This window comes from Castor canadensis, chromosome 8, assembly GCF_047511655.1.
Source record: "Castor canadensis chromosome 8, mCasCan1.hap1v2, whole genome shotgun sequence".
Lineage (NCBI taxonomy): Eukaryota > Metazoa > Chordata > Mammalia > Rodentia > Castoridae > Castor > Castor canadensis.
In genome coordinates this window covers 76,761,820-77,004,045 of record NC_133393.1, presented here as the reverse complement: position 1 = coordinate 77,004,045, position 242,226 = coordinate 76,761,820, and the positions used below count along the sequence as shown (strand labels likewise).

At 36.3% G+C, this 242,226-nt stretch overlaps 1 protein-coding gene across 9 annotated transcripts; it reads left to right on the top strand.

Annotated features, from left to right (window-relative positions):
* Positions 1–74,775: 74,775 nt before the first annotated feature.
* Positions 74,776–231,304, top strand: Kif21a (kinesin family member 21A). Of its 9 annotated transcripts, XM_074083120.1 has the most exons (38): positions 74,776–74,955; positions 146,671–146,893; positions 147,021–147,203; positions 148,722–148,871; positions 149,933–150,067; positions 150,513–150,680; positions 153,050–153,165; positions 156,048–156,243; positions 156,644–156,833; positions 157,665–157,728; positions 162,888–163,091; positions 171,062–171,100; positions 175,087–175,177; positions 175,583–175,700; positions 176,112–176,300; positions 176,806–177,005; positions 178,015–178,122; positions 193,230–193,298; positions 193,401–193,615; positions 193,765–193,918; positions 194,098–194,292; positions 194,708–194,809; positions 195,499–195,664; positions 196,151–196,171; positions 200,179–200,239; positions 200,612–200,666; positions 202,993–203,207; positions 205,708–205,815; positions 207,077–207,205; positions 209,319–209,357; positions 210,007–210,021; positions 215,422–215,558; positions 217,932–218,112; positions 219,573–219,737; positions 222,042–222,159; positions 223,425–223,595; positions 224,802–225,001; positions 230,044–231,304. In XM_074083120.1, the coding sequence occupies exons 1-38, from the start codon at positions 74,912–74,914 to the stop codon at positions 230,135–230,137; spliced, it is 5,028 nt and encodes a 1,675-aa protein (XP_073939221.1). In that variant the 5' UTR covers positions 74,776–74,911; the 3' UTR covers positions 230,138–231,304. The 9 variants fall into 9 exon arrangements, with proteins under 9 accessions (XP_073939221.1, XP_073939223.1, XP_073939222.1 ...); XM_074083122.1 differs by lacking the exon at positions 171,062–171,100; XM_074083121.1 differs by lacking the exon at positions 196,151–196,171.
* The last annotated feature ends 10,922 nt before the right edge of the window (positions 231,305–242,226 follow it).

Sequence of the window (242,226 nt, the reverse complement as noted above, 5' to 3'; positions counted from 1 at the left end):
GTTCTACAAACATTGTTTCTAATTCCCCAACTCAACAGAAATTACGTATTCTATTAACCATCTATTGGATCACTTAGCTCCAAGTTTTCTCTCTCTGAAACCCCATTCTTCTTCCAGCTTCATTGAGAAGTTCTCCATACCCTTCATGTAAAGTGAACCACCTCCAGGAATTCATATCCTAATCTGCCATTATTATTAATCCCAATGACGAGGTCTGTCTTCAAGTTAGATTCATGGATAGACTTTTACTTTCTTTAATGGTTATGTCAAGTTCAATATCAATAGTATAGGCCTAATGACCACTGACTAGGGGTTCATTCAAGGCAGAAAGCAAATTTCAACTAGTAATAGAACCTGTTATAAATTTCTTCCCCCGCCCCTTCTCTCTCCCCTCTATCTGTCTCTCTCTCACACACACATATGATTAGGATCACAGACTCTGGAGAAAGATCACTTGGTTGAGTCCTGCCTCTACCACCTCCCTGCTGAGCTTATCACTTAGCCTCCCTGTGCCTCTGGCTTCTCATTTTTTAATGGTAGTGCTTACCTCACAGCATGTTTTGAGGACCCAATGTAAAGTATTAAGAAGAGAGTTTGGCATATGGTTATAGTTACTAACAATTATGTACTATGTAAATAAAATTAATCAGAATTCCTCAGGAAATTATTGCTTTGCTTTTGATTGAATCATGGAAGAGGAAAGGATAATTTGGGAAGGGGGGGTGTAATTTTTTTGGAGTTAAAAGACCCAAAACTGTGAGTTACTAGAGTACCACTAGCTCAGTGTCTGATGAATAGTAATTATTTGACACATGTTTGTGAAATAAATGACAGCATAAATGAGTGAATAGTACATGAGGAATTAGCAGAAAGAAAAAAGAGATAGGCACATGCCAAAGGCATAGTTGCTTTATTTGCAATTTTTCCAAGGCTCCAAGGTGTGGAAATTGCTTGAAATGGGTCTTACTTGTTACTGAGCCTTGAAATTGTATGCAAAATGATGGGTCTAAAAAGCTGAGTCACTACCCAAATCTACCAGGGTCCCTAATAATTTTAGTGTGTCCACTTCATGGTTAGGTCTTCCATGCAATCTGCACAAGGAACAAGGACATAAAAAGGAGAACAGGACTTGGGGCGGGGGGAGGGCAGAACAAAGAGAATAATTTGAAGAAGAAATGGTGACAGTGGTGATGTGTGAGTATGGTTGCACTGGCAGTGGGAGGTCTGTTTAGGGAGGAGAAGGGTAGAGTGATTCTGGAGTCCTAAGACTTCACACTGGCTTCCTTCTTCTCTCACCTTCTCAGGTGCATTTTTATTTCCCAGGCAACACTGTCTATTGAAGATTCTCTTTCTTTATATGGGATGGAAAGCTGAGATTTGCCACAATCTCTCTTTTTTTCAACTGTTTTGATTTTTTTGTTTGTTCGTTTTTTTAGACAGGGTCTTGTTACCTAGCCAAGGCTGGCCTCAACCTCACAATCCTTCTGCCTCAGCCTCTCAAGTGCTTGGATTACAGGAGTGAATCACCACACAGGCTTACAATCTCTTATTGATAATTTTAACTTATCATCTTCCCCTCAAAATGTACTGACCAGTCACTGGTCCTCATCACCAACTGTCTTCACACCTGTGCTAGAGCAGTTGAGTGCTGCTGGAGCTAGCTGCTCTTCAAGGTAAAATGTTCTCTGTAAGTTCATGGCAGTCCACCTCAAAAGAGTTCTCAGCACCTTTTAGCAATCCTATTCTATTTCTTAAGATCATTTACTCTCCCACTCTCTACAACTGGTTTCTTTCAGAGGCTATACTTCAAGCCACTCTACCAGCACTTTTTTTTTTTCTTTTTTCTTTTATTATTCATATGTGCATACAAGGCTTGGTTTATTTCTCCCCCCTGCCCCCACCCCCTCCCTTACCACCCACTCCACCCCCTCCCGCTCCCCCCCTCAATACCCAGCAGAAACTATTTTGCCCTTATCTCTAATTTTGTTGTAGAGAGAGTATAAGCAATAATAGGAAGGAACAAGGGGTTTTGCTGGTTGAGATAAGGATAGCTATACAGGGCATTGACTCACATTGATTTCCTGTGCGTGGGTGTTACCTTCTAGGTTAATTCTTTTTAATCTAACCTTTTCTCTAGTTCCTGGTCCCCTTTTCCTATTGGCCTCAGTTGCTTTAAGGTATCTGCTTTAGTTTCTCTGCATTAAGGGCAACAAATGCTAGCTAGTTTTTTAGGTGTCTTACCTATCCTCACCCCTCCCTTGTGTGCTCTCGCTTTTATCATGTGCTCATAGTCCAATCCCCTTGTTGTGTTTGCCCTTGATCTAATGTCCACATATGAGGGAGAACATACGATTTTTGGTCTTTTGAGCCAGGCTAACCTCACTCAGAATGATGTTCTCCAATTCCATCCATTTACCAGCGAATGATAACATTTCGTTCTTCTTCATGGCTGCATAAAATTCCATTGTGTATAGATACCACATTTTCTTAATCCATTCATCAGTGCTGGGGCATCTTGGCTGTTTCCATAACTTGGCTATTGACCAGCACTTTTTTGTGATGGATTTTTCCTAGATAGGGTCTTGTGAACTGTTTAGCCCAGGTTGGCTTTGAACCACGATTCTCCTGATCACTGCCTCCTGAGTAGCTAGGATTACAGGTGTGTGCCACCTGCACCTGGCTTACAACTAGTTTCTTGAGCTTTCTCTGCTCTCTGAACAATCCCAACATGCCTTTTCTTCTTTTCTCACAGCTGGCCGTTGGCAGACCCTTTGTTTATACCACCAAACACAAAAACTTATCCTTTTCCTCATTCACTCCATAACTGTGCTCCTTCTCACCTCTTCCTACCTAAATCGATTGCTCCTAGAAATATCCTTGATATCTTCTTCTTCTTTACACTCCATATTTAATTCTCCCCAAATCCTGCTCTTTGTGCCTCCTAAACAGAAGCTTTCAAGTAAGTCCATTCCCTTCTATCTTCACCATCATTAGTTAGGTCCAAAGAGCAATAGCTTTATCCCACCTATACTCTGCCACTGCTCCCTAACTGATCTCACTGTATGCATTCAGAAACTCTACTGACATATTCATACAACTTTTAAAAACTTTTTTGCCATGCTAGGAGCTGAATCCAGGGTCTTGTATATGCTAGGCAAGTGCTCTACCACTTGAGATACACCCCCCCCACCCCTTTTATTTTGTTTTTGAGACAGGGCCTCACTGTTACCTTGATTAGGGCTGGCCTCAAATGCAGATCCTCCTGCCTTTACCTCCTGAGCAGCTGAGATTACAGACATGCTCCACCATATCTAGCTTAAAAACAATGAGAGTTGATACTACACACATACTAGAAACTGCACAAGACATAAATATTCAACTCAATACATTATCATAAATCCAATACCTATTTAGCCACCACCCAGGTTATTTCCATGTAGAGCATTGCTGGCCCTGACAAAGCCTTCTTATGCTGCCTCCCACCACCAAGCTCCTCTCTGTATTCCTTGCATAACAATCATCCTGTCTTCAACACCATTTTAGTTTTACATGCTTTTAACTGTATGCCAGTAGTCATATTCTATGTCTTTCTGTGTGTGGATTCTTTCATTTATTTGCGTTAAGTTGAGCATGTTGTATTGTGTGGTTGTTCTCTGTTCATTTCCACTATTGCATAGTAATTCATTGTATATTCACACCATAAATTATTTATTTATTCTACTCTCAAGTAGTCTTTCTAGTTTAGGGCTATTAAAAACAATGAGCTGTGAACCTTGTTACAGATGTGACATGTTGCACATGTGAACACCTTTCTCTTAGGACCATCCATTCTAGTCACAGCAGCCAAAGTGACCTTTTCTAGTCTTGTGATTCCTTTCTTAGTGACATTCTAAAAATCCTTAAATTGGTCTACAAGATCCTGTATCATCTGAACTCCCACCTTCACTCCTCTTTGAGCCATGCCTTCTTGTGGTCAATGGAGAAAACAGAGTAAGGATTCAAAAAAATGTAAACTTCTTCCCGGGCATATAAAGTACCTGAATTAATATAAAGTTTTCGTTCTGGATTGGATGTGTCACCAACATTTTTCATCTGTTTAATTGTTTACATTTGTGATGTATATTTTAATGATATAAAATATTTGCTATTTTATAGGTTCTTTTTATTCACAGGCAAGCATAATTTGAATATATAATAGGATAAGTGGTTATTTAAAGTTACATTGTTTGAATGCTTGAAATACCTTAGATAGTTAAGTACAAATTTCAATTTTTCAAGAGTTAAAGCAAAAATTAAAATGTACCTGAGATACTTCCAAGTTAGAGATTATACATTTTTAAATGAATATATGGCTTTATCTTAGATTTCATATTATTTGAAGTAAATTGAAGAAATACAAATTAGCTTTGTTGCTAAAGAAGACTCATCTGCCCTAGATATGTCTTTCTAATTTAAAGGAATAGTTCATAAGTGAGAAAACTTATAAAAGAGAATGAAATGTATTTTTAACTATAGATTTGTAGAGGGGGACTAGTGATTTGGAAAATGTAAAAATTACCTGTTGTACTCACTTAAATATCTCATTTCCCATCTTTAAAAGTAGAAACCACAGTAAGTTTTTAAGCTCTCTTCAACTTTGTATGACTGATTCCACCCACATAGGTTTAGGTTTTGATCCCATCCTCTGATTTCCAGTATGGTCAGACAGAGTGGAATTGTACCTCATGATGTAGCCCTCTAGTGGCTAGAAATTAAAAGGGACACAATGTTTAAGCAAAAAGAACCATAATCCTTCCAGAGAAAATAAAAGCCAATTACAGAACCAACAGGGTCAAGAAGAGCAGACAGTAAGTGAGCTAGACAGTGAGAGGGAAATTAAAAATGGGACCAGGGTCAGACAGTGTGAAATAGAGAAGAAGATAAGGAGTCAATATTTCTTGAGCAAGATTTGTACAATGAGCTTTTCATATATTTTCTCTCTTAATCTTTGCAAAAACTTCACAAAGACAGTCCAGTCCCTATTTTTACAAGCAAAAAAAAAAAAATTGATGATGGAAGGACAAAGTAACATCCCAAATCATATAGTTAGAAATTATAGAGCTAGTATCCCATTCCCCAGTCAATGCCCATATAATATCAGGTAAGAAGTGAAGTTGGGAACATTCTAAGTTAGAATGAAGCTGTCCTTTATTCCTTATAGGGCTGTAAACTCCAGTTGGCTCAACAACTGGACTAGCAGGGGGATGATGGATGTGACAGGGCCACCACCCTACTGCATACCTATGCACCTACTTATGGTTCTTGTGGAACTGGAAGTAAGGGGTGGAGTTTACTGATGACTCCCAGGTTTATAGCTCCTACCATAACGCACTAGCTCAAATGGGTGGAGGTGGGGAACTGGGAATTACTGGGAAAATTTCTGCTAAAGAAGTGATTTCTGTATGCCATGTTCTGTAGTGCACACCATCCACATGCAACAATTCTTTGTAACCCCAGATTAAGAAAGATAAAGCCTAAATTCTTCACATATACTTGCTGCTTCTTATTTTTCTAGCCTTTGGCTAGGGATAGGCTGTGTTTCATAAAACATGACACTGGTTCCAGGCAATACTTAGAGACACTGTGAATAATTTCCAGGACACTTCTCAGGCAATGAAGCAAGACATGTGCCCTGGAATGCCTGTTAAGTTCTAAGTGCTACTTGTCAATTTAAAAAAAAAATTACACTTCTAACATATTATTTTTTTCTGGTGCTGGGGATCGAACCAAGCACCTTGCACATTGGAAGGCAAGCATACTACTGATCCCTAGTCCTTTAAAAGTAGCATTTAAATACATATCTACATGGAAATACCACAAAGAAACTCCCTGTATAGCTACCTTTGTCTTTTCTCTTCTGCAAAATCAGAGAACAGGAGAGCAGACCAGGTCCTGCCCAGAGGATGGGAGTTGCCACCTGTGGGAGGGGTGAGGTGGTGGGGAAAGGGGGTAGGAGGCTGAATACAGTGCAAAAAATGTGTACACATGTATGTAAATTCAAAAATGATACCTGTTGAAACTATTCCATAAATGGGGAGAGGGTGGAAGAAAGGGAGTGGTGGAGGGGATGAATTCAAGTATGATATATTTGATACATTGTAAATGCTACAATGTATCCCCACCCAGCATAACAATAAAGGAAAAATAAAATAAAGTAGTATTTAAGAAATATTTGAACTACTAATATACATAAGAAGGTAAATCTCATTATAATAAAACCTTTACATGAATATTTGAATTAAAACTTCAATAGGGTTTCTTTTCTGAAAGAAAATATTATTAGCACTAATATTATTTAATATAAGAAAATTCTTGGACCTCTTTGCTCATACTATGCCCTCAATGTATTATTTATTCATTTAAAATATCTTTTAAGGCCCAACAATTAGTCTTCCTCTTGGTGCTATTTGTATATTTATCTTATCCCTTTTCAAAATTGTTATTTTGAGAAAATAGATAATTTTACTCATCATGATAGTTTTGTCTTTAGTGATAAAAGTAATCATACTTACAACAACTAAAAAAGGTCAAAATATATAAAGAAAGCACCCACAAGCTCTCTCTCTTCTCTTCAATCCTATTCCATGATATATTCCATGTAGACAAATTGGTTAGTATTTTTCCAAACCTTTATCCATTTTCATACAAATGTGTGTGGGATTATTTCTTTTTTTTTTTTACTGTTTACTCTACACATAATTCTGTAACTTTAAAAATTGTCTAATGTATTATAGATATTTTCTCTTAAAACATTTATTGGTAATTTGTTCTCTTTGGTAGGAGTGCATTATTCCATTCTATGGGTGTCCTGTTCCACTGACAGATATTCTCATTGTTTCCAGTTTTTGTGCAGATAACTTCCACACTGTTAACTGAGTTCCTGCAGGATAGTTTCTCAGAAGTAGGATGAAAGAATTCATATATATTGCCAGGTCTCTTTCCAAAATGACAATAAGCATTCCTTCTAGGATGCATTAGTATCCCTGTAGTACTTGGTTGTTATTGTCATCATCATTTTGAGATGAAGCCTCGATATGTTGCCCAGACTGTCCTCAACTCCTGGGCTCAAATGATCCACCCTCCTCAGACTCCCAAATAACTGCTTTGCAATCACAAAGCCCTGAGCTCAAACCCTAGTCCCACCAAAAAAAAGCTATAACCAAGTAGCTGGGACAACAGGTCTATGCACCATATTCAGCTTTTGATTATTTATTTTGCATTTTCCTGAATAGTAGAGATGCTGAACATCTTTTCAAATGATGGCTCATTGTTCTTTTGTTCAGTTTTTTTTTTTTTTTGTGGGGCTGGGGAATCAAACCCGGGACTTTCCACAAGTTAGGCAAGTGCTCTACCACTAAGCTATGGCCCTATCTCTCCAGCTCATTTTTTAAAGTTCTATTACCTAACATAGTTTCTCTTTTATCACAAGTCCTACCATCATCCTGAGTCTTTTTAACACACGTGTGACTATCTCATACACAACATGGTCATTTTGTCCCCTGCCATCTTCAATTCTAATGATACTCATTTTCACCCACAGGGGCATGTACTTCTATGGCCACAGTTGAACTCTGTCATCATATAGAACTGATTGAACTTTTGAAACCTCTGAATTTAAATTCAGATTTCTCATTCTCTCTCTCTCTTTTTTCTTTTTTCTTTTTTTTTGTGATACTGGGATTTGAACTCAGGGCCTCATACTTGCTAAACAGGTGCTCTACCACTTGAGCCACTCTGCCAGACCTTTTTTGTGCTGGGTATTTTCAGGATAGGGTCTCACAACTATTTGCCTGGGCTGGCTTCGAACCTTGATCGTCAGGATCTCTGCCTCCTGAGTAACTAGGATTACATGCACCTGGTTTGTGATCGCTAGTCCATCTAATTGAGGTTTCCAGTACAATCTGTCCATTCTCTGTAAGTAGATCATCCATTGACATGAAACAATCTTTCCAAAATGAGACAAGCAAAGCTTTGGGAAGCTAAACTCCTTAATCTTCTTCGGGATTATCTAATCCCTAGGGATTGTCCATTCAAGCAGTCCTAGCCAGTGTCTGGGAACATGGGAGTTGCGTCAGGTTGTTACAGACTAAGAGGTCACATCTAGCATTTAATGCACAGGCTTCCAGGATGCCACAGGTCCTTCAAAACCTTGGACAGATGCTCACAAAGAAGTATTGTCCCGCCCAAAATATCAACAATGTCCCTAGTTTAGAAATGCTAAAGAAAATGTGCTATGAATACACAATGGAGTTTTACTCAGCCATAAGGAATAATGATGGGGTTTGAAGGTAAACGGATGCAATTGGAGGACATCATGTTAAGTGAAGTAAGCCAGACTCAGAAAGAAAAAGGCCGCATGTTTTCTCTCACACATGAAAGATAGATCCAAAAGATAAACATATACACAAAAACAAGCATGATCATATATAAGTTCATATGTAGAACATGTTTATAACAGTGGAACTACTCTATGGAACATGGGGAAAGAAGGAAAGAAAAATAAAATGATAGAGCATCAGTAATATGTAAAATATAAGATGTAAAGGTAGAGGATATAAGGAAGCATATTAAAAGCTGTTGGAAAATGGGGGGTGGGAGGTAAAGGGGTAAAGGAGAGTAATGCAAGGGGTTAAACAGATCAAAGTAAAGTAGACTCACAGCAGATATACATTGAGAAACCCCTTTGAACATCAACTTAAATGTTAATAATGAAAGACAAGACTGTAAAATAGGTACAGTGTGGGTGCGAGGTACTAGTGGGAGGGAGAGGGAGAAGGAAGGAGATTAAGGTGAAGGTATATGATTGATGGACTTTGTATATGAAATAGAACAAAAAACCTCTTGCAATTGCTTTAAGTGGGGTGAGGAGGGGGTTAAGGGGGAGAGATGATGGGGGTGACGTAACCAATGTACAATATAAGCCTACATGGAATTGTCACTATGAATCCTCTGCTGCCTACAATGAACACATCCTAATTTAAAAAAAAAGAAGAAATATTGAAGCCACTTACTTTTCAAAACTTTCTCATATTAGTCTTTCTACCATATTTGGATCTGCAAAATAAGTTTCTTTTCTTTTTCTGTCTTTTAAAAAGTCTAGTTAAAGATAGCATTTGTTGCCCTTAATGCAGAGAAACTAAAGCAGATACCTTAAAAGCAACTGAGGCCAACAGGAGAAGGGGACCAGGAACTAGAGAAAAGGTTAGCTCAAAAAGAATTAACCTAGAAGGTAAAACACACACACAGGAAATTAATGTGAGTCAACTCCCTGTATAGCTATCCTTATCTCAACTAGAAAAAACCGTTGGTCCTTCCTATTATTGCTTATACTCTCTCTTCAACAAAATTAGAGATAAGGGCAAAATAGTTTCTGCCGGGTATTGAGGAGTTGGGGGGGAGAGAGAGGGGGAGGAGTGGGTGGTAAGGGAGGGGGTGGGGGCGGGGGGAGAAATGACCCAAGCCTTGTATGCACATATGAATAAAAAATATATAAATAAATAAAATAATGATAATAATAATAAAAAGTCTAGTTAAGGGCCAGGAGTGTGGCTCAAGTGGTAGAGTGACTGCTTTGTAAGCTTGCAGCCCTGAGTTCAAACCCCAGTCCCACAAAAAAAAAAGTCTATTTAACAATAAACACAACAACCCCTTTGCTTGGATTTACCACAGAACCAATGAGAACCTAATAGCTGGGTGCCAGCACCTCATGCCTGTAATCCCAGCTACTTGGGAGGCTGAGACTGCAAAGATCACAGTTCGAGGCCAGCCCAAGAAAATAGTTCATGAGACCCACTTCTAAAATGGACTGGCGGTATGGCTCAGGCAGTAGAGTGCCTGCTTTGCAAGCACGAAGCCCTGAGTTCAAACACCAGTCCCACCAAAAAAGAAAAAAAAAAAAAAAGAATGTATAATTATTATAAGAACTTCACTAAATCCAGGATAATTTTTTAAATAACATAAAATGCATAATTTTATATAACAATGTCATTATGAATCATAAATACCCTCTTCTATTTTACACTCTGCCTGAAGAATTAATTACTGAGGAAACTCCTGTTCTTTCTGTGGGCCGTAAGCTTAGCCTGATTCTGTAGAGGGTCTTGGTAAGTTTTAAGGAGGTGCTTATGTTCATAAGAAACACATCAACATTTTAAAAAGCACCAAGAGTTGTACTGAACCCGTGTCTCATCTTCCTTTTGAAGTTGTGTAGAGTTATTTCCCCTTTCCTCGATTGGAGAAAGAAAAGTTGCTTCCTGCCCTATGATAGCTTAGGTTCCACTTACCAAGTCACCTCCTTTTTGTCTCTCCAGATGCCCTCACTTCCCCTATTTCTACATAGTAGACAACTCATCATTTCCTGGACCTGAAATGTAATTTCACTCTTTTTTTTTTTTTTTTGTCTTTTCACATGCTGTTTTTATTCAGCTTTCTATCAGTTAGCAAAAGTACTCTCATCCTTCAAAACTCAACCCAAACTGTCCATATATCTCCTAGATACTTGAATCAGAATTATTTTGTGATTGGTTATTTCTATATTACATTATTTTTATTTCTCAAGGTTTTTGTTTGGTTCTGTCACATGTAGTTATTGATAAATTTGTCTAATCTCTTATTAGGTAGCAAATTCCTGGACACCTTTTTTATCTTTGGGTCTGTGTCCCAAAGGACACAGCACTGTGTCTTCAGTACTTCTAAAACATCTTTTAAAGCACCTTATGTATTACCTTGAAATTATTACAAGCTGTAATTGTGTGTGTGTGTGTGTGTGTGTGTGTGTGTGTGTGTGTGTGTGTGGTGTATGTGGTATGTGTGTGGTGTGTGGTGTGTGTGTGGTATGTGTGTGTGGTGTGTGTGGTGTGTGTGTGGTATGTGTGTGTGTGTGTGTGTGTGTGTGTGTGTGTGTGTGTGTGTGTGTGTGTGATTTTCAGGGTTGAACTCAGGGCCTTGCACTTGTTTGGCATGAGCTCTACCATCTGAGCCATAACACCCATCCTTTTGGATTTGGTTATTTTTGAGATAGGGTTTCACTTTATGCCCAGACTGGCCTGGACCACAATCCTGTTTGTGCTTCCCACTATTGCTGGGATGACAGGCATGCACCACCACACCTAGCTTTTATTTGTTGAGATGGGGTCGACTAACTTTATGCCAGGGCTAGCCTTGAATCATGATACTCCTGATCTCCATCTGCCAAGTAGCTAAATTTACAGGTTTGAGCTACTAATCTCAGCTTTCCCATACATTTTTTTGCTTTGGTTATTTTTCAGGTAGGGTCTCATGTTTTTGGCTGGGGCCAGCCTCAGACTGGGATCCTCCTACCTGCTCCTCCTGTGTAGTTGGATCACAGGTGCATGCTGGGATTGTACCACCACACCCAGTTTATTGATTGGGATGGGGTCTCTTTAACTTTTTGCCAGAACTGGCCTCAAACTGCAATCTTCCTTTTCTCCTTCCAAGTAGCTAAGATTACAGGCATGAGCCTTTGCATCTGACCACAGCTGTAATTATTTTATTTACTGATACATTTATCACCTAAATCCTTCAACAAAATGCAAAGTCGAGGGACAGGACCACATGTACTCTACTCAACAATGCTCCTCCGGATGAAGCTACAGCAATCAATAACTGCCCACTTTTGCATTAATTCAGCCTCCAAGCCAACAACTCCTGAAATTATTGACTAATGCACACTTCATTTTTGATTGCTCCCTAGTGTCTCAATAAATGATAATTAAAAATCCCATGCATTTTGTTAAACATGTATAGATGGAATCCAAAAGGCAAAAAGACAAAAGCAATTGATCTTAGGATGGACAATTATAGAGGATAGTTTCTGTTCATGATCAAATACACATAACATAAAATTTTCCATCTTAACTATTCTTAAGTATAGGCCAGTGGTACTAAATACATTTATAATGTTTGCAGCCATCATCTCCATCCAACTCCATAGCTCTTTTGATCTTGCAAAAGGGAAACTTTATATCTCTTAAGCAATTACAACCATTACCCCTCTCCCCAGTCCTATCACCCACTTTTCTGTTTTCTGTCTCTATGACTTTGTCTACATTTAGCACTTCTTCATATAAGTAGAATCATTTAGTGTTTTGTGTTTCTTTTTGTGGCTGGCTTATTTCACTTAGTGTAATGTCTTCAAGGTTGACCCATGTTAAGCATACATCAGAATTTCCTTCCTTTTAAAAGCTGAATAATATTGATTGCATGTATATACTACATTTTACTTAACTATTAAGCTGCTGATGAACCTTGGTTGCTTCTGCATGTTAGCTATTCTGAATAATGCTGCTATGAACATGAGTGCATGATTATCTCCGTAAGACTCTGTTTTCAATTTGGGATAGGATATATACCAAGAAGTAGAATTTCTGGATCATATGGTAATTCTATTTTTAACTTTTTGAAAGACCCCATATTGTTTTATACGGAGCTTGTACCAATTCCTCTACATCCCCACTAACACTTGATAATAGGAGTCATCCTAATGGGTGCACGGTGGTATCTGATTATAGTTCTTTATTTGCATTTCCCAATGATTGGTGGTGCTGAGTATCTTTTCATGGGCTCCTTGGCCATTTGTGTATCTTCTTTGGACAATGCTTTCAAGTTCCTTGCTCATTTTTTAATTCAGTTTTTTTTTTTTTTTTTGGTGGTTGGATTTTAGGAGTTCTTTATATATTCTGGATATTAATCCCTTACCAGATTGTGATTCACAAATATTTTCTCTTACTCAGCGGGTTGCCTTTCTTTCTGTTGATACTGTCTCTTGGTGCACAATTCTAAAAACTATGAAGTCCTTTTGCTGCCTATACTTTCAGTGTCATATGCAAGAAATGATTACCAAATGTAATATCATGAAGACTGGTCAGCATCACACACTTTGATCATGGATCCATTTTGAGTTGATTTTTGCATAGAGTGTTAGGTAAGGGTACAACTGCATCCTTTTCATGTGGATATTCGGTTTTCTCAACTGTTTTTTCCCCATTGAATGGCCTTGGCACCCTTGTCAAAAAGTCATTTAGCCATGTATGTGAGGGTTTATTCTTGGGCTCTCTATTCTATTTCACTGGACTATATGTCTGTGTACAGTGCTGCACTGTTTTGGTTACCACAATTTTTTAGTTAAGTTTTGAAATCAGGATGTATAAATTCTTCAGCTTTGTTCTACATAATCGAGTACATGGGGGTCCCCAAAATTCCATATGAATTTTAGGATTAATGCTATGATTCCATGTTTCTCCCAGTATTCATATGTTGAAATGTAACTAATGATGTGTTAGTGTTAAGTGGGGCATTTAGGAAGTGACTGACTTATAAGGTTTCCTCCCTCATGAATGGGATTCAGGCCCTTATAGAAGAGGTTTAATACAGTGTTCAGCTTTTTTTTTTTTTTCGGTCCTTCTGCCAGAATTCATCCCTTCTGGAGGAGAAGCAGTAGCCATTATCTTTGAAGCAGACAAAGAGTCCTCACCAGACACTGAACCTACTGAGCCATTGATCTTGGACTTCCCACCTTTCAGACATGTAAGAAATAAATTTCTATTATTTATAAATTAGCTAGTCTTTTTTATTTTGTGGTAGCAGCATAAATGAAGACAGATGTGTATTTTATCTAGTTTATCCAGTTGTTCGGTACCTATTTGCTCATAGTACTCTCCAAAAATCTTCTTAATTCCTCTTGGATTGGCAGGAATGTTCCCAAGTTTATTTATTGGTTTGTATATATGTATGTGTGTATTTAGCTGTACTGGGATTTGAATTCAGGGCCTTGTGTTTGCTAGGCAAGTGCTCTACTACTATGTATCTAGTTCCACTTTTATTTCTGCTTTTAGTGATTTGAGTATTCTTCCTTTTATCCTTAGTCCACCAGGTGAAAGGTTTGTATTTGATATCATTATTTTTTTAATGAAACAAAAAGAACTATTCTCTATTTCCTTGACCACTGCTGTCATCTTTGTTATTTCCTTCCTTCCATTAGCTTTGAGTTTAAACTTCATTTTCAAGTTCATTAAGTAGTAAATATAAGTTGTTGTGAGATATTTGTTGTTTTTTAAGGTAAACATTTATAGCTATAAATTTTACCTTGTGTCTCCTTAGTTTTGGCATGCTGTGTTATAGGTTTATTCATCTCTAAGTATTTTCCTAATTTCCCTTGGAATTCTTTTTTGATCCATTAGGTGTTTAAGATTGCATTATTTAATTTCAACAAATTTGTGAATCTTCCAATTTTACTTCTGTTACTGATTCTAAGTTCATTTCTTATTATAAAATTTTTTTTATTAGATATATTCATTATATAGGGAGGAATTCATAGTGACAATTCTAATTAGGCTTATATTATACATTGGTTAGCTCATCCCCATCGTCTCTCCCCCTCAAATCCCTCCCTGCTCCACTTAAAGCAATTGTAAGAGGTTTCTTTGTTCTATTTCATATAAGTATGTGAAGTCCATCAACCATATTCCCTCACCTTTATCTCCTTCATTCACCCTCCCCCCTCCCACTAGTACCCCCCCACACACTGTACCTATTTTACAGTCCTATATTTCATTATTAATATTTAAGTTGATGTTCAAAGGGGTGTCTCAATGAATCCCCACTGTGGGTATACTTTACTTTTGTTCTTTCAACTCCTTCCATTACTCTCCCTTACCCTGTTACCTCCCACTCCCCATTTTCAACAGCTTTCAATATATATCCTTATATAACCTTATATACTCTACCTTCACAGATGTTATGTTTTATGATATTACTGTCTCTATCATTCTTTTCCTTTCCCTCCTTCCCCAAGTTCCACAGAGTAATTCCACTATTACAAACATGTGCTAATATGAGTTTGTATGTAATCATGCTTGTTTTTGTGTATATATTTATTTTTTGGATCTATATTCCATGTATAACTTCATGTTATTTTTGTTGTAGAAGATACTTTGCATGGTATCTTTTTAACTCTTTTGAGACTTAGTTTGTGGATTAACAGTGTAGCTCAGTGAGACAGTGCACACCTAGAATGTTCAACTCCAGCACCATTCTCTAAAAGACAATTTGTGGAAAGTGTGCAATGTGTACTTGAAAAGAATGTGTATTCTGTTGTTGTTGGGTGTACTGTTTTGTATATGTATTGTATCTAGTTGATTTATTGTGTTTAAGTTCTCTATTTCATTACTTGTCTTTTGTTTTTTCTATCCATTATTAAAAGTAGGGTATTGGAGTCTCCAATTATTATTGTAGAATGCCTATTTCTTCCTTCAATTCTGTCATTTTTGTATATGTTTTGATGGTCTGTTATTTGGTATAAAAATGTAACTGTTATATATGTATCATCTTACTCTGTTGAAACTTTTATTAATGTGTAATATCCTTTGTTTCCTATAATTTTTTTTTTTTTTTGGTGGTACTGGGGTTTGAATAGGGTCTCTTGAACTATTTGCCTAGGCTGCCCTCAAACTGCAATCCCCCTGATCTCTGCCTCCTAGTAGCTAGGATTACAAGGATGAGACACTGGTGCCTGGGTTCCTCTAAATTTTTTTTGATATAAATTCTATCTTAAGCTGGATGCAGTGACACAGACCTGCCGTTCCAGTTTCTCAGGGGATTGAGGCAGAAGAATCTCTTGAGCCCAAGAATTTGAGGCCAGTCTCAGCAACATAATGACATCCTGTCTGAAAAAATTTTTTAAAGTCTATCTTATAAAATACTAGTATCACAACCCCAGCTCTCTTTTGCTTACTATTTGCCTGCAATATCTTTTTCCATCCTTTCACTCTTAATCTGTTCATGTTTTTGGATCCAGAGTGAGTCTCTTCTAGATAGTTCATAAGGGTGTCAAATATTTCTGTCCATTCTGCCAATCTTTGCCTTTTGATTGGATAGTGCAATTCATTTACATTTAAAGTGATTACTTTAAATGTAATTTAAAGTAAGGAAGGACTTCTGTCATTTTGCTATTTGGTTTCTGTATGTCTTAGAGCTTTTTTCCCACCCCCATTTCTTGTATCCCTTTCTTCTTTTGTGTTTAATTAATTTTTTTTTATCATGAAATGTTTACACTCCTTTCTCATTTCCTTTTGTGTATATTCTGTAGCTATTTTCTTTGTGGTTACCATAAGAATTACATTTCATATTCTAAAGTTGTAACTCTCTGATTTGAATTAATGCTAGCTAAGCTTCATTAGCATGTCAAAACTCTCCTTATAGTTTGGCTCCCACTTCATTTAGCTGTTGATGTTACAAGATTACATCTTTTTTTGTGGTTTGTGTGTGTGTGTGTGTGTGTGTGTTTTGTTTTTGAGCCAGGGTCTCACTATATTGCCCAGACTAACCCCAAACTCCTGGGCTTTCTGCCACAGCTTCCCAAATCACTGGGACTATAGGCATCCATCATTGGGCTTGGCTCAAAATTACATCTTTATACACGTGTGCTCAAATACGTACACTGACAATTCTTTTAAATGCATTGATCTATTAAAATTATGAAAAAAAATAAATGGGGAGTTATTACCAGAGTTGAGATAACATTCACTTTTATAATTTCCTATGCACTTACTTTTATTGAGATCTTTATTTCATTATGCAGTGTGAGTTACTGTATAACGTCCTTTTATTTCACCCTGAAATTCTCACTTGAGCTTTGTTGTTGTGTTGGAGGTGGGGGGCGGGGCGGGCAGGATTTAACACAGGGCCTTGAAACTCTGCTACTTGAGCCACATCCCCAGTCCTACTTTGAGAATTTCTTGCAGTGCAGTTCTAGAAGTAACGAACTTCCCCAGCTTTTGTTTATCTGGGAATATTTTCATTTCTCTCTCACTTTGAAAGGACCATTTCACTGTATGTAGGATTCTTGAATGACAGGGTTTTTTCTTTTTTCTCGCTATGACAAATCACGCCTTTCTTGCTGCTTTCAAGATTCACTATTTAACTTTTTTAAGTTTGATCATAATGAGTCTCAGTGTGAGTCTCGGTTTTTTGGGTTTTTGGTGATGCTGGGGTTTGAACTCAAGGTTTCATGCTTGCAAAGCAGGTGCTGTACTGCTTGAGCCACACCTCTAGTCCTCACTGAATTTATCTTACTTGGTGTATTTTAGGCTTCTTGGATACTTGTACTCATTTCTTTCATCAGATTCAGGAAGTTTTAAGTCACTATTAAAATAATCTTTTGCTGGGTATACCCCTGTAATCCCAGTCACTTGGGAGGCTGAGAATGAAAGGATCATGGTTAGAAACCAGCTTGAACAAAAAATTCATGAGATCCCATTTCCAAAATTACCAGAGCAAAATGGACTGGAGGGGTGACTAAAGTGGTAGAGCACCTGCTTTGCAAGCACCAAACCCTGAGTTCAAACCCTAGTCGCACCAAAAAAAAAAAAAAAAAAAAAAAATCTCTCTTCCCCTTCTTCTCCTCTTCTCCTTATGGTACCTCTAGAGTATGTATTTTGGTTGTCTTGATGATGTCCCACAAGTCTGTTAAGTTTTTCTTCAATCTTTCCTCTGTATGTTCATTAGACTTAGTAATTTCCATTTTCCTATCTTCAAGTTCACTGATCTTTCTACATGCTAAAATCTGTCTTTGACCCCTCTAGTAAAATTTTCATTTCAGTTGTTTTAGCTGCAGAATTTCTCTTTGGTTTGCTTCTTTTTAGGCTTTCTATTTATTAATATTTCCATTTTATTCCTACATTGTTTTATTGACTTTCTTCACATCTTCCTTTAGTTCTTTGAGAATCTTTAAGAAGGTTGTTTTAAAGTCTTTGGTACCAACCACCAGATTTTATTCAGAGACTTATTTTCTACTTATTTTTTAATTTAAATGGGACATGCTTTCCTGATTCTTTATATGCTTTATGTTTTTTCTGTTAAAACTGAACATTTGAACCCCATAATGTGGCAATTATGGGAATCAGAATCTCTGCCTTCTGTAGGGTTAGCTATTCCTTTTTTATTGATGTGTGCTGCCTCTATGCCAAGGAGCAGCCTGAGTGTAAACCTCCAGCTGTTTTTGAGCTGGCACCTTTCCCTGGGAATGTGCAGTCACCTTCTAAATTCCCCCATACAAGCAGTTGTTTTTGAATCTCCTGATCTTTAATGTCTGATTCCAAAAGGGAGAAAAAAAGAAAAAATAAGGGGAAAGGGACAGGGCACAGCCTCTTGAAATCCCCTGGAAATCAAGTCAGCTAGAGGAGGAAAGGCTTGCAGCAGTGGGAGTTGGTGCAACAGCAGTGGTTGTCTGCCTCTTTGCACCTCTTATCAGAAGCAGCAATCAGCAATCCAAGCAAAGATCCCCTAGTACCTGAAAGACATGGTCCTTTTTGCTCCTGCAAGCTGTGTCCATGACTGCCTGCTATGGAACTGGGAGCTGGGGATAGAGAGCTGATACTGTGCTAAGAGTTGAAATTGACGAAAATTAAGCACAACTTTATCTTCCAAACCTTCCTCTTGATGCCTCAAGCCTTCAATAGGTTCTAGAATTCCAGAATAGTTACAGCAGACGGAATCAGCCAGTGAGATTGGTGTCTATGTGGGGACACAGATTTCTGGTGCTTCTGCTCCACCATTTTCTCTGAATCCTCCAGGATTCGTTTCTCTTAACAATCTTTATTAAATCTTTTTTCATCCTCCAACTATAGTTTTTGACAAGAAAAGGGAGAGGAGAATGGGCTGTGGTGATTTTATTGTTCATAAAGGCTATACACAGTCTTGCTTTTAACTCCTGGAGCTAAGGTACTATGTTTCCAAGGGCTTTGCAGGAATCTCAGAATAATTTAAGGAATAATCACATTGCTGTAAATTCTTCAAGTAAATATTTTTGGACTGTGTATCTTATAATTTCAAACTATAAACCTTTACAATACAAGGATAATTATAGAATACAATTATGCGACTTTTTAAATTGTGTTTTAGTTGTTTTCAAAGTGGTGTTAGGCCCTCAAAGATAAAAAGTTAAATAAAAAATGAGAAATAATTCTGTGAATTCTACTACTGGTGCAAAAGAAAAGGCACACAACAATAATATTTTTAAAATTAGAAAAAAAAAAGCAGTAATCAACCCACCTATGATATGCAATATGGTGCTTTTGCTTATATTATCCAGAAAATTGCACTACTCTTCACCAGAGTCATATGTCTGTGTGTGCTAAAATGCCTTCATATTAAAAAATGCTTTGCCGGGGTAGGGATGTAGCTCAGAGATAGAACGAGCACTTGCCTAGCATATGTGAGGTCTTGAGTTTGATCCCGTTACCAGAAAGAAAAAGCTTTTTGGCATAAATAAGTCATAAAATTAATATGTGTTTCCTTCATCAGTGGAAACAAAAGACTTATGTAACTTAGTCATGTCACAAACATTTTATAAAAGCTATCCAATAGTGCAGTTATTTAAATCATTGGGCTCAGCAATTAAGAGATAGCATAGGTAAATGGAACTTCATAAAACTAAAAAGCTTCTGCTCAACAAAAGAAATGGTCTCTAAACTGAAGAGAACACCCAAAGAGTGGGAGAAAATATCTGCCAGCTACACATCAGACAAAGGACTGAAACCAGAATATACAGGGAACTCAAAAAACTAAATTCTCCCAAAATTAATGAACCAATAAAACAATGGACAAGTGAACTAAACAGACCTTTCTCAAAAGAAGAAATTCAAATGGCCAAAAAACACGTGAAAAAATGCTCACCATCTCTAGCAATAAAGGAAATCCAAATTAAAACCACACTAAGATTCCACCTCACCCCTGTTAGAACAGCCATCATAAGCAACATCACTAACAACATGAGTTGGTGAGGATGCAGGGGAAAAGGAACACTTGTACACTGCTGGTGGGAATGCAAACTAGTACAACCACTCTGGAAAAAAATTTGGGGTCTACTTAAAAATCTAAACATAGATCTACCATATGATCCAGCAATACCACTCTTGGGGATATACCCAAAAGACTGTGACACAGGTTACTCCAGAGGCACCTGCACACCCATGTTTATTGCAGCACTATTCACAACAGCCAAGATGCCCCACTACTGATGAATGGATTAAGAAAATGTGGTATTTATACACAATGGAATACTACTCAACCATGAAGAACAATGAAATCTTATCATTTGCAGGTAAATGGATGGATAAGAAAACATCATCCTGAGCGAGGTTAGCCAGGCCCAGAAGACCAAAAATCATATGTTCTCCCTCATATGCGGACATTAGATCAAGGGCAAACACAACAAGGGAATTGAACTTTGATCACATGGTAAAGTGAGAGCACACTGGCAGGTATGAGGATAGGTAAGACACCCAAAAAACTAGATAGCATTTGTTGCACTGAATGCAGAAAAACTAAAGCAGATACTTTAAAGCAACAGAGGCCAATAGGAGAAGGGAACCAGAAACTAGAGAAAAGGTTAGTTTGAGAAGAATTAATTTAGAAGGTAACACACATGCACAGGAAAGCAATGCAAGTCAACTCCCTGTATAGCTATCCTTATCTCAACTAGCAAACACCCTTGGTCCTTCCTATTATTGCTTACACTCTCTTCAACAAAATTAGAGATAAGGGCAAAATAGTTTCTGCCTGGTAGCGAGGGGGAAGGGAGGAGGATAGGGAGGGGGCAGGGGAGGAAGGGGGGAGAAATGACCCAAACATTGTATGCACATATGAATAAAATAAATAAAAATGAAAAAATAAAATAAAATAAATCATTGGGTGCTTAATTTTACTATAAATGTCACAAATCATTTACATTAATATGTATAGCATTCATATAAACAAATTTACTCACATTATTATACAAGTATATATTATGGTTAGACTAACATACATAGTTTAAAGTATACCCTTGTTTCAGCTTGCATTTGATATAATATACTAATATGGCAACAATAATTACATAAAATCATTTCATAAAAGATCTTAATTATCCTCAAATCTCACCCAAAGAATGTATAAATAGAAGGCCTTTTGTTTTTATTTCACAACAGAATATACAAAGAGTAAGTTACTGTCTGAACTTCGGGAATAGGACTTCTGCTTCAAAATATAGAAGACCTAGATTGGAACTTTAATTATGACTGATAGATTTTTTTTGACATCATGACTTTTTGTTGGATTTCTAAATGAACAAGTTTCCATCAGAGGAAAATTGATTTATACCCATAGATTAGATAATTAGATACTAAAGATCAGAGAAGCACATCCTTTACACTCAAACATCACGTAATGAGCATGTGCTCATAGATAAGGTTGGTAGTTCCATTTTAATATATGAAAGTGTCTGAGTCTCTTCAGGCTGTTGTAGTAAAATGTCTAACAGTAAATAATTTATAAGCAACAGAAATTTATTGCCCACAGTTCTGGAGTCTAGGAACTCTAAGATCAAGTCACCACCAGATTCATCATCTGAAGAATCTCTGATTCTGTGACCTCACATGAAGGAACTAGCAAGTTTCCTCAAGGGTCTTTAGGCGCACTGGTACCATTCACAAGAGCTCTGCTCTCAGTGCTCAAGAGTCTCACTTTTAAAATCATCACTCTGGTGATTAACTTTCAACATATGATTACTGGAGGGACACAAATATTCATCCCTTAGCAGAAAATGATTCATTTCTGAAGAACTGATCACTTTCCTTATAGTAGAGAAATCAAATAAAATATACCCCCCCACACACACCAGAACATAACCTCCACCATTTTTTCTCACTGAAAAATATAGTAAACAGTATTATCTTCAATAGTGCCTGAAACTGGAGCTGGATACTTGTTGAGTGATTTAAAAATATATGCACTAAAATGGCACTTGTATATATCTGTTGCAAAACAAAGTCTTTATTTCACACTCAGAAGTGACTGAATTGTAGATGTTAAACTAACCACCAAACAGCCCAATAAAACTTTACATTAGAGTTCCAATCTGCTAAAAATGCTTTGAAAAGACTTTTAAAAGAATTCAGAAAAATGAGAAATTAAGAACATCAACAAATCTTAAAATCCTGTTCAAAAGGAGGCAAGAAATGAGTGGATTTTTCTCTGATACAGGAAAACCATTTACCATGCAGAAATGTGAGCTGTTATAAAAATTCTTGAATCTCAGCTCTTAATTCCACTGGTGAAAGTATGCAAAAAACACTAACAATAATACTCTCACTGTTTAGTGCCACTTCAAAGCTCACAAGAGAATGCATATCTTGGAGGAAAGACAAGTGATTTGAGGAGTTTACTAGAATGACAATGAATTGCAATAAAATCAGGCAGAATCATTCTGAATTCCATAATGGTACTTCCCCTTTTTTCTCCTGCAATTGAGTGTGAATGTCTTTAATGAAGAATAAAATTTCCATCAAGATTTGCAAAATGCCATTAGAATTTGTAAATATCTAACCAGTAATTAAATTTTTGAAGACAAGATATGCTATTATGCTGTGGCATTTCCAGGCATGACTTTTCAAAGACACACTGTGCCACTGATGAAGACACATGTTTTCCCAGCTAATGTTGGTCATTGGAAATGCTCCGTCAAGGGCAGTGGGCTCAGACAGAGGTACAAAGTATAAGGTCATGATCTCTGTTTTGTTTATAATCTTTTGTTGCTACCCAAGGAAGAAAGTGATCCGAAGAGAGCCACATGCTACCATTTATCCGCTTTGGAAGGTGTTCCTCCCTTTGCACGAAGTGATGGTGTCAGGAAACAGTTAGGAGCCCAGATGAGAGCCAAACAACCTCATTCAAATGCCACTTCTGACCATTATTAGCTCTGGATCTTTGGATCTTGCTTTCCTCACCTGTAAAATAGGAGAAATCAGTGCATTTACTTCAAAGGGCTAATGTGAAAATCTAGTGGCTTAATACATGTAGATTGCATAGAACAACACCAACACACAGCCTACTGACACTCATCGGTATGAGTATTTGTTATTATTATTGACCTTTCTGTAAGTTTTAAATCTCTCATAACTTGAAAAGCAAAAGGAAAAGAAATGGAATATAAAGTCAACTTTCCTCACTGACTCTGATAAGTGATGACAGAATTTAAGTTTTCTAAGAAGAATTTTTGGGACAATAGGTGAGTACTCCAGACCATGTTTTGCACTGTATTGCTAAAAATCTTATACAAAGCACGTGGGTTGTTAGAAACTAAGTAAAATAATTTATGTCCTACAGTTAGAAAATACACACTCCTATTATAGTCTTAAAAATATTCTGACCTATGCTGTTACCTCAATTTGACTATTATATATTGCCTATCTGTATTGAATTATCAAAATGTATCCCATAAACATGTATAAATATTATCTCAATAAAAATTCCAATGAACCCATATTTAAATTTAAGTGAAATATGCGCTCCATCATAGAAGCCACAAGAGTTTTAATGATTGCTTTCCTGCTTCCATGATTTTTTATTCTTTTCAGTTTTGACTTACTTTGTACCACTTCACTTTGGTAATAAAAATATTTATATCATTCCTCTCCCAACACTGTTCTGCCTTTCCCCACCGTAATAAAGATCTACGGTGCATGAGCTAGGGGTGTAGGTCAGTGGCAGAGCATTAGTGTAGCATTCATGAGGCTCTGGGTTCAAATCCTGCTTGCTGGGAAAACAGAAAAAAGGAATTGCTGTGCACTATCCTAATTGATCCTCATGCTACATGGTGAGGTGGTTACTAAGAGGGTTACTATGGGTGGAGGTAGGAGCAGGGGAGCTGGCCATCTTCCAGAACAATACGATGCTAGATGGTGGCGCTAGCACTAGAGGGTGTGCCATAGTAACTTTCCAGGCCACAAAGCAAATAGTCTAGGTTAAATCTTTCCCTGCAAGTCCCATGGACAGAATTATGTTACCCCAAAATTCATCTGTTGAAGCTATAACTCCCAATGTGACAATATTTGGAATAAGGAAATAATTAAAATTAAATGAAATCATGAAGGTGGGATCCTAATCTGATAGGACTACATCCTCAAAAAAAAAATGAATAAGGGAATTGGGATAAATGACTCAGCCCAGTGCTTCCAAAAGCAGCAAAAATCTTACACACTGGGTATGATGGCATACACCTGTAGTCCCAGCTACTCGGGATGCTGAAGTTGGTTTTGTTTGTTTTTGGCAGTACCCGGGGTTTGAACTCAAGGCTTTGTCCTTGCTAGACAGGCACTCTACCACTTCAGCCACACACCCAGCCCAGGGACGTTAAAGTTAGAGATCACCCTGGGCAACATATAAGACCCTATCTCAACAAAACAAAAAAACCCTCTCCAAAAAGATCCCCAAAGTAAAAATCTTTTTAAAAACATTTTTATTAGTACATAATAGTTGTACAGGGTTTTCATTGCTTCTTTCCTTATATGTGTTTATGTGAACTGGTTTCATTCATTCCCTCCATTATTCTCCCTCTTTCCTTCTCCCTTCTTAAAATTCATACATGTGTAGAAAATACATCGACTGTATTCACCCTCTACCCTCCCCTCACTATAACCCTCCTCTTAACATGGCCTGTTTTACATTCCTGTCCTTCATTGCTTAGGTGTCTGTTGTTGTTCATTGGGGTCCTACCTACCTTGGTATTTTCCCTAAAAACATATTGTACTTTAATCAGTCTAATCCCTGTGTTTCTCTTTCTTACTTTTGGTTTTGAGCTAGACATACCTTGTTGTGTCCCCAACCTGCTTCATTTCACATCTTCATTTTATAAATGAGTGGTCAAGGGTTCCCCAAAAACCAGTGTTCTTAAGATATCCAATGCCACCTTCTCTGGTGAGGTATCATTGTCAGAAAGTTTACTGGGGCTAAAGGAGTGTGCTAAAAGTGGAGCCAAAACCAAAATTATTTTGCAGTTGTATAAAGGTGAGGCTACCATACCTGCTGGTTCTTGTTTCATTTATTGCCACAAATGTTTTTGCCTGTCTGCATTTCAGTTTCGAAGAATTTCAGTCTGAAAGTCATTAGTACATTCTGAGATGTATTATAGGCTACCTAGGCTTTCAATGTGTGTGTGTGTTGTCACAGTCTAGGACATGTGTATACATGTCTTATAACATAAATATCACCATTTTCTCTAGATCTCTCCTGTCGTCTTTTTTATTCCCCTCTCTACCCTTTATACAATGGACACATGGCCATAGAATCATACAGGCCTTCTGATATGTGTCTTCCTAATTCTTTATTTAGGTTGAAGAAATGAGCTATGAATATAATGGGATGGCATGATACTACTAAAACAGTTTAATCAGAAATGATAGCAATTGTGAACCAGAAAAGATAATGTGTTAGCTTAAGAGCTGGGAAAGAGAAGGAGTAAGTTCTAGGAATAACAGGATCAGAACTGGGGCTCTAATGTCAGTTTACCATGACTCACTGGGGAGACTTTGGGTGTGCCATGGAATCAATGCACTTTTACTTCCTCACAGGCAAAACAAGGATGACAACACTCACCCTACCTCACGGGGAAAATGTTTGACTACCTAATTATGATTATGGAGTGCTATTAAAATACACTATGCAATAATTATTGGATCTGCATTTCATCCTATGTAAGTCAATGGGAATTTTATTATTATTTATTATTTTTTATTTTTTAATTTATTATTTATTATTACTCTTTTAATTATGGTTGAAAGTTTTATATAAAGTTTCCTGCTTCCTTTTATTCCTTATGAAAGAAACTTTGCAATAGACTTTTGTGTTAAATATGATAGTTTAACTTTTCTAACTACTTGTTGAGAAAGGATTGTTGAAACCAAACATGGAAGGTATAATCAAATATTAAGGTTTGTGACAGCACACAGGAAATTAATATGAGTCAACTCCCTGTACAGCTATCCTTATCTCAACCAGCAAAAACCCTTGTTCCTTTCTTTATTGCTTATACTCTCTCTACAACAAAATTAGAAATAAGGGCAAAATAGTTCCTTCTGGGTATTGAGGGGGTGGGGGGGAGAGGGAGGGGGTGGAGTGGATGGTAAGGGAGGGGGTGGGGGCAGAGGGGAGAAATGACCCAAGCCTTGTATGCACATATGAATAAAAAAAAAAAAAAAAAAAGAAGCAATGCCAAAAAAAAGGTTTGTGATAGAATGTTCTTTTCTGATTTGGGCTTCAATAAATTTCTTCCTTGAACTCTTTCAATAAAATCTTCTGTAAAGGAACTAGCACATTTAATTTTAGAATTAACACCATAGTTATAATGAGCTACTATTTCTTTACTACATATAAATTGAGATCAAATCACATTTTACAGTGAAAATGTCAAGACTTGAAGTCATACTATCATTTAGTGAATAGAGCATTAGAATAGGACCAAGGATCAAACTTCAGCAATTAACATCTGTATATATGTAGGAGAATACTTCCCCAATGTTGTTCTCTTTTTTCTTTGATTACAGAAATCAAATTAAATAAAGCTTCTCAAAATTCAAAATATTTAAGACCATGTTTGCAATTTATACTAAATTGTAAAGTGTTGCATAAAAGGCTACATTATTATTATTGTCTCATCATTGATGTACCCCAAAGAATGCTGAAGGAGAGTTTTTCCATTTCCTTTTGTCAGAAAGGAAATAGTTCCTCTTTTCCAAGAAGAAAAAATTATGATTTTAAAACTGTGTCCCTAATGTAGTGTTTTGCCTTGAATGTTATCACAGTAGGTGATACTCCTATGTAGAATGTATCTGAGAATGTGAATGATAGGAAAGGCACCTAAAATAAATGTATTGCATGTTTTAGGAAGGGGAGCAGAAGTCTGGGTTTCAGGAAATCCTTGCAGACATTTCCTATAACTGAAGAAATTTCATTTGCTATATGTACTTTGCAATCGGTTAACATTCACTGATATCCCAGAGCCAAATCTTATCCAAATAAAGATGAAGAGAAGATCCTTGGGTCCATTATACTTGCCAGAGCAAAGAACTATGGGGTCAGGATTAGGGTTCTAGTCCCTTCGTGGCATCCAGCTTTTTGGACTAGGGTTAAGAGGACCATTAATGAAGGCAAGAAGGGTTTGGAAACTGTGCCTTAGCTCTCATTCCAGTCTAATCAACCTAGAGCTTAGTGATCTCTTCAGAGATTACAGATATTGTTTATGGATCAGCATAGGTTTGGTTATTTGCTTTTTCAAGGTGTGTACAGGCCTTCCAGAGAATGTTAACATCTGTTTACTTATATACTTACTTTGTAATTGAAGAGGTTATTTAAACTATCATCCTGTGTGTGGCTAGAGGGCAGTCCCCACATCAGAGCTGAAGATCTACATAGATATAAAGAAGGTGAGCTCATTTAATGATTCACTTATAGTTCTTTACTTGGTTACCTTCAACTTTGGGGGTTGTAGTTTCCTTTACCACATAAGCCAGTAGGATGACAGCAACCTTCTCTAAATTCTAGTGACCCTCAAAATTAATTAGTCCATTAACCACAGTGGCCAGGGGATTCTGAAAAATAAACATTTCTATGTCTTACTTGGTGAAGTTCTACTTTACTAGATCTGCATGCAAGTGTGAGAAATGATGAGCCAATTGTACCAAACACTGCTCTGTTCTTCTCCCCACTTCCTCTATGCAGCTATCACCACCATCACCATTTACCAATGGTTTATTATATGCCTTATTCTATGCAAAGTCCTTTTCATTTAATACTTAATGTCCTGAAAGGTATGTATTCTATCCATTAACAATAAGGAAATTGCAGAATAGGAAAATTAAATAACACAGAAAACAAATGGTGGGTTTAAGATTAGAATTTCAATTTATCTCATTTCAGCACTCATGCTCTTTAAGGCTGCATCACACTTGGTCCCAACCAGAAATTTTTATTTCAGGAGCCTTGCTACTAGCCCTTCCTTTTCCCTCCAGCTTCTTGATTAAGAAACACTAGGTTAATTTTTCCAAACAGTTTTGCAAAAATTTCAAAGAAACTTGTTGAAAACTAGTTTTTAAAATGCACTTTACCCCAGAAAACTGGTCACAAAGGCTTGAAAAGATTTTTTTTTTTTAGTTGATAACATGTATTTTAGGTCAGAGTTTTCCTTGAATACTTTGCCCCCTTTGCCTCCCATGTCATTAATTGTTACACTAATCTGTTTGTTTGAAAAGTCTCATGACGCATTTTTATTATTATTGTGTGTTGTAATGTTAAAGCCAGAATGAAACATTTTTATTCATAGGTAGCACCAAAATTTAGATTGCTGGTGAGGTTTATAGTAATGGTGGCTAATAAAAACTTCAATTGTTATGATCATGATTCAAATACAAATATTGGTCTCTGATATTTGCTAGTTGGCTCTATTGGTCACAGAAAGGCTTAAGTCTGATGTCAAATAATCTCTCATTCAGCTGATTATTATAAACAGGTAATATGACAATTCTAAGCTCTTTGCTTCATCTTTCAAGATTAAAAAAAACCAAAATACTACTTCTGATTTTTTTAAATAATAAAAATCATGCATGAATACCTACAGTGATGTAAGAATTTCTTTGGCAGTACTGGCATTTGAACTCAGGACTATTTGACCTGGCTGGCTTTGAACCATGATCCTTCTGATCTCTTATTTCCTGAGTAGCTAGGATTACAGGCATAAGCCGCCGGGCATAATAGAGTAAGAATTTTTAAATTGACGTTGCTGGGTAATATTTTAATGACTGCAATGTTTGTTTCTCATCGTGGCTCTTACCGTATGTGAGCTCGACAGAATTCCTGAAGCAGTGACGTGGCAAGTTTGCTGCTGTCAGTAGTAAAGTCTGTTGAATCAATGAAAACATCTTTTCCATTCTGGCTTTTAGGACCTAAGCTCTCCTTATTAGCTATTTGTTCTTTTAGCTAAAACATATTTATTGATTTCCATGTGCCAAGTATTACATCAAATTCTGCTTTTGTGTTACTTAGTAAATAAAGTAGGTCAATAAAAAAGGAACACAATTTTCTATTTTTCCATTTTGTTTTTTAATGTTAAGGGACCATAGCTGTTGAATAAAGTTAGTTATTTTCTCCATCTACTTATCTACTTTATGATTATTTCTTTGGTACACATGAATGGAATTCATTAATTAATGTAAGTCAAATAATAGAACAAAGAATGAAAAAAGTAGTCATTTCAACAAATTGCAAAGAAAAAATTGCTTTACATACTAAAGTATCCATGTCAAAGTTTTCAATAGTCTCACCTTTAAGACCCCAAATCAAATATCACTTACTAAAGTAACTACAAAGTAATGAGTGTTGAGCAGATGTTTTCTTATCTTTGGTGGGCATGAGCTGCATCATGGAAGAGTTGTTATGAGATGATTGCCCCATAGCTTGCCTCCCTTTGTCTATATAGTACAGTTTGATGGACAGAAAGAAGAAACCTTCCAATTGGAGTCCTTTGTCACAAACTATAAAACCCATTCTAATTAATTCAAATACCAAGAAATAGATTATTAGAATGGGATCAAAATCTCTATGGTCAGAGATAGGTTTGTAACCAATGCAGCCAGAAGCAAATTCCAAATTGCACTGTGGAAACTTCCAGCAAAGAGCCCATTGCTTCTCTAACTGGGCACAGACCTCCCAGTTTCCACCACTGAGCTTGGACACAAAACATCACAATCCCTGTCACTACTATCCCAATATAATATGCTCTGCTAAGACCTTCACTAGGAAATATATTTTATGTGGTACCTCTTCCTTTCATTATTTTCTTCCAACTGAGAGTCTCAACTGGATGAAGAATTCTTGAAGCAAATGGCATAGCATCTTTGCTGCTGTCAATATTGAAGTATGGCCAAGAACTCTTGTCTATGACCTAGATCTCTTCCTTGGAGAAGGATGTCAAAAGATGGCAAAGGTCAACACGTGAGACATTCCTAGCATAGATCTCCTGCTGTCCTGCCTGGACTTTTTGTTAAATATCTTTCTTGATGACTCAAGGTCTTCATTCAAATGGAAAAAGGTAACCAATAAAAACATGAACAGCTTAGTATATTTTTCCCAGATTTCTTTGCTCAGATGAGAAGTTTTCAATTGTGTAGGAGCAGAAAATATGTGAGAAAGGATGCAAACCCATAAATTGGCACAGAAAAAAGTAAAGACACATTGATTTCCCTGATTATTTAGAATCTCAGCTCCTAGAAGGTCAATAGAGGTGCTCCGAATTTCTTCCCCATGTCATACAGAGCTCTGTCAATGTACTTGGGCATCCAGTTGTTTTAGAATGTTCTCACAGTATCTTATTAAGATTAATGCACTTTCCTACCACAGAACTGGTAACTGGTTTGTTTAGTACCAATAGACAGTAAGATCTTGAAGAGTCAGTAAGTTTTATTGATCCTATGACCCAAACTTTAGAAACAATGAAAATTCTGTCCACTATAACCAAATATGCAGCAGAAAACCCATTTCTCCAGGAAACTGCTGAATGGAGCTTTTGCCACAGTTTAGGTTCCCCAAGGGAGACAAGGGGAGACAAGGATAGTTACAGAACAAACTGTCCTTTGATGCTGTCATTGCTCATTCTCCATCCTTAAATCCCAGAGGTTTCCTTTTTATCCACTTGAAACACTCAGCTCGCTTTCACATTTCTCCATCAAAATCAAAAACACACTTCAGGGGAAGACCTAGTCTATGTGTTCACATTATGGTAGTGATTTTAAAACTATTTTTACCATTTCCTTCCATTAATAATATATTTGGGGCTAGAGAGCAGCTCAGAGGTACAGCACTTGCTTTACAGGAATGCGGCCCTAACTTTTATCCCCAGCAGAATTAAAAAGTAAATTAAAAAAAAAACATTTTAGCTCATGCTCCAGTCCCATCTATATGATTGAGATTAAAGGTATCTTGAAATAATACCTTCCCTTACTAAGAGGGGCATTTTTATTTTATTCTAAATCAGACATTTTTTATTTTATTCCAATTCATTTATTTTTGATTTAAGATCAGACGCAATAAATTGATTTCACAAACTTGCAGCTTAAAAAACATTGGCCTCCTATGTTATAAATGCCTAATAAAATTAATTTACCCCTGCTAGTATATTTTTATTCTAGCAAAAGCATAGAATAAGGAAAAAGAAGTACAACCCTAAATGTGAGATTTTGCACATCAGTACATTTATTGTAAAGGTATTTGAGGAGATGGTAGACAACAGTTAATCTCCTTTTTGCCTTTTTGTTTTTTCATGAATAGTCTTTTTTATAAAAATAATATATTTTCTAATCAGAATCCTAGGAAAGTACCAACCAACTAAAGAGTTATAAAACAAAGTTCACCAGAATCTTACCATCCAAAGATGAACACTGTTAATATTTGGCCTTTATCCTTTTAGTTTTTTGTTTACATATGTAATAAAAAAAACTCAAGCAGCACACATTTTAAAAGAATTATAATAAACATCTTTGTATGGTGCTTTGATTTGAATATGTCCCCAAAGTTCATGAGTCAACAAATTAATCCCCAATGTGTTGGGAGTGGGGCCTAATAGGTGAGGTGACTATGTCATGAGGGTTCTGGCTTTGTGAATGGGATAATAACATTATCATGGAAGTGGGTCAGTTACCGTACTAACAGACTTTTTTTTAAGACAAGTTCAGTCCCCTCTTGCTCTCTTTTTCTCTCCCCCATTCTGGCTATTTCACCTTCCAAAGGATGAATGCAGCAAGAAAGCCCTCATCAGAAGCTCTCTCAACCTTCAATTTCTCAGCCTCAAGAACTACAAGAAATAAAATTATTTATGAATCACTCAGTGAGTCTATGGTATTCTCCAATAGCAACACCGAGTGGACTAAGACACTTGTTAATAACGTTATTATCCTATTAAACCTGATTTTCAATTGATGGCAGCCCATTGTTCAGACGTCTCATGTATTTAAGCAATCTCTCTATATAACATGAAGGTTGCTTCCAGTTTTTAAACATGATGAATAACAAGAGATTAGTGTGAACATGTTTCTGAATGTTTTCCTTGAGTTATTCACCCAGAGGTGGAGGTAAAGGATTTGGAGATTTAGAGTACTCTGCCTTCAGTATTGTCCTTAGGTCTGTGAGGGTTAGTGACACAAATCTCTCCATAGCAGCTAAATCATCTTGAGGAAAGTTCAGGTTTCAGAACAAACTGTACATTTGTTGACATCTGGAATGTAATTAATAACTGAGTATCAAAGGCAGCCCTACAAGGTAGAAGAAAAAAGTGAGAAGCCACAAATCCTTTCTAAGTGACTGGGATGGGCATGTGAAAAGGAGCATATTTGCTGAGCAATGATCAACAACCCAGCGCTCAGCGGAGAGGGTTGGGTCTGGGAATGAGTGAGCTACCTCTGTGGTTGCATTTAGATGCTCAAATTTACTTTAGCACCAGCTGGCATTCTACTTTCTATTCTTCTTCCAGTTCCTTTTCTCACTGAGTTTCAATCTAGCCTCTCCAACTTTGAAATGGCAAGCCCCCTTTCATTATTCAAACCTGGGTAGTCTCTTAATGGACTGTGTCAGTTTTGCTTGCAAAGTGGAAGTCTGATCAGTCACCAATAAACATCAAAATTTATTGGTGCATACCAACCAGTACCTAATTACTTTGAAATATAAGACCAGCATCTCCTATAAGACTTATAATCCCTATAATTTTAAACCATACAGGGAAAGGAATGATTTCTTTTAAGAAGATATAGAAGGGGTGCTGAGTTAAGAAGTCAAGGAAATAATTATCACAGAAGAGAAAAGCAGGCTTAATGAAGGTATAGTATCAATAGGATTATCTTTGTGTAGAAGGGATTTGGAACAGACTCATTCACTTCTTATTTCTTTATTCATTTGTTCATTGACAGGTATTAGATACCCATGGATAATCAGTCTGTTAGTCACAGGGGAATCAAAGTTAAATATCTTATAGTCATGGGCCTTAAGAAGCCCATAGCCTGAACATGCATCCAATAATTTTAATTACATCTAAATTTTAGAAGTTATGGGAAGGCTGGGCTTGGTGATTTGCAACTGTAATCCCAGCAACTCAGAAGGTATAGTAGGACCGTAGTCTGAGGCTGGTCTAGGCAAAAATTGCTACATCCTATCTGAAAAATAGCTAATGCAAAAAGGACAGGGGGTTATGGCTCAAATGGTAGTACCATAAAAAGAAAAAAAAGAGGGGGTGATGGTAGGCATATTTCCTAATGTAAAACTCAGGTTGGGACTGGAGACAAAGCACGATTAGTCAGGGTCAAGTAACATCACGTTGATGAGCCTGTTTGGTGGCCTGGACACTTGAAATCCTGGAATTGTACTCTGGAACTGCATTTGAGATACAGTCATCACCTGTGTTTACAGAGTTAGCACTTAATGGTGTGTCATGGAGCTAAGTGTTGCCAGGGAAGAACAATTATGCCTTGACTAGAAGCTAACATCTAAATCAGTTTGTCATTAAAGTACACAGGAAGAGGAAAAATGATTTATTTGATGTTCAGCAAAAGAATTACAGAAAAGCCAAAACCAGATCTGTTCAGAAAGGTTATCAGAATAGATGAGGCTCAGTTGGATTTATCCCCTGTGCCACTTACCTGGCCAAGAAGGAGGAATGCCTAAGAGACAGAGTTCAGTCAGGTACCTTAGGTAAGCAGGTAAACTTGCTCCTTCAGTTTTGCACTAGTTCCCCTGGAGAAGCTGTACCATCTTGTTGAAAACACTAAGTGCAATGATTAATCATCCTGGAAAAGATGACAGTGACAAATTAACGAACAGGCAACAGTTGAAATAGCATTGCAAAATTACGATAAGAAGCAGATTACTTAGTGCAGACTGGTCACCAAAACTCAGATATTGAAAAAAAAAATCTGGTATCAGTCAAGCTTGTGAAGCAGCATAGCACAGAAATCAGATTTTTAAAAATTCAGCCTCTCTTTGGCTATGACCTCCTTCCCACTTTTGTGATAACCCATGTGTTACCAGCTATCTCAAACAGTGTAATGAAATTCTGCAAACAAAATCTACTGAAATAAAATATTAGGAGTATGAAAACACATTTGACAAGAACTCATGAGATTTGATTTGTATTCTAGTTTGCCAACAACTAGTGTGAATTTAAACAAATAATTTCTCTTTCTCATCCTCAGTTTCTTTGCTTTTAAGTTAGGGGATCTGGCATATGTATATCCCATTACATATGTATGATGCAATGTGTTTTTGCACATTTCAGGCCTCACATGTGTGTAGATGTGGACTGTCAGTTTTACTGACTTGGACATAGAGTTTGGCAACTCCAATACTGGCAGCTCATTGTAACATGTGAACTAACCTTGTACTTTGTTCAAGGAAGGGGATGAAATTTGTTTTGCAGCTAGGAAGAGCCAGAGTACTCAACAAGAGCACAAGGAGAGGAGGACTCACTTTTTGGAGGTCCAAGTGCAATGAAGTAAAGAGAGCAAAGAAACCCATAACAGGAGTTCTTCCTGCCTACAGTGGGCACCTCTCATGTATTATTTGTGCTCTTGTTTTTATCTCTTTGGCACACTAATTTCTGAGTTTCCTAATATCTAAGTAAAGAAATTACCAAAATACTGCTTTTCTGGGATCTTTTGACCCCCTAATGATGTTATAAATTGTTTTCCTTTAGCTTTGGCAGAAGCAAGTATTATACCTTTGCTTTGATGGGTTTACAGTTGAACAAAGCCTTTATTTTTCCCCTGCTCTGTTCTTAATAGGGCAGAACAATTTTTTTTTGTTTTGTTTTTTTATTTCTAATTTGAAAAATCATCCTGAGTAGCAGTCAACACCCATCCCAGGCATGCCAAGTCAAGTCTTGAATTGATAGGGGAAGTTGACTTTGGGGTCAGGTATTAGCCATGAAGAAGCATTCATATATTTTATTTAATGGATTTACCTGTTATGAAATTCGTAAATACAAGGGACATTGTGGCAAGAAGTGTGCAAATGTTTAGGTTGCCACCACTTCAAGCGGTTGCTCACAACACAATCAAGGTGTGGCACTTATCCCACACAGGTCCTATCTTGCTGATTATTTGTGGTAATTATACAGGAGGTGAACACACAGTATAAGCTGGGAAAATAGAGATCATGAGAGTGAAGGTGAGAAGAGGAAAGGGGTGGAGAAAGGAAGGGGTATGCTCTGGTTGTGAAACCTTAATGCCTTTCAACCACAAAGTGAATACCAAGGTATCTGTAGCATTAAAACTTCCAGAAATCCTGTTCAAGTTTCAGCTCCTATCTATTGCTTTTGAAATGTACTCCCTTAAGTGTACATTGAAATAGCAAGTGACTGTCTCCTCACTTAAAGAAAAATAAACTTAAATGTATTGTCTCTTATTTTAGTCTTTATTTGCTTATCAGAAATACTGGAGTACGTCATAACATCATTAGTTGCTATTCCCAATAGTCTGATGTACTGTTCAGCTATCCTGCTGAACAGTTCTTAATGGCACTGGAAATTATTTTTCGTTTTGTTTTGAAACAGGGTTTTGCTATGCAGCCTAGGCTGCCTGAACTCACTATCCTCCCGCCTCAGTCTCCCAAGTGCTGAGATTACAAGTGTGTACCACCCTCACCTGTCTATGGAAAAAATTCAAAAATGTTTCTTGGTTTCACAGCTTTTCTGTCACAGTTTTCTGTGTTTTTTAAAGTTGATGATTACTTCAGAAACTAGGTTTAAAATTCATATTGTATCTATAACTTAGCTTTAGTATATATTTGGGAAATTTGTTACACTGTCTGATCTTCAGTTTTCTCACCAGTTAAATGGAATTTGAAAATCTCCTAAAGATTGTTGAAAGGATTAAATGAGAAAATGTAGAGAAATCACCTAGCACAAACCAGACAGAGTTGTAGGTAAATCAATTAATGATTGTAAGTACAATATTAGTCTGAAAAACACAATGCAGTTTGTTACATACGTATCAAATGACTCAAAGGACAATTTATAAATAGAACTTCGAAGTCTATGAGATTTTAATTGTTCAAAACTACATCTATTTACAGAACTTATACTGTGAGGGCAAAAAAGGCTTCCCAGTGTAGGGGGTAGGCAGGTTTGGGGGGAGAGGAGGGAACAAAGGGGTAGATTGGGGATTGGAACAGGGAGAGGAAATAAACACGTAAAGATTTGCAGAGGCTCCAAAACTTGACTGCACATCAGAATCCTCAGAGGGAAGCTAACATATCAATAGTCAGGGAGGCCTGGAATCCCAGAACTCCAGACTAAGGCAAGAGAATTGTGAGACCCTGTCTCAACAAAACAAAATATATCGATGCCTGAATCCCACTCCCAAAGGTTCTGATTTAATTGACTGTTATTCCCTGGCAGCAGGATTTTTTTTTTTTTAAACACTACAGGTGATTCAAATGTGCAGTTAATGTTCAAAAACCAGGGCTTTCCAGCCTAGAATTCAGGCAGTTGTAGTCTCATATAATCTCTGATCGGAAGACAACTAGGTTCTTTGTATCTTTCTTGTGGAAGAATCTAGGCAGGACACGAGGATGTATTAAGGGAGATAATGAACTTTATTGTAAGCAAGGGAAGGAGTCGCAAGGGGCAGTGTGCTCTCTGCCAGGCACAGTGGAGAAGGGGTGAGCAGGAAAGAATAAAGTGGGCTCTTTTTCAAGGCCAATAATCTGTGGGAGGGGAAAGGCACACACAGAGAGTGGAGGGATTTGGTCAGTCCCTGGGTTCTGATAATGGATCACTCTGTGCATATATTATGCTAATTCTCAGGTACCCTAACTTCACGTGGGTGGATTTTTCTGCCTAGCTCTGCAATGAGTAGAGGATTTGCAATTGAAAAGGAACCCTGGCTCTGCTCAAATGTCTGCAATTGAAAGAGAGGCTCAGAGTCAAAATGGTTAGTCTGAAATGCCCTAAAGGTAAATTATATAGGTTTAAGAGTCCAGTAAATGTAAAAACGATAAAAATTTTAAAAATAAAAATAAAAAGAGTCCTACTTGGGAGATCGGAGATCAGCTGGCGGTTTGAAGCCAGTTCCGGTAAATAGCTCTGGAGACACTATCTCAAAGAAACCCATCATAAAAAAGGGTTGGTGGAGTGGCTCAAATGGTAGCGTGCCTGCCTAGCAAGCATGAAGCCCTGAGTTCAAAAAGGGATAATGAGGGGAGGAAGAGAGACAGGTTAAGACTGAAGAATTACCGTGCAAAGCATCAGGCCTCGATGTTCATCGACAGAAGGCAGCCATCGCAAAATAAGGAAGATTTCTACTTTACTCTTAGTACTGTCTTGTAAGTTGTCTACTAAATGGAAAAAGCCACTGAAAGAACAATGTAGATGATATGATCCTATGTGAGGAAAAAAGGTGCACGTGTGTGTTCATAGAGTCTGGAATGATCTACATCCAGATTTTAACTGTAGTCACCCCACTGGACTTGGAATTGTACAATGAGTACTTACTATGAATTTGTTTATTTTAAAAAGCTTGACTTGAAAAAGATTCCTTTTCTCAACCCAGCTTAAATTGATTTTTTCTAATTTTGTATCAAGAGTCTTCATATGCTGGGCACCATTGTAATCCTTGCTACTTGGGAGGCTGAGATTGGGAGAATCTCGGTTTGAGGCCAGGCCAGACAAACAGTTCATGAGACCCCCCCTATCTCAATTAATAGCTGGGATCCAGAAGACGGTGGTTTCAGGCAGCTCTTCAGGCCAGCCCAAGCAAAAAAGTTTGTGAGAACTCAACTGAATGGAAAAAAACTGGGCCTGTCATCCCCGCTACCCAGGAAGTGTGACCCTATCTCAAAAATAATCAAAGCAAAAGAAATGGCAGGGGGTGTGGTTCAAGCAATAGAGTACCTGCCTCACAAGCTCAAAGCCCTGAGTTCAAATTCCATACCGCCAAAATGTTAAACAGTGTATGCTCACCTGTTCGTGGGAGAGGTGAGGAACAGGGCTTTAATTGGGAATAGTAGGCCCCTGAATCTTGTGGGTCTGGTATGAGCAGGTTCACCTCCCTATATATTAACCTGAGGTTCAGGGAATAATTGCATTCAAGTCTTCATTCTTGCCATATTCATGTTGGAAGGTAAAGCCTCTAAAGTCTTCCAATGTACAAAAACACAAAATGTTTGTTCTGAATAGTTGAATTCTTTTCAAGTGAAATTTTTGAACCTAGTCTGAATTCAGTGCTGGTAGGAAAAAGTTTGTGCTAACTTGTCCTTTTAATAAATGCTTCCAACCGATCAGTATCAACTTCTAAATCTGCAAACACTTCCATTAATCTTTCATTTAACGTGACATCTAGAAAATAACGACAGCAAACTCAGCAAAGATATTTAAACCATCCAAGCAATTATGGAATAAAAATGTGTCATCTAGTTTATGCAAACCCCCAGGGAATAAGAAAGTGATCTTATTATTGAGAGTGTTTATCCTGATCTGCTGCCAGCAGTTTTAAATTAAGGATTTCCTCTCATCACTAAATGGTAACACCCAAGTTTGTTCCCTAAAAATTCTGTACTCTCATGCCTAGATTCCACACAATTGTGTATAATCCCCAATTATATCAGTTTACAAGGGATTGGACATTTGGAAAGAAGTAGGCATGTTCAATTAATAATTGTGACTATTTTTATAGCCTATGTTAATTGCACAACAGGACACATGGGGGAATGTTTAAAGAAAAATGTAGGACAAAATGAAAGATTACAAAGTAAACACTCTGCATCCTCCTTCTTATCCCCTAGACTTAACCACTACTGTCAATTTTCTACCTATGTGCACATTCCTTTCTCTGAATTTTATATCAATGAATGTATATTAAGTTATCATTTGTGTCTTAATTTTTTTTTTTTTGCTAAATGTGTGGTTATAAGGCTTATCCATGTTTGAGTGTACCTGCAATATGTTCATTTTCATTGGTGGGTAATATTCCTACATAAAACATATTACTTTTTTGTTGTTGTTCTCCTTTTTGATCATTTTCATTCTGAGATTTTATAAGGTTTGTCAGTTTTTAGAAATCAGCTACTCTATGACTTTCTACAGAAGTGTAGGAAGATGAGAGTCAGGGTAGAATCACAGACAAGCTTGTTTTGAAGAGACTGCTAGGCCTGACACTTTGCCTGGGCATTTTTGAAATAGCAGAGAATTTACACCTCCCATAAGACAAGTAACTGCTAAACACATGCCCTGTGTGCTCTGTCCCTGTTAAGCTGTAACTAGGGCTCTGTGACAGGTGCACAGACTTTCCTTTCTTTTTTTAAACAGTTACAAAGTGCCTTTCTGCTTTCACTCACTTCTTAGTAGGTTGTCCTAAGACTTCAACAAAACCTACAGCAGTGAGGAAATTGTGTCCTCCTCACTGTGACTGCTCTACTTAATTTGAAATGTTTCCTTACCACAATTCAGAAAATAGCAATTGCCATTTCTAACACTGCTGAATTTGTGCTTGGACAAAAGTGAATGAACAAAATTGTGGGAGAATTACTGTGATGTGCTACAGAGAGCACTAATCAAATTTTACTATTATTATTATTTTGAAGGTACTAGGGTTTGAGCTCAGGGCTTCGCGCTTGCTAGGCAGGTGCTCTACTGCTTGAGTCGTGTCTCCAGGCACGAATCAAACTCTTGAGAAGGAAAAGTTTGCAAACTTTCTGACTTTAAAGGTGTTCAATTCCTTACCAACATAAAATGCAAGTGTAACCAAAGGTTATTCTATACATTTATTATGGAAGGAGGAATTTTAAAATCAATTTATAAAAACACTGAATCATAGTCACAGACAATCCCTAAATTAGCAGATACCTCTCAGAAACAAATATCCCCTCCCTCATGGGTCCCTCCCTAGTTAAATTAGAAAAATCTTCCTGGATGATGGTTATTAGACTAAATTGGTCTGATCACCAGGACTGAAGATGGGTCAGTAGTGAAACTAGCATTTCCTACTGGAAACAGTTGGTCAGGGGAAAAGTTAGACCAGAGATGAGAGATGAAAGTGGAGGCCAAAGCAATCAATACAGTAAAAACTGGGGTAATAGTAACTTTAGATAACATGGTTTCTTAATAATAGATCAAATAGAAAATGTGACTTGGAAGGAAAATGAAGTTACTAGCTAGTGTGTTATTTCCCAAACGTTTCCATCTCTACTATTGTGACCAAGAACTATAAAATTGTATCTCATCTTACTAGAAGGGACTTTATAAGATTGATAGCCCACACAGAAGTTTAACTTCAAAGTCTAAGTTTTGTTGGTAGGAAGATACAAAGTTTTAGGAAAGTTACTTATTCCTTTGATGAGTTCATTTGGCCATGGCTGTGGAAGGCATTGCTGCTGGAGGTGGAATAGACATGGTATAATGGACTTAATACTGCTTTTAAGGACACATTACAGCCTGCATTCATCCACAATGGATGAGCATGTGGAATTCCCAAAGCTGCCAAACCTCAGCCAAGCACCAGGCGCATCCTCAGGGTGCATCCAACGGAGTTCAGTCTGTTGTCACTGGAGGCTGTATGTGCTCAGTGCCACTGACCTAATGAAGGCTGACGACACCATGAAACTAGGGGGTGGAAAATTGACCCACAGGGACAGTCATTAAGGTGGTTGGTTTCAGAACAAACAACACTCAAGGAAAAAATAATCCTATAAAATAAACGTTTTAATTTCTAAGAGAAAAGCCCAAACATTTTATATTTAAGTGTCTAGTAAACCTTATGCACTGAACTTCAATCTCTTTGAAGTATCTCTAAGCCATTCTCACTTAGCTGGCCAGTTCCTGCTGCACGGGATGAATAGAACTGTCTCTGCCTGGTTCACTGAGCAGTGATTTCCAAAACAGGAAGGAATCAATTGGCCTGGCACCTAGTAACACCTGGCACCACAATTTCCCTTCTGAATGCATGTATTTGTGTGAAGCTGGTGAACACTCGAGAACCTGGCTTACTGGCTGGAAAACCAGGCTTTTTGGTAATGTTTCCATTTGATAGCATGAAGTTGGACCAAGAATGACCTGTAACCCAACTTGATTTCAACTTGATTCTTTTTTTATCTTGATTTTTTTAATAATCAGGGAAAATGCTTATGATTTATTAAAAATTGAGTTTAGTTACAAACAATAATCAACCACAGGAATTCTGCAGATTTGTTATTAAGTATGAACTGTAGTCAATTGTGTATTGGAATAGGTTATTCACTGAACATCAACTGTGTTAATTTTAATTAAGTTCTCTTTTTTGTTGTTGTTGTTGGTACTGGAGTTTGGACTAAGGGCTTCACACTTACTAGGCAAACACTCTACCACTTCAGCCATTCCATCTGCCCTGTTTTGTGTTGGGTTTTTCAAGATAGGGTCCCACAAGCTGTTTGACCAGGGCTGAATTTGAACCGTGATTCTTCTGATCTCTGCCTCTTGAGCACTGAGGATTACAGGCATGAGCCACAGGCACCCAGCTGAATTCTTCTTTTTATTTCAACTAAATTAAACACTTTAGAGTATCTGAAGGATTTTGTGAGACAAAGATGCTCATCAAAGCTAAAATTTGAGGCAGAGGCAATAAATAACAGTAGAAGAGCACCATCTATGGTTTATTTTTCCATGTATCTTCTCCTTTTTAAAAATATATATTAACAACAACTGAGCTCATACTAGGAAGGAAAATATTTTTAATTATTAAGAGTCCAAATTCAGAATATCAAGAAAATGGTATTTAAACCCTCATAGGTATGATATCTGCATAAGCAACTTGTATCATAGAACTACATTTTGCCTTAATTCAAAACTTGCCTCAACCATGTTTTACATACATGCATGCACATATACATTCACATGACTGGTGATAGCAATAATATATGTGATATGTTAAACTAGGTAGTTGATGTATAAATATATATATACATACATACACACATATACTGGTGGTACTGGGTTGAACTCAGGGTCTTGTGCTTGCTAGGCAGTCACTCTACCATTTGAGCCTGCCCCCAGCCTTTTTGCTTTAGTTATTTTTGGGGTAGGGTCTCCCTTTTATGTCCTGTCTAGTCTGAACCACGATTCTCCTGTTTATGCTTGCTTCCTGAGTAACTAGGAAGGGTAGGTGTGCACCTCTATGGCCAGCCATTGGTTGAGATGAGATCTTGCAAACTTTTGCCCAGGCTGACCTCACACTGTGGATCTCCTTATTGGCATAAGCCACCTTAGCCAGCTGAGTTTTTTTGTTTCTTTTCTTTTGAGACAAGTACCCCAGGCTGGCCTTAAACTCTCCACCTTAGACTCCTGCCTCTGCATCCTAAGTGCTGGGATTAAGGCCTATACTACCACAACCAGTCTGAGAATTTTTCTTTCTTTTTTTCCTTTTTATTCTGTCCCTCCCCAGAATTTTTCTTCATTTAAATTTTTTCTCTATCACTCTAAACAATTACTTCAACTTCTAAAACATCATATTTGTAAATTCAGAGATATATTTACAGGGGATAATTCCTTCTGGACCTTGGCACAAAACTGTGTCATTAAAGCAGAAAGCCATGTATTAGTAAAAGGATATATTTTCTCTCCCTTTCCACCTCCACGAGGAAACAAAAACAATAAATCACTGTATACTGGAGAATGTGGAGACCTCATTTCCATGCCAAGAAGCAATATATTGAACATGGCTTATACTGATGATGTGGGAAAAATAGACAAAATTAAGCTAATAAAATGAAATTAAATTGGATAAATGCTACCAATTTTATTTCTAAGCAGGCTGCCCACAGCTTCAATATTCACTGGTGAAGAAATGTGGACTCTTGCTACATGCAAGCCAGGAGCAAGTGGAATGGCTAATCAAGTTAACTTGACCTTCTAAAGTAGCATGCCAGGCTTCCTTTCCTATGGTGAAGGACCATAGAGGATTGACTGTAGGTGAGTGTGCGGATGCTCCATATCACAGGACAGATGTCTGAGCAGATTCTCACTGAGGTTTTGTTAAAACCCAGGAGAGGAAGAAGCTAGTCAACGCCACTGTTCTTTCAGTCACAAAGAGCTGGTAATGGAGCTTGTTGGTTTCCACGTCCAGATTTGCCTCTGATATGCTCTGTGGTAAAACTCTTAGCCTTCAGTTTAATAGTCTAAACAAAGCTTTGCAACAGGAATGGTAGCAGCCATCATTAATCTTCTTTTAAAAATGTTTTAATTTTATTTTTGAACTATCGTACATTAATAATATGAAGGGATTTCATTGTGACAGTTCCATATATGTATACAGTGTATCTTGAACAAGTTCACCCCTTCATCATATTTCCATTCCCGCTTTATGTTTCCCCACTCTACCCCTTTTTCAAATGGTGTTTGGTGGGTTTCTTTATACTGTCTTCATATAGACAGATAGATAGATGCAGAGGATGTATTTCCATCCTCTTCACCCCTCAGTAACCTTTCCTCTCCCCCTCCCTCCTTAATTAATCTTCTTAAGGAACTCTGAAATCCCTAGCTATGGAGGGTTTTGTCTTCCAGACAGGGAAAACAATAGTCTGGAAAAATCTTCCCACAATGAATACATGACAAAAATTAAAAAGGAAGGTAAATTAGCCTAGAAGGCAATCTTGAGAAAATGTGATCACTTGACCACCAGCATCAGACTTAACCATTGGAAATGGAAAGATCTATAAGTACCTGAAGAATTAGAAGGCAAGAATGATTTGTTTGAAGGGAAATGATATCAGTAATACCATTTATTCAGAACAGACTATATTTTAGGCATTCTTTCAGAGCAGTTTATACATATTGTTTTCATTATAATCATTGCAGTGTCTCTGAAAGCTAGGCATTGTTTTTCCCCTAACAGATAAGCAAACACTGGCACTGAAAGTTCCCTTAATTTGTCCTGGGTGATGCAGCCATGAAGTGGCAGAGTAAACTGCCTTCTGTCTCCAAACCTTCCAGTCATCACCTTAGGTGGGTGGATGACAAGGGTGAGGTAGACTGAGTTTTGATGCTATTCCAAGGGAAGGACTTGCTTGGCAATGACAATGCACAATTAATTAATTCCCTGAAAACTTTACCCAGTGAGATTTTGCTTGTCTCTTAAGTTGAGATAATCAGATGCTATTCATCTGTGGAGAGCCCTAGAGAATCCCAAGAGAAAAAGAATCATCCCAGGGAAAATATTGGACTCTATGTGAATAATCTTGAGAAATAATGTAGTAATCCATCTGATGGCCAAGCCTGCCTGAACTGCACAATAGGAACAAAACTACATTTGCAACACTGGTAATAGTCACTGAAAAAAAGTTGATTGTTGGTGAAAGAATCACTTGCAGTGTCTGAAAAACATGTATGTATTTGTTAGTGTCTGTGTGTTTTATGCCTACATCCTACTTTAAAATAAGGGTCTTGAACTATATTCCCCAGTTGACTTATTTCATTGAGTGATACTAATTTCATTTACTTTTAATATTTTTAAAAATTTATAAGCAATAATTTTTTGCCAAATGAAAATTTTCATAGAAGACAGAAATTCTGAACTTACTGTTACATATTTTAAAAAAGTGGGCCAGGTAGGTGGTGCCTCCTGTCTATAATCCCAGCTACTCTGGAGGTAGAGTTCAAGAGGACTGAGGTTCGAGGCCAACCAGGTAAAAAAAGTTAGTGAGATGCCATCTCAACCACATGGTGGCATGTGCCTGTTATACCAGCTGTGCAGGAGGCTGTGGGTAGGTGGATCATGGCCTGAGGCTGACCTCAGACAAAAATGCAAGACCCTATCTGAAAAATAACTAAAGTAAACAAGGCTGGAGGTATGGCTCAAGTGGTGGAGCATCTGCCTAGCAAGCATGAGGCCATGAGTTCAGACCTGAGTACCACTTAAAAAAAATAGAATAAATACTGTAACATCAAAAAATAAATATGAAATTGAAGGACTTTATGGTATAATAACAATTTCTTGCAAACTAGATCCCTTATTATACCATAGATGGAATGGGGAAAGAGTTCTTGTACATAAAAGCCACATGTTTTACATTAAATAATTAGGAATCCAGGTTAGGTAGTGATAGAGCAGGAGACATGGGTTTTCATGGCAGTTCTTCTGCCAACTAGATCTTGAACAAATCGCAAAAACAAGCGGGTTGAATCTGTTGATCTAAAATGCCTTGTTCAGCTCAAAGATTCAATATGTCTACATTTCCTAAAAGCAAGAGGAACAGTTTTCAAAATATTTTCTCAAGCAAGGGTAGACTCATAATGGCTTTGAGTCACTGACTGTTCACTGGACTAGCTACTCTGGAGGTTCCATATGAGAAGATCTTTCCTTGGCTTGGGGCATACAGATGAGGTCATGTTTTAATAGGCCCCACCTTGTCTGCTAGAATCACGCTATCAGTTGGCAGCTCTGGGTACCCAAAGAGGTCCTATGAGGAATTTGGAAAAATCAACATGGCAATGTACTGAGAATGGAAAATATCACAATCTACCCCTACAGTGGCACTTACAATGGCAGGGTCTGTGCTGTGTAAAAGATGCAATTGTGCAGATAAAGCTTCCTTAGCAAGGAATTCACCATCAATGAAGGGGAAATCCCAGCGATCTCACAGCTCTTATTATCATCATGCATTTACTCAGTGAGTTTCTTTAATAAAGGCTTCTTGAAACTTCTTCCAGTCAATGTGAAAATGCTGGCATTTGGCCATGGATGAAGAATCATCAAAATTTCCTATGTGGGTAAGGGAAATCACTCTGCTCCACGGACACCTGGGATAGTCCTTCAATATAATCACAGGGAAAACTAAGGTAAATGAATATCACATTTCTTTGGCACTCTTCACTCTTTCTTCCTGGTCATCTCCTTTTCTTCATTATTTTTAAAATAAAGAATCATGTGCAAAGAAAACCAGATCACAGATATGCACCTGTTTTTCCTTTGCTGTTGCTTAAACTTGAACTTTCTCACTTTGAAGTGGTAAGCCAATTTCTCTCCTTTTTGAAGATATTAGTGCTTAATTTTTAGTTCAGAAATCTAGACAGGTGATCAGGTGTTTGTGGTTCCTAGGCCAAATATATTGTTTCTTTCCTAACAACATCTACCCCAGTCAAAAACAAAAAACAGGAAAACTGAAGAATTTTTATCCTTGAGATTTCTGTCTGTATATCATAAACATACTTCAGTTCAACAAACATGTACCCAATGTTATTCTAGGTACTGGGGGTATAAACCTTAAAAAATAGTGATCATTGCTGTCATGGAGCTTCAAGTTAAGCAGAAATATATAAGTAACACTGACAATGCTAAAGATTTGCTGAATTATTTCTAGTGTCAAGAAGCCTTAAGTGTTCTACATGAATGGTATCTTTTAATCATCCCTAGTTCCCTGTGGGGATATAGGCTAATATTACCCTCATTTTACAGACAAGGGGGAACATGTCCAAGCTTATACTTGTATTGAAAGGCAAAGCTGGGCTCAACCTTGGTCAGTTAATTCTACAATTCCCTCCTCCTAACCAGTTTCTTAAAGACCTCTAGGGGGCGCACCTGACAAGAAAAGGGAGAGAAGCAATGACATTTCACAGAAAGACCCTGTAATAAATAATCTATGGCTCTAGAGACATTGCCCTACTAATGATACAGAATAGGCATTGATATGTATAATAGAGACAGTCCATCAATTCTAGTCCACCATGCAGAATCAGACCAAAAACAATGAGCTCTTTCCCTTTATTGCATTCTCTCATTCAGGTATTATTGGAGCTCCAGATGGTATGCTGGGAATTCAATAAAGAAGAATGTGGACCGGGAAGTAGCAAAGAGGTCTGGTAGAGAAAGATGAACCAATTCGGGTTGTAATACACATGTACATGGAAGCAATACTCGGAATCTCTCCGTATAGCTATATTTATTGCAAACTATCAAAAATGCCATGTCTTTCTTATTATCTCTTATGTCTTCTCTTCAACAAAATTGGAGAAGAGGGCAGAACAGGTTCTGCCTGGAAGTGAGGGGGGTTGGAGGGGGAGGGGGAGTTAGGGGGGAGAGATGGCCCAAATAATGTGTGCACAAATGAATAAATAATAAAAAGAAAGAAAGAAGAATGTGGTCCCAGTCTTCAATGATAAGGCAATTCATACATAATCCAGGAACTTCATATTTCCAGAACTTGCAAAAAAATTAAATGAAATGAAGACAAGCCAATATGGATTTATAAATAAGCAATATTTAACCTAGGCATAAAAATTCTGTTTCTATCTAAATGTTTGATTTTTTTTTTGGAGAAAAGATACTTGGGACATGGTTACACAACAAAATTAAGAGGGTGGCCGTAGTAGTTTTTACAGCATTTAAAAAATAATAAATAATTAAAGAAGACATCAGAATCATACCAAAGAGGGCTGGGATGTAGCTCAATGGTAGAACTCTTGCCTAGTGTACAGAAGGCCCTGGGTTTGATCCCCAGCATGGAGATGGGAGAGACCAAAGAGAAAATATGTTTAACATTTTCTAGGGATTTAAAAAATTTTTATTACTGCTACAAGACTTTCAAGGTATATCAGGACTTTGCTTAAAAAAAACCTATTAAAGAGAAAAATAATCTTTTTTATAGAAAATCTTGACAGTAAGAAATTGTATTTTTTGAGACATTAACCATCTGGATAATTCAAGGAAATATGTTGAGACTCAGGACAATAAACCAAGATAAAAAATGCAACTTGTGAAAAAGTTTTTTATTTGTTCACACCAGAATAGACACAGGACTCATTTTTATTATAACTTCAAGATAGTGACTTTTGTAAAGCCTAGAGAAGAAAACTCCTTTAACTATAACTGAGTAAGTTCAAGTAGTACATAATATTTGATCTAAATGCAATTTGCTCTTTCAGTAATCTCTTAGCACAGCTCACAGATTAACTATTCCTTATTACACACAGACTCTGGAATATATATATAAAAAAGTATATACATTCATTAAAAATCAATGAATAATGAGTTATGGTTATAAGGCTAATTTTTATAAAATCAATCTAATCACAACATAAACATCCATGTGCACATTTTTTCACATGATCACTGAATATCATGAATCTCAGTTAACACCTGATCTCATGAGGCTACTGACAAACAATTTTAGACAATATATTTTGAGAATAACCTGCATATTTTGTATGGCATTTTTAAAAATTAGTATTTGTAAAAACATCACCTTTTGAAGGAAGGTTTAATTTGGAGTTAAGGCTGAAGCCTTTAAGCCAAGTCTGGTAAAGAAGAATAGTTTATAACCCAGAATGTCTCTAAAGGAATTATACATGACTAATAAATAAATAAATAATCACAGGTTTCAAAGTGGGACAAAGGGAAAGAGAAGAATGAGGGATTATGGTGGTGAGGGAGGAGGTTCTGTGTACTTTGGATTTCATGAGTTATTCACTTTTACAAGGTTGGAGATGAAGAGCATTCAACTAAAGTCAAAACAGACAATTTAATTTAATTGTATTGAAGATAAGGAAAAATACAGCTTGGTATTGTTCTTCCATCTTTGTTTTTATATTAAGATTTATAAAAATAAGTAATTTAAAGCATTTATTCATAAGTATTCATTCAACTCTTCACTAACTTTTGAAAATTGGCATTTCTTGTCAAAGTATTGCTTATGGAGTCTTTCTACAAGAAGAAATGTATAAAATCCCATAACAGGTATGGCTGTGTCTATTTTTTGCTGCTTTGACATAATGACTGAGACTGGGTAATGGAGGATGGAAAGTCCGAGATCAAGGTGCCAGCTGTGGTGAAAGTCATCCTGCAGCATCAAGACATGGTGGAGAGGAAAGAAAGGGAGAGAGAGAGAAAAGATCACAAAAAGAAACCAAACCCACCCCTTTGTAATGAGCTTGACCCTGTGACAACAACGTTAATCCTTTCATGAGGGCAGAGTCCTTTTGGCCCAATCACCTCTCAAAAACCCAGTGTTTTAGGCCTATAATCCTAGCTAGAGGGCAAAGAGCAGAAGAATAGCAGTTCACAGCCAGCCCCAGGCAAATAGTTCATGAGGCCCTATCTCTGAAAAAACCCAACACAAAACAGGGCTTGTGGGGTGGCTCAAGTGGTAGAGTCCCTGCCTAGCCCTGAGTTCAACCCCAGTACCACCAAAAAAAAAAAAAAAAAAAAAAAGCAGCTACTTCCTAATGTTGTCACACTGACAGACAAATTTCAATACAAACACAAATTTTGGGGGAAGCAAACATTTATCAATTTAAATTACATACTTGAGATATAGTTGGAATGATAATGCCTTAAAATGAGCATAACAGGTTGAAGTCTACAAATAAATTTTATAGGAATTTGAAATAGAAGCAGGAAAGATATGTTGGTAAAGGGTCCCCAAAAAAACAGAACTGATAAGGAAGTTTAAGTGGGTTATTAAGCAATTGGTTCACACAAGTGTGGGACCTGGTAAGACTGAAATTTGTAAGGCCAGACTACAGGCTGGAAACTCAGGTGAGATTTCTGTCTTGTGGCAGAATTCTCTCTCAGGAAAACCTTGATTTTGTGCTTAAGACCTGAACAGATTAGGTGAGGGCCATTCATGTTTTCAAGGGAAATACTCTCCTTTACTTAAACTCAACTAATTGTAAATGTTAATCACACTTACAAAATACCTTCACAGGTTCTACCCTCTCCCCCCTCAATTGTTACATGACAAAACAGAAATTTAAACAACCCAATCAAGTCACCCATCCAGAAACTGACAGAAGCCAGACCAGAAGTCACATTCTGCCTCAGAGGAGGTTAGGATTTCACCAGCTCCATTCTGTTATCTTTCTCTTGAATGTTCTTGAATGTTTACAGCAGGGCTCTTAGCATTTAACAGGGCAATTACATCCTCAATCCAGATGAATTTCTTCATCATGCTTCATTATTTACCTACCCACCCACCATAAAATGTTTTGTTCTTGATTAGGAAGAGCATTTTCTTGGTTTCTGTCATGTATTTAATTTCTTTTTTTCTTTTTCTTTGCCTGGGCTAGCTTCAAACTGTGATCCTCCTGATCTCTGTCTCCTGAGTGGCTGGGATTATTGGTGTTAGCCATCAATACCTGATTATTCTTTAATATCTTTACTGCATCTCAGCTGTGCCATTGCAAAGACTCCCATAGAGCCTGTAGTTTTACTTTCACACGAGGTGCAGTGGTATCCTCCGAGTATACCACCAGGCAAGCTAATTCAGAAGTCAACAGAACGGCTCACAGACAAACTTAAGATGCAGAGTTACGGTTCATTAAATCACATTGTGTGTAACCTGGGAAAAAACATGGAGTGGGCTACTTACTTAGCCTAGGTTACAAGTGGAACACCATACTTCCTGAATCCCTTATGCCAAGCCCATATGTCTCTATGTTACGTCAGGAATCTCAGCTTTTCACGTGATTTTGAGAATCAGAGTGAAGGCTTAAATAAAAGTCACAAATGGGAGGTCTCTGAGGACAATGCCACACACTTGCTGTATTAGAAAACACCTGGGGGGAGCAGAGGTTGCCCCTTAGTTGTAGAGGGCTTGCCCACCATGCTGAAAGGCCTGGGCTCTCCCAGCACTGTAAAAAAGACAAACAAAAAATCACAGGCACATGTCCACTTTGATGCAGAGCAGCAGGACGACTAGCCTGTTGAGCCACTATGGTTTTTGTTTGTTTTTTTTAGGCTGAGGACATGTGGGGTGTGATATCACATGATAGTGTGTGATATCAGAGTCGAGTGCTATGAAGATGATGAATTGGTCTTTATACGTCTTTCTACCTTTAAGGAATACGTTTTCCACCATATTTTCTATTAAGCTTATCTATCTGTGGTATATCTTGGAGTTTATATTAATTTATCCTGGTATTTCCACATGTATTACGATTTTTGCCTATGCTGTCAGGCATGCTACTTATTTACTCATTTATACTTCACACATCCTGTGAGCCTCACGTATAAATCATTGTTTATGCTTTGCACTTTTTAGAGTTTTACTCATAACATTTGTTTTCTTGCCTTTTACAGCATAATGGAATTTTCCAAATAATTTGTACATTACAGTAGTTGAAGAAATAATCACAACTTTTATAAATCTGAAAACCAAGAAGAAATCTTAAGAATCAATCATAATTTAAAACTTCATTATAGAATTTTGCCTATCATGACTTGGATTCAAAAATCAAGCACAAATACAAACATGAATATTATGTGGTCTCTGAGTTTGAGTAACTTTAAGTAGAGGAGGAAGAATATCCATAAGTAATTACTGTTACAAGAGCACTGTCACAAAGTAATGGAAGAGGGAATGCTGTCTTTAAGAGCAAAAGCCAGCACTTGTGGCTCTCACCTGTCAACCTAGCAACCTAGCTACTCAGGAGGCAGAGATCAAGAGGATCATGGTTCAAGGCCAGCCTGGGCAAATAGTACTAGAGACCCTATCTCAAAAAAAAAAAAACCCAAAACACACACACACACACACACACACACACACACACACACACACATACACACAAATAAAGGGCTGGTAGAGTGGCTCAAGTGGTAGAGTGCCTGGCCTAGCAAGTGTGAAGCTCTCTAAGTTCAAACCTAGTAATATCAAAAAAAGAAAGAAAAGCAAAAGTCTTTTAAAGGGGGGTGGTTATTAAGGCTGAACTTGATGAATGGAAACTTGCAAGTTGTTTAGTTGAGAATGTGAAAATAGGCAGTACAAACCATGCAGAACAGATGTGGAGGAATAAAAGAACAGAGCTGGACAGGGCAGAGGGCAAGTTGGGACTGGCTACAGTGCAGGGCTTCTAAGGGTTGGAAGATTAATAAGACAGTTTGTGTCTATAATATGGAAGGACTCTTAGGACTTTGTTAAGAATGTTGAACTTTATCTGTGGACAGTAAGAATTATAAAAGAAGTTTAGGCTTGGGTGTGACATAACCAGATTTGTCTTCTCAGTTATCTTCCAGTTTGGGCCAGACAGCTTAGATTCTGATCTCAGTTTCTACCTCAAGGCTTTGAGAAACCATTGTTTCCTGCCAGGCTCTCCAGCTCTGTCCAACAAACACCCGTGACCCAACACCAATATCTTTGTATAATCCTCAGCTAATACTTCTCCTCCTCCTTCAAACCCACAACAAGAAGCATTTTGTACTTTTTGGTTATATTCCAAGTTGAAGTTTTCCCTTAGATCTATATATGCAAATCTCAACGGTCTCTTTACACAGCCAGAGTCTTATTTTTTCTATAAACTCCTCTGGAATTGAAAAAATGTAGGGTATCACTTTACAAATTATATAGTTCAATATCCTCACTCTATATTATATACTGATTTCCTACCACAATTTGAAAATATTTTATATTATTTAGTTTTTAGTTATGTATTCTTATGCACTGTTCTTTAAACTATCATTTATAAATCTTATTGTCATAACTACTATAACTATATACCTTTAGTTATTTGATTTACAGGAAAACTTGTAAGAAATAATAGCACTAAATTCCTATGCAACTCAAAATGTCCTTTTTAATCATAAAAATTAAAACTGGTTTTTTATAAGACTAATTACATGAGTTTGGATATGTAGTCAAGAATACAGAAGTAATGGTTGACTTTATTCTTGTTACAACTGCTGTAGACTATGGCTTGAAATGGAAAACAAGAAAAAGTATAGTGCTGGTAGCAGGTCAAATTAACTGAATTCCAAATTATAGGCATTTCTGTTCGTTTCTGAAAGGCCCTCTGTTTAATCTCCTGCCTGAGCACATTCAAGAGCTCCTTTTGTTGTGAGTGACATGTATTCAGGTGTCACCCAGGGTTGGGAAACACCCCTTTGCCTGGTGCCTGGGAACCTTTAGGGCTCTGAACTGAACAAAAGGGTTGTTTCCATGTACAAAGTTTCAAATATCCGTTGTTATCTCTCAACCTCTCAGGAAGCAACTGCTATTCCAACAATGATTTAAATTTTAAAAAATGCTTAAAATTTATTAGTAAAATGGCAAAATGTGTCAAATGTATTTAGATTTTGTTAGGCTTAAACTGCATTTTGCATTGGGTTCACTCCCTGGTGGAATGTGTGAAAGAAATTGTGATGTTAAGTTTTAAGGTAAAAACATTTCAATAACCTCAGATGGAAAAGTATAAAATTAGAATGTGAATTTGAAAGTGTTATTTAATAATAGCTAATTCAGTGGTCTTGTCCAAACCACAGCCATACACAACTGAGAAAAATAAAATTTTCTTAACATACAAAAGGCTTTTTTTTTTTTGATGGCACTGGAATTTGAACTCAGGGCTTCACACTTGATAGGCAGTCACTCTTAACTCTTGGGCCACTTTGCCAATCAAATACATGACTTTTTTGAGGGGAGGAGGTAGTATTGGGGTTTGAACACAGGGTCTGGCACTTGCTAAGCAGGTACTTGACCACTTGAGCCACTCCTCCAGCCCTCAAATTGCTCGTAAAATTCAATGAAAAACTCCGGTGTTGGTGACCTATAATCTTAGCTATTCAAGACGCAGAGATCAGGAGGATGGTGGTTCGAAACCAGCCCAGGCAAATAGTTCACGAAAACACCCAAGATAAGTGAAAACACCTATCTTGAAAACATCCAGTGATTATGTAAAAGATGCTTAACATGAAGCACAATGAAAATAGGTTAAGGTATCTTTGTTCTTACTTATCAGATTTGTAAGGATAGAAAGTCTTATCAAGGCATTCTCTGACAATATTAGAGGACAATACATGTAACACAATTTGTCAATATCTATCAAAATTTTAAACACAGGTACTGTAACTCAGTGCTCCCACAATTAGAAGTGTGTAAGGTAGGTATACTCACCTATGTAAACACTTATTTTTAGGAATGTTTGCTGTGGCACTGTAGTGGCACATAAACCTACATGTCTACCAACAGGGAACTTGTAACTTACTTCATACGATATGATCCTATATAGGTATAAGAGAATGGGCAGTATAGACAGACCATGTGATATGCTGATACATTAAAACATCACTGGCAAAATACACATATCAAAGAATTATCTATACGGTATGAGTGCAAGGTTTTTAAAAAATGAGGCAAAAGCATAAGCTACCAAAAAAAATATTAAAGAGACAAATCTTCATCAAATTTTTTTGCTGGGTGCCAGTGGCTCACAGCTGTAATCCTAGCTCTTCAGAAGGCAGGTATCAGGAATATTCCTGTCCTACTGTTTGAAGCCAATCAGGCAGAGTTCACAAGACCCTATCTCAAAAATACCCAACACACACACACACACACACACACACACACACACACACACACACGGGAAAAAAAATAGGGTTGGTGGAGTGGCTTAAGTGGTAGAGTGCCTGCCTAGCAAGCATGAGCCCTGAGTTCAAGCCCTAATACCATAAAAAAGAGAAAGAAAGAAATTAAAATAGAAAAAAGAAAAAGCCACAGAATGGGAGAAAATATATGCATATCATATATAAGGGACACAACCAGAATAAAGAATTCTTATAACTTAACAAGAAAAACACGACCCAATTAAAAATGGGCAAAGGATCTGAATAGATATTTTTCTAAAGAAAATACAAAAATAACCAGTTGTTGTAATTTGTCCTTATATTCCCAGCTACATGGGAAGCAATCAGAAGGATCATGATTCCAGGCCAGGCCAGGCAAACAGCTAGTTAACCCTCATCTCAACCAATATGTATGTATGGTGGCATGTACCTGCCATCCCATCTATGCTGGAAGTGTAAATAGGAGGAATGCAATCAAGGCTAACAAGTGCAAAAATGTGAGATCATATCCCAAAAATTACTAAAGCAAAAAGGGCTCAAGTGGTAGAGCACCTGTTTAGCAAGCACAAGGCCCTGCGTTCAAACTCTGGTATCTCCAAAGAGAGAGAGAGAAGATACATATTGGCTCATATGCACATGAAAAGATTTTCCATATAAAAACCATAATGAGATATCACATTACCATTAAGATGGCTTATTAAAAAAGGACAGATAATAACAAATTTTTATGGTTTGGAGATGAAGTGCCCCCCACCAAAAGACTCATGTGTTGAAGGCTTTGGTACCAACTAGAGGTGGCTGTAGGGACACTACGGGGACACTAACTTCAGCAGTGGATTAGTCCATTGATGGAGTCATAATTTAATGGCATTATTGGGAGGTGGGGGAAATCAGGAGATGGGACTAAGTCAGAAGAATTAGGTTACTGGGGGTGGGGGTGGAGGTGGGGGGATGCCCTGGGTCCTGGTACCTTGTTTCCACCTCTTTTGCTCCCTCTGACATGAGATGAGCCACTTCTCCACCACACATTCTATGCCAAAATGTTTTGCCTCACCATTCACAGGCCCAGAAGCAGCAAAGTCAAGTGGCCATATACAGGAACTTCTGGGGCCAAAATAAATCCTTCTTCAGATATTGTATTTTCTCAGAATTGTGTCACAGCCATGAAAAGTGACTATCACACAAGTGTTTATGAAGATGTAGAAAACTGAAACATTCACACAATGCTTGTAAGAGTCTTGTACAATCACACAGTCACATTGGAAAGCAGTTTGACAATTCTGCAAAATTATACATAGAGTTTATTGCATGACCTATCAATTATACTCTTAGGTATATACTCAAGAGAATTCAAAGCAGGTGTTTCACACAAAACCACGTACACAGATTTCATAGCAACATTATTCACAATGGTTAAAAAAAACTACATCAACTCAACGTCCATCAATGTAAACAAGATGTGCTACTGTGGACCCCCCCCCCTTGACATGAAAGTTGCATTCCAAGACTTGGAAACCATGCAGAGTACTGAGTCCTATTTATACTATGTATTTTCCTATACATTCATACCTATGAAATATATGTTTAGTCATAAGTTAGGCATAGTAAGGTATTATCAATGTTAACTATTAATAAAATAGAATGATTCTAATAATATACTATAATAAAATTTATGTGAGTGTGGTCTCTCTGTCTTCTAAGTATCTTATTGTCTATTCACCCTTCTTGTGATGAAGTGATGATGTGAGATGCTATATTGCCTATGTGACGACATGACGTGAAGTCAATGAGGAAGCATTGTGAGATAACTTTAGGCTAATACTGGCCTTCTGAGAATATGTCAGAAAGAGGAACATCTTCTTCAGATGGTCCTGGATCATTAAGCCACGAGAATACTGATGGCATGATGGCTGGAAGCACTTTAAAGCTTCTCTTTAGCCTTTTCCAATTCCCACTCACCACGGATACTCTTCTTTTTTTTAATTGTTGTGCTGGGTGGAAGTACATTTTGGCATTTACAAAAGTTCTTACAAGATATACTTTAATTCACCCCCTCCATCATTTTCCTTTATCACCCCCTCTTCCCATTCCTGAAATAGTTTTAGCAGGTCTCATTTTCCACTTACATACATGTGTACACAGTATTTGCACTATATTCACCCTTCCACACCCTTTCCCCACCTCCTCCCCCTTCCATTGGTACCAGCCCCCCAGACAGGACCTGTTTCTCTTGCACTTCAGGTTATCATTAACTAAATAAACCCTGTGTGTATTCTTCTGCAACATTCTATTTTTTAAATTTGACATTACTTTAAAAACTTTTACATGTTAAACCCAAGACTGCAAGTTCTTGTAAAATTTCTCTGTGATCTTCTAGTGAACCATAATTTATTTAACTATACTACTTTTATCAGTATTTGAGATATTTCCAGATTGAGGCAATTTAAGACTTATTCACATTTTTTTTTGGTCATTTTCTTATGTATTATTTTTTGGGTTTTTTTCTAAATAATTTGTAGGAATACCTGATGCATTTTGCATTCTAATGTATTGTCGGTTTTACATAACCAAATAACTTTCCACAGAATTTTACTTGTCTTCACTTTTTTGATATAGTGGTTTTCTTAACTCAGCAGAACATAAATATTTTATTTCGAGATAATTTTGGACTCTGTTATGGTGTTTTGATGAACAGAAGAGTTCTTCATTTTAATGTAAATCAAACTAGCCACCTCTTCCTTCATGATTACTATGCTTGGGGGTCATTAAGAAATTTTTCCCTGTGTGAGGTCATGAATACTATCTCCTGTGCTGTCTTCTGCAATGTTTATAATTATGTCTTTTATATCGAGTCTTCAATCCACCTGGATTTTTTTTTTAGTGTGATCTGAGTGGGAAATCGATTTCATGCTTTTCTTTCTTTTTTCATGTTTTACCTTATTCACAATTTTCCAGTGCCATCGTAGTCACTGATCAAATGTCTGTAAATGTGTGGGTCTTTCCCTGAGATTTGTAATAACGTATTTTTGTCTCCTTAATAAAAATATTTATCTGTTTTTGTGGCATATATAGAAAAACAATCGACATTTTTAGTATGATATCTAGCTGACAACTTTTTTTAAAAATTGTTTTATTATTCATATGTGCATACAAGGCTTGGGTTATAGCTGACCACTTTAATATTAATAATATATCTACAGATGATTTTATGTTTTTGATATTGGCAGTCGGCTGCAACTAATGAGAGTTTTATGTCTTTCTATCCAATTTTGGTATATTTTATTTCTTTTTGTGGCCCAGTTGGAAGGGTCAGGGTCTTTAGAACAATGTTGAAAACAAGTATTAATGGATCTTTTCTTGTTTTTGATTTCAAAGGAAATCTTTCTTATGTTTTAACCATTAAGGAGGGTACTTGGGGTATCTTGTGTGTTGGTGTGTACATGTATATATGCTTTTTATGAGATTAAGGACTATCCTTTCTATCCTATTTACTAAGAGCTATTTTTTAAATCAAGAATGGTTGTTAAATGTAATAAAATACTTTTTCTGCATCTATTATAATAATAGTTTTCTACATATATTCCAATATTAAACAAAACTTCAATATGCATAATAAAACCAAGTTGAACTGAATATAGCACCTTAATTAAACATTGTAGGACTTAGTTTGCTAATATCTCATTTAGGAATAATTCTTAGTCAAGAGAGAGATTCAGTCTAGGACTTATTCTTTCTTTTGTACTCTTCTCTGAATTTTGTATTAATCTACAATTTTCATTAAAATGTTGAGAAGCAATTCTTTTCATAGTTTCTGAAAATACATACATATATGATCAAAATTATATGTTCCTGAAATATCTGATAGAATTCATAAAGCTGGACCTAGCGTGTTCTTTATGGATTATTTTGTAGTGATTAGATGTCTTCCATTGCTATGTCACCACTCAGGTATTCCATGTCTTGCCACATAGCTATACAGTTTTATTTGTTATTCTTATTTTTCTAGATAATGGTCTGGTTTATCTGCATTTCAAAATTTTTGCCATAGGTGGCTCACCGTATTTCAAAGTATTTGTTACATGCTTTATTTTGTTCACTTATTTGTTCCTAATATTTTGAAGTAAACCCTTTATCTTCAAGGGCACAGAATTTGTCAGTTACATTAACATTGCAATGTTGTCTTTGTTGATTAACTTCGTTTTGTTTTCTATTTTCATTTTTGCCCATTTTTACCTTCTTTTTACTTTCTTTGAATTTATTGTGTTGTTCTTCTAATTTGATAAAGTTGATGCTTATTTCATTCATTTTCAATTTTCTTTCCTTTTTTAAAAATATTTTTGGTGGCACTGGGGTTTGAACTCAGTGTCTCATGCTTGTGAGGCAGGCTGTCTACCACTTGAGCCACTCTGACAGACCTTTTTTATGATGGGTTTTTCTAGCTAGGGTCTCATGAACTATTTGCTGATCTCTGCCTCCTGAGTAGTTAGTTTTACAGGTGTGAGCCACTGGTGCCTGGCTATTTTTCAATTTTCTTTTATTTTAATAAGCATTTAAGACTATAAATTTACCTCTACAAGTTCTAATAAGCAGTACTTACAATGTATATTATATTAGTCTACCACCATAAGTATATTTCAAAATTTCCATTAGAAGTATTTTTATTTCCAAACATTTGGAATTACTATGATTATTTCTTTATTATTTTCTACTTGACTACATTATAGTTAGAAAATGTAGGATAATAATTTAAAACTGTCTTGGTTTTTGAAATCCCTATTGGGATGTCTAACAATTGTTAGAAATTTTATTATTGTTGTTTCTTGTTTGTTTTTTGTTTTTAAGAGTCTTCCTGTGTAGTCCAGGCTTATCTCAAACTCGTAGACCTCCTGCTTAGCATCTGGAATTGCAGGTGTGTACCACCATGCCCAGTTCTTATTAATTTTTAGGCTTAAATTATATTTACTTTTTTTCTTTGTTCACCATCCCTCATGCATCTCACACACATCTAATATCATTTTTATTCTCAAATTTCTTTTGTTAATTTCTGTAGAATACCAAAGGCAAAGATGATATTAAAAGAAAAGGGGCTGAAGATGAGTCTCAAGTGGTAGAGCACCTGCTGAGAAAGTGTGAGGCCCTGATTTCAAACCCCAGTACTGAAAAACATTCAAACAAACAAATAAATAAATAAATAAATAAAAGAATGGAAAATAAAACCCAGTTTACCTACTGTCCCAAAGAGCAACAATACAAAAAAAAAAAAAAAGAAAGAAAAAAGAAAAAAGATACTTTAATGACATTTTTAGTCTACTGCGGAGAAATAACTGTCAAATATTAAATTCTATATTTTAATGACTATCTTTTAAGAGGACCCTGAAAAAATTACTACAAAAGGAGAGACTATTTGAGAAATTAATGACTGATTTTTTCATGTATTATTGAAAGATACACCTTTTTAGACTAAGGAAGCCAAAAGATCACAAACAAGATAAAAACAAAGCATTCCATAGCTTCCTAATTCTCTCTAATCACTGGCCCCTAGAGTGAAACATACACAGGATCTTTTCTGTCTATCCATCTCTCAGGAGCTCTTTAATTCTACTTCATCTTTTTGCTTTCCTGTGCTATATTCTGTATTATTCTTTCAGATCTATTTTGCAGGCCTATTCTGTATTCTTCAGCTAGGTGTAGCTTACTATTTCATACATGCATTTAGTTTTTAGTGTTAATTATTAATATTCATTTTTCTAGATTGTCTTCTTGGTTCTTTTTCAAATCTGATTGGCCAGTTTCAATATAGTTTTGGGGCGGCTGGGGGTGGGGGGGCATACACTTGGTGGTAAGAGTGTACACTCAGCAAATGTGGGACCCAGGTTTAAACTCTAGCATGTATACATGTGGGCAGGCACACAAAGAATAGTCTTTTTTCTGTCTCCCTGTTTCATTTCTCTTTTTATTTTTAAAGTATATTATATAATTGTTTTGCACTCTATTTCTGATCATTTCAGTAACTACTATCTTTGCATTTCTGATTCTCTTTAAATTGATGGTTTAAAATCTTATGGGCCATAAAATATGGCAGAGCTCAGAGTTATGGTTAGGAAATCTCAGGGAAGATATATTTTTTCCCTTCTGTACAGATCCAAAGACAAAGCACACAAATATGGCCACCATTTCAGGTTATAGTATACCAGAGGTTTTCCCTGGTATAGCACTCAGTGAGAGTGTCACTTTGCATATTGTATTAGCTACCTTTGCATTGCTATGACCAAAATATTTGACAGAAACAACTTAAAGAGAAGAATTATTTATTTTGACTCACAATGTCATAGGTGTTCTGCATCATGGTAGGAAGCAGAGAGAGGGAGCTAGGAAGGGGCCAGAGATAAGATACCCCCGAGAACCCACCCCAAGCAACCTACTTCCTCCAGCTAGGCCTCACCTCCTGAAGTTCCCAGAACCACCAAAAACAGCACCACCAGCTGGGGATGGAGGCATTTTATGATGTGATCCTGTGGGAGACATTTCATATTTAAACCATAACACAGATTGGTTTTAAGTAAAAGTTTCTCCTTTCTGATGCTTCATGGTACTCATACTCTAGACTTTGACTCTTATTCTTAGTACAGGTGGCATGTGAAAACCCAGGTGTTGTCCACAGTGATGAGCCATCGCCAGTTCTTACTCCTATAGGTTCATACCACCTCATCATTTCTGGCCTTATCCCAGACATTCATTAAGTATTTTACTTTATATATAAGATTTTATCCAAAAGCTTGAAGTGTTGAATCAGTAGGGGGCTCACTGAACCCCTGGTATACAAGACAGCTATAAACAGAAAACCTTTCTGTTGGATTTTTCAGGTAAGAAGTACTTGCCTTGGTTTGCATTAATTCCAGTGGACGTGACTTACCATCTCCTATGCTCTGTCACCAGACTCCACTCCTTTCTTGTAACACTTGGTCAACAAGTTTCTGCAGCTCAGTACTCATCTAGGTAGAAAAGGTGGAGAGGGAAGTGACAGGAGAGTACTGCAGATAGGTGCTCCTCCTGACAGACACTCCCTTCCTTACTAAGTACATTGCTTGGTGCTCCTCTCATTCAGCTTGCTCTGAGGGAGAAACGTGTAGTGATGATGCTCCTGAAAGAAAGCCCACCTTCTCATGTCTCTAGCCTTCACACATCTAGGCTGGAAATGGGAGCTGGGTGCAGAACTTTTCTTTAGCTCAAAGGAATACTTCTGTTTTTTACCTACACTTCTCAGCTTTGGGGCAAATTCAACATTAATATACACTGTATATTCATTTACATATTAATATGAGTATTTATGTGTAGCAAATTTCTAAAAGGCTAATACTCAAATCTGGTGATTGGCTACCTCTGGAGACTGGGAACTATGGGTAGGAGGGGGGAAAGCTGATGTTTTCTCTTACATCTTTTTACATTGCTAGGTCTTTCTTTCTTTCCTTTTTTTACTATGAACATATTTCAAGTATTTTATTTAAAGTATTTTAAAGATTACTAGATTTTTTTTTTAAATTTATGTTTACAAAGAAATGGGTCAAGTTGATTAAGGCAATATGGAAGGGAAAGAAGCAAAAAGAAACTTTATTTTTTATGTTTTATTTATAAAAGTTCAGGCTGGTCTCAAACTGTGACCTTTCTGATTTCTGCCTTCCATGTGGCTGGGATTGCAGATGTGAGCCATAGTGTCTGGTCAATTCAGTGCTATTCATAGTTGGTGTCATAGATTTCTCAACCAAGGTATGACTTGCAAATATTTCACTTTAAAAAACACAACTTGCCAGGAGTCTGTAGCTCACATCTGTAATCTTAGCTGCTGTGGAGGCAGAGATCAGTAGAATCACAGTTCGGAGTCAGCCCCAGGCAAATAGTTTGAGAGACGGTATCTCAAAAATACGCAACACAAAAACAGGGCTCGTGGATTGCCTCAAGTAATAGAGTGCCTGCCTTGCAAGCACAAAGCCCTGAGTTCAAAAAAAAACCCAAAAAACAAAACAAAAAACTACAACGCAACTTTCTAGCTGGGCATGGTGGTTTAAGCCTGTAATCTCAGCTACTCAGGAGATGGAGGCAGGAGGATCATGAGTTTGAGGCCAGCCAGGGCAAAGTTAGTGAGACCTTGTCTCAGAAACAAAATATAAACTAAAAGGACTGGGTTTTGGCTCAAGTGCTTGTGCATGTGAGGCCTGGGTTCACCTGGGGGTTGAGGGGCAGACAAAACTACAGAGATAGTTTAAAGTGACTGCCAAGGGTTCAGGAAGAGAGGGGAAGGATGAATAGGTGGAGCACAAGGGATTTTAGAGCAGTGTAATGTGGATATAAATCATTTTATACTTGGGGAAACCCATAGAATTTGCAACACAAAAAAGAACCCTACAATAAAGTGTAGACTTAATAACAATGTTTCAGTATTGGTTCATCAATTGTAACAACTGCATCATACTAATGTACCTGCTTAGCAAGTGCAAGGCCCTGAGTCCAAGCTGCAGTTAACACCAAAAAAAAAATTACTCTTAGTAATAATTGTTACAGACCAGAAATCACTCACAGATACAGATGCTAAAATTAGTGCATGAAAGTATGATGAGAAAAAATTTTCAGACTCTAAATGTGTCTTCCCATGAGATATGTATCGATAGCAAAGCTAAAACAATCCATCGAAGAAGCCTGGCACACCTCATCTCAACCATGTGATCCAAGTTAACTTCCATGGTGATGGAGATACAAGGGCATCATGTAGGTGACACCTCGTGGAGGGGTACCATCCTTTCCCTTGTATTCCCGTCCCAAATGCATAACCTCAATCATGTCTCGAGAAAGCCCAAATTGAGAGACATTCCGCAAAATAAATGGTCAGTGCTCTTCAAAGCAGAAAGTTCTCAGGGCCGTCAGGGCCTTCAGCTTTCTAGGCAGGCACTCCACCACTCTCCAGCCCCAAAGCATAGTTCTTTTTTTGTGGTACTGGGGTTTGAACTTAGGGTCTTCACTTCTAGCCACTCCACCAGCCCTATTTTTGTGAAGGGTTTTTCGAGACAGGGTCTCCCCAACTATTTGCCTGGGATGACTTTGAACCAGGATCCTCCTGATTTCTGCCTCCTGAGTAACTAGGATAACAGGCATGAGCCACCAGCACCCGGCTAAAGCATAGTTCTTGAATGAAGAAGGAATAATCACAGATAGGAAAAAGCTAAGAGGACATGATAGTGTAGAACTAGGACATTTTGTGAGTTAATGCTAACAGTTTAATTTGATAATTATAGTATATTTATTTATAAGTTGTTTTATTAGGAAAGCTGAATATATGGGAGCTCTCTGTTCTATTTTGCAACATTTTGTAAGTCTAAAGTTATTTTAAAGCTAAATATAAATGTATATAACTGCATTAATATGTGTATGCATAAATTACATATAAATAATCTCTAGAAATTGACCACTTCTAACTATCTTATGCTTCCAGCCTGGCCTGAGTCAAATAATCTCTTACCTAGGTAATGGCAACAGCAACCCAGCCATTTCCATTCCATACTTGGCCTCCCTCAGTGGTCAGAGTGACCCCATTAAAACATACAGCTTTGTCACTACTTAGCTCACTAGATCCAATGACATTCTCTCATTGTCTAATTTCTGATGATCATCTGTCCTTTTCTCCCCTGTTTTACCCTACCCTCCACCTCACTAACCATATTATTACATCCTACTTATTTGTTTATTCTGTTTCTTAAAAATGTTAGCTCCATGAGTGCAAAAATTTTTGCCCATTTTCCTTTCTGTTGTATCTCCCTTGCCTCAAACAGTGTCTTGACTACTGTAGACACTCAAAACATAGTTATTGAATAAATGATTGCATGAATGGGAGGTAATCATCACAGATACTTAAGCCGTGGGGGAAAGTGCAACAAGGAAAAGGAAAAAGACTTGAAACCAAGACCTGGGAGTTTCAAAATTTAGAAATGTCCCCTAGAAGGGAAGAACCACAAAGAAGTCCAAGATACAGTCATCTGAATTCGTGGCCCCAGAGTAAAGACTATTTAGGGAAAAAAAGAATAGTCAGCTCTTAATACCTATTTGGAATTCAAGGACAATGTTGTCAAAAGAATATTTAGGTCATCCATGAATCTTTGATACCGAGTATCAAATAATATGTGTTGTATTTGCCACTGTAAATACAATGAAAAGGCATGGTATCTACTTTAAAGAGGTTCTAATCTAATGAAAAGGCTTTTTTTTTTTTTAAAAAAAAAAGGTCTTGTTGACCTTGAACTTGTGATCCTCCTGCCTTAAACTCCTAAAGTGCAAGGAATACAGGTGTGTACCACCACACCTGGCAGGGAAGACATTTTTAAATAGATAAATTAAAAGTAATTATACCCATATAAAATGTGAGTATGTAAAAAGTGTCTTTAAGTGTGAAGAAGTAAAGAAAAGAGTAGGTGAGTACCTTTAAGATTAGGTAGAATTTGTCAAGGAAACGAGACATATTGGAGATAAACTAATGAATGGCATTTTAAATACAATGTCATTTATGCAATTGATTTAGTAACTTATAAGCAGAAATGGAATTTAGACAGAGCCCCTTTGTACCTTATTAGAGAGCTTCTCAAGAGAGTGGATTATCCCCTTGCCTTCCTACTACTAATTCTTGGTTTCTCAGACACCCAGCATTTCTTTCCCCTGTCCTGTTGAAACCACTCTGTCTTGGGTACCATGAGCTGTGTTTATCTGAGAGATTCATTGATTCTGTCTCCACTACTTTGGTGATTTGATGCTAGTACTCTGTTCTTATTTTTGTCATGGTACTTCAAACCAAGTGCTCCTTCTACTGTACATTCTCTACTCTTTCTTCTATCAAAAGAGCTCTAATTTTCTCTCACCCATCTTGCCTGTGTGTGCTAACAATACCACTATGCTCTCCATTATTTTAGGGATATATATATTTTAAAACCACTTTGTAAATTCATAATCTCAGACTGGGGACCTTTAGGAGCCCTTTCACTCATGTTTTCTCCTGGCTCTCTCCAGTATCAACATCAGTTTCTATCTTTCTGATGGTGGTGTTATCAAGTATTTTTTTTTTTCAGTCCATGACCTACCAGTGATAGGAAGTTTAATACCTCAATCCCCTATTCCTCTTCTCCCACATTGCTGAATCCTGGTAGTTTCGTCATAGAATATCTTTCCATTTTCTACTTTTTACTTCTCCATCTTCTCTATGGTCTATTAGAATAAGTAGTTTGGCCATTCCCACATTGTAACTAAAGTAATATGATAGTATGATCTGGCTATTTGAGTCTTCCTCATCTATCTCACAGACTTGGCCCAGTCTTGTAACCCCTTTTAAAATTTTATTTTTTAAAGCACTGGTGGCTCAAGCCTGAAATCCTAGCTACTCAGGAGGCAGAGATCAGGAGGATCATGGTTCAGAGCCAACCCCAGGCAAATAGTTTATGAGACCCTATCTTGAAAAAACCCTTCACAAAAAAGGACTGGTGGAGTGGCTCAAGGTGAGGGCCTTGAGTTCAAGTCCCAGTACACCAGTATCACACACACACACACACCAAAAATTATTTGACTTCACATGCTTTAAAATACTACCTTTACCTTATCACTCTTTTATTCAAAAACTTTAAAGAGTTTCCTATATTCAACTCTATTGGTCTAAACTCTGCTTTTGAGACTCTACCCACTTTATTTCTCATTTGTATTAAAACACACTTTTCTCTTTTTGTGGTATGTGCATAAACAAGGGTGTTTAGGTGCTGCCATGATATTGTTGCTAGTTTATGGTTCATCAAAAGCTTGTGTCTACATCTGTGTTTTTTATCTTTATTGTCAATGTTGGATTTAAAAAGAAGTCCTTTAAAAAGTCACTTTGAGAGGAATTTGAGCCAAAAATGGATATATCAATTTTCCTACAGAATGTTTTTTCCTTTTGCATGTCTTTAAAAATTGGAGATGTGGCTTAGCATAATAAAATTAATACAAGTGTCACCTGTCTGGGAGGCCTTTGTTGGCACAGTCTATTGTGAAATAGCTGGTCTCAGATCAGATCAGGGAGATAAGAGCAGTTTTGTATTGATATGGGAAACATATCTTACAAAGGTAACATGGATATTTTTGCTTAAATATTTGTATAAGGAAAATTGAGGGGTCAAAATACAAAGGCTTCATATCCTCTACCGTAGCTATATTTTTTGGTAAGTGGGGGAGGTAGATTGAATAAACATATGCTAATTGCAGAAGTTAGTGAAATATATATTATACTCAACTTGAAATGTAAATTTCATATTTTAATTGTTATAGGTTTTCTGAAACAGAATGCAAATGACAAATTCGGGCTATATTAATCTTTTGGCTTTAGGGTATCCTGAGCTATGAAAAGTCAAAAAATATCCAAGTAGAGGTACCTTGGGGCTAGGTATGTCAGAAACATGGATGGACATGTTTGTGTCTTTCCACATGTTAGAATTTGCTGAATAACAATAAATTCATAAGTTATATCAGTTTTGTTGGCTTTTTTTTTTGTGGGACTGGGGTTTGAATTTTGGGCTTTACACTTGCAAAGCAGGTACTCTACCACTTGAGCCACACCTCTGGTCCATTTTGCTCTGGTTACTTTGGAGATAGGGTCTTCTGAACTACTTGCCAGGGCTGGCTTAGAACAGAGATCCTCCTGATCTCAGCCCCCCAAGTAGCTAGATTACAGGCATGAGCCTCTGGAGCCTATGTAGTTTTATTGGCTTTAGTTCACTAAGTACTCTTTATTTGACTTGATATTCATGGCCATTGGCAATCACAAGTTCTCTTATTTCATTCTAATCATAATGACTCATTTTAAGAATTCTATACTGCTCACAATAGTATGTATGCATACATATACATAAACATACATAATGCTACAGAATGAGTAAGAAAGGATTACAGATGCTTCAGGGTTCCAAAGGGCTCTACTGAAGGTGAAGGTAGAAAGCTGATATAGGTGCAGGGAAAGTCTCTACAGGGGACCAGCTAGGAAGATCTATGAACAAAAGGTGCAAAGCTGTTCAGGGCACATCCCTGTGTAGCTGGGACTACAAGGGTGCAGCACCATGCCTGACTACAGGTGCAATTCTTTATTGGCACAAATCAATGATCAGTTTGTACCTTATGGTGTGCTGGCAGATGGTGTTGTTTATTTGTATAAATAAGATGTAGAGTCATTCTACCTTGGCACTTGTAATTAAAATGGAGTAGCTTAGGTCAAAACTGTTGCTTTATAAAATGGAATAACTTAATGCTAGGCACTGCTGTGCTATACACCACAAAGTACACCAGAGCAGGCCCAGCCTGTTCTTCTCTAGGGATAATAAGAAAATTAAAAGGCTAGAAAAACAGAAAGGTGAAGTCAGGAACTTCAATCAACAGATATGGGAAAAGAATGGTGGTATTGATGAATAAATAACAGAATTTCTGTAGTCCTCTACTAAAAATGTCTAACAAAATTATCTTTCAACAATTCGGTTCTATAATATTCCAAAAAAAAAAAAAAAAAAAAGCCCACAAAGAATTAGGTTGTAATGAATGACTACTCAAACTGCCTATCAAGTCCAGTCCTGCACAGTTAGTGAAAAACCTCACTCCTCTCAAGAACTTGGCTCACAACTCTGGCTCAGGACCAGCATTACTTAATAGCTGTAATTTGCATGTGAATGCAATTAACTGGGCCGGTACTTTGGGGTAATCAAGCTGTCTGCAATACACAGATGCCACAAACTCAGTAGGTTCAAAGTTTTGCAAGGGAGTCTTTATTCTTTGAGTGGTACTCACTCAGGTCCAGAACCTTAAATGCAATTTTAAATTTCAGTTTCTGATTTTAAATGTGAACAATGAAATCTAACTTCTAATTTTTTATTCTTAGTAAAGTTTGACTACTTATAATTTTTTTCTTAAAAGAATAATTTACTGTTTTTGTAGAAATGATTTATATTACGTGACAAGTCTCAGGGCAATATAAATAAATAAAAAGAAGGAAAAAAGAGAACTTTTCAAACCCTTACTCTCCAAACCCATAAATAGCTCCCATCAATCTTCAAAATAGGCAGAAATGAGAAAATATGAAGAAAATGTGTACCTAGTTAAGTTCAACTTTTAATAATATTATGAATGTTCAAAAGTGAGTTAATAAAAATGTTAACCAACTGCCTTAATGTAAGAATTTAAACTCACCTTATTTTTACTTTTCAGCACGTAATCATCACATGCAAATAGTTATAGTGTAGACTAAGATTTTTCTAACCCCAAAGAGTAAAATGTGTAGTGAAATTAGCAATGAAGAACAAAGAGCCCTGGTCAGGGATTAAAAATACCTGAATTTTAATTTTGCTTTCTCACTAATTTACTGTGCACTGTGTGTGTGTGTGTGTGTGTGTGTGTGTGTGTGTTAAGGAGTGGAGGTAGCCTTTAACTCTCTCCCTAAGTGTAAAATGAATGGGTGGACTGGAATTGTAAAACATCTTTCATCTGCAAAATTACAGGAACATTGTTTACATTTGCTCAGGTGCTCTGATTTCCTCTCTGAGTGTTTGAACACCAGCTTTAATAGATACTATGGTCTGGAAACAGTCTTTCTGAGAACTATAACCAGTAGGCAGCAGTTTATCTATGATTAAAACTTGTTTTGTGTTGAAATCAAAGCATAGCATGTTCTTCTGGTAACCACTGATTTACTTACTCAAAAAATAAGTACTGGCTGCCCTCTTGGGTGTTCTACAAATTCAGGTCTTTAGGAATTTGCAGTCTAGTTGAGGAGTTAGAAAATGATCATTACAACAACAAAGATACAAACAAAAATGCAAGGGAGATTTAGTAAAAGATTGAAGAAGGGTGCTTTTTTGTTTTGTTTTGTTGCTGTTGTTGTTTTGTTTTTGAAGCTGGGCCAGAAATAAAGATGAGATTTTTACACATAGAAGTTGAAGTTGTTGGAAAGACTTCTCTTTTTTCATATATGTAATTTGGAGATAATTATTGTTCCTACAGTCAGAGTCATTGAGAAAATTAAGTGAAATGATGCATATCAGGCACTTAGAACAGCATACTGGCTGGTTTTCATTGTTATTAATGGTAAAAGCACATAAAAGAAAAAGAACGACTGAAGCAAAACTAGTATTTCCGATTGTGGTTTTAAAGGATAGTTTCCTAAAGATTTTTTCAAAAAGATTTCTCAGAAGATGGTTGTCTGGGCAGGCTTTTTCAAAGCCAATTGTTTATATATGGAATTGTAATCAGAACTTTTTCTTTTTAATCCTTCTGCTAGCGGCAAAAAAGGAAGAGCCCAATAACTTGTAATGATGATTAGCATGTGGAATCCAGAAGAACAGAGTAGAAAATCTAGACTAGAAAACTAGTGAGGTCATTATCCCAATGTATGTTGCAGCTTCTCTTTGGCTGCCTGTTTAGGGGGTACTAGAATAAATCTTTGTACCTTAGACAGGTGCATCTGTAACATTACCTGCTTATAAAAACACTCTATTGGCAAAGATAATTTTAATAAAATTAAATCTTAGTTTATTGTGCACTTACGGGGAGCTACCAAAGTTAGAAAACCTTTTTTAACCTCCAGAATAACTCCATGAGGTATGAAATACATTATTTACATATAAGAAACTAAGATTTAGAAAGGCCTCATATCTTGGTTAAAGTCAGTCATTCAGCTAATATTTAACGATACCTACTATGTGTTAGACACTGTTGGGGGAGCTACAAAAACATTGGTGGATAAAATAGAAATAATCCTTACTACCTTGGAGGTCATATTCAAATGGAAGAAGATAAACAACAACAACAAAACCAAGAAAATATCAGCTAGTGGTAGGCTAAGAAGAAATAAAGAAAAGATGTAATAGTGAATATCTGGGATACGGTGCCAACTCTATGGGCAAGTGGCCAATGCAGTCACAGAAAGCCCTGTGCTCTGTTGTGGCTGACTTGTGATTCTCCAACACTATCTTTAGGTTTCTGCTTTGTTAAGTGAGGTCTTATATGACACTGGCTCATGTGTATAAGCAAAGGACATACATATATGTAACATGCTTTTCCTCCATTACATTACATTCTCAGGTAGCATTCAAGATTCCCCATATGCACAGAATTCTGGGTGAACTGCATACATGAGGCATTCAGCAAGATTCAAAGCCAGTTAGGAGTAAGAGGTAAACATGCTCTTTCTACAACTGAGGAAGCAGGGATATGACACCTTGAGAAGACTCCCTTCCTTCAAACGAGCATTTGCCTCCAGTGTAAGAGAAAGGCTATTTCATTCTAAAAAGCATGACTATGAAAGGACCCAATTTTAGCCTTTCTTATTGGAATTACTTCCTGTAGGAGCCAACCACTGACTGGAAATGGTGAGCAAAAAAAAGGAAAGGGCAAGATAGATTATTTTCTTGCATATCAAGAAGTTAAAGTGCTGGAACTGTAGCTCAGGGTTCAGCCCTCACCCAACACATATGAGGTCCTGTGTTAAATCCCAGCACTGTTAAAAAGAAAAAAAAAGTGAAATAAAAACACCTGAGTTACTTTTGTGCAATGTTTCTACTGTTCACTTAAGAGTGAAATACATATGCATGCATGAACTTGGAAATAGGAATTATATAATTCTTATGATTTTACAGTGTTAAATACTCCTGTATTCATATTTAAAATGGCATAACACAATATAAAGATGTTAGATAAGATTTGTGCAAATACTCTATAAGTTTCATTTCCTTAATAGAGAATGATGTTAGGTAGCCAATAAAACCATCATAACAAGATAAGAGAGAAAAACCTTGATATTTTCATATATGTAATGGCATTTTTATTCTGCTTTCCTAACAAGATTATCATGTGCACATTATCATTTTGCACTAGGTAGTGAAAAATCATGCAGCTGGCCCTTGTGGGGCCACTATATTTGATTGAGTGATCAAGAATCCTCTTTGAGGAAACAGTATTTAAACAGATACCTAAAAGTCCAAAATGAGCCAATTATGGGAAGGTCTGGGGAAAGAACATTTTAGGTAAATGGAATAGGTAGTCCAAAGATCCTAGGCAGGAAAGAAATTTGTGTGCACAAGAAATAGAAGATCAGTATTGCTAAAAAAAAAAGGTAGAGTTTGGGGAGTAGTGTTTGGCAAGGTAGTGTTAGTCAAACTTGGGAGGGACCAGAGTATAAAGGGTCTTAATATTTGGAAGAATTTACTCTATTTATGTTAGGTAGCCATTGGGAAGTTTCAGGCAGGAGAATGACATAAGTGACTTAGGGCTTGCTACAGGGTGGAGGCAGGAGACCCATGGAAGCATCCAATGCTCTTTATACATGGAGAATTCCTAACTCTTCCAGGATAATTCATCATCCTCCTGTCACAGTTTCTATTATCGCTCGTAGGGATTTCCAAATCCCGGAACTAGACAGTAAGCCCCTTATAGGTACTGACCTTGTCCTATTTCTTCTCTGTATCACTACTGTCCAGAATTATTTACACATAGTTGTCATGTTAAGTGTTTACTGACTGAATGATTGCAATAGGATTTAAACTACTCTCATAGTAAAAGCCCTGGCCTGGAATTTTCTTTCTTTCTTTTTTTTAATTGGTATATATTAAATTGCACATAGTAAGGGGTTTCATCATGACATTTCCACACATGCATATTATGTACTTTGATAATATTCACCCCACTATTAACTATCTTATTTCTCTCCTCCCTCCCCTCTTTCCTTTTCATCACCCTAGTAGTCCCCCTTTATTTTCATAACCTTGGTTTCTTTCCTTCTTTCTTTGTTTTCCCTTAGCTTTCACAAATGACAGAAAACGTGTAATACTTATCTTTATGTGACTGGCTTATTTTATTTAACATGATAATCTCTACTTCCAACCATTTTCCAGTAAATGACATAATTTCATTTTTTTTTTGTGTGTGTGTGAGAGGAATAGTAGTAAAGTTTATTAGGAGAGGAATATACTTTCAGTAGAATGACAACAGGTCATCCCTAGAGTGAGAATGAGAATGCCCAATTTCATTCTCAATGTCGGAATAAACCTCCATTGTGTATATATAATACATTTTCTTTATTCATCCATTGATTGCCCTTGGAATTTTCTTCAATTTAAGATAATTAATTAGATGAATTATAAGGCAAGGCATTATTGCAGGTATAAAGGAATCTGTAATATCTTGGGTGCCATGCCTCAACACCTGTGATCCTAGCTACTCCACAGGCAGAGGTCAGAAGGATCACAGTTCAGGTCCAGGCTGGGCAAAAAGCTGTCCAAACCCCATCTCAACCAACAGCTGAGTGTGGTGGCACAAACTTGTGTTCTCAGATACCTGGGAAGTGTAAATAGGAGGACCATGGTCCAGGCTGGCCTTCTCAAAAAAGCAAGACCTTATATGGAAAAATATCTAAAGCAAAAAGGGATTCTGAGTGTGGCTCAAGTGGAAGAGTGCCTGCCTACCAAGTGCAAGGCCCTGAGTTCAAATGCCAGTATTGTAACAACAGCAAAAGATTCCAGAATAAATGCAATCAAGAATAAGAATAAACAGTCAGTTTTACAACTTTTGACATTTGGGAGAAGATTCCTGACTCAGGAGGAGTTTGAATTTTTACACTGCCTCTTCCTGAAACTATTCACGATATTAACCCAAAGCCACAGCTATTATTGCTACTAAAGCTTTGATCAGATGTTACAGCCTGCTGGCTTGGAACTGAAGTTGGCCTGAGACCTATTTTGACTGATTTGCATGGTATGTAAATATTGTGCTATATTATATTAGTTGTTGATGTTTAAAGGTAAGGTGTTTTCACATAAAGATCCGATTGTTTCTTTTTTACTTGAGAAACATCAAACATACAACCAACATTTTGGCAACATAGGGTTTGTATTCCAGCAGGGCAACTTTGAGCCAGAGCTGGAGATGCCACCTTCTTTGGGAGGGGCCTGTGTTTCTCATTTTTCTCATGGTTTTCACCTTGCTTTACTCGAGTTATCCACTCTGTTTCTCTACACATTTGTGTTAGTGACAGCTCTTTATTTGTACTAGTGCTATTTGAAATGAGGTTTTTTTTAAAGGTCTTACATTATACAAATCTCTTTTTAGTTTTCTTGCTAAATGTGCTCTGCTGTTCTTGCCTTCTTGCAGCTTTTATCAAGCCAAGAGGCGAGGTGGCCAGTTCAGATCCACCCACCAACGGACCTGCCAGGACAGGATGAGCTGTGGCTGGAAATTGTTGATGGATAGATATTGAGGCCAAGAAAGGCCCTCCAGAGGGATAGCCCGGGCCGAGTTTTGCCAACTCGGTGGAGAAAGATACCACCTGTACCCTCTTAAGGTCTTTCTATTTATGTTGTGTGACAATTTAGGGGTAGCACATTTTTTTTTTTCCCAATGTACTGACCCACAGTCAGTCTCAGTCTGCTGAGAACGATTAGGTGTGTATTTCAGATTATATATACTTGGGTAGTACCTTTATTTGCATCGTGCCATTTAATCTAGTACACTGTTTTGTATGAACCCACATGTTTATTTATAGAAATGTATGGGGCAGTCCACAAAAGAAATTCTGTGGCAAAGCTAACAAAGGCTGTTTCCACAGAGCTATCCAAAGGCATGTGGAAGCACAATAGTGACAAGCAGAAACCACAATGGAACAATGTTGATAGAATCCTGGGACTGGGAGGCGCTTTTTGAGGGCCAGCAGGGAAAGAAAATCAGTCTGGAAGGATGGACTACACAATTCCTTTTGACGGATATTCAGTTCTGGGGACACTTGGCAGTACCAGGGTTCAGTTCATTTACGAGGGTACAAATGATTGCACAGAAAGGCAATTCAGGAGTCTCACTCATTTCCATATCCCACACGAGCTGGTACGTGGGCGACAGGCTGCAGAACAGCTCAGCTGCTCAGACACAGGGGATAAAGTGGGGAGCCAGTTTAGCATGAATGACTGTCTCTAGGCAGGGAGGGCGTTCAGCGAAGGGGGTCAAAGTCCAAGCTGAAGACAGGACAATAAGGCTACGGTGGGAACAAAGCCCAACCAGGGCAGCAGCTGGCTGACTCCCGGAGCGCGGGTGGAAGACGCTTTGGGTTTAGAAAGGCCACAGGCGCCGGGACGCGCACCGGCGGCTCGGCTGCAGCGTCTGGAAGGGCGCACCGGCGGGTGGCCGTGGGCGTGGGCAGCCGCGGTGCATCGTGCCCCGCGCGCCTCCCTGCCCGGCAGCGCCAGGCAGCGCCCGGCTGAGGGCAGGCGGGGCGGGGCCGCTGACGCAGTGCGGGGCGAGAGCCCTGAGCGCCCGGCGGGCGTGGAGTCCCCGGGCGGCCGCTGGAGGCCGCGTCCGCACCGGAGGGGGCAGGGCGCGCTTACCCCGCCGCCCAGAGGTCCTGCTCGCCGCTCCGCCGCTCCGCTCGCCATTCAAGTGGGCCGCGTCCCCGCCCCCGAGCCTGGGTGGGGGGAGAGCGGGGAGAAGGGGCGGGCGTCCGCGCGCCGTGAATCACCTCCTCCTGCTGCCGCCGCCACCTTTCCATTCAGCAGCCCAACATGGCTGGAGCGCTGCGGAGGTGAGCCGGCCGCCCCCTGCTGCCGCAGCCTCCTGCGTCCGAGCGCCGCGACTGCGGCGGCGCCTCAGCCCCACGGTGCACAGCGAGGCCCAGGGCCCGGCCGCCGCCCGCCGCCAGCATGTGGGGCGCCGCGGACGAGAGCTCCGTACGGGTGGCTGTCAGGTGAGCACGGGCTGCGGGCTGCGGGCGGGGGCTGCGGGATGGCTCCTGCTCCGGCTGTTGGGGTAGAGTCACCTGAGGGGCGGCCCAGCTGTGGAAACTGAGGCAGCCGGTGCCTGCCGGCCTGGCGCGCGCGGCCGCGGAGACCCCGCCGTGGTTGTTGCAGGTGGCCCGCCGCTGCGGGGCGCGGGGTGCTCCGGGCGTCCGCTGGGCTCGGCTCCTCCTAGGGACAGTTGCCTCAGGTTCGGCCTCGCTGGATCGCCGGGCTGGCTCTGCCTAGCGAAGCTGTCTGTCTGCTGGGCTGTGGTGTCTTTTTATTATTTATAGTGTGTGTCATACGTGTGCTTCAGCTCCGGCCTCCGAGGCAGGCAGGAGACAAAGCGTACGTCTGACAGCGCTGGCCACAGCGGGCCCGCCGTGCGCCCACTCGGATTCTCCAGGTTGGTGCCCGTCGGGTGGCTTGGCGAGAGTCACCTGGCACCAGATGCGTACCCACCAGCTGCAGGGAACGCGACACAGTGGCCGCAGAGGGGTCGCAAGGGGAAGTGTCTTTAAGGCAAAATTCACCTGGGAGGCGACTATGGAAGGACGAGAACGCTTCAACCAGAGGAAATGTTATGGGGGCGACTGGGCCAAGAATCCCAAGGTTAAGCGGAGTGGATACTATGTAACAGCATCAAATGTGCCTGGCTGTGAGGATTGAAGTACTGGGTACATCAAAATTATATAACATATCGAGTATTCAGAGTAATTTAGGTTGTTTTTGATACACATCAAGAAGGAACGCTGTGACAGTTGCTCATGGAAAATTGCAACATCATCACAGTGTTTAAAATATTAATGAAGCCTTCATGGTAGAGCAAGTGCGTGGCTTTCACAGCTCAGATAGCCCACTGTTAACTCATTTCTCTTTATGTGTACCTTAGGATTACAAAAATAAGATGCCCTCCAAGGAATCCACAATTATTAAAAATCATCCACTCTTGTGGTCTTTCTGGAAGATGATTTAAAAAATGATATCATTGTAGGCATTGCTATCATTATTTTAGCGACAAATCTTGTGACAAATCTTGATTGGGAACAGAAGTGGCAGTTTATATACTTTGTATCTTTAATCAATTTAAAGAATAGAATGAATTTGAAAACTTTCTAAATTCCTTTATTTTACAGAGAAGGAAATTATCACCCATAGAGGTGACAGCTTTATGACTGCTTAGAATTGCCTGTTAAAAATCTTTGAAGTTTTAATTCGGCCTTTTTGGGGATTCAAGAACTGTTGCTAGATGAGCTTGTTTTTTCCTATTTACTGGTACTACCTTTCTTTTGGCCTTAAAATATGAATTAATGACTGCATCAAGGCAAGGGGAAGGGGAAGGAAAAGACAGGAAGTTCAGGAAGGCAGTTTTGTGAGCAGATCTGCTCATGGAAGGTGAAGAAAGAACATAAGATGTTAATGAAAACAGAAAATTTATTTGTGGTAAAAACCAGTTTTAGAGATTTTTCTCTGGTCTGAACAGAGCTGCTCTCTAAACTTACTTTATATAGGATAGAGATAGCTTTTGTTCACATACCATTATAGTATGTGATATGTATATGCCTGGACATGTATTGTTCATTTATAACAAATACTTATTGAACATATGTCTTACCATTGTTATCTTGATTTCTGAACCAATGATAGTGATAATTGCTTCATATGTATCATGTACCAGAATCAGGACTGTGTGTTGAGATGTTTTGTGTCATGTCAAAGTCTCGTTTATCCCTCCCAACAACCTATTACTTAGGTCCTATTGATCATCTTACTGTTGGGGCACAGAAGGATTAAGTAAACTGCCCACAGTTAAACTGGGCAGAAGAGAGTTCTAACCCAGATAGCTTGACTCTGCAGTCCAAGTTCTTAACCATTAACCCCATGTAGGTGAGAGGCAGGAACTTGCTTTGCAAAGTTTTACTTAGCTTTAGCTCAATTGCCTCTTCCTGGTACTGTATTAATTCAATTACAAATGAATGGCTTTGACAAGTTACTCGTATCTTGACATTGATAGAAAAGGCAGAGCTCAGAGAAGCCTGAGCTTAAATCAACTAAAATATTTCCTCAGACACTTTCCAGTTCTACCCTCCAGGTTGTGGCAGGCATCATCAGCCGGATAAAGATATCAACACAAAACCAATACAGGCATTTGACCTGCCTTTCCTCTTCCATTAATAACATGTATGTAAATGCAAAAATGATACCTGTTACCCATTCCAGTAATGGGGGAAGGAGAGGATAAAGGAGAGCCCATGGAAGAGGGGAATTCAAGTATGATATATTTGATACATTGTAAAAACTTTTGTAAATGCCACAATGTACCCCCACCCAGCATAACAATAAAAAATAATGGAATAACAGGTATCAGAGAGTTGACTCTATTTATATAAATAAACAAAGTGTCCTATAGGTGCTTATGTTTTATTTGATGTAGAGACTTATCAGTATGTTAAAGCGGATGATTCTGTTATAAGCTTCTCAAAATAAGTGCTTGAGACATATAAGACTTTGGGGAAAGATGTTAACCAGAAAGTTTCACATGTAGGGAGAACACTTTTTATTTAATTTCTGAAAATGCCATTTGGCAGGGTGTATTTGAGGTATTCTGAAGGTTATCTTTCATTGAAGTAGATATAGATTCAGAAGACAGCCCTGCTCTCCAATCCCATGTGGCTGTTGAACACCTGAAGTATGATTAATGGTACTGAGGAATTACAATTTTCATTTAAATTTAAAATCTGGCCCTTGATCCAGTTGTGGAAACCTTTAAGTTTATTTGGTGCAATTTTGTTGTGTGGCTCTAAGTTTTCAACTGTAAGGTTCATAAAATCTAAAAACTAACATTTCTTTTTTTGGTGGGACTGGGGTTTTGACTCAGGGCCTTGATGCTTCCAAAGCAGGCCCTCTACCGTTTGAGCCGCACCTGTAGTCTGTTTTGCTCTGGTTATTTTGGAGATGGGGGTCTCATGAACTATTTTTGCCTACTTGGCCTCAAACCACGATCCTCCAAGATCAGTCTCTAAAGTAGCTAGGATTACAGGCAGAAGCCCAGCTCTGACAAAGTATTTCTGATGGAAATTTTGTGTCAGAATTAACATGTGCTGTTAGTTTAATACAGTACATACATTGGATTTCAAAGACTCATTCTGAAAAAAATGAATAATTATCTCAACAATTTTTATATTGTTTATATGTTGAAATGATATTTTGATTACAAAATACACATTATATATTGTAATATATTGTATATATTACAAATATATTAAAATCAATTTGATCAATTAATTTTTATCTCTTAAAAATGTGACTGTTAGAAACTTTAAGGTAGACACGTAGTTTATTTACTGGTGAGTGCTGCTCACTAATATAGAATATGTGCAGTAGAAGTATAAAATAAAACTGTTGACAGATACAGGAAAGATCATAAACTGGCTAAATGGAGATACAGAAAAGACCATTATGTTTGCATGTCACTGCAAGTAAATTTTCTTTGCTCGGCTTTGACAGAAATGTATATATCCTTGACAGTGAGTTTGGATTAATGTGTAATGTGGTCTAAGTTGCATTTCAGTTTGGTATATTTTCACCTGATTGAAGCACTTTTAAGAAGTGGAATTGCTTAGGAGACTTAAGGGCTTGTTGAACAATCAGAAGAAGCTCACCTCTGGGTCTGTCACGTCCCCCCACCCAGTGCTGAGGGGGCAGTCTAAACTATGAAGGCTTATGGGATCTTTGTTGGTGCCATCGTTGTATGTGATTAATATTGCTATTGACACAAACTGTTGGTACTAATGATATCTCTGTATTGATAGGAAGGAATTATTTTAGCACCTCAAACATGTCTTTTCCAATAATATATTTACTTAAGCTACTTTTGTTGCTGAAGAAGAGAAATTTAGGCTATTATGATCTCTTTCTCATTATGGTTATAATGCAAATGAGAAATATTTATTTAACTTCTATTACAATCTTCTAAGGTACCCTAGACAGACATTATCTTTATTTTATAGAGGAAAAAGTAAGTACAAAAACACTAGGTGACCTCTTCAGGATGTCTCAGCCACTAAGTATCAGAATTGGAGTTTAAACTCAGGATTATGATATCTATTTCTATGCTCTTAAACATATTTTCAAATGTTTTAAATCATTTCACTAATTTCAATTTAATAAGGGTCTTACTAGCTGAAACACCAAATACATCTTTGAAGTAAATTGTTTGAAACACTTTAATGTTAAGAGAATATAGAAGTAGATGAGCAAGGCTCTGGGTGACATTTACTTTATGGAAACATGGTTATTTGGTCATTTGTTTATTTTTTCCTTCATGAACTACTTTGCTACTGCAATCCACATGATACACAGGAGCCTCACTTTCATAGAGCTTAGACCTAGCAGTAGCAGACTTTAACTGCACAAAATGTGTTATAACTAACACAAAATAGAGTAAACAGCACAAGTAAGAAGTAAAAGACAGTCATTACATTACAGTTGAGTTCTTATTCCTCTCTCTTTTTTTCGGGGGGTGGGGGGCGTGGGACTGGGGTTTGAACTTCATGCTTGCAAAGCAGGCATTCTACCACTTGAGCCAACCTCCAGTCTGTTTTGCTCTTGTTATTTTGGAGATGGGGTCTCTTGAACTATTTGGGCTGGTCTCAAACCTCTGTCCTCCTGATCTCAGCTTCCCAAGTAGCTAGGATTATAGGTATGAGCCACTGGTGCCTGGCTATTCCTCTCATTTTTGAATAAAATTTTAAAATTTATACATTCCTCAAAAATAACTAAAAAATATGTCCTGCTTCCAAATGTGTTTCATACAAAAATTGAATTCCAAAGCCTGTGCAGCAGGAGGGCATTATTTATATGATATATATGCTTTGCTTGTATGCCTTTGTATTTGGCTTGGAAAGTAATAGAAATGAGAGGGTACTAAAGAACTAACAGATGTGTGAGTTCAAAAGTCAATGAAATTAGTTTTCATTTCATTTATGAAACATGAATTGATTACTTTTCTTCAATATGGTTTAGTAAGTTTAAAAAGTGTAGTGGACCTGTTTATTATTTGGAGCTGCATGGAGTTTATGGTTTCATGTTTATTACTGCCCCTTGAGCTCTTTTGCCATCTTACCTGCTTATTGGTTAATATTTTGATGCATAATTATGGGGTAGTGAATGGTGCACTAGAAATTCCAGTTTAGTGAAACCATGAAAGCAGAAATTATCTTGGCAGTTAATACTGTAATCTGCCCAATCTTTAAATTCTCATCAATTTTTCCTCAAAGAAGTTGACTTGGAATATTCATTATTATGGATGTTTCTCCCCAAGACATGTTGCAACTCACTTGTGAGACTGACTTAGAAATGGTTATTTTCTGTCAAAATTATATATGACCCTACAGCATCTGAGTTTCAGAAAGAAACGAAAACTTATCAATGAAAAATGTGTGCCAGATAGAAGACTGTTTTTATACTGTAAATTATTACATAGAATAATTTTACTCAAATAAAATGGTTTTTGTTGTTTTTAATATTTCCTTCTGGAAAGGGGACTTGTGAATTCTGCCTTTCATCTTGGTTTCCCAGTGGATTAACAATTTAATCTTCTCAGAGTGTTAAAATATTTTTCCTGTGGTTCAGGCTTTATTTGAAGCAAATGACAGCCAAGCCAACGGGACAATTTTCACAAAACTCGGGTTATTATGAGATCTTTCTGAATGTTTAAGAATTATATTTGAGGTTTGTTTGTCTTTGAAATTATTAAGTTGTTTTGAAATTATTAAAATTTTTATATTGAACATAATTTTAGTGTCCCTATAAATATTAACAAAATGTGTTTTTATGCTGAAAGGGACCTTGAGGACGCTAGCTGGTCAAGACCCTTTCTTTGAGATAGTTGTGCTAATTGGGCCCAGAGAGATCCTCTCCAGTGTTCTTTTGATTTGTGCTCTGGATTTTCTTGGACTTTGTGTTTTGTTAGCTGGCATCTGAGAAATAAGAGTGTCTTTATAGCTGATAAATAAAAAGCTACAGTTTTAATCCCATAAGAACTCATTATAAAAGTTTAATTTGATAGATGAGTTCTCCCACTCCAGTGCTATTATTTTGGCTTTGTGAATGCTTCAGTTCTAGGAATTTGACCAGTAATTGTAATAAGGAAGCAAAAGAGAGGGGTGGAAACCCAGGTTAAATTGAGAGGTTTCTAGTATATTAAACTATGCAGAAGTGTCAGAATTAAGTTATAAAAATAATGTAGACTGTTTTCAACATTTGTGTATAACATATTAATACTTTAACAGCCACATAAATGCAACTTGAAATAGTCTAATTATGAAATAATTAAGAACGTGTAAATTTTTTTTTTTAAATGGATTCTGGGCCTGAGACATGGGGGCTTCCACTTGATTCTCAACACTTCCCCCCTCCCAAATTTCAATAAACTAAAGGATTATAGCATATTCTCATAATAGCCTCACTATAGGAAAGGTGGCTAGAGGGTTGGATGGGCATTGGGTGGGGTGGAGTGAGGCCCATTTATAGGGATCTGGAATGAAAGAATTTAAATCTAAATGGTTTAAAAGACCCCCTTTTGCAGTTTATTTCACTAGATAGATAGATTTTTTGGAGGGGGTTACTAGGGTTTGAACTCCTGTCTTCACACTTGCTAGGCAGTCACCTTACCACTTGAGCCACACCTCCAGCCGTTTTTGGATATAGGGTCTCACTTTTTGCCCAGGCTGACTGGACTGTGATCCTCCTATTTATGCTTCCCACTGTAGCTGGGATGGCAGGTGCTTGCTACCATGCTCAACTTTTTCCCATTGAGAAGATGGGGTCTCTCAAAATTTTTTGTCCAGACTGGCCTGGAATTGCAGTCCTCCTGATTTTTGACACAGCTACAAAGTCAGTTAGGAGTTGTAAATAAGAGATTTTTTTTCTTTCAGCAAGTAGGAAGAAGAGACCTTAGAGAAAGTAAAGCTATAGTCAATTATTTTGATGTGGTATATTGATCACATGGTGTACTAGTGAGACACAGGGCATCTCTACCCTCAATTATATTTCTTCTAATCTTATTTATATTTTGGGTCAGAATTCATTCATTTATTACATAATTATTGAATATCTATTCTGTACTGCAGTCATATAAGCTGGAGGTGTTAAAGCTATTGAGGGCTATGTGATATAATAAAATGAACATTAGATGGTCAGAGAACTGTTAGTCTGGACTCTTACCCATGATAAACTTGGTCCTGTCTGCATAGTTCTCCACTGATTTGAGAAAGGAGCAAAAGAGACAACCATACAATAGCTTTTGCAGCACCACAGGTAGTAATATTATTAGAGATGAATTTGAAATGACCAACCATGAGCGTGTATATTGGTTTTATTCCAAACTCTAGTGACTGGATTAGTCGTTCTGTGAATTTGCAAAGTACTTTGAAAGTGCTTTTATCTGCTTTTTTGTTTTTTGAGTATCTGTTGTTTACATCACTGAGAGTGAGACAATAATGTAGAGGAATACTTCCACAAATCTTACCCTACCTAGTCTCCCAGTTTTCACTTCACTTTCAATGTAGAAACCACATGCTATCCTGCTGTACCCTACCAAATCCCTCCTTTTCTCATGAAGTAGACTCTACCATTTTCTTTCTTTTCCTTGCAGGTTTTCAAATGGTATGGTTCTTAGTATTTTGTAAGTCATTATCATATACTTTGTGATATTAATACTAGTTTTCATCTATATTATTTTCCACTAGTTGTCTCACCTAATATAAGAGGATAATAAAATGTGAATTTTCCTTCTCAGTTGGTTTGTATCTGAGTTTTGAACTACTGCTGATGCTTTCCTTTTGCTTTCTCTCATCAACCTTGGCAGCAAGCCACTAAAGTATGCAAAGGGTTCAGGAGTAACTGAAAGAGGTAAGCAGAGTAGTTTACCAGAGTAATAATGATACAGTTACAATAAAGTTAATTGTTCTATACTTTTTTCCTAGTGTCTGGAGTTGATGGGCAATGTACCTGCAATATTCATTGATGGGCCTATGTGCAGACTTAGCTGAGGTCATTTTTAAAAAAGATTGAAATGAAGCAGGAAAGATATCTTGCAAGCCTAGCCTGTTGATCTCTACATCAGCTTTCAATTTCATAAGGAAGCTACTTTTATTCAATTTTTTCTATTGAAATAATATAATCATATTAAGAAAAGTATCATGGAACAGATGAGGAAAACAACCAATCATAATTCACTGTCCTAATATAATTACAATTAGAATTTTGGCATATATTTTTAGTCTATTTTCACATTTGTACCTATTTTTTTCGGTTGCTGTAATCAGCATGCAGATGCCCTTTTGTGGCCTGATATTTCCACTTTAGAATATAGCATAAGGATTTTTCCATGTATTTATAGTAAGGAAGGACATTTTGCATATATATCACCGATTTTCTTTCAATAATGCAATATAGTACATTTTAAATTTTATATATCAAACAGTAGTTTAATTTGCAAGCCTTTGTTGTTTAATAAGATCATAATTTTATTTTTCTAACAACTGCACTGTCTCCATGATTCCTGCTAGTGATTTCATTTGTACCTGAACTGATGAACTCTACAAATGACTATTTCCTGGAATTGAAGGATGGGGGTTATGTTGCTCACCCAGAAAACATGATTAAATGTTATGATGCTTTTCATAAAAAGAAATAGTGATACTTAATTTTAACTTTTCACCTATATCTAGATCCAGACATAATATATAAGAATACTATAGACATTTGCCCATACATTCTTCTGAGCCATGGATGGGAAACCAAACAGAGGTACACAACCATCCCATGTTCCTTGAAAATCAGTGCATTTTAAGGCATTTCTTTTAATTTCAATATCATTTCAATCCAAAGCACTTTTGTTTGAGTAGCCTGTTGGTCACTCAGCCTGTGTCTGTCCTGATCTAAAATAGAGTTTGTCAACTGCTGATTAAATTTGAGATTACAAATTTCATTCCTGATTATTTGGCCTGCCATGTAAAGTTTCTTAATCCAAATGTGACATGTGTGACATTTTTGAGTGTCAATTTAGGCAATACAATATGATGCTTTTAAGTCTTAGTTTGCCATCTTGCTCTTAGATTGGCAACAGATTCCATCTGTTCTCAATTATATTCTTACCTATTTTGTTGCATAGCTATTTGGACCTTTGTAGCAGATTCAGTTCTTGTCTTTCAGTTTGAGTATAGAGTTGTTATAGTTAATTTTGGTTCTTTGTTTTTTTTGGTGGCACTAGGGTTTGCCCTCAGGACATTGTACTTGAGCAAAGAAGGAGTTTTTTTTTTTTTTTTTTAAGAAGGAGCTTTACCACTTGAGCCACAACTCCAGTCTTTTTGCTCTGGTTATTTTGGAGATGAGGGTCTTGTGAATTATTTGTCTGGGCAGGACTCAAACAGCAATCCTCCTGATCTCAGCCTCCCAAGTAGCTAGAATTATAGACATGAGCCACTGGTGCCTGGCTCTAACTCTGGCTCTTAATTTGATATTAACTTGTGACAATGTCATAATTTTTTATTTAGTTTTTATATGTGTTCTATGACTTCAGTCTCAACATAGAGTAGCTCAAGGACTTTTGATGATTCTGTATTTTTAAATTTAAACATTTTTTTTAACTCTCATGCCACCAAAAACCAAAGCCAAAACCAACAAACAGAAACCCCCTTTAAAGTATTGGCACTTAGTAAATATTTTTAAAATGGTAATTACTATTGTCATTTTTGTTATTACCATTTTTCTCTAGCAAAAGAGAAAACTTATCAAAGTCACTTTTTTTTTCTTGAATTCAGTGATTTTGAACTCTAAGTAGGACATCAGAGGCTAAATTAAAAAAAAAAAAAAAAATAACAGCATGTCCTGGATTGCTTTCTTCCTGTTCTGCACCCTCAGTTCTCCACTGTGGGAAATCAGGTTGATTAGTTCTTTAGCTAGACCATTCCACTAGTTTTTTGTTCTTTTAGAGTAGGGGTGAATGTTGAGAACTCAGGTCTTGTACATATGTTACATTTGAATTTCTGTCTTCCTGCACATGGAGTCTTTGATGCCCTCTGAGCAGACTCAGTCCCATAAATTTCCTGGTCAGTCTTAAGCAAAGCCTTAAGTAAACCAGAGCAGTGTTTTTGCGCCATCAACCTATTAGTCTAAATACTGTTTTGCTGCTCCAACTTACTATTGATGTTGACTGTGCTTTTTAGGGTCATAGCTTTTCCTTTAACCTTCTATTTATTTGTCCAGACTTAGATTCTTAGTTTTCCAATTTATATCTCTTTCCTCATATATTGCATCCAAACATATTTGATTATATGAAAAAAAAACCCTATCTGTGCAAGGAACTTGTCACCTTTTATTCCAGCTGGGGTCTCCTTTGACGCATGTGAGTCCCTCAAAAAGTTGCCACCAGATTGACTCTGTTTGTGAACATGTGCTGGCACTGAGCTGGCTTAGGTGACCTCTGGATCTCACTTAACTTCCATGAAATCCTCACTTCTGGCATGCTAGTTGTCCAGCTTTCTTCTTTACTCCATGACAGCCTGAAGGTCAAATATGGTGTTTTTTTTTTTTTTTTTTTTTTTGGAGGCATTGGGGTTTGAACTCAGGGCCTTATACTTGCTAGGCAGGTGTTTTACCACTTGAGCCACACCTCCAGTCCTTTTTTGTGATGTATTTCTTGCAAACTATTTGCCTGGGGCTGGCTTCAAACCATGATCCTCCTGATTGCTGCCTCCTGAGTAGTTAAGATTACTGGTGTGAGCCACTGGCAACCAGCCACAGTATGTTTTGTTACTAAAGTCACACAAACACACACACACACATTGCACTAAGGAGTTGAACAAATTTGGACAATACAGTATAAAATATATTAACGTTAATAAACAAAAATATGGATGTTTGTTTCCTGATATTAGTTGATAAAAAAGATTCTCAGGTTCTTGTGACATTCTAGTCAAAAGGGTTACATATGAGAAACATTGAAGTTTTAAATACTCTTCTACAGCCCTCTTGATTGTCATTTTGCAGGAGAAATTTTTAATCACTTCTCAACTGTGCCTACAGTATTAATATAAAAAATGGTCCTGTTGGCATCTACTGTGGCCATACAATACGTGAGCGGTGACAGCTTGGCATCTTTGGATAAAGCAGCCTGTAGTCTGGGTGTGGCTCTAGGCCTGTCCACTGGTACACATACTGCAATTGTGCACATGAGACAACATATCTGAGTCAGTCGCTCATTACTTTTCTCATAGCAGTGTCACCGACAGTGGGGTGGAATATGAAAGAAGAAGAGTATGTGAAGGGATTAAGGCACTGATCTGGCAGTCAAGTAGCCACCCTGACTGTTTGGTTCTGTGCTCCTGGCAGCCCTGGATTCTAGAGTAAAAGCATTGAGCCTCTGGGGCAACCAGGTCTAGCTACCAGGGAACTGCTAAGGGTCAGTTCATCTCTCCTCTTTTGTTTTAGCTTCACATTTACTATTAATTTAGTTTCACTCTTTTTTTTTTAAATTGACACAATAGTCATATAAAGTTATACTATGCAGTATTATAATTTGATACATGTATACAATTGCAATGATCAAATCAAGGTAATTCATTTTTCCATTTCCTCAAATATTGTCATTTTTATATGCTAAGAAACTTTCAACTCTTCTGTAATTATTTTGAAGTGTTAAAAAACTAAATTCTCCCAAAACTAATGAACCAATAAAGAAATGGGCACATGAACTAAACAGAACTTTCTCAAAAGAAGAAATTCAAATGGCCAGAAAACACATGAAAAAATGCTCACCATCTCTAGCAATAAAGGAAATGCAAATTAAAACCACGCTAAGATTCCACCTCACCCCTGTTAGAATAGCCATCATCAGCAACACCACCAACAACAGGTGTTGGCGAGGATGCGGGGAAAAAGGAATCCTCTTACACCATTGGTGGGAATGTAGACTAGTACAACCACTCTGGAAAAAAATTTGGAGGCTACTTAAAAAGCTGGACATCGATCTACCGTTTGATCCAGCAATACCACTCTTGGGGATATACCCAAAAGACTGTTACTCCAGAGGCACCTGCACATCCATGTTTATTGTGGCACTATTCACAATAGCCAAGATGCCCCAGCACTGATGAATGGATTAAGAAAATGTGGTATCTATACACAATGGAATTCTATGCAGCCATGAAGAAGAACGAAATGTTATCATTCGCTGGTAAATGGATGGAATTGGAGAACATCATTCTGAGTGAGGTTAGCCTGGCCCAAAAGACCAAAAATCGTATGTTCTCCCTCATATGTGGACATTAGATCAAGGGCAAACACAACAAGGGGATTGGACTATGAGCACATGATAAAAGCGAGAGCACACAAGGAAGGGGTGAGGATAGGTAAGACACCTAAAAAACTAGCTAGCATTTGTTGCCCTTAACGCAGAGAAACTAAAGCAGATACCTTAAAGCAACTGAGGCCAATAGGAAAAGGGGAACAGGTACTAGAGAAAAGGTTAGATCAAAAAGAATTAACCTAGAAGGTAACACCCACGCACAGGAAATCAATGTGAGTCAGTGACCTGTATAGCTATCCTTATCTCAACCAGCAAAAACCCTTGTTCCTTCCTATTATTGCTGATACTCTCTCTACAACAAAATTAGAAATAAGGGCAAAATAGTTTCTGCTGGGTATTGAGGGGGGAGAGGGAGGGGACGGAGTGGGTGGTAAGGGAGGGGGTGGGGGCAGGGGGGAGAAATGAATCAAGCCTTGTATGCACATATGAATAATAAAAGAAAAATGAAAAAAAATTATTTTGAAGTGTATATTACATAGGGCAGATGCCCCACTGTGCCCTACAATGCCAGAACTACTTCCTCCCACACTGTCCTTGAGTTCCCATTATGTATCTTTTCACTGTCCCCTGTCCTCCTCCCCTTACTAGCATCTAGTGATATCTGTTCTACTTTCTTCTTCTGTTGGAACAGCTTTCTTATTAGTTTTGTTTCTCCCTCATCCCCACCTCTTCCTTAATTTTATTTCCTTTTGCAGTGTGGCTCATTTGAAAAAAAAAAAAGATTTTAGAGTCACAAAGATGTGAGTTCAAAATTTCAGGTCAGCCACTTAACCTTTATGATCCTTAGTTTTCTCATCTGTAAGATGGAGTTAAAACCTATCTTATAGGGTCAGTAAGAGTATAAGAATGTTGTAAATACTGTGCATTTTGGAATGTTTGGGAGATAATATATCCATTTTTAGTTTTCCCTCTCCTTTCTCCTGTTCTTTCTGTCTTATGTTGTTTCCCTGTCATCTCACTCTAATTTGCTCTTTTCTTGTAGGTGGTATCTAGTGACAAATTTCCAATCACCTCAAGGTAGAGATTGTATCTTCGGTGAGCTCTTGTTTGTAAAACTCCACTTTCCTGTTGCTTTTTTTCATCTATGAAGTAGATACAATAAAAACATTATAAAAAGTAATTGACATTTATTAAACACAGAACAATGCTTGACATATGGTAATCATCAATAAATATAAGTTTGGATTAATTTATAAAAATATATTTCTTTAATAGAGACTTTCAAAACTTAACTTCGACTGCCTTTTTATAATTATTCTGTATGTCTCGAATGGTGAAGAGATGCTGTTAGTGCATTTGAATTAGATGATGAATATATGACCTTGATATCACTATCTGGTTATCAGCATTATGCTCATATGAGAGAATGATGTTACTGTATTTACTCATGAAAGTCAGGACTGAAGTGATTATACTTTCTGGACCAGTTTGAACAAAGAGCTTTCTTAATTTTTGTCTTTTGTTGGTATGTACACTAGTGGAATGACTTTTTTTTTTCTGTTTATCTGTAAGGACCTTGTGTGTGGAAGGGATACTTATTGATTTTCAGCTGCTTACCTGGCCAGGTGAGCTGACTGGCATGTTAATCCTTAAACCTCTTCAATATGTTGCTTAGTGTATCATTAACCAGAGCAAACTTGAACTTAATGCCATGTTGGTTTTTACTAAGACCCCAACAGTGATCAAATATGCACACATTTTACATATAAACTCTAAGGGCATGTCTCATTACTTCTTTGTGACATAAGCAATTTGAAGAAATAAAATTTGATTGTTACAGAGAAAAGATATTTGATTAGTTTTGTCTTTCATCTTTGTAGTTGTGACACAAGTCATTTTGCTTATTTTTATTTTAATTGCCATGATTCAATAAGAAAACAAATTCAATGAAAAAGAACTTGGGACTTTCTTTTTCTCTTGGAACCTTACTCAATAATTGGGTCTTCATTGTTTATATAATATTAGCTGCCCAAACCTTTGAGTATTTGACTAGTTTTGTTTGCAATGAAAACAAGTTTCTGATAGGTAAGATATCAACAAATGAAGTCTGAAACTTAAGTGATTCTAAAAAAAAAAACAAAAAATTCACATTTTAAAACAAATGTGTTTAGAAGGCAAACTTGACTGACATTTTTTTGGTAGTGGGTATCAAACCCAGGGCCGGTGCCTGCATGCACTATACCACTTAGCTACATCATTAGTCCATGGTTGAACTGTTGAAACAAATATCTTCGTGTCTTTTACATGTTGACTTACTGTGAAATGAACATTGTGATGAAAGATGAACCTGGAATACATGGGGTAAAAACTAAATGAACTGCTGAAGATGACTGAAGAGACTGTGTTTGCTGTGTTTGACAAACAGAAGAATCATCCAAATGTAAGCTGTTAAAATAATGGACACAAGTGGTAGGAATAGAGTAGTGTAACAAGGGATAAATATCCTTCACAATCATAATTAAATCTCCCACCCTCATACTGCAAAAACGAATGTTTACAGATTTCAGTTTTCTCAACATTCTGGTGAGAACCATATTGTCTGTCTACCTAATCAGGAAAAAGTTATAATAGTAATTTGTATCTTCAAAAGCAGTCATCTTTGTGCCTTTTTTGAACTATAAAACATGTTTATTTGCACATTACAAAATTTTCCTTTTATATTTGAATCTTCTAAAATGAACTTTGGTGATGAAAGTAATGCTCTTGGACTTTGAGTTCAAATCTGCTCAGTTCCACTGACTCACTTTTAGGTGGTGATGATATAAAAGTAACCCTGTGGAAAATAACAGAATACCTCTCAATGACTCAGGTCAAGTGGATAATACTGCTGTTGAGTACATTACATGATAGGTAAAAATGTAAAACAACAAATAAGGCTATTGCTTTAAACTCATTGAAGTATTGCAGAAGTTACTTAAGTACATTCTGATGTGAATGAATTTGTAGGGACGTTAAGTAGCTTTCATCTCTGACCATTCCAATTAGATTTGGCTCAAGTCAATTCAATGTGTTTCAGTTTAATTCAGTTCAATTTGTTAGTTATTGAGATCCACTAAGATCAGATACCCTCAGCACACTTTGCTAGGAAAATGCAACATGAATCTGATAGGGATTTTGCCCCTTAAACAGCTCAGTCTAGGGCTGCAGGAGTGGCTTAAGTGGTGGAGTGCCTGCCTAGCAAGTGCAAAGGCCAAGTTAAAAAAAAAAAATGAACTCGGGTTGGGGGGCGAGTATCCCAGTGATCGAGCACTTCCCCAGCATGTATGAGGCCCTGGATTTGATCTCCAGCACAGGGTAGGGAGAGAAGTGGGAGAAAAGAAAAAGGAAGAAAGAACTCAGTCCAGTTCTTGCATGTCCATACAAGAGCTGATGGCTTTCCCGTGAAACATGCCAAAAGTGAACATGAATGCATTCTGTGCAAGCTGTTGGAATAATCTTCCCCTTCAGTCACTGTAATCATATTAGTCACTTTGTAAGACATAAAAAACAACTGTGTATTTTCCATGCTTCCAACTTCATTTTTTCCCTATGCTTATCCTTTCTAATACTTCCCTTATTTCTGGACTCATTTCATTTTTTCAGTTCCTCTCTGTGAATTTCATTCTATCTTCATTTGATATATTAATTTGCAAAGACTTACTGACAACTGCTTATTCACAGTTATGCATAAGTACACACATACATATGTGTGTACATGTGCATATTCACACATGTCTACTTTTCCCAACAATTAGTTAATAACATGCATTGTTTCTGGCTTTGAGCTGAGTGAGGTAGGAAGCCTCTATGGAAGTTTCCTAAAATATTTCTAAGAATATTTGGAATATACAATTAAAAATTCCTTTGTTAACTGCTCATCTTTTTCTTTTTTTGGTGGTACTTGAACTTGGTTCTTTGTGCTTGCTAGGCAGGCACTCTACCACTTGAGCCACACCTCTAGCCCCATCTTTTTCTTATGTGTCTATTTTTTCAGTCCCAGTTTCCTGTGGGTACCAGTCTATGCTTTTTCTCAGTAGAATGATGTTTTATTATTCAAAGACCCAAAGATCCGAACGAAGTACATTGAACATTTAATATTGGTGGGCTTTGCAGTTTAATGTTGCATTGATTTCTAGGTATCATTGGCTGCTCTAGTTTTTAGTATCCAAGCTTACTTCTGTTAGATGTTGCTTTTAGAGTAGCCAGCTCTTATTGTAAGGAAATGCCAGAAACACAACTTCCTGAATAAAATGGGCCTTGACATCATGAGACTTGATTGAAGTTGACTTCTTTCCAAGTTTTTAACCTTAGGTGAATTTTTAATTTGCCTGAGAATCAGTTTCCTCATCATTAAGAAGATCTTGACAATATATAGCTCAGAGTTATTCCCTCTAGTTCTTTTTCTGAACAGTCCTACCATATGTGCAACACTATAGCCCTTCAACATATGTAAGGGCAATTTATATTGTTACAGTAGGTTTCTTTGTAGATTACAGTGTACACAGTTGTCTTCCTCTTCCTTACATGGATTGTGAATTATTTAAGAGCAAGGATAGACTCTTCCTATCTTTGTTGTCTTCCTCTGTCAAGTAATTAGTTGGTGTGTCAGGTCTCATCTTCAACTCCAGTTGAGAAGAATATAGTATACTTCTGTTTCTTTCTAGGGAGACTTTAGTTTGTCAAAAAACACATGACTACTGTTGATGTGCCAGGAAGCTGCTCTGGATGTTGAAGATATAAATGTGAGCAAGACAGGAGTTTCCATTCACAAGGGGCTAACATGGATGGGGGTAGTGACAACAAATGTTTTCAGAATTTTTGAGGTATTGATATATACTATGGAGAGGATAAAAATATGCTTCATAGTTATTATTGGCCTTTACTGGGAGGAGACATTTGAGTTGAGGTCTGAATCTTGAGGAATGAGCCACAAGAAGATCTGAGAGAAGAGCATTCCAAGCAAAAGCAAGTGAAAGAGCATTGAGAAGTAAACTGGCATGTTGGTGGAACGGAGAGAGGAGCAGTGTTGCTGGATATAACAAACAGAAAAGAGAAGTTGATAATATCAAGAGGTAGAGATCTGATTTATATTTTAGAGAAATAACTGGTTGCTATGTGCATGATGGACTGTATTATAAGAATTAAACTAGAAGTCAGAGGCAACTGAGAAAGCTGTTATTGTGTTCTAGGAGACAGACGGAAGTGGTTTGCACTAAAGGTAGCAGTATAAATGGGAAAGAGTAGATTTGGGGAGACAGAGCTCTGGAATTTGCTGTTAAAGGATGTGAAGAAAAGAGAAGAATCAAAGACAGCCTTATGTTTGGGGCTTTGAGGGGAAATTTAATTTTGGTGGAAGTGGGGTCTGTAGTTCTACTTTGTGTTGAGATTGCTATCATATTGGGCATTGTAATAAAGATGTCAGATTGGTTACTGAATATACGAGTTTGAGTCACAGGGAAAATGAAGATAGACTGTTGAAAGTTAAGAACATATAGTTGGTGGAAGTTGTGGGACTGGGGCATTCATCTTTGAAGAGAGAAAATTTAAAGACTTGTGAGTTAAGCACCCTGGGACCCTCTAAAATTTAGAGGTCAAGAAGAGAAGGTTCAGCCAAAGACAGTAGAGATTTGTCAGTAGTGAGTTAAGAAAAAAGCAGTGATAATATGTTGTCCTAAAAGTTGGTTTGAAATGTTGCTGAAAAGTCAAGATGCAAGCAAACATTGGCCATTGAATTTGGTTAGAGTTGTTATCGTAACTTAGATACAACCTATTTCAATGGAGCATTTGGTTGGAGTGGTTTAAGAAGATGCTAGGTCAGGCATCGTGGCTCACACCTGTAATCCCAGTTACTTTGGATATAGAAATAGGGAGGATTGCAATTCAAGGCTAGCCTGGGCAAAAAGATAGTGAGCTCCTATCTCAACCAATAAGCTGGGCAGGGTGGCACATGCCTGTCATCCTAGCTCTGCAGGAGGCATAAATAGGAAGATCACATTCCAGGCTGGCCCTTGGAGAAAACATGAGACATTATTTGAAAAATAACCTAAAGCAAAAAAGTTTGGGGGCCTAGTTCAATTGCCTAGCATACAAAAAGTCTTAAGTTCAAATCCTAGTACTGCCACAAAAAAAGGAGGATGCTAGGTGATAAAGTAGAAACAGTGGAACCAGTGCATGTGGAATTGGGAATATGAAAACGAAGTAGTTTTCTGCAGACTGTATTTTTATTTATTTATTTATTTTTTGTGGTACTGGGGCTTGAACTCAGGGCCTACACCTTGAGCCACTCCACCAGTCCATTTTTGTGATGATTTTTTTTTCAAGATAAGGTCTCATGGAACTATTTGCCCATGCTGGCTTCAAACCATGATTCTTCTGATCTCTGCCTTCTCAGTAGCTAGGATTATAGGAGTGAGCCCTGGCCAGGCTGTATTGTTTAAGGAGGCCAAGAAACTGTATTACCTATGGGAATTTGACATTGCTAAGAATGCTGATAGGAGTATTAACGATATTAGTGGTGAAGAGGAGACTACTGTGAGACTGTGAGATCAGTGAATGAGGCAATGTGTCAGAGATAGCAGTAAAGGGTGTTGAAGGATTGTCAAGTGGTGACATGAGCTTCAAAGAAGATGGGATTTTTAGAGGAGGAAAAAGGAGAAATATAGGTTAGAAACTGCCCTAGGGAGCAAGTGGAAAGCTCACCTGTAGATGCTGACTTATATGTAGTGTGAAATAAAAAATAGCACTATTTAGGAGTGCTTCAGTAAAAGCCACGTTCTTGGGAGATAGGCAGGTAGAATTTTAGTTCAAGGGTATTGATGAGTTTTCTAATAAAAATAGATCTTTTTAATATATTTGTTAAGCACTTATGTGCTGCTAGCAACGGTTCTAATACATTTAAACTCACTTGAACTCACATGATCCTCACAGTACTGTTATTAATCTTAGTTCATGGGTGAAGATATTGAGAAGTTATGTGACTTGCCTGTGGTCAGAGTTGCAAGTGTCATTGAATCTTGGCTTCAGCTGTGTATTGGCTTAACTACTATATACTGTTGCTGATGGATGATTTCCAGCACACAGTGGGGGTGACCAGGAAGGAAGTGAGAGAGAGAAAATGGGGTCAAATTAGAGTCTATACTAATAAACTTGTGCTTTCTAGGCAAGTGCTGTACCAATTGAATCATGCCCCAAACCTTTTTTTTTCAAGAGAATATCATTTTTTTTTAATTTATTTTGGCACACTTCCTTTATGGCAATTTATTACAATAGCAATAAAAATATAAAACTAGTGTTAACAAAAACTAACCACTTATTAGCATTATGTATATATACCATATATAAATTGAAGCAAATTATATCTTATATACATTTAATCAATAAAGTATGTGACAGAAATAACAGAAATATTTGAAAATAATCTACATATAACAAGGGTTATTATTCTAATTTGTGTTATGTTATAATTCTTTTAGCAGATGGTAAATTGTATGAATCTCATCTTAGAATATTTTTATTTATATTTTTAATTATATTTTTGTTGTACTGAGGGTACACTGTGATATTTACAAAAGTTTTTACAATATATCACAGTTGAAGTCACCTCCTCCGTCATTCTCCTGTATCTGCCCTCCCTCCATGTGTCCAATCATTTTGCTTTTCAGTTTGTTTTTTAGATACAGTCTCATTTTTAATTTGCCAGGTGGGCTTCCGACTGTGAGCCTATTACCTCTGCCTCCGAATAGTTGGGTTAACAGGCATGCACCACCACGCCTGGCCAACATTTTTGTATTGAAAGATATTTTTGGAGTGAGATTTCTGATAGAGACGTTATGAAGATGGAAGAGCAGTGTGATGAGCTTTTTCTATATTTCAAACCAAAGACCAACTTGGCTGCTTTTGCTGAGGGCCATGAATATTTTTCTAACTCAAAAACAGTGGCTAAGGAAAATTTTGAGATAGTCTGTGATACCAGTGAGAGTGGCAGAGTGTCTACTCCCTGCCTGACCTGGCGAGAATCCCAACTCCTATTTCCTCCCCACTCTCCTTTGCCTCTTACAGTAAATGTCCACTTGTTCTTATACATAACTTTCCTTGACAAAATCCCAATGAAAAGGCTTATGTGCCATTTTCAGTTTTGTCTTCTTAGACAAGAAGTATCACATATCCGTGACTTCTCAAATAGAGAAGAGTGAAGCTTGTTTGCTTAGTTACTTACTATCCCCTCACTCTTTTTTGAGTTCCTATCTTTAGACGTTTCAGCTAAGCAGCAGACACTATTTTTCTGTATTTTTATCCCTGGACTTTGGAGGATACGCGTCAGATTTTTCTCAAGAATTCACTCATTCTGTGTGGGGTGGATACTCTGAGATGGGCTTGTTTTCTATGAGATGGACATTCTGAGATGGGGCACTCTTGAGTTCTACAGAAGTGAGATCTTACAAATTCTTCTCTTAGATCTTCCATCTCTGTAAGTAAAGAAAACTTTGAGTCACTGCTTACTGTCTTGATAGGAGAGAGACATTCTATCTCCCTATTCTTTGGAGAGGAACTACATAGTTCCTTCAAAATTTCTTCAAAATATTGCCATGATATTATCTCATGAATCTTTAGCCTTATCTTACATGACCTGAGGATGGCTGATAGTTGAAAGGCCAGTTTGGTCACCTCTTTGGAAATCCTGTGTGGGATGTGTCTTAACAGCTTGAGGCTTATAGTTGGCATTATGAGACAACAAGAAAAAGTTCAGTCATTATTTTGTTATAACTGCTAGTTTCTTATGTGAATTAATCACTTGTGATTTCATGTAAGTATTGCTGGTTAATATGGTTCCTTCATTTAGGAGCTCCTATCAACTCTCAAGGGAATGGCAAAAAATGAATTGTTTACACTACAGAAATGAAACTTATAAGACCTATGGTTCATCTCTACTTCTGCCAGTAACTAGATAAATTACTTAGGCAAATCACATGTTTTCTCTTGGCTTCATCTTTAAAATGAAATAGTAAATAAAGGATCTCTTTCAAGATTTCTTCTGGATTTAAAATTTGTGACTCAGGGGCTGACAGAGTGGCTCAAGTGGTAAGAGTACCTGCCTAGAAAGTGTGAGGACCTGAGTTCAAAACCCAGTGTTGCCAATAAATAAATAAATAAATAAAATATGTGAGTCAGTTTCTAAGGCATTCCTACTGTTAGGACTATACCACACTAGGAACTTTGAACCTATTGCCTTGAAAGGGCTTTCAGAATAGAGCCAGTACCATACCATGTCATTCCATATCCATTCCATTCCATTCATTTCATCACCATTAGTTCATTCATTTAATACTACTGTACTTGTGTGAATTTAGCCATTGCATAATATTCTTACGCAAGATAGGTAGACCTTTTCCTGTAAAGAGAAAACCAAAACAAATAGTTTGAGAGACTATAGTTGAGCAAATAGGAAATAAAATAATAAATGTAGATGTTAAGTACAGTTTCTGGTACATAGGAGTTGTTAAAAATGTTAATTCCTTATTGAAACAAAGGTCAATTAACTTATTTGATTATCTTGGGAGCTGCACTAATTGTTTCCTGCTAATGCTAAATTTTTGTCTATTTGTGAGTACTTGTAATACATTACCAATGTAATATAATCATGTAGCATCATTATTTGTCATAGGCATTTAGCAACTTGCTCTAATTGCAAAACTAGGCCTTCCGTTAACTTATTATTGGGTAGTTCTCAGGGATGATACTGCAGATGCTTGCACAGTCACCACTCATTAAAGAATATTCTGAATCAAATGACTTCAGTTCATAATATCTATTCATACTATCTGTAGTTTTCCAGTATTTCTCAAACATCCTCATGTGTTCAGGCGAGGTATCATAATCAGATATTATATATAAGGACCAACAGACTTACAGATCAACAATTTATAGAAAATTGTAGGAAGGCTGTGTTGTTTTTGTACACTGGCTATCCAAGTAAAGGAAGAGGTATTTGCAGTCTTTGATAAGAATGAATAGCATATGTGCTGTGTTTTTCATCACTAAACACATCACTTCATATATGGGGGTCATTCCTATAGAATTACTAACTCAGCAAGTCTCAAAACTTACTAATCATCTCTGTCTAGATTCTGATCAAACTTTACAAATCCAATGTTTTCTGAATTCTCTTCTGTCTATAGCTAGCTTTTGCTCATTTAAATGACAGAATTAGCCATTACTTAGAAGAGGGACCAAGTTGGATTTCCACACATATAATTGAGGTGTGATAGATCTTGTCATTCCATATTCATAGGATAGATTTATTGTTATTGTCTTTTATACCTTTTGCCATCACACTTGTTTAGGTTTTATTATTTATTTAATGCCTGCATGATTATAACAGTGTCATAATGATGTAAACTAGTTAGGTATGACCACTCCAGAGCAGACCTTCCTTCCAAGGTTATCTGACCATCACATCCAGAGTAATTAACACTGCATTTTTGTCTGTAGCCTTTCTAGAACTTAACAGGTAATGAGATCAAGGAAGCAATGCCTTTTCCTTGTTCAGTACATTATGAAGTAATACAAAGAAGCCTCTCATAGCTGTTCTCTTACTGGTTTAAAAAAGTAGATCATATGTTTTCATTCTTTGTCTGTTTCATAATGTAATAAAAACAGAAGAAGTTTAGTGTAATCTAAACAATGCCAGTCAATGGTGTTAGAAAATAAAATCATAACTAAACAACATTTTATTCACTTGAGAGAATTTTTCTGTCTTCCTCATAAGATTTTAGTACTATATATTTTTCGAGGTTTGTTTTTCACAATTTAGTACTGTGATATTTTTTCATCTTTCTCGCTTAAGAAAATTTCTTTCCCATGTACCCCTAAGTCATTAGCCAAATGTTTCCATGTCTGTCTGATCAATGTTTTGTATCTTGTACCTTTCTTCTTGCCCCACTCCTAGCCTTCAGATACCTTCATTCTAGTTTTGGTGTTCACCACTTAATAACTGACTTATTGCTTCTGCAATATGTTAACTAATGACAGAAATAATATTTGTATGGCTTCTTGTAAGTTAGACAGTGAACCCTCCTATTTCCTCATCTGAGTCTTCTAGTTGCTTATGTTGTTTCTATTTTAAAGATGACAAAGTAGACTCTGTGAGCATCAGAAAATAATAATTTAAAGAGCAGGGACTTGAACCAGGTCTTCTGGCTTATAATCACATATTCTTTCTATTATGCCCTTCTGCCTGGTCTTAGGTCTTCTCGGTTCTCTTATTTCATTGCTATCAGATTGTTTTTTCCTACAGTATCGCTTCAAGCACATCTCTCCTGATCTCTTTGTCTTTATGTCCTTTTGAAGTTAGGTCACCTAACACTTGCAGATTTCTTATTACCCCAGAGTCTACACAGAGTCTGTTCTTAAACACCATTCCATCCTAAGCTTCAGAGGCTCAGAAGGTCAGCATTGTCTTGCCTTTTTAAATTTTTTCCATCTCTGGTACTTATTATAGGCATAAACTTATTTTGCTGAATGAATTAAACCTTTATTACTGGCTCTTCAGTAGCTTGATTCCAGGAACTGAGCTCTTGGCCCTGCCTTGTATCACTATTCCAATAATTTGTACTCTGTCTTGTTTCTTTCTGTGCCTTAGTTACCGGCTTTGTTTGCTGCTTATTTCATCATTAAACTCTCCTTTGAACCAATATCAACAACAAAACAACACTGTATTCACAGAATGTTTAGCACAGACACTTCAATATAGCATGTAGGTCTTTATTATAACTAGCTCCCTACTACCCAGGACAATGACTAATTCATAAAAGATCTTTAATAAGTATTTGTTGATTGACTATAAATTTTTGTTACAAATCAGAATAGGCTTTTGTGATTGAGTCTATGTTACCTAGTGACATTATCCGCCCGAGACTGACCGCCTATCTGCTCAGAACTCTGCCTACTGTTTGGTGTCATATTCCCGGTGTTCTCTGTTTACTTCTAGGGCTACCTGCTCTCACCTGTGTACATGAGTGGATTCCTATTGAATGATGCTTCTGGAACTCACTAATTGCTAAGAGCCTATGGTGCTTTCTGGTCTTTAGGTTTTACATTTAGTGGGAGCAGAGTTTACCAGGCTAATGCCAACTTCTTTTAAGAATTGTTTAAAAGCATTTAAATTGTCTTTTAAGTGATTTTTTTATTGTGCTAACAGTGTACGAGTGTTGACCAAATATCAACTAAACCTTTTGACAGCCAAGTATTAGTGACAGTGATGTAATAGCAGTTAATTGTCTCATGGTAATCACAACTGTACTCTTGTCACTGAATAAGCTGTGGAGTAAGAATAAAAAGTACTATTAGTTGGAACATAATCTTTATATTACTGTCCCTAGCAAAAGAAAGAATAATTATGTCTAAATCATTGAATGACATGATTTTAAATATTTCTGCTAATATAAAAGGAAAAAGAAAATATCAAGTCAAATTTCCATGCTGTTTATTTCAAAGGAGGTCAAGCCACCCAAACCTTGCCCCAAAATCTATGCCAGGTTTTTGGATGATATAAAATGGTAGGTTATCTTATTAAAATTTTAGTTAATTAATGTATCATGTTAATTCCATTTAATTTTCTTTTACAGTAGAGATTTATTTAAATGAGAGTACAGAGCTGGGAGTGGAGTTCATACTTAGAATGTGTGAGGTCCTGGGTTCAAGTCCCGGCACCAAACAAATAAATGAATAAGTAAATAATAAACTAGAGTACATTTGAACTGTTTGTGAAATCAAACCTACTGTATGTTTCTGACCGTTTTGTGGGTGTTGGCATGAAACCTTTATTAGTGCTAATAAGTAGGTTTATTATTTTTGCTTTATGGTATTTTGTTGATCTTATTTGTCAGAGTTTAACCTCAAAATTAAATATACATCTTCCTAAAGGAAAATAATTTATGAGCTAACCATTTACACTTTAATACAGCTTTAAGTCTATATATTGATAATCTTATTTATCATTATGGCAAAAAACAGAATGCTACTTGAATATCTTTTTTTGTATCCTATGATATGGGTATACATTTTAGTTCCTATTTCACAGTAGGAAGTAATTTGAATGAATGATTCCTTGTAGGACTTCAAAATGATTATCTGTCAAAATTCAATTTGTTTTCTTAGAACATAGAAATGAAGTGTGGCAGTAGCCATCTCTCCATATATACTTTCGTCTGCTTGTCCTCATGGGACCTTTTCTGAAAGTATTCTGCCTGGTCAAAGGGACTTAAGGATTAGGTGTTGATGCTTTGTTTAAAAGGAATAGCATTGAATAGGTAGGGAAGAATTGGCCAATTGTTTCCAAAATGGAAATAACAAACTGGGCATGCAATGTAAGCTACTAATTTATCTGTTTAAACTGAAAGCAAAAATACTACAGGATCAAGATAATACAATTTTAGTTATTCTTTGTGACACTTTCTAAAGTACCAATTTCATTTTTTAGAAGATGAAGTTCAGATAGGTAATTACTATTAGAACTGAAGAATAAAGGAGGAATCCTAAAATATGCTATGATTTCAGATTTCAAAACCAGTATGTAGGTCCACTAAAATGACAGAAGAGGGGATTCATGTTTGTCTGTTTTAAATCAGATATTAATTTTTCATATTTTGTAAGGGTGATACTTTTTCAGCACTATGGTAAACTATATAAATTTTATTAAAATCTAGAAGTAGTTTTAGCAGAATTCTATCTTAATGGCTTGAGGTGGTGCTGAGTCAGTTTGGAAGTAGGTGTTTGTTATTCCTCTAATTATGGCAGATGCACTAGTTACAATAGATTCATCACCAATTAATTTTCATCAAGTCCTTTGTATCTACTTGATGGTAGAGGAGGTTTAAACAACCATCCCATTTTTATTTGTGACATTATTAGTAGCTAGTTAAACATTTAAATATCTTGTGCAAACGTCTAGATAACAAGGTAGGAGAAACATAAACCTTGATTTTTATGGTGTGCTGTGTTAATCATGTGCCTGGATTTTAGAAGTGTTCATTTTTTTTTGGCTGTACTGGGGTTTGAACTCAGGAACTCACACTTTCTAGGCAGGCACTCTATCCACTTGAGCCACTCGACAGCCCTTTGGTGTGTGGGGTACGTTTGAGATAAGGTCTCAGTTTTTGCCTGGGCTGATGTGGGATTGTGATCATCCTGATCTTTTCCTCCTGAGTAACTAGGATTACAGGCGTGAGATACCAGTATCCTGATTAGATGTTTTTACTGATACACCATTAAACATTGCACTTCCTAAAAAAATATTTTCTGACCTTAAATTTGTTTTGTGCTCTTTGGATGTCAAAATGTACTATATTTTTAGATTAATTTGAATGGTATTTATTAAATTGCTTCTATTACAATATTGTGATGCATTAAAAAACACTGCAAGGTATAACATTTCAAACTTCTATATGCATTCCAGTCATGTGGGGATCTTGTTAAAATGCAGATTTTAAACAGGGTATGGTTACATAGGCCTTTAATCCCAGTCCTGGGGAGACTGAGGCAGGAGGATCTAGAGTTCTAGGCCAGCCTGGGCCACATACCCAGACCCTGTCTCAAAAAAAAAAAATGCAGATTTGAATTTAGTAGGTCTGGAGTGGGGCCTGAGATTCATGTCTAATAAGCTCCTCTTCCGCTAGTAGCAAGGCTATAAGGGATAAATTGTATCATTAAGTAGCTGCCCAGTTCTCCTTGAACCACATGAAACATTTTAATAATAGTTCAAGAGATGATAGAGAGCTAATAGAGGTATGGACAATATCTGTTGTAGAAGTTGAGGTGCAAGTGAGATCATTAGAGAAGAAACACAGTAGGGACTGCTTCATGGCAAAAGTAGGGTTAAGGTAGGTCTTGAAGAGACAGAGGTGGGAATTGGAAAGGCACAAGGAAAGGCTTTACAAGGAAGGGGAGTAGGATCAAAGACAAAGATGAGTCTGAAAGAGGAATAGTGACTTTTCAGGGTGAGGAGAAGTATTCTCTCTCTTTCCTTCCTTCCCTCTCTCCTTGCCCTTCTTCCATGACTCCAGGGATTGAGAATTTTGAGGGTAGGGAGGGAGAAAGAGGGAGTTTTATAATTTGCTTAGTCGTCCAACATGTAGAAGGATTTTGTTTTGTTTTGTTGCTGTTATTTCTGTTGTTTATTTGCGGTTTAATTGCAATGTGGTCAGAAGAAATAGCGTGATTTCAGTTTTCTGAATTTGTTGAGACTTGCTTTATGATCTAGCATATGATCTGTCTTGGTAAATGTTACAAAGAGTGTATGTTCTATAGTGTTTGTTTTAATGTTCTATAAACACCAACTAGGTCAAAATAGTTAATAGTATTGACTAAATCTATACCTCTACTCTTTTTCTTCATTAGTTACTGAAAGTCACCTAATGTTCTCTAGCTGTATGACAATGGACTTACTGATTTTTTCCCTTTTGTTCTGTTAGTGCTTGCTCTTTTAGTTTGAAGTCATTTTATTGAGTGGAGATAAATTCAGGATTATTATATTTTCTTGTGTTATTGATTATTTATTAGTGTTCTGCTGCTGTAACAAGTTACCACACACTTAATGACTTATAACATAAATTTATTATTTTACAGATTTTGAGGTCAGAAGTCCAAGATGGGTTTCACTGGGCCCAAACCAAGGTGCTCAGGGTCTCTAGGGAAAAAAATCTCTTTTTTGCCTTTTCTAGTTCTAGTACTACATTCCTCGTTCATAGCATTGCCTTTTCTCTTATAAGGACTCTAGTGATTAAATCAGATCTAAAAGGATCATACAGGACAGTCTTTCCATCTCATGATCTTTGCTGTAGCCCCAAAGTCTTTTTTTGTCAAATAAGGTAGTATTCACAGGTTCTAAGAATTAGGACATGAACTTATTTTGGGGGAAGTGCATTATTCTGTATAGCATAATCTTATTTTCGTTATAAATATTTCTCTGTATCTTTAGATTTTTTTTTCCATAAACTCAACTATATTTGCTTAAGGTTCATTGAGTTTGTTAAATTTCTGAGCTTATTTTTTTCATCAGTTTAGCCACTATCCTTTAAAATCCTTCTTCTGCCTTATTTTCTTGATTTGGGACCACAGCACCCATGTTACATGTTGAGAGAGTCCAGCATCTCCTTTATGCTCTGTTTTCTTCTCAATCACTGTTTTTTCTGGGCTTCTGGGTGAATATTTTCTATTGATCTGTTTTTGAGCTAACCAGACATGTGTTCTTTGTCCCAGCTGCTATTAAATCTATTCAATGAGTTCTTGATTTCAGATATTATATATTTCTATTTTAGAATACCATTTTAATTATTTCTCTTGAAATTATTTTTTCATCCCTTTGTACATTTTTCTGTTTAATGTATTTGTAATACTTATTTTATTTACATATATTTTTGCACTGCTGGGCAGCAAACCCAAAGCCTCATATATGATAGGCAAGTGCTCTACCTCCAATATACAATCTTAGCTTCTGTAATAGATAGAAAATTTCAAAATTTTCATTAGCTAACTACATCATTTGTTATTTGCTTCCATTATCTGTTTTTTTTCTCTTGATTATTGGTCATATTTTTCCTTCTATTCGTATGTCTTGATGTAATTGATTTTTATGCTAAATATAATGTGTAAAAGATCAATACAGAGTTTTTTTTTTTAGAATAGGGCATGCACTATAAGAACTAAAAATCACTGTAAATAGTGTAGTAGGGACAATAAGGACACCAGTTTGTTGTTTGTGAAAGAATTGGTTAGGGGAATGTTTGTTAAAATGATTATCAGAATGTAGCCAATTGTGAGGTTTTCTGTAGAACTTGCTGAGAAATGGAGAAAGCTGTGTAACTTTGTAAATTACTTAATCTCTAGATGCCCTGCTTTCCTCTTTTCTAAAGTTAGATAATTACAGTATCTATCCCACAGAGTTATTGTGAAAACCAAATGAGTATGTCTGGCTGCATAGTAAGTGTCCTATGGTGTTGGATGTTATTTATTGAGGACTGAGAATAGACTATCGGGTTTAATTTCATGACAGCTCATGAGTGTCTTTGATAATGGGTTTTCAGGAATTGGTGGAGACAAGTGTCTGAGCCAGGGATGGTCAGGAGAGAATGGGGAATTAGAGACAGTAAGAAAAGGCCACTTTTTGAGATTGCTATAAAGGAGATTAGAGAAATGTTGCAGCTAGATAGGGAACATGAGGCTAAGTAATAGATTTGAGGCATGATGATAATCATTATAACTACAGTAATCTTCATAGTAATTCTATAAAATATGACTATATTTACCCTCACTGTAAAGATGAGGAGTTTGAGGTATAAAGAATATTTGTATGCTGAGAATGAGTAGGAAGGCAAGAATTGACCATGCAGGTGCTAAAAGGGATAATTCCAGGAGGTAAGTTTAAAGTTGGTGAAAAATGATGGAATGCAGCCCACAGGTGGTACACTTGACCTCTGACAGGAACAGGGAAAATGCATTCATCCTAACAGTATGGAAAACTGACTATCTGAGGAGATTTTGGAATGGAATGGTAAAGTTTAGTTCTGACAGTTTAAGTAAGACACAGGGCTGTGGATGAGGTTGAGGTATTGAAGGTGAAACAATGTATTTGTTATTTTGGAGAGTAGGTGAATTAATTAACTTGGGATACTGTTAGTGCTAAGGACCATTTAATATTGTGATCATAAATTGTGGGATTTGTGGAGGCAAGAGAGAAAAGGGAGTCACAAAACTCAAGTTTTTGAGAAGGAACAAAGAAAGGAGGAAAACAGTTCTTTCCCTTGAAAAGCTTGAAGTCTCCCCGCTCAGTTATGTATTCCTAAAGGAATGCATAATGTAGAAATGATAAATGCAACGTAACACTGGGACCACAGACTTTATCCCTTCAGAGGAAGGAGTTAATACTTGGGCAACGTGGAGGGCTTAAATGGGTGGTGAACACTGATAGGGCATTAAAACATGTGCCACAGGGATAGAAAATCATTTATCATCTCCTTGGTCTTAATGCTGTGCTTTTTTAAAGTTTGGCATCTTTGAATTCTTTATTTGTTGATTCTACTTCCTGTGGAGATGGAGTTGGGTGCCTCTGAAGGTAATGCAGTGTTACAGTTTCTCTTAAGGTAACTATAAGGGTTAATTACATTGTAATGACCTTGAAATGCCTTACTTTTCATTTATGTATAAAATATGTGGTTTAAAAAGTGTTGAAGTGGAAAAATTATCTCATCTTTTTTTAGGGGGAGGGAAGGGTGTGCAGTAACATTTCTTTTTCTTTTAAAAGTAGGATCTGTTCTGTGACTTCAAGTTTCTGTTAGAATTTACAGAAGGTCTTGAGTGTTCTCAGCTGTCTTTGACATGAACCTTTGGGTTTCCAGGAAGGAAAGATATAAAGTCATGCTTTACATGTGAGCTAAAGAAGGGGTTTTTAAGTATACAAAATAAAATGTTAGTCACACATATAATGATGGGCTTGTAACTGTCTTGTTGCTGTTTTGTCTATTACTGAGTGAATTTATTATTTTCTTAGTGCATATTTTTTCCTTCTGGTCTAGTTAAGAATGACCAACTCTGCGTTTTCAGTCATTGCAGGGAACAGGCAGTCTTCTGTTTCAAACAGAGAAACGTCTGTTAGTGGGAAACATGCAACAATAATGTGGGACTTTTTTTAGTAGTTTGTTTTGGAACTTTATATACACTTTTATAAAGCAGCTGCAAGGGAAAGTATGTGTAGGTTGTTGTTTCTTAAATGTTAATGTAAGGAATATTTAAAGAACTGTATGAAACTTTTTAACAGTGTTTTATTGGACAATTACTATTCAAATATTTTCATACTGTAGTTTTATTAGGTGGCTACATTTTAGATAAGATCCTAGACTTTTTTATATAAAAATTAAAAAATAGACATTCTTTAAAATGTTGCAGTTATTTTGGTAAAGATACATTAAAGCTGGATACTAGTAACTCATGCCTGAAATCCTAGCTACTCAGGAGGCAGAGATCAGGAGGATTGTGGTTCGAAGCCAGCCTGGGCAAATAGTTTGCAAGATCCATCTCTAAAACCTAACACAGAAAGGGCTGGTGAGGTGGCTCAAGGTGTAGGTCACGAGTTCAAGCCCCAGTACTGCAGAAAAACAAAAAAAAAAACCCAGAAACAAATGCATTAAAAATAAATTGTGTATATTTTTCTAATTAATCTCTTAACTTTTAAAGATAGCATTTAATGTTAAAGAAAATTTAAAAATAAATTCTTGACTTTAATTATACTACATAAATAGCTGTAAGTTCTTCATTATGTATACTGGTGGCTGTCTACTTTTTTTTTTTTTATTTGAAAAGAAAGAGCCCTTAGGAAATTTTACTTTCATCAGGAAGAATTTAATATTCTACATTTGAAATTTGTGTCACTTTAGTTAGGAATGTATAATATTTGAAATAATATGAAAGTATAACTGATGTTATTTTAATTTGCCATAAAAAGAGCTCTTAAAATTCTATTCTTTTTCTTTTTTTTTTTTGAGTTAAAAACTAAGGGCTTCATCCTTGCTAGGCAGGCACTCTACAACTTGAACCTTTTTTGCTCTGGCTATTTTGGAGATTGGTCTCACTTTTTTTTCCCTAGGCCTGCCTAAGTCATGATCATCTTAGCTTCCTGTGGTAGTTAGGATGACCACGCTTTGCCTTCTTCTGTTGAGATGGGGGTGTCTCAAACTTTTATGCCAGGTCTGGCCTGGAACTATCAACTTCAATCTCAGTCTCCTGTGTAGCTTGGGATAACAGGCATGTGCCACTGCATTTAACCATTGGTTCAGATGGGGTCTTGCTGACTTTTTGTCTGGGCTGGCCTTGGACTTGGATCCTCTTGATCTTCCTGATCTCAGCCACCCAAGTAGCTAGGGTTATAGGCACGAGCCCCTGGTGCCTGGCTCTAACTTTATCTTGATATAATATTTATATAGAGTTCAACCTACAGTCATGTAGGAAATCACATTTACTATTAAATTATCAAAAGCATACTTGCAGAGCTATTGATTATTTTTTTCATTGCTACCTATATCATGAAACATGATGATAGTATCATTGCAAGGGGCAGATGGCATTTATTCCAAGGGAAAGGAGAGTTTTTGTATGTAACAGCCAAATGCCTATTGCATATTTCCTAACTGCCTTTGGATGTGTTTTTTAGTTACAAAGAAGAGTAACAACTCAGATTATTTTTAGCACTACTTAAAGCAAATACCTAAAACAGGTTATCCTTTCTTAATTAAAAATAGTTTTAAAGAAGCTGGGGAATGGAATAATTCTTTCATGTGATTTTTTTTTCTGTCAAGTTTTTTGTGATCTTATTTTTAAATAAGGTTTCACCATAGTTCAGTGGTACTTACATTTCAGATTATGTAACAGTCTTTTAGGTGTTTGATAAATCTGTGAATTCCTAAACATAGCTATCTAGAAATTCCTACATATGCATCAGCATGCTTAAGAAACTCAACAAACTCCAGGTGATTAGGATGCATCTGGCTCTTTGAGAAGTGACCTGCCCTAGGTCAACATAGCCAAGCAGTTGAGCTTGACTAGAATGTGAAACTTGTCACTGAGACAATATTCTTTAAATCATAGCAAACCATGTTAAGTTATCTAAAATTCAAGGGTTAAAAAAGTATGTGTGCACATATGTATGTATATATATATTGCACACATGTATATATAGACACACACATATATCATCCGGCATAGTAAAAATAATTCTAATTAGAGAAGTTAGCCATGCTGGTTGGATTTTAGCATATTTTTATTTTAAAATTAATTTTGGGGTGATTTCAGCCTAACGTTAGACACTAAATATGCTTTGTCTTGCCATCTTTACACTGTGAATTCCATGAAGGCATGATCCATGTGTTATGCATCTTTATTTTCTCATTGCCCATTCTTCTCTTTTGTAGAGTACTCAGGTATTCGACAAGTGTTTTGGGAATGAATGTATTGGGAACATGAAGGACCTTTAGGTTTACGGATCAAGATGGAACATTTGAAGGTTTTTTGATGTGTGTTCTTTTTTTTTTTTTTTGGGCAGTGCTGTTTGTTTATTTTTTTCATGTGAACACATTGCTCTGCCACTGAGCCATATCTTCAGCCCTTGTGTTTTCTTTGTTGTTAATTGTTGGCCTCTTGATTCAAAAAGGATGACACACATTCCTGAATCCTTCTCACAAGCAGAGGCCAGATTGCAGTTCTTGAAGAAGTACAGCAATTATATGAAGATAGTGATTTTGTTTTATAGTTTTTAGGTTATATACAGACTCTCCTGTCCTAAATAAAATGTTACCAGGGTAGAATTAAATTCTAAGTAGAAGTGAAAAGCATTTCTCTTATTTTAGGAATGTCTCAGAATCTTTTAAAAAACTTCTAAAGGAAATGTTTCTAAACCTAACAAGTGTCTATATAATGGTAGCTTAGACTACCACTATAACTTTTCTACTTGCCATTTTTTTTTCTAGAAAGAAATTGCCCACCCTCTACTCTACACAAGTGATTTTGCCAGGACAGAAAGATTTCTAATATTCTACTGTATGTTTAGTAGAGATCGCTTATGTTGTCTGGGGTCACACCACCCTGAACATGCTCAATCTCGTCTGATCTTGGAAGAAGCAGGGTTGGTCCTGGTTAGTACTTGGATGGGAATTCTTTATGTAATATATAATAAAATTTCTTTAGTGTCTCTTCCTAAGTGTATAAAATTGCCTAAAAGACATGGCACCTTTCCTTCCTAAAACCAGATTATTTCTTTGTCAATTATTACAAATGCCCCAATATGGAGTTTTGATAGGCTACTAGTTTTGTTTAATTTTGTTTTGTTTTATCAATGAATAAAAGAAAATAGAATTCAATTTTCATTAATTTTTTAAAAAAATTAATTTTTTCAGCCTATTAGGAACACAAAAAATGAGTGAATCAAATATACTCATCTATTTCTTTGCACAGTTACTGCTCAGAACTATCTTGACAAAGAAGTATACTGAGTCAGTGGTTCAAATGGAGTTTTAGGTAAACTGGTTTTCATGTGTTTTTAGTTTTTCTTTTTTATGTTACATATAATTGATAAGTGCATTTGTTACTAACCCTGAAGTCCCAAGTCTTGAAGGTAAGTGTTGATCAAAATACTTTTTCTTGAAAAATATTTGGGAAACACGTCTCATGATGAAGTGCCTCCAACTTACATTCTGGGCACTGGTTTTGATTCAGCTTTTGGGGCTTAGCCAAGAGCTCCTCCCATGCATTGGCCACACTTTGAGTTTGCCTCAGTATGTATCTGTAGAATCATGGGAAGTTGGCCTTTACTGTTGTTGATAACATTTTATTGTGAATACCATTTAATTGCTGGTATATTAAAATTTTATCTAAAGCAATTTTTCAGTCTAAGAAATATTTTCCAAAAATGGTCTTTTTAAAGACAATGCAATTGGTTAATGAATTTCCTTTGAAATTTTTTTTTTGCTTACTAGTTTTTCCCATCTATTGTTACTTTTGACCTCAAAATAAGTTCTTTTATCCATATCTTTCTCTAATCTTTTAGTTCTTCTGAAGACTTCTTTTTTATTCTGAAAGCTTTCTATTGTAGCAGTTAACATACAACTGTTCTGTTTTTCCATCCTTAATATACTCTGGTCTCTGAATATACTGTCTCTCTCTGGTCTTTTCCTGATTTTCTCTTGATAATTAATAGTTCTTTTTGAATTCCTAAAGCAATTATGAATTGTTTTTGTGATACTTGTTTCATCTTTCATCTTTTAAGGAACATTTCCGTATTTTCTGTAATGAAAACTCTGTGAGGATAAACTCGTCTTATTTACCTTTGTTTCTCACAAGTGCTAACCACAGGATTTTAAACAACTGACTTCTCAATATATGTTTATTCTCTAGAATTAACTTAATCTTTTAGTCTGGTTGCCATTGATGAAGCCCTATAAAAACCGCTTGTTTCAGGAACTTTTATAAAACTGAGGTAGAAGATGGTTTTCATCTTGTATAATTGTCTATACTCAACTTTAGAATTTTTTTGATCCTAATTTCTGATGCACTGTCAGAACTACACATCTTGGTGGTGTATTTCTCTTCTGTTTTCAGTTAGGGATAAAACAGTCAACCAGAGCTTCATTCTAAATTATCCTTTCTTTATTTCTCTACTAGAGATAGTGTTTGACACTATACCATGTTGCTGTAATTAGCAAAAAAAACCTAACATCTCTTAAAAGACCCCTGGACTCAGACTCTCCTTTTTTTTCTTTGTATTATGTTCACTTTGCTTTGTTTTTATATTACCGTTTTTACTTATTGGCAAAAGAGGAACCCAGTGGTAAATGCAATAAATATGTAAAGGATAAATGATGCTAATTCATCCCTCTTCTTTGTCTTTGAATCCAGTGAGATTTGTAATAAATTAATTGAGGTTGAGTGGCTTATGTGGTAGAGTGCCTGCCTAGCAAGTGTGAGGTCCTAAGTTCAAACCCCAGTACCACCAAAAAAAAAAAAAAAAAAAAAATTGAGATTGAATCACATAAAATATATTTAAATTTCTTTAACTTCTACTAAATACATGCTTTCAACCCCTGTTTATCAGAAATGTAAAACCCATCATTTCAGAAGGGTCAGTTATCACTTACAGGTGATTGTTAAGAAAACTGACATGAATGTTCTTGCCTTTTTTCATCAAGTATCAGCCTAATTTTGTCCTAATAGAAAATTTGACTTTTTTGCAGTTTCAAATGTATTTCCACATCACAGATGAAACTCTTGCTAGCTGTGTAGCTGCGATAAATTACTCAGTTTTTCATCTTCTTCATTAGTGGGTTGCGGGTACCCTGATTGTGTTCCTTAGAGAACCTGCCTTCTTCTCCTAGCCTAGATTAACTTTCTGGCTTTCCTAGTTGGTCCTACTGATGTCTCCCATAGGCATACCTATTTCTTTTTTATTTCTTTCTGGGGTTTGAACTCAGGTTTGAACTTGCTTACTAGGCAAGTCATATGAGTCACATGCTGATTCTGTCATACTTATTTCTTAATCAGTCTGTTTCTATATCTTGTACTATTCCCATTTTGTCCAGAGCAAGTTAGTTTTAAATCATTCTATGACTGCTGGAGCCCTCCCATTGCACCTTTGCTCTTTCCAAGACGTAAAATTAGTACTGAGCCTGGCTGCCTTTGCGCCCAAAGATCTCAGCATTCCTTTTTTTTTCTTTTCCTGTGCTGTTTTATATGCTTTTTTAGGCTGCTCCTCACCCAGGACCCTGAATCCAAGTCATTTTTATAGTGAATATGGACATGTAGCCAATGCTCTTGAGAATCACAGGTGGTTTGTGCCCTTATTATTGAGACAAGAAACTGAGGAACAGAGAGATTCAGTTACTTGCTCATGCTCACTAAACTATGAAGTGGTAGAGCTAAGATTCAAATTCTGATCATATAATCTGACACCAGAGTCCATGTTCATTACTACAATATGGTGTTGACTGTCTATACACAAAGCCTGTTTCTGCTGAATGCTAGCACATCAACTGTATTCGGATTTCCCATGACTTTTTCCTCCCCTCTTGATTGGGTAATCTGCAATACCTGAATTTTTATTGAGTCTCTTTTAAGTTTCCTAAGGGACTACCCAAACCGTCTAATTACCTTCTTCAGATGTCTCTATGACATCTACATGTAGACATTCTATATATGGGATATATATAGAAAAGGTGAAATTCTAATATTTCTTGTAACTTTTCCTATTGTACAATATAGAATCTTAGGAAATACAGATAATTTAAAAAAGATCAAAAATGTCTATATTCTAGCCCACAGAATGACACTTGTTGATTTTAGATGCACAGATACATCTATGCCATTATATATATTTTCTCTTTTCATATTTTTGACTTAACTAATATAATTAAGTAGATATGCTATTTTATTCCTTCTTTCCTTCCTTCTCTCTCTCTCTCTGTCTTTCTTTCTTTCTTTTGTGACAGGGTCTTGTTATATAGGTCAGACTGGCCTCAAACTCACTTATGTAGCCTAGGCTGTCTTCAAACTTTGAATTCTCCTGCCTTAGTCTCCTGAGTTCTGGGATTATACTCATATAGTGCCACCACACCTGACTTTTACATTTTTAAGGGGATTATTATTATTTCCATTTCCATGCAAAGTATCTTAAGTGGGTTTGATGCTTTCTTATTTTGCGTTGTTATGACTAAGATCACATTCCCTTGTTTCATGGCATGTATCTTTCTATTCCATATACTCGATAGAGCTCAAATATACAAAAGTCAAATAATAGTTCAGCACCTCCACTGTTGCTTGCTACGTTGGTTCAAGCCACCACCGTCTCTTGCCTGAGTTATTATACATTGTACCTTTTAAACTCACCTCCCTGCTTCTGACCCTCTACAGTCTATTCTATATAGTGACTAGTATGACATATTAAAATCAAAGTCAGATCATGTTACTCTTCTGCTCAAAAGCCTTGTTTCTCATCTTAAAGGTCAAGTCTCTACATTTGCTTACAGGGCCCTCCAAGATGCAATCTCCAAAGATTTATTGAAATCCTGCTTTATCCTTTTCATTCTCTTAATGTGTCCCTGCCCACTGGCATTCTGACTGGTCTTATCTGCCAAGAGTGCTCAGCCTGAGGATGTGTTGTTTGGGAAATGATAGTCTCCAAGTACAGGACCAGGCAATCTGTCCCAGAAGTCAGGAACAAACAGCCACATAGACCAAACAGAAATGCACAAACACACAGTTTATTAAAGTTATGTAAAATACACCATGAAAAGAACAACTACACTCCCCGAACCATTGCACACAATGTTTGTATGTTTTTTCTCTCTCTGCCATGTTAGCAGAGAGGAACAGGAGAGTGAGTGGCCCAATCAGATGAAAGATGTCCAGAGCTAACAACACACTTGCCCTCTATCAGAGAGATACAGAGACAATATGCCTGGCCTCAGCTGTGACTGGACAGTTAGCCTGCTGAGCTCTCTGGGTTTTATTTGTTACTTGGGCAGAGAACAGCTGAGATGCCAAATAAAGACCTTCCACATATGAAGTGCCTCATGTGTTTCATGTTTATTGAGTGCATCATGGATATTTAATGCTTTAGGTGCTTTGTTGTATTTATAGCTTCATGAATATTAGGTACGTCTTGAATATTTAGAGCCTCATGAATCTAGGTTGTTCTTGGTCCTTCCATTCCTCTTTCTGTTCAAGGTTATATGCTCCACTAATTTTCTACTTCCCTTTATGCTGGACACACCTATTGAATTCTGCCTATGTCTCACAAACTTCTTACTAGCTATTTTTCTATGTTAAACACACCTATAAAGTTTCCCCTATTTCTTGTAAACTACACACTAGTTCATCTTCTACAGTAGAATTCAGTACAAGGCCTTTGCATTTGCTGTTTCTCCAGATATCTTCATGACTTCTTTATTCAGCTATCACTTCAAATATCTTACTGATAGTGATCCAATTGTTACTTCAACCCTGACCCTCTATCCTCTTCTGCTTTAGTTTTTTCATCATACTATCACCATGGGACATATTATAAACAAACCCACTAGAATCTGCACTCCTTGAGGATAGACACTTTGTGTATTTTAGTCACATATTTATGTGTTTAGTCCTTCCTAATGCTCAATACACAGTAACATTCAATAAATATTTGTTAAAGAAGTGAATTAATGAGGAGCTGAATGATTCCTTGGCAATACACTTAAAATAGTGAAACTATCCATTAAAATAGTGTGTGCATAAAGAAAATTTTTGCTGATGAATGCTATGAACATTTATCATATGGGAAAGATAGGGAACATTTATCATGTGGGAGAATTCAGTAAAGTTTATCTGCAAGAAGAAGGATGATTAACTTTAATTACCATTTTGAGCCTGTGGTTCCTTGATAAATCAATTAAGAATAATTTTGTAGTGGTTTCCATGTATTTCAACAAATACAGAATTTGTTATTTCCAACAGAAGTAAAAAGAATAGTTTTGGAATTAAAGAGCTTACAATTAACATGGGAAAAAAACAGATAACATTCAATAAATAGAAAAGGCAATGTATATTAAGATAGGATTTTGCACAGAATAAGTCATAAAGGCAATAAATGCCATAAAAAGATTACAGATTGCGCAGCTTTACCCAATATCCATTTTTATTAAACCCAAATCCATGGAAAATATCATGGAAATGAATAAGCGTCTAACAGAAGAACAAGCCAGAAAAACATTTGAGAGAGCAATGAAACTGGAACAGGAATTTACTGAACATTTCACAGCTATTGTACAGGGAGATACGCTAGAAGACATTTACAACCAAGTGAAGCAGATTATAGAAGAGCAGTCTGGTCCTTACATCTGGGTCCCAGCAAAAGAAAAATTGTGAAGACTGATGTTTCTGTATTTCTCTTTTCCATAATCTCATTTTCTTTGACATGTCTTTGCTCTTTCCTTCTGGAGTCTGTCTTCGGTACCCCTTTCATGTTGATTCATATCCCACTCATTATGGTCTGCACTTGTGCTTAGTTTTTACATCTAGTGTCTCCTTCACATTGTATCATCTGTATTATTTTATGTCACTCTTGGTTTGTGGCCATTTTTCAGAACTGAAGATGGATGACCTGATCAGCTATTAAGGGTTTAGGGAGATGTGGAAATTGTGGTAGAATTCCTTAATGTTTAAGGAAAAATAACTTTAAAAGATTTTCAGAAAAGCTTTACATACATTGTTTTAAAATTTTAATACAAGTGAAAGAAAAGTGGTTTTAATCAGTGATTTAGAAGACTTTAAGCAACTATGCACGCTTAACTTTAATAGCATGGTTTGGCCATTGTATTAGTTCTCAATCCTTTTCTCAATTGACTTCTGTTATTAAAGTAATTATTTCATTATAAAAAAAAAAAAAAAAAGGCAATAAATGCTGTAGGGGAATTCAGAGAAGGGAAAGGTCAATGTGGGTTGGAGTGGTAGGTCACCATCTGGACTTCAAGGGATAGATCAGATAGATAGAAAAGGAAGTATTTATCTGATGGAGGTAAAGAGGAAAGATGTCAAGGGCTTGTGTACCATGTTAAAGAGTTTGGGCTCTATACTAGTAAAGTGTTCATAAGTCATTGAAGGCTTTAAAACAAGGGGTGCCATGATGAAATAAATATTGTTTTAGAAATTAAATAGTGCATTTTATGTGGAGAATGGACTGGGAGAGAGGTAATGGCTCCAGCAAGAATACAAGGAAAGCAACATGGGAGACAAAACTGTTGTAATTTTAGAGAGATGATGCTGTTCTGAGCTCAAGTAAAGAGGGGCCTTTTTTGTTTGTTCGTTTGTTTTGCAGCACTTCTTTAATGTTCAATTTTTAAAAACTTCTTTATACTAATAACTTTCATATAGGTCCCTGTTATTGCATGAATTATTAAATATTGCAGTTATTTTTCAGGCTTTTGTCCCCTAATCAGTTCATAATCATCTATGTCCCAGTCATCAAGCTCAGTTCTCAGAAAATGTAGGAACAAGTAAATTAATTAATAACTTCTAAATTGTTTGATTAGCATCTATGCTGTTCTTTTTCTTTAAATTGAACTTTCAGAATATTCTAACCCTAAATTGGGGGATGGTCAGTGGGCAGTCAGGTGATTGGTCCTCAAAAAATTTGCATCTTGCATCTATAAGGCATATTCCCTATAGCACGATGTGTCTGATCTGTTGCTATTGGGATATTTTATTTGTGCATTTTTTCATTTTCTTGACCTTGGTTATCATAATAAAATGAAAACACATATAGAAAGAGTGCTAAAATGAGCAAAACACAAGATTTGATCTTTAAGTATAATGAAAAGAAAGGCAAGCTTCTTATAGAGAAGAAAAAACTTTTTAGTGTTTTGATTTGCAATTATTATTCTACTAAAAGTGTTTCTTTGCTGGGGGCATGGGTCAGCAGGTAGAGCACCTGCCTAGCAAGCAGGAAGCCCTGAGTTCAAACCCAGCTACCACACATATGCGCGTACACACACACACACACACGTGCACACACTCACACACACGTGCACACACACACGCATGCACATACACACACACACACACACACACACACACACACACACTACTTTTTTGATGGGTTTATGGAGAACCCATAGGCATAGCAGCATAGTTAAACCTTTGTGATTTCAGAGCAAAGATTAGAAAGAAACTGACTAAAAATTTTGAAAAGATAGACAAAAGAAACATGTCTGAAATGTATTGCTATAAGTACAAAATGTGTATATGCTTCTTTGGGCTCTTTAAGTACCTTCTAATGATCTCCTCTGTACCATAACCTAAAGGCTAGATTAGATAATGCTTATTTTTGTTTGCCAGGTAAGGAAATATGGCATTGTTTCCCCTCAGCAGTCTTTTTTCCCCCTTATTTAATCATATCTGTGTGCATGATGTCTTGTAAAGAGTTTTCTCATGAACTATCATTTGGCATTTTAAACCAAGACTCATTGATTGAATGACCTTTTCTCCATAGGATAATTTTTTAAAAGTGTAGAATGTAAATTTCCCAGAAGACTAAGATGCACATTTCAGATGGTAAGTGCATGCAATATCATTGGTACCCAAAAAAATAAGAATGTGTTGGTTACTTTGAGTTTACAGCTAAAAGTACAGTGAGAAGAAGCCTATTTTAGTTGTTAATTTGACTTGCAGTTACAAAAATCCCCTTAGGATACACTTTAAAAGTCAGGCTGAATGTATTGTGTTAGATTTGTGTGGGTGGCTGTGGTTGAGGCAAAACTTTGTATGTCATAATAAAAAACTGAGGAGTTTGTTCCTCTCTTCATCTAACCTTGTGTTAAGTCTGTAAGCTCTGCAGTTAGCTATTTATATTTTGTGGACCGTGCCTGGCATTAGATTATTTTTTTACCATCACTTGAGTTGCCATGGCCATGTGTGATGAGTGAGGTTCCCTGTGGGCCAATGGATTCCAAATGTTAGTGTGCTGTAATGTTTGGATAAAGGTGTAGAACATAGGGAACAAACACCAAATGGTGTTTGTGGCCACCTACAATAAGGTTGATGACTAAAACACTCATTTCAGCAGATTTTGAGTACCAGCAATATGCATTAGGAACTGTTCTAGGTGATAGGAATATGTCAATACTTTTTTATTCAAGCCTTCTTACCACTGTATGTGTGTGTCTGTGTGAGTGTAGGGAATCACTGCTGGGAAAAAGGCAATAACATAATAAGTTAATTATATAGTATGTTAGAGGGTGATACAAAGTAGAAAAATAGAGTTGGCTATGGAGAATCAGCAGTGTGGGGAGTGGTATGTGTGGAGGTTTAGGGGTGGGAAGTGGTAGTGGGAGTGTAGCTCTCAATATTATTCTCATTTGTGCTTGACCATACTGTGAAAAACATGGTTGTACAGGTTAAAATTTAAAAATGGTAATTTAATAAGTCAATTGTCGTTCTTCAAATTCAAATCTATTGAGCACAAACATTATGCTGTGAGTTACAAAGAACTGAAAGACCAGATTTTAGCAACTGAGATGTAATTTACAGACCTTAAAATTTATCCATTGTAAGTTTATAGTTCAATAATTTTTAGTATATTTATGCAATCATGCCACTATCACCATAGTCCAATTCTAAAGCATTTCCATCATTTTCCAAGACATTTTTTTGTGCTTATATGTACTTAACACCTTCTCCTCCTTCCAGCCTCTGGCAACCACTGATCCTTCTTTCTAACTCTATAGTTTTCCAAAAAAATTTAAATAAATGAAATCTGGTATCTTGAGTCTGGTATCTTCCACTGAGTGGTGTTTTAAGTTCCATCTATGCTTTTGCATGTATTTGTAGTTCATTCATGGTAGTATTGCATGGTATGGTTCTATTATATTTTATCATTCATCATTTGAGAGATTTTTTTAAAGAGTGGAGAAAGATTTACTACCTGAATCAGGCAAGAAGAGTACAAGAATTGTTTCCAAAGCAATGCCTTCCCCAAACAAAGGAAGCATGGCTATTTTACTTGAGGCTTCTCTCTGTGTATTCATACAAGAAAGGAAATTCATGAGCATGCTCAGTTTAAGGTCATAGTTCAAGAAGAAAAGATGTTGGATGCATTTTTGGACATGCTTAGCTGAAGGTCATGGAGCACATGTTTGAAAGTTTCAAATAGTGGACAGGAACAGTTTGGGACATGCTCACCCTGCATCATAAAGATGGACATAGGAGTGCCTCTGGACATGCTCAGCTTTCTCCAGAGGAAACAAAAGGAAAGCACACTTGGAAGGTGCATTAATATAAAAGTGTCTGCTTACAGGTGCCTGCCGTGCTTTGTGGCTAACAAACTCCCTCCTGAAACATTTCAGCCTCATTATTCAGGGGTTTATGGATGGACGTCATTCTTCTGAAAGAACAGCTGGCTGGCTGTTTCTTCCCAGTTAGAGGAGTGAAACTCTTTTGATGCTAAAGTGAGACAGGTCTTAGGATCAAGAGGGGCAGTCTGTAATACTATAGCTTGAGTTCCTTCTGTACATCTAATTATGACATATCTAATTATGGCAAAAAACATAAATAAGATCAATAAAATACATTTGTAATTTAGCCCAGAAAATATAGATATAATATCCTGGGGAATCCAGGACAGCACAAAGTTAACTAAAAGGGTAAGACAAAAAGGATACTTATTGTTGCATCTTATAACACGATTACATTGAACATGATTGTTTATTTATTTTGTAGCACTGGGGTTTGAGCTCAAGGCTTTGGGCTTGCCAGGCAGGCACTTTACTGCTTGAGCCAAGCCTTCAGCCCATTTTGTGCTGGTGATTTTTGAGATAGGGTTTTACTTTTTTTGCTCAGGTTGGCCTGGACCCTGATCCTCCTATTTATGCTTCCCACAGTAGCTGGTATAGCAGACATGCGCCATCACACCCAGCTTTTTCTGTTGAGATGGCGTCTTGTGAAGTTTTTGCCTAGGCTGACCTGGAAATGTGATCCTCCTGATCTCAGCCTCTCACATAACTAACCACATAATTATAGTAGTTTTCATTTTTTTTTTTACAGTGGCTGTAGGACAAATGTACTCCTGATAAATTGCCATCAGATAATCACTTTGAAACTGTATGACAAATTTGCATCTCCTTTGAGTCTAATTTAAAAATGTAAAAGATATTTTAAGACTGATTATTTTATATTTTCATCATACTAACTTTTGCTTATTCTGCATATTAATTAGAAATGAAAATATACTCACTATCTTACTCATTAAACACAAGCTCCTCAGTGGTATTCTAAATGTAGTGAGCCACAATCCCCCAAACAAGGAACAATCCTGTTAGAAAGATAACAGGTCCCTGAACACTGGTAATTAAAAAAAAACCCTCAAAAGTGTTTTATTCCTACAACACTGTCCTCCCACTTTATTTTTTTTATTTTTTTTTTCATTTTTATTTTTATTTATTTATTTTTCAAAGTATTTTATTTTATTTTTTTTTTCATTTTTCTTTTATTATTCATATGTGCATACAAGGCTTGGTTCATTTCTCCCCCCTGCCCCCACCCCCTCCCTTACCACCCACTCCACCCCCTCCTGCTCCCCCACCTCAATACCCAGCAGAAACTATTTTGCCCTTATCTCTAATTTTGTTGTAGAGAGAGTATAAGCAATAATAGGAAGGAACAAGGGGTTTTGCTGGTTGAGATAAGGATAGCTATACAGGGCATTGACTCACATTGATTTCCGGTGCGTGTGTGTTACCTTCTAGGTTAATTCTTTTTGTTCTAACCTTTTCTCTAGTTCCTGGTCCCCTTTTCCTATTGGCCTCAGTTGCTTTAAGGTATCTGCTTTAGTTTCTCTGCATTAAGGGCATCAAATGCTAGCTAGTTTTTTAGGTGTCTTACCTATCCTCACCCCTCCCTTGTGTGCTCTCGCTTTTATCATGTGCTCATAGTCCAATCCCCTTGTTGTGTTTGCCCTTGATCTAATGTCCACATATGATGTCCTCCTACTTTAAATGCCAGGTACAAGTGGTAGGTTGTCACCTATACTTCTGACCAATCAGGTATAAATTGAGTGTTCTCTTTCCATCATCCTCAGTTTTGATTAATTTGCTGGAGTGGCTCACAGAACTTAGGGATATTCTTTACTTATGTTTATTCTGGTAAATTTAGTTCTTTTAGGCTTTTGTGACGGCTTTATTATATAGGCATGATTGATGACATTGGCAGCTACTGGTGATAAACAACCTTCAGCACTCCTCCCCTCCCAGGAGATTGAGGGAGGGTTAGAACAGAAAGTCACACACCTATGGTGCCTTGGTTTTCTGGTGACCAGCCCCCATTCTGAAGGTATCTAAAGGCCCCCAGCCACCAATCATATCACTAGTTTACAAAGACTTACCATTTTAGAGATTCTAAAGATTTTAGGAACTGTGTGCCAGGAAGTGCCAGGAAGTGAGAATGAAGATTAAATATATATTTCATGATATCACAGGGAGTCTTCTCATTTGGGGAGCTTGGACAAATTACTTAGCCTTTCCTAGTTTGAGTTTTCTTCCTTATGTAGAGGAGCTTGAATAAATGATCTTTCAGGTCTTTTAAAATTCTGTTATTAATTCAGTGTACATGTGTATGTACTGAATGTGTATGACCACATACTTCCTGTATTCATTTACTTTATAAATTTAAAAATTCATGATTTGAGGAAAATGTTTCTGGTTTAGGGATGTCAAAATATAAAGTTTTGTTTTGTAGGATAAGTTATTGAATTGTTCATTTTATTTAATTCCATATTTTGCCTCTAGTTTTTACTGTAGCTTTGTACTAAAGATATAAATAGATGAAAACATTTGCTCTTCTTAGGGATCTTGTGGTATCACAGAGAAAAGGACCAACTAGACAGACAGCTCTAATTAAGTGCTTATTCACTGGGTACTGTGGAAACATGGAGGAAGAGGACTTAATTCCTAGATCAGGGCTGGCCTCCTAAAGGATATAATGCTGGTCAAGGAGGAGTTGGCTGGTATGAATGGGGTAAGGATGGGCTTCCAGGCAGAGGACAGAACATTTCTAGACAATAGTAGAAGAGAGAGCCTGAAGTGCCTGAAGATAGAAGTGGTTCAGCCTAGCTTTGAAGATGATGGGGAGTTATTATGAGATTTTAAACAGAAAAGTCAGTTTTGCTAAACTGATTGTTTTTTTTTGTGTGTGCTGTAGATCAAATTTAGGGAGTCCTTAGGTACATCTCCAGCCCTTAAATTTGATGTTTCTGAAAGATTGGTCTGGTCTGGGGATATGGTCAGTGGTAGAGTGCTTGTCCTATACCAAGCACCAAAAAATTTCCCACAAAACCCCAAAAAACCAAAAACCAAAACAATCAATCAAAGAAACAAAACCACATTGCTCTGGAAAACATCTAAGTTATACATGAGTACAGTGTGGACAGGGAGGTGGATGGGCAGATAATGAGAAGGTATTACAGTTGTTCAGGTGAGGAATGGCATTAACCAACTAAGGCAAGAGTAACTGGAATGGAGAAGATGGTTGGAGAGGTTTTTGATACTGGATTAGATGGGAGATAGGTAAGAGAGAAGGAGTCTGGGATTATTCTGGTGTTTCTCATTAATAGAGCTAGGGATTGGTATGAGAAGAGCAGAGATATGAACACAGTATTGGTATTAGGCATTTGAGTTTGAGGAATTTATAGTATATCTGGGTAATTATATGGACCTAGAACTTTGGAAATAGATAGGAGTGGTGATAAAGATTTGGTAGCTGTAATTATGTATTCGCTCATTGTGAGACTGTAAGGAAATGACACTTGAAAGTGCCATACAGATATTAACTAATCACCTGATGACTCAGTGGTAGATCTGGGTTTCCATACTCCAATGTGTAAGCTCTCCTACTCAATGAATGAATGAATAACCCCGTGACAGTGTCATGGAGGGGATTTAAGTAGTCATCGTGGTGGTGGGGGATAAGCTTCCAGGATCTGCAAGGTATCTTCAAGTCCCCAATTTTGAATGAATTAATAAATGTAAAACAGTGCTTGGCATATAGTATGTATTATACAGGTATTTGTGATTAAATCTGTAGAATCTTTGTAGTCTTTGTTAATTTTGTGTGCTGGCCTGTCTAGGTATAGTAATACTGTTGGTTTATAAAACATATGGAAATAAAAAAATTAACAAAAATTCAGGCCAATGGTTTATTTATGTCAAATTATTTGTTAAGAGTATTTGCCTGAAGCAGTAAGGGGAGTTGCCTGGATAGAACCACATGTAGTTTCTTTGAAGATCTGGTTAAATAAAATGAAGGTTAAATTAGCTGAAGCCCAACAGATTTCTTCTTAAAAAAAGATAAATTGACAAAGGCAACAGCATTTGACAGAAAGATGACATCTGTGAGGCATGTTGTGCCAGCCTTCTGAAGAACTGTCCTAGAAAAAGCACTGCTTGGCTGCCCTGAGCATTGATTAGCATCTGAATAGTAGAATGAAGAAAGAGATGAAACCAGCCATTCAGAATGAGGAGCGCTAATGGCTTTCTTGCAGATGGATTTAGTATTGTTAGATACTCAAGTTCTGGAATATGCCTGAACTGATCTGTCCAGCCATGCCACTGAATTGAATTATGATGCTTGTATTACTGTGCTGAGCTCAGCATTATACAAGTTGAAAGCTTGACTGCTTTTCTTCTGTTTCCTTGTTTTTCACTAACAAAGTTAGATGGCTCATTGTAAGAGTGAAATGAATTTATATGAGATAGCACAAAAACTTACAACAGTGCCAGGCTGTATCTGCATTATTTCCCTTTCTCCTCACTCCACTGTAAGCACACTGATAATTAAAGCTTTACTGCTTCTCTCAAGGTCCTTTGGAGAGGGTATTAAAATGTTGCTTCAGTTAGTTTAATGGTGCCTTTCTTAGCCTGGGTTTCATAGCAGAGCCAAGAAACCAATGCTCTACCAGGAGTGCAGTCCCAGTGTAGGAAAGAGTGAGGGGAAAAATGAAGCAAAGCAGAGAAGAGATTATTTAGTTGTAACACAACTAAGATTATTTAGTTGTAAGAACACACATTATTTAGTTGCAAACACACCAAGTAAGAGGTGCCTCTGGACAAGCCATATGGGAATACCCATTTTAAAGCAGTCTGTTTCTTTCCTCCTATCTCTTATCTTCATTGGTCAGCATTTGCTCACTGCTGTGTGTGGCCCCTGCTAAGAAGACAGAACACAAACCCATGGAGCAGCGTTCATTTGAATCTGGAAGTGGTGGGAGGTGCTGGGGCTTCTGTGAGTCCAGTCGGACTAGGTCTGGTGCCAAGCTGCTGCATGCAGTTCTTGTGAAGAGACAGTGGCTCAGCCCTCCCTCCAGGTGAGGCTGAGACAGCGGGTAGTGTTAGCAGCGATGCAGGCAGGACTGAGAGATCTGCGGAGGATCAAAAACTGGGTTCAACACACAGCAGCAGATTCTTTATAATGCTACTTATTTCTGAAACATTTTCTTGTAAATTGTTCTTTCTTAAAACATCCAGAACAGTTTTTGTGGTGTTTTCCCACATCTGAGTTTTATGCATTCTATCAGCAGTGAGAGCACTGTGCCGAATTCTTTCAGCCCTTGAACATGAGTGCACAGTGCTGCAAATGCTCTTAGCTGACAAAAGCCCATACTACTTCCTCATCCAGAGCTGAGGGAACTCTATCCAGTTGCATGTACTTTACTTTGGCCTTTCCACTGCCATTTATGTACTGGCAAACATAAATAGTTGACAAGATATGTGCAGTTGCTGAGTTTGTCATAAAGAAACAAAGGAATAACCACCCGTTCGTAAATGTTCCTGGCAGAGATCCTCCAAGGAAATGACGAGCAACTGAAGAGTAACCTCCTTTATGCATAGCAGAAGGCAGCATACATGTCACAGCAACCTGAGGAGAAATGATGGTTGAGGCATGCTGTTGCTGAAAGCAGTGTGAAGAGACAGAAATGTATATGTCTGACTATTCTCTTGATTTTTCCATGAACATACTCTACTAACTGCCAGCTCTGGTGATGTTTCCCCTTAGTTTTTTTTTTTTAAATCCCTGGGTCCTGCTGATTACACTGTTAGGATCTGTATCTTATCCCCTCACTTTTGTTGTTATTTCCGTCTTTATCAATCTTTGCTTTTATGAATGATTGCAGTTTGGAGCATTCGTTTTAGACCTTACTCCATCATAAGTTTTATCTTTCTATCTATCTCATCTATCTGTCATCCATCTTGACTTGTTTCTCCAAGTAAATTGCAACCTTGTGAACCAAAATTCACTGAATTTAGTGTGGGAACTATAGCAAGCACACGATGATACCATGATATCCCAGGTTGTATCTCTTATCAAATAAACTTCAGCTATCTGAACCTAGGAGCCAAAATAAAAAATTCTGATGGTTTTGACTGAATCCCCCAGGATCCAAATTTTTGCTATTTGCCCCTAAATGTAAGAACCAAGTAGATTTGGAATACCTGTAATCAGAGCTGGCTGTCAAAACTCTCTATTCAAACTCAGGAAGCAAATAGATTTAGATAGCATGGGTTTCTTTCCAGATTCACGTTGTGTTTCAATGATGAGACCAGCATGGGTTTCATAGAGACTCTAGCTATGTCTCCTTCTATCTTTACCCCAATATAATAATTATGCTCAATTATTATACTAATAATTGCCCAAGTGTAATTATCACTGTTACCACTATATGAGGGTTGTGACCAGGCAGGAAATGTGACCTAGGGAATGCACAAAGGTTTTGGAAAAAGCCAGGACTTGGCTTGAATTTTGGCTCTCTCTGGCTCTTCTCTATGCATTACATTTTTCACCTGTAAAATAGTAAAAATAATATCTGCTACTTAGGATTGTGGTGATATATAATAAAAATAATACATGTAAAATGTATTATTAGTAGTGACTTGATGAATGAAAACTATGGTCCTTACCAATGCTATTAATCATTTCATTAATATCATAAATTGTATCATTCTGTTCTGACAAATATATGTTCTTCCCTTCCTTAAGGCAACCAGTAAGCCAGTTTACATTAAATAACTTCTATGAATTAGAGACTAAACCTTTGACTTTAAAGGTATTCTTTTTTGTTGATATTCTTTTTTAATATAACATCATAAATCATGTTTTGGTATAATGTAAATAAAATTTGTGCTGTAATTTTGTAATGAGCAAGGTTTAGGTCTTGAGTTTTCATGGTGTTAATTTTCTATTTTTGAATAAACTTTAGTCTCTTCAATAACAACTACCTTTAAGAAAATTTAATAACCATTTTACTACATATGCAATCTTATAACTTCATGTTGTATACCATAAGTATACAAAATAAAATTTCTTTTGAAGGCTCTAACTTAAATCAGTCACCTGTATGAAAATGTGGCAGTTATGATTTGAGTATTCATAATTTGTAAAGACTGTATAGTGAGTGAGTCACACATCTGGGAGAGAACTCAGGTGGGCTTTTTGGTCCTTTGAATAGTTTCCATAATCTTACCTTTCCTATCCTCCTAACAACCTATAAGAGGAATGGTATAGAAGGTTAAGCATATGAGAGAAGAGATGTAGAATGAGGAAGATGTAGAGTAATGAGTTACATATGTATTTACAGTCCCCTGAAACACAAAAGTGGATGTAGAAGAGAGGCTGATGTACAAAGTAAAGGTAAGATGTGTAGTGTGCAGGTAGTGTGGGGAGAGGAGAAAAATATTAAGACCTCCAATCCAAAACTGTATAACTTCTGGCAGATTTGGAGCAGAGGGTGGAAACCACATATAAAATGTCAAAGTATTTAGTCAAAAGTAGATGGGAACTGAATTAAATTATTTGAATTGCTGAGTTAAAATTTTAAAAGATTTCTATTTTCATACTAGACACCTTAGGAAAAATATGCATTGTGCTCCCATACTGTAATGGCTGGGTGTACTGGGAATAATACATCTTGGATAGCGGAGGGTGGTCATTCTTTCAGTTGGCTCAGAATCTTGGAATGCCCTAGAGGCTAATGGAAAAGACACCTGACTGTAGTGTCAAACCTCCCAAAATTCTTTCATATTTTCAAATATATTTGGATTTTGGGGATCTGAGCTGGTGGCAACTGACAAGCAGACCCCAGTGGAAACAGATACATGATAAGCTGTAGCAAGTTGCACATTACTTATGAGTTTATGTCACAGGTCGCTCTTTTGCCTCCTGTGCTGTGGATGATACAATATTGCCCCTTATTGTTATCTAACTCTTGAATAATAATCCAAACACATTTCTGTATGTTAGAGATGCATGAAAAGCTATGTAATTCAAACAATAAGCACACATTCCTCATTATCTTGTTAACTATTTCTCTTTGTTCTCTTGACTTTCAGGAGAAATCGACATGTATATGTTTTTTTTAGGTTTTTTTTTGATGATACTAGGGTTTGAACTCATGTCTTCACACCTGCTAGGTACGTACTTTACCACTTGAGCCACACCATAAACTATTTTTGATTTAGTTATTTTTCAGATATGGTCTTGCAGTTTTTGCCTGGACTGGCCTGGAATGAGATTCTCCTACTTAAACCTTCCTCATAGCTGGAATTATAGTAGTAAGCCACCATATCCAACTTTTATTTTTGTTGAGATAGAGTCTGACCAATTTTTTGTCCAGGCTAGCTTCACACCACTATCCTCCTGTCTTTGTCTCCTGAGTAACTGGGATTATGAGTATGAGCCACTCCACCTGGCCTTATTGAATCAATTTTTAGTAACAAAATATTGAGTGAATATTAATCTGTGTGAGAGACTTGTAGTTTTTTTTTTTAATTGAGGGGTTGGGATTGTGTTTAGAGGTAAAGCATATGCTTAGCATATGAGAAGTGATGGGTTCAATACCAAAACTATAAAAAGAAAAAATGAGGAATGAACTAGTAAAAAAAAAATCTCAATTTAAAAAAACTCTAAAGCATGTATCTACAAAACGTAATAAGTGCTATCTTAAAAATAGTTTAAAAATTCTCAATTTTTATAATTCAGAGTATTCTCTGTCAGCGAATATACTTCATTTCAGCAAGGTTTTAGTATGTTTCGAGTTTCCCTAACTTTTAAGTAAATGGTAACTTAGCGCAATATTTTAACTCCAATTGTTATCTTGTGGCAAATGGTTTTACAAAGCATAGAATTAGCATGGTGCTTCTCAATCTAAATTATCCAGAAGTATGGTTGGAATCCAGTTTTAAAAGCCATTCTCCGTGCTTCTATACATATCTTTACATTACATTTAAAAATCGCTTGTCATGGTTTAATAGGCATGTAAGTTAGGATATAGGACTTGCTGTTGTAACAGAGATCAAGGGTACCAGGTGCTTAGAAATTTTTGTGCTGGTCATAGGGACTCTGCTGGGGACACAGGCTCCTTATATCTTACTGCTTTGCTATCTCTAGGATATTGATCTCATGTGCACAAATGAAGACTATCATAGTTATATCCCAGTAGGAAGGGAAAGGGGAGGACATGTTCCTTTCTTTGACTTGGAAGTAGTACCTGTCATTTACCTTGCAGCCTTTTAGCCAGAACTCAGCCATATCACTACATATAGCAGAAAAACAGGTGAGGAAGTGCAGAATGTCATACTACACATAGCTAAGATTACTATTATTATGGAAGAATGAGAACGTGGATTTGAAAATTCATGTAGCAGTTTCTGCATGTGTGCTGTTTCTCATCCATGAAAGATATCTACTTCCTTACCAAGTCTCATCCATCTCACAGTTTATTGTACTTGGGCAATGGAAAGTCATTTCTCTCCTCATGCACTGTTGTGGCTTCTTGTGGTTGGTACATCCAACCTGAAAGCCAATTTATCTGAAATACACATCCAATATATAATATAAAATATGGGCAGGATAGCATCCAATCGATACTGATAGAGGAAAATCAGGGTAGGTAAGACATTCCATATAGAAAAGGGGAGACAGGAAATCTAGCCCACTGGTCCTTAGTACCTGTCAAATTCTGCATGTAGGAATCATGAAGATTTTATCCTGGCAGTAGAAAAAGGGTTTTGTTAGCCTTCCTGACAACCTTGCCCCACTGCCTTTGGGGGAAGGCAATCACTTGTTCTCCGTGGTTCCTGGCTTTATCCTTTGGGAGGTTTTTATTATCCATTATGTTTCATGGCCAGATCCAAAGTGGCGTTGGAAAGTATAATGTTTTCTTGGGGATAGATAGCTTTCAAATTTCTTGTCTGTGTGGATAAAGTTGCTTAAGGGAGTGGTCTTTGCGTTGAACTCTCATAGGCTTTTGGAGTCCAGACTTACGTCTGTTTAAGTATCTCATCCTCTCACAAATACACTGGGCTCTCTGCCTGTTGGCTTTTGTGCTCTGAAGATTCCTAAGTTTCTTGAGGTTTGGTGAAGCTTTTAATATCTTCTTGATTGCTGGGCTGACTTCCAGTATCTGGCTGGGAACTGCTGGGGTCCCAGGAATTTTACCAGTTTAAGCAGTGTCTTCCAAATCTAACTGTATTGGTGTGAAATATAGAAGAGTAGGACTTTTAAACCCCATGAAGCCCCACTTTTCCAGACACTCAGCCAACTTATAGTTCAAGCTTTATGAGGTATGAGTGTTCCTCAGTAGAGCTGAATGTCCTCCTTCCACATGTGTTCGAGACTGCTTTATTTAGGCTGAGTTTGTTTCTCTTGAAGAACTTTGTTAAAGCAGCAAGAAACAGCCAATACATACTAACATCCTTGGCCAATACTTTCCAAGTGACAGCTGAGTTGATGTTTTGCCACAGCATAGCAAGAGTCATCAGTTTCTTATCTGATGGTTTCCTTACCACCTTCTGATCAACTTCTAAGTCAGTCCCACATTCTACAGATTCTGTTAAGAGTGGCAACTACTTCCAGCTGTTATATTCTGTTAGTTAGGATATGAGTTGAACAAAGACCCAAAATTACAAGGGCTTAATTAAAATTAAATTTGGCTCTTTTCCACATTATAGTCAGCGTATTAACAGCCTAGAACTGATAAGCTCTATTGTGGTGAGGACCCAGGATCCTGTTTCATGTTGCCAGCGTTCACCTGATTCAAGGTGGTGCAGCACCGCACTCTGCATTCTAGCCAGTGAGAAGGGAAGAAAAAAAGGGAAGACCCATTCTCTCATTTAAGGATTCTACTGTTGACTTTGGCTAGAACTTGGCCATCTGGACACATCTAGCTACAAGGAGGCTTAAAATGTGCAGTGTGTTTGGGTAAACTTATTAATTGCAAAATATATAAGGAAAAAAGATTTTGGAATGCCATTAGCAATTTATGACACAAAATGTTAAGATACATATTTGGATTTTAAAAAATAAGAACAAAAACAAAATCCCAAACAAATAAATGGAAAACCTTTATCACCTCACTGAAAATTAATGCGTGGGCAGGATAATTATAAAGTACAGTAACCAGGGCATCAACACCTGACTGCATAATATATAAATTTAATTGCTTTAGAACAATTTGATCTGCAATTTGCCTGTGAGAGACTAGTGAACTTGCTTGTGTGTTTGAAACTGTGTGTTTAAAAATTAATTTCTTCACCTGTGAGGTTTTATTCCCTCATCAATACTTAATGAGGTGTAAAGTACAGGGTAGACTCAAAATAGCATTGAGTCTCAAGCTTTTCCAACAAAATTTTCTTAACTACAAAGAAGAAAAATGTGTCATGTACTACTGTTCAACTAAAAATTTTTTAAGTCATATAAAAAATTATTGTAAATTTTGAATTCTCCATTTTGAAAATACATTCTAGAATATGTTTGTTTTTAATATAAAATGTTTAAAGTACTTATTAATGTTATCAAATGTAGAGCTGACATTGTAGGAAGATGTGTAATACTTTTTTCTGTCTTTCACGTTGATGCAGAACTTAGTATGAATAAAAGAATTGAGAGGATTGAGTAGTCGGATATATAAAACTCGCATTATGTATTTTGTCCACATTCATTAGTGCCCAGTGGTGAAACTAAAAATCTGATATGGCGACTGTTGCAGACTTTTTTTTTTGTACTGGAGTTTGAACTGACTCAGGGCCTTGTACTTGCTAGGCAGGCACACTACCACTTGAGCCATGTCCCCAGCCCTTTCTGCTTTTGTTTATTTTTTAGATAGGATCTCCTGTTTTTGTTTTGCCTGGGGTTGGCTTAGACCACAATCCTCCTGCCTCTGTTTCCTGCATAGCTTGGATCAGAGGCATGTGTTCCCACACTTGGCCCTTGGTAGCAGGAGTTTTAAAGGCTACCTTTCTTCTTCCCTATTTTCTCAGTGGTTGCCTCCTCAGCCCACTGTCATATATACCTGACTCCTCAGATGCCACATTTTCTGAGAAAAAACTTTTTGGACTATGGCACAGAGATCTTAAGGCCACTTAAGTGACCTCTTCCCTCCTGTTGTTACTTACTTTGTGTAATCCCCTTAGCTTGAGTTGGAAAGTACCTGTGATATACTTCTAATTAGTAGAATATGGCAAAAGCAATGAGATTTCACTCCCATGATTGTGTTATGTGGACTGGGTTTTAGCAGACTGGAATGAGAGGATTCTCTGAGTTTTGTAGAAAGGTACCTCACTGTGAGAGGGCCACAAAAGGTAGTATTTTAAGAACTAAAAGCTGGCCATGTGCCATCAAGAAAACAAAGACCTCATTTCAGAACTGTAAGCAATTGAATTCTGCAAACAACTTGAATGAGCTTGGAAGAGGACCCTGAACTCCAGCTATGAACATTCCAGCTATTGCCTTGATTTCAGCCTGGTAAGACTTTGAACAGAGGCCCCAGCTTTGCTGTGCCTGGACTTACAAAAACAGTGAGATCATAAGTGTGTATTGCCTTAGGTCCCAAGATTACAATAATTACATACACCAATAGAAAAGGACTATAGATGTTAAGAGTTCTGCTTCAGAAGGGTAAACAAGAATAAAAATAATTCCATATTCCATGTCCTACCTCCCTGTTTCATGGATGTGACTGGCAATATTTGGAGCAGCCTTGTCCAAGGGTGGTACACTGGAGCAGAATTGGTTCTATAAGTTTCAACTTTTATTGAGCTTTTTTGTCTGAGCTCATCTTGTGAACCACCATTTTATTTATTTATTTTTAATGAATTTAGGGCTGGGCTAATTAAACCTCACTAGCCACACTGAAATTGTATGCAACTTTATTTTGTTTATTTATTTTGTGGTGCTGGGGATTGAACCCAGGGCCTTGTACATATTAGGCAAGTGTTCTGCCACTGAGCTACAGCTCAGTCCCTGAACCATTGATTAGAATACTGTAGTTGCATGAAGCTTTTTGACTTTTCGGTGTCTTAAGTTATTAGAATTGGCACTTCCAATAAAATTCTATCATATCTGTGTACGTAATATAAGATAGCTCTTTAAAAACAAATCTCAAAATCATTATTAGGATTTTTTCTTAGGTGAAAAACACTGTAAGAAAAGAAAAAGTACATGTGAATGTGAATGCAAAAAATGTGTACACATGTATGTAAATGCAAAAATGATAACTGTTGAAACTATTCCAGGAATTTGGGGAGGAGGTGATAAAGGAGAGTGGTGGAGGGGGTGAATTCAAGTATGATATATTTGATACATTGTAAGAACCTTTGTAAATGCCACAGTGTACCCCCACCCAGTACAACAATAAAGGAAAAAAAAATATTTGTCACCCCAATTAAATTGTACTGTCCTTGAAGGAATGAGTTATGCTTATTTATTTTAGTATTTTAAGGATTTTGTACATTTCTGGTACACATAAGCACTTAATAAATACATATAAAGATGAACGGAATACATTTATTCCCTTTTTGAGTCACAATATTTAAGCACCTAAGTTCAAGGAAATAGAATGTCCAAGAAAAACAACAAATCATGAAAGTGGCTTTGCAACAAATTAGAGAGTGCTCTGTCCTTTTATTTGCACTTTTTCTCTAGTGTGTTTTGTCTTTAGTAAAAATTACCTGATTAACCAGGAAATATGAGAATGAAGTGTCAAGGAAAGATAGGGAGTATGTCTGGACTTTTTCCCTGAAAATTTCATTAATCCTTTTTTAATCCCAAGAGAACAAATTAGAATTTGTAAGGGAGAAAAAACTAGAAATGCGTTTCCTGTAGGTAACCTACAAATACAGCCAAGTGTGCATCTACTCAAAATCATGATCTATTATTCTTTGTTCTGGTGTTTTTTACTCCCCAAAGGCCAAGGCCCATGAAAATGCTGTGTTTCATAGACAAATGTGTGTGCCAAAGGCTCTGTTTGCTGTTCTCTACAGATAAGAAAGCTTTTTATGTTAAATAAAACCTATGCTGCTGGCAATTCTAAAAAACAGAAAAAGAACACATTTCATTTCTGTAGTATCTTCTTTCTCCCTGTCATGACTGTACTTTCCTTCCCTTTTCTTTTTTTTTGAACTCAGGGCTTTGCACACTGAGTACAAAGCAGGCACCCTACCACTTGAGGCAAGCCTCCAGGTCTCCTTCCCTTGACCTGATATCTTCCATCTATTTTATTGTAACTTAAGGTTTTGAAACTGAATGTGGCGTCAGTATTGCCTGCAGTTTACTAGAAAGGCAGAATCTCAGCTCTCACCCCGAGCTCAGTATCATGATGCATATTTTCATTGGTTCTCATGTAATTCATATATACAATAAGGTCTGAGAAGTGCCACTCTAAGATTCTCTTATGTGCATCATGATGAATTACATTTATTTTTGCATTTGCCTCATTTCCTGTATAAGATGAAAAATTCCCTGGTGTCAGGAAGTTAAAGTTCATTCTTTATATCTTCTGCAGTACCTAGCATGGCTTCTTTACTATAGAGGCACAATAAATTATTTGTTACACTAAATCAATGCTAGGAGGATTTCTTCTTATTTTCTGGAAAGTTTAATTACTATAGTTAGTCTCAACTATCTGTAGTTTAGATCATTTTGTTGATAAGGCAGGAACCTTCATAATCTATTTATAGACATTAGAACTTGTTCTGAACAGGGAAGTTAATGGTTTAGACATCTCTTTGTTGCTCAAAAATCTCTAATGACATTTTTATTCAATTCCTAAGACTCAGATTGTTTTCTCAGAATGTGTAAATGTAATCCCTGACTCTTTTAGTGTCCATGCTAATGGATGACATTTATCTATTTCCTCTGACCTTCAATTCAAGAAGAGGATTAAGTGTATTCTGTGCATTTATCAAAGATACTTTGTTCTCTAATGTTTCTCTCCTACATTCATGAGCTAAAACATCTGAGAGAGAAAGCCAGCTTGCCCATTTGCCAGGGATCTTTTCACTTCCGAACTCTGATCCCACTTTAAAGGCAATAGGCATTTTAAAGGTAATAGGCCAAATTAAATGGGCAAGAGTTGTATGGGTACTGCTCTTTATATCTTCCCTTTCTGATACTTCATGAAATAGTACAAAGCCCCATGAATGGTATTCAGCTGGCTTTCTGAAATGTACATTTATAAAAAACAAAGCAAGTGTATGTTATCTTAGTCATTGGAAAGGTAATTTCATTTACATGCTGTTGTATGGTCTTTTGTGTGCATGTCTTTGGAAAAATGTGGTGTGTTTATTGTGTATTGTGTGTGTGTGTGTGACTTCTGAGTTTATTATTAAAAATAATCTGTTTGTATCTTCAGTCTTGTTGAGACTCTTCAAGGTCAGTTCTGCCTTGTTGGACTTAACAAGCATGACAGAATGGGATACCAGAGTTGTTTCATGTAGTGAATCCAGTCCAATACAAAAATAACTAAAAAAACCTGTGTCTAGTGTGTCTCTTAAAAATATTCCATAGGAGTACAATCTTGTTTTAGAATTAAACACATAGTGACCTGGGAAATTAAGAGACATGGGAAGTTTTGCCCTGTCAAACATGATTCATGTTTTTATTTTACTGGCAATCGGATTACCTGTCCATAGAAACATTACATTTGAAGATTCTAGGATTTTAGAACTGGTGCTAAGGGAAGCTTAATATCATTTCTTAATCTCTCACTATATGCAGCAATTTCCTCTATGACATTGGTTCTTATTTGGACCCCCAAATTATCCTTTATTGAAATAAAATTTTATAAATAAATAAAATTTATTTGTAAGAATCTGGTGTGCTTTGCAGTTAAAATGCCCACAATTATGAAAATATTGTATAAAATTACCTTCAGGCTATGTGTATGAGGACTATAAAAACATAAATTAATTTTGTGTTTAGATTTAGGTCTCATCTCCAAGACACCTCATTATGTATATACAAACATCCCCAAATTGGAAAAACCCCAAACCCGAACACCTCTGGTTCTGAGCATTTATATAAGGGTTACTCAATCTGGATCTAATTTTAAAAGGTGGTTGCGCTCTGGGAAGTTAAAACAAAATGTGATGAGGCTGCTTATCTATGATGCAGTCTGTTCTCAGAGAGCCCTGTGATTTTCCGGGGGAGTCTTAGTTGCTGCTGGGGGTGGGAAACTAGTAGTGAGGAGTCTCTGTGACATCTCCAGTAGGAGTGGCTTCATTTTCATATTTTTATGTTTTATATATTTTATATTTTTGCATATTGGGCCTCAGTAGTGGTATTATTTGGGTGGCAGGGAACCCTCGGGTGTCAGGGCATACTTCCAAAAGGAAGCATAAACATCACTTCTCACCACTGCTTCCAGTTTGGTGTTGGGCTAGCAATGAGTTAGAATCACTTAGCGAGTAATTAAAAATATAGATTCTGGGCCCCACCTCTGGAAAGTCTGATGTGATAGTTCTGGGTGAGGCTTGAGAATATGAATTAAAGATCTAACCACACAAAATAAATAAACACATTGAATTTACCAGGCGATTCTTTTATATAGCCAGATTTGAGAACTGGTACTAGTCTTATCTGATATCAGTAGCCACTGTGGGTACCTCCCTATCTGCTAAGGCAATCAACATGTTTTTGACATGTTGTTAATAAGCTGTTCCTTCATTTTGATGGGATGTACATGTCTGTAAGTTGATTGAATTCTCTGTTAGGAGTGCACCATGAATAGGCTGAGTATACATTTGAGTTTACCTGGGAATTCCTAATTTATGACTGTTATCTTGGAATGATTATTACTAGTATCCCCTTTGCTTTCAAAAATATCCTGATTTGAACAGGATACTTTATTACTCTAACTATGTCTTCTGTTTTTTAGGACCAGAATATTATATGAAGCCAAAAGGCGAGTTTTAGTTTCCCATTGTTTCTATAAGAAAATACCACAAATTTAGTGGCTTTAAAAAACACAGAGATTTGTTCTCTTATAATTCTGGAGGTCCAAAAGATCTAAAATGGATTGGCAGGGCTGCATTCCTTCTGGAGGCTCTGGGAAAAATCTCTTGCCTTGATTTTTCTTGACTCTGAAGCTGCTTGTGTTCCTTGGATTTTGGTCCCTCATCTGTCTTCAAAACCAGCAAATCCTTTTTCACAGTGCATGATTTTGACATGCTTTTGCTGAAGCAAGTTTCTCTCTGCCTTTTTCTTAGAAGAACACTTGTGTTTACATTGTCTGTGCAGATAATCTCAAGGTCCTTATCTCAGTCACATTGGTAGAGTGCCTTTTATCATGTAAGGTGATACATTCATAGGTTTCAGGGACTAGGGACTTTTACTAAGCTGGCCACAGGGCACAACCTATTCTATTCCCTTGTTGTCAAACTTTATACTCATAGAGAGTAATGGCTGCTACCAGAAGAAAAGCATCACAGTCTCCTAGAAGAAAATATAAACAGAAAGAAATGTGGAAATTTAGGCGGATTGTCAAAGAAGCATAGAAAATATAAAAGCCCATATTATAATTATTGTCTTTTATAATTGCTTCTGAATCAAAGGATGAGAGAATATTATATTTGGAAGGAGACCATGTTTCTAATTTGAGTTAATTGTTTTTCTTTATGTTTAACAAAATTTATTTTTATTTTAGGACATATAGAAAATGTAGCTGTTGTCATGATTTGATTCAGGGATTCTGAAGTCAAAAAGTTAAAGATAGTTAGAGATTTATAACTTAGAAATGGGATGAGTACATTTTTTTTTTCAAAAGGACAGGTATGGTGTCATGAATGAATCTTCTTTGACCTGTTCACTACTGTCATCATAACATGCCAGATGTCACTCATGTAACTGACTGGGTTCAAAATTGCATAAGTGGTACTTCCAAAGATTATGGCCTTGAAGCCATATAATAATATGTTATATATTATATTTTATGTAATAAAGATTTTAAGATATCCTTCTGTATTAGCTTTCTATTGCTATATAACAAATCACCACAAATTTAGGAACTTAAAACAAGCAGCACATATTCATGATATCTCAGTTCTGGGGGATCAGGAGTCCAGGCTCTAGATGGATCTTCTGCTCAGGTCTCCAGAGGCTGCAGTCAAGGTGTCCCTGGGCTGTAGTTCTCACTTGTGGCTCATTCATGCAGGTTGTTAGCAGAATTCAGTTGTGTGTGGTTGTATGGCAGGGGTCTTCATGTGTGGCTAGCTGGTATCCTCTTCCAGGCAATTTACCCAATGATGCTTCCCTTCTTCCTGCAATCCACCAAAGAGTGTCAATGCTTTGCCTTCTTTTAAAAACTCACCTGCCTAATTAGATCAGACCCATCTAGGATGATCTCCTGTTGATTATTTCCAAGTCAATGGTTAGTAACTGAAATAGAAGTAGTATCTTGTATTCACAGGCTCAATCCATACTTGGCGGGCAGGAATTATATCTGGTGTGTGTCACTGAGGATCATCTTAAAATTCTGCACACCAAACATTCTTTATAAAAAGTGTTCCTTATATTCTCTTTCCTTGGTTTTGACTTGCCACATGTAGTTTTTTGGGAGATGACAGAATTATAGCTTATTTTAATGTTTGTGTTAGGAATTATTTTTCTTTGATGGCAAAAATTGGTATCAATCAGTTATGTTTATCACTTCAGAAACAGAACCTTAATCTGTATAATATCATCCATACTGGGATCAAGGATCAATTACTATCATTATAGAGAGTCACAATATTAGTTTTTCTTATATTGAAATAATATAATATATGTGGTATGGTGGCATATGCCTATAATCCCAGAACTTGGGAGGTGGAGGCAGGAGGATCATTGATAGGTGAAAACCTGTCTCTAAAACAAATAAAACAACACCCCAAGATAAACTGCAATCAATAAACCTGTCCTCCCTCCAATACATCCCTCTCCCCCCAAGAGCATGTATTGTGTCATTTAGAAAGTATTTTACAGGAAGATTTTTGAAATATCTGTATAATTGGGACAGGTGAGTAAAAAGAAAAAATACAAGGTATTAGACATTTATTGATATCAGTATGAGAGTCAAAATATCTTTTTATTATAACTCTTCCAAAATTTTGTTCCTTTTCCTCCTTCCATCATGAATCTTTTCCCACTTTTCCTTTAAGTTTTTAAAACAAAAGTGAAGTATTGTCAAGTATTTTTATTATAAGAATTTATAAAGATCATTCTATTGACCAAAAAGATGATCACTTTTAAACTTTGCATTATCACTCTTTACATATTTAACAGTAAAGTCCATTAAATATATTTTAAGCTCCTCCTCTACCCAGGAAAGAGACTGGGTCAGTGACTTGCATGTGAAGGGCTGGAGAGTGTAGGGTGGTGGCTGTGTGTTGTAGGTCGGTACTGACAGCAGGGATAGGAGTAAAATGGGTGGTGGCACAGTGAAGTACTGGAAGAAGGGTTATTGCCATTTTCTGACACTAACCTTTATTCAGTCAGGAGCTTGTCAGGAAGCAGATGATACATTCTAACAAGATTATTGAATCTTTTTGCCTGGAGTTGGCTTCTAACTGTGATCTCCTGATAGCTAGGATTATGGATTTGAGCCACCATGTCTAACCAGCTGGGTAGTTTTTAACAGTGGTTCATCATTAGTGGACTAAAAAGTGAGTACTTCTTCCATCTTTATCAGTCTTAGGATTGTATACTTCTGAGTCCCTGTAACACAGCACTGCACTTTATTGTTCTTAGGCTTTTTGCTGAAATTATTGAGATTTTTCTTTCTTGAATGTCTTAAAGAAGTACCTTTCTTCCCATCAACTATCACTGTACTTCCTGTGGACCTGAGTTACTGCTTATTATTTATGCAGTGTCTGATCTCTTAGGAAACCTGGTCGTAAATGATCTACCAAGTTCCTAAGGTATGTAAGAAAGTTTTCTAGAACAGAAAGTAGATGATTAAAGTAGGGCAGATGCTTCTTTGGTGTGGTGTCTACTCACTGTAATGAACTAGAGAGGGATTAAAAAAAAAAGGATCAGAAATCCCAGTGGCTCAGTGTGGTGACAAAATGATAGCTGTCCTAACTTTTAGGAAGTGGAGGGGAGAAAATTAATAAGATATAATTAACCTTAAGAAGTCAAACTGAATACCAGTAAGTAGTAGCTAATGATAATAATCATCTCAGACACTGACAAATGAGATAGAGGCAGATCTGTACAGGGGATAGATTTATTGTTTTTATGTAGGAAGAACAATGGTGTTAACTAGGTGCCAAGTGGGGTAGTTACAGATAGGTGTAAGTAAAAGAACTGGCACCAAGTGGGAATCAGGTCAGATTATTGGGTAAACTGAAGAACTACCACAATCGCGTGGGGATGAGGTCAGAATAACTCAAGCAGAAAGAGAAGAAGCACTTTACAAAGTATTGTAAAAGACATGTAGGTAATGGAAAAGTTTGTCACATCTTAAAAATCACAGATTAAGGACTGTACTGTCTAACAGGACAAGAAATCAGCAAATAAAAGAAGACATTCTGTGTGTTGGTCCTCTTTTACTTGTGGGAAAAATAAACTGGTTGATCAATTAGTAAAAGAAAGGCTTATCCTTTGTGATGTTTTTAATAAAAAAGGATAACAGAGGAATTGGAGGAGCTGAGGTGTAAGAAAAAAATCTGAAAAGTACTACAAAACTGCATGGTTTTAAAAGTGTAGGTTTGATTGTTCATGTCCTTGGGTTTATATTATTGATGTTGGTACCACTCTTTTAATTTTGAAAAAGATATGGGTACCTGTAGTGGGGAAGCTAGAAATTATAATGACATGAGCTCATTTATTTTTCTTAAGTCAGCATTTTTTCAGTAACTACAGACCATTGATTAGTCATCTGTCAACATGCCAGTCTCTAGCATTGAATTCAATTTAATTCAGTATAAGGACAAATTTACTTTTGGTGGTACTGGGGTCTTAAACTCAGGGCTTCATGCTTGCTAGTCAGCTGTTCTACCACTTCAGGTCTTTTTGCTTTTAGTTATTTTTTGAATAAAGTTCTGTACTTTTTATCCAGGCTGATCTGGGATCATGATCCTCCTACTTACGCCTCCCACTTAGCTGGTATGCCAAGCATGCATCACTGCTCCCAGCTTGTTCTTTGAGATAGGGTCTCGCTAATGTGATCCTCCTATCTGCGCCTCCCAAGTAACTTGGATTATAGGTGTGAGTCACCATGCCTAACCCCATAATAATTTAATTACCCCTTTTAAGAAAACTTAGTTTGAACTAGAACAGACTTTATTTCTGTTCCTTTCTGAATGAAGTTATTTTACTGGCTACGTGGAGTTAGAACAAGTTATAATAATATGGATAGAATGAAGATTCCCATTTTGGTGGCTGGTGATGTAGCTTAGTGATAGAGTGCAATTACCAATCATGTGTGAGGTCTTGAATTCAATCCTCAGCACTATCAAAAAATATTCCCATTCGGCTTCTATTGTACGCTATATGGATATGAATAGCATGATGAATGAGACTTAATTATTACCATGAAAAAGTTAATTTTGGGATTAGGACATTCCTTTGTAAATGGAGGAATAAAATATTCAGCTTGGTTGCTTGAATACATTTGCTTAGTGATATATGTATAGTCATGTATGTACACACACACATACATATATATATATGTATGCAGGGAATGTTCACTATTGTATTATATTCTTTCCAGAGTATTTTTACATTTAATTTTACTAAAGATTCAGGGCATATGAAAGATGTTTAAAAAATATAATAATGGTTTGGGAAGCCAAAGGGTAAGTCATCTACTCTAACATGTTGGAAGACTCAAATTGATTTAAGGAGTTATGGTGCCTTATGAGGAATTTTCAGCTGGTACTTTAGCACCACTAACAGTTTATAGCTACATAGGCTCTCATTGCTACATATTATCTCATTTGTTCAAGAAGCTGTGATGTGGATGAGGTTGTATTATTTTATAGATGTTTATGGATTAGGTAATTAAGACTGAAGAGTGGCTTGACATAGGTCACAGCTAGTATGTGTTAAGATGTGAGAAGCTAGTCTGTTGCTCTTTCATAGATAGTGACAGAAGACACAAGACTCTTGACTTGGAGGCTAAGGACTTTTATTACTTACAGTACAAGAAACACTGTGAACTTTGTGTTGATTTAAGCTGGTCTCGCCCTCCCTTCCAGTGCACCAGGAGAAGTGCAGATACAACATCTATTATATGGGTGCTGTGCAAATAGTGGGGGCATTGAGAGACATTAAGCTTGGGCACTCACTGCTTGTATGGCAAGCAGCCTGAGTAAGGTCTTTGTCAGGTGTCTTTAAAGCCGGGCGCCGGTGGCTCATGCCTGTAATCCTAGCTACTCAGGAGGCAGAGATCAGGAGGATTGCAGTTTGAAGCCAGCCCAGACAAATAGTTTGTGAGACCCTGTCTTGAAAAACCCTTTACAAAAATAGGGCTATTGGAGTGGCTCAAGGTGAAGGCCCTGAGTTCAAGCCCCAGTACAAAACACACACACACACACACACACACACACACACACACACACACAAAAGGAGAAAGAAAAAGGGGCTTGAAAGAGTGGTCAGGGTCTTGCATTCTTGGCTATTGGAGTGGCTCAAGGTGAAGGCCCTGAGTTCAAGCCCCAGTACAAAACACACACACACACACACACACACACACACACACACACACACACACACACAAAAGGAGAAAGAAAAAGGGGCTTGAAAGAGTGGTCAGGGTCTTGCATTCTTGGCATGCCCAGCAAGAATGCAGGGATGCTCTGGTCCCATGGTGCCTTGCTTGTTAACAACAGTATGTGGCAAAATTAAAGTGTAAACTCAGTTCTGCTGAATTTCCATGCTAAAATTTTACCTAAAGGTTGCAAGTATAAACCTTTTCCCCTAAGTATATTTATATTTTTATTCCAGGATATGTTGAAACTAGTCCTCTTGTTTTATTCAGTTACCAAAAAATAGTTTGGTTATTATAAAGACGAAGAGAAAGCAGCCCTGATTTGGGGAAATTTACTAGATTCAATCTCAGAATCTGTGGTCTTTGGTAGCTACAGCAAGGGGCCATGATAATGTTTTCATAAATGAAACTTCTTGTCCCTATGGCTGCAAGGGTATATACTACAACAGCAGGGGTAGACAACAGGAACCATGAAGAAATGAGGCAAAAGTGGTTAAACTAAAGGTAGGTATTATGTCTGGCAGAGAAGAAAAAAATAGTTTAATTGCCACCTTTTAAAAGCTGACATAGGAAACTTTTGCTTTTGGCAAAAGATTAATTAAATAGAATTTGAACTTGCAAAAATCTGAATATTATATCTAGACTCCTCATTTTATAGATTAAAACTGAAATGTGGAATGGTTAAGTGGTTGTTCAAGACAAGTTTCTTGTGGCAGAGTAGAGATTAGGTTATTATTACTCTCCTCTTACCTAGTATGGTTTATAGAAGTCAGTCAGTAAGCATCTGTTAAGTTACTTTATTTTATTAATTTATAAAATATATTCTGTGTCTCTAAAGACTCTTTTACTAGTGGAGAAATAATAATTCAATTTGATACCTGGTATACTAAAATCATGAAGAAATTCCTGGGAGGAATAAGTAATTAATTCAGCATCAGGGAAAATCCAGAGTAGGAAATTGTTAGATACCAAGCTAAGAATATGGACATTTTTTTTTCTGGGAAAGACTGACATTTTTACATATATGTGGTATAAGAGAAACTATCACTTCAGAAATCAGAATCAGTAACAAAAGGGATTCCACAAAAGCCAACTGCAATAGAGATTTGAGAAATACAGGGCTATAAATTGAATCAGATTTTGAGTACGATGAATACTGAAAAAGATCCTCGGTATTTGGAAGTAAGAAAATTATTGGGACCTTCTGTCAGAACGGTTTCATAGAGTGTGAGAGTAGAAGCCAAATAGTGCTGGGAAAAAATTCAGATGGGAGAAATTGAGGACCACATTTGTTTATGTTTCTTCATCTTAAAGTTAATTAACAGCCTGTTTCATGTTCTGTTTCAAACCTTCCAAAGCTAGGTATAACAAATTACATTTTTTTAATAACTGTAATTATAATTATCAGCATGCAATGTAATCATATGTATGTAACTATATATCTATGATTATTTAGATGTATAGATATAATATATAATGTATAATTATCTGCATGCTATATATATATAGTTATATGTTCTCAGTAGCCTTTTGCAATATAATATTGCTGTAAAATGTTACAATATCCTATCCTGAATATGCATAGCATAATTTTTATGCATATTGATTTTCTTTAAGAAGCAGTTTCAAATATATCTGGTTATATGACTATACATTATTAAAGGCCTGTAAGGATAGATTATTCTTAGTGTTGATGGTACACAAAATGTTTGCATTGATAATTTCTTAGTGTTGGGATTAGATGAGTGTGTTTAATGATCTTATTTCTTGCACAGAAATACGAGGAAGAAGATATTTAAAAATAATTCACAGTGGTAAATGTCAGATTCATTTTTTTTTTTTTGGCTTTCTTTTTCTCAGAAGGATTTGTATTGGATTTTGCTTCTACATAATCTCAAATAATAGTTTTGAAATTGAGGTTTGTAGCAGCGCTGTCTGTATTTTAAGCAGATAAATTGACATAGGTTAGGGTTTTGAGATTTCTTGACTTGAGTATAAATTCAGGGTTTGGGGGAATTTAAAATACAAATTTTTTGAAGAGGATTTGGAAGGGAAATACATCTCTAGCTTTTGAAGATAATTACCTTCCACTTAGTCTGCATTTGTGGAATACCACCCCCTCCCCAGTGGGAATTTCTCAAACCTACTAGGAAATTGCCATTACCTGGATCTCATAGAAAAACACATCATGTTGACATTTAAAACCATTTTTTCTCTTCCACCCATGCAAATGAGTGGAATTAGACATCATTCCCACTTCAAACAGATCCTCCTTGCCATTAGCAAGGATAACAATCAGATGAATAGAGGTTAGGAGGTCACATTAAAGACATTCAGAGAGTGACATTGGTATTCTAAAATTGTCTGTCAGGTCTGCAATACAAATGGCACTTAACTTTTCTTTGTTGTGCGGAAATGAAATTAAATTAAAAGTATCTTAATAACCAAATAAATTAGCCTATGTTTATAATCAATTTACTTAAAATTTAATGTGCCACTGATTTCACATATTATCCTACTGCTCATTTTCATGTATATACTTGTGTTTACTTTTATTTGTTTTATTACATGGGGTTTGTTAAGTTCTCAGAGTGGCAGCTATAAAGCTGGTAGAGAGCAGAGACCTTGGGTTAAGGAGGTAGCTTTCTGGAGAGAGAACATGCTGAACTCAGGTCTGATGTTATATTGGAATATAGGGAGATTATGGGTGCTTCCAGATTGATTGATATATCAACAGAGATTGAAAACAAGATGTTCCAACTGGTAAAGGATCAGGGAATTGAGAGGGTGAGGGAATTGAGAGGGTGGAAAAGAGTATCCATGGGAAGCGAGCAATATGTTTGAAGGTATGGAAGCAGTAGAGAGAGCAGAGCTTTTTAGTGAAACTCATTAAAACTCTCACCACTCCCACTAGTGGAAATCCTTTATTACAAATTGGACCATGGCAGAGGGTTGACTAAAGAGGTTTAGCAACCTGATAAATTTTGTATTTTACAAATATCACTGATACTCCATTGTCAGGGGCAAGGTTTGACGGAGGCACATGGGTGACGAGACTTTTGCAATATTCTAAGTAACAGATAATGATGGCCTTGAATAGATGAGGAAAGAAAGAACTTTGTGGACTGGAGAGCTATTTCAGGGATAATTAATAGCTCTTCGAGATAGATCAGATTGTTGCAATAGAGAAGAGGGTTGTTTGAGGCTCTCCTTTCCCTGGATAATCAAAATGGTCATTCTCCCAGAGAGGATTGGGGTTTTGTTATGGTTTCCTAAAGTAGGAGAGGAAGAGTTGGGCAAGAAGAGAGTATAAATTTTGAGAAACAAGAATATGTGGGGGTCAGGTGTGGTAATACATTGCTGTAATTCCAGCTACACAGGAAGTGTAGGTAGGAATATCAGAGTCTGAGGCCAGCCCTGGGCAAAAACACAAGAGATGCATCTGAAAACAAACAAACAAACAACCAAACTAAAGTTAAAAAAAAAAAAAAAAAACGGCTGGGGTCATAGCTCAAGAGGTAGAGCACCTGCCTGGCAAGCTCAAGGCCCTAGTTTAAATCACAGTAAAAGAATGTATGGAACCAGAAAACTGAAGCTGCTTCTGCTATGAGCTATTTTTTATGGTCTATGAACATGGCTTCTCATGAGGAATTTTTTGTTTTGCAATATTATCATTTTAGAACAGTGCATAAGTATTATTTTTCTCTGTCTTTTTTATATCATATCCTACACACAAACAGTGTTAGATCTAAAAGGAATCTCAGAAACTGTAGCTTCCCTCCACAAGTGAGGAAGTTGGTGCACTGAGAGAAGACCACATGAGATCTGTGTGGTGACAGAGGTAGAACCCAAGTCTTCTGATGGCTACTCTATTACTCTTTCCACACTGCCTAGCCAGCCCCACATGGATTATGTTTCATTAAAACAAACACAGCTAAAGACTTTATCAAAGAAAATACCATATCACAGAGGAAAGAAAGCTTTGCATAAATATATTCCTTACTTTCATTTTTTGCAAGCACACAATTCTATTTTAGTTAAAGAGGTTTGCAGACATTCACTCCCTTTTAGTATTATCTTTCTTGTCCTTCCATTGAGCTTCTATCTTGAGTTAAAAAGAATTAAGACATAAGGTCTAGATTCATGATTGGGTTTATCTTTAATAAATATATTAACTTATTCTACCTCTGTGGACCTGAGTTTTAGCTCAAAAAAATAAGGCTGTGAGACTAGAACCTTTAAAATTTAGGCCTCTCCCTGTCTTTACCATTTTATGTTTTTTTTCTAACTCTGGTTGTCTTGTTTTTAAAACTATTTCTCTTTCTCTGTGGCAAGTAGGAATCTCCTCAAAAACCTAAGTCACCTACACATGACTTGTGTGTATTCCCAGGATGTTCCTGTTTATAGAGAGAAGAGAATGGGGCCAGATTTTGCGTTGTTCTGTTTATTTCCATATTTACTTTCCTTCTTTGAAAAGAGGCCTCAAAATTATGAACGGAAGACAGAATGGGAAGGTCATGGAATCTGGTGCAGGTGGAGATAGCTATGGTGCTGTGGTCTTCCAAATGAAGGTGTTTAACTCATAATAATTCCCTGAATTTTAGAGAGAAAATACTAGCACTTCTATTTGTATTTATTTTTGCTTTCTTTCTTTTCAAAATTCTGTTTCTGTATGTATTTTAACACATGACCAGTCAATATAATGGTACCTGCATACATATCATTAACAAATGAATAGATATGCATATATCTGTTGTGGGGATATGCTTAAACACATTTAGCTGATAATATGTCAAATAAGCTTGGAAACTGCTGATAAAGAATTTGTGGAAGGATGAGGCCATCAAGATAAATACTGTGTCTTTAACATTTCATTTTTGAATGTGATGATCACTGGAAAAATCTGAAACAAAAATAAAAATAAACTGCATTTTGGTAGCTGAATTTATTTGAACATCTACCTTTTAAAGTGTTGAGTAGAAGTATTTACCTGAATAAGTACTTAATTTTAAGATGAATTTTATACTCTTTTTAATGACTGGGTATTGCTAAGTAAATCGTTGGGGTTGTTTTGGTAAGTCATCTTGTACACTGAAATTATTCATTACAATTCACTTCACTTGAACTTATGAACCAAAGAAATAGTGTGTGATTACATTAGTCTTTTTTTTTTTTTTTAAAGATTTGGTGAAGAATTTTTAAGTCCTATTTCTTGAAAGTTTTTTTTGACATTTTATTTTTTTTCCTGATTATTTCTCACAGAATAAGACCACAGCTTGCCAAAGAAAAAATTGAAGGATGCCATATTTGCACATCAGTCACACCAGGGGAACCTCAGGTCTTCCTAGGGAAAGATAAGGCTTTTACATTTGATTTTGTGTTTGACATCGACTCCCAGCAAGAACAGATCTACACTCAATGTATCGAGAAACTAATTGAAGGGTGTTTTGAAGGATACAATGCTACAGTTTTTGCTTATGGACAGGTAAGTTCTGTGTTATTTTCATGGGAATTGTAACTTTTCAGAATTACCATTTCAGTTGCACTTTCATTTCTATTTCTCGGGATTGTGTTGTGGTTGAGCATTCATTTGTCTGCGTTCTGTTTTTCAGACTGGAGCTGGCAAAACATACACAATGGGAACAGGATTTGATGTTAACATTGTTGAAGAAGATCAAGGGATTATTTCTCGTGCTGTTAAACACCTTTTCAAGAGTATTGAAGAAAAAAAACACACAGCAATTAAAAATGGGCTTCCTCCTCCAGATTTTAAAGTGAATGCCCAATTCTTAGAGGTAATAATCTAATTGTGTCATTGGTTTCCTTTAAATTTTATCCTTAAAGTTTTATATTGTTGGCTTCGAGTAGAGTACCTAGCATATAGCACTCAAGAAAAGTTGTGTAAATTGATATTAATTAATAGGTAATATGTATACCTTACTTGTATGCAATAATGTTGGCATTTAAGATTATAAACACTTGGCCAGTATCCATAAAGCAAAACTACAATTAATATTGGTTGTCTAAGAAGATTTCTTTATCAAGGGATAAAGATAAATTACTGTAGTAATTTAGTCAGGTTCATAAAGTGCTAGGAAGCCAGCAACTAAGACCAAGAAAGGGGAGAATGTGAGAAATGATACAGTGTCCAAAGGTCAGGGTAAGTTTGGATTAATTTAAGGCAGTATAGTCTGTTGGAGGGACATCACAGTGAAAGGACACATGGGATTTGAGCAATACTGCAGTTAGGTGGGCTGTGGCAAGATAATTCTGAATTCTTGATCCAAAATTTATTTAGTTTAGGTCACCTGATCTATAAGTTAATCATTTTGCTCATTGAAACATTTTATTCAGCATTATTTATCACAAAATAAATAATTAGTATCATTGATCTTACTGCTGGTTTTAATGGACATCCTTGTTTACTAAAAATCAAGGAGAATATAACTATGTATTTCTGTGAAAGGTAAAGTAAGTAATAGTAGAAAAAGTGTTCTTCCATTTTCCCTTCCACTGTCCAAAATGTTGTTAGGCATTATGACTTTTCAGCATATTCATAGAAAAATAGGTGTCTGTATTCTCTTCTGAGGAGGTAGCTAGATCTTATCAGCCACTGTTGATATAGAAACGCTGATATTGTTTCTGACCTTGAAAAATTGCTAAGTATTGATTTCTAGCCTGGCACCGGTGGCTCATACCTGTAATCCTAGCTACTCAGGAGGCAGAGATCAGGATGATCATGGTTCAAAGCCAACCCCGGGCAAATAATCCATGAGATCCCATCTTGAAAAAAAACGCTTCACAAAAAAAGGGCTGGTGGAATGGCTCAAGGTATAGGCCTGAATTCAAACCCCAGTATTACAAAAAATAAAAATAAAAATAAAAATAAAAATTGTTAAGTGTTGATTTCTGGACACATTAAGTGGGTTGTGGGACAAAAATATATTAATATATTTTTAACTCAAGTAGCAAAAATTCTTAAAATCTAAGCTTAGGATTTATCTATATTTGGTACATATTTACTGATGTTTGCTTATACTTTTAAGTATTTGATTATGTTTTGCAAAGAATTAGTTGATCATTTTAGCTAGTTCTCAATCCATTAGTCATGTATATTTAAGTCATTTACTGTTCTTATAAGTAAATCTGGCATTTATATTCATTATAATAACTGCATTGCTCATATTTATACGTTATTTTGAAGAAATAGGTATCATTTTAAGAACTTTAAAAGATAAATTATGTAAAGTATGCTATGATACTCATGAGGCAATTTCTACCAAAAGCAACTATTTAATATTTCTTTTTGATAGTTGTATAATGAAGAAGTTCTTGACTTATTTGATACCACTCGTGATATTGATGCAAAAAATAAAAAATCAAATATAAGAATTCATGAAGATTCAACTGGAGGAATTTATACTGTGGGAGTCACAACACGTACTGTGAATACAGAATCAGAGGTAACATCTATGTTGTAGTTAAAAATATAGTGTAACTGGCTTTATTTAGTCACAATTACTAGTAGTCTGCTTAAGATCAAGTTATAAAATGTATACTCTTATGTGTAACAGAATTAAAATCTTGCCTTATTTCCTTACATTTTTCAATGCAGGTTATTATTATAAAAATGTCAGGGTTATGTTAAAGTCAGTACATTTATCATAGCATCAAAAGAATCTAAAGCAGTGTATGTATAATTTTCTATCACAGATAAAGAAGGTTAGATAATTGATGGTGAAGGATGAGACCACATCCACCTTTTTGCTTTATAACATAGCTTGACTTCTAAAGGGATGCTTAAGAAAAAAATTACAAAAAAAAACACAATAGGAGATACAGATTAGTTATTGTTCAATTTGGGTTCAAAACCCAAAGAACCCAAAGAGACTTGTTTACTTAAAATTTTGTTATACTTTTAAAATTGGATTATTTATTCTAGGTATACAACTAGATTCAAATTAATTATCCCTCAAAAATGTTACTTCTTTATCTTGCTTTCTTCTAGGTCTCAATTTTGTTGCTAGGATTCTTTTTTTTAAATTATTTTTGAATGATCATATATTAATATTACAAGGGAATTTAATTGTGATAATTCCATAGATGTGTATAGTGTACCTGAACAAGTTCTCCCCCCAACTATCTCCATTCTTTCTCTTTGTCCTCCCCTCCTTTTAAAACAGTGTTTGGTGAGTTTCATTATGGGGTCTTAAGTATGCTACATATTGTTCAATTTGTATCAATGTATTCTATTCTAACAGTTGTGGAATGGAAGCTGCAATGCAGCAAAAGGCAAACAGTGGAATCTCAGTGTTTTCTCCTATTTAAAAAATAATACGCTATTCTACTGAGCCAGCTCAGAAAGTGCCTGTATCTAAAAAATAATAAGAAATCCACATCTTTTATTCTATTTTATTTTATTTCCCATCATCTGGTGGGTTTTAGCCATTAGCTCAGACATCAGATTGTGGGGTGTCTCATTTAAGTGTTGTTCATGTAAAGCCCTTCTTCTTTCCGGTTCCAGATGATGCAGTGTTTGAAGCTAGGTGCTTTATCCCGCACCACAGCCAGCACACAGATGAATGTCCAGAGCTCTCGTTCACATGCCATTTTTACCATTCACGTGTGTCAGACCAGAGTGTGTCCCCAAGTAGATGCTGTGAGTTACTCGTTCTCATTTCTTATACTTTCAGTCTTTATCTCCTTACAGTCACATGAATCCCAGCAGAGTGTACTTGACTTAATTATTCCATTTCCTAATTTCTTCTGATCTTATTTAAATCAAAGCTGGCCAACCATATAAGATTTGGGGAGGGGGTGGAATTGGATATGTGTCTCGACAACCAGGAAGCACACTGTGGCTGTGTGGTGCCACGTACTTTTGGAGAGTATACATACTTTCACCTCATTCTCTATGTTGGGGTCTGTCCTTCTAGTTCTTTCTGACATTATTCCTAATTTTCAGCAGACAGTTTTGCATTTATATTAATTTCACTACATGCCTGTTTTCTTTTGACTGTGCTTATTTCTGTATATGAAATGTGGGCAAGGGTATTTAGTTGTCACATGAAGAAAGTGCTTTCAATGACTTTCCTTGATTGCAGGAAAATGCAACTGATAATAAGATGGTTTCTGAAGCATCACAGATGAATGAATTTGAAACTCTGACTGCAAAGTTCCATTTTGTTGATCTGGCAGGATCAGAAAGACTGAAGCGAACTGGAGCTACAGGAGAGAGGGCAAAAGAAGGCATATCCATCAATTGTGGTCTTGTACGCTTTGGGTGGGGATAAACAGGGCTTTTCTACTGTGTTTTCACTGTGTATTTTTTTGTTTGTTTATTTTTGTTTTTAAGACAAGGTCTTGCTATGTAACTCAGGCTGGCCTTGAACTTGAGGTGATCTTCTTGCTTCTGTCTGGAGTACTGAGATTATGGGTTTGCAGCAACATATCCAGCTTTGTTTTCTCTGTTGTAATACATAAGCATAAACCCTTCAGATATCTGACCTGAGAAATGAAAGTTGTAATAGATTTAGTAATTCATTGCATCTCTAACCTCACATTGTTTTCTTTTGAACATCATAGGTTTTCTTCACATGTATAAATTTAACTAGATTAAATTTTATGATATGTGCAGATTTTATGTACAGAAATTGTTTTAAAACTTCTTTCCACATTTAAAAATATGCAATCAGAATAAATATGTAATAGTATGTCTTTCATGGACTAATAATCAAGAGTTTTTTCTTAACATTTTATGACAGTCATCTCATTGATTTTGATAATTATAGCCAAAGGTTTTTGGTAACATTTTTTCAAAATATTTTTTCAAAACTAATACATTTTTTAATGCCATGCCACCTAGTGGTATTTTGTTTGGAAAACATCTTGTGATTGAGTTAGCAGAAGGCTACTGTTACATGCAAGAAAATTGTATAGAGAAAACTTTTGTGCACTGTATCTTTTCTTACTGTGTTCACTATAAAACTGGACACTTGCTCCCACATAAAAGTAGTAACATCCCTGAATTTCACTGATGTGACAATATTTAGTTGTGTGCCTCCTGCTTTTTTTCTCCTCCCATTTTGGAGCTGGGGGTACCAAACGTGTTTCCCACCGGACTCCCGGGACCCGCCCCCCCCCTCCCCGCCCCCCCGCCCCGCCCCCTCCTGGGCAGTACTAGTGTTTAAATTTTTAATTCAAGGCCTGCACTTGCTAGAGAGGCACTGCACCTCTTGAGTCATGCCCCCAACCTTTTTTGTTTTGGTTATTTTTGAGAGTGTCTTGTGTTTTCACCCAGACCTGCCTGAACCATGATCCTCCTGTTTATGCTTCCTGCGTAGCTGGAATGACAGGTGTGCAACACCATGCCTAGTTTTTTTTTTTTTTTTTTTGTTGTTGTTGTTGAGATGAGGTCTCACATTTTTACTCTGGCTGGCCTCAAATCACAATCTTCCTGATCTCCACCTCCCTGAAATAGCTGAGATTATAAGTGTGAGCCACCATGCTCAGTCATATCGTTCTTTTTTTCATTATTGCCCAATATTTACTCTTATATGATTATGGCCTTTCTGGGTGGGGGTATTGTCAATGGAGGCTGACTAGAGAGAGCCTGGCCTCCCAATACCAATACCTACCTTGATGCTTGCATCCTGTGTTTCAATGCTGTGGATATTGGTCATAACCTCGATCCAGAACTTTGTGCATTGTTTTGAATTTCTTAGGAGATAGGATGGCTTTCATATTTGTGCTTTCAGGAGTAGACAAAAACCATTGCTCCATCTTCCTTTTTAATCTATTTAGACATTTCTAGTAGAGTTTTGCTGGGGCAGTGCTTAAGGCCTTAGCCTGTTTGGAAGAGGAGGACCACGATGCAGTGTGTTCCCGATGGCACTTGCTGTGTATGTCTTTGTCCTGACAGTGACAGGGTTATAAATGTTTGCTATGTGACCCATGTTTTGAATAATGCTTATCCTGTAGGTGCCAGCTTATTGACAGTAGTAAAAACAGTAGAAACAGTGGAGGTGGCAGGAAGAGTGACTGTAGAGTTCTGTGATTGGACTTAGTTTTTTTTCTTTTCTTTTAAAGACATTTGAATGCTCAACACACATCCTTTGTTAAGCACACACTAAATAGCTAAGAACAGTTTTACTTGTATAGGAATTGTGGTTAAAAGAGATTTTAGCCACATAAGGACCTGTATTGCAATAAGAAAGGCTCATGGAAATGTTAACTAACTAAACATTTTATTTCTTCATTGAGCTGAGGAGAAGAATTTGCAACATGAATTGAGAATTTTCTGGGGTCACAACCAGATGCTCCAGGGATAGGTAGAAATTGTCAGTCTTGTAACTTTTCTATTTCTATAGCAAATCTCTGAGTAGAGGTTTACATATTTGTGAGTTATGAGTACTGTATATATATTTATGTGTGTGTACGTATGTATATATAAATATTGAGTAGTGTCAGTTATTAGCAATTAAAAATTGAAGTTTATTTGTACTTGAAAATACATACATAAAACCAAACCAGAGCTGTTCTTAATTTTGTCATGTCTCCACTTTATTTTTGTAGACTTTCTTTATTTAAATGTGTTATGACTAGTAATTTAATATGATTTTCCTCTCTCATTTTCCCTTAGTTGGCACTTGGCAATGTAATAAGTGCATTGGGTGACAAGAGCAAGAAGGCCACCCATGTCCCCTACAGAGATTCCAAACTGACAAGGCTCCTGCAGGACTCCCTTGGGGGCAATAGGTATGCGTAAGGGATTATCCGCATATTCTTGAGTTTTGATTATCCATTATTTTAAAAGTAAACTTGTAAGGTGATTTGTAAGAACTGCTTTTATTATAATACAAATTAATAAGGTGAGGAAATGATAATTATACTAAGTATTTAAAATGTGTGAGTCATTTTATGTTATCATTTCACTTGATCTTCAAACCAGTCCTTGAGGTAGGTATTATTATTCCTATTTTATAGATAAGGAAATTAAAATCCAGGGAGATTAAATAATTTATTCAATGTCACTTAATTTTGTAAATGAAATCTATTGTATGTGATTTTTTTTACCATAGCGTAGTTTCTGCTTTAAGTGCTTAGCACACAGTTCATGCCTAAAAAAACTTGTTGAAAAAGTAAATGCAATCTTTTAAGTAATTAAAATGCAGTTTGATTATTATGGATTCTATTGTATAGGATCTCCTAAAATTTAAACTTCTTTTTTGTATGTGGAATAACTTTTTATAAAAATATCAACTGAATGAGATATGTAGTGCTTGCTGTTATTAATTTTGCCAATATCACTGATATTCTTCATTTCCAATTCTTTGCACTGTTGTGTTGAGTTCAGTCATCTGCACACATCATTTTGGTATGCATTCCCCTCTGTTAACGTCAACATGTTGACTCTGCAAGTGGAAACATTTTTGGCATTTAAATGTGGCCATAGAACAATTCAACAAGTCACAAACAGGCTCAGCAAATCTGTTTTACAGGGTTTTCAATGATCTAACAAATCATGGGTGCTGAAAAGATTATTAGATGCTATACAATGATCTGGTATGGTAATCCATACCAGATCATTTTTCTTTTTGAAAAAGTTATTCAAAGAATTTTGAGTAATGTTAAGTTTTATTTTGTTTTGAAATCACTTTGGATTAGAATAACATTTTGTTGTATAAAATTCAACATTTTTTGTATAGCTATTTTTATATAGTAACTCATCTCTTCTTTATGATATCTTATGCATGTATGCAATTTTGCTTCCATTTTGCATATTCTTGTAGTTTATTTTTTTTGTCTGAACTTCAGTATCAATATAGGGCTTATTATAACAACATAAACTTTTGTTTTTGAAGCTGTATGTTCACTTGTAAGTTCTCTAAATTGTAGTATTTCCCTAAGTTTATTTCTTAACTGTTAATCAAAATAGAGATGATAAATGACATCTCCTTATAAGTTTAAGTACTCTTTTGAACACTTCACTACTTTTGAACGGTTGCTTGCTTGGTAAGCAGTTGGAAATATATTCACTGTGGGTCTTGAATTCCTGTTGAGCTCTAGACAGGCCACAGCTCAGCAGTGTCAGAGGCTCCTCATCTGTTTCCCTCATGAGGAGGAAACGGGCCTTCTGTCCTTAGTGTGCCTCAATTTCTGCTTAAACGTGTAGGCTTGAACCTCCCAGCTCAAAAGCATTGTACTTTCTATAAACCTTGAAAGCAAAATATCTTCATTTTTGAAATTTATGTAAGCTTAAAAGAAAATATAAGTCAAATATACTTTTGGAAATAAGCTTCATATATTTCTGTTGATAATTTAGTGCCTTCTTATTTTTTTAAACCAAACTGGCTTTTATACATTTATAATGTTTAGTAAAGCACTATCACAAGTTTATACAAAAAATTCTGGAAAATAGAGAAAAATATAAAGCATGAGTAAACCTAGAAGTAACTAATGCTAACACTGTGGTGTATTTTCTTCCAGATGTATTGTAAGATAACATAGCTTAATATGTAAGACATATATGACATAATTTATTCATTCATTCATTCATTCATTTATTTTTAATTATTTTTCTTTTTTGCCATACTGGAGGTTTGAACTCAGGGCCTTGTCCTTGCTAGGCAGGTGCTCTGCTACTTGAGCCACACTCCCAGCCCCACAATTATTAATGATCAAACAATTATTAATGACTTGGATCCTCCTGCCTCTACCTCCTGAGAAGCTGTGATTATAGATGCCTTACTGTACCAATCAGTGGGACCCCCTTTTAAAAGAACCATTGCTAGTATTATGTTCAGATTACTGGGGGAAGACAAGAGTGGAAGCAAGAGACCATTTAGAAGACTATAGATTAGAATTGATAGGCATTGATTTCTACCAGGGTAGGTAATTAGGTCTTTAATTGGAACTATACAAGATTTAGTTAGATTGTGAGTGCCAGTAGTTCCTCCGTATGTTCGTTGACAGACATTATAGTGGGGGTATAGTAATTATTTCACTATCCTATGTTTTGGTCAGTAAAGCAGTTTATCCAGACCATAAGGTAATATTTGCCATTTCTTTCCTGTGTAATCTGGCCAGGAGCTACAGTTTTGATTATTCACTCGCAAACAATGTTTTATACTGTGAAACAGAAGGATACAGTACAAGCTCTACTGGTTTGAGGAGGATAAATTTTGTGTAAAATTCTTTGCTGACTGTTTAGTCAGGATACCAGTGATTCAATAAAAGGAAGAACTTCTTCAAATACTAAAATAAGTAAATAATTAAATTGGTTTTGATTTTCATCTTACAGTATTTGTAGTTAGATTAATTTTAGAATTATTATGTGCATTGCTTCAAAATGTTTTTGTAAAGAAGCAAGAAATAAAAATATTTGGTGATACTGCCTCAAGGTATTGTGGGTCAAAGAAAATTCTTTTTCACTTATTACTAAGTGAAACAGTTCATTTCCTTTAAGATGGTCTTACAGCATGGGGTCTTTTAAACTTGCTTTTATTTTTAAATTAGTAGCATTGATATTTTGTTATCTTGAAAGGAAGTTACTATTCAAATAGCAGGAATTTGAAAATAATAATTTCAGTATTTTATTTTCTTTTATCTCTACATCTAATGTTATTTGTAACTTTCAGCCAAACGATTATGATAGCATGTGTCAGCCCTTCAGACAGAGATTTTATGGAAACGTTGAATACTCTGAAATATGCCAATCGAGCTAGAAACATCAAGAACAAGGTCATGGTCAATCAAGACAGAGCTAGTCAACAAATCAATGCACTCCGTAGTGAGATCACACGACTTCAGATGGAGCTCATGGAGTACAAAACAGTAAGCTACATGGGTTGACTTGCATTTTATGAGGGATCTAAGGCTGACGTGTTGTGAATTCAGTGATGTCTCTTTGTCTTGCTTGCACACACGTGTCTCTGGGGTCTCTTGGTGGAGTTATTTTAGAGGTAGGATTTGCTAGTCTTCCTTGTGACATAGGTAGTGTTAGTGATAGTCAGTCTAACCCAACAACTACTTGTTCAAAAGGTTTCTTACCCCGTCAGTTGTTTTAGTGATTAATGTACCATGAAGGGTTGTAGTAGAAGAAAAAGGATCTTTTGCCTTGGGGCTGGTAAGATAAAAGGTCTGTTGGTTGTAGTATAGTTCTGGAGTATCTTTAAACAAAACTCTAGTGTATTTAAGGCTTCTAAACCAACAAGGAAATATTTTCCTTTTCTAGGGTAAAAGAATAATTGATGAGGAGGGTGTGGAAAGCATCAATGACATGTTTCATGAGAATGCTATGCTACAGACTGAAAATAACAACCTGCGTGTAAGAATAAAAGCCATGCAAGAGACGGTTGATGCTTTGAGGAGTAGAATCACACAGCTTGTGAGTGACCAGGCTAACCAAGTTCTTGCCAGGGCAGGTATGTGTATGGGTGTAGCTGGGATGAGTGAGGGATTAACTTCTGGAGGGCAAGAACATTCTTTGTGTTCATTAATCATTAATTATCTAGAATGGTTGAAGGAAAAAAAGCCAAATTTTGTGTATACAATCTGTGATTTTAAGTTAAATAACTAAAATTTAAAAATAATAAATCCTTATATAAACAAATTCTGCCTATTGAAGCATTTTATTTAATGGTCTGCTCATGTAATTAAGGGTAGAAGTTTTGCTGTAAGAATTTTGTTGTAAAGAGTTATTGTTTTTGAGCCGGGTGTTGGTAGCTCATGCCTATATACTTGGGAGGTTGAGATAGGGAGGACCGAGGTTTGAGGCCAGCCCAGGCAAAAAAAATTAGTGAGATCCCTATCTAAACCAATAGCTGGGTGCAGTGGTGCACACCTGTCATCCCAAACTATGTGGGAGGCTGACATTAGGGGGGGTCATGCTTCTGGGTCAGTCCAGGCAAAGAACATTGTGAGATCTCATCTTAACAGAAAAAAGCTGGGCATAGTGATTCCCATTGTCTTTCCAGGTGTGGTGGGAAGTCTAATTGCAGTCAAGACTGGCCTGGGCAAAAAATGAGAACCTATCTTCAAAATGTCTATAGCAAAAAAGGCTGGAGGTGTGGCTCAAGCTGTAGAGTACCTGCGTTGCAAGTGCAAAGCATTCAACTGGGGTTGAGTTCAAACCCCAGTGCCACAAAAAAAAAAAAAAAAAAAAAAAAGGAATTATTGTTTCCAAGCATTTTTTTCTTCTATTTGTTGAAGTCTTTATTTTAAAGGGAATTTTAATTTTGTATTTTATCTTGCAGGTGAAGGGAATGAGGAGATTAGTAATATGATTCATAGTTATATCAAAGAAATTGAAGATCTCAGGTATAATTTTTCTGTAACACATAATGTGCGTGTTAATTTTGGGGTTTGCAATGGTTATAATATTTTTTTGTTGGGAATATTGTTCAGCAGCGCTTCATGGTGACATTTGAGTGCTTTGGAATTTTTTTCTGGTGCTGGGGATGTAACCCAGGGCCCTCTAGGCAAGTGCTCACATCCTTAGCCGTATTTCAGTGCTTTGGTCATATTAATTTTAGAGAGCTAGATACCGCCTTTCTCCTAATATCATAGTCAAAGCTACTTTCCTCCCTTCTCTTTCCACATTGTTTTTCTACATTATCCTCCTACTCTTGTCAGAGCTCCCTATTGGATACTTATCTAAACTTACGTGTAGGACAAGCATAACTGATGCTCATGAAGTTATCTTTACTGTCTTTCCTCCCTGTGCCTTTCCTCCTACCATTAGGGAATAGCTCAAAATTTGCAAATCTTTTTTAAAATCTCCTATTACTCCTGTCTCCTTTTGCTTCTTCAGCTATTCTTATGTGTGAATCATTGCATCCCTCCCACTTTGCCTGCCTTTCTCTGGCACATCCACATAGCACATTTCACACAGTGTGCTGTGGTTACTCACTGAATGCCAGTACTGTGCCATGAATCGGAGGCAAACATGACATAAATAAGGAGTGCACAGTCTAGGTAAAGCATTGTTAAAAAGTCACACATAGTAAGTAGAATGATAGAATTTAGTAAAGGAAAGCCTATCATGGTGTAGGAATGTGGAGAGACCATGGAATTCAGATTAGGAGAACAGAAATGGGAAAGAAGGTCAGGAATGCTATTAATTTCTGCATGAGTTTTTTGTTCCTTGGTAGGCCCTGATGCTAAGCTATTTTCTTTTGAAGTAAAACTTCTGGCATGTCCCTGGGGGGAGCATCTAATAGTTCAAATATCACTTCTGCTACCCATTTGCAGAAAATAACTAGGTGGCAGATCATCCTTCACAGCTTCCCTGACACTTCCTGTCTTCAATTTGTGCTCTTTCCCACTACTGGCTCCTTCTTAAGCTATTCCAGATATTTTCAAACTAGGACCAGTACTTACTTTCTCCACTGTTTCTGACTCCACAAAGTATACTAGATGCCTTAAATGTTTCATAAATTGTGAACAAATGAGAAGACATCCTGATGTGGAGGGAGGGAGGGAGGGAGGGAGGGAGAGAGAGAGAGAGAGAGAGAGAGAGAAAGGGAGGGAGGTGGGGAGGAGGAGAGAGGAGATAGAGGGGAGAGGGGAGATAAGAGAATGTGTGTAATTGTTCCTGCTTTACTGTTTGGCAGAGGACTTTGGGGTTTTATGTCCTGGTTCTGTACAGCAGCCAACCTGGACTCCCAGTTTCTACCATGATTCTTCCCTGACTTCTGTCCAGAATTTTTTCTGTCTAATCTTTTCTCATTTTGTAGAGCCCATCTTTACCATTCCTCAAGACACAACTGATATCTCTGTTTCTTAATTACCAAAGAGACTCTGCCATTGCTAGGCAGCTTCTCTTAATCTCTTTTATTTCTTTCATCTTGGTCAATGATTATGGTTAATTGCACATTCTGCTTCTTGTGATCTCTTTCCTTGCCTCCTCCCTGTTGTTCTAAGACTGTACCTACTTTTGATTTCATTATTGGACAGTGACATGAAATTATTTATGAGAAAAGTTCCTGAGTCATTTCAACTCTTTCTAATGGCTAAAAGCAACATCATCTAGTATCTTCCTTCTTCATGGTCTTGAGTTAGGACCATTCCTTAAGCATTTAGAGAATAGAGGTGACTCATGGCCCTGACTTTAATCATGGACAAAATCTTTCTTGGTAGAGGATTAATTAAATAGTTTCAGATTCCCAACTTTGATGGTTCTTTAATTAGATGTGTCTCAGCCCTGGGGAGTAGTCTTCTAGAATCCCAGGATTATAATGTACAATGTAAAAATAATTGACATATGAGATAAGCATAAATGAACCTTGAATACAAATTGGATTACCTGGATTGAAATTTAAGCTCCTTTTCATTAATAAGGTGTGTGACCTTGGCCAAGTTACCTAACATCTCTGAGCTTTAGTTTGTTAATCTGTAAGAATTATTATTCTCGCAGAGTTGTTTTGAGTCTCAAATAAAAGAATGGAATGTAAAAGTTCTTAAGGGTATTGTAAAGGCCAATATGTTATTATTATGTAGGCTCAAATTTTCAAATTCTGTTTTTACCTTCTGAATCCTACTTCAGTCCATATTTCTGTCAAAACTTGGTCTCACAAAGACTTTTATTCATAGATCCTTAAACTAAATGAAAATTTATATTGATATATTGCCACTCTGGAGTATCTCTATTTTAAATCTTATCATTCTAATTATAAAATAGTAGTAGTTACCTTTTAATAATTTACCAGTCACTTTATTATTTGTGAAGTAATCACTATTTAATCAATCTTTATATTTTGGGGGTTGTTAATTTTTCTAACGTATAAAAAGTATAAAAAGAGAAATTGAAATCCCTCATATTTCTTCCATTCCAAGAGCCGAAGTTAACATTTTGGTGTATCTCTGCAATAGTTCTTCAGTGTGTACTTGACATTAGAGTATATATGTTGTTTTGCTGTCTGTTGTTTGAAATATCATATTATGAGCATTTTCAAGTTACTAAGTATTTTTATGAGATGATTTTCACATGATTCCATGTGGCACTATCTTGTGGTTGTCATTGTTTTGTTAAATCCACTATTGTTGGGTAATTACATTGTTTCCAACTTTTATAAGATTATCATTTTTAAGTATAGTATCAGTTATGCAAGTTTTAAGTTCATTATGTCATTGATTCTCATAACAATCCTAAGGAAAGAATATATTTTAATCTCCATTTTGCAAAGGGAGTTTTTATATACTGATAACCTAGATCTAGTAAGTGGCAGCTGAAATGAAGGCCCTGCCTGCCCCTTCCCAGGGAAGTCTGTGTACTTCCCCTCATGCCTCACTGCTCTGAATCCTACTAAGTGAAATGCAGGCAGCAGCAGGTGGATGTGTGTGGGTGAATAGGAAAAGAGAAAGAAAAATAAAAAGGAAAAAGACAGATGTTCTTTCTATAGCCTGTACAAAAAGCAGTTTCTGCTAACATAGCTTGGGGTTTATGGAGATTTCAGTGTTTGTCAGCATCAGGATAGAAGAAGCATTAAATATGCCCCTACCAAATATAAGACTTAAAAATCAGGTTAAAACCCAACAGAATACATGTTCTCATTTGTTATGAAATGATAAAGTCAGTTAAAATACAGGTCTTTATTGTTAGCTGACTTATTATACTTTCATTCATTTTTAACATTCATTATTATGTATCCAAGATTTATGCTATATTGGAAATATAAAAAAGCATATATTATTTGCTGTTCTCTGTTGTTGGATAATCATGAATCTTGACTTTGAATTTTGATAGTTAACCTGAGTTTTAGGTTGCCTCCTCGATTTAAAAAAAAAAATGACAGTATTATATTCATGGGCTACGTGTGCTTATGCACACCTGTAATCCCAGTTACATAGGAGGGACAGGTAGGGAATCTTGGTCTAAGGCCAACCCCAGGGAAAAAAATGCAAGATGTTGTCAGAAAAATAACTAAAGCAAAATGGGGGTTTGGGGCCTGGCTCAAGTGGTAAAGTGCCTGTATAGCAAGCATACGTCCCTGAGTTCAAACTCCAGTACCACCAAAAAAAAAAAAAGAACCCAAAAGACAGTATTATATCTAGAATTTTCTTTAAAATAATTATGAAGTCATTTAATTAGTCTAGACATTCATACATAGCTATTTAACTGTTCATTTATTTTATTTTTTGGTGCTGGGGATTGACCCAGGGGCTTATACATGCTTGACCACTGAGCCACACTCCAGACTTATTTAACCATTTAAAAAAATTTTAATTGCTGTTCTGCTCACATATGACAGCAAATATATAATGAAATGATTTCACTAAAAATGTGTGGGACATCGACATGAAACATATTCGTTGATTTATGTACACTCTTTCTATAGCTGGTTTCAAGTATCATGAATAATGTTTGGTAGACACTGAAAAAACACTAAACTGACTCTTCCTTTCAAAGATTATTGATTGGAAAGAATCTAGCATTTTCCTCTAAAATATTTGAATATATGGTGAAAGTGCTTAATTGATATCATATCGGCACAGGGATGGGCAGTATTTTCTTCTCAGAGCTCTGTTGCCCATGTGCCAAATTAGTGTTGGAAATCTATGATATTGAAATGCATCATTGTGTTCTTGATGGTTTAAGTCAAGTAAAGGTGTTGGCTTAGAGTTTTCAGAGTTCCTTTTATTGTCATGAGTCCAGGCTCTTAAGATCTCATCAGAATGTGTTTTCACATATTATTGTCAGTACTCTTGTCATTATGAGGACTGCTTGAGCAAACAAAAGAATGTTTTCAATTATTAAACTCAGGTTTCCTTGGAGATACCATTTTTTCCCCATGCCAAATTCAGGAGCCAGATGTCTGTCAGACAGTTAAGGGCAATTTGACTAACTATTCCTTACGAAGTTTTGGAAATGCTATTACTATGAGTTGAATGAGAAACTGAAACTAAGAGGACCAGGCTGCTTGTGTATTTTAAGTTTAAATAATGGGCTTACAAAGCAAGGATGACTGGTGCTGCTGGCCAGAATTCAAGTAATCTAATTACCACTGGCATCTGAAGATGTAGAGTTCTTTTGACCACTTAAGAGGGTGATTTTAGATTTGTAATTATTCAATCAGGAAATTTTTAAATGTTAAACATTAATGTTTATGAACACATTTATTAAAAAAAAAATCCTACCTTGTAACAATGTCAGTACAAAACAACTCATTTAATATATTCCCTATTTGTTCCCAAAAGAGTAGTCAAATTCATAGAAACAAAACAGAATGGTGGTTGCCAGTAGCTGGGATAAAAGGGAGAAGGGCGAGCTAGCATTTAGTGGGTGCATAGTTTGAGTTTGGGAAGATGAAAGAGTTCTGGAGATGGATGGATGGTGGCCATGGTTACATAAAGATATAGATTTGCTTAGTGTTACAGAACTCTAAACTTAAAAATGCTTAGATTAGTAAATTTTATGTTATGTATGTTTTGCCACAATAAAGTGTTCCCTATTTAAATATATTCATTATATCTATTAGGGCAAAATTATTAGAAAGTGAAGCAGTGAATGAGAACCTTCGGAAGAACTTGACAAGAGCCACAGCAAGATCACCATACTTCAGTGGGTCATCAACTTTCTCTCCTACTATACTATCGTCTGACAAAGAAACTATTGAAATTATAGATTTAGCTAAGAAAGATTTAGAGAAGCTGAAAAGGAAAGAAAAGAAGAAGAAAAAAAGGTAGTATTATAAAATCACTCTTTTATGAATATTTTTCAGAATATCTTAATTTGTAATTAAAATGGGTATGCATGGTCTCATAAGTATATGAATACATGAAAGAAATAATTTAAATTTAGTTCACAATTATATTTGTATATTTTTTAGTGGCTTATCTCTACTCATATATAAGAAAAGTAAGATTAGCTATAACATATGACAATGAATCTTATTTAGATTGTGGCAAGGTAAAATTAATGCTAGGAATTATTTTGATATTTTTCAAGTAGCTGCTTTTGCATTCCATTCATCTTACATTTCTACAAAGCTTGCTGTGTACCATTACAACTCAGTGTTTTCATTTATTCCTATTTCCTAATATAATTCAGTAGTCTCATGGACAATCTAATTCCTGTCTAGATTAGTTTAACAAAAGGCTAAACTAATCCATCAGAATGTCATTCCATCTCTTAAGTTATTTTCTTCTAATTTGATTATGTGACAGTTCTTCATGTTAGTCAGACTTTCTGAATCTCCCAGTGAAGAGTCATCTAGCTTTTCACCACTGCTCTAGGCTTTCTCTTCCTTGCACCATGGTAATATCTCCCTCTGAAATCAGCTGGGTGCAGACAAGTGGAAGAAAATGAAAATTTGACCACTTATAATGTGTGAGTGGTTAAATACCAATGAATTCTTTGCATATTTACATATTAATTTATAGTGCAGTCAAATTATTTACTGAGAAAATATTTTGAACATGCTATTCAAATTGAATGTAAAGCATTTTTGGCTAGATATTCAAAAAGAGGCCAAGCATCTGATTTGTTACAGGAGGAGGCTTTGAAGAATTATTGTTGATTTTTAGTCTACATGCTGCTTTGCTAAGTTTATTTAGAAATTTATTTAGGCAACCAGTCATTTCCTCCTTGAGTAGGCAGTAGATCAAAGTTATGGAAGTTTAAATTCCTCAGATTAAGTCTGCTTTGTGTCTTTGTGTTAGGAAAGAGTGATTGAAATACTTAAAACAAGGAGTTACACATTTATGGTAGGAGGCATAATGCTTCAATGGGTGGTTTTCATGGATGTCTGATTATGACATCACTAAAACATGAATAATGATTCACTGTCCCTGAGTAGAGGGCAACTCAATCTGAAATAATGCTGATAGGATTATTAAAACTAGTGTTACCCAGCATTCTGTTTGAATGAACATGAGACTTTTGCACATGACTTACCATTTACTTGTGAAACTCAGTTCTGTAGGTGGTCAAAATGTCAACTGGTATACTTGGTTTTAAAGGCCAAAATGGTTTGCGGTCATGAATAATAAATCAGTATAAGCAAGGGTGTATTTTTCAAGGTCATGAGCTGATCATGTTCTTTCCTTTTAAGTTAAATTTAGAGATACTGCTTTAAGTACTTGCTGAGTACAAATAATAAGAAATAAGTAAGGATCTCTATAAAAATGTTTTGATATTTTTATAGACACCCAAAATTATTAGCTCTGGTTCAGGTTATTTTTGTAATAGTGCAGGGTAATAAGCACTTTGGACTGATAAACAGTACTGATGGGAAAACATTTTATTATTAAGATTTGTCCTTGTTTCTTTGTTATAGAAGTCTTATCCATTGTAAGGGATATAAAATTTAAATTAAGCAGCAATTATTTCAATTGGAAATTTGTGAGTTATTTAGTGTACTTTTTTATAAAGACAACACATGTTAAAATAAGAACTTACCAATTAACTAGATTTAAATTTAAAAATCTGAGAGGAAAATAAGTTATTTCCTAACAAACAGGGATATAAGTAGAGATAAAGTATTTGTGAGCAAAAAGAGTAAACCAGCTAACAAGAAAAAGGTGAGGGCTGGGAGCAGTGAGATGTATCTCTAATCCCATGTGCTTGGGAGGCCAAGGCAGGAGATTTGAAGCTTAAGGACAGCTTGGGCAAAGTTATCAAGAGAGACCCTATCTCAAAAACAAAATACAAACAAAAGGACTAGGGATCAATCCTCAGAACAGGGGAAAAAAAAAAAAGGAGTGAAAGTGTAGAATGAGAAGAAAAACAAATTTGTATTTCCTAAATACGAATACTCAGTAGAATGTGGTATAAAAACTGTATTATAAAGCATTTTCACATCCATGCTCTAGTATTTCTTTGTAAAACTGATGCCTCTGTAATTTATGAAGCTAGAAAATTTACCTTGTCTATTATAAGCACTATATAACTATATCTTGAAGGCCAGTCTGTAAAATCACATTGCTGTATATGTTTGTAGAGCTTAATGAAATCTGACTTACCACACAATAGACAAATGTTGTTTTGGATTGAAAAAATGAAAACCAATATTATTTTACTCAGTTTGATAAAACATTTCATTCATCACTCTTAGATCCTGATAATTTTTAGCTGTATGTAATATAAATTTCTATTTTAAAAATATGGATAAGCTCTCAATGTTAGGCAAAGGCTTAAAACAAATGAAAACCACCCCCCCCCCACACACATACTAGACTAAGAGTTCCCTAAGTGTTTAGAAATATCTACAGAGATTTTTTGTGGGGGAGTGGAGGTTTAATTTTTTTTTTTTTGATATAAGGTCTGACTATATAGTTCAGACTGACCTTGAACTCAAGGTCCTCCTGTCTGCCTTCCCAGGATTATGGGTGTGTACCCCCATACCCAGCTCTGTATCTTTTCTAAGGCTGGTTTTGTCTTGCACTTAGCTCCTGGAGGCGACAGCTCCTACCTGGATCCATTGATTTGGGTTCAGTTGCATTGCAGTCCTCATTTATCTATTTTGCTTATCAGAGAGTAAATTTCAAAATTTGGGTTTTGCTTCAACCTACTCATAAAGTTCCATGAAAAATTCATTGTATGGAAGTCGGAACTAATTTTTTCTGGAAAGTTTTATGATTAATTACATTGTATGCAGTTCACACATGAGATGATTTTAGCCCATTTCATAGTATAGTAAGAGTAATCCAGAAGGGAGTAGGAAAAGGCAAAAAAGGAGAAATAAATCTTCCTCTTTCATGGGTGTAAGCCTATGAAAATTGAAACCCATGAAAACAGCAGAAAATTGTGGATTTTCTGCCTTAGCTAATCATTTGTACTGGTTATGTATGTCCCTTAGCTGTCTCCATCTACTGTGCAGGCCAGTTCTTACATAATTCTGCCCTACCCACAAGTGCTCCCAATTGCACAATCATCTCCTTGAGTTCAAACTCAGGAGCACAGCTGTCTGACTACAGGAATTCTTGCCAGTGAAAATGACTGATAACCAATAAGCTTCCTTTCTAGGGATGTTTGCAGTTTTGGAGAGGGTACATTAATCCGAACAGTGGAATTTCAGGCAGAATGACCTAATGAAAAAGAAAACAAAAAAAAAAAAAAAAAAAGGGGAAAAATTTTAACCTTCCTTTGCTGAGAATTTCTGTATCCTAAGTGGGACTCGATCTTTGTTGAGAGCTGTCCTGGCTCTCATGGCTGCTTTTCTTCCTTCCCACAGGATGGACAGTTTTTTTTTTAGAAGTTCCAAGTCTTTAATTTACTATGTTTTGTGTTGCTGATTTTTTGTTTCAGTAGTTATAGGGCCTCTGGCAGTGTAAGCATTGGTAGGATGAGTGGCAACCAGGTCTTTTTTTTACGTAAGAAGCTGCACTTGTGTTCACAGAGAATGCCAATAATCCTGTTTTATGTGAAAGTTTTACCCTTTTTTGTATCAATCTCTTTTTTTTAAAACTTTTTTTATTCATATGTGCATACAATGTTTGGGCCATTTCTCCCCCTTCCCCCTCCACCCTCCTTTCCCCCCCAACCCTGCCCCCTCCCTGTCCCCCCACCCCCATGCTACCCAGCAGAAACTATTTTGCCCTTATCTCTAATTTTGTTGTAGAGAAGAGTATAAGCAATAATAGGAAGGAATGAGGGTTTTTGCTAGTTGAGATAAGGATAGCTATACAGGGAGTTGGCTCACATTGATTTCCTGTGCATGTGTGTTGCCTTCTAGGTTAATTCTTTTTGATCTAACCTGTTCTCTAGTTCCTGGTCTCAGTTGCTTTAAAGTATCTGCTTTAGTTTCTCTGCATTGAGGGCAACAAATGCTATCTGGCTTTTTAGGTGTCTTACCTATCCTTATACTCCCTTGTATGCTCTCGCTTTTAACATGTGCTCAAAGTCCAATCGCCTTGTGTTTGCCCTTGATCTAATGTCCACATATGAGGGAGAACATACGATTTTTGGTCTTTTGGGCCAGGCTAACCTCACTCAGGATGATGTTTTCCAATTCCATCCATTTACCAGCGAATGATAACATTTCGTTCTTCTTCACGGCTGCATAAAATTCCATTGTGTATAGATACCACATTTTCTTAATCTATTCGTCAGTAATGGGGCATCTTGGCTGTTTCCATAACTTGGCTATAGTGAATAGTACTGCAATAAACATGAGTGTGCAGGTGCCTCTGGAGTAACCTGTGTCACATTCTTTTAGGTATATCCCCAAGAATGGTATTGCTGGATCAAATGGTAGATCAATGTTTAGCTTTTTCAGTAGCCTCCAAATTTTTTTCCAGAGTGGTTATATTAGTTTACATTCCCAGCAGCAGTATAAGAGGGGCCCCCCCGCCCCCCCCCCCCCCCCCCCGCATCCTCTCCAACACCTATTGTTAGAGGTGTTGCTAATGATGGCTATTCTAACATGGTTGAGGTGGAATCTTAGTGTGGTTTTAATTTGTATTTCCTTTATTGCTAGAGATGGTGAGCATTTTTTCCATGTGTTTTTTGGCCATTTGAATTTCTTCTTTTAGAAATTTCTGTTTCTTTATTGGTTCATTAATTTTGGGAGAATTGAGTTTTAAGTTCTCTATATATTCTAGTTTCAGTCCTTTGTCTGATGTGTAGCTGGCAAATATTTTCTCCCACTCTGTGGGTGTTATCTTCAGTTTAGAGACAATTTCTTTTGTTGAGCAGAAGCTTTTTAGTTTAATGAAGTCCCATTTATCTATGCTATCTCTTAGTTGCTGTGCTGCTGGGGTTCCATTGAGAGCCAGTACCACGCTGTTTTTATTGTTATTACTTTGTAATATAGTTTGAAGTCAGGTATCGTGATACCTCCAGCATTGTTCTTTTGACTGAGTATTGCCTTGGCTATTCGTGGCCTCTTGTGTTTCCATATGAATTTAACAGTAGATTTTTCAATGTCTTTAATGAATGTCATTGGAATTTTGATGGGAATTGCATTAAACATGTAGGTTACTTTTGGGAGTATAGACATTTTTAGTATGTTGATTCTACCAATCCATGAGCATGGGAGATCTCTCCACTTTCTATAGTCTTCCTCAGTCTCTTTCTTCAGAAGTTTATAGTTTTCCTTGTAGAGGTCATTCACATCCTTCGTTAGGTTTACACCTAGGTATTTGATTTTTTTTTGAGGCTACTGTAAATGGAATTGTTTTCATACATTCTTTTTCAGTTTGCTCATTATTAGTGTATAGAAATGCTGATGATTTTTCTATGTTGATTTTATATCCTGCTACCTTGCCATAGCTATTGATGGTATCTAGGAGCTTTTGAGTAGAGTTTTTTGGGTCTTTAAGGTATAGGATCATGTCGTCTGCAAATAGGGATATTTTGACAGTTTCTTTACCTATTTGTATTCCTTTTATTCCTTCCTCTTGCCTAATTGCTCTGGCTAGGAATTCTAGTACTATGTTGAATAGGAGTGGAGATAGTGGGCATCCTTTTCTAGTTCCTGATTTTAGAGGGAATGGTTTCAGTTTTTCTCCATTAAGTATAATGCTGGCTATAGGTTTGTCATATATAGCTTTTATAATGTTGAGGTACTTTCCTTCTATTCCTAGTTTTCTTAGAGCTTTTATCATGAAATGGTGTTGGATCTTATCAAAGGCTTATTCTGCATCTATTGAGATGATCAAGTGGTTTTTGTCTTTGCTTCTGTTAATGTGGTTTATTATGTTTATTGATTGTATCAATCTCTTTAATCAGAGCTGTACCCTTTAGCTAGCATGAGGGGTTTTAAGGTTTGATTTTTGTGCTTATGTTCAGTTGAGCTATAAAATAACCCAAAGGTGTAGACAGTAAGAAAATAAGGAAGTGTCAAGACCAATGGGTGTCTTATTAATAGACTTACTCATCTATGAATAGTGGAATAGACTATGTTGTCTAATTTTCACTTAAGCAAATGTTAGAATAGTTAGCAAGATTTCTGTTTCACTCTAGAAAGAAACATCATAATGGAACTAAATGAAATAAAAACTGAATTCCTTTAAGATATGGAGAGGTGTTAACTTATTTCTTTGCCTCTCCACTGTCTTTTTGAACTAATTATTGCAATTTTTTAAAAAGGCATTTAAACTTTGCTTATTGGCTAATCTCAGGCATACATTTTGATACTGCTTTCTGGCATAAACAAAAGTTCTTTATATTGAAAATAGAAAATTTGGGCTCTTTACAAGGGAATCAGATCTTTTGAGTCATTGTAGCTCATTATATAAACCTGGATTGAGCTTCAAAACTTTCTGCATTTTTTGTGCATATGTGTAAAGAAAATTTATCATTCATATATTTAGTCCCATACTTTTGGATATCTAGCTTTAAATGACTTGCAGTATAAAAAAGTTCACTTATCCTTCACACTGCGCTATATTTGTATTTAGTGGTGTTGGGTTGAAACTCGAAACACAAAAACTTCTAAAGCATTGGCCTTACTTTCCTTTTCTTAGTCACTAGCCATTTGATCCCTGGTTAGCATTTCTCCATAGACATTTTTTCTCAGAAAGATTGCTAGTCTCCTCTCAATAGCAGTTTGTATGTTGATCATAAAAAATATTTATACCAAGAAATAAAAATCAAATGAAAGAACATATTATAAAATTAAAATGAGAAGAACTGGCTTAAATGAAACAATTCTACTGTAGGTTCCATCTCTTCATTTTTTTTAAATATTGATGATTTCCAAATATTGGTGATGATATTTTAGAATTCTGGGTGGAAGTGTGCAATATGCAGATTGCTGTATGTGTAGTCAGAACCTGGCATGTCAATCTTTTTTTCTACATGACAAATTTTGGGGTACAGTAAATTCCAGTGAGTAGAGATCTTCACGTTGTGTATTGGTCACATTGTATTTCAAAACCTATATGTTGACAAACTTATAGTTTTTCTTATACTTACTAAAAAACAATCTTACTAATGGAAAATACTACATTTCCCATTTTTTTCTACTTTTGCCTTAGTTACATCCTCTTGGTTACTTAGTTTAAAATAATTAGTCCAGTAAAATTGTTATTCCCAATATTATAAGATTTTTATTTTCAATTAGTAATATTATAATTTTTCATCGATAACATAGCAACCATATTCATTTGCCTGTAATACCATTTCATGTATAATTTTGATACAGGATTTTTTTTTTGCTTAGATTTAGTGATGTTCACATGTAGTATATTAAAGAATAAACAAAGTTTTTAAAAATAGCAACTAGTATGTAGTATTAGTATTTTCATATTATAGTATAAAGGCATTACTTTGTGAAGTTATTTTGACAGATGCCATAAAAAATCTTTCATAAAGATTTAAAAAGAAGAGGATATTGTTGAATGTGGGCTTTTTGTAGGGGGAGATTGGGAAATTGATCCATTTGAGACTTAAAAAGCAATGGCATCTCAAAACTCTTACTATTTATCAACTTACATAAATTGTACATTTTACTGTTAAATGATTTCAGCGAGTATCCTATGTACTCTTCTTAGTTTTCTACTACTTGATTTTTCTCCTTACTTTTGATTCAGACAAAATGTACTGCCTTTTTACTGTGTAATTGTCCTTTGATGATATCTTTTAAATTTTATTTTAAAGTCTTCAAGCTCATGTATCATTTTTACCTTCTTATCACTTTCGCTTTTTACTGTCTGGTTTGTCCTTCATTGGCTTGGCCTTCCAATACTGTGCCTCGTGATTTTGAAGGCTACAGAAACTTGAGGAAAGCAATCGAGAAGAAAGAAGGTTGGAATATTTCCCAGGTTTTTTATTAAAATGTCATTTAAATACTTAGTTGCCATTCATCAGGAAATGTGTTATAGAATTACAGAGTGCTTCAGACTAGATAGTCCATGTACTTCTAAAAGTAATGATAATTTTTATAAAAATAACAAAACACCAAAGCTTTAAAAAGTACTTTTTAAGTATAAATTTCTCACTAGTTGCTTGAATTAAAACTCAAGCAACTTAATTTAGTTCAGAATAAGCTATCATGACTATGATTATAATTTACCTTTTTCAAAATAAAATTGATCAAATAACCCTCCACTATTTGATTTATTAAAAAAAATAGGTAATTCTGTGTCTTTCAGAAACTTGTGAGCAGAATGGGAATTACTAATTTGGGCGGGAACTGACATTTTGTTGCAGCTCATATTAACTCAAGGGTGGGATTTTTTCTCGTTTATTTGGTGTAATTATTATTGGAAAGCAACATTAAAATGGCAACATAGAAAAAGGAAACTGTGGCCTTACTACAGATAATATTTACAAGGCATTCTTAAGGTTGAACTAGGAAAACAATTTTTACTTTTAATACACATTTTAAGTGAGCATCAAAATCAGGATAGTCTTGTTTTTTCTGTTTGAAACTTGAACAATATTTAGAAGCATATTTCTGAACTCTATATAATGAAAATTTACTTTTCACTGATTCAGAATTATTATTTAAAGAAGAATCATGGTAATATTTTACTTCTTATTGGAAGTTTTCCTTATAGATTTTTCTAAAATAGTCTCAAAAGAATATGTAAGCATTTTGGAAGCATGACTTCAGAAATTCATCTTATGCTTAAAATAAGAACTTGAGAACTTTTACTGTGCAATTAAATGAATTACTTTAAATTTCTTGAATCTTAAAGAAATTATAAGTTATATTACAATATTTACCCATAATTATATCCTATATGTTACATAATCTTCTGAAGTTCTCAAGCTTATAGTTTACAAATCTATGACTAGTATTCTGTAACTATAATTATAATTGTAGATCACATGAAAACTCACATGAGATCATCATTATATATTTAGGACAACATACATTAGAATTGAATTAAAGCACTTTGCATTTGGAAAAAGGTCAAAATGAGGTGCATCATTAAAGGTATGTGTGGAAGCATTTTACAACCTTAAAATATTCAAGCCCTTTAAGCAAATGTACTTAGTAAATAGAGGTTCCTTCCAATGTGATTCACAAAGTACAGCGAAGGCAGAGCCATTTAGTGTCCTAGGAAGTACTTGTCAATCATAAACATGCATTGATATCTCTGGGGATTTTGATGAAATGAATTCTTAGATTCAGTAGGTCTGAGTGGAGCCTGATGTTCTTCATAACAAGCTCCTCATGATGCAGCTTTGTCAGGTGTCTGAGCTGAATTTTGACTGCAAGATTCTAGAAAACTGGCCTAGGAGTCAGAACACTTGGTTTTCATCCCCTTGAACGGATAAACTTCCCCAGGCCACAGTTTCTTTTTTATTTGTCAAATGAAGGGATTAATTTCTAATGTTCCTTCCTGCTCCCAAGATTCCTATTCTGTAAAGGTGCAGATTTAAATATCATCCAATGCTGTTTAGATGATTATTTTAGGTATCAATTTGCCTCAGTTTATCAAGGAAAACTTGAGTATTTGAAGAATAATAATTATAAGTATCAACTTGTCTGTTAAAAGCTTGTCTTAAGAGTGATTTATAAAGGCAAATGAGTAAAGTTATAACTGCTGATTTTTCTGCATCTGAGCAGCATGAACACCTTACATGATTTAATATATAAGTGAAAGCTAACATTTGTTAAACTGGATATTGGTGATTTGAGGGAGCAGAAGGGTGTGTTGAGTCAAGTGTTTGGGATAAAGTCATTGTGTGGCCATAAACCTGAGGCAAAGGGGTTTTGGGATGGAACTTGAGGTAATGAAAGAACTGAAGGTAAGGAAAATTAGGTGCTGCAGCAGTTGCAGGTGAGAATGGGAATCCATAGTGGGTGGGGAACAGGGTGACCTTTTCCTCCTAACACATTCTCCTTTTCTAGCTCTAAACCTTGGGCCTAAGCCTCAAGTGTAGCACTATTTGAGTACGTGTTGCTGGCTGTTTAATATGATTGGATGAAGAGGGGGTTCTTCTTGAACTGCATGTTAGTTAGCTTGAACTGCATGATGGTGAAAAATCAGCAGTTTTAGAATATTGTAAGCAACCTAAAGAGGCATGCATGTGTCGTGTAAAATTATTTCTTAGTTGTGATAAAGGTTCTTTCTTGGTGGTTCCTAGTTTTCTCCAAGTTGATTTTTCTCTAATACAACGATTTTAACAATGCTCATGAAACCCTGTTATAATTTACTTGATTTCTAGCTATGAGTATTTTATTGATACTTGTACCAACACTTTCTTCTTACTCCAGAGATGGACTGTCTTCCATGCATTTTTCAAACTTTGCCATTCCGTTCTAGCTTAACTAGTGTGTGAGACACATAGGCATGTTCAAAGATGAGTGCTCCTGTATAGGCACAGGGATTGCTTGACTTAATGACACTAGCTCACATTTATAGGCCAGGTCCTAGATATTGTGGACATAATGCCAACCCACACAGGCTTGCTATCACGAGGCTTTTAGTTTATTGGGGAAGACACACATCAAATAAATAATCACATAAACATAAATTACAAATTCTGGAAAGTGCATACAAGGAGAAAGCATTTGTATTTATATTGTTCTGAGTACAAAAATACCTGTTTGAATAAAAACCTAGAGATAAATATTAGAGCTAAGTAATGATAAAAGGGCTTAAATCAGATTAAGTTATTTGCTTAGAAACTAAAAATAAATCCATGGATTAGAGAAACTATTTAAACAGCAGAATATCTGAAAGAAATGATAGCTATTATAAAATTATTCTGATAAAATTTTATAACTTTTTCTAAAGAAATTTGAATAGGAAAATATTGCCTCATTTGGAGTATTCTTCTTATTTTTAAAGATTTGAAAATGTTACTATAGCACAGAAGCATATAGATTCATTTTAAAGTTCACTCTTACTATTATTTAAATATTGATTAAATGTAAACAGAAGTGCGATTTCTGTGCATAGTTGATTATGATTTCTACACCCCAAAAGAATAGAATGATTTGGATGTGCACTTTGTTTATTGCAGTCTACTACTGTCTTTTCTTCAGGACCACCAGGGTCATATTAGTTTGGCTGTAACCATTATCTGACACCAGTGTGTAGTTATGGCTGTAGATAACTACGTAGCAGGGCTTCCAACTATATAACTAGATAACTAAAGAGGAGGACTTCCAACTGCATGGTGATACTTGTCAGAAACCCTGGAATTTCCTATTCAGTTAGTAGGCAGTTTAAACTTTAGACGGTTTTGGTATGGAAAGATGCCCCCTGTGAGAACAGAATGTGCCCTATGCTGTGGGGATGGCCTAAGAAAAGATTTGAACACTACTCTGATGGATCCAGTCAGTGTAGACAAAGCAAGTGTGGGCAGAGTTACTTTGAATCTTTAAATTTATTCTTAAATTTATTAGGACATCAATCAAAATGCAGTTTTTGTAGCTTTACATTTGTATGAGAAAAGTATTATGTATTCAGATGGGAAAACAAAAAGTTCTCTCGGTTTCTTTTGAATTTAAATAGCCTTACATTGTAGCTAATTGGCTGTTATTATGACCAGTTCTTAGCTGTTTCATCATATATTAGCCTCAGGGTATAATGTATTCCTCCTTGTTTCTAGAAAATAAGCTTTTCTTCAGTGATGTAAATCATTAGTTATTGGTTGAGTGGTGACTTCTATTTTCCTCTGAAGCATCAGACAGGATAGTTTTGCCTAGTCAAGTGACCATCTCTGTTGGTTTGTTTTAATAAATGATTGACATTTAAAAAAATCTGATAGACAAAAGTGAACAGTTTCCTTTGAAGTTTAACACCATATCTTTCTGTTCCTTTTTTAAGTGTGGCCAGTAAAGAGGATAATGCAGACATTGACCAGGAGAAGAAAGAAGAAAAGTATGTTTCAGAAAGAGAAAACAATGACTTAGAAATGGTAAGCATGGAAGAATGAACTTACAAACTACTCACTGAGTTAGTTTGTTCTTGATTACTGATAACTGTATTAACTTATAGAAGAGGGAAATAGTTATCCATCCAGTGTGTACTATTTCCTTGACTTCTTTTCTTCAGAAGCATGAACTATAAAATATTGGTAACTGTCAATCTGGTATATTGCGACAGCATTGTGTGAGTATGGAAATTAAGTACCATGAGAGATAAAGTACTCTTTAAAGCAAAATTATTATATGAAAACCTTAAAAATCTTGGAATGACTTTTGAACTGCTGAAAAGTAAAATTTTTGGGCTTCTGTGCTTTGTACTCTACCATCTTTCTTATCAATGCAATCAGTTTGCTTTTCCAATATTGTACTAATAATGGTCACAAATCACATTTCAGGAAGAAAGTCAAGAAGTGAGTGATCATGAGGACGAGGAAGAAGAGGAGGATGAGGAGGAGGATGACATTGAAGGGGGTGAAAGCTCTGATGAATCAGATTCTGAATCAGATGAAAAAGGTACTTGACCTTTAGTGTGAGGGCAGAAAGTCGTTCTGGGAAGTTGTTTAAACCTTGGTTGAAAGCCTTTAACATTCTCCATTTCATCTTTAATGAGAGCACCTTTTATGACTACTGCCCTGCATACACCCTCCAAGGCTTGGGTGCTAAGCAAAGGAGGCATTCCTCTGTTACAGGAGTTAGTCATTGCATGATCTCTGTTCTTCTTTAGCCCAGGTGGTATCTTTGTCTGCATCTATGTGAATGCTCTGTTTTATTCACGCTTTTAGATTTTGGTTTATCCAGGAAATTTCCTCAGTAGCTGCCCAGTGAATACTCGAATATAGATGATTACTTTTATATTCTTTCTTGTTTGATAACAATTATGATATTTTGGCCCATTCCTGGGATTTTTTTCTTCTTTTTAAATAGCCAACTATCAAGCTGATTTAGCAAACATTACCTGTGAAATTGCAATTAAACAAAAGCTAATTGATGAACTAGAAAATAGCCAGAAGAGACTACAGACACTGAAAAGGCAGTATGAAGAGAAGCTCATGATGCTACAGCATAAAATTCGGGACACTCAGCTTGAAAGAGACCAGGTGCTCCAAAACTTAGGTAAGAATGCTATTTAATGAAGGTGAAAGTTCAAACTAAGTCATCAAATGTACCTTCTCTTCCTTTAGATGAGAAAATTAGAAGTTGTGTTCTTTTTTACAAGTCAGTCCATGCTTTTTTATTTTAAAAATATGGCCTGTAGCCATTTTTGGCTAAGGTAGGCTACATTATGCTACATATTGTTACTTATTTATTTATCTATTTACCTATCTATTTATTTATTTATTTGTAGTGATAAGTATCTAGGTTATTTAATTATTTAATTCAAAGTATGGTTGATTATTGTATTGTCTTAATTTATACTTAGGACATTTTTAAATAAAAAGTTTTAATAATTGTTAAACAGATTGAGTAGACAATAAAAGAGAATGGTTTAGAGAGACCTAGAGTCTGAAGGTTTGGATATTTGGGAGGGTACACTTCTCTAATGTTGTAAGTTGTGAAAGCTGTGAAATAAAAATATATGTCTCACAAAACTAAATGTGAATATCCTTTGGTCATTTAGGCTCAGTGGAATCTTACTCAGAAGAAAAGGCAAAAAAAATTAAGTCTGAATATGAAAAGAAACTCCAAGCCATGAATAAAGAATTGCAGAGACTTCAGACAGCCCAAAAAGAGCATGCGAGGTTGCTTAAGAATCAGTCTCAGTATGAAAAGCAGCTGAAGAAACTGCAGCAGGATGTGATGGAAATGAAAAAAACAAAGGTATTGACTGATGCTGAGGACGCTTGTGCCATGTGGGACAAAAGAAGATGTTGTGGTTCTTTCCGTAGTCAGTAGTAACCCAGCCTTACAAATGACACACTTCCCTTTGGCAATTGGAAGTTTTTTCCAACAGTCATCCCTCACCAAAGCCTTTCTTCAGAGTAAGCTAAAAACCATGTGTTCCACAGGGCTTTGATGGATATTTCTCCTCTTAAACCTCATAAACAAGGTTAACGAAACTATAAAATAATTCATACATGCAGAAAAATTTGGATAATAACAAACACTATAGTCCACTATCCAGTTTAAGATAAACAGGTAGACATTGAGCTTCCTATAATAACTTCCTGATCATACTCCTCTTCCTCAAGAGATGGCAACTACCTTGAATTTGATACTTGTTATTCTCATGCATGGAAAAGTACAAAGAATATGTAAATACTTGTATCTGTTTTGGTTGGGGGATTAATTATTATAAAATCTGTCAGGAAAACTAATATTGTTTCCTTAAAACAGTTAACATGGAGATGATTTAGGAAGTAGTTAAATTATTATATTGTATAATTGTTAGTAACAACTATAGTAGCTTAAAATTATTTAGTACTTACTGTGTACCAGGCTCTGTTATAAGCATTATCAGGTTATAAGCTCACTGATTTCTCATTATAGATACAAGAAAATTGCAGATGAGAAAATCAAAGCCTACAAGACAGGTTAAGTAACTTGTTTTAGATCACACAGCTACTGATTTGAATTTCATTCAAATCATAGAAAAACTGAACATTGAATATAAAAAACATAGAGCACTAAGTAATTTGGTAGAAATGTGTTAGAAATATAAATGTATTAATCCTGAAGCATAAGAAATGAATATTTAAATCATGCAACAAAACTCCAAGTATTTCCATGATAAGTAATCAGAATTCTAAGAACTTACTTCCACACATGTGGTTTATGTAACGAATGCTATGATAGAGTAAATCTGATAGATGTGTATACCTAATTTTAGGTTCGCCTAATGAAGCAAATGAAAGAAGAACAAGAGAAAGCCAGATTGACAGAGTCTAGAAGAAACAGAGAAATTGCTCAGTTGAAAAAAGATCAGCGTAAAAGAGATGTAAGTAGACTTTAACTTTCTTATTTATTTATTTATTATTTATTCAGTATAGTTCTTTTTTTTTTAATTATTCATATGTGCATACAAGGCTTGGTTCATTTCTCCCCCCTGCCCCCACCCCCTCCCTTACCACCCACACCACCCCCTCCCTCTGACCCCCTACCCCCTCAATACCCAGCAGAAACTATTTTGCCCTTATTTCTAATTTTGTTGTAGAGAGAGTATAAGCCATAATAGGAAGGAACAAGGGTTTTTGCTGGTTGAGATAAGGATAGCTATACAGGGAGTTCACTCACATTAGTTTCCTGTGCGTGTGTGTTACCTTCTAGGTTAATTCTTTTGGATCTCACCTTTTCTCTAGTTCCTGGTCCCCTTTTCCTATTGGCCTCAGTTGCTTTTAAGGTATCTGCTTTAATTTCTCTGCGTTAAGGGCAACAAATGCTAACTAATTTTTTACGTGTCTTACCTATCCTCACCCCTCCGTTGTGTGCTAAAGCTTTTATCATGTGCTCAAAGTCCAATCCCATTGTTGTGTTTGCCCTTGATCTAATGTCCACATATGAGGGAGAACATATGATTTTTGGTCTTTTGGGCCAGGCTAACCTCACTCAGAATGATGTTCTCCAATTCCATCCATTTACCAGCGAATGATAACATTTCATTCTTCTTCATGGCTGCATAAAATTCCATTGTGTATAGATACCACATTTTCTTAATCCATTCGTCAGTGGTGGGGCATCTTGGCTGTTTCCATAACTTGTCTATTGTGAATAGTGCCACAATAAACACGGGTGTGCAGGTGCCTCTGGAGTAACCTGTGTCACAGTCTTTTGGGTATATCCCCAAGAGTGGTATTGCTGGATCAAATGGTAGATCAATGTTTAGCTTATTAAGTAGCCTCCAAATTTTTTTCCAGAGTGGTTGTACTAGTTTACATTCCCACCAACAGTGTATGAGGGTTCCTTTTTCCCCGCGTCCTCACCAACACCTGTTGTTCGTGTTGTTGCTAATGATGGCTATTCTAACAGAGGTGAGGTGGAATCTTAGTGTGGTTTTAATTTGCATTTCCTTTATTGCTAGAGATGGTGAGCATTTTTTCATGTGCTTTTTGGCCATTTGAATTTCTTCTTTTGAGAAAGTTCTGTTTAGGTCACTTGCCCATTTCTTGATTGGTTCATTAGTTTTGGGAGAATTTAGTTTTTTAAGTTCCCTATATATTCTGGTTATCAGTCCTTTGTCTGATGTATAGCTGGCAAATATTTTCTCCCACTCTGTGGGTGTTCTCTTCAGTTTAGAGACCATTTCTTTTGATGAACAGAAGCTTTTTAGCTTTATGAGGTCCCATTTATCTATGCTATCTCTTAGTTGCTGTGCTGCTGGGGTTTCATTGAGAAAGTTCTTACCTATACCTACTAACTCCAGAGTATTTCCTACTCTTTCCTGTATCAACTTAAGAGATTGGGGTCTGATATTAAGATCCTTGATCCATTTTGAGTTAATCTTGGTATAGGGTGATATACATGGATCTAGTTTCAGTTTTTTGCAGACTGCTAACCAGTTTTCCAAGCAGTTTTTGTTGAAGAGGCTGCTATTTCTCCATCATATATTTTTAGCTCCTTTGTCAAAGACAAGTTGGTTATAGTTGTGTGGCTTCATATCTGGGTCCTCTATTCTGTTCCACTGGTCTTCATGTCTGTTTTTGTGCCAGTACCATGCTGTTTTTATTGTTATTGTTTTGTAATATAGTTTGAAGCCAGGTATTGTGATACCTCCTGCATTGTTCTTTTGACTGAGTATTGCCTTGGCTATTCGTGGCCTCTTGTGTTTCCATATAAATTTCACGGTAGATTTTTCAATCTCTTTAATGAATGTCATTGGAATTTTGATGGGAATTGCATTAAACATGTAGATTACTTTTGGGAGTATAGACATTTTTACTATGTTGATTCTACCAATCCATGAGCATGGGATATCTCTCCACTTTCTATAGTCTTCCTCAGTCTCTTTCTTCAGAAGTGTATAGTTTTCCTTGTAGAGGTCTTTCACATCTTTTGTTAGGTTTACACCTAGGTATTTGGTTTTTTTCGAGGCTACTATAAATGGAATTGTTTTCATACATTCTTTTTCAGTTTGCTCATTGTTAGTGTATAGAAATGCTAATGATTTTTCTATGTTGATTTTATATCTTGCTACCTTGCTATAGCTATTGATGATGTCTAGAAGCTTCTGAGTAGAGTTTTTTGGGTCTTTAAGGTATAGGATCATGTCGTCTGCAAATAGGGATATTTTGACAGTTTCTTTACCTATTTGTATTCCTTTTATTCCTTCTTCTTGCCTAATTGCTCTGGCTAGGATTTCCAGTACTATGTTGAATAGGAGTGAGATAGTGGGCATCCTTGTCTGGTTCCTGATTTTAGAGGGAATGGTTTCAGTTTTTCTCCATTAAGTATAATGCTGGCTGTAGGTTTGTCATATATAGCTTTTATAATGTTGAGGTTCTTTCCTTCTATTCCTAGTTTTCTTAGAGCTTTTATCATGAAATGATGTTGGATCTTATCAAAGGCTTATTCTGCATCTATTGAGATGATCAAGTGGTTTTTGTCTTTGCTTCTGTTAATGTGGTTTATTACGTTTATTGATTTTCGTATGTTGAACCACCCCTGCATCCCTGGGATGAAGCTTACTTGGTCGTGGTGAATAATCTTTTCGATGTGTTGTTGAATTCGGTTTGCCATTGTTTTGTTGAGGATTTTTGCGTCAATGTTCATTAAGGAGATTGGCCTATAGTTCTTTTTGGAGGTGTCTTTGCCTGTTTTTGGGATAAGTGTAATATTGGCTTCATAAAATGTGTTTGTCAGTTTTCCTTCCCTTTCTATTTCGTGGAACAGTTTAAGGAGGGTTGGTATCAGTTCTTCTTTAAAGGTCTGATAGAATTCAGCAGAGAATCCATCAGGTCTTGGACTTTTTTTTTGGGGAGACTCTTGATTGCTGCTTCAATTTCATTTTGTGTTATAGGTTTATTCAGGTCATTAATTTCCTCTTGGTTGAGTTTTGGATGCTCATATGTATCTAGAAATCTGTCCATTTCTTTAAATTTTTCAAATTTATTTGAATATAGGTTCTCAAAGTAGTCTCTGATGATTTCCTTGACTTCCATGGTGTTTGTAGTTATCTCCCCTTTTGCATTCCTGATTCTACTAATTTGGGTTTTTTCTCTCCTCATTTTAGTCAGGTTTGCGAGGGGTCTATTGATCTTGTTTATTTTTTCAAAGAACCAAGTTTTTGTTTCATTAATTCTTTGTATTGTTTTTTTTGGTTTCTAGTTTGTTGATTTCAGCTCTTATTTTTATTATTTTTCTCCTTCTATTTGTTTTGGGATTTGCTTGTTCTTGTTTTTCTAGGAGTTTGAGATGTATCATTAGGTCATTGATTTGGGATCTTTCAGTCTTTTTAATATATGCACTCATGGCTATAAACTTTCCTTTCAGGAGTGCCTTAGCTGTGTCCCATAGGTTCTGGTAGGTTGTGTTTTCATTTTCATTGACTTCCAGGAAGTTTTTAATTTCCTCTTTTATTTCATTGATGATCCATTGTTCATTAAGTAATGAGTTATTTAGTTTCCAGCTGTTTGCGTGTTTTTTGTCTTTGCTTTTGTTGTTGAGTTCTACTTTTACTGCATTGTGATCAGATAGTATGCACAGTATAATTTCTATTTTCTTATATTTGCTGAGACTTGCTTTGTGCCCTAGGATATGATCTATTTTGGAGAAGGTTCCACGGGCTGCTGAGAAGAATGTATATTGTGTAGAAGTAGGATGAAAAGTTCTGTAGACATCAACTAGGTCCATTTGATCTATTCCATATTTTAGATTGTGGATTTCTTTATTGATTTTTTGTTTGGATGACCTATCTACTGATGACAATGGGGTGTTAAAGTCTCCCACAACCACTGTGTTGGTGTTTATTTGTGCTATTAGGTCTTTCAGGGTATGTTTGATTAAATTGGGTGCGTTGACATTGGGTGTATACAGGTTGATAATTATTTTGGTCTATTTCCCCTTTTATTAGTATGGAATGTCCTTCTTTATCTCATTTGATCAATGTAGGTTTGAAGTCTACTTTGTCAGAGAAAAGTATTGCTACTCCTGCCTGTTTTCGGGGGCCCTTGGCTTGGTAAATCTTCTTCCAGCCTTTCATCCTTAGCCTATGTTTATTTCTGTCGGTGAGATGGGTCTCTTGTAAGCAACAAATTGTTGGATCTTCCTTTTTAATGCATTTCGTCAAGCGGTGCCTTTTGATGGGTGAATTAAGTCTGTTAACATTAAGTGTTAGTACTTATAGGTATGTGGTGATTCCTGTCATTTAGTTGTCTTAGTTGTTTGAAGGTTTGATTGTGTGTATCTAAGTTGAGATTACTCTCTATTGTCTGGCTTTTTCTTTTCCTGTTGTTTGGTGCTGCCTATCTTTTCATGGTTTAGTTGGGTTTCACTTTCTGTGTGCAGAATCCCTTGAAGAATCCTTTGTAGTGGTGGCTTTTTGGTTACATATTGTTTTAGTTTCTGCTTAGCATGGAAGACTTTTATTGCTCCATCTATTTTGAATGATAGTTTTGCTGGGTAGAGTATCCTGGGGTTGAAGTTATTTTCATTCAGTGCCCGAAAGATCTCACCCCACGCTCTTCTTACTTTTAATGTTTCTGTTGAGAAGTCTGCTGTGATTTTGATGGGTTTACCTTTGTACGTTACTTGTTTTTTCTCTCTTACAACCTTCAGTATTCTTTCCCTAGTTTCTGAACTTGTTGTTTTAATGATGATATGTCGTGGGGTAGTTCTATTTTGGTCTGGTCTGTTTGGTGTCCTGGAGGCCTCTTGCATCTGTATGGGAATATCTTTCTCTAGATTTGGGAAATTTTTCGTTGTTATTTTGTTAAATATATTACTCATACCCTTCGCTTGCACGTCTTCTCCTTCTTCGATACACATGATTCTCAAGTTTGGTCTTTTGATGGAGTTGGTGAGTTCTTTCATTTTCTTTTCACAGGTCTTGAGTTGTTTAATTAATAGTTCTTCGGTTTTTCCTTTAATTACCATTTCATCTTCAAGTTCTGAGATTCTGTCTTCTGTTTGTTCTATTCTGCTGGATTGACCTTCTGTTTTGTTTTGCAGTTGTGTTTCGTTCTTTTTTCTGAGGTTTTCCATATCCTGGCTGGTTTCCTCTTTAATGTTGTCTGTTTTTGTCCTGAGTTCATTTATCCATTTTTTCATTGTGTTCTCTCTTTCACTTTGGTGTTTATACAGTGCTTCTATGGTTTCCTTTATTTCTTGTTTTGTTTTTTTCAAATTCTCTATTTTTGTTGTCTTGGAATTTCTTGAGTGTCTCCTGTACATTTTGGTTGACCCTATCCGGTATCATCTCTATAAAATTCTCATTGAGTACCTGTAGAATGTCTTCTTTTAAATTTTTCTTGTGGGTTTCATTGGGTCCCTTGGTATAGTTTATCTTCATTTTGTTGGAGTCTGGATCTGAGTACCTGTTTTCTTCATTCCCTTCTGGTTCCTGTATCAAGTTTTTGCTGTGAGGAAACTGGTTTCCCTGTTTTTTCTGTCTTCCCGTCATTGTCTTTGGTGTTGTTACTGTCCCTGTACTGTGTGCAATTAAGTATTTTCTATCTTGTAAAAATAACAATGGTAATATTTAGAATGGAAGGGTGAGCTGAGATGGAAAGCAAGAAGTTAAAGAAATGGGAAAAACAAATACATAGACTGGAAGGAGAAAACAGAAAAAGGTATCAGACAAGAAGTTTTCAAAGGTATAAACAGGGAGCTTTAATGTACTAATTGACAGTAAGCTGAACAGACATTACAGAGGCAGAGAGAGGATTGAAAATCAAAAAAAAAAAAAGATAAGAATAAAAGTAAAAAAATAAGTAAATGAAAGAAAAATCTGTATATAAAAATGTATTAAAATAAAATGAAAAAATGGAAAATTTAAAAAACCAAAAAACCAAAAAACCAAAAAACCAAAAAACCTCCAAGTTCAAATGCAATGAAATTTCAGTCTTAATAATTTGGGTGTCTGTCTCAGTCTCCAATCCTGCAGATGGTGCCTCAGATGTTGTTCTGTAGTTGTCTCATCAAAGGGACACATAAAGTAGAACAAAACACACACCCACACACAAAAAAACCCCACCAAGTATCCCAAGTTCAAATGCAATACAGTTTCAGTAAGTTTTTCAGCTTGCAGGTGTAATTCGGTTGTTCTCTCATCAAAGGTAGGGAGACAAAGGAAAAAAAAAGAGTCTGGAGACAGTTCTGTGAATGGTATCTGCAGCTGTGGCTTGCCTGCCTGCTGCTGTCAGCCTGCTGTTGCTGGAGGCATTATTTATGCAGATCTCAGGGGTGAGCTTAGCACTCACCTGGCCCTGTAGGCTTTGTTTACTCAGATTTCTCCTGTGCGTGAGCTCTACTACAAGCTTTCCCCTTTCCAAGCACACTGGGAAAAGTGACACTGCACCTGCATTGTCAGGTCTGCATGTTTATTTATAGTTCATGTGGGAGGTTGGTCTTCCCCCCTCTCCTGTGCAGTTTTCCTCCCACCGCCACTTTCACAAGCTTTCCTGCTCCTGATTACTGGGCAGTGCTGCTGCTCCTGCCAGCTGCCATGTTTGTTTACTGTTCATGTGGGAAGTGGGTCTTCCCTCCTCTCCTGTGGAGTTTTCCTCCCTCCGCCACTCTCACAAGCTTTTCCACTCCTGGTTGCTGGGCGTGCACTCCCGCTCCTGCCAGAGGCTCTCTGGCCAGGCCAGCTTGTTTATTTACAGTCCTGGGAAGGATTCCCTTCCCCCAATCTTTGGTGCTCAGTGCGCCCCACCCTGTTTTCCATGTGTCTTTATTGCTCTTATTGCTTATTACTCAGTTTCTCTTTTTTCCCCGGGTGGAGGTTGGTCTGTCCAGGGGGCTATGCTGCTCTGGCCCAGGCTTGTCTGTGGGAGTACCGTGTACCATGAAGCTCACCTGGTCCGTGTCTTCCCACGCTGTCTGGGCGTGGGCGACTGGCAGCCCGGGGGCCCTCCTCGTTTCTCTGTTTAACGTGAAGTGGAGATTCTCTGCGCCAGCTGGAGTTGTGGAGGGGTCAGTGTTATGCCTCTTCTCAGTGATTATGCCTGCAAATTGTGTCTCCAGTGTCTCTCCAAGATTTCACTATAGGATACTCGCTTTCTTCTTCCTCCTTCTAGCTGCCATCTTGGAATCTTTAACTTTCAATTGTATAGTAATATTCAAAATTAAACAAGACTGTTTGATAAATGGAAGAAAAATCCCTAATGATAGTAAGTACAGGTTAAGGATAATAAACATTAATTTTATAAAATGACATTTGTTATGATATGTGGATCATAGTACTTCAATATAAAAGTTTATGAAAAGAGACTAATGTTACTATAAATGTTATTTGAGGTTTATTTATTAGCTGATGAGATGAAGTAAATGGCAGATGTTTCAGTGTTATATAAAAATTTTATATCCTTCAATTTAAAAATCATACTTCCATGAATTCAGATTAAAAGCATAAGTTAAAATCAGGAAAATTGCTAGTTGTTAAAATTTTCACTTAAAGGTTATTTGTAGTTGTGTAAAAAGTAAAAACACTATTGGTTGGCAGTAAGGGGATGGGTAAATAATGGTTAGTTCCATTTAATGAGTTGTTATTCACCCACTAAAAATTCAGATTTGAACTATTGAGATGACATCTCACTTAAGTCAGAATGGCTATCCGTGATGGAAAAAAAATCAAGAAATGCTGGTGACAGTGTGATGGGTGTGTGTGTGTGTGGACATTTATACCCTGTTGGTGGGAATGTAAATTAGTGCAGCCACTGTAGAAATCAGTATGAGGGTTCCTCAGAAACCTAAAAGTAGATCTACAATATGATCCTGCTGTATCATTCCCGGTTATATACCTGAAGTAATCTAAGTCTGTATGCAATGGAGGTACCTGCACACCCATGTTTAATGTTTATTGCAGCACTGTTTACAATGGCTGAGCTATGGAATCAGCTTAGGTGGCTATCTGCCTATGAATGGATGAAGACAGTGTGGTAGCTATACAGACATAAAGAAGAATGAAATTATGTCATTTGTAGGAAAATGAGTGGAACCGGGAGATCATCATGTTATGAAATGAGCAAACTCAGTAGGACCAATATTGAATGTTTTCTCTCATATGTGGAAACTAGATTTTCTTAAAATACCAGTTTGGAAACATTATTGTTATATGAAAATGACTACAATTTAATATTAAGTATAAAGTAGCATTTAATACATATATGCTTGAGTATATGAGGGAAAAAATTGAAGGATACCTGTCAACATGCTAACAGTACTTTTGTTAGGGTTATAGATTATGGTTGAATTTTTCTGTTTCCTTCCAAGTTTTTGGTAATAGGATTATTTCTTTTTAAATACAAAATTGTAGTAATGTTTTTTTTCCTTGAAAGAAGAGACCATTACTTCCTCCCCCATTATCATTTAGGTTGTAGCTATTGTTTCTTTTCTCTTGCTCAATTTTTTTTTCTGAATTGTCCCTTGGAAAAAAAATTGTTAGGCATCATACTTTACAAAATGAAAAATGGAAATCTAGTTTGGGATATGAAGAAAAAACTTACAGAGATAGAAAGGAGAGAGTTGTAAGGTAGAAAAGTAGATATTTTGGCCAATTACTCATGAGTATGATTGTATTTCTTTCTTTTCCCCACTATCAAAATATATTTTAATAGTGTGTCACATTGAATTCCTGGTCATTTTAGATTTTGTTTGTACAATTTGTTCCTACTGAAATCAAGTAGAAGCATGTTTTAACATATTGCTTATTTTTCTGTTTTTAAAAAATTGAGATATGCCAGGCATTGGTGGCTCACACCTATAATCCTAGCTACTCAGAAGGCAGAAATCAGGAGGATTGTGATTCAAAGCCAGCCGAAGCAAATAGTTCATGAGACTCTATCTTGAAAATACTCAACTCCAAAAAAGGGCTGGCAGGATGTCTGAGATGGTAGAATGCCTGCCTAGCAAGTATGAGGCCCTGAGTTCAAACTCCAGTGCTGTCAAAAAAAATTGAGATATAATTTACATGTCATCAAATTCATCATTTTGAAATAGGCAGTTCAGGCTTTTAATATATTTACAAAATTCTTCATCAATCAATACTGTCTAATTCTAGAACATTTTCATAATTCCAAAAAGAAACTACATGTTTCGGACATTTCATGTAAATGAAGTTGTATCATATGTGACCTTTTTTGTTTGATTTCTTTCCCTTATTCATGATGTTTTCAATGATCACCATATTTTATCATGTAGTAGTTCTTCGTTCTTTTTTATGGGTGTATGGACAGGGAATTTTTTTTTTTTTGTGGTACTGGGGTTTGAACTCAGGCCCTCATGCTTGCTAGGCAAGTGCTCTGCCACTTAAGCCACTCCACCAGCCCTGTACAGGAAATTATTAAAAATTTATTCATTTGAACATTTGGGTTATTTCCTCTTTTTGGCTATTTATTTTGTTTTTGATCAAATTTTTTAATACTAAGAATAATTTTTTTATAATATATGCTATCTATTTCTTTATTACTTTAAGGGCTTGCCAGCCTGGTTTGCTGTTGGATCACCCACCATCTCTCCCATTTCTTTTTCCTTTATTTCTTTCCTTTTTTTTCCCTCTTCTGTCTTCTTTTTATTTTCCCTTCTCTTTCTCTTTTTTAACCTTCTGTAATGATTTTGTTATTACTAACATTGTAACCCAGCTAATACCAAATTACACATAGTCCAGGAACAGAAACAGTACCTAATGGAAATATGGTAAGAAGAAAAAGGGATGGAAACCATTCTTTCCCCAAAAATAAAGTAGTATAGGATTTAGAGCAAAATGAAGAAAACAGATACCCAGACCCAGACTCCAACAAAACAATGATAAACTCTACCAAGGAACCCAACGAAGAACACAAGACCAGACTGAAGGAAAAATTCTACAAGTAATTAATGAGAATTTCATAGAGATGCTACTACACATGGACAACCAAAACGTACAGAAGGCACTCAAGAAATTCCAAGACAACAAAACTCCAGAATATCAGAAAACACAGAAACAAATAAATGAAATTGTAGAAGCCCTAAACAAACACCAAACTGAAACACAGATCATCATAAGCAGAGAGATAAATGAATTAAGGACAAAAATTGACAACATTAAATAAGTAACCCATGATATGGAAAACCTCAGAAAAAAGAATTAAACAAAATACAAAACAAAATGGAAGGCCATTCCAGCAGAATAGAACAAACAGAAGACAGAATCTCAGAACTTGAAGATGAAATGGCAATTAAAGGAAAAACTAAAGAAGTATTAAACAAACAACTCAAGACGTGTGAAAAGAAAATGCAGGAACTCACTGACTCCATCAAAAGACCAAACTTGAGAATCATGGGCATCGAAGAAGGAGAAGAGGTGCAAGCTAAAGGAATGCATAATATATTCAACCAAACCACAGGAAAAGAAAAAGCAAAAAAGTACCTCAACTTAGGTACACACAATCATACCTTCAAATAACTAAGACAACTAAATGACAAGAATCACCACATACCTATCAGTACTAATGCTTAATGTTAACGGACTTAATTCACCCATCAAAAGGCACTGCTTGATGAAATGGATTAAAGAGGAAGATCCAACAATTTGTTGCTTACAGGAGACCAATCTCACCTACAGAAATAAGCATAGGCTTAGGATGAAAGGCTGGAAGAAGATTTACCAAGCCAGTGGCCCCCGAAAACAGGCAGGAATAGCAATACTTATCTCTGACAAAGTAGACTTCAAACCTACATTGATCAAACAAGATAAAGAAGGACATTCCATGCTAATAAAAGGGGAAATAAACCCAAAGGAAATAATAATCATCAGCCTGTATGCACCCAATGTCACCGCACCCAATTTCATCAAACATACCCTGAAAGACCTAAAAGCATATATTAACGCCAACATAGTGGTTGTGGGAGACTTTAACACCCCATTATCATCAATAGATAGGTCATCCAAACAAAAAATCAATAAAGAAATCCAAGATCTAAAATATGCAATAGATCAAATGGACCTAGTTGGTGTCTACAGAACATTTCATCCAACTTCTACATAATATACATTCTTCTCAGCAGCTCATGAAACCTTCTCCAAAATAGATCATATCCTAGGGCACAAAGCAAGTCTCAGCAAATATAAGAAAATAGAAATTATACTGTGCATTCTATCTGACCACAATGCATTAAAACTAGAAATCAACAACAGAAACAGCAGTAAAAAACATGTAAAGAATTGGAAGCTGAACAACACATTGCTCAATGACGAATGGGTAATTGGTGAAATAAAAGAGGAAATTAAAAGGTTCCTTGAAGTTAATGAAAATGAAAACACGACCTACCAGAACCAATGGGATACAGCAAAAGCAGTCCTAAGAGGAAAGTTTTTAGCCACGAGTGCATATATTAAAAGGACAGAAAGATCTCAAATCAATGACCTAATTCTACAACTCAAACTCCTAGAAAAACAAGAACAAGCAATTCCCAAAACAAGCAGAAGGAAAGAAATAATTAAGATAAGGGCTGAAATCAATGAAATAGAAACCAAAAAAAGCATAGAAAGAATCAATGAAATAAAAAGCTGGTTCTTTGAAAAAATAAATAAGATTGACAGACCCCTGCAAACCTGACTGAAATGAGGAGAGAAAAAACCCAAATCAGTAAAATCAGAAATGCAAAGGGGGAGATAACAACGAACACCATGGAAATCCAGGAAATTATCAGAGGCTACTTGGAAAGCCTATATTCTAATAAATTTGAAAATTTTAAAGAAATGGACAGATTTCTAGAAACTTACAACCACCCAAAACTGAACCAAGAAGATATCAATCACCTGAATAGATGTATAACACAAAAAGAAATTGAAGCAGCAATCAAGAGTCTCCCAAAAAAGAAAAGTCCAGGACCTGATGGATTCACTGCTGAATTCTATCAGACGTTTAAAGAAGAACTAATACCAACTGTCCTTAAACTGTTCCATGAAATAGAAAGGGAAGGAACACTGCCTAACTCATTCTATGAAGCCAATATAACTCTCATCCCAAAACCAGACAAAGACACCTCCAAAAAGGAGAATTAAAGGCCAATTTCCTTAATGAATATCGATGCAAAAAATCCTCAATAAAATAATGGCAAACTGAATCCAACAATATATCAGAAAGATCATACACCATGACCAAGTCAGCTTCATCCCAGGGATGCAGGGGTGGTTCAACATATGCAAATCTATAAATGTAATACAGCACATCAATAGAAGCAAAGACAAAAGCCACTTGATCATCTCAATAGATGCAGAAAAAGCCTTCTACAAGATCCAACACCACTTCATGATAAAACCTCTAAGAAAACTAGGAATAGAACGAATGTACCTCAACATTGTAAAGGCTATTTATGACAAACCTATAGCCAACATCATACTTAACGGTGAAAAACTGAAACCATTCCCCTAAAATCAGGAATGAGACAAAGGTGCCCACTATCCCCACTCCTATTCAGCAACATAGTACTGGAATTCCTAGCCAGAGCAATTAGGCAAGAAAAGAAATAAAAGGAATACAAATAGGTAAAAAAACTGTCAAAATATCCGTATTTGCAGATGACATGATCCCATACCTTAAAGACCCAAAAAACTCCACCCAACAATTCATAGACACCATAAACAGCTACAATAAGGTGGCAGGATACAAAGTCAACCTACAAAAATCATTAGTTTTTCTATATACCAACAATGAACAAAATGAGAAGGAATACAAGAAAACGATTCCATTCACAATAGCCTCAAAAAAAAAATCAAATACCTAGGAGTAAATTTAACAAAAGATATGAATGAACTCTATAAGGAGAACTACAATCTCCTGAAAAAAGAGATTGAGAAAAATTACAGAAGATGGAAAGATCTCCCGTGCTCATGGATTGGTAGAATCAACATAGTAAAAATCGCTGTACCACCAAAACCAATCTACATGTTTAATGCAATTCCCATCAAAATCCCAATGACTTTCATCACAGAGACTGAAAAATCTTCTCTAAAGTTCATTTGGAAGCACAAGAGACCACGAATAGCCAAGGCAATACTCAGCAAAAAAAGCAATGCTAGAGGAATCACAATACCCGACTTCAAAGTATATTACAAAGCAATAGTAATAAAAACAGCATGGTACTGGCATAAAAACAGACATGAAGACCAGTGGAACAGAATAGAAGATCCAGATATGAATCCACACAACCATACCCACCTCATTTTTGACAAAGGTGCCAAAAACATATGATGGAGCCTCTTCAACAAATGGTGGGAATGCAAGCTGGTACAGCCCCTCTGTAAAAAAATTTAGAGAGTCCTTAAAAATCTAAACATAGACCTGTCATATGATCCAGCAATCCCACTCCTGGGGATATACCCAAAGAAATACAACACAGATTACTCCAGAGGCACCTGCAAACCCATGTTTATTGTGGTGCTATTCACAATAGCCAAGTTATGGAAACAGCCAAGATGCCCCACTACTGATGAATGGATCAAGAAAATGTGGTATCTATACACAATGGAATTTTATGCAGCCATGAAGAAGAACGAAATGTTATCATTCGCTGGTAAATGGATGGAATTGGAGAACATCATTCTGAGTGAGGTTAGCCTAGCCCAGAAGACCAAAAATTGTATGTTCTCCCTCATATGCGGACATTAGATCAAGGGCAAACACAACAAGGGGATTGGACTATGATCACATGATAAAAGCGAGCGCACACAAGGGAGGTATGAGAATAAGTAAGACACCTAAAAAATTAGTTAGCATTTGTTGCCCTTAATGCAGAGAAACTAAAGCAGATACCTTAAAAGCAACTGAGGCCAACAGGAAAAGGGGACCAGGAACTAGAGAACAGGTTAGATCCAAAAGAATTAACCTAGAAGGTAACACACACGCACAGGAAATTAATGTGAGTCAACTCCCTGTATAGCTATCCTTATCTCAACCGGCAAAAATACTTGTTCCTTCCTATTATTGCTGATACTCTCTCTTCAACAAAATTAGAGATAAGGGCAAAGTAGTTTCTGCCAGGTATCGAGGGGGTGGGGGGGAGAGGTAGGGGGTGGAGTGGGTGGTAAGGGAGGGGGTGGGGGCATGGGGGAGAAATGACCCAAGCGTTGTATGCACATATGAATAATAAAAAAAAAGAATCCTCTTCTCCAAGAATTCCCATGTGGTGAGATAAGAATAAAGATGAACATGAAATGAGTGATCTTTTCAGTCTGAGATACAAACATGAAGGGGGTGTTTTATTATATAATATAATTTATGCCCTAGAAGGAATATTTGTAATCAACTCCAGCTCCTAAGCTTTGCCAAAATCACAGAGTTGAATAAATGATACAACATGAACTAGGATCTATGTTCTTTTGCAGTACAGAATTCTTTCTTAAATTATATCCCTACGAAATAGCTTGAAAAAAATCCATAATTAGTTATCTTTATTATCTAGAGCACTTAGAAACAAATTGGTAGTTAATACTGACATTTTATTGTCCATTTTCTTTCCCTATCATAATGTAATTACCAAAGTTTTTATAAAGTTTTAATACAATTAATTTATTTAAATCCACAAAATTATTGTATATATTGTAAGATGACTTTATTGAAAATATTTTTAGCTATGTTTCTTCCTGTTTGTGCCTCAGCCAGCAATGAAAATAAAATGTCTAACAAAAATTAGACATATTTGTAAAGGATTTGCACATAGTAAGTACTTTAGTGTTTGTTAAATAAAAGTGTGTGACATAAAGATAATTTTCCATTTTTTAGGCAGGGATAGCTGTATCAGTATGTGTTTGTGTTTGTTGGAAAAAAAACTATACCTATTGTAATGGATGCAAAGTTGTTAGCTTAGCTCTGCTAAGAACTCATAGTTTCCAGGGCCTTGGAGAAATGTTAGTGTAGAAGAAGGAAAGTATTGCATGTTTCAATTTACTATTTTAATATTATTTTATAGCATCAACTTAGGCTCCTGGAAGCCCAAAAAAGAAACCAAGAAGTGGTTCTTCGTCGCAAAACTGAAGAGGTATATTAAGCAAGTTGACCATTTGGAGAAAATGTTCTGATTTTGAGATAAAGGAGATATTTCTACAGACTGAGAGAAAGTGTTAACCTCTGGTGCTTTCAGGTTACAGCTCTCCGTCGTCAAGTAAGGCCCATGTCTGATAAAGTGGCTGGGAAAGTCACTCGGAAGCTGAGCTCATCCGATGTCCCTGGTCAGGACCCAGGTTCCAGTGCAACTGGGGTGGAAGCAGATGCATCAAGGGCAGGCACCCAGCAGAAAGTGAAAATTCCAGTGGCGCGAGTCCAGGCCTTACCAACACCTACCACAAATGGAACCAGGTCACTATGACTCTTGTGTTCCTCTTGACTTAAATCTTGTGGGCATTATAACACTGAGTGCTGTGCATAAATGAAACAAGTCTCACTTTGGGGTGGTACACAATCAATTAAGTACATAAGTAATTATATTTGTCTGTAAATGATTACAGGAAAAAATATCAGAGGATAGGACTGACTGGCCGGGTGTTCACCTCTAAGACAGCCCGCTTGAAGTGGCAGCTCCTTGAGCGCAGGGTCACCGACATCATCATGCAGAAAATGACCATCTCCAACATGGAGGCTGATATGAACAGACTCCTTAAGGTGCGGAAAATAGAAACTACATGTGCCCTCCTCAGCTGGCTGTCAATTTTGCATCTCCACACTTGTTCCTTGGTTACCTTTAATACGTCTCATGTTGTTTTGGTTTTGATTGTCCCAACAATATATAAGTAGATGAAAACCATTTCTTAAAATCCAGCTTTTTTTTTTTTCCCCAATAGCAACGGGAAGAACTTACAAAAAGAAGAGAGAAACTTTCAAAACGAAGAGAGAAGATGGTCAAGGAGAGTGGAGAGGGAGATAAAAATGTGGCTAACATCAATGAGGAGATGGAGTCACTAACTGCTAACATAGATTACATCAATGACAGCATTTCTGATTGTCAAGCCAGCATCATGCAGATGGAAGAAGCAAAGGTTTGTGACTGAAAAGATATTTAATGGCTCAGTGTTAAATATTTTGTGTTATTTATCTTTAAAAGCACTTTGTATTTTTATATGAAGGAATTTTCTGTTTATTGGTTTAATCTGATTCTTAGGTTTTATGTGTATACCACACCCTGCCTGCTCCATAGATTCCTCTGCTGATTTTGCCAAATTTATTGTTTTTCAGACATATGTATCACTTAATACATTCCTGCCTTGAATTCTTAACAGTTTAAATATGTCTTTTTCTACTAAACCATATGTTTCTTAGTGCAGGGATCACATATTATACTTTTCTGAGCAGTCTCTTTGACTAATCCAGAACTATCAAACACAGTAGACTTTTGCCTTCTGTTTAAGTACATCCAGCTCTAAGTAATGAGCATTGTATGCTGGTTTGGTATAGGAAGAAGGAGAGACATTGGATGTCACTGCCGTCATTAATGCTTGCACGCTTACAGAAGCCCGATACCTGCTAGATCACTTCTTGTCAATGGGCATTAATAAGGTAAGATTTAACTATTCTACTCCTGGAAACCTAAGTTTTAACTAATTCACTGTAACCCTTCTCTTGTTAATATGGAAGAAGATTTTTAACTGGAAAAGTTTTTCTGCACTCTTTATCCTTTCTTCAGCATTAAGATAAGTTAGCAATAGTTAGATCAATATCATTAGCTTGTCATTTGTTATGCTTGTGTATTAGAATAGATAAACAAAGAAGAAATAATTCCAGTTTTGCTTTAACAAAGAAAAAAAATTACCAGGGTGAACAAGTTTGGTATTAATTTGACTTAATACTAATTCTTTATAACTCTAAAGAACATCAGATAGGGAAATTAACACTTGTGCCTCCCTTGTTTTTTTAATGTAAATGCTCTAAATTTGTGATCCATAAGAAACTTCTGCTCAAATGTTGAAGGTGATAATGACTCCTGACTCAATTGATTCCCATACTGGGACTGTGTTAGAATTTTATTTTATGTTCTCTTACTTAATCTTCACAAGAGAATCAGGAGGATAACATCTTGGAAAGATAAACTTCTCCAAGATCACTGAGCTAGTAAATAGAGAAACTGAGATGCATCGAGATCTGTCTGATGTCAGAATCTATGTATCTTATGCATTTTCTATTTGATACAGATCTTTGTTCTGTTCTGTATGACCTAAGATGATTTGGTGTGGTGGTTGTCGTTGCAGGGTCTTCAGGCTGCTCAGAAAGAGGCTCAAATAAAAGTACTTGAAGGTCGACTCAAACAAACTGAAATAACCAGTGCTACACAAAATCAGCTCCTATTCCATATGTTGAAAGAGAAAGCAGAATTAAATCCTGAGCTGGATGCTTTACTAGGCCATGCTTTACAAGGTAATTTGGACTAAATTTTAGTTAAATGAGTTGCATGGTAGCTTTGCTCTTTGAACATGCTATACTACATCTCTTTCCTCTATGGCTTGTCTGAATAGATGCTATACTTATGCTTTTAATAATTATTCTTTCTTTAATTTGCATGTGTATGTAAATTTTGGGGGAAGTAATTATTGTTCCGAGAGGAGATTACCAACTTTAAAATGCTTACCTAACCATATCAAGAGCAATTAGTTTTTGTGGATAAAGAAGACCAACTGTTTCTGATTTGGTTATTTGAAACATTTAAAAGATTAACCATGTTTCATTACTTTACTCTGCATATCTAACTGCCCTGAAAAATAAATTTTTAAGTGTGTACTATGGCATCTATTCTACATATCTTATAAATGGTACATAATCTTGTTTTATGTGAGAGTTCTTAACATTGGATCTGTTTTGATTGGAGTATTGCTTTTTGTTTCCTATTTGCTGTTATTTACACAGATCTAGATAGCGTACCATTAGGTAAGTATGTTTAGCTTTCTGTGTACCCTACAGCTGCATGAATTACTAATTGTTCATGTGCACTAATTGTGGTACATCTTATTTTAAAGATTTTTATTGGCAGCCCACTGGTTTTTGCATGATCTCTTTTGAAATGTATCCATGATCACAAACATACTGTCTTTTGTCTTTATTAAACATTCCTGATTTTAAAAATTCTTAGATGTTTAAAGAAGTATGCTTTACTTTAGTTAATATTCACTTTTATTATTTGAGCTCCAGTTATAGCTCCTGTTTCATAAACCCTCTGAGTTCATTCTCTTTCTTGTAGGAAAACATGGACTAAATGTGTTTTTTTAATTTTTAAAATATTATCTATTAACTTTTGCCTATTGTTTTAACCTCCTAAATAACTTTCTTTCATCTATATCTTTGGTTGTATATTTATTAGATTCTCATCTATTCCTTATTTTTGTAAACCTGGGCACACATTTTTAGATATAAATTAAATAAAACTCTCCAATTATTTTATTTGAACAAGTTGATATAATAAGAATAGGTTAGAAGAGACAGTATAGGTCACTGGGTATAGAAGTTTTTAATTTTTTTTTCTTGCCTCTCCAATATCCACTTCATTATACCTGCATTTTGGTCACATCTCTGCCTCTCTTTGTGATGATACATGGGGAAATTTTATTAATGGGGATATGTCCAAATGATTATTTTGGAGTATTTTTGCTTAATTAAAAATTTAAAATCTGATCATAACCTTTTTCCTAATTATGCAGCTGTTGAAATTTTTCTAAATGGAGAGTAAAAGAACTGAAAGATTAAATGTAGTTAACTCTCAGTCATTAGAATAGTCTGTGAATTTGCCTTTATTTTAAATGACAAGATGCCACACAAATAAAATACACGACCTGTTTGATTTTATAACACATGTTCATATCAAAATAGTATTTCCTTGATATCAACTGCATTATGTATGTATATACATACATATGCACATGTATATGTATATGGACAAACTTTTATTTTAAGCTACCCAAGCTCTGACAAGGACAGATGCAAGACTGATTAGGATCAATTAGAACTGATTAAAAGGAACCATGTTTGGCTGCTCAAGAATCTGGCATTATAATCAGTGTTTTCTCATTCCATCTATTATTATGCAAAGTTCTTCCCTTTCTTCTTCCTTTCCCTCCCTCATCATTTTTCCTCCTTTTCCTCTACTTCTCTTCCTCCTTCTCTTTTTCTTTCTCCTTCCTCTTCTACTCTTCCTCCTCCTTTTCTTCTTCATGCTCCTCCTCTCTCTCTCTCTCCTCCCTCTCGTCCTTCCTTCTTCTCTTTCCTTCCTCTCTTCTCCCTCCTCCTTTTCTTCTTTCTTTCACTTTAATTTCTCCTTCTCTTCTTTTCTTCTCTCCCTCCTTCTCTATGTTTTCATGTCTTGATTTATAATAACGTATGATCTTTTTGAACTTAAAAGAAAATTTCTTTGATATCCTTTTATGCAGAAAAATACTAAACTGCTAATTTAGCACAAGGACTGCAAACAAGTTGGTGCTATGGAGTGATAAGTTCAAAGCCTGTAATGTCACTGAGCGTGTGACAACATTTGATGCCAGCAGACTTATTCTTTTATAGCCTTTGAAGAACATCTTTCTTTACCTTTTCTTTTTGTCCCTACTTTATTTAGGTTGCTAGGGTCACCTTTATCTCTGAAGATTTGCAAGAAGTCTCATGAGGCTCAGCCTATAGTTGTATTTATGGCTAAGATTCGTGAGGGCAATGTGGTAAGGAAACACACAGGTGGAGTCTGCAGAAATCCCTGTGCAAGCTTCCTTATGCTGTCTGTCACCCATGAGAATTCACACAGAATTTTAGGGACAGAAATGCAACAAGATGTGTGTAGTGTTTAAGCCAGGCAAGTTCATTAGATATTTGGCACCCAATGTTTTCATTTGGGGTAGCCACATAGATCCGCACCTAACACATACCAGAATTCTAGATTTGAAGAAGGAAGGCAAGTATTCAGCATAAGCCAAATTGCTTGCACAATCTAGGCATAGCGAAAAATCTTTATTAGTTAAGTGTTGACTGTGATACCCTGAGAACTAAGTTTTCAGATGTCAACCAAAGTGTAGACTTGCAAGCAGGCATTTCTAAAGATAACAATCAAAGGATTGAATATTAACTCTTTTCTGTAACTACTTTTTACTTAAAAGTATATCTTTTATTGAAAAAAAACCCCTAAGACTGAAAAAAATCCAACTATTTTTGGTTAATTTTCAGTGAAGGTAGATTGTGAAACTTTACCTTGAAATGAACTTTAGGACCTATGGGAGATTTGTCTGTGGTTTTTAGTTTAATTCTTCTGTGATGAGAAAAGCTTCTGGCCTTGTGCTAGAGTTAAGTTCTGAGACTTGGGAGTACAACAGTGTGGTGATGATATGTTCTGTTGCCCATGTAACCAGAGTGCTTCAGACCAGTTTCAGTCCTGACTGACTTGACATGTCTGACTTGGTGGCTGCTTGGGTGGGGTCCTCTTTGCTCTGGCCAGGTTGGTCATGTCAAGACATAATTATCTCTAAATAAGGCATACATTCACAAGCAGGAGTTAAGTGGTTTTACTGAGAACTCCCATCACATTTAAAGTTCTATTTGGTTTCATCACTCCCTGCATGAAAAATAGCAGCAAATCTTAGCTTCCTTTTATATATAGGAAAGGAGAAGTTAGGCTTGTCATTTCTTTTTATAACTGTATTTTCTATAAAATCAGCAAATGCAATCACCGTAGCACTCAATTATCCCATCTTTGGAGCAAGTCCTAGAGCTCCTTTGAATGATAGTGCTTTGAGATACACATTGTCTTTGAGATCATCATTTTCTCCCTTCAGAAAGTGAACTCCCTGTGTGGGTCCTAGATATGGTTCCATTTTAGAGGATACTAACAAATATTACCGAATATCTACCAAAGTGTCCGCTAAACAGTGAGGAAGGAAGGAACGGTCAGTGGACAGTCAGAAATTAGTTGACTCGTGCCACAGCCCTCTTATATAAAATTAAAAATTAGAAGGGGGTAATCCTATATATTTTCATTAATATATATGTTGCTTGCAATATCGTCTTTAGTTTTGTGGAGTGATTTTTTAATAAAATATATGTTTTAAAAGGCTGTGTCTATGTGAAGGGCTTGCTGATATTTTAAATAGTTTACTTTTTGTGGTGTTTTATTTACTGATTTCCTCTTTTTTTCTAGTCTGATACAGTTGTTCTGGAACAGCAGTGGTTTATTTCTATTAGTTTACAGAACTGTTGCATGCAAACCTAGTGTTTTGTCTCCTGTGTACATGTGAATGAGCTGCATGCTGATGTATAACTCCTGAATATCTTCATATACATGCTTCCTATTTGAAGGCAATAATTAGATATTTTGTGTGTGTGTGGTTACTGGGGTATGAACTCAGGGCCTTGCAATTGCTAGGTGGGAATCCTACCCCTTGAGCCATGTCCCCAGAACCAAAATTAGAAAAATTTAAGAAAGAAAAAATATTTGAACAAGTTGTCATAACTGATAAAAGTGTAACAAGTATCTTTATACTTATGTAGTGTTAATGATTGGCTCAGTACATTAAAGGAAGCTCATGTAGCACTTATTTTAAATTTGTATTTTTAATCAGTGGATTTGTGTGTTTGGTACGTGATAAATAATTGACTAATGAAAAGTATATATATAATTATATATACTCTAATATGTGATCCAATTACTATCCTTTGAATGTTATTCTTCCATGTTTCACCATTCAAATTTATGGTTTTACTATTTCAGCACATTTTTCCTCATCCTAGGACGTAGAGTCAAATGAATTTCTTAGAAATATTTTTCTACAATTCTATTTTGATTGAGCTACTAAAACCAAAGTACCATATTTGAGACACTGAGCTGACGTTTATATAGCTTAGGGATTATGGTCTCCATTCAGACTGTGACATGTGGATAACACTTACACTTTTGACATTGTTTTTAGAAAATGTAGAGGATAGTACTGATGAGGATGCACCTTTACAAAGCCCAGGATCAGAAGGAAGGTAAGAGCCTTTAGAGACTGAATAGATTTGACTTGTTTCTATAATATTTTTAATGCATTCATCTTGTTTTGAAAATTGCCATGAAGCAAATAATTTTGAATTTTATGGCTACGTTAATGGCAACAGATACAATAATATGGAAGCCAAGCCAAGTCATACTTAACCATTACAAATTTTAAATTAAAACTACAGGAATATTTAAGGAAGAAAAAAATGAATTTCTAGTAAATTCATCTTGTGTTTAAATGTTACCTTTTTATGTTTTCTATTAGATGCATAAACGTTTTCCCATACCTGTTAACATAGAGAATACATAGTTTTCTATAATAAGTTTACATTTAATCTCATTGTTAATTCCTTATTTGCATACAGCACGCTGTCTTCAGACCTTATGAAACTCTGTGGTGAAATGAAGCCTAAGAGCAAGGTAAGGAATATGAAAAATGCCAGGTAAACATTTTTCCATTCCTCTTTGTTATCACTGTCAAAACAGGCCTCAGATTTTGCTCAGAATAGAGTAGCAAGTGGGCATGCTTTTATCCAAACTCTCTGATTTGTAAGAAATTTAGTTGGTTTTTTTGTTGTTGTTATGTTCTACTTTTAAGTGATAACTAAAAGGAAATTTATTTAGAAAATTTTCTTGTTGTTGGAACTTGAGCTTTACTGTAGTTTTTCACTTTTTTCATTGATAAGATATAATTGTGGAGGCTGATACTCTGTTGGTTAACTAAATGGTAGACCCTGTAGTAGCATACAATACAAATAATTTAGATTAGCAGGGTATTGTTGAAATTTTAGCATTCTAGTCCGTTCTTAAGTGCTTCTTATTTATTTTGTTAGTGTCCTGAGGTGGTTTGAATTATAAGATGACCTGTAATTATGAGGCTATAATTCATACTTGTAGGGTTTAAAAATATAAATGATGCATTCTGTTAAGTGTGTAAGAAATAAACATCTCAGATTGTCTGTGGTTGCATTTGATACTAGATGAATGAACGATCTTTTTGATATTTTTTATTGTTGTGCTGGGTGGGTGTATACTGTGGCATTTACAAAAGTTCTTACAGTGTATTAAATATATCATACTTGAATTTACCACCTCCACAGCTCTCTTTTATACCCCTCCCCCCATTCCTGGAATAGTGTCAACAGATCTTAAGATGTATGAAAATAAAGAATTCTTGCAGTGCTTAGTAAATGTTTGTTTAATGAATGGATAGAATTAAGACTATGCAAATAGACAGGATAGGTTAAGACCCAGATGGTTCCACAAATAAGGAAAATTAATAATTTGACTGGGTGTAAAACAACTGGGGGTTGGGGAGTCATTGTGATTTCCTGGAGGGTATACGTCCCGTCTAAAGCACAGTTACCACCAAGTCTTGTCATTTTTGCCATGTGGGAATATGAGCCCAAGGCTACCAGATCTGTCTTTTTAAGAAAAGTCTTAAAATATAAAATTTAGAATTTTCCCCATCTCTAAAATACTGGGGATGCTAATTAAAATACACCTTTCATCCTCTTTTTCTGTATGATCTTTGAGCTACTGACTTGGTGACATGTGGTTTGTGTTTTATTGTTCTAAGTGACCAAACAGATTACTTAAAGAAAAGATTCTATTTCCTCTCTGCTGAGGTCCTTGACAATGGAGAGAACTGAGTATGTAAACACTAGCTGCAGGACTTTCTTTTTCACAATTTTCTTAAGTGCTGAATACCACTTCTTTTGAACTGCAAAGATTCTGAAAAGGTTTCATATGATATTTTTTTCACTCACAGACAAAATTCAGTTGATAACCTGTTTTAAATAGGTCTACACCTGTGTTAAGCACTGGGGATATGAAGTTAAATAAAACAAATGCCTGCCCTCTGGAGACTTATCACCTGGCAAACTCCTTTATTATCTGTTAACATCCTAGTGATATCAACAACCAACTCTGAACAATAGCAGTGTGTTGATTTCCAAGAGTAAGAAAAGGAATGCTTATACTGAGTGTAGATTCCAGAAAAAATAATGTTATCTGTGTCAAAATACTAAAAGCTGATTGTACTGGCTGGTGTTGATTATCTAGTGAGCATATTAAACATCTGTTTAAGGCATCAGCACCGAAGCGTCACAACAGTTGAAAATAAACAATTTTTATATTAAAAGAGCATGTAATCATGGGAAAAAAAAATCAGAATTTGGTTGAGCTTCTCTGTAATTTTTTTCCTTCCTCCCTCCTTCCCCTCCTTTTTCTCCCTTCCTTTCTTTCCTCCCTTTTCTCTTCTCCCTCCTCCACCCCTCCTCTTTTTTTTTCTTTTCTCTTTTTTAATTACATGTTGCCATTGCTGGTGACTGAGGCAGGATTGCACAGTGATATGGGAGACAGATTGTTTGTCTTTAAATCTGACTTTGTTACTTACTATCTGTGTGACCTTGGGCAAATTGCTTAGCTTCTCTGTGCTTTAGTTTCCTCATTTGCAAGTTGGTATAATGATATTACATGTCCACATGCTAATGTAATGAAGTGTTTAGAACAGTGCCTGGCCCCTAAGTACAATAGAAATGTTGGTTATTATTGTGACCTCCAAGAACCTTGTCTGACTGTACACTGGCTTGTCACTATCTCACATGCTCTGTTTGACACACCTGCTAGGGAAAGACACACTAAATGTTTTTATACATTTCAAACTAATATCAATCTCCATCCCCTACTGAAGTTCTTTGCAAAAGTTTGCTCCTAATTGCTTTTCCCTCCATTCTCTAACTAGGCCCGAAGGAGAACCACAACTCAGATGGAATTGCTGTATGCAGATAGCAGTGAACTAGCTTCAGACACTAGTGCAGGAGATGCCTCCTTGCCTGGCCCTCTTACACCTGTTGCAGAAGGGCAAGAGATTGGAATGAATGCAGAGACAAGTGGTACTTCTGCTAGGGAAAAAGAGCTTCCTCCCCCATCTGGCTTACCTTCTAAGATAGGCAGCATGTAAGTCTGGCCAGCTACACTAACTTCCTTTCTTTTGCCTTTTTAAAAATATTTATATATGCATGTTGCTAATTTCTTATTTCTATTTTTTAAAAAATTATGTCAATAAAATCTTTGGTTTTCAAAGTATTTCTGTTAGGTATTGTTTTCTCATAATATTTTGAATGGTCAAAATAATTTAAGAGGAGGTGTTCTTTGTAGGATTGATTTGTCTGCTAAAGGGTTATAATTTTCACAAAAGCTTTCAACTTACGAGTTTCACAAAATCAACTTATAAATTACAGACAAAAGTTATTTAGAAACACCTAAATGAGGTGTTTAGAACCTCATATATAATGGTATATATAATGGTAGAACCTCATATATAATGGTATATATAATGGTATATATAATGGTAGAACCATTGTATATAAATGGAAGCTTTAAAGACTCAAATTTGTTTCAAATCACCCATCTCCTAGTTCTAAAAGTCTGGTGAGGATAGTAAATCTTTGCTGACCCTTTAAGTAAGAAAAGAAATACCAATTATAAAATTAATACATTTTGAGCTTTCCTAATTCTTTACTTTGAAGCTCACTGTATGTTTGGGATGAGTGTATGTGCAAAGTATTTTTATTGGCATTATTAAAGATTTGACGAAGGAATATTTTTTCTCCTATCTGATACTCTGAACGACAAAAAAACCTTCTATTCAAAATAATTCTGGCTGAGAATTTTTTCATTTTAATTTTGAAAACAAAGAAAAGATTTCCCCACACAGCTTAGTGTATGTGTATACTGTGTGTGTGTGTGGGGGGGGGGTGTGGGTGTGTGTGTATGTGTGTATAAGTTTTGGTAGCTATGTCAAAATTAGATTATTCATTTACTTGCAATGATTTTTAATGACATTTTTCAAACTAATCCTCACATACAATCTAGCAAGTGGTTTATGGAATAAATACATCTCTACATTGAGGAATATGCTCCTCAATAGCACATACTATATGACTGCGAATGATACAAAGTAACATATTTACACTCTGGAATATGTTTTCTGTAATATTCTTCATTTTATGAAGGTATTTCCATTATCTTCCATTCAGTCATCCCATCTGCTACCTTTTGCTCCAAAATTAATTTTAATGATGATGACAGAGCTTTCTTGCATGTGCTTGAGGTGGCTTATGTCTCATTAACTTTTGGATACTGCTAACCAATATAGCTATGGCTTCAGTGCTTTTGTGATGAGAGTAGAAGAAACACTTTTAGCAAAGGTAGTGATACAGAGCAGAGGATAGATTTTTAGGAACTTGCGTATGTTCAACATTTAGTCTGTCAGATGAGTAGAGACTTTTGGAACTTCAAGACTAAATCTGTGGCCTGGAATCCAGATTCAGGTAATACTTTCTTTTTGCCTTTTTCATTTTAAGAATGTATCCTATATGACAGGATGTTGAAAATATTTTCTGGGCTCCATCTCTTCATATGATGTCTACTTTAAGTTTTCATAAATTCAGAGGGTTAAACTCTTAAGTCTGTAATTCTTTACAAGAGTTGGCCATATGTATAGTGTAAACTCTTGTAATCCATTACTACATGACTTTTCATTTCATGAGGTAAAATAACTTATTTTAGTAATTCTTATCATTTGAGTGATATGAAATTGCTAAAATGTGGTTTCTTCTAACTAGAAAAATCAAGGTCATGAAGTTTAACTAATTTTTACTTTTAAATAGGAGTTATATAAATTCATTTTGTGGATCTTGTTTTCTAACTCCTTTCTGTTTTTTTCTTATTAATGTAACTAGCCAAGAATAGTAAACATATGTTTTTGCAGTTGAAATTCATCACCAACATTCATAAAAATCATAGTCTAGAATTTTTAATTCAGCAGTGAAAGTTTATTTAAATGTGATTGTTTTTATTACTAAAATATGCATAACTAAATCCTAATTCAATTGTGTCATGTTTTCATGTGATTATCTATATTACTACTTTGTGAGTATGTCTGATTTTTTTTTTTTTTTTGGTGTGGTTCTGGGGTTTGAACTCAGGGCCTTGCACTTGGTAGGCTGTTACTCTGTCACTTGAGTCACTCCACCAGCCCTAAATATTTTCAGATCACATTGTTTCTCATTCTGATGTTCAAGTATTTTTTGCTCTTTTAAAATTATTATAAAGGTAATGTTTCCTCATCTGAAACAATTTCCAATGAAACTTCAGCATTTATACTTAAAATATTTATTATAGTTATTTTGAGGTATAGTGTTTGATGTTTACATTCAAAGACAAAAGGTCTGTACATATTTAATAAGATTATCAATTTAAAAATTATAGTTTTATGCTTCCATCAACTAAAAATAACTCATAATATTTTCCTATTTTAGTTTTTTTGTTCCCAAGTAACAAATCTGTTGCAACTTCCAGTTATTAATTTATAAAATTTTAGATTTTGATTATCCACCAGTTATGTTTGTATTTAAAATAATAAAAGATGATTAAATAATTTTTCCTATTTTAGTTCCAGACAGTCATCTCTGCCAGAAAAAAAAATACCAGAGCCTTCCCCTGTAACAAGAAGAAAGGCATATGAGAAATCAGAAAAATCAAAGACCAAAGAGCAAAAACAGTAAGTGACTTATGCTTTCTACATGTCAGATGGCACCAATCTCCCTTGTACCAGATGTAAAAGGGCAATAGTGAATGTGTGTTCTAGCTTGAGACTGGCTCTGTGTTGCGACTAACTAATCAAGACATCAAGTCAGCTGTGGCTTGCCTCAGTGATCATGAAACTTTCTCGTCACACATATTCCTGTTAAAATATTTGAGCACTTGTCCCTGTTTATATCCACTATCTCATTTCTCAATTATTTTTGAATGTCAACAAGAGTTAATATTCTGTCTGAGATTTATTAAATTTATATTTCAAATAGTTTTCTAGTAGAACTTGAATTAATTTTGTCTGTCATCTAATAAAATGTCTTTAGAGTGGCTGACAAAAGACCCATCCTAGGGTGTGTTTTCTTGCTGCTTGGATTGCTGGTGTTATCCTCAATTGTTTCTTTTGTAAGTTTGGGGAAGGTTAATTTACTTAGCAGTGTATAACATAATATGCTGATCCACTTTCCTGAGCATTTATAAATTGCAACACCACAGAATGCAGAAGTTGAGTGGATAAGAGTCACTGTCATCCTACCCCTCAGATTTCTTAACATGCTGTGCTTGACAGGTAAGTCTCTGAAATGTCATTAAGGGAGAGCATCTGTGCCAATGTCATTTAAATATTAGTAAAGTGCATTTCCTTCATGTTCATATAATTTCTGTACCTAAGTGGACAGTTTTATACCACTTCTTCCCCTGTGGCAACAAACAACTCATTCTATTTTGACCACTAGTATAGCTGACTTGACTGTCATAGAAATTATCCTTCTAATTCTCCTTGCTTCTTATATTTTTAAAGATGTAATTTGCCTGTTTCTGGAATCAAGTGTCCCAAGAAAAATTGGGAAATGGAGGAATGGGGCAAATATATAATTTAAAAATAAGTAAATGAATCACCTGAATGGGCAAATTGCTGTCAAGCTCTCTGGGTTTGTTTCCTTATCCATAAAGTAAGCAATTTGGTATCAATTCTAAAATTGCATATTTTTAAATTTGGCTTGCTTAATTGATGAGGACTTCAGATTTTAGCAGGCAGAATCTTTTCTATAGTGCCATCTCATGGTCAATGTGGCAAAATCCAGTGAAAAATATTTAAATTACCCAGAGAGTATTTATCTTTCAAAAAAAAAAAAAGGAAGACAAGTTTTTTTAAAAGCATGTTTCTTATAACTTTCCTAACAAAACATAACCAATTAAAGCCACCTGTTTAATGTTCTTTTTTCTTGTAGCTCAGATTCTGGAACTTCAGAGGCTAGTCTCTCACCTCCTTCTTCCCCACCAAGCCGGCCCCGTAATGAATTGAATGTCTTTAATCGTCTTACTGTTTCTCAGGGGAGCACATCAGTTCAGCAGGATAAGTAAGTCATTATGGAAAAGAGCCCCAACTATCTATATGGTATTCTGACCCTTTTAATACAGTCTGAAGAAATACTGAGCCATCTCTGTGTGGGAGATGGAGTCTGACTCGTGAAGCTTGGCTTGCCTTATTTTACGTATTTTTCAAATGGAAAGGGACCATAGAGCCAAAACTAGAAAAAAATTATTTTCCTGCTGAACATTATTCCCTGTTGTATATTGTATAGCTAGACTTCAAGCACTCATCTTGTCTTGTCTTTTACAAGTAAATTAGAATTGGAAAACTTTTGGGCCTTCTTGAAGTTTGAATATCTTAGGATTCTTCAGCTTCTATTAACCCACCAGAACTTCTAATCCTGATAGCCTGAGTTGAAACGAGGCAAAATTTTTTGCCTGTGGTAAACAGAACAACTCATGAAGACCACTATTTTATGTTTATCATATTGCTATCATTTGGTTGGTCTAGATAAACCTACCACAAAGCTTCAGTAATTATTTTTTGAATGAAAGAGCACCAAAATCAATAGAGGCTGAGGAACTGGAAGGGAGTTGGGGGAAGAATAAGAGGTTAGAGGATGTAGAAATGCAATTTTCATGAAATTATAAGTGAAAAATATCCGAACATCAAGCCAGAATCTCTCTTGCAAGAATTCAGTACTAACAATATTGCCATAAGTTATTTATTAACACTGACTGCCTGCTTGGATTGAATAATCACATTTGAATTTATGCACTGGATATCCATCTTCCTCCACCCCAATTGTTTGTTTCATATGCTGCGTTCTCCCTGTGCATATCAGTAGTCTCTGAAATTTATAGGAGGACCTTTAAATTCTCTCTGGAATGTTTAAATTGTGCTAAATGACCCAACAAGCTTAAAAACCCTTATTTTGAAATTGCCTTCAATCTTCTTGATTTATGATGAATTACTTATATATGCTTTGCTAGATTTTAATATAGTTTAATAAGTAGATGATATGCCCATCAAACTTATCTAGAGGGGGTGGATATTTTATGTTATTAAATAAAATAATCTTTACATTATTAAACCATTTTCTCACTAGTTGAAGAAAAGTAGAACATTAAAAATATCTTTGGAAAATCTGTTTTCACTAGTTACATGAATTGTCAAATGTCGTCTACCTTGCATTCACAATAGATATAAAATTTTCTATCAGTCTTCATGATCTCATCATAGTTCATATTTTTTACTGAAATATTTTATAAACTGCCAATAATTTGACTCTGTTGTCCTCTCTGTAACCTACAACTTGTAATAACTGACTTTATACTTTTAAAAACTCCCCTACCTTTTGTGTCACTTTCTTTTGGGCTCTTTTTTAAGACCACTGTACTTTATTAGCAAGATTTCCCCCACACTTCATTTCTGTCCACATTCCATGCCAGCACTCACCCCACCCTCATTCTTCTCAAGCTTATTCTGCAACCTGAGTAGATTTTCATGATATCCAAGCTCACTGCCGGTCTTGGAGACCTCAGGGTAAGGCTAACAGGAGTGACTTACCTAATTTAAAAATTCCACCAAAGTCCCCCAATTATTTATGAGAGGCCCTTAGTGAAAAAAATTTATTGTTCTTGAGAAAAGTTAAAACTAAGTGACATTAAACCATTAGGTGATTTACTTTACATGCAAATTTACAATGTATTTGAGTCTCCCACATTAGAGTCTAAATTTAAAGTAATAACTATCTAGATGAATTAAACTCATTAATAGTTAATGACACTGGAATTATTTCTAAGTATTCATCAAATTAAATAGAACAGATCTTGAAGTAATATAGTTTATGTACTTAATGTATTTATTATTTCTCTCCAGAGCCTAAATTTAAAAGGGAAGGTAAATTCTGTAGATCAGTAATAGGAAGTTTTTTCCCCCCTAAATCTTGGTTGAAAACCAAGAGTCAAACTTCTTGCCTCACTTAGCTAATACTTTAAACTTGCTGATATCCAGTGCAAATAGAAAAGCAAGGGCCTATAAAGGAAATGTTTGCTGTATTTCTGTTATTCATGCTGTTGGTGTTTGGTCCAATGTCAGTCTCTTTACCTGGTGACATCTGTATTCTTTTCCTCATAATTCTAACTCTTTCACTGTAGGTCTGATGAAAGTGATTCCTCTCTGTCGGAGGTACACAGGTACTTTCTATCCTTCTATATTCTCGCATTTCCCTGATGTTCTAAAATGCCTTCCTAGAAATTCTAAGGAAATCTCATTTTTTTTGGATGCATGCAATACTTGTTGTAAGCCATATAGATGCAGTAATATTTTAAAATGCAGTAACTTTATATTTTTGGTAATCGTATCCTGTAGATTAACTCATGCCAAACCCTTTATCATGATAGCCTAAGAGTTGTACTGTTTGTTTACTGTTGGTAATCTACATGTTTTCTTTAAAAGAAATCAAGTTTTATGAATATTGATGTCAAGAAAGTTAGAGCTTCAATAATTATTTCCATTGCTTCAAAGTCTGGGAGGTAGACAAGTATTTTTTTTTCTTGTTGATTTACAATTTAAATAGAATGGTTATGTGATAAAGGTATATTAGGAAAAATGATACCATCATACCAAAATGAGAACAAAGATAGAAAGTAATTTTTATTACAAAAACCTGGATTTTTTAACTGATATATGTAGTTTTAAAATAACAGTGTTACAGTTTTTCATGTTATGGCATTAGGGGGGCCTTAATTTCTCTCTCTCTCTCTCTGTCTCTCCTCTTATTCTTTTGTCCTCTCCCTTCTTTCCACTTGTTTCCCTGCTTATGGCCACTTTGCTGATCATCAGCCGATCTTCTAGAAGGTAGGCAGGGGGAGAAGAAATGAATTCATTCAGAGTGTTACAGTACTTCATTGGTTTGCATGGAGTAAAAATAAGTGCTTTCCCTTTCCAGATCAGGTCTGTTATACAAATTTGCAATATTTAAGCTTAGCTTAAAGAAGCCATGTTAGAGTTCATTTCTATATTTCAGAACATGAATGAATTCTAATAGAAAAAGAAACACCATAAATGTATGCTTCCAGTGTCTATGTTTTTTGTTATCTTTGGTGTAAGGTAATCTACATAAAATATTAACCCTAACATTTTGACTATTTGAGAACATTTTATGTAACTAATTTATAAAATTCCATTTTTGTACTGAGATTATTTTTCTTCATAATTCCTTATAATTAACAGTATTAGAATACATAAGAATGAGAAAGAGTCAACGTGTGGTGGCACACACCTGTAATCTCAACACTTGGGAGGCTGAGTTTGAGGTCAGCTTGGATTACAGAGCAAGTTCCAGGCCAGCCTGGGCTACATAGTGAAACCCTGCCTCAAAAACCAAAACAGTGATTGAGAAGCAGCCTGCTCCCCAGGAAATAGCTGGGCCACATATTACTCACTGGAGGCAAATCTTTTGAGTACTTTTTTTTTTTTTTATGTAGTACTGGGTCTTGAATTAGGCTTTGTACTTGCTAGGCAGGCACTCTACCACTTGAGCCACTCCCCTACTCATTAGCAAACTTAATGTAACCTTTGCCACGACAGATTTGTGTTAGATGTTATATCATCAGGGAATGTAGCAGATAACTGGAAGGAAGGGAATCGTTTAGAAAGACAGTTTTATATAAGTGATGGTACTGTTTAGTTTTTTTTTTTTTTGCCTTAAGATGATTTGTTTCATTAAATGCATATCAAAAACAGCTCTTTTTAAAAAAATTGTTTTTATTATTCATATGTGCATACAATGCTTGGGTCATTTCTCCCCTCCCTTACTACCCACCCCGCCCCCTCCCTCTCCCCCCCACCCCCTCGATACCCGGCAGAAACTATTTTGCCCTTATCTCTAATTTTGTTAAAGAGAGAGTATAAGCAATAATAGGAAGGACCAAGGGTTTTTGCTAGTTGAGGTAAGGATAGCTATACAGGGAGTTGACTCACATTGATTTCCTGTGCATGTGAGTTAACTTCTAGGTTAATTCTTCTTGATCTAACCTTTTCTCTAGTTCCTAGTCCCCTTCTCCTATTGGCCTCAGTTGCTTTTAAGGTATCTGCTTTAGTTTCTCTGTGTTGAGGGCAACAAATGATAACTAATTTTTTAGGTGTCTTATCTATCCTTATATCTCCCTTGTGTGCTCTCGCTTTTATCAAGTGATCAAAGTCCAATCCCCTTGTTGTGTTTGTCCTTGATCTAATGTCCCCATATGAGGGAGAACATACGATTTTTGGTCTTTTGGGCCAGGCTAACCTCACTCAGAATGATATTTTCCAATTCCATCCAAATACCAGTGAATGATAACATTTTGTTCCTCTTCATGGCTGCATAAAATTCCATTGTATATAGATACCACATTTTCTTGATCCATTCATCAGTAGTGGGGCATCTTGGCTGTTTCCATAACTTGGCTATTGTGAATAGTGCCACAATAAACACGGGTGTGCAGGTGCCTCTGGAGTAACCTGTGTCCTAGTCTTTTGGGTATATCCCCAAGAGTGGTATTGCTGGATCAAATGGTAGATCAATGTTTAGCTTTTTAAGTAGCCTCCAGATTTTTTTCCAGAGTGGTTGTACTAGTTTACATTCCCACCAATGGTGTAAGAGGGTTCCTTTTTCCCCGCATCCTCGCCAACACCTGTTGTTGGTGGTGTTGCTAATGATGGCTATTCTAACAGGGGTGAGGTGGAATCTTAGTGTGGTTTTAGTTTGCATTTCCTTTATTGCTAGAGATGGTGAGCATTTTTCATGTGTTTTTTGGCCATTTGCATTTCTTTTGAGAAATTTCTGATTAGTTCACTTGCCCATTTCTTTATTGGTTCATTAATTTTGGGAGAATTTAGTTTTTTGAGTTTCCTATATATTCTGGTTATCAGTCCTTTGTCTGATGTGTAGCTGGCAAATATTTTCTCCCACTCTGTGGGTGTTCTATTCAGTTTAGAGACCATTTCTTTTGTTGAGCAGAAGCTTTTTAGTTTTATGAGGTGCCATTTATCTATGCTATCTCTTAGTTGCTGTGCTGCTGGGGTTCCATTGAGAAAGTTCTTACCTATACCTACTAATTCCAGAGTATTTCCTACTCTTTCCTTTATCACCTTTAGAGTTTGTGGTCTGATATTAAGATCCTTGATCCATTTTGAGTTGATATTGGTATAGGGTGATATACATGGATCTAGTTTCAGCTTTTTGCAGACTGCTAGCAAGTTTTCCCAACAGTTCTTGTTGAAGAGGCTGCTTTTTCTCCATCATATATTTTTAGAGCCTTTGTCAAAGACAAGTTGGTTATAGTTGTGTGGCTTCATATCTGGGTCCTTTATTCTGTTCCACTGGTCTTCATGTCTGTTTTTGTGCCAGTACCATGCTGTTTTTATTGTTATTGCTTTGTAATATAGTTTGAAGTCGGGTATCGTGATACCTCCAGCATTGTCAAAAACAGCTCTTATGCTGCTAACATACACTTTTATTTATTAATAACCTTTTGGGTTATACATGTGTATATATTTCTGGTTCAAGAAGTAGCAGAAGAAAAATACCTTCAGAATCATATCTTTTTTCATGAGAATCATGCCTTTTCAATATTTGAAGCAATGTTTATAAACATGATGCCCTTAGTTCATAGCTATAAAGTTTATATCAATAAAATATCAAAATGGCAGGTTCAGACTTTCGAGGGGGTTTTATTTCTATTTCAAGTCTTGCTTGTTTGTTTGTTTTTTGAGGTGCTGGGGATTGAACCCAGGGTTGTACACTTGTATTCTACTACCTGAATCACGTTCCCAGCCCTCTTGTTTGTATTTTATTTTTGAGATAAAGTTTTGCTAATTTGGCCCAGGCTGGCCTCAAACTCATCTTCCCACCTCTAACCCCGTTTCTCTTTACAGTTTTAATTTGTTTGAATTTAGATTATAAACTAGCTATTGAAAATTACCTTCAAGAACCTGAAATTGACACACATATGCAAATAATAGCAGTGCACTTTGTATACCCAGAGATGATAATTCCTGGCATCGTTTCTGGTGATGATAAACTCCTTTCACTTTTGAAATCATTGCAACTACATCTTAAATATTGAGCTTTTTTTTGGCTGAGTCTAAACTTACCTCCTTTAAATTTCTATTCATTATTCTTTCACCAGCCCTCTTCAACTATATGAGAACTAATTTTAATGTCTTTTTTGTGTATATGTGTCAGCCCTTTAAATATTCAATCGTTTAATTATGCTTTTGTGTCTTGTCTCCAATGTATGTTCTTTTATCAGCTTAGTAGTTCTATTTTCATCATCTGTTTCTTAAGTAATAAGTCTTTCTTCTGCTTCTACTGTTTGGAAAGGTTCTAGGTTCTCAGTGGTCTTTAAATGTGATATCTAGAGCTAAACTCCACTCAAAATGTGGCTTTGGCACAGCACAGTATATCCAGGACATCTTCCTGAAATATTTACTTCCATTTAATAAGCTGTTGATCATACTGCTAAAAGAACCAATCTTTCTGTCTTGTGTTCAACAGATGCAGCCCTTTAGTTTTTAAAACTTAGATTACCGTTGATTCTTTTTTTGACTTGCGTAATTCTATCTTTGACTCAAATATTTTGTTTAAATTTTACCCAGTGATTATTTTTAGTGCTAAATAGGTACATAAAATAAATGAATTTTTGTTTCAGTGATTTTTTTTCCAGGCAGTATAATACAGTATCCAGTACCTTGGGGTATCAGTAACCAGCATGCCACCTCTGTTTTTAGGAATAGAAAAAGATTGATTAGACACCTAGGCTCTCCCAGATTGCCAGTGACATCAACTCTTTAGGTTAGTTATGACTTGTTAGCCACCACTGGGACTGCTTTGCTATAACAGTTCCATACTTACCTCAAGGATGTTATTGGGAAGGCTTACAATGTGGGCTTCATTGAAGTCAGCAAACATTGTATAAATGACATTCCTCTAATTTTCTGCCTGTCAACCCTTCAAAGAACTTTCCCAGGAGATTGGTGAGTGTGGGTTATTTCTTATTGCTGAGTATATATTTTTAAGTGTTTAAAATGGTTTGTTTAATATTTTCCTCTGTGAGACTCAACAAGGTTTTACCTTATCTGAAATCTACTTCTTTTGGAAAATCAGGTCTACCTGTTTAATACCCTTTTTGATCTTTTGTGATTTCTCAGAGTACTGATAATGATTTTCCTCCACAATGATACACACTTTCAAAACTCTATGACACAGTAACCTAAAAATAGAACTATTTGAGCTCATTGAATAAGTTTCCCTTGTCAGTTCTCACTTATCTTGGGCTCATATTTTTTTTCTTAGTCACTCTGTCTCTTGCCTCTTGAAGATTATTCTTTCGTTGGGAAGATAGAAATTAAAGTTGTTACTTAATCCATATATTTCTCCTAATAGTATGCCTTATATGGACATTTCAATCTAATTTTTCTTCTTGCTCTGGCTAGGATACCTTTGAATGATAGATTTAACATGTCTTCATTCACTTTCATCTTTAGCCTTCCCTAAACAATTATTTTAATTCCAACCCTATCCTAATAGGGATAGTGTTTTGATAATCTTCATATTTCTATAGTGCAGAGCCCAGAAACTCTAGGAACATTACATTTGTGAGAAATTTATGAGCACCAGCATGCTCATTTTTCTTGTTTTTAAATGTTGAGATTATTAGTTTTTTCTCAGAATTGCTGATATTTTTAAATCAACCTCCCTTAAATTTCTGTTCATTGAGTCATTCCTATATTTTCTTCAGTTTTTGTTGAAAACTGCTTTCTTAGTAGTTTAGATACTTCATGTTATGCTTTCTCCAGCACATTCTTTTTGACATAGAGTTACACATCAGGATGATACAAAGTCATTTCTTTCAGTTACTCATCATTTCTACTTTCTTATTTGCCAGAATTAAGTACACTCACACAACATCCAATATTGCTGCTTTAAACTTTGAAGAGATGAAATGGGTGATAAGAAAATCCAGACCCATCATATGTTTTGCTGTTAGTGGAACACAGGTGCTAGCAGATGCCTGATTAGTTGATACACTCCATCACTGCTGTAACTGTTTTACACTTTTCTCTGCTCTTTTGTTTAAAAAGGAAGCAAGGGAGCAGTCTGGATTTTTTTTACTAATTGCTCATAAAGGTTTTTTTTAAATCAGGGAAAAAAATTAAACCTGGTCTTACAATAAAACTATGAAGTAAATCTTTGTTTGTTTTTCCTTACTTCAGGGGTATAATCAACCCATTTCCTGCTTCAAAAGGAATCAGAGCATCTCCACTTCAGTGTGTCCACATAGCTGAAGGGCATACAAAAGCCGTGCTCTGTGTGGATTCCACTGACGATCTCCTCTTCACTGGATCAAAAGGTGCTACTAGTTATCTAATGTGGATATTTAACAGGGATTTTTAATAGCTAAGTTTTTAACAGGCTCTTAAAAAGTGAAACTATTTAACACCTAATGAGAATCTGATAAGCTTGCTCACCTCTTAAATTATATAAAACCATTGCATAACTTGGAAGAAGGTAAAAAACCTCTGTTTGTTTTGTGAATGAAGCAGAGAGAACTCATTAACTTCAGTAACTGGGCATCCAGTGCATGCAAGTTTCTGGATTTTGTAATGCATATTGATATACAATTCATGAAAGGCCACTGGAATATACAATGTGGTAAAAAAAGAATAAGACAGAAGCAGTTATCATTTTTTACATACATATCAGTGATTACAAAGCACTATATATCTTTTAATTCTCACAACAGTGCCAATGCAATAGTTTGCAGCCTCATGTTACAGCTGCAGAAACTCAGTATTTAAGAGATTAAATAGTTTGTATCAATTTGGCTAGTAAGTAAAAGAATTGGGATTAGGGACCTAGATCTCCAACCCTGTGTACTTACCTTACACTTTGCTGCAATTGCAAACAGCTGTAAATGCTTTAAAGTGTTTGGGGGTTTCAGAAATGGGAGAGATGCCCAGGTGTGAAAACCAAGGAAGACTTTGACCAGGAGGAATTTAGGATGAGTTTTATAGGATGATTGGAATAAAGATGGATAATCAACATTATAGGACATGTTAGTAGAGACTGAGGAGGTATGCTTGGAAACTAAGTCCAACTGGGTCGAAAAGTAGAATAAAGTAAGATAATTAGTGACAATGAGGCTCAAGAGGTAAAAAAGAAAGCATGCATGAGAACTTAGAGAGTTAGTAAAAAAAGGGTTTTGTTGTTCTTGTTATCATTTAAGGATATTCCAATATTCAAGTTAATCAGCAAACATTTCTTATTCATTATCTATGAGGGAAATATGAGAATCTAGAGGGACCATAATGATTTGAGGGTAATGACAATGATACCAATTAAAATTCCAATGGAAATTCCCCAATTAAAAAATGTGTTTTAGAAAATATGTTTTTCTAATGATTCAAATTAAATTTTCTCTCCAGGATGATTAGATATTCAACATGCCAGGAAAACAAAATAGGATACTTTTGTGATTATGTTTTTGGGTCAAAATAAAAATAAAATCCATCATTCCACTGGAAAGGAAAGATGTGTATGCTTGGCAGTATATATAGTTAGCATTGTGGGGCAGTTGGAACGTGACCAAAGGAGAATGTTTTAAAGAGGCTGATTTAAGATGTCCATTTTAAATTTAGGGACAATTTCAAGTAAGACTCTTTTGATATAACTATTTCAAAATTTTACACAATTATTTTTAAATACCACATACACATATCCCAGACATCCCTCACTGTGGGGAGTGGATTAAGAGAAGCCTGTGAAAACTTGACATAAGCACAGTTGTGTCCAATGATCTACAGGTTGAGTTTGTCACGGCCCCAGCTGCAGAAGGGGACAAGACAAAATGCAGCACAGCTGCTGTTCTTAAGTTGTTTACAGTTCAGAGAAGTAGGAATGCAGGTTTCTCCTGTTGCAGTGTCAAACGCTCCCTGAGAACTGTTGCTCCACCTCCTTGTTTACCACTGGATAGAAAAGACTTGCTGAAGGAGGACAAGGGATTTTGATTGGCTGCCTGCCGGCTGCTTGTGAGGCTAAAGCTGCCACTGCTGCTGGCTGCTGTGTGTCTCCACCAGAGGAGCTTTCTGCACGGAGAACTTTATACACAGGCTTTAGAAAAGCTAAGCTAAAGAAAAGCTATAGAACATGGTTACGGTGTAAGTCTAAGGACCAAGACGAGCTATGCTAATGCAGTTTTTAGACATGGCTGCTGTTGTGTATCTGTGAATGTGAGGACCAAGACTTTAAGAGAGATTAAAGGGAACATGGGACAGAGTGAGTCTAAGGAAAAAGACTTTAAAAATAGAAAAGAAGCAAGGTTTTAAAGAATAGTAAAGAAGTAAGGCCTTAAAGAATAGAGAACAGAAGCAAAGTAACAGAGAATAATAGAGAAAAGAAGTTAACGAGGCTGTTGTGCGTCTCCAATCCAGCGCCCTGCATGTCTGTCTTCTATCGTTTGTCCTTTCTGCATCTCCAGGCACCCCCAGTTAGGTTGGTGGACCAGGAGCTCGCTACACCTCACTGTACACCTACCTTGCCGATGAACCTGTTGTAGAGATCAGGACAAATTTAGGATATCTGTTTCACGTTAATTGGATAACTAATTTTCTTTTCAAACTTCTTTCTTACAGAAGAGAAATTGTTTAAATAATTTTTACTGTTAAGAGAATCTAAACTAGTTTGTATTAACAGTGTTTCCTCTATTTGTATTTGTCTGTTTTAGATCGTACTTGTAAAGTATGGAATCTAGTGACTGGGCAGGAGATAATGTCCCTGGGGGGTCATCCCAACAATGTGGTATCTGTAAAATACTGTAATTATACCAGTTTGGTCTTCACTGTGTCAACATCTTATATTAAGGTGTGGGATATCAGAGATTCAGCAAAGTGCATTCGAACCCTGACGTAAGTAATTTAAAAATAACATAAGGGTCAAGTAGGTTTTTTTTTAACAAAATATTAGGAAATATAAGGCTATAAATTCATTTTAGTGGGTCTTTTTTTAACACCTGTCTACTGCTCAGAGCAGGCTAAAGTGTTCATAGTAAATCACAGATAAAGTAAGGAGGAAAAAAGTGAAAAAAGAGTAGAATGTTAAACAGGAAGGGATAAACTATTTGATCTGTGACTGAGTATACATTTCAGTTTTTCTTCTACCCAAATAATAAGGTATTGCATGTTCATACTATTTACTACTTTATGGAGTCAAATGGTTTATATTACTTGATTCAATAAATAAATACAAATCCATGAAAATGGCTGAAATCATTATTGTAGGTGGTAAGGAATTACTTGCAACCTTTAATTAACAAGAATTGAATAACAGAGTATTTCTGTTTTGATTTTTTTTTCCCTTTGGATGGAGATACTATGATGTTAGCACAAAATTTGCAGCTTCAGATTGTGTTGGAAAATTGAAAGATGAGTTTGATATTCAGTTTCTGTTATTATAAATGTCTTTAAAATGTAAAAGAAGTAATGATTCTTTTGCCACGAGATTAGCAAACTCACAAAATCAAAATTGAGGTGAACTCTGTCATTGTTTAAATGAGAGAAGGGAGCATTGAAAAAATTTCATGTTTACTGATCTATAGAGTAGAAATAATAGATACTAACTTTTCAGAGCTAGTTTATTATTTGAGAGCTACTAATTATTTCCTGTACTAAATACAGGTCTCTTTAGGGAAGTTATATAGAGAAAGAACACTGTATCTTAAGTTAGAAATTTACCAGTCTAGTTGAGTTACTCAAATTAAATTTGAAAAGACTGGTTATAACTTAATATTTTAGAGGTTAACAGAGAAAACATTTCATAATTTAAGAAAAAATTTCAGCATCTAAAATTTACCTGAGGAAATCAAAATAAGTTAGGTTTAAGTCTTTAGAACATAGTGTATACTCTCCATTTGTGATTCGGTTAAAGTAAACAGAAATCTGCAAATAATTTAAAATATCCTCAATGTCTTTAGTCCTGAAAGGCACAATTCATATACAAAAGATGTGCTCTAGGTCTGCAGGGGACTTCTGGAAACTAAGCAAAATGCATTATGTTTGTGGCACTTGTATCAATTAACTTTTCTGAATGATGATTTGGTCATCCCCAGTTCAGGGCCTGGAATTTCTAAGCATTATAATAGACACATACAGTGAGAGTTTTAAACCTATCATCTTGTTTTATTCATTCATATATTCACTTATTCACCAAACATTTACATGGATGTGCCAAATACCTATTGTATGTATGCTAGGCATTTCATGTATGGTGATTAAAAAAGACAAGTTGTTATTGTTTACAGCTAGTTTCCTAAGAATTCAAGAAACTATAGGCAATGTGACTTGTTTTCTGTGACTCTGTATCTGTTCAGGTCTTCAGGCCAAGTTACTCTTGGAGATGCTTGTTCTGCAAGTACCAGCCGGACAGTGGCTATTCCTTCTGGAGAGAATCAAATCAATCAAATTGCACTGAATCCAACTGGCACTTTCCTTTATGCAGCTTCTGGAAATGCCGTCAGAATGTGGGATCTTAAAAGGTAGAAGTTTTAGAAAATGTACCTTTTCAATATGGCAAATACAACTTCAGACAGTAATAACGATGCTTGTGAAATCTAATTTTTATAGTCTTAGAAGTTAATGTAAAATCATGGACTTTTTTCAGTACAGTACCCCAAAATATCTCTTCTATTTTCTTTCACAAACTCACAATTTTCTCTTCCTTTAATCTGCGTTGCTGGTAGGAAAAGTGAATAGAGAAAAAGAGAATTATGTTATACTTTCTTAATTGTTGTCTAAAAATTGTGAAGATTCGCCTACAAATTTCACCAGTACCTTTGAAAGATTCATTTTCACAACATCACTTAAACATTCTTTACCTGAACTTTTTTTCAGTTTATAAAATTAATTTAATAACTTTGAACATAAATTTTCATAGGGTTTTTGTGAATATATAATAAGATATATAAAAATTGTGAGGTATTAAGAAGAAAAAGTAGCTGCATGCAGGTGGCTCACACCTGTAATCCCAGTTACAGGAGACAGAGATCAGGAAGATCATGGTTTGAAGCCAGCCCCTGCAAATAGTTTGTGAGTCCCTATCTTGAAAAAGCCCATCACAGATAAAGGCTGGTGGAGTGGCTTATGGTGTAGGCCCTGCATTCAAGCCCCCACACTGCAAAAAAAAAAAAAAAAAAAGTGCTTAAAAAGAAAAACATTGGTAAATTGAAGTGTAAAGCATTTCATCTTCCACTTGGTTTTTATTTGCCATGAAGTGTGAGCATTTTTTCCTCTTCAGTGCAGTGTTCATTTTGCTTATTTTTCTGTTCTTAAAATTTTGGCAGCAAGAGAACATTTTTTTATTAGTTAACAAATATTTACTGAGCACCAATATGACAAACATTGCATCAAAAATATGGTAGGCATTAGGACTAAAGACTAAGCAAGGCAACTGTGGTTTCTGCCTTCTTGGAATTTGTGTTGTAATGGAGGATAAAGACCACTTACAGGCTGTGACAGAATATTATAGTAAGGTTCACAATTCAGGGAATACAGGACACTTGCCAGTATTAAATCAAATGGATATGTATTTGAAAAGCTTTGAGAAGAACTAGTGTTGTAATTTGTAACATTGCAAAGCATGACTGAGAAAGTATAATACACATAATTTATAGATAAATAGATTAAAAACCTCAGTCCTGAATACTATATTAGAAATAACACATGGAAATTAAAAACAGTGCTTACTTACAAAAATTTAAAAAGAGGTGAGACTGTCATTTATTCTTAAAGATATTACATTCAGCTTGTAGTAAAGAGTTCCATGGAGGTAGATGGTTAAAATCATAATACAAGGTACAAAAGACATCAATGCTTGGAAGTCTTTATACTTATTTTCTTAAGTTACATCTTTTGGAACCTGGTTGGTTTCAGTAACATGATTAAATATAGATTCATAACAAAATAATTAACAATAGTTTTTAAAAAACTATAATATCTTAGAAGTTAAAGGGATCACTGTATTCTAGCAGTTTGATTAGAGGTGGGACTATGACACAGGTTTATAGTCTCTCTATGACAATTGCCGTTCATACTTTTTTTTTTTGAGGTGGAATATTGCTTTGTTTCACAAGGTGGTCTTGAACTCTTGCACTCAAGTGATCCTCCTGCTTCAGCTTCTCCTCCTGAATTATAGGTGTGTGCCGCCATACCCTGCTGACTATATTTTTCTACAAATCAGATATGACCTGGCCATTTTCTTATCTTTTTAATAATTGATGAACTATACTACTTATTTTCTGATATACACATGGACACACATATGTGTGAATTGGTATATATATGTATATATGTGTGTATATGTGGTGTATGAGTGTATATGTGTTATGTATGGAAAATATATGTATGTGCATAATAAAATAAATTTACATTTACTTTTATTTTTATTGATTTTATAGTTATATCGGTGATAACATTAATTTATTCAAGTACAAATTTGAACTGTCATATGTTCAGATATTAATAGATTAAAGTTTATCTGGTAGGAGTTAAAATAAGCATTTAGTAATTTCTCAGAATTTTTTTGCTTTTTTTATTTACTACCTACACTACATTAATTAGCTTTGAAATAACTTATCTAGGACTATCCCACTTCCGTCTTGGAATATATTAGTTTGGCTGAGTTTGACTCTTAAACACTTACACAGAAGTGGAACTGAAATAAAAAAGAAACAACTAGTAACCAGTTTTACAATTTTATGAAAGACCATAGACTATTTTGAGGCTTAGTTCTATCTTGCTAAGAAATGTTTTCAAACAAAATAATTTTTCTTTCTTCTTAAAAGGTTTCAGTCTACAGGAAAGTTAACAGGACACCTGGGCCCTGTTATGTGCCTTACTGTAGATGAGATTTCCAATGGACAAGATCTAATCATCACTGGCTCTAAGGATCATTACATCAAAGTATGCATTACAGAGTTTTGAATTATATTTGCCTGCTTAGTGGTAGTTTTGAAGTAAACAGACTCATTGAAGACCCCGTTGTCTTAACCAGTTTTCTTTTCTCCTTTTTCTAGCCTTTGCTTCTCTTTCCATAATCTTTTCCTCATTCATACTTCCTCATTTTTTATTATTCAATTATGTATTCTCATTTATCATAGGAGATAATTTAGGAGGGATTTTAAAAATATTTTAGCTTGGTCTTCTGCTGATTGAGTCTCATCCTCCATCTTTCCATTTTATGAAATTTTCTGTAAAGTGAGGACAGTTTGATTCTAGAAATGTTGATTTGATAAGACAAAGGCAACAGAGGACATCATGTGCAAGCCAGCATGCCGTTAGAAATGCATGTCCAGAGCAGGACAAGTTATGATAGAGATGGCTTCTATACCATTCACATAGAAGCAGGTGTTCAAGGAGTAAGAGTTGATGAGTTGGCTAGGGAGAATGAAGCTGACTAACGCAGCTATACCTGCAGGAATGATAGGAATAAAAAGAGGAAAGTGTTTTGTTTTGTTTTGTTAGGTAGAACCTGTAAGGAAGCGCCTATGCTTAGGAAATAGGCTGGGTGGAGAAGGGATGAAAGGGAGTGGAGGCAATTGACGAAGGTGGGAGGAGGCAGAGGCAGATCATAGATGCAAACCTTGGAAGTGATGTATACGTTAACCTCTGAAGAAGGGCAGGGAAAAATGATATTTGAAGATATAAGGAAACTTTTAAAATGGAGGGGAAAGTCCACAAAGTTTATTTTTAGTCAGCCTAGATTTTCAGGAAAGCACAGGGCTATTGGTCAAGAGAGGTGAGGGCAGCTGAGAAAAGTGACGAGGTTTTTGAATTGCAGCTTTAGGGAATTGGAGATGACCTCCAGGACTGCAGAGCTGCCTCATAGTCATTGAATAACAATTATATTGTTTGTTTGAATTTCAACTGGATTGATAGGTAGAATTTTCATTAGTAACATAATATTCTCATATATGAGACAATCTAGTTGCCTTTCTTAAAAGCCTGCAGACATGAAAGCATGTGACAGGAAAGCAAAATTAGTGTGAAACAGGGTGCAGATTCACTCTCAGTGTCAATCATATGAGTTTAATTAATTTATTAAAACATTGTAACAAAACATGTATGTCTGATTAACATGCATGTATATGCATTTCTATGAATGTGCGCTTGCAGGTTGCTTATTTGAAAGTTGAGTGGGATAACTGTTTTCTTCTTGTTTTTTTCAGATGTTTGATGTAACTGAAGGTGCTCTTGGAACTGTGAGTCCTACCCACAATTTTGAGCCTCCTCATTATGACGGCATAGAAGCATTGACCATTCAAGGGGATAACCTATTTAGTGGGTCCAGGGATAATGGAATCAAAAAATGGGACTTAGCTCAAAAAGACCTTCTTCAGGTAATGTACAGCCTTTTTGTGGTATGGAGTGGGCATTTCAAAGACAGTATTTTATATGAGAACTTGAAGAGATTCTATGTAAATTTTCATTGTTTAAGGATAATTTTAATCAAGGCTTCCTCTTAAGGAAAATTTTATCACAATCACTGGGAGAAGAGAAATATTCAACACTTAATACCTGCTAGATAAGAGAACAGACACTGGTAAGAGTTGAAAAATCTGGAGTTGCCTCACACATGTGTTTCTTAAATATAAGCAGTCTTGGACTAGAGCAGTTACAGTTTCTCATTTCAGTAATTTTTTATGTATATACATCCTGAGGAGCACCAAGTTTAGCTGAAGTCAAGAGTAATTAAATAATTGCTCGTGAACTGAAGCATCTTCACACATCTGGGAGTGGGGGTGCTCTTTGTTTCCCACAGAATGATAGTTGGGTTGAAGTGTTGTATCAACAAATTCAAATGTTGGTATCTTTTTACCATCTCTTAGGGGAAGAAATTAGCTAATAGATGAAATTGCTCACTATTTCAAGCTTTTCTTTATATATGCATATTGATACATATAAACATATGTATGCATTGCAGTTGCTGTAAGTATAACCAGCACATGCAGACAAAATGAACAAGTAGCAAGAGTAGGAACAGAAAAAACTTGGTATGAGATGCATATATATATATATATATATATATATATATATATATATATATATATATACTGCTTTCAGAAGCTTTTCTTGTAGACATACATTTGTGGCTATGATGTTTATATTGTGTGTATAGTTTTGTTATTTTGCTCATCATGACATACATATGTATGTACATATAAAATCTCCAGTCTTCTGCAAAAACTTTAGGCCTCTCTATTTGCTACCAAAAGTTTAAACCAATGATTTTATGAGGCAGACCATATACATATTACATGTGGTGTTTAAAAACTGAGTGTTTTAGATTCTGTAGATAAACACTAGGGATCTTTAATACTGGTAACAATGATAGACATTAGTGAGGCAAATGGGGAGAAAATTACATGTTCATTTCTTTAACTCACTGAATGATCATGTGGAAAATGAACTTTTATAATCTTTGGGTCATTCAGTATTCCAGGTACTGATTTTATCCATGAATGTTATTGTGACTTATTTTGGTGTGAAGATGTCAGATTTGGTAGGTTCCCTTTAAGCTGCTGGTTTCTTTTTTTTTCTCTCAGCAAGTTCCAAATGCACACAAGGATTGGGTCTGTGCCCTGGGAGTGGTGCCGGGCCACCCTGTTTTGCTCAGTGGCTGCAGAGGGGGCATTCTGAAACTCTGGAACATGGATACCTTTGTGCCAGTTGGAGAGATGAAGGGTCATGACAGTCCTATCAATGCCATCTGTGTCAATTCCACCCATATTTTTACTGCAGCCGAGTAAGTTTTCCCATGTGGGTTGTGTTCAGATTTAACAAGTATTATAAGTTGTAAATATCTAGAAACATTAAATACATGGAACCATTTTGTTATGGTCATTCTAGTGTTTGTTTTAAGAGGTCTTATTTATTTCTTCATTTTATTCTGTTTATTTATTTTCAGAGAGGGTCTTGCTATATAGCCAGGGATGGCCTTAAACTCGCAATCCTCCTGCCTCAGCCTCCCGGGTGCTGGATTATAGGTATGCACACCACTCCCAGTTCCTAATTTATGGTTTTTATATATACTATTAACACTGAAATGAGGCTTCCAGGTTGCAAGACAAGAGTGTTATTCCTGTGTTGACATTCTTGTTTATAATAGGAAGTTTGCTGCCAGATCTGTCCTTGGTGATTTTCATTTTTTAAAAAATAATTTACAGATGACAAATTTCTAAAGAGTTTTGTTTTGAGGAAGGTGAAAAACTTGCCACTCTTCATTATTATGACACATTCTTTAAAAAAAATCTCTCTCTGCTTCTTCCTCCTATAAAAGTGTAAGAATATGGTCTCAACATCTGCTTTCTCCCTCTATGTGTGACTTGATTGATCGATTGATACCTTCATTGGTTTGTTAGTTCACAATGAATCTCCTATGTGCTAGGTGCTGTTCGAGACTCTTGGGAATAGAGCAGTAAGCAAAACAGTTCAAACTCTAGTTCCCACCCTAATGAGAAGAAACAGAAAATAAACAAGTCAAGTGTATTAGATGTAATAAGTGCAATGGTGAAAAATAAATAAGGGCAGGGTTACAAGGTACAGTGGTCACTGAAGGCCTCCCTGAGACAGGGACCTTTAGGAAGATGCTTCAAGGACATGGAAAGCTGCAGTGACCATAAACATGGCACACATAGTGTGTTTGCAAGCACTTTGGATAGGAAAGCATATGTTTTACATTGTGAAGTATTGTTCTGAGATAGATTGTAATTCCCCATGAATACCTAACATAAAAATCTCCCTATTTTATTTGTGTGTCACTGATTTTAATTTAATTTGAACACCACCTTGACCCACTCTATCCCAAGTCCATAGAAAAATCCTGATTTAATTTTGAAAACTCTGCTTTGTTCCTGTGAGAGTCCTTCTCTCATTTAGATTTGTTTTCATCCTTAAAGTACATGAAAGCCATTACATTTTGTTTTTCTGAGGTGATTATCTCTGATGTTTCATGATGCTATATCCAAGATGCACTACTTCTTTAAGGTTCTCTACTTTTGCTTATTTTCTTGGAAACTTATTGCATCCTTGATAATTTACTGAAAATAATGTACTGGAAGCTGTGAGACCCTCAATATAACAGTGTATCAGGGAGATGTGAGGTGGATGTGTGAAGTAACTGTGCTTATACCTCTTTCATGATGTGATCTCATTTTTGAAGAGCTAAGCTTTTTCAGTTTACTCAAGGCACATCAGATGCAAATGTATTGGCTATACATTTTCAAAATCATAGGGAAATAGCTAATAAAATCTAAATAGCTAAAAGCTTTTTTTTTCTTGCACCACTGGGGCTAAACCCCAGAGCCTCGTTCAATGGTAGGCAAGTGCTCCAAGGCCTATTTTAAAATTAGTTTTGTTTGTTTATTTATCAAACATCTGTTTAGTGCTTATTGTCTGCAAGGCATTTTTCTAAGTGCTTTGTGGGAATTAACTAATTTAGTCCTTTATACTGACTTTAGAAAGTAAGTATTATTATTGAAACCTCTATTTTATAGGTAGGAAAACTTAGACACATAATTTAAGAACCTTATGTAGTAATTCCATCATATCTATCATTTCTGACTGGTGTCATTTATTTTTCTTGTGATTAATGGTCATATTTTTCCTTCTTTTTATGTTAAATAATACTCTGGTAGATTTTGGAAGTTATAGCACTGCATTGTGAGTATTTGGTTTTAGGCTTTGTCAGGCAGTTAAAATGCTTGTGGTTCAATTTCATCTTTTTTAAGACTTGTTTTTAAGCTTTTTTAGGCAGGTCTAGAATAGCCTTTACAATAGGACTAGTTAATTCTTCTAGTAAGATCTAAGTCCTCTAATTTCAACTGAATATTCAAGGTATTCAATGATACTGCTCAGGCAAGAACCTGAATGTATCATAGACCTGTGTGAACTCTGGGAACTGTTCAATTTATCCTAGTAGTTTTTTTTTTTTTTTTGCATTTTTGTTAGCATATATTAGTTGTACAGGGGAGTTTCACTGTGACATTTACGTATCTTGATTAGATGTATCCCCCCTCCCCTTTCTTAGGATGATTTCAATAGGTTTCATTGTTCTATCTTCATACATGTATATGAAGTTACAGCAACCATATTCACCCTCCCTCACCCTCCCCATTTCCCAACAGGACAAGACCTGTTTACCTTTCTGTCCTTCATTTTTTAAAAGTGTATATTAATTGTTCAAAGGGGTTTGTAAAATACCTAACAGTTGTTTTTTGTTGGCTTTATAGTCTCACCTTACTCATGTCAGCCTAAGTATTAGACTCTAGGGCCACCAGTGGAAATTATTAGAGTTCTTTCCCTGAAGAGTTCTCTCCTGTCTTTTCTTGGTCTTGTAGATTGCAGCTCCTATTTTCTGTCTCTTCAATTCAGTGATTCTGGGGCTCTCAGCTTGTTTTCCTCCACTCTGTATGATAGAGCCAAAAATGTTTCCAGGCAGAAAGCCAGGGCTGTCACAGAGTTGATCTTCTTGGTTTCCCTTTTCTGCGGGGTCACAGTCCTATACTGCCTCTCCCAGTGTCTGGAAAAAGTTGTTCCATGTATTTTTGTCAAGTTTTCTCTTCATTTATAGTAGAAAGGCTGATCTGATGTAAGTTACTCTGCCATAGCTAATTGTGGGGGTTCAGTCATCTTAAGCATATGTATCCATAATTAAACTTCTCATCTTTCTCACAAAAAGCCTGCTTATTCCACAGCCTTCATTTCAACCATTGGGCTTCTTTGTTTTATTTGCTCAGGGCAGAATTTTCATTCCTCCCTTTCTTTCACAGTCCATATCCAATCCTGTTGGTTCTACCTTTAAGTTAAAGAAGCCAAGTCAAACTGGGTTGAGGTCATGATTGAGGACCCTCAGTATTACAGTGGCCTCTCTTGCTTTTAACTCTGACTCTTTGATGAAGCAGCTCACTCCTGCCTTGGGCATTTGTTCCTGCTTGTCTCTCCCTCCCTCCTTCTTTTCCTCCCTCTTGCCTTTTCTGATTTTCCCTCATAGATACTGACTTCCCTGAAAATCTATCTTTCTCAGTAAGTGGATTATTTAATACTGCAATCTCTCTTGTCACCTAGGCTGAACCCCCTGCCATGTTCTACTTTCTCTTTTCTTTTTGGTGGCACTGGGATTTGAACTCAGGGCCTCACACTTGCTAGGCAGACACTCTACCACTTGAGCTACTCCCACAGCCCTTTTTGGCTTTAGTTATTTTTCACATGTGGTCTTATGATTTTGCCCAAGGCTGGCCTTGCACCATAACCCTCTTATCTATGGTCTCCCCTATAGCTGAGTTAACAGGTGCATATCACCATGCATAGCCACTGGTTGAGATGGGGGTTTTACCTTTTTTTCCAGGCAGGCCTTGAACCACAGTGCTTCTGATCTCCATCTTCCAAGTAGCTGGGATTACAGGTGTGAGCCACTGTACCTGGGCTTACCTTATATTTTTCTGTATCATTTATCACTTAATTTATTTTATTTATTATGGTTTATTGTAGTCTCCTCTTCTAAAATGTATGGTCTGTGAAGACAGAGGGTATGGGTAATTTGAATTTTTAAAATTTGTTTTAAAAACTGCATCCCAAGCACCCAGAACCAGTACCTGGCACATAGCAGGTTCTCAGAAAGCATTTGCTGAGTGAATGGTTGAAGGAATGATTAAATGGAATGGCTGCATAAATGCCCATGTCTTACTTCTGTTACTCGTGGGTATGGGCTGCGTGGGATGAAGACAGCTGATTAAAATCCACAAAGCCTGGTTCTCTTTAAGCTCTGCTCTTTACTGTTACACTAGGGACACACTAAACTCCCTTTTCCCTTGAAATGCCTTTCAGCTATAAAATTTCGTGGAAATTCTTTTTCTTTGGCTTTGGTTTTATCTCAATATTGGGAAAAGAAACATTTCCTTGAAGCCATGTGAGGTGGTAAGAAATAGGATTGTCTAATCACTGGCCCAGTATGTACATGCTGGGTAAAAGAAACTAATTTTCTCAGAAGCACTTTTTCCCCTTTATAAAATGTAAATATTTATTTCTGATTGACACATAATTTAATCTTCTATATTCTGTACTAGGTTTTGTATTAGTCCACTTTTCAGTGGCCTCCATCTTTTTATGTAGCCATTTTTGATGACTTCATCCAAGGTAGTTCTCCCTGACAACGGCCAGATTCACCAACTCCCTGGAAACCCTAACCTAGCCCCCCCCCACCCCGAGCAGAAGCCCCACTGTGACCTTCCTCTGAGCTGTTGTGCCTAACAACTTCTGACCCTATATCATATTATATGTTTTCTAAAATAACAAGTACAAATCCAGATGGGGCTCTGGAGCCAGACTGCCTGGATTCAAATCCCATCTCTGTCATTTATCTTGTGATCTGTGTAATCATTTACTCATCAATAAAAAAAGTCATCATAATCCCAGCTACTTGGAAAGCTAAGGAGGGAGGATAGCTTGAGCCTAGCATTTGAGACCAGCTTGAGAACATAGTAAGACCCTGCCTCAAATAAATAAATTAATTAATAGCCTCAAATAACAAACAAAAAGACTCAAAAAGTACAGCACCTGTCTCTAATGTAGTTAAAAGAAAGTAAATGTGTTAATGTATGTAAAAGGCATGTAGCAACACCTAACACAAGACGTTGTTAATATGAACCAGTATCTTTAACATTATTGTGAATACATTTGTTATGCTTATGCAACAATGTATATTTCATATATTTTATTTGCATTTATTAAGGGTAAAGCTATTTTTTATCTTTCTGTTCATATGTCCAATTTAAATTTATTATTTTGTAGTGATCGAACTGTGAAGATTTGGAAGGCTCGAAATTTGCAAGACGGTCAGATCTCTGACACAGGAGATCTGGGGGAAGATATTGCCAGTAATTAAACACGAATGAAGATAAGTCATGAACTGAATACTGTGATAATGCTCTGTGTGTTCTTTATTTAAAATGTCCCACATTTATTAGACAAAAACTTATGAATGGGATTGACTGGAAGATATATCTGAATCCAGCTGTTAAATATAAATGGTATTCTAGTAAAACTGTGTACTATCCTGTGTGCTTAATTCTAATATCTACCAATACATATTTATTCTACAATTGATATATTGCTTGATTCGTAATTTTATTGTGGCTGGAGTTTTGTGCCTAGCTATAAGAGGACACCTTCAAACTATTTGAATTACTTTTATGACAGTTAGAAAACACACCTGGAATACAGTGCACTTATCTGTTAACTCAGTCATGTAATCTGTTCAGATCATTTACACATTTAAACATATTGGTAATGGTAGTCAAATTGAGATCTGTTTGTCAAGAATACTTATCAGTCTATAAGTGTTCTTATACTTATAAGAGTAAGTCCCAGATTCCAAAACTCTTTTAATGAAATAGAAAAATGAAATAGGGGAAATATTATTGATGATTTTTAATGAAATGGAATTATCTACTAACAAAGAATATTTAACAGTTTGTGTTAAATGTTGGCATTTACTTGTATTGACCAAAGTTTGCAGTTGTGCTATATTCTGTGCTCAGGACTAAAATGCTATTAAATTGTTGTTTTATTAGGGGTAGGCATACATTCTGTGATGGTGAACATTTTTGATGTCCTAACAGAAAGATATTTTGGTCTATTTTCCTATAGAGTTGTTTCTATTATCACCCTTTAATTTCTTTTTTAATTTAATAGTAGTATTTCCTTTCCCTTTTATCTAATTTTTATATGCTGCTAAATATATTTTAAATATACTATGTTTGTGAACCTTGGTAGCTATGATGAGAAGTATTATCTGTGGGGGAAAAAAGCTATGTAAATAGGTAGATTGTAAAGAGAGACTATCTTGCATTTTGGCTGTGTGAATTTTTAAATGCTGTAGATTGGACTTTGCAAAAGGATATATAATTTATCTGTTCAGAATATTCAGTTGTAAATTCTGCAAGTTTACTTTTTGTGTAGATGGTATAATATTGTCTTATGTGAGTTATCTCTGAAAATATTTGTGTAAATGAAAGCTTAGCTAGTGCTTAAATAAACATGTTGCTATGGATTATTTTTATTCTGTTATTCTTTTTCTAATTGTAAGAAAATGGCCAATATGTGTAAAACTGTTTTATCATGTGCAATATAAGCAAAGACATTTTTTGATACCTCACAATTCCTTTCTTTGCTTATTGGATACAAAATATTCTTGAAAAGTGTAAACTGTAACTTCATCTTAGTGGACCACGAAACTGTATTTAAAGGAATTAAAATAATTAAATCAAGTGACATCAGTTAGGGATTTGAATGTAGTAAAACAGAAAAAAGTTATTCCCATAAATGTTGAGACTTGGTGAGGAGAGTGACTGGCAGGGGGTACAGCAGTAGAAAGACTGTACAGGGTGCTTCTGTTCAGGGTCCTAGTAATGTTCTGGTTTTTTTTGACTAAGGCCCTAAATGTTGTACCTTCGTATATTTCTTTATTCTCTTTTTTGTATGTGTACTATGCTTTCACAGCAAAATATTGAAAAAATTTTAAGGGAAGTATTTTCTTAGAAAGAGAAAGATGAGTTTACCTTGTAATTTTGCAAAAATTACAAGTCTGTTGAATTTCAAGTCTACTGCTCATTAATTTGACAATTAATTTATTTAGTAGATGTTAATTAAGGATACACCAGAGGGGTGTGTGTGTGTGTGTGTGTGTGTGTGTGTGTGTGTGATATTAAAGGTGAAAGATAGCAAGACCAAGCTAACACTTGCTCTTTGAGTGGAGAGAGATAATAAAACCAGCACTCATATTGCAACTTGGTAAGTGCTCAGATGGGAAAAGCCCAGCATGCTTTAGCACTTTTTAGATGTGTCTGATTCTGACTTCCAGTCCAATCAGATGCCATGAAGGTCTGTGTTTGCTTGTGCAAAGTACATAGATCAGTGCCTCTACTTTTTTAAAAGCTGGAGGCTCAGCCAGTGTGCATCTGATTCTAGTAATTCAAGAGTTTCAAAAGAGGTGGTCTGCTTTAAGACTTTACATTTTAAAACATAATGTTAACCTATAAAGATCCATAAAGACTAAAGCCTTTATGTTTAAAAAAACAGCCTTTACTGTTTGAAACAGTTAAAATAGTACCACTAATACTTAAAAAACAGGTTACCCCTTCCTATGTATTAAATGTAGGCATGGCCCCTGCATGCACACAGAAGAGCCTCCTCTCTTTTGCAAAAGTATATTTCTTCTTTCAATTCAAGTCTTGCATTTTAGCCAAGGAGTAATGAGAAAGTTTAACATATTAATTCAGATTGTATCAGATTCACATGACCACATTTATTTATTTAATTCCCAGCTGATATGTACTCTTCTATAAAATTTAAGTTAAAATCATCAACATGTACCACATTGCTCCATTCTGCTATTTGTTATTTTTCCCAAGCATTTTCTATACCTTAAGCCCAGGCTCATTTCAAATTCTGTTTTTATCCTCAGAATAGGTTGTTTTCTTGCTCTGTTACTGGGGAGTTGATTTGCTAACTACTGTGGAGTTTCTCATAATTGGATTTTGCATTTGTAAATTATAGAAATAAAGTGAACAGATTACTACTATATGTGATAGAAAAATAAGAATTATTTATCCTTGTAGTTTCCAGCTATAATGAGATGCTCAGTTAATGTAAGCAATTTACAGCTGCTATTAATCTATAACTCTTTCCCTCTTTCCCTCTCTTCTTTCTCTCTCTTTTGGATGATGATGATAATTGTAATAGCCAACATTTATTGAACATTTACTTTCCTCTTTGACTAGTCATCTGCTAACATAGGAGAAAGTCTAAAATACTTTTGATAATTAGAAGCACCTAATTTCAAGAATTTTTTTAGTTGTGAAAAAATGGTGTATGTTCCCTAGAACTGATGAAATATGGTATTACATAATTTGAGGGAATTTGCTAGACAAAAATAGTGGCAGATGTTCACTACATCATCTGGCATGTTTTTTATATATGTTAGATTTAGGAAAAGCAAAGAGCATGTTTCTCAGACTTTCTTCACCTGTATGCCACATTAACCTGGTGTCCACCAAGCATATGAACCCAGGCAACAGGAGGGGTGAGGAGGAATCACTGTGTCTGCAGTAGGGTGGTTGAGGCATTTGTTTTTCCAGGGGCCACAATGACAGGGCCACAATGACAGGGCCACAGTGGGTACCTACTAGCTTTAGGGGTTGAGAGACTGGCACAGAGCGCTTTTTATTGATACTCAGCCGGGCCAGTGGTGTTAAAGTCAAGAGATGGGACAGTGGGTCCTTAGTTCCTATCTTCCTAATTGTGGCAAAGGCAATAACATCCTGGGCTAGTTCTGGGGATTAACCTAGCAGATACTTAAGTCCTAACCATTTTGTAAGCCCTCAGTCCCCTGCATTAAATTCCTTTCTGCTTAAACCAACTGCAGCAGTTTCTACATTTGCAATTAAAATTTAAAAGATATACAATCTCTTTTTATTTTTACCTTAAAATTGCATTTTAAGGTATTTCTTCATTTACTTTTTCCAGACAATAGTTCAGTTCTCATAAATGACCATCCTCATTTCTCATTAATCCAGCTAATTGTTTTTACTTTGAAAACAATGTTCTTTAATTGCCTGGAGTCTTATTGTTTGAATGGAATATCCTCAAGTGTTACTAGTACTCTTAAAGTGTTTGTCTTCTCTCTCTTCTGACAGTTCTGCTTCCCAAAAGCCCTCACTAATTGTTCAGCTTTGTCTTCCTCAGTTGCTTGGTTCTCCTTTAGGTGTGGTGAGCTGTTATTTTTTTTTACCTACTCAAGCTGTTGTTTACCTGCCTTCTCAGGGCAGGCTGGTGGTGGGGACACAGCACTCTGCTCTGGTAGGACTGAAACTTACAATAAACTGTCAGTCTTCTGTTGATGGTCTTTGCTCTCCCTTGTCTTCCAGTCTGTAAGTGTTAGCCTTTTCCTCTTTGTGTAACTAAGATTTAGCACACCCTCCCCAGACAATAAGTGGTCAGATGTGCTGCTTTTCCTTAAGGCATCAAATTAATCAGTCTGTCTCATTAGGTAGACAGGCATCTTCCATATGGTCTTTTTACTCAGGAAAGCTGAAGTAGACAGGCTCAGAGATATATTTTCAAGCTTTCTTACCCCTTGGAACCATTTAAACACCATCAGTAAAAACTACCTAACAAATAACAACAGGATGATAGGAAACCTGATTTCACCTAGGTCTGGATTCTCCTGAATGTACCTAGAGTCTGATGAGAGTGTTTATTATCCTCTGGTTGGGTGGTTAGTTTTTATAATTGGGAGTTTCTGCCAGAGGTAGGAAACCAAGGGTCTTCTATAAGGCACCTCAGGAAACATAGGAAGCACCTGAAGAAATTACTAGTGTAATTTTCAGTTACTTTTGCTATTAACTGTAGGATCCTAAATACCTCCCTTTTATAGGATGAGTATGTCATTCCAGTCTGTCTCTCTCCTAGGCCTTCCTCGTATATCTTTCAGCCTATTTCTTGCCTTTGTTCTCTTGGAAAGAGCTCAATGGGTTGTTGACAGGGAATCTCCACAGAGGAAAAACACTCTATAAGAAGTATAGGACATGAAGTGGGCAGAAGTCAGGGAAATATCTCAGCACCACCAAGAAATTGGTATGACTCTATAATATACTACAGAGTGGCAGAGACTTCTAATTCTTCCCTCTACCCATCTTCCCTAATTTTCAGAAGCCTGAGGGTTTTAGCTGAGCTTGTGCTACCCAGACAGAGGTTACACTTTCCATTGGATCTTATAATAATGTTCACAACCTCTGGTCCTACCTTATTTCCCCTTTGGTTGTCAGTGTGTGGAGTCTGTGATCAGAAGACTTCCAAATTCTTTGTGTTCTGCAGGGAAGAATCCATTACAGGACATGTGGGTATAAATGGAGTTTATTAAAAGTTAGGGAAGGGAAATACAAAAGAGAGCATGGTGGGTGCAGGTGGAACCTGCAGGCAGAGAGAATGTGCATCTCTTCTCCAGGTGCTTTTAAAACTTATGTTAATCTAGGGGAAGGGAGGAACCAGGTGGTTTCCATTCAATAATCAATGAGTGGTCCCTGGGCCACAGCATGGTTAATCTGAGTTGTAATATTTTTCCATGAGTCCCGAACTTTCCCTAATTTTAGTCTGCCTCAAATTCCCCTTGAGAGGCAAGATCCTGAAAGAATCATTTTGAGGTTGTTGAGGGGCTGGAGTTCTCTTCTCTGAATCTGCTCAAGCTGGCAAGAGACAGCAGACACTACCTCTAGCGCGCTTTCTCATGAGCTCCTGTTCTACCACCCTAACTGGGGGAGACTGGAGTTGCAGAAAGGACAAAGGATAGAAGACAGATGTACAGAAAGTTGGGGTCAGGTGTGCTGGGTGCTCAGATGGAGACACACAACAGCCTCATTGCTTTTTTACTTCTCATTCTTTAAAACCTTACCTGTAAAATCTTTCTTTAAAACCTTGCTTCTTTTCTACTCTTTAAAGTGTCTTTCCAGGAAGGAAAACTGCCAAACACATTTTATGAAGCCAGTATTACACTTATCCCAAAACCAGGCAAAGACACCTCCAAAAAGGAGAACTATAGGCCAATCTCCTTAATGAACATTGATGCAAAAATCCTTAATAAAATAATGGCAAACCGAATTCAACATATCAAAAAGATTATTCACCACGACCAAGTAGGCTTCATCCCAGGAATGCAGGCGTTGTTCAACATACACAAATCAATAAATGTAATAAACCACATTAACAGAAGCAAAGACAAAAACCACATGATCATCTCAATAGAGGCAGAGAAAGCCTTCGATAAGATCCAACACCATTTCATGATAAAAGCTCTAAGAAAACTAGGAATAGAAGGAAAGTACCTCAACATTTTAAAAGCTATACATGACAAACCTACAGCCAGCATTATACTTAACGGAGAAAAACTGAAACCACTCCCTCTAAAATCAGGAACTAGACAAGGATGCCCACTATCTCCACTCCTATTCAACATAGTACTGGAATTCCTAGCCAGAGCAATTAGGCAAGAAGAAGGAATAAAAGGAATACAAATAGGTAAAGAAACTGTCAAAATATCCCTATTTGCAGAAGATCATGTCTTCTGCAAAAAGACCCAAAAAATTCTACTCAGAAGCTCCTAGACACCATCAACAGCTATATCAAGGTAACAGGATATAAAATCAACATAGAAAAATCATTAGCATGTCTATACACTAATAATTAACAAACTGAAAAAGAATATTTGAGAACAATTCCATTTACAATAGCCTCAAAAAAAAAAATCAAATACCTAGGTATAAACCTAACAAAGGATGTGAAAGACTTCTACAAGGTAAACTATACACTTCTGAAAAAGAGATTTAGGAAGACTATAGACAGTGAAGAGATCTCCCATGCTCATGGATTGGTAGAATCAACATAGTAAAACTGTCTATACTCCCAAAAGTAATCTATGTGCTTAATACAATTCCCATCAAAATTCCAATGACATTCATTAAAGAGATTGAAAAATCTACTGTTAAATTTATATGGAAACACAAGAGGCCACGAATAGCCAAGGCAATACTCAGTCAAAAGAACAATGCTGGAGGTATCACGATACCCAACTTCAAACTATATTACAAAGCAATAACAATAAAAACAGCATCATACTGGCACAAAAACAGACATGAAGACCAGTGGAACAGAATAGAGGATCCAGATATGAAGCCACACAACTGTAACCAACTTGTCTTTGACAAAGGCGCTAAAAAATATACGATGGAGAAAAGACAACCTCTTCAACAAAAACTGCTCGGAAAACTGGTTAGAGTCTGCAAAAAACTGAAACTACATCCATGTATATCACCCTATACCAAGATTAACTCAAAATGGATCAAGGATCTTAATATCAGACCACAAACTAAAGTCGGTACAGGAAAGTGTAGGAAATACTCTGCAATTAATAGGTATAAGTAAGAACTTTCTCAATGGAACCCCAGCAGCACAGCAACTAAGAGACATCATAGATAATTGGGACTTCATAAAACTAAAAAGCTTCTACTCAACAAAAGAAATGGTCTCTAAACTGAAGAGAACACCCACAGAGTGGGAGAAAATATTTGCCAGCTACACATCAGACAAAGGACTGATAACCAGAATATATAGGGAACTTAAAAAACTAAATTCTCCCAAAATTAATGAACCAATAAAGAAATGGGCAAGTGAACTAAACAGAACTTTCTCAAAAGAAGAAATTCAAGTTACCAAAAAACACATGAAAAAATGCTCACCATCTCTAGCAATAAAGGAAATGGAAATTAAAACCACACTAAGATTTCACCTCACCCCTGTTAGAATAACCATCATTAGCAACACCACTAACAATAGGTATTTGTGTGGATGCGGGGTAAATGGAACCCTCTTACACTGCTGTAGGGATTGTAAACTAATACAACCACTCTGGAAAAAAATTTGGAGGCTACTTAGTAAGCTAAACATTGATCTATCATATGATCCAGCAATACCACTCTTGGCGATATACCCAAAAGACTGTGACACAGGTTACTCCAGAGGCACCTGCACACCCATGTTTATTGCAGCACTATTCACAATAGCCAAGTTATGGTAACAGCCAAGATGCCCCACTAATGACGAATGGATCAGGAAAATATGGTATTTATACACAATGCAATTTTATTCAGCCATGAAGAAGAACGAAATGTTATCATTCGCTGATAAATAGATGGAATTGGAAAACATCATTCTGAGTGAGGTTAGCCTGGCCCAAAATACCAAAAATCGTATGTTCCCTCTCATATGCAGACATTAGATCAAGGGCAAACACAACAAGGGGATTGGACTTTGATCACATGAGAAAGTGAGAGCACACAATTGAGGTATGATGATAGGTAAGACACCAAAAAAACTAGATAGCATTTGTTGCCCTCAACACAGAGAAACTAAAGCAGATACTTTCAAGCAACTGAGGCCAATAGGAGAAGGGGACCAGGAACTAGAGAAAAGGGTAGTTCAAGATGAATTAACCTAGAAGATAACACATATGCACAGGAAATCGATGCGAGTCAACTCCCTGTATAGCTGTCCTTATCTTACCTAGGAAAAACCCTTATTCCTTCCTATTATTGCTGATACTCTCTCCACAACAAAATTAGAGATAAGGGCAAAATAGTTTCTGCTGGGTAACAAGGGGGTGGGGGGGAGTAAGAGGGTTCTGGGTTTAAGGGAGGGGGTGGGGGAAGGGGGGAGAAATGACCCAAACATTGTATGCACATATGAATAAAAAAAGAAATACAGCATTTTCCTGGCAATGGTTTTTGCTCTAGTTATTGACTCTTGGCCTCATTCCTCAGTCTGTCTGAAAGTAAGACCTGGTCTTCCATGCCTGGGAGGAGCCAGTGTTCACACTTGCCAGACCACTTTAACAAGCATGTGACCCACCGCACCCAGAAGCCACATGTCATGCTTAGGCAGGCTCACAATAAAAAATAACACACCATGGGGCTCCCTTGTTCTCTGTTTAGGTGATTCAAGAACTCAGGATCTTCGGGACTAGTGTCTTTTTAGATCACTTAGCCCAGCAAGAAGGACAAAGGAATCCAGCTTTCAGATGACTAGTCATAAGAAAGTCATAATGACTAACCACAAACCTGCCAAAGTTTGGGATCCCTCATTATGTGAAAAGATAAATATTCTTATTGGTAAACATGATCGGCCTGGGGGAATTTCTCTCCTAGTCCCTAAAGACACCCTAACTAACTCAGTGTTACCTAGGAGATATGTGTCTGTTCCATAAGAGGCAGTGTGTAGGAATTTGAGTAGATCAAGAAGCTGCTTTCTTGAAAGTGCTTTGGCTAAAAATCTTAAACTAGGCTTCATTTAGCTTTACATTAGATAACACAAAGCGAAAGATTGTTTTCCCTCTTTGAGAGGTGATGATTGAGTTTCACTTAGGAAGGTAATAGTGAGGCATAAAAAAAGGGAGAATTGAATCCACACAGAGTAGTGAGTAAATCAGGGGCCACATAATGACAAACCTGTGTGCTCAGTTAGGGAGTTGGAACTTCTGTTCACTCAAGTGAAGATAAAAAAAGGCTTCTAAATATGGCAGTAACAAATTACTCTATTAGTAATGGGTGGAAAGGTACAGATAATATACATAGGAAAACTTTTTGAAGGTCATTGGAACAATCCAGGTGGGATGTTTCAACGGCATTAAGTAAGACAGCAAGCTTGGAAGTAGAGAGGAAGCTCATGTGTCTGAGAAAGGACTCTTTAATATACTATTGAGATGTATGGGTAAGGGAATGGGTAGTGTCCTGTGGATCTTTCGTGGGTTGATTTGATGCATGTTGTACTAGGCCAGGAAGGAGACAGAAGTGAAAGTCTGGAAGTCTTCCTTGACACCTACCGTCAGTGCCATGTCTGGTTTTGCACTGAATTTCTTGTATCTCTAAACCTTCCTTCCCCTCCACTGCTACTACCCACTATCATCTCTAATCTGGCTTCTGCCACAACCTGCTCCTTAGGTTTCTCTCCTCCAGTCACACTTTCAAACTGTTCTCCAGAGTGATATTTTCCCAGGAAAATTTTACTCCAGTCACCTGCTTAGAACAATCCAAAAGATTTTCATGATTTTCCAGGCAAACACAAAGAACACTGGGCTTTCTGTGACCAGGTCCTCATGCACTTTGTCCAGCTATTGAGTCTTACATGTGGTATCTTCCATTTGCTTGTTGAACTCCAACTCATCCCACCAGATCTTATTTCAAGATCTTATTTTCTATGATTCCCATAGAAAGTCATGATCTCCAGATACAGAACTGGGTCCCTTTCCTTCATATAACTTATGTCAGTTTGTATTGGTTACTGTGTTTAATTGATTTGAATGTCTTTCCCAGTTGACTTTCAACTTCTTAAAGACAAAAGTCTCACTTTGCTCACCCTATATCTTCTACATTTAACACAGTATCTGATAAATAATGGGATCTTGGTAAATATTTGTTAGGTGAAAGAATAAGTATGTTTTTAGGGTAAGATCACAGGTTTTCTCCTGGAAGTTGGGGTATGCAGTCCTACAGAGTGTCTAATAGCTGCTTTACAAGGGGGCAGGTTTAAGATGCCAAAAATGAAGAAAAGGTTGACATTATTTAAAGTATTTGAAATTGGGCCCTGCTCATAAAGTCATCAATGTTAGCTTTAACCTGACAGGGAAATATTGAAGCAATGAAAACATCAAGATCAATAGAATATTTTACAAAGAAAGGCAGAGATTTTATACTTTGAAATTTAAAGGAAAATTGTAGGCATTATAACCTCATCAGTGAAATGTTTAAAAAATGATTAGAAGGGAAGAATTGTGGTTCAAAAGAATCACACAAATAAATGCCAAATGTGATGAGCCAAGCAGTAAGGAGTAAAAGAGTTAACATTGTCCTCTGTGTCAGAAATTATTGATGAATGATGCAACAACTTGAAATAAATTAATTTCTTTGATTCCATTAAGTTATGATATGGTTTTGAAAAGAGACAATGAAGTGACAGGATGTGGAGTGTGCTCTCCACAAGATAGATACATCTTCAGAAGAATGCTTCTTTGCTTCCTTACAAAATATTCTTTAAAAAAAAAAGCAGAAACAAATAGGGGTATGAGGACAATGTAAAAAGGAAGGAACATAGGGTTAACACATACATTTTGTTATGTTTGGTAGAATTCATCAGTGAACCCATTTTGGACCTGTGGCTTTCTTTTCTTGCTTCGGAAGGTTATTAATTAATTATTGATTCAATTAGAATCAAATTAGATTGTCTTTCTCTTCTTGGCAGGAATTGGTCAGGGCATGTGTGGTAGTGGCTCCCATATAGCACAGTTATAAATGATTTTTTTTGAGGAGGGCACTACTGGGGTTTGAACTCAGGGTGGTATGCTTGCTTGGCAGGTACTCTACTACTTGAGCCACTCCACCAGCCATTTTTTTTTTGTATGGGATATTTTCAAGATAAGGTCTTCTGAACTATTTGCCCAGGCTTGCCCAGTCTGGCTTCAAACCGTAATCCTCTTGAGCTCTGCCTCCCAAGTAGCTAGAATTACAGGGGTGAGCCACTGGCTCCTGGCTCATGGTGATCTTAAGTGGTCTTCTCCAGGAGCTGATTCCTCAGGAGTCCTGACTTAAGGGTGCTTCTATGATGCGTTCTCTCAGAAACTAACCTGCAGAGATGGGAGCTGAAACCTTATACTTTTATACATTTGTTTAATTTATTTAGTAGTGCTGGGAATTGAACCTGGGGCCTCACACATTCTAAGCAAGAGCTCTACCACTGAGCTATAGCCTCAGTCCCCTGCTTTCTTGAAATGAGGAAAACAGTGGGATTGGGGTAATTAGGTCTGACCCAGGCCATTAGGGCAATTTGTCAATGGATCTATAGGGGCCTATAGTCTCAGTTCCTGAGCTTAAGAAAGGTCCCTAACTCACAGGTAGTTATGCAGGTTGACAGAGGACTTGATCACTCTTGGGTGTGTTTATTTTATTTTATTTCCTAGTTAAAGGCATGACTTTTAATTCAAAGTCAAGTACTCAGGCATCTTTTTCTTCTTTCTTCCTTATTTCCACTGTTCCTTCTTTGTAACCTGACATCTACATCTTGCATACCTGGTGCCACAGAAGGAAGAAATTATATGTGGATGAGAACAATATCTGTATTTTTTGCTTGCTAGTTCATTTAGTTTTCATTTTCTTCCTCCACTGTTCCTTTGCACAGGGAGAAGGGGCTAAGACACTTTTCTTGATTCACTTTTGAATTATTACTATGCCCACTGGCAAAGACATAATCTAAAGGATGTAAAATTGAATTCCTATTTACTAATGACTTATACATATATACAATTGTCTGCCAGTATACATGTATTATTCTCCCATGTATTTAGGAACTTGGGAGTGGAATGTTTTATTATTATTT

What these genes read in the sequence shown, in the direction of transcription:
- Kif21a (XM_074083120.1), top strand. Translation starts at nt 74,912, where the DNA reads ATGTGGGGCGCCGCGGACGAGAGCTCCGTACGGGTGGCTGTCAG. An exon ending in TGAATGCCCAATTCTTAGAG is followed by an intron (nt 147,204 to 148,721) that starts GTAATAATCTAA and finishes TCTTTTTGATAG; the next exon opens with TTGTATAATGAAGAAGTTCT. An exon ending in TGTGTCCCCAAGTAGATGCT is followed by an intron (nt 150,068 to 150,512) that starts GTGAGTTACTCG and finishes CCTTGATTGCAG; the next exon opens with GAAAATGCAACTGATAATAA.